The sequence below is a fragment of the Pseudopodoces humilis genome, chromosome 6 (genome assembly GCF_049639895.1).
Source record: "Pseudopodoces humilis isolate 2021_Gansu_Grassland_sample_001 chromosome 6, ASM4963989v1, whole genome shotgun sequence".
In the NCBI taxonomy this organism is placed as follows: Eukaryota; Metazoa; Chordata; class Aves; order Passeriformes; family Paridae; genus Pseudopodoces; species Pseudopodoces humilis.
The window spans coordinates 1,479,532-1,699,746 of record NC_142205.1 but is presented as its reverse complement, the minus strand read 5'-3'; the positions used below and the strand labels follow the sequence as shown (position 1 = coordinate 1,699,746).

At 56.7% G+C, this 220,215-nt stretch overlaps 7 protein-coding genes across 21 annotated transcripts; 3 read left to right on the top strand and 4 right to left on the bottom strand.

Moving 5' to 3' along the window:
- Nucleotides 1-9,460: 9,460 nt before the first annotated feature.
- Nucleotides 9,461-26,944, bottom strand: SIGLEC1 (sialic acid binding Ig like lectin 1). Its single transcript, XM_088056161.1, has 22 exons — nucleotides 26,888-26,944; nucleotides 25,000-25,102; nucleotides 24,134-24,493; nucleotides 23,752-24,048; nucleotides 23,271-23,534; nucleotides 22,210-22,470; nucleotides 21,308-21,607; nucleotides 20,349-20,603; nucleotides 19,449-19,751; nucleotides 18,724-18,978; nucleotides 17,850-18,143; nucleotides 16,908-17,162; nucleotides 15,336-15,638; nucleotides 14,322-14,576; nucleotides 13,241-13,546; nucleotides 12,798-13,037; nucleotides 12,338-12,637; nucleotides 11,987-12,241; nucleotides 10,968-11,264; nucleotides 10,534-10,633; nucleotides 9,912-9,984; nucleotides 9,461-9,605 (listed from the first exon to the last, which is right to left on the bottom strand). The coding sequence occupies exons 1-22, from the start codon at nucleotides 26,927-26,929 to the stop codon at nucleotides 9,588-9,590; spliced, it is 5,136 nt and encodes a 1,711-aa protein (XP_087912287.1). The 5' UTR covers nucleotides 26,930-26,944; the 3' UTR covers nucleotides 9,461-9,587.
- A 14,355-nt stretch (nucleotides 26,945-41,299) lies between these two features.
- HSPA12B (heat shock protein family A (Hsp70) member 12B) lies at nucleotides 41,300-58,499 on the top strand. The gene is made up of 13 exons (XM_005532582.3): nucleotides 41,300-41,493; nucleotides 43,969-44,026; nucleotides 46,740-46,840; nucleotides 48,229-48,353; nucleotides 49,006-49,192; nucleotides 49,477-49,581; nucleotides 49,873-49,989; nucleotides 52,183-52,354; nucleotides 53,597-53,683; nucleotides 53,994-54,098; nucleotides 55,358-55,616; nucleotides 55,802-55,905; nucleotides 56,762-58,499. Exons 2-13 carry the CDS (start codon nucleotides 43,984-43,986, stop codon nucleotides 57,400-57,402), a joined length of 2,046 nt encoding a protein of 681 aa, XP_005532639.2. The 5' UTR covers nucleotides 41,300-41,493; nucleotides 43,969-43,983; the 3' UTR covers nucleotides 57,403-58,499.
- Nucleotides 58,500-58,815: 316 nt separating this feature from the next.
- Nucleotides 58,816-66,308, bottom strand: ADISSP (adipose secreted signaling protein). 2 transcript variants are annotated; one of them, XM_088056184.1, is made up of 6 exons: nucleotides 65,975-66,025; nucleotides 65,180-65,268; nucleotides 63,287-63,468; nucleotides 61,646-61,784; nucleotides 59,663-59,779; nucleotides 58,816-59,046 (listed from the first exon to the last, which is right to left on the bottom strand). In XM_088056184.1, exons 2-6 carry the CDS (start codon nucleotides 65,196-65,198, stop codon nucleotides 58,946-58,948), a joined length of 558 nt encoding a protein of 185 aa, XP_087912310.1. In that variant the 5' UTR covers nucleotides 65,199-65,268; nucleotides 65,975-66,025; the 3' UTR covers nucleotides 58,816-58,945. The 2 variants fall into 2 exon arrangements, with proteins under 2 accessions (XP_087912310.1, XP_005532641.2); XM_005532584.3 differs by lacking the exon at nucleotides 65,975-66,025 and adding an exon at nucleotides 66,211-66,308 and having other exon boundaries at nucleotides 58,817-59,046.
- Nucleotides 66,309-71,544: 5,236 nt separating this feature from the next.
- SPEF1 (sperm flagellar and cilia associated 1) lies at nucleotides 71,545-75,379 on the bottom strand. Its single transcript, XM_088056385.1, has 5 exons — nucleotides 75,259-75,379; nucleotides 75,060-75,171; nucleotides 74,635-74,826; nucleotides 72,979-73,075; nucleotides 71,545-71,652 (listed from the first exon to the last, which is right to left on the bottom strand). The coding sequence occupies exons 1-5, from the start codon at nucleotides 75,377-75,379 to the stop codon at nucleotides 71,545-71,547; spliced, it is 630 nt and encodes a 209-aa protein (XP_087912511.1).
- A 3,183-nt stretch (nucleotides 75,380-78,562) lies between these two features.
- On the bottom strand, nucleotides 78,563-83,302 carry LOC106627985 (C-type lectin domain family 4 member F-like). Its single transcript, XM_014261130.2, has 6 exons — nucleotides 83,113-83,302; nucleotides 82,123-82,203; nucleotides 81,526-81,567; nucleotides 81,175-81,326; nucleotides 80,053-80,165; nucleotides 78,563-79,966 (listed from the first exon to the last, which is right to left on the bottom strand). The coding sequence occupies exons 1-6, from the start codon at nucleotides 83,300-83,302 to the stop codon at nucleotides 79,810-79,812; spliced, it is 735 nt and encodes a 244-aa protein (XP_014116605.2). The 3' UTR covers nucleotides 78,563-79,809.
- A 7,318-nt stretch (nucleotides 83,303-90,620) lies between these two features.
- On the top strand, nucleotides 90,621-113,899 carry LOC102107811 (transcription factor COE4). 3 transcript variants are annotated; one of them, XM_088056526.1, is made up of 17 exons: nucleotides 90,621-90,866; nucleotides 91,634-91,749; nucleotides 96,085-96,241; nucleotides 96,525-96,588; nucleotides 96,682-96,737; nucleotides 96,940-97,013; nucleotides 97,660-97,728; nucleotides 103,574-103,655; nucleotides 105,286-105,403; nucleotides 106,546-106,679; nucleotides 106,756-106,882; nucleotides 108,021-108,109; nucleotides 108,872-108,937; nucleotides 109,969-110,110; nucleotides 110,437-110,616; nucleotides 111,398-111,589; nucleotides 112,378-113,899. In XM_088056526.1, the coding sequence occupies exons 1-17, from the start codon at nucleotides 90,621-90,623 to the stop codon at nucleotides 112,446-112,448; spliced, it is 1,983 nt and encodes a 660-aa protein (XP_087912652.1). In that variant the 3' UTR covers nucleotides 112,449-113,899. The 3 variants fall into 3 exon arrangements, with proteins under 3 accessions (XP_087912652.1, XP_087912654.1, XP_087912653.1); XM_088056528.1 differs by lacking the exon at nucleotides 90,621-90,866 and having other exon boundaries at nucleotides 91,619-91,749; nucleotides 96,531-96,588; XM_088056527.1 differs by lacking the exon at nucleotides 90,621-90,866 and having other exon boundaries at nucleotides 91,619-91,749; nucleotides 106,549-106,679.
- Nucleotides 113,900-118,807: 4,908 nt separating this feature from the next.
- On the top strand, nucleotides 118,808-195,244 carry DYSF (dysferlin). 12 transcript variants are annotated; one of them, XM_014261136.2, is made up of 57 exons: nucleotides 118,808-118,906; nucleotides 122,527-122,582; nucleotides 123,090-123,181; nucleotides 124,245-124,350; nucleotides 125,124-125,238; nucleotides 125,321-125,514; nucleotides 126,015-126,143; nucleotides 126,250-126,312; nucleotides 126,428-126,478; nucleotides 126,556-126,586; nucleotides 126,948-127,063; nucleotides 127,897-128,023; nucleotides 128,281-128,384; nucleotides 129,443-129,511; nucleotides 129,611-129,654; nucleotides 129,777-129,859; nucleotides 131,265-131,306; nucleotides 131,992-132,107; nucleotides 132,416-132,529; nucleotides 133,862-134,039; nucleotides 135,031-135,155; nucleotides 135,973-136,079; nucleotides 138,208-138,400; nucleotides 139,072-139,227; nucleotides 141,200-141,331; nucleotides 141,647-141,813; nucleotides 142,088-142,202; nucleotides 142,294-142,399; nucleotides 142,915-143,057; nucleotides 144,411-144,584; nucleotides 145,242-145,347; nucleotides 145,600-145,677; nucleotides 148,318-148,499; nucleotides 149,280-149,420; nucleotides 150,257-150,286; nucleotides 150,953-150,979; nucleotides 151,779-151,820; nucleotides 153,751-153,852; nucleotides 155,072-155,233; nucleotides 156,046-156,211; nucleotides 156,852-156,925; nucleotides 160,669-160,731; nucleotides 165,557-165,655; nucleotides 166,217-166,345; nucleotides 167,496-167,651; nucleotides 168,896-168,987; nucleotides 170,728-170,898; nucleotides 171,295-171,437; nucleotides 174,742-174,881; nucleotides 175,747-175,835; nucleotides 176,042-176,137; nucleotides 179,428-179,569; nucleotides 187,146-187,245; nucleotides 187,489-187,667; nucleotides 188,474-188,583; nucleotides 189,917-190,064; nucleotides 192,141-195,244. In XM_014261136.2, exons 1-57 carry the CDS (start codon nucleotides 118,819-118,821, stop codon nucleotides 192,177-192,179), a joined length of 6,342 nt encoding a protein of 2,113 aa, XP_014116611.2. In that variant the 5' UTR covers nucleotides 118,808-118,818; the 3' UTR covers nucleotides 192,180-195,244. The 12 variants fall into 12 exon arrangements, with proteins under 12 accessions (XP_014116611.2, XP_014116614.2, XP_014116618.2 ...); XM_014261135.2 differs by lacking the exon at nucleotides 118,808-118,906 and adding an exon at nucleotides 120,954-121,062; XM_014261139.2 differs by lacking the exon at nucleotides 131,265-131,306.
- Nucleotides 195,245-220,215: the final 24,971 nt, after the last annotated feature.

Here is a 220,215-nt window from a genome sequence, read left to right as displayed (position 1 = left end):
ATACCGGCAGACTGGGGGGGATGATTTTAGGGGGGTGAGGAGAGAAGGGGGGGCGGGAGGGGAAAGGGAGGTCGAGGGGAGGGAGCTGCGGAGGAAGCGGCCGGGGGTGGGGCCGACGAAGAAGAAGCCGGGTCCTTATTCCTCCGGCCCTCCCCCGCCGCCGCCGCCGCGCTCCGCCGCGCATCCCCCGGTGGGGACCGGAGCCGGCAGCGGGGAGCCCCCGCCGCGCCCGGGAGCGGCTGGGAGTGAGCGGGGAGGGAGGAAAGAGCCCATTTTAAATTAACGGCCCGGTACAGACGCAATTTCCTGCCCTCCCGTTCTGTGACACCGATTGGTAAACAAAGAGCCCGAGAGCGGCGGCGGCCGCGGCTCCGCTTCCCGATTCCTTCCCGGGGGGTTCACCCTTGGGGACCCCCGCCCAGCCGGGGCAGGGCCGCCAGAAGCGACAACGAATAAAGAAATCCCCCGGTCCCGGTGGGCGCTGCCGCTCCCCGGGCCCGGCGGGGGTCGAGGGGGCCCCGCCCCCCCCCCCCCGCTGCCCTCGGGGTTCCCCCTTTGCCTCCCCGGGATGAAGCAGCGGGGGAGCCCCGAAATTCCCTGATCCGGCACAGCCGCTCCCGGCAGCGGCACCGAGCGGGGTTTCCAGCCGGGAATGCCGGACCCGGTGCGTGCCGGGGTGTCCCGGGCATCTCGGGGGGCTCCGTTCCGCCGCTGTCCCCGCAATGGGGCAAAACCGGGCGGAAAAAGCGGCGGAGGCTTCACCGGGTGCGACCGCCCCCCTCCCCGGTAGTGCCTGGGATCGGAACGGTCGGATTAAAAATAAATAAATTAACTTTAAACCCAAGCAGCCCCGAGATTCCGCAGCTCCGCCGCACCCACGGCCCGGTACCGAGCATCGCACCGGGCCGGGGGGACCCGCAGGGGTCTGGGAACGGCTCCGGTACCGGGCGGAGGCGGGAGGTGCCCGGTTCGAGCTGAATTCTAGGCCTTGGGCTGAAGTGGCCGCTGAATGTCCGAGCCTGGAGCGGCCTGGGCCCATCCCTGAAATCACCGGAACAGCGCGGGGGGAAACGCAGCAGGAGGAAAAAAAAAAATTAAATTAAATTAAAAAGAAAAAAAAAAAAAATTAAAAAGCGAAATTAAACTGCGGGAATAAAGAAAAGTAAAAGGAAAGAAATCAAAAGGAGGGAAAAGAGGAAGGGAATTAAGCGGACGGAAAAGGCCGAGCGGGGAGAGCGCAGAGGACGGGCCTTGCTCAAGGCTGGTGCTCCCGGGCCGCACCCCCGGTTCTGCGGGGCCCGGAGCGGGGATGGAGCCGCCGGTCCGGGGAAGGCGCGGCTGGAAACGGTTCCCCGCTCCCCGTTCCCTTTTCCCCGTTCCCCACTCCCGGTTCTCCTCTCCCGGGGCTGCGGCAGGGCCGGGGCTGGACAGCCGGACAACCGGACAGGCGGACAACCGGACAGCCGGACAGCCGGACAGCCGGACAACCGGACAACCGGACAGGCGGAGAACCGGACAGGCAGAAAGCCGGACAGCCGGACAGCCGGACAACCGGACAACCGGACAGCCGGACAGCCGAGCTCCGCTCTGCCCCGCCACCGGGCCCGGTGCTGGATGTGACACCAAAGATTTTTAACGAAAACCAGGAAAATTACCCCGAAATCCACCCCGCCCTGCGGCCTCAGCCCCCCAGCACCGCGGGGAAAGGCTGCGGGCCGGTCCCGCCGGGAAGACGGAGGGCAGCGATCGCCCGGGAGCCGCTGGATCGAAAATTCCTCCTTTCGCCGAGCCCCGGCCCCGAGCGGCGGCTGAGGCTGAGGAGAAGCGGCCCCGGTTCCCGTTAAGCCGCCGGTGCCCGCTCAGCCCCCGCCGCCTCCTCACGGATCCCGCTCCTTTCCTGCTCTTTTATTTATTTTATTTTATTTATTTTTTTTCTCCTGTTATCCCCACGATTAGAGCGAATAATAACGGGGAAAGGATTGCTCCGGGAAAAGGGGAAGCTGGGAAAAGGGGGAAATGCCTGGAGGAGAAGGGACCCGCGTCCTCAAAATCAACAAAATTATAAAAAATATAACACTAATAAAAATTCCCGACTTCATTGCGTCGTCGCTGTTGTTTTTGTGTTGGGTTTAGCGCTGTTGTTGTTGTTTTAATTAGCGTTAATATTAGCGGTATTAATTCCACCATTAGCCTCGCTATTATTAGTGGCGTTGCTATTGCTATTATTAGTCCTATTAGCGCTATCAGCACAATTTGTCGGTGTTTTTAATTATCGATATCCCCGTTTTTCCTCGCTCCCGAGCACACCCAGCCCAAGCCAAGCCCTGCCCGGGGTGGGAGCGGCCGCGCTCTCCCGGAGCATCCCCGTTCCCGGCGCTCCCACCCCGCTCCCGGCCCCGCCGAGCCCCCGGGGCCCTCCCAAGCCGCCGCCCCGCTCCGGGACCGGAAAAATCCCGCACGGAATTCCTCGGTTTTCCCGGTTTACAGCCGGATCCGCCGCTCCTCGTTTCTCCCGGTGGCCCGGAGATAGAGGTAAGGCCGGGCTCGGGGAGCCGGGCTCGGCCCCGGGCCTGGCTGCGGGGTCCGCCGGTAGCGGAGCCGGGGCTGCTCCCGGTACCGAACCGCTCCCGGTGGGGCTCGGGGGGCACCGGGGGGGGGGGACTCTGCTCATTGGTCCCGCCAAGGAACGGCTGGGCCGGGGACAGCCCCGGTGGGGACCCCGCAGAGGGACCCCCGGGGACCGAGCGGCGGGGCCGAGGCCGCGCCCGGGCCGGGAGGGAGCGGCGGAGACCAGGAACGGTGCGGGGACACTGAGGGGACACGGGGGACACTGAGGGGACACCGGGGGGACTGCGTGGGGACACGGGGGACACCGGCTGGGACACGGGGGACACCGGCGGGGACACCCAGGGGACACTGAGGGGACACGGGGGACACTGAGGGGACACGGGGGGACAGCGTGGGGACACGGGGGACACCGGCGGGGACACGGGGGACACTGAGGGGACACGGGGGACACTGAAGGAGCACGGGGGACACCGGCTGGGACATGGGGGACACTGACGGGACACGGGGGGGACACTGAGGGGACACGGGGGACACTGAAGGAGCACGGGGGACACCGGCTGGGACATGGGGGACACTGACGGGACACGGGGGGGACTGCGTGGGGACACGGGGGACACTGAAGGAGCACGGGGGGACACTTTAGGGGACACCCGGGACTGAGTGGGGACACGGAGGACTGTGAAAACACCGGGGGACATTGAGGGGACACCGGGGACTGTGACGGGACACGGGGGGACAGTGTGGGGACAGTGTGGGGACAGTGTGGGGACACGGGAGGCTGCGGGAAAACCCGAGGGGACCGTGAGGGGACACGGGGGGACCGTGAGAAAACACTGGGGGAACTGCACGGGGACACGGGGGAATTCTGTGGGGACACGGGGGGACAGCGTGGGGACACTGTGGGGTGTGAAGGGACAGGGGGAGAAGTGCAGGGATATGAGGGAGCACTGAAAAAAAATGGGGGGACACTGAAGGGACACTAGGGGACACTGAGGGGACACGGAGGACAGTGAGGGGACACGGGGGACACTGAGGGGACACGGGGGACAGTGAGGGGACACGGGGAACACTGAGGAGACACGAACAGACACTGAGGGGACACGGGGGACAGTGAGGAGACACGGGGGGCACTGAGGGGACACGGGGGACGGTGAGGAGATACTGGGGACAGTGTGGGGACACGAAGAGACACTGAGGGGACACGGGGGACACTGAGGGGACACAGGGGACAGTGAGGGGACACTGAAGGGACACGAGGGCAATACCCACGGCTGCCGTGGGACGGTGTCCGGCTGGTGTGAGTGGGCACGGCCACACGGCCACACGGCCACGGTGTCACGGGTGTCACCCCTCCCGTCCCCTGCCTGGCGGCTCGGTGGCGTTTAAAGGACATCGGGGTGGCGGGGTGCGAGTGGCACCATGTGACCGCGCAGGGACACACGAGCAATGTCCCCACCCCGCTCTGTCCCGGGGCCACCCTCGGGGACACCCCCGCGTGTGCCCGGCCCCATTGGGCCCGCACGGAACCCCGGTAGCTCCGGTTTCGTTGCCGGAGCCGCCGCTCCGGGCGAGCCAGAGGTGTCCCCGGTGCCGGGGGGGTTGGGGACACCCCTGCAGGCCTTGGGGACACCCCAGCCCCGGGTCTGGCTGTCCCCAACCCCGCCAGGGTTTCCCGAGGCTGGGCGCGCTCCTCCCGGCCCGGCCCCGCCGCGCCCGCTCTGATGGAAAAGAAATAAAACGAAATTAAAGGGAATTAAACGAAATCGGGGGGGCCCGGTCCGGCAGCAGCCCTGGACAGCCCTGCCCCGACACCGAACCCGCGGCCGAACCCGCCGGCACGGGGGGGACCCGGCCAGCGCTGCCACCCGCGGTGTCCCCACCCCAAACGGGTGCGGGGCCGCGGGGCCGGGGATCCGGGAGCCCTCGGCATTCCTGGGATCCCGGAGCCCTCGGTATTCCTGGGATCCCGGAGCCCTCGGCATTCCTGGGATCCCGGAGCCCTCGGCATTCCTGGGATCCCGGAGCCCTCGGCATTCCTGGGATCCCGGAGCCCTCGGCATTCCTGGGATCCCGGAGCCCTCGGCATTCCTGGGATCCCGGAGCCCTCGGCATTCCTGGGATCTCGGAGCCCTCCACATTCCTGGGATCTCGGAGCCCTCCACATTCCTGGGATTCTGTTCCTGGAATTTCCTTCTCTGCCATCCCTGTTCCTGGGATCCTAAACCTGGGATCCTGATCCTGGGATCTCCTTCTGTGGTGTCCTGCTGGTGGGGACCCGATCCTGGGATCTCCTCCTCTGCCATCCCAGTCCTGGGATCCTAAAACTGGGATCCTGGTCCTTGGATTTCCTCCTCTGCTGTCCCAATCCCGGGATCATACTCCTGGGATCCTAAACCTGGGAGTCCTCCTCCTCTGCCATCCCAATCCTGGGATCCTAAACCTGGGATCCTAAACCTGGGAGTCCTCCTCCTCTGCCATCCCAATCCTGGGATCCCGCTCCTGGAATTTCCCCTCCTGGCATCCCTGCTCATCGGATCCCACTGCTGGGATCTCCTCCTGTGCCATCCCTGTTCCTGGGATCCCAAACGTGGAATCCTGCTCCTGGAATCTTCTCCTTTGGCATCCCCGCTGCTCCTGGGATCCTGATCCTCCCGGGATCCCGCTGCTCCTGGAATCCTGCTTCTCCCGGGATCCTGCTGCTCCTGGAATCCTGCTTCTCCTGGGATCCTGATCCTGGGATCATGCTCCTGGAATCTCCTCTGTCCTCCCCGTTCCCGGGATATCCCGCTGCTCTTGGGATCCTGCTCATGGGATCCCGCTGCTCCTGGGATCCCACTGCTCCTGGGATCCCACTGCTCCTGGGATCCCGCTGCTCCTGGGATCCTGCTGCTCCTGGGATCCCACTGCTCCCGGGATCCCACTGCTCCTGGGATCCCGCTGCTCCTGGGATCCCGCTGCTCCTGGGATCCCGCTGCTCCTGGGATCCTACTGCTCCCGGGATCCTACTGCTCCTGGGATCCCACTGCTCCCGGGATCCCACTGCTCCCGGGATCCCGCTGCTCCCGGGATCCCACTGCTCCCGGGATCCCGCTGCTCCTGGGATCCTGTTCCTGGGATCTTGCTGCTCCTGGGATTCCTGCTCCCGGGATCCCACTGCTCCCGGGATCTCCTCGGTCCTCCCCGCTCCCGGGATATCCCGCTCCTGGCACCCCGATTCCCGGGATCCCCCCTCTCTCTCTCTCTCTCCATGATCCCTGCTGCACCCCCAGGGATCCCAGCTCCAGGAATCCCTCTCCAGACCCTGCTCTGGGGAATGGGGGGAAGGGGGGGGAGGGGCGTGCCTTGGTTGTGTCCCCCCCCAAACCTCAAACACCCCCCAAAACTGATCGGTGCCTCAGTTTACCCCTTCCACAGCATCCATGGGGAAATTAGGGAGTTCAGCCCCCGTCCTCCCGCTTTGGGTGACTCCGGTGTCACCCCCACAGGGAAGGGGACACCAGGAGGACAAGGGGGGACCCCAGAATACCTCAGGAGGGGACCCCGAAGGCAGCGCCGGGGCTGGGGGGGCTCTGTCACCGCCCTGGGTTTTGGGGGGACCCCGGGCAGAGAAGGGAGGGGATGAGCCTCGAGTTCCTCCCTCTTCCCACGGCACAGGGGGGGTCTGGAGTGGGTGACAGGGACACCCCGACCCCGCTGGGGACAGCCACGGGTGACAAGGGGACACAGAGGTGGTGGCAGGGGTGTCGCTGTCGAAACAGGCGATGGATGAGGCGAGAAAAGCGGGATGGGTTCAGCGGAGGGCAATAAAGCCCGCAGGGGACAGGCGACACGCAGGGGACACTGCTGGGGACAGCCGGGGACATCCTGGGAATCCTGGAGGGGGATTGTCCTGGAATGCGCCGGGGGAATTCCCGCATCTCGCCCTGGAGGGAGCGGAGGGGCCCAGGGAGGGACACGGGTGTCACCAGGCACGGGGACAGTGACACAGGGTGTGACGTCGGGATGGGGACAGTGACACCGCTCACAGGGTGTCACATTGGGATGGGGACATTGTGACACCTGTCACAGGTGTCACACCTGCACTGGGACAGTGACACCGCTCACAGGGTGTCACCAGGCATGGGGACAATGACACCACTCACAGGCATGGGGACAGTGACAGTGCTCACAGGGTGTGACATCGGGATGGGGACATTGTGACACGACTCACAGGAGGTGCCACACCTGCACTGGGACAGTGACACCACTCACAGGGTGTGACATGGGATGGGGACAGTGACACCGCTCAGAGGGTGTGTCACCCTGCACAGGGACAGTGACACAGCTCACAGGTGGTGTCACACCTGCACTGGGACAGTGACACCACTCACAGGGTGTGACATGGGATGGGGACAGTGACACAGCTCACAGGTGGTGTCACACCTGCACTGGGACAGTGACACCACTCACAGGGTGTCACCCTGCATGGGGACACCACAACATTGTCCACAAGAGGTGTCACCCTGCACTGTGACAGTGACAGCGCTCACAGGGGATGTCACGGGGATAGTGACACCGTTCACAGGAGGTGTCCCCATTCACGCCAGCCCCCTGCCATCCCCCCAGCGCGGTGACAGCGCGGCAGGAGCCACCATCGCCGCTGTCGCCGCCTGGCCGCGGTGACCGGAGGACAGCAAATCCCTGTCCCGCTGCTCGGGGGAACGCCGAGCACCTTCCTGCCCGGTGGCAAATCCGCGGCCTCCCGTTCACCTCGGGCCTGGCCCGGTTCCCTCGCCCTGCCCCGGGCACCATGTGACGGGAGGATTTGGCTTAACGTGCTCCGGAGGGGAGGGAGGGAGGGGAGGGAGCTCAGAGAGAGCCCGGAGGTAATCGCTGGCTCCGTGCCCGCCGCGGGGGTGTTCCTGCTGGGCTGGAACGGGTTAAACCTCCCAGGCACCCCAATTCCTGCTGGGCTGGAACGGGTTAAAGCAGCCGGGCACCCCAATTCCTGCTGGGCCGGAACGGGTTAAGGGAGCCGGGCACCCCAATTCCTGCTGGGCTGGAACGGGTTAAGGGAGCCGGGCACCCCAATTCCTGCTGGGCCGGAACGGGTTAAGGGAGCCGGGCACCCCAATTCCTGCTGGGCCGGAACGGGTTAAGGGAGCCGGGCACCCCAATTCCTGCTGGGCCGGAACGGGTTAAGGGAGCCGGGCACCCCAATTCCTGCTGGGCTGGAACGGGTTAAAGTAGCCGGGCACCCCAATTCCTGCTGGGCCGGAACGGGTTAAGGGAGCCGGGCACCCCAATTCCTGCTGGGCTGGAACGGGTTAAAGCAGCCGGGCACCCCAATCCTCCCCACTTTTCCCGGGAGTTCCTGCTGGGCTGGAACGGGTTAAGAGAGCCGGGCACCCCAATTCCTGCTGGGCTGGAACGGGTTAAACCTCCCAGGCACCCCAATCCCGGCTCCCGGCTCTCCCCACCCTTCCCGCGGAGCTTCAGGACGGCCGGAGCCCAGTCCCGGCTCTGTCCCCCCGGATGGAGACCCCACAACCGCTGGGATCTCCCCCAAATCCCGGGATCACCCCCAAATCCCGGGATCCCCGCTCCCCAACCCCACGATCCCGCTCCACGGGGAATCCAGGCTGGAATTCCTGAGCTCCAGGAGGAGGAGGAGGAGGAGGAGGAGGAGGAGGAGGAGGAGGGGGAGGAGGGCGCAGGTGGCCGAGGAGGACGCGGTGGTGGCGCTGGGGGCGGTGGCTCCGGAGCGGAGGGTCCTTGGAAAGGTGACTGCCAGCCCCAGGGAGGGAGCGGCCGGGTCACCTTTGTCACCAGGCGGGCGCAGGTGACAAAGTTTGACCCCGCTGCCCCTCGGTGCTCGCAGGGACCGCGGGGAGGAGGCGGCGCTGGCGTGGGGGGGAGGGTTGGTGACACCACCTTGTCACCCCCGCGCTGTCGCCACCCTGCTGCCACCCTGCCAGCACACTGTCACCAGCCTGATGCCACCCTGCTCGCGAGCCTGTCACCACCCACCCCGGCCGGGCTGGCCCTGGCCAGGGGACCGAGTGGGGACAGGGATGGGGACAGGGATGGGACTGGGGTGGGGACAGGAATTGGGGACAGGGATGGGGACAGGGATGGGACTGGGGTGGGAGCAGGGATGGGGAGAGGGATGGAGCTGGGGACAGGGATGAGGAGACAAGAGGGGACAGGGATGGGGACAGGAATGGGGCTGGAGGTAGAGGTGGGGACAGGGATGGGAACAGGAATTGGGGACAGGGATGGGGACAGGGATGGGGACAGGAATTGGGGACAGGGATGGGACTGGAGGTGGGGATGTGGATGAGGCTGGTGATGGAAATGGGGATGGGGACAAGGACCAGGACAGGCTCGGTGGCAGGACTGGGGACAGGGACACGAACAGTGACAGGGATGGGGACACGGACAGGGACACAAACAGTGACAGGGATGGGGACATGGACAGGGACACAAACAGTGACACGGATGGGGACAGCCCCACATCCTGCTCTGTCAGCGGAACGGGTGGAAGAAGCGGGGGATTAAACACCCCAAATCCCAAAGCTCCCCCATTCCCGGGAAGCTCCAGCTCCATATCCCAGAGCCCCATCCCCGCCGAGGCCGTGGTTGGTGGCGAGGTGGCCGCAGAGTGACCTCTAACGGCGGCGGTGACACGGCCAGAGGGGACACGGCCCAGCTGCCACCAGGCTGTCCCCAGCCCCAGGTCCCCTCATGCCACACGGGTGGCCTGTGTCCCCCTCTCCAGCGCAGGGAGAAGGGACAGGAGCACGGTGGTGACAAACAGGACGTTCCTGGCACCCGGAGGATGGATTTTATTATTTTCCCGGGATTTCCCAGCCCGGAGCTGTCACCGGCGCCTGGCACGTGAGGCGGTGACCGGAATCCATCGGGAAGGGACGAGGGGCTGGAATGGGGCTGGGGGATCCCCAGGGGAGTCCCTGGATCCAGCCAGGATTGGGAAATTCCAGCGGGCCCAGCAGGTCCGGGATCCAAGAGCCGCCAGGTCAGGATGCTCCGTCCATCTGGAAAAGGTTGGGAACGGCTGGGGACACTCCATGGGGACAGAGGAGCATCCCGAGTGTCCCTGGAGGGGTTGGCATCCATCTGTGCCTTGGAGCCCCTCTGGAATGAGGCTGGGACGGGGATTTTGGGTCCCCACCGGGCTCTGTCCCTCCTGTCCCTGTGACAGTGACACCACCACGGCTGTGGTGGCACTGCGGGGCTGGGCGGGATCCTGGATCCACATCCCATTCCCAGCCCGGGGATTCCCAGGAAGGACCCCCCGGGAGCTCAGGGGACCCCAGGGCTGTCCCCACCGAGGTCCCCACCTGTGACAGGTCCTGTTTGCTCCTCAGCTCCAGGGTGTCCTCGGCACGGGACCAGCTCCGGAACCTCCTGATCCTGGCAGGGAGCACGGGGAGCTGCCACCCCTGGGGCTGGCTCAGCCCGGGGGCCCTGTGCCACCACCCCGGGGTCCTTGTCACCACCCCAGAGGCACTGTCCCCTGATCCCGGGGTTCGTGTCCTGATGCCAGGGTCCTTGTCCCCTGACCCTGGGGTCCCTGGCCTCTGACTCTGGGGTCTCTGTGCCACTCTGGGGTCCCTGTGCCCCCCTCCCAGGGTCCCTCTGCCACCCCGTGGTCCTTGTGCCACCCCGGTGTCCCTGTCCCCTGATCCCGGGGTCCCTGTCCCCCCACCCCAGGTTCCCTGTGCCACTCCGGTGTCCCTGTCCCTCACTCCTGGTGTCCCTGTCCCCCCCCACGCCAGGGTCCCTGTGCCACCCTGGGGTCCCTATCCCCTGATCCCGGGGTCCCTGTTCCCCCACCCCAGAGTCCTTGATCCACCCTGGTGTCCCTGTCCCCTGATCTCAGGGTCCCTGTGCCACTCCGGTGTCCCTGTCCCCCACTCCTGATGTCCCTGTCCCCCCACCCCGCCCCATCCAGGACGTCACCTGGGCCACACCTTCATGGCCAGCAGGACCACGATGGTGATGGCCACGATGGCCATGAGCAGCCCGGACAGGAGCCGGTAGGTCCACAGGTGGCTGAGAGCTGCGGACACAGGTGGGGTCAGTGCCAGCGGGACCCCCCCAGACCCCGAGAGGGGTGAAGGGGACACTGGGGTGACAGTCAGACCCCTTGGCAGGGGTGGGGACACACGTGGAAGGGGACAATCACTGCTCCTGCCTACCCCTGTCCTAAAGGCCACCCTACCAGGGAGCACGAGATGTCCCCAAGTGCCACCACCCTCATATTTTACCGCTCGACCCCAAGCCACCTCCTCACTCAATTCTCACCCTCCATCACCATCCCACTTCCCGCTTCCAGGGATTTATTTTGGTTTTAGGATTCCCCCAGCCCCGCAGGAGCATCCGGCCCCACTCACTGTGGACATCCAAGTCGGCGCTGGCCGTGGCGTTGCCCAGGGCGTTGGTGGCCACGCAGACGTAGCGTCCCCCGGCCGCTGTCCCCAAGGCCACCAGCTCCAGGCGCAGGGCGTTGTGCGAGGGGACGGCGCGGAGCCCCGGGGTGACAGCGGGGGACAGGCTGGTGGCCAGGAGGTGGCCGCGGTGGTGCAGGGCCAGCCAGGAGGGCGGGTGGCTCTCGGCCGTGCACAGCACGATGGCCCCGCGCCCGTCGCGGTTCTCCAGGAAGGTGCTGACCGAGACGGCCCGAGGAGGGTCTGTGAGGGGACAGGGAGGGTGGCAGTGGGACACGGGGTGGGACAGTCCCCCCCAAAAGTGGTTGGGAGTGTCCCTGGATCTGTCCCATCCCTCTCATCCCGGAGCTGGGGGATTCGAACCCTCTCCAGTCCTTGTCCTGCCACCCCAGAGCTGGAGAATCTTCCTGACTTGGAGCTTCCGGGCTCCGAATCTGACTTTGGAGGGGCCAATCCTAAAACAAATCCCAAATCTCTTTCCCAAAAGCTTCCTAATGCATCCCTCCTCCAGCCTGGAGCATCATCACACCCCCTCCAGCCCTTCGCTCCCGCCTCCAGCTGGAGAATTCCTCAGTTTGGAGCTTTTTGGCTCCAAATCCAAACTCTGAATTCTAAAAATTCTAAATTCTAAATCATAAAATAAAAAACAAACATAAAAACAACTCTAAAATCCCCTTCCCCAGGTCACCAAGAGCTTCCTAACTCATCCCTTCTCCATCCTGGATCATCCCCACCCACCCCTGCCCCGGTGCCTTCCCATCTTCCCCAGCCCCTCATCCCACACCCAACCAGAGAATTCCTCCGTTTTGGAGCATTTTGGCCCCAAATCTACCTAAAAAAAAAAAGACCCCGAAATCCCCAAAAGGGATCAGGGCAGGAAGAGGAAGAAACTCTTCCCTTGGGGAGGTGACTCCCATGGGCTGGGGACACCCAGCTTGTCACCGGCTGTGCCTGGGGACACTCACAGAGGACACTGAGGCTGGTGGGGACGGAGGTGGCCGTGCCCCACGTCCCGCTGGCCTGGCACTGGTAGGAGCCGGCGTCGGCGCTGGACACGCGGCTGAGGACGAAGGAACCGGACTGTCCCTCCCAAAGCCACCGCCCGTCCCGGTACCACGTGTAGTTGACGCCTTTGTCCCCCCACGCGGTGGCCTCGCAGTTCATGGTGGCCCTGGCACCCTCGGGGACGTCCTGCGAGGGCTCCACCGTCAGCGTGACCCCTGAGGAGGGACATCGGCCACTCAAGGAGCTACAGAAGCTCCCGGAGCTGGGACAACCCCACAGCCTGGGGACAGGGGGACGCGGCGACAGCTCACCTGTCACTTCCAGCCGCAGGGACGCGGTGGCCGAGCCGCGGCTGTTGGTGGCCGAGCACAGGTAGAGCCCCGCGTCCCCGGGCTCCAGCCCCGCCATCCCCACCCGCAGCGACGTGGGGGTGGCCCGGACCTCGAAGCGGGGGTCAGAGGTGCCGCGGCTGGTGGCCAGGGGTGGGTGGCCCTGTCCCCTGCTCACGGCGATGTCGGGCGGGGGGACACCGTCGGCCGAGCAGAGCAGCTCCGCCCGTCGCCCCCCGCGGGGCTCCAGCAGCGCCGCGAAGCTGGGCTCCTGCGGGGCATCTGCGGCGACAAGGACACCGCGTGTCCCCCCAGCCCCGCGCGGGGAGGTGTCACCCCCGAGGAGGGGCCGCGGGTGTGGCGACACACACCGGGCAGCGACATCCCCCGCGTGTCCCGCTGTCCCCTCCCGCCCCTCCCGGAGGTGTTGCCCTTCACTCACAGAGCACGGAGAGGGCGGCGGGGGCGGCGAGGGGACCCCGGCCCGCCCGGCAGCCGTAGAGCCCCGCGTCGGAGCGGTGGCCGCGGAGCCCCAGCGAGGGCTCGGGTCCCTCTGTCACCCACCGGCCGTTCTTGAACCACGTGTAGAGGGTCCCCGGCTGCGCGTGAGGGGCCTGGCACGTCAGGGTCACCTCTGTCCCCTCCGGCACCTCGGCCGAGGGTCGCACCAGCACCTTGGTGGCTGCGGGGAGCCGAGAGGATTTGGCCGCGCTTTCCCCTTTGAAGAACCCCCCGCCCCAAATTTCAGAGGGGGGCGGGTGCTCACCTTGGGTGTCCCCAACCTCCAGCCCTTCCAAAACGGGGTACCCCCAATCCTGACCCCTTCGATGCCCCCCTGGGAGTGTCCCCGAGTGTCCCCGAGTGTCCCCTTGTCCCCCTCCTCACCTTGCACGCGGAGCGTGAGGGACGCGCGGGTGTCGCCGAGGGCGCTCCGTGCCTGGCACTCGTATTCGCCCTCATCCTCCTCGGAGGCTTCCCGGAATTCCAGGCGCAGCGCGTTGGGAGTGGGGGACACGCGGATGCTCTGCCGGGGGGTGTCACCTCCTCCGGGGGGGCTGGAGGCCAGCCGGTGTCCCCCCCTGAGCAGCGTCAGCTGGGCCGGGGGGTGGCTGTCCACGGCGCACAGCAGGATGGTGGCCGTGCCCTGGCTGCTCTCGGCGAAGGATTGCAGCCGCAGGTTCCTGGGAGGGTCTGCGGGACCGGGAAAAAGCATGGAGCGTGGGATAATCCAGGAATCCTTTGGGTTGGGGAAGCCCTCCGAGCTCACGGAGTCCAGCTGTCCCCACCTGGTACTGGTCAGGCCACCGCTGAGCGCGTCCCCAAGTGCCGCATGCCAAGGAATTTCCAGGAGGAAAATTCCCGATATCCACCTTAAACCTCCCCTGGCGCAGCTTTTGGCCGTTTCCCTTTGTCCTGTCTGAGACTTTCCCAGCTCCCTCAGCTTTTCCTGCTGCTCCAACCCCTTCATGCCAGGGATTCCCCGTGCTCCAGGGCCTCCATCCCGCATTCATCATGAAGATTTATAAATTAACACCATCTTTTTCTCGTAAAAAAGGGGAAAAAAAAATTTCTCATGTTCTGACTCACAACAACATTTTTTCCTTTTTTTTTATTTTATTGTTTTTAAAGTCCAGTTTTGATTTTCCCAATCAGGGATAAAAAATAAAACAATAAAAAAAATTTTTCTTAGATCCAGCATTAATTTCTGAAAGCCAAGGATTTTCCTGCTGGGTTTGGTGTGGAGCACAAGGAAACCTGGAGCAGGTTTTGGGGGTCTCTGGGCAGGTCTGGGGTGTGAAGCTTGGCTTAATTACCCTCTGGGATACATTTTTTCAACCTCCCCTTAATTAATTAATCCCCCCAAATTAAACCAGGCCTTACTGCCTCATCTCTCCAGCCAAAGGAACCGACCGAGGGGTGACACCAGGTGACACCGGGTGACACCAGGCTGCCCTTGGGGACTCACAGAGGACGCTGAGGGTGGCAGGGATGGCACTGTGGTTCCGGGCCGGGGTCCGTATGGAGCACTGGTAGGAGCCGGCGTCGGAGGCGGTGACCCCAGGGAAGGTGAGATTTTGGGAAGAGCCGGTGGCCAGCCACACCTGGTTCCGGTACCAGCTGTAGCTCAGCACGTCCTGGTCCCCTCCTGCCACCGCGCAGGTGAGGGTGGCAGCGTCCCCTTCCCGCACGTCTGGGGACGGCCGGATCCAGACCCGGGCGGCTGCGCGGGAAGGGAGGAAAATGTGGTGATCCCTCGTTTTCCAGGGCGGGAAAAGTCAGGGAATTGCAGGGCAGTAAAAAGAGGGAATGGCCGCCGCATCCCACAGGTGGCAGCATGCCCATGGATTTGTTCGGGATGCTCCATCCCTGAAAGTGTCCAAGGACAGGTTGGACGGGGGCTTGGAGCAGCCTGGGATAATGGAAGGTATCCCATGGCAAGGGTGGGATTCATGGGATTTAAGGTTTCTCCCAACCCAAACCATTCCATGATTCCTGGGGTGATGGAGGGCGGTGCCACGGATGGAGACAGCACGGGCAGCCCTTGGAATCACATCCAAGCAGAGCCGTGTCCCTTTGCCACATGCCCGAGACACCCGCAGCAATTTGGGAATATCTCCACCCCCACAAACACGGATTTTCCCCAGTTTTCCCCCCCATTTTCATCCTGTCCATCCTATTCCAGCTGCTCTCCGTGTTCCCCATTCCCATCCTTCCCCATTCCTTCACCTCGTCACCATAACTGCAATCCCATCACTCCACCTGCTCTCCACCCCCTTCCCACCCTATTCCCGTTCCCATTCCCATTCCCATTCCCATTCCCATTCCCATCCCATGGATCCCATCCCACCCCATGGATCCCATCCCACCCCATGGATCCCATCCCACCCCATGGATCCCATCCCATCCCATCCCATCCCATCCCATCCCATCCCATCCCATCCCATCCCATCCCATCCCATCCCCATTCCCAGTGACTCACCGCCTCCGGAGAAGTTCCTGGCAGCGCTGGCGTTGCCGTGGGCGTTGGTGGCCACACACTGGTACTCGCCCTCGTCCTGCAGCAGCACGGGGTGGACACGGACACGCAGCGCGTTGGTGGCCGAGGTGACACTGAGCCGTGGCCGAGGGACAGGCGGTGACAGCGCCGTGGAGGCCACCAGGGCCCCATCCTTGAAGAGGGCCAGCTGTGCCGGCGGGGAGCTGTCCACAGAGCACTCCAGGATCCCGCGCTGTCCCGACGGAGGCTCCAGGAAGGTGCTGAGCACTGGTGCCCTTGGAGGGTCTGCCCGGGAGGGTGGGAGAGGCTTGAGGATGCACCCAGAGACCCCCAGGACACAGCGAGGTGCCAGCGTCCAGCTCGGCACCGTCCCATGGGTGCCATCCCATGGGTGCCATTCCAATGGTGCCATCCCATCAGTGCCATTCCAATGGTGCCATCCCATTGTTGTCATTCCAGTTGTACCACCCCATCAGTGCCATCCCATTGGTGCCATCTCATCAATGCCACCCCATCAGTGCCACCCCATCAGTGCCATCCCATTGGTGCCATCCCATGGGTGCCACCCCATCAGTGCCATCCCATTGGTGCCACCCCATCAGTGCCATCCCATGGGTGCCATTCCAATAGTGCCATCCCATCAGTGCCATCTCATCAATGCCACCCCATCAGTGCCACCCCATCAATGCCACCCCATCAGTGCCATCCCATTGGTGCCATCTCATCAATGCCACCCCATCAGTGCCACCCCATCAGTGCCATCCCATTGGTGCCATCTCATCAATGCCACCCCATCAGTGCCATCCTATGGGTGCCATCCCATGGGTGCCACCCCATCAGTGCCATCCCATCAGTGCCATCCTATCAGTGCCATCCCATCAGTGCCATCCCATCAGTGCCATCCCATCAGTGCCATCCCATCAATGCCATTCCAATGGTGCCATTCCATGGGTGCCACCCCATCAATGCCACCCCATCAATGCCACCCCATCAGTGCCACCCCATCAGTGCCATCCTATCAGTGCCATCCCATCAGTGCCATCCCAGTGGTGCCGTCCCAGTGGTGCCATCCCATCATCACCATCCCATTGGCACCATTCCAGTGGTGCCATCTCATTCCAGCACCATCCTCTCCCTGGCAACATCTCACTGGCACCATCCCACCATCCCCATCCCAATCCCATCTCACCATCCCATGGATCCCGTGGATCCCGTGGATCCCGTGGATCCCATCCCATCCCACGGATCCCATCCCACGGATCCCATCCCATCCCATCCCATCCCATCCCATCCCATCCCATCCCATCCCATCCCATCCCATCCCATCCCATCCCATCCCATCCCATCCCATCCCATCCCATCCCATGGATCCCATCCCATCCCATCCCATGGATCCCATCCCATCCCATCCCATGGATCCCATCCCATCCCATCCCATCCCATCCCATCCCATCCCATCCCATCCCATCCCATCCCATCCCATCCCATCCCATCCCATCCCATCCCATCCCATCCCATCCCATCCCATCCCATCCCATCCCTTCTCCCACTCACAGCAGACGCTCAGGGTGACAGCGGGGGACGCGCCGCTCCCCGCGGAGCCCCGGGTGCGGCAGTGGTAGAGCCCGGTGGCAGCGCTGGTGACACGGGACAGCACAAGGACACTGTCGGGACCCTCCTGGAGCCACCTGCTGTCCTTGTACCAGGAGTAGACGGTGTCACCCAGTGGCTCTCCGGCCACCTGGCACATCAGGGACACGCTGTCACCTTCCAGCACCTCCGAGGACGGTGAGATCAGGACTCGGGTGGCTGGAGCAGGGACAGTGCCAGCTCAGAAGGGACAGGGCAGAGCTCGGCGCTGCCCGTGTTCCCTCGTCGCTTCCGTGGGGTGCAATATTCCTGCTCCATCCAAGGATTCGGGATGGCTCCCATGTCCCATTGGTGCTCCCTGTCCCCTCTGAGTGTCCCCAGCTCCTGGAGATGCCCAGGGCTGAGGTGCTGGAACACGGGCAGGGGGTGGCACTGGGAGATCTGGTGGCACTGGGAGATCTGGTGGCACTGGGAGATCTGGTGGCACTGGGAGGGATCTGGTGGCACTGGGAGGGATGTGGTGGGACTGGGAGGGACTGGGAGGGATCTGGTGGCACTGGGAGGGATCTGGTGGCACTGGGAGGGATCTGGCGGCATTGGGAGGGATCTGGTGGCATTGGGAGGGATCTGGTGGCACTGGGAGGGATCTGGCAGCACTGGGAGGGATCTGGTGGCATTGGGAGGGATCTGGTGGCATTGGGAGGGATCTGGCAGCACTGGGAGGGACCTGGTGGCATTGGGAGGGATCTGGTGGCATTGGGAGGGATCTGGCAGCACTGGGAGGGATCTGGCAGCACTGGGAGGGATCTGGCAGCACTGGGAGGGATCTGGTGGCACTGGGAGCACAGACACGCGGTCATTCCCGCGGGATGAGCCGCTGCGATTCCCCAACCCCGCTCTCCCCACCTTGCACGCGCAGGTACACCCGGCGCTCCGCGGAGCCGTGCGCGTTGGTGGCCGTGCACCGGTAGCTGCCATCGTCTGCCGGTGTCACCTCCCGGATCTCCACCCGCAGCGAGTTGGGGACAGCGGAGACGGTGACCCGCGGGCTGCTCCCGCCGGCACTGGTGGCCACCGGCTCCTGGTCCCGGAACAGGGCCAGCTGGGCCGGGGGGTTGCTGGCCACGGAGCACTGGAAGATGGCCAAGGAGCCCCGCTCGGCCTCCAGGAAAGCCGTCAGGAAAAGGTCCCGGGGAGGGTCTGTGAGGGGGGAGTGGGATGAGAGGCCGGGAATTCCATCGGGAGAGGGGTTCCGGGGAGTGGTCACTGCTCTGGGGGTCTGGGAGGGGATGGGAGGGAAGAGGGAAAAGGGAAAAGGGAAAGGGGGAAAAAGGAAAGGGGAAAGGGAAAGGGAAAGGGAAAGGGAAAGGGAAAGGGAAAGGGAAAGGGAAAGGGAAAGGGAAAGGGAAAGGGAAAGGGAAAGGGAAAGGGAAAGGGAGAGGGAAAGGGAAAGGGAAAGGGAAAGGGAAAGGGGGAAAAAGGAAAGGGGAAAGGGAAGGAGAAAGGGAAAAGGAAACGGGACAGGGGAAAGGGGAAATTGGAAAAGGGGGAAAAGGAAAAGGGGAAAATAAAAGGAAGGAAAAGGGGAAACAGGAAAGGGAAAGGGAAAAGGGAAATGGAAAGGAAAAGGAAAAGGAAAAGGAAAAGGAAAAGGAAAAGGAAAAGGAAAAGGAAAAGGAAAAGGAAAAGGTAAAGGAAAAGGAAAAGGAAAAGGAAAAGGAAAAGGAGAAAAAGGGAAAAAGGGAAAAAGGGAAAAAGGGAAAAAGGGAAAGGTACGCACACAGCACATCCAGGAGGATGTCAGGAGAGCTCCGGCTGCTGCCTGCGGTGCTGGCCTGGCACCGGTAGAGCCCGGTGTCCCTGCTGGCCACTGGCCACAGCAGCAGCGAGGTGGCCGAGCCCCCGGTGATCTGCTGCCCGTTGTGGTACCAGGTGACGTTGGGGACAGCTGTGGAGCCGCTGCTCAGGTGACAGGTGAGGGTGGCATTGTCACCCTCCAGCACGCGGGGGGATGGGGACACGGTGACATTGGCAGCTGTGGGCAGGAGCAAACGGGGTCTGGTGTCAATGGTGGGGTGACAACCCCCTAAAGCCACCAAGGACAAATTCCAGCTGATCCCACAGTGCCGTGGTGGGGACAGCTGTGAGCCTGGCAGTGCCACCAGCCCAGGGACACCGCCTGGCCACGTTTTGCTCCGTGCTCTTGTCACACACAGCCAGGGAATCCCCACCAGGGGCTGGAATGTCATGGGGGAGCCACCATGTCTGGATTTCATGGACATGTGGCATTTCCGTGTGGCATTTCCGTGTGGCATTTCCGTGTGGCATTTCCGTGTGGCATTTCCGTGTGGCATTTCCATGTGGAATTTCCGTGTGGCATTTCTGCTCCTCCTGCCACCGTCTCCTGAGCTTGCCTCCTTCCCCAGCATTCCCTTCCCGCTCTCCCCTCTCCCAGAACATTCCCAGATGCCACAATCCCGTCCCCTGTCCCCTCTCCCCACTCACTGTCGGCCTTGAAATCCACAGTGGCGCTGGAGCTTCCTTGGGAATTCCCAGCCTGGCACACATAAATCCCCTCATCCTCCACTACCACATCCCGGATTTCCACCTTCAGGTTGTTGTAGGACCTGGTGACGTGGACCCTGGGGCTGGTGGCTTGGGGACAGCCCTGGCTGCAGGCGATGACATCGTCGCCTCTCCGGAGGGTGAGGTTGGACTCGGGATCGCTCCCCACGGAGCACTGGATGATTCCCAGGCGGCCGCCCTGCCCCTGCAGGAACGAGCTCAGCACCGGCTGCCTCGGGGGGTCTGTGGGGGGAAAACTGGATCCGTGAAGTTGGGAAAACTCCCAGAATCCAAGGGATTGATGCTTCCAACACCGCCTGATCATCCGGGTTGGATGGGGTCTGGAATAATCTGGGAGAGTGGAAGGTGTCTCTGCCAAGGGGAGAGGGGTTGGGGGTAGAAAGGGCTTTGAGGTCCCTCCCAACCCAAACCAGGGACCAAACACTGCTGGATCTGTTGGGAAAACCCTGAGAATCCAAGGGATTGATGCTTCCGGTGCTGCCTGAGAAACTCTTGCACATCCAGGTTGGACCTACCTGGTGCCGTGGGAGGGGTCCTTGCCCATGGCAGAGGGGTCAGAATGAGATGGGCTTTGAGGTCCCCCAAGCCCAAGCCATTCGTGGTTCTGTCACCATTTAGTTCCTGAAACTCTCGGGAAGGTGGGAATTCTCCAAATTCCTCCTGCCCCAGATTCCCAGATTTACCCGCCAAAGGGAATTTTTCACCCTCCCCACATTCCCGCCCAAGAGCTCCTTGGCTGGTGGGGATGGGGGAAACCTCAGGGTGGGAGCAGCCCCAGCTCAGCCCCAGGACCCTCTGGAATTCTCACAGGACACTCACAGAACACTCGGAGCGGAACAGTCTCCGACGTGTCACTGCCGTTCCTGCTCCTGACCTGGCACTGGAAGGCGCCGGCGTCGTCTCCGCGGACAGACGGGAATTCCAGGGTCGGGAATGAGGTGTCCTGGAGCCTCCGGCCGTTCCTGTACCAGGTGTAGAGCGGCTTCTCGGCCGTGTGCCCTGTCCCCACGCAGGTCAGAGTGACCGCGGTCCCCTCTGTCACCTCTGCCGAGGGCTGGATCAGGAGCTCTGCAGCTGGAGGAGGAGTGGGATATCAGGGAAAGCGGGAAATCCTTCCCATGGATCCATCCAGCTACAATTCCATGTTCGGCTTCCCTGAGACGCCTCTCTTGCTGGAGCCTATGGGTTCTGTGGGTCTTTGGGAGGTGACATTCCCTGGGGACACTGCACAGGCCAACTTCCTGACCCTTTCCTGCTTTTCCCAAGTGTCAGGTTCATCCAGGTGACTTTTTCCCTGGACAGACCCTGTCCCCTCTTCCCATTGGTTGGCCTTGTCCAAATTCCAGTTCCCACACCCAAATCCAGGTTTGGATTCTCTGGAATTGAATCTTGAGATCTCTTTCTGGGTTTTTTTGAGATCCTAAAGGATGTTCCCTCTTGGACATGAATTTGGGGGACTTTTCTCTCCTTCTGCTGCCTCTGTCACCCCAAATTATCTGGACTTGGGGGTCAGGCATCAGTGACCGGTGGGGATGGATGGGGCAGAAAAATTTGGATAAATTTACTGATTTTTGGCATTTTTGGAAAACAAAACCTGGGAGCCCCTTCAGCTCCAAAAGCAGCTCTGGCCCTACTGACGAGGGACAGCCCCCAGTGCCATCCATGTCCCCCAGTGCCACCACAGGTGTCCCTCCTGCTCTGTGGGCTGCGTTCCCCCCAATTTTGGGGGTTCACCATCACCCCAAACCCAAGATCAGCCTCATCACCCTGGGACTCACTGCGGGGCATGAGGACTTTGGTGGCACTGGCGTTGCCATGGACGTTGCTGGCGGTGCAGCCGTACTTCCCGCTATCCTGGGGTCCCGCATCCTGGATTTCCAGCCGCAGGGAATTGCGGGAGGTGGTGACACCGAGCCGTTGGCGCAGGGCCACCTGCGCCCCGCTGGTGGCCAGCACGGTGCCGTCGCGGTCGATGGCCAGGGTGGCCGGAGGGTGGCTGTCCACAGTGCAGCGGACGATGACCAGCCGGCCACCCTGGGTCTCCTGGAAGAGCGTGAGGGTGGGAATTCGGGGTGGATCTGTGGGATGGGAGAGGATGCTGAGGTCGGGATGTCCTCGTGGTGTGGCCACAGTGAAAATCCAGGAGTGGTTTGAGTTGGAGGGGACATGAAATCCCAGCTGGTCCCATGGGCACCTTCTACTGTCACAGGTGGCTCCAAGTCCCATCCAACCTGGCCTCGGGCACTTCCAGGGATGGGAAATGTCCCTCCAGCCAACCCAGATGTCACAACCAGCTCGTCCAGTGTGTCACCGGGTCAGATTTACCCCAAAATTGTCACAACCAACGCATGGCTGGGTTATTTTCCCCCTCAAAACCTCCTGAGCTGTTCTTATCCCTCTGGATTCTCCATGAGAAACCTCCCCAGGTCTTATGGAGTGGAGGGGACTAGTGGGAGATGCTGTGATGGACACATCCCAAATGTCACTTAATGTCACCTTCACACTTGGCCCATGGCCAGAATTTGTTGTATTCCCATAAAATTCAGCCAGCAGGGATGACCCCCTCCCTCCCCCTACATCTGCCCCCGGGGAAGAGGCTTTTCCATGAATTTTTTGGGAGATCTCCTGGATTTTGGGGGGTTTTGCACGGCCCCGCGTGGCAGGAGCTGGTGGCACTCACACGTCACGCTGAGGCTGATGGCCTGGGCCGTGTCACTGCCCTGGCTGTTGGTCACTTGGCAGGAGTAGTAGCCGGCGTCGCCGGTGGTCACCGCGGGGAAGAGGAGCGTGTGCGCCGGGCCCTCCTTGAGCCACGCGCTGTTCTTGTACCAGGTGTAGGTCAGCTCATCGGGATGTCCCTCCCGCCCGGGGACGTCGCAGGACAAGGTGGTGGCCGTCCCCTCCCGCACCTCGGCCGCAGGGCTGGCCGAGATCTCTGCGGCTGAGGGGGAAGGGACGCGTCCAGGATGGCCCCGGGGACAGGAAAAGAGAACCCCCACCCCAAATCCCCCATTCCAGAGCCTGGGAGGAGATGGGAGCCCCTCAGGGGGTGACAACAGAGCTGGGGGATGTTTGGGTTTGTCCCCTGCCACCAGCTGGGGACAGCTGGCTTTGGAGCAGAGCCTTGGGGACAAACTCACGGTGGGTGGGGAGGGGTCTGTCACCTCTCAGGGTGGGCACGGGGGGCGCTGGGGGGAGCACAGGGACCCATCCTGGGGGGAGATGTTCCCTGTGGGATTCCAGCTGGGCAGGGAAGGCTGGGATTTGTCTTTGCTGTGGGATCTGCTGGGAACAGGAACCTCTTCCCTTCCCTGAGGGGGTGGGGAGGGGCTGGGCTGGAATTCCCAGAGAAGCCGTGGCTGCCCCCTGGATCCCTGGAAATGTCCAAGGCCAGCTTGGACACGGCCTGGATCCAGCTGGGATAGCAGGAAGTGCCCCTGCACACGGCAGGGGTGGGAATGATCCATGAGGTCCCTTCCCACCACAGCTCTGCATCTCCACGAGCTCCCAAACCCTTCCCAGATTTCCCTTGGCTGGAAATCCCGCCCTGTTTTTTGGGATCACGAGGACAAGGGACACAGGTGAGGCGGAATGGGGCCACCACCCTCCTCCTGCACGGACACCCCAATTCCCGGACCTCCAGCAGCACCAGCCACCTCCATCCATCCCAGCCCACCCCACCCCAACGTGGGACGCTCGGACACGGATGTCCCAGCCCGGCAGAGCTCCCGTGGCGCTTACAGAACACGCGGAGGGTGACATCAGGTGACACGCCGGTGCCGAGGACGTTCTGGGCCTCGCAGCGGTACCGCCCGTGGTCCTGGCGGCGCACGCCCCGCAGGGCCAGCACCCGCTCGGTGCCCACGGCCACCCCGTCCTTGTACCAGTGGTACCCCGAGACCGGCGGGTGGCTGCTGCCAACCTCGCAGCTCAGCGTCACCGTGTCACCCACGCCGATGTTCCCCGAGGATGGGCTCAGCGACACCCGGGTGTCCTTGGGAGTGTCTGCGGGGGGCACAGAGAGACGCGGGGTCACCACTCCGGGGCAGGGGAGAGGGGAGGTGGGTGACACGAGGTGGCGCCTAAGGGACAGAAGTGGCCAGGGAGCAGGAAAGGGAGGGAGAAGCAGGAGGGAAATGCCGCAGGGCAGGAGGGGGTGGCAAGAGGGGGACCTGGCCGTGGTGGCTGTGGCAGAGGTGTCCCCTGTCCCCACCCCACGTACGCCTGACCCGCAGCACCACCTCCGTGCTCGCCCTCTTGGATCCGTCGGAAACCTCGCAGAGCAGCTTCTTGGAATGGTCCTTCCAGGAGAAGGAGCTGGTCAGGTTCACCTGGTGGCCGACCCCGCTGGTGTCCAGCTGGACGCGGCCGGACACCTCGGACACCCGGGGGTCGTAGCCCTCCCAGCGCAGGACGATGTCACCCCCAGGACAAACGTAGGGCGTGGAGCACTCCAAGGTGGACCTTTGTCCCTCGGTCTGCTCCTCGCTGCTGGTGACGCTGGGACTCTCCAGATCCTCTGGGATGGAGAGCAGAGGCCAGGATGACCTCATGGAATGGGCAAGAAGGGAATTTTTTTGGGGGAATTTCGGTGTTTTACCCACCCGAAACGCTCAGGGTCACATCCCGCGACGCTGACCAGCGGTCGCCGTTGATGATCTCGAAGCGGAACCTGTAGAGGCCACTGTCCCCTGGTGTCACCCCCCGCAGCAGCAGGGTGCAATTCCGGGCCATGGGGTCCCCCAGGAGCTGGGCACGACCCCCAAAACGGGGATCCACATCCTGGGGGGTGGTGGAGTGGAACACTAGCGTCCGCTGGCCATCGTAGTCCTTGTACCAGATGGCCACGATGCCGTCGGCGGTTGTCACATCCGCGGGGTAGCTGAAGGTGCAGGGGACAACCAGGCAGGACCCCCCGCTGGCCTGCAGGGACTCGGGGTAGGAGACCCCCCAGGAGCCGAGGGCTGTGCCAGGGAAAATGGGGATCAGGGAGCCAGAAGTGTCCCCACTTCCCTCCAGGACACGCTGGGGACACTTTGAGGACAAGCACGGGACCTGTGCTTGATGGGGAAGGTGGGAGAGGAGGCGGGATTTGGGATAAACCCCCCCAGGAGGAGGTTTTGGGTTGGGGAAGGGGGAGATAGCCGGGAAAAGCTGGATCTTTTGGGCCTAAATAATGAGGAAAAAGGGGGAAGCGATCACTTGGGCTCCCGAATTTATTTCCTCACCCCGTTTCCCCACCCTGGCTCCTTGCCCTTGCTCCCATGGCCTGGCTGTCCCCTTGTCACCCCATCCCTGCCCGTCAGGAGCTTGGGATCATGGCAAATCCCCCCCAGGAGCATCCGCTGTGCCAGGAGCAGCCTCGGGATCCCCCAAATTCCATCCTGGCTCCCACTCCCACCCATGCTGGGGCCAATCCCGGCCTCCAGCGCCGCGGGGGACAATCCCGAGGGTGTCGTTGTCCCCATACCTGGCGGGATGAGGCTGGCCAGGAGCAGGAGGCAGCGGGGCAGGCGCATGGTGACACTGCTGGGGGACACTGGGGACACGGGGTCACGCCGGCACACGGGACCCTGGGGACAAGAGGAGGTGGCTGAGGACCTTGGAGTGGGTGGGATGGATCCCTGTGGGATAAATCGTGATGGAAGCGCTGATGGAATCAGAACAGTCCCCAAGATGGGGAGGAAAATAAAAAGGAAGGGGAAAGGGGAAAGAGGAAATGGGAAAGGGGAAAGGGGAAAGGGGAAAGGGGAAAGGGGAAGGAAGGAAAATGAAAGAGGAAAACAAGGGAAAAGGGAAAAGAAATATAAGTATAAAGAAGGAATGTAAAAAGGAATAAAGAGGAGAAAAGGAGAGGAACAAAGAAAATGAAGATGGAAAGAGGAAAAGGGAAAGGAAAAGGGATAGGGAAAGGAAAAGGAAAAGGAAAAGGAAAAGGAAAAGGAAAAGGAAAAGGAAAAAAGGAAAAGATAAAAGAGAAAAGGAAAAGAGAAGAAAAAGAAAAAAGAAAAAGAAAAAGGAAAAATAAAAATTAAAAGAAAAAGAAAAAGAAAAAGAAAAAGAAAAACAGGAAACCAAGAAAAGGAAAAGAAGAGGAAACCCAAAAATAAACAGAGAATTATTTAAAATGTTTTACGGCTTTTTGCAGCTCCAGACAAACTCCTGCCATTCCTTTCCTTCACCCCTCATCACTCCGTGACAAACCAGAATAATTTCACCCTGAAATGCTTCCCAGGATCACGGAAATCCACGATCGGATTGCTGCGAGTTTCGATTCTTCCCTGAGCACTCCTGGGGCTCTCCCTGAGGAACGAGGCCTCTCCCAGCCCCGCTCTGGCCTTTCCCTCTTCACCATTCCCTCCTTCGCTGATACCTCCTTTTTCCACATCTGTATCCAATTTCCTTGCTGCTCCTTGGATTTCGGGGTGGATTTCCCGCTCCCGAGAGCTTGGCTTGGGATTTTTCCCAGGCTACGAGCACAGGGAATGTCTGGGGTATCCCCTGGGTGTCGATGCTCGGAGGGGGGACGATGCGAAGCCACAAATTGTCACGGGATTTGTGCCGGAAGGGGAAGGAAGAGCCGGGATCCAGCCCCCAGCTGGTGCTGCCGCCAAGTTTCGTTTCTTCTCCGGGCTTTCGATTCCTGGGGGCCTCAAAGGGCAGGATGGGATCCCTTGGGACGGGGATCTAATGAGAACAGTGGCCCGTGGCGGGGCCGTGCTGAGCCTGGAATTCCAAGGGTTGTAAAGATTTCTAGGAAAACACTTTTGGAGTGGGGCTGGAGGGGGCTTGGAGAGACCTGGGGAGGGGAAGGTGTCCCTGGTGTCCCTAAATGGGATTTAAGGAATGGGTTGGGATGGGAGGGGTTGAAATCTCATCTCATTCCCATGGGCAGTGACACCTTCCACCATCCCAGGTGGCTCCAAACCCTGTCCAACCTGGCCTTGGACACTTCCAGGAATGGGGCAGCCACAGCAAATCTGGGAATTCCATTCCGGAACCTTCCCACCCTCAGAGGGAGGAATTCTCTTCCAATCTCCCACTTATCCCTGCAGTTTAAAAGTCACTTTTTGGCACAGGAATGAGCACAGAGAGGGGACATTCCAAGTGTGGGACCCTTCAGCTCCATCACATCCCAAAAACCAGAGAAGCAGGGACCATGGGCTGGTGGGACACCGTTCCCCGGGATAAAGGATGGATGTCACCCCCTCCAAGCCTGGATCTGATTCCCGGATTTCCAGGTACTTCCCTGGCTCCTGGCAGGAGATGGACGAGGCTCATCCCAAAGGGATCCTCCACCCCCACCCCTCATCCCAGAATTCCCGTCCTTTCCCATCCCTGGAGAACCACGGCGTTACCTGGCGGTGGCTCCGGCAGTGCCACCTCCGGAGCGGTGACATCGGGAAGCCGCCTGTCCCGGCGCTCAGGGATGTCCCTTTATCAGCCGGGGGAGGAGGAGGAGGAGGGTGAGGAGCCTCAAACCGCAGCACTTCCCTCTTCAATGTCCCTGCCCTGATTCTGGGAAGTGACAGCAGCAGCTTTTCCCTAATTCCGGGTTTTTGGGGCCAGGGTGGGTTTGGAACGCTCCAAGGTCTCCGGATTTAGGGTCCTGCTGGTGGGGCTGGGGCAGGGTTGGTTTTGTTCCCTGTGGGAAGGGTTTGGGATTTGTGCTGATAATTCGGGAATTTTTTTGTTGTGTCTTGGATGGAATCGAGGGCGGCTCTGTCCTCACCCTGCTTGGGGAGGGTTGGAATTTCACTGGGAATTGGGGGGAACACAGCCAGGAAAACTGATCCCAACCCACCCCTGGGATATCCTGGATCGTGTGGCTTGTGGATAAACTGGGAATGAAGGAAAGGGGAATGTTGGGAGTGATGGTGTTTGTCCTCCCATGTCACAAAGACGGATCCTGGTTGCCCTGGGAATGCTGAATGCTGTGAGGGCTGGAGCACCTCAGCTCTGGGAGAGCTGGGAATGTTCCCCTGGAGAAGGGCGAAATGCAGGGAATGCTGAGAGTCCCTGCAGGGGCTCCAGGAGAGCTGGAGAGGGACTGGGGCCAAGGGCTGCAGGGACAGGAGCCAGGGAATGGCTTCCACTGGGAAAGGGGAGATTGGGCTGGGATCTTGGCAAGGAATTCCTGCCTGGGCTGCAATTCCCAGATTTGCTGGGGCTGCTCCTGGATCCCTGGGAATGTCCAAGGCCGGGTTGGACATTGGGATTGGATCCACCTGGGATGGTGGGAGCTGTCCCCAAAGGAAGGAGAGGGCTCTGCCAGAGGAAATTCCCAAAGGAATTCTCAGGATCCAGATCCGACCTCTGCCACCCGGAGCGAAGACACCCAGGGTGGTGGCACTGGTGGCACTGGTGGCACAGGGTGAGGCTGGCCCGTGGTGACCACTCGGGGTCAGTGCCCGACCTCATGGCCCAGCAGTGTGGGAAAGTGCCCTGCGGCACCTCGGGCTCTTCCCGGCGGCTCCGGCACCGTGCCAGGCAGGATGCTGAGTCAGCAGGGAGATGCCCACAGCCCCCGGTGCCCCCCCGACTGTGCCACCGACCGGGAAATGGTCCCAGACCCCACCGGGAGGTTACTGGTGTGGGGCTGGGCCAGTCCTGGGGGGCTCTTGGATTTGGGAGCTGTTCCAGGCCTTTGGGTTATTGGATTTGGGAGCTGTTCTAGACCTGTGGGTTATTGGATTTGGGAGCTGTTCTAGACCTGTGGGTTATTGGATTTGGGAGCTGTTCCAGACCTGTGGGTTATTGGATTTGGGAGCTGTTCTAGACCTGTGGGTTATTGGATTTGGGAGCTGTTCTAGACCTGTGGGTTATTGGATTTGGGAGCTGTTCCCAAACTGTGGGTTATTGGATTTGGGAGCTGTTCCAGACCTGTGGGTTATTGGATTTGGGAGCTGTGCCAGTCCTGGTGGACTCATGGATTTGGGAGCTGTTTCAGTACCGGTGGGCGTTTGGAATCGGGATCTGTGCCAGGCCTGATGGGATCTTGTGGTGGGGGTTGTGCCAGTCCTGATGGGATCCTGGAACTGGGAGCTGTGCCAGTCTTGGTAGGCTGTTGGTGTGGGAACTGTGCCAGGCCTGGTGGATTCCTGGATTTGGGAGCTGTGCCAGGCCTGGTGAATTCCTGGATTTGGGAGCTGTGCCAGGCCTGGTGGACTCCTGGATTTGCAAGCTGTGCCAGGCCTGGTAACTTTTGGAACTGGGAGCTGTGCCAGTCCTAGCAGGATCATGGAATGGGAGCTGTGCCAGGCCTGTGGGTTCTTGGGTTTGAGAGCAGTTCCAGTCCTGGTGGGGTCTTGGAATTGGGATCTACGCCAGGCCTGGTGGGATCTTGGTGTGGGAGCTCTGCCAAGTGCTGTGGGCTGTTGGTGTGGGAGCTGTGCTGATCCCAGCGAGTTCTTGGAGCTGGGAGCTGTGCCAGGCCTGGTGGGACCATGGAGCTGGGAGCTGTGCCAATCCTGGTGGGACCATGGAATGGGAGCTGTGCCAGGCCTGGATGGCTTCCTGGAGCTGGGAGCTGTGCCAATCCCAGTGGACTCTTGGAAATGGGACTTGTGCCAATCCTGGTGTGGTGCCAGACCAGGTGGGCTTTTGGACTGGGAGCTGTGCCAATCCCAGTGAAATCCTGGATTTGGGAGCTGCCAGTCCCGGTGAGATCCAGGATTTGGGAGCTGTGCCAGTCCTGGTGGGCTCCTGGATTTCGGAGCTGTGCCAGTCCTGGGTGGGTTCCTGGAGCTGGGAGCTGCGCCAGTCCTGGTGAAATCCTGGATTTGGGAGCTGTGCCAATTCTGGTGGGCTCCTGGATTTGGGAGCTGCCAGTCCTGGTGAGATCCTGGATTTGGGAGCTGCCAATCCTGGTGAAATCATGGATTTGGGAGCTGTGCCAGTCCCAGTGAAATCCTGGATTTGGGAGCTGTGCCAAACCGGCTAAGATCCTGGATTTGGGAGCTGTGCCAGGCCTGGTGGACTCTCAGAACTGGGATCTGTGCCAGCCCTGTGCCAGGAGCACCGTGCACTGTCCTGGCACCAGGAGAGCTCCGTGTGATCCACGCCAGGGCCGTGCCCATCCGGAGCAGCTGCCCAGCCCTGGCCAGGAAAGGCTGGGGCAGCCTGACCCTGCTCCAGCCTCTCTCTGCCTCCGCTTCCGGAGCCTCCGCTTCCTTTCCGCTTCCCCCGAGCAGCACCGTGCCCGCGGTGCCCTGGCTATTGCCCTCCCTCGAGCCCTGGGTGTTGTCAGCTCCAGATGGGACCCCTGGATCCGCCAGGATTCTCCCGGCGTTCCCGTAGTGGGCAGCAGTGGGATCCAGAAGGAGCAAGGCCCATCCCAGTCCCTTTCCTTGGATACCTGCACCCTTTTCCGGGACATCCAGGGTTGCCAACTCACGTTGTCCCAGCTCCACAGAAACCTGGGAGCTGCTGGAGCCCTTCGGCCCCGGGCTATGCACGCCCCATCCTGTTCCTCTTTCCAGGTCCAGGGTGGGACCAGCTGGAAAAGGGAACCATCCTGGGAAGCTGAAATGAATGGAAAATCAGGGAAAGGCGCAAAGGGATGGAAAACCCTGTGGGTGTCTCCTGGGCAGGGAGGGAGGGGTGGCTGTGCCTGGGGATTGGGATCCTCCTGGGAATGGGAACCTTCCTGGGATCCAGGATCCTCCTGGGAAATGGAACCTTCCTGGGGACCAGGATCCTGCTGGGAATGGGAACCTTCCTGGAACTGAGCATCCTCCTGGGGGCCAGCATTATCCTGGGGACCAGGATCCTGCTGGGAAATGGAATCTTCTGGGGGATCCAGGATCCTGCTGGGAAACAGAATCTTCTGGGGGATCCAGGATCCTTCTGGGAAATGGAACCTTCCTGAGGACCAGGATCCTCCTGGGAATAAGAAACTTCCAGGGGACCCAGGATCCTTTTGGGAAATGGAACCTTCCTGAGGACCAGGATCCTGCTGGGAAATGGAACCTTCCAGGGGACCAGGATCCTCTTGGGAATGAACATCCTCCTGAGACCACCATCCTCCTGAGACCAGCATCCACCTGGGAATGAGAACCTTCCTAGGAATGAGAACTTTCCTGGGGTCCACCACCCTCCTGGGACCTGCATTTTCCTGGGAATGAGAACCTTCCTGGGAATGAGAACTTTCCTGGGGACCACCATCCTCCTGGGACCCGCATTTTCCTGGGACCAGCACCTTCCCGGGACAAAGCCCTTCCCTTGGGGTCCCGTGGGGTCCCAGCTCTCATTCCCGGGGCGGGCGGAGCGGGAGGCGGCTCATTCCATGCCCAGGAGGAATGTGGGATGGGCGGCGCGCCGGAGAGATAACCGGGAATTCGGCTGTGGGAGAGGAAAACAGTGATGGGAAGAGTGGGAATAAATCACTCGTCGTGTGGCGGGCTGTGCCAGGGACACCAAATCCAGGGCAAAACTCCACATTCCCTGGGAAACCTTTCCATTTCCATTTCCCATCATGGAGCAGCGGCCGCGGAGGGAGCGGGAGGAAGAGGAGGCAGCGCTGCGGGATGGGGCCGATTCCCCTCCAGCCCCTCCCGCATTCCTCCCTTCCCTTTCCTGGCGTGAAAAGTTGAAGGAAAAGGACAAATCAAATAAATCTGGGCTCGGCGGGGACACCGCGGTGACACCCGCCTGGCACCTGAGTCAACACGGACTGCTTTTCTTTGGCTGGGGGGACTGGGAAGCGCTCTGGGGCTTCCAAACCGAGGGAAAAACTCGGGAATTCCGGCTGCTGGGATACTCCGGGAGCAGCGGGACATCCTCGAGGTCCCTCTCCACTGGCGCTTCTCAACCCCGGACAGATGTTGGGGATGCCCTACCCCGAACATCTGGATTCCCTCCGGCTGGAATCCGCCGGGCTTCCAAAGGGGGAGTGGCAGGTGTGGAATTCTGCCCTTCTCCCCACCCCTCCCGGTCCCCACGGCCAAGGGTCACCCCGGCCTGGGAACGCGGCTCCAGGCAGAGCCAGGGAAATGTTTGCTTTGGCACAGGGGTGGGAAGGAGGCCCCCGGTGAGGCTGGGCGGCTCCCGGCTCCCCTCGGCTCCTCCCGGATCCCGCTGGGCTCTTGCAGCTCCTCCCGGCTCCTCTGGCTGCCCCAAATCCCCTCATTCCCTCCTTCCCAGGCTTCCCAATTACCCCCTGGATCTCCCAGCTCCGCCCAGTTCCACACCCCAGTATTCCCAGTTCGCCCTACTCTTCCTGGTTTCTGCTCTCACCGGTTCTCCTCCAGCTCCCCCTGGCCCAAATCCCTCCCAGTCCCCCCTGTTTCCCCAGTTTCCCCAGATCCCCCAGTTCCCCCAGTTCCCACAGCTCCCCCAGTCCCTCCCAGTTCCCACAGTTCCCACAGTTGCCCCAATTCCCTCCAGCTCCCTCCAAGCCCATCCCAGTTCCCCCAGTTCCCCCATTTCCCCAGTTCTCCCAGTTTCCCCAATTTCCCCCAGTTTCCACTCCAGGGATGTTTGGGATCTGTCAAATTCAGGGATTCACAACCCCAAGCTCAAATTTCCACCCTGGGAATGTTTGTGGCCCTCAAAATCCAGGGATTCCCAAACCCCAACCCCAATTTCCACCCCAGTTCCTGGGCTTATTCCAGCAGGAATTTCAGGCTGAGCTGGTGCCCTGCTCCAAGGAAACATTTTGGGTCGGATTCCGCTCATCCCGGAGACTTGTCCACTCCCACGTGTGCGAGCTTCCAAGTGGAAAATCAATTCCTAATGCACAAACCTGACTTTTACATTTTGGGAAGGCCAGGATGGAGCGGTCTCGAGTCACTGATCCCAAACGCCTCATTAGCTCCGGAGCGAGCCGGGCTCCCCGAGGACGAATGGGATGTGAATTATTCCTGCGACACCGGCAGCGATAACAGTCCGAGGTAATGGGATATGACACGGCCCCGCTCCTGCTGCGCTAATTCCCGATTCCCGAAATCTGCCGCAGTGCCGAGGCCAGGCGGGGACACTCTGGGGACTGCAAGGGACCGGTGGCATCGCTCCAAATCCAAAGTCCCAGGGTTTGCTTTTCCCCATCAGAGGTCCCTGTCCGTGAGGGGATCCCAAATCCAGCTGTCACAGCCCCATCCTGGCTTGGGAGGATGATCCAGATTCCAGGACCTGGATCCAGGACAGCCCCATCAGGATGATGCTCCATCCTCCCAGAACTGGAATTACAGCAGCCCTGTCCTGGCTTGGAATGATGCTCCATCCTCCTGGAACCACGACATTCCCGTCCTTCCTCAGGGGGATTCTCCATCCTCCCACACCCAGAGCCACAGTGTCTCATCCTGGTTTGGGATGATGTTCCAGATTCCCAGACCCGGATCCAGGGAAGCTCCATCCAGGTTTGGGATGCTCCAGATTCCCAGACCCGGATCCAGTTCAGCTCCATCCAGGTCTGGGATGATATTCCAGATTCCCAGACCCGGATCCAGTTCAGCTCCATCCTGGTTTGGGATGATGTTCCAGATTCCCAGGCCCGGATCCAGTTCAGCTCCATCCAGGTCTGGGATGATGTTCCAGATTCCCAGACCCGGATCCAGTTCAGCTCCATCCAGGTTCGGGATGATGTTCCAGATTCCCAGACCCGGATCCAGTTCAGCTCCATCCAGGTTTGGGATGATGTTCCAGATTCCCAGACCCAGATCCAGTTCAGCTCCATCCAGGTTTGGGATGATGTTCCAGATTCCCAGACCTGGATCCAGTTCAGCCCCATCCTCCCTCAGGATGATGTTCCATCCTTCCACCCCTGGAGCTGCGACATTCCCATCTCCCTTGGGATGATGCTCCAGCCTTCCAAACCCAGAACCACACTGTCCCTGTACTTCCTTGGGACCATGTTCCATCCTCCCAACGCCTGGAGCCACGAAATTCCCATCCTGGCTCTTTGGAATGATGCTCCATCCTCCCATCCCTAGAACGACGACATTCCCTTGGGATAATGCTCCGTCCTTCCCGGTGTGGCTCCGTCAGGGACTGTCCCAGCAGCACCACCCCACAGCAGTGGGGCTGCTCCAAGGGCATTCCAGGAACATTCCAGGAGCTCCAAACACCGTCCAGGTTCCGTGCGGGGTGATAAAGGCGCTTGGGAATGCTTTGCTCCAAGGCCTGGGGCTGGATATGGCCTCGCTCCACCCTCACAGCCAGGATCCAGCTTTTCCCAGCTCCAGGACGGGACCTGGATCTGGAATGTGGGGATCCCAACCACGGAATGCTGGAGCACAGGGACGCAGAGCTGCCCTTGCTCCATCCTGGCCCAAATCCTGAGGGATCAAACCCTCAGCTCCAGGGGGCCATTCCCAAAATTCCCCCTCACTCCCACCTGTGATGCTGCTGGGATGGGATTTTCCCAGTGGAAAATCATCCCACAGACCCAAGGACTCATTTCCTTTTTGGGGTTGGGGCTATGTCCCTTTTCCACACCTGCCGGACACCCGGGAGCTGCTTGGGATTCTTGGGATGAGCCCCTCGATGCCAGGAGATCCCGGCACGGTGATTCCAGAGGCCGAGGGACGGAGAGTGGGATGAGGAACGGCTTTTCCCATTCGTGGGAGGTTTGGTGCGAGGAGCAACAACAGCAGCTTTGGGTTGGAAAGATCCCAGTTTGGCAGGAAAAGGCCGTTCCTGCCAAAAATCCTGGCAGGAAAACCGCGGCTTGGAACTCCCGGCGCTCGCGGGGGAGTTTAGGGAAAACAGCTTCTCTGGGAATGTTTGAAGCATCCTCTCCCATCCCGGTGTTCCCTGAGGGGTGCCCAGCTCCAGGGGACACCCCAGGGATGTCACCGAGTAGGACACGGGGACATTTTTCCATCCCAAACCTCTCTGCAGAGCTCAGAGCCAAATCTTTGGGAATCTTTGGCTGCTGTGGGGGGTCCAGGATGCTCCTGACCGCTCCCACACCCTCCTGAAGATTCCTGGGATAGGCATGTGGATCCCAAAGTGCAGGATGTGTTTAACATCACTCAGGGATGGCTGCTGTCACATCGATGTCCCCAACACCGCTCTCACTTCCAGCACCGCTGGGAACGCGGGAATTGCGGCGGCTGATCCGCGCCGGATCCGTGTTCCCAATCTGTGTTCCCGCTTTGCGACATCGTTTTGCATTTTGCTCCTCATTTTTGCACTTTTCACGCTTTTCAGGACCTGAACCATCAGTCCTGGCAGCTGGAGGCGGCGGGAGCCCCCCCTTTTCCTGCCGCAGGGATGCAGGAGAATGGGAAGAGCCGTTTTCCACCCAAATCCTCAATTTTCCTCCCCAAGGAGAGGCCGGGGCTGTGGGCAGTGACTGAGGGGGGCTGTGAGATCCTGGGGAATTCCTGGCTCCCCAAATCCCTGTGGCCTCATCCGGCCAGGAGGGATCCCTGAGTTTGGGGTGCTCCAGAGAGCGGGAGGGGCAGAGGGACTGGGAATGCTGGGGATACTGGGGAGCGGGATATGTGGGAAATGGGAATGCTGCCGTGGGGGTGGCAATTCCCATTGGAATCCCAATGGGAACGGATCCCACACAGGGTGGGAGTCACTTCTCCCTCCCTCAACTCCAGGACAGGGATTTCTGGATTTAACCCCTCACAAGAGGAGACAAAGATCCCTGTGGAAAAATCATTCCCAGGCTGCAGCCCCCCACTCCAAGCTGGCCTGGCTCCTTCGTTCCCAAATCCCGGCTCCTGGTGGAAGGGAGAGGGGCGCGGGTGCGGTCCCCACCCCAGCGGGGTGGCGACTGTCACAGCGGAGAGGGCGACACCGGGGCACATCTGGGTACAGCTGGGCACGGGGAGGGGGCCCTGGGGACCCCAGCCCCCCCTTTGGGGACCCCAGCCCCCCCTTTGGGGACCCCACAGAGGCGGCGCTGCTGCAGGCCCCCCCCGTTCCGTGCCCCTCACGGTTTGTTTTCCTTTCCCGGAGAACTCCGGCTGACCCGGGGCTGGGAAGAGCCTCTGGAGCCGGGGGAGGCGGGCGGGACCCCCGGAGCAGCCCCCGGAGCAGCCCCCGGAGCAGCCCCCTCCTCTCGGTAATGGTTTGCAGCTGCCTCCTCCTCACCCTCCTCTTCCTCAGGGGGGGCTGGGGGACACCAGGACACGGCCAGGGGCACCCGGGGAGGGGACACGGGGACAGGGGGACACTAGGGAACGGCCAGGGGCACCCGGGGAGGGGACACGGGGACAGGGGGGACACGAGGGCAGTGGCAGCCGGAGAGGGACACGGGGACAGGGGGCTGGGGGATACCAAAGCCAGGGCACCTGGGGAGGGGACACGGGGACAGGGGGACACCAGGGCAGTGGCACCTGGGGAGGGGGACACGGAGACAGGGGGACACCAAAGCCGAGGCACCTGGGGAGGGGACACGAAGGGAACCATGAGGGGAAGGGTGGAGGTGTGGGAGCACGCGAGTGTGCAAGTGTGTGTGTGTGTGCGTGTACATGGGGTGTGCGAATAGGGTGTGTGTGCACATGTGTGAATTGGTGTTTGCACGTGTGTGAATGGGTGTGTGTAAAGGGGTGTGTGTGTACATGGAGTGTGTGAATGGGGGTTGTGTACATGGGGTGTGTAAATGGGGTGTGTGTGCACATGGGGTGTGTACATGGGGTGTGTGAATGGGTGTGTGTGTACATGGAGTGTGTGAATGGGTGTGTGAATGGGTGTCTGTGTGCACATGGGGTGTGTAAATGGGGGTGTGTGTGCACATGGGGTGTGTGCACATGGGGTGTGTGAATGGGTGTGTAAATGGGTGTCTGTGTGCACATGGGGTGTGTAAATGGGGTGTGTGTGCACATGGGGTGTGTAAATGGGGTGTGTAAATGGTGGTGTGTGTACACATGGGGTGTGTAAATGGGGTGTGTGTGCACATGGGGTGTGTACACATGGGGTGTGTAAATGGGGTGTGTGTGCACATGGGGTGTGTACACATGGGGTGTGTAAATGGGGGTGTGTGTACATGGGGTGTGTACGTGTGTGTGTTTGCATGGGGTGTGTGAATGGGGTGTGTGCACATGGGGTGTGTGAGTGTGTGTTTGTGCATGTGTGTGAATGGGTGTGTGTGTGAATGGGGTGTGTAAATGGGGTATGGGCACATGGGATGTCTGTGTGAATGGGGTGTGTGAATGGGGTGTGTGCACATGGGGGTGTGTAAATGGGGTTGTGTGAATGGGGTGTGTGAATGGGGTGTGTGAATGGGGTGTGTAAATGGGGTGTGTGAATGGGGTGTGTAAATGGGGTGTGTGCACAGGGGTGTGTGAATGGGGTGTGTAAATGGGGTGTGTGAATGGGGTGTGTGTGAATGGGGTGTGTGTACATGGTGTGTGTGTGAATGGGGTGTGTGAATGGGGTGTGTGAATGGGGTGTGTGTACATGGGGTGTGTAAATGGGGTGTGTAAATGGGGTGTGTAAATGGGGTGTGTGTGAATGGGGTGTGTGAATGGGGTGTGTGTACATGGGGTGTGTGTACATGGGGTGTGTGTACATGGGGTGTGTAAATGGGGTGTGTAAATGGGGTGTGTAAATGGGGTGTGTGTGAATGGGGTGTGTGAATGGGGTGTGTAAATGGGGTGTGTGTACATGGGGTGTGTGTACATGGGGTGTGTAAATGGGGTGTGTAAATGGGGTGTGTAAATGGGGTGTGTGTGAATGGGGTGTGTGAATGGGGTGTGTGAATGGGGTGTGTGTGAATGGGGTGTGTGTACATGGTGTGTGTGTGAATGGGGTGTGTAAATGGGGTGTGTGAATGGGGTGTGTGTACATGGGGTGTGTGAATGGGGTGTGTGAATGGGGTGTGTAAATGGGGTGTGTGTGAATGGGGTGTGTGAATGGGGTGTGTGTGAATGGGGTGTGTGAATGGGGTGTGTGTACAGGGGGGGTGTGAATGGGGTGTGTAAATGGGGTGTGTGAATGGGGTGTGTGTGAATGGGGTGTGTGAATGGGGTGTGTAAATGGGGTGTGTGAATGGGGTGTATGAATGGGGTGTGTGTACATGGGGGTGTGTAAATGGGGTGTGTGAATGGGGTGTGTGCACAGGGGTGTGTGAATGGGGTGTGTGAATGGGGTGTGTGAATGGGGTGTGTAAATGGGGTGTGTGTGAATGGGGTGTGTGAATGGGGTGTGTGAATGGGGTGTGTGTGAATGGGGTGTGTGAATGGGGTTGTGTGAATGGGGTGTGTGAATGGGGTGTGTAAATGGGGTGTGTGTGAATGGGGTGTGTGAATGGGGTGTGTGAATGGGGTGTGTACATGGGGTGTGTAAATGGGGTGTGTGAATGGGGTGTGTGAATGGGGTGTGTGTACAGGGGGTGTGTGAATGGGGTGTGTAAATGGGGTGTGTGAATGGGGTGTGTGTACATGGGGGTGTGTAAATGGGGTGTGTGAATGGGGTGTGTGCACAGGGGTGTGTGAATGGGGTTGTGTGAATGGGGTGTGTAAATGGGGTTGTGTGAATGGGGTGTGTGAATGGGGTGTGTGAATGGGGTGTGTGTACATGGGGGTGTGTAAATGGGGTGTGTGAATGGGGTGTGTGCACAGGGGTGTGTGAATGGGGTGTGTGAATGGGGTGTGTGAATGGGGTGTGTAAATGGGGTTGTGTGAATGGGGTGTGTGAATGGGGTGTGTAAATGGGGTTGTGTGAATGGGGTGTGTGAATGGGGTGTGTGTGAATGGGGTGTGTGAATGGGGTGTGTGAATGGGGTGTGTGAATGGGGTGTGTGAATGGGGTGTGTGAATGGGGTGTGTGAATGGGGTGTGTGTGAATGGGGTGTGTAAATGGGGTGTGTGAATGGGGTGTGTGAATGGGGTGTGTGAATGGGGTGTGTAAATGGGGTGTGTGAATGGGGTGTGTGAATGGGGTGTGTGTACATGGGGTGTGTGAATGGGGTGTGTGTACATGGGGTGTGTGAATGGGGTGTGTAAATGGGGTGTGTAAATGGGGTGTGTAAATGGGGTGTGTAAATGGGGTGTGTGTAAATGGGGTGTGTGAATGGGGTGTGTAAATGGGGTGTGTGAATGGGGTGTGTGAATGGGGTGTGTGCACAGGGGTGTGGCACACGTGTGTGCACACATGGGAGTGCAAACGCTCTGTCCCTGTGCGTGTGCAAGAACACTGTGAGTTTGTGTGGGTGTGCAAGAACACTGTGAGTTTGTGTGGGTGTGCAAGAACACCGTGAGTCCCTGTGGGTGTGCAAGAACACCGTGAGTCTGTGCGGGTGTGCAAGAACACTGCGAGTCCCTGTGGGTGTGCAAGAACACCGTGAGTCTGTGCGGGTGTGTAAGAGCTCACAAATGCCAAGGGGAAACTGAGGCCCGCCCTCGGTGCCCTTGGGTGCCCCCCCATCCCGAGCTCGGGGCTTTCCGGGGACCTCTCGGGGTTTTCCAACCCCAAAATCCCCCAAATCCCCGTCAGGGGGACCCCGGAGGGGCCCCGGGAATGTGGGAATGGCAGATTTTATGGGATAGAGGCAGCCGGGAATATGGGAATGCCAGCTTTTATGGGATAGAGGCCAGGAATTCGGGAATGGCAAGTTTTGGATGGGATAGGGGCTGGGAATTTGGGAATGGCAGCTTTTATGGGATAGATGCTGGGAATGTGGGAATGACAGCTTTTATGGATAGATACTGGGAATTTGGGAATGGCAGCTTTTATGGGATAGATGCTGGGAATGGGGGAATGGAAGCTTTTATGGGATAGATGCTGGGAATGTGGGAATGCCGGCTTTTATGGGATAGAGGCAGGGAATTTGGGAATGGAAGCTTTTATGGGATAGAGGCAGGGAATTTGGGAATGGAAGCTTTTATGGGATAGAGGCAGGGAATTTGGGAATGGAAGCTTTTATGGGATGGCCGCCGGGAATGTGGGAATTGGGGTGGCACCGCGTCCCCGCGGGCGCGCTGCCCTTGGCGGGGCGGGGGGAAGGAAGCGATCCAGCCCTTCCCAGGCCGGGTGGGATCCAGCCCTGCTCCCGGAGCTCCGGGAGAGGAGGGGGGCGGGGGGCTGCACCCCCTCCCCGCGGGGTCACCTCGGTGTGCTGGGGACAACGTCCCTCGGTGTGCCAGGATCCGTCCCGATCCGCCAGCTCCGTGCGGACAGCCGGGAGGGAGGCGATGGTGGGGATGATGATGGTGATGATGATGAAGACCCGCTGCAGGTCCCGGCTCGGGAAGGCCCAGTTTATCCATAAAAAGTTTGGGAAGGAGCAAACCGGGAGCGCCGGGCAGGAGGGGAGGGGCTGTCCGCGTCCTGTCCCCAGCTCGGGGACACGGTGCCACCCCGCTGTCCTGCTGGGGGACATTGCTGGGGGACACCGGCTGTGAGTCCGGGCTGGGCTCCGGCCTCGCTTCCAGCCCCGGCTCTCCGTCCTCATCCCGGGTTTCCTGTCCCGGCTGCATTTCCATGGGCCGGGCCTCAATTCCCGGAAAGCGCTACCTCATCCCTGTCGGGGCGCCAGGGACGCAAACACGGGTGGAGCCCCCGGCCTTGTCCCTGTCCCCCCCTCCAGAACCTTCCCCAGCTCCGGGACAGCGGTGCCAGGCGGGGCTGGGGGGGGCTGAGACACCCAGACCCCCAAAAATCCCGGAACAGCCCCTGTAAAATCCCAAATGCTGCTCCCACCTGTCCCCTTCGGGGTCCGGAGGTCTCCTGGCTCAGGAGGTGACCCTTTGTCCCCTCCCTGGTGTCCCCCACCGGTGTCACCCCCGTGGTCACCGCCGGTCACCTGGCACATCCCGCTCCAGGTCCAGGCATTCCCGGACAGGGGCTTGATCCCAATAATTCCAGGGGCTTGATCCCAATAATTCCAGGGGCTTGATCCCAATAGTTCCAGGGGCTTGATCCCAACGATTCAAACGATCTCAGTGATCCCAGCAAACAAAATGATCCCAAACCACCCAGGATCTCAGTGACCCCAATGATCCAAACGATCCCAACAAACTCAGTGATCCAAATTATCCCAATTTCCCCAAACGGTCTCACCGATCCCAATGATCCCAATGATCCCAATGATCCTAATATCCAAATTATCTCAGCGATCCCAACAATCTCAAGGACCCCAATGATCCAAGTGATCCCAATTATCCCAACCATCCCAAGCTGTCTCAGCACTCCCGACTACCTCAGCTCGGTGATCCCAATGATCCCAAATATATCAATTATTGGAATCATCCCAATATTCTGCCTGTGCTTTTGAGGCTCCCATGGTGGATTCTTCCCGTTATGGAGGCTTTTGGGAATGATAGGACGGACCCTTTGTCAGCCTCCTTCCCTTGGGGTCTCCCAGATCTGATCCCAAATCTGGGGTCTCCCAGCTCTGATCCCAAATCTGGGATGCCCTGGCTCTGCTCCCACCCTCGGGACTTCCCAACTCTGATCCCAAATCTGGGATCCCGGACCAGATCCCATTCCCGGGACTCCCTGGCTCTGCTTCCCGGCACAACCTGATCCAGGATCCCCCTTTGGGAATGGGAAAGACCCCGGGGAGGAGAATCCCGGGATAATCCCGAGCTCTGGCCTCGGGAGGGGGCTGGATGCGGGGACAGAGCCGAAGTCACCCGGGACACGCAGCGACAAAACCGGCCGATGGATTCAGACAGTTTCAGGAGGACTCTGGGGGGTGCGGGGGTGGCGTGTCCCCCATCCCGGCCCCTTGGGGACCCTCGTCCCCCCTCGGTGGCCGTGGCCGGGCGGGGAGCGGAGGTTCCGCCGCGGCGGGGCCGGGGCTGGCCCTGCCTCCTCCTCCTCCTCCTCCTCCTCCTCCTCCCGCTGCTCCCGCTCCCACATCTGCAGCTGGAATTGCAATTTGAGGCGCTGCCTGGGCCGGGACAGGGAGTGGGAGGAAGCCGGAGCGCGGGGGGCTGCGCGGGGCCCCGACGGGGACAGAGCCGCGGGCACGGCGGGGACGGCCGGAGCCACCAGCCCGGCGGGCACAGCCCGAGTGACAAAGCCGAGGGGTCCCCAACCCGTGTCCCCCCGCACAGCGGTGAGTGGCCGGCGGGAGTGGCGGGGGCCGGGGGACAGCAGGGCCTGGGGACGTGCGGAGCGGGCCTGTCCCCTGGCCGAGGTGAGGGTGGCACCGCCCCTGGGGTCTCTGCCCGGTTTGGGGTGCCAGGACTCCGCGGGGTCTTCCCGGTGGGAATGGGGGGGCTGTAGGAACGGGGGGGGGCGTGGGGATGGACGCTCGGACGCTGTCGCCGTGTGTCCTGTGCTGGGGGACACCGCTGCGACCCTTGGGGACAGCGCTGTGGTCATGGGGGGACACCCCAGGGACAGTGCCACAATGTGCCAGCACCGTGCAGGGGTGCCGGCGACACCCCTGGGTGGCTCCCGTGTCCCAGCCACTGCCAAGGGGACAGGAAAGGGCTCCAGGGAACCCCAAAATCTTCTCTGGAGGATTTGGGGGGGTCCCCAACCCCAAAGCCACGCTCAGCCCTGGCACAGCGGGGATGTGGGGACAAACAGCTCCTTCTGTCCCAGCACATCTGGATGGGAGCCCTGAGCCTCCCAGGTGTGCCGCGGGGACACCCCGAGATCCGGGGACACCCCGGGTTTGTGGGGACACCCCAAGTTGCGGGGACACCCCAAGCTGTGGGGACACCCCGAGTTGTGGGGACACCCCGGGTTTATGGGGACACCCCGAACTCTGGGGACACCCCGAGCTCTGGGGACACCCCGAATTGTGGGGACACCCCAGGATGTGGGGACACCCCGAGCTCCGGGGACACCCCGAGTTGTGGGGACACCCCAAGTTGTTGGGACACCCCGGGTTTTGTGAAATCACCCCAAGTTGTGGGGACACCCCGAGCTCTGGGGACACCGCAGGTTGTGGAACCACCCCAGCTTTGTGAGATCACCCCGAGTTTGTGGGATCACCCCGAGTTTGTGGGGTCACCATGCCCTGCCAAGCCGGTGTCCCCGTGCCACTCTTGGCCGTGCCACCGCCCCGGTGTCGCTCCTGCCTCCTCCGCCCTGATCCCGTCCCAAACTTTGTTTCCTTTCCCCGTTTCCGTGAGCCCCCGCAGAGGAGGAAATGGTGGAAAATCCTCAAAATCGCTGCTCCAGCTGGAGGGAACCCGGGAGCCACCGGGATCCTGCCCTGGGAGGGACCCCCGGAGTCGGGGGCTCCGTCCGGTGTCCCCCGGGTGACAACAGCGTGGTCACCGCCCGCTGCCGGGGGACACCGCGGGGACTTGAGGCCACCCACCCTCCTCGCCAGGGGGGGACTGGCACCTTGGGGACAAAGGTGGCTGTCGGCCACCCCCTGCCAGGCCAGGAGGAGGATTTTGGCCACCCAGAGCCCGGAGTGACCCCCTGGAGCCCCCGTGGCCATGGAGGGACAGGGAATGAAGCCACTGAGCCACCAAAAGGGCTGGCGCGTCCCTCTGGCTCCCCCGTGGGATGTGGGGGCTCAGGACCGCGGCGTTGGGGACATTGGGGACATCCCTGCCTATCCCAAACCACAACCCGAACCCCAGGCAGCTGGGAAAAGTCACAAATCCCGGACTGGGGGCTGATTTCCAGAGTGGGAGAACCTCCTGGGAAGCCCCATTTTGGTGGAAAAAGCCCCGTTTTGGTGGGAAAAGCCCCTGGACCACCCCCAGGACCCCCCTCAGTGTCACCCCAGGGCCACCAGCACCGCCTTCCCCGCCCTCAGCTCCAGGGTGGCCAGAGCTGGACCCCCCCCAATTCCAGGGAAAGCCTCCCCACCTGCCGCTGGTATCCCGAGGGGTGGTTTTTGGGAAGAGGGGAGGCTGCGGGGGCCGGCGGCTCGTGGGTGGGTTTGGCTCGCGGCGAGGCCTCTCCCGATGAGCTCAGCCCTATCCCGAGCCCCTGGATTTGTGGGATGAGAGCGGCCGGGGCGGGCTGGGGGGCTCGGAGGTGGCAGGAGGCTGTGGCCTCGGGAAGGGAGCCAGGAGCTGAGGTGTTATCCCGGGAAGAAGATTTGGAGCTGGTCCAGGCCGGGTCACAATCCCTGGGAAGAGCCGGGATCCCTTTGGCCACCGCGTTTCCATCAGGAAAATAAATCGGGATTTTTCCTAAACAAGCCCAGACCCACTCCCCCACCCCCCACCCCCCCCCCAAAAAAAAAAGGGTTTTGGTGAGAAATGTGCAGGAACAGCGATTTCCACACAGCTGTGCCCCGCACATCTGTATCCTGCACATCTGTCCGACCTGCTCGGTGATGGGAACTCGGGTCCCTGTCCCCACAGCGGCTGTGACAGCCGGGGACACCCTGGAGTGTGACAATCCTGGCCTGTGCCCCAAACTGGGACAGCCGCTCCCACACCCCGTTGTGAGCTGGGATTTGGGGTCCCCTCCTGCTGACCCTACAAATCCCAGCCTCATCCCTGGTGCGTTTTTTGGGGGGGGAAAGGCTGGGGTGACACTGAGGGGACACCGTGGCCACCCCAGGCTGCCGAGGGGACACAGGGATGGATTTTGTCCCTTCCTTTTCCAGGCGGGCAGCGAGGCCATGGCGATGCTCCTGGAGCCCGGGATGCAGAGCCTGCGGATGGGTAAGGATGTCCCCAAGGGGGTGGCACTGGCTGAGATGTCCCCTGGCCCCCCCCAGATGATCATTCTGTGTCCCTTGCTGTCCCCACTGTGTCCCCTCTGCAGCTCCTGCACTGGGGTAATCGGAACCAGCTGTGGGAGGAAACCTGATCCCGCCATCCTAAATCTCATCCCGCCATCCCAAACCTCATCCCGCCATCCCAAACCTCATCCCGCCATCCCAAACCTCATTCCATCATCCCAAACCTCATCCCGCCATCCCAAACCTCATCCCGCCATCCCAAACCTCATCCCAAACCTGATCCCACCATCCCAAACCTGATCCCACCATCCCAAACCTCATCCCGCCATCCCAAACCTCATCCCGCCATCCCAAACCTCATTCCATCATCCCAAACCTCATCCCGCCATCCCAAACCTCATCCCAAACCTGATCCCACCATCCCAAACCTGATCCCACCATCCCAAACCTCATCCCACCATCCCAAACCCAATCCCGCCATCCCAAACCTCATCCCGCCATCCCAAATCCAGGCGTGCGGAGGATGCGGCAGGAATTACTCCCCCCCCGCCCCCCCCGACCCCGATCCTTTTCCACAGGAATGAGGTTTCATGTCCAAAGCTCTCCAGAGCCCCCCGGGGGGGTCACCGCTCCCCCCGGCTCTGTCGCACGCGGAGGCAGAGGAGAGACCGTTCCCGTTTGTCCGGGATCAAATATTTATGGGACAGGCACGGATACAGGGAAAGGCACTTAGGGAGCAGGTGTAGGGGACAGCAGACGTGTCACCCACACAGCTCCGGGGGTGGCAGGACAATCACTGTCATGTGGCTCTTCCCAGACATGGAAAGTTGGGATCAGACCAATCCCAATCCCAATCCCAGTCCCAATCCCAATCCCAATCCCAATCCCAATCCCAATCCCAATCCCAATCCCAGTCCCAGTCCCAATCCCAGTCCCAATCCCAGTCCCAATCCCAGTCCCAATCCCAATCCCAATCCCAATCCCAATCCCAATCCCAGTCCCAGTCCCAATCCCAGTCCCAATCCCAGTCCCAATCCCAATCCCAATCCCAATCCCAATCCCAATCCCAATCCCAATCCTGCTGCTGTTGGGGGATCCCAGAGCATTCCCAGGGCGCTCCCTGGGGCTCCTGAGCTTCCCGAGGGTGTCCCAGTGAATGTCCCAGTGCAAACTGGTGGTGCTGGGAGCCGGGCTGGGTTTGTCTGGACTCTGGCAAAGAGGAGATGGAGTTTTGTTCTTCCCTGAGGAGCCTCCGCTGTTCCCAAATTTCTCCAACCATGGGGCCCCTCCGTTCCCAAATCTGTCCAACCATGGGGCTCCCTCTGTTCCCAAATCTTTCTGACCATGGAGCCTCCCCCGTTCCCAAATCTCTCCAGAGCCCGGCTTGGGGTGGGCGCTGTTCATCCCCGCTCCCGTCCCCGATCCCGGCAGGATCCCGGCAGATTCCCAGCAGGATCCGCAATCCCAAAGCCCAGGTTTTGGGGCCGACAGTCCCTTCACCTCCTCGGTGTCACCACCCAGACCCCGCACCCCATTCCCAACACTTCACCCCATCCCGTTCCCTTGGGAAAGCTGCTCCATCAGCTCCCCCGGCTCCTTCCAGCTGGAGCCGGTCCAGCAGCTCTTTCGTGGGTGGTGATTAATTAATGCCGGTTGCTAATTGGAGCCAGATGCCCGGGACAGTGCGGAAGGGACAGCCCCGTGTTCCTGGTGTGGGGCGGGTACTCTGGGGTTCATCCCATCCCGATTGTGGGATCATCGGGCGTCCCCGGGGCTGGAATTCTGCTCCTGGAGGGGACAGGGATGGCTGGTGGCTCCAGGAGGAGGGAAAAATCCTCTGTGCCCAGGATCCCTGAGGTCCCCACCCCCAGGTTTTGGGATCACCACAGGCTCACGCAGGAGCTTCCAGCGTCTCCAGAAAACCGGGATGTTCTGGAGCATGGCCGGGGGTCTGAGCTGGACCCACCCTCCCTCGCTGGTTCTCCATGGATTTGAACCACAGTCACTTCCTTTCCCTCTTTCCAAGTTTTCCCCCATTCCCACTGAACCCAAACATTCCAACTGCTGGCCCAGAGCAGCTTCCCTATCCCTGGAAGTGTCCAAGGCCATGTTGGAGCCACCTGGGATAATGGAAGATGTCCCTGCCCATGGGTGGGGTGGCACTGGATGGGATTTAGGGACCTTGCCAGCTCCAACCATTCCATGATTTTATCAACTCCACATCTGGAACCCCCACAGTGACTCTGTCCCTTCCACCACCACATCCACCCTGGATCCCTCTCCATCGGGATGTCCTGCGTGGTGTCTCCTTGGGGAAAGGTCTTTGGGAAGAGCTGGAATCCCTTCCTGCCTGGATCCATCTCCTTCGGGATGTCCCACAATGGCCTCTCCTTGGGGAAGGATCTTTGGGAAGGGCTGGGATCCCTTCCCACTGGGATCTGTCTCCATTGGGATGTCCCGCATGGTCTCTCCTTGGGGCTAGGTCTTTGGGAAGGGCTGGGATCCCTTCCCTCCTGCATCTGTCTCCATTGGGATGTCCCACATGGCCTCTCCTTGGGGAAAGGTCTTTGGGAAGGGCTGGGATCTCTTCCCACCCGGATCCATCTCCATCGGGACATCCCGTGTGGCCTCTCCTTGGGGACGGTTCTCTGGGGGTGTTGGGGTCACCCAGACTCACCCGTCCGTGTCCCCAGGTGCCAACGGCGAGCGGTGCCCGACACCGTCCCCGCCCGGCTCCCCGGGGACACCCCACGACAGCTGCAGCATCGCCCCACTGACGCCTTCCCAGTCACCGGTGAGTGCGGGACCAGTAGGACCATTGGGGCCCCAGTAAGGCTATTGTGGGATCCCAGTAAGGCTGTTATGGGGTTCCCAGTAAGGCCTTTAAGGGGTTTCCAGTAAGGCAATTTAGGGGTCCCAGTAAGGCCATTATGGGGTTCCCAGCAGGTAGTTTTGGGGTCCCAGGAAGTCTGTTATGAGGTTCCCAGTAAGACCACTGTGGGGTCCTAGTAAGGCCATTGTGGGATCCCAGTAAGGCCGTTATGGGGTTCCAGTAAGACCGCTGTGGGATTCCCAGTAAGACCACTGTGGGGTCCCAGTAAAGCAGTTGTGGGGTCCCAGTAAGGACACTGTGAGGTCCCCAGGGGCAGCTGGGGTCTGTCCCTTTGTCCTTTCCCCCTCTGGTCCTTCCCCAGTTGCTGCTCCCCCTCCCCTCCCAGTCCAGCCTTCATCACCCCCAGTCCCACAGGATGGCTCAGTCTATCCCTAGAACCTTTATCCACGGGATTTTCAGGATGGAGGGGTTTTCCAGCTCTGGAATGACCCACCAGGAAAAGTTTAACCCCACAAAACTCCCGCACTCCTCTGGAGCTGCCGGGTGTGGGAGGCCGCGTTCCAGAGCCGGATCCTCCCTGGAGTTCCTTGTCACTGCACATTCCTGCGCCAGCCGCCTCTTCCCTGCTGATCCCGGCGCTTTTCCCGGCCAACTCGTGTCCGCACTTATCAAATCTGGGGACATTAAAAGTTAACGAGGCTTTCAGCTTCCCGTGGTGACACGGGGACGGGGCCTTGTCACATCCTCACGGCTTCTTCGGCAAGGGGACAGCCCCGGAGGGAAGGGACAGGGACACGGCACGGGGACAGGAAAAGTGTGGGAGCAGCAGTGGGAACATCCCAAAACATCTGGGCCAGGGGGATTTTCAGCTGGGGGACCCTTGGGGACACCTGGGACAAGGTGAGATTGGACACAGGGAAGGTTTTTGACTGAGTGATCTTGGGGACACCTGGGGCAATGTCCCTCAGACTAAGACCAGACACAGGAATTTGGGATCTTGGCTCTGATTTCAGGGTCCAAATGAGGGGGGCTCAGCAAAATAAAAACAGGATCCCCCCAACCACCCTGGCTGCTCCCATGGGCATCCATCCCTCTCCAGGGTTGCCCAAATCCCTGTGTCCCATCGGAATTGCCTTTGGGAACGACCACAGCCACCCCGTGGAATACGGGAGAAGCTTTTCCCAATGTGTAAGAAGAAGAATCACCCATCAGGGAATCACCAAACTGGGTGAAAATCTGGGAAAAATCCTGAAAATCCTGGGAAAACGAACCCCTTCCTGGGGTTTTTACTCCTTTCTTGGTATCAGCCAACCCCAGCTGAGTGCTTGATCCCATTCCTTGCCTTTCAGAGGAGCGAGGCGCGTTCCCAGCAGACCCCGTCCTTCTCCGTGGTGGTGGCCATCGACTTCGGCACCACCTCCAGTGGTTACGCCTTCAGCTTCACCAGCGATCCCGAGGCCATCCACATGATGAGGTGAGCACCTGCCAGAGGCCCCGGAACTGCTCCCGGAGCAGGGGAGTTTTTATGGACTTTTATGGCCCCAAAATGGTCAGAAGTTGGGTTGGTGGAAGGTGTGGAATGGGGATACTCCAAGGGCTGGAGCCCCTCTGCTCTGGAGCCAGGCTGGGAATTCTGGGAATGTTCCCCTGGAGAAGGGCAAAATGCAGGGAATGCTGAGAGTCCCTGCAGGGGCTCCAGGAGAGCTGGAGAGGGACTGGGGCCAAGGGCTGCAGGGACAGGAGCCAGGGAATGGCTTCCACTGGGAAAGGGGAGATTGGGCTGGGATCTTGGCAAGGAATTCCTGCCTGGGCTGCAATTCCCAGATTTGCTGGGGCTGCCCCTGGATCTCTGGGAATGCCCAAGGCCGGGTTGCACATTGGGATTGGATCCACTTGGGATGGTGGAAGGCATCCCCGCCATTGCAGGGGGTGGTGCTGGGTGGTCTTCAAGGTCCCTCCCAACCCAAACCATTCTGGAATTCCATGAAATCCCTCAGAGGATGGAGCGAGATCACTCCTCCACCTTTGTGCCCTTTTAAGGTCCTTCAGACCACACCCATAGTAACAAATTAAACCTGGCAGGACCCATTCCCTGGAAGTTCACCGGCTCCGGCTCCTCTTTGCAGGAAATGGGAAGGGGGGGACCCGGGCGTGGCCAACCAGAAGACCCCCACCAGCCTCCTGCTGACTCCGGAGGGGACATTCCACAGCTTCGGCTACACCGCCCGTGATTACTACCACGACCTGGACCCTGAGGAGGCCCGCGAGTGGTTCTACTTTGAGAAGTTTAAGATGAAGATCCACAGCACCAGCGTGAGTCCTCGCTCCCATCCTGATGTTCCCAGTGGGATCCTGGCCAGGTTGGGAATTGAAACGTTTGGGAAAAAAACCCCCCATTTTAGCCAATTTTAGGGCGTGAATTTGAGGTTCTGCCATCAGAGATGCTCCAGGGTGGGTGGATGTGGCTGCACAAAGCTTCAGGCGCCTGAGGTCCAGCTGTTGTGGTTGGCTCAGGGGGATGAGCAAATTCCCGAGGTTTGGTGATGGATCCGGCCGCTCTCCAGCCCCTCGGGTGATCCATTTGCTGTTCCCTGCAGGATCTGACCATGAAAACCGAGCTGGAAGCTGTCAATGGGAAGAAGATGCCGGCGCTGGAGGTGTTCGCCCACGCGCTGCGCTTCTTCAAGCAGCACGCGGTGCAGGTGGGGCCATCTCCATCCCTCCCTCTCCTTCCCAAATGGAATCCTCTGTGTCCTCTCCACACATTCCATGTGAGGGTGGGGAAGGGCTGGGCTGGAATTCCCAGAGAAGCCGTGGCTGCCCCTGGATCCCTGGAAGTGTCCAAGGCCAGGTTGAACATCAGGGCTTGGAGTCACCTGAGATGGTGGAAGGTGTCGCTGGGTGGGACTGTGTGGGATTTAAGGTCCCTCCCAACCCAAACCATTCCATGACCGGAAGCCCCCAGGGGTCACCTCCTGCTTGTCCCCTGGCAGGAGCTGAAGGACCAGTGCCCGTCCCTGCCCGAGAGCGATGCCATCCGCTGGGTCCTCACTGTGCCGGCCATCTGGAAGCAGCCGGCCAAGCAGTTCATGCGGGAAGCGGCCTACAAGGTGGGGGGACTCTGGAGGGTGGTGACCCTCAAAGGTGTTGTGGTCTCCGGAGTATCCCCTTCCTCCCTCCAACTGAATTCCCACTGCCCGAGGAAAGGGTTAGGTGGGATCTTGGGAAGGAATTCCTGGCTGGGAGGGTGGGGAGGGGCTGGGATGGAATTCCCAGATTTGCTGTGGATGCCCCTGGATCCCTGGGAGTGTCCAAGGCCAGGTTGGACACTGGGGCTTGGATCCACCTGGGATAGTGGAAGGTGTCCCTGCCCGTGGCAGGGGTGGGAATGGGATGGGATTTAAGGTCTCCTCCCACCCAAACCGACCAAAAGTTGTTGGGTGATTGGGTGATTGGATATGGTTGAGCAGTTGGCGCATTGGTTGGTTTGGGTTGTTGGTTGAGTGGTGGTTGGGTGCTTGGATGGTTGGTTTGATGCTTGGGTCACTGGTTGGGTGGTTGGTTGAGCAGGTGGTCATTGGCTGGGTGACTGGTTTGGTGCTCAGGTCATTGGCTGGTTGTTGGTTGGCTGGTTGTTGGACGGTTGGTTGGTTGTTGGATGGTTGGTTGGTTGTTGGATGGTTGGTTGGTTGTTTTGGTGTTCAGGACATTGGCTGGTTCACTGGTTGACTTGGTCATTGGTTGAGTGGTTGGATGATTGAGCAGTTGATTGGGTGGGTGGTTGGTTGCGTGGTCGGGTCATGGGCTGGGTCATTGGTTGGGATGTGAGGTCATTGGTTGGCTGGTGAGGTCTTTGGTTGGTTGTGTGGTTGGATGGGTGGTGAGGGTGTTGGTTGGGTTGTTGGTTGGTTGGTTGGTTGGTTGGTAGGTTGGTTGGGTGTATTTGCAGCAGGATGAGGGGTTGGGTGGATGGTTGGTTGGATGGTTGGGTGGGTGTTTGGTTGGGTGGGTGGTGAGGGTGTTGGTTGGATGGTTGGGTGGGTGTTTGGTTGGGTGGTTGTGTGGTTGGTTTGGTGGTTGGGTGGGTGTATTTGCAGCAGGATGAGGGGTTGGGTGGTTGGTTGGGTGGTTGGTTGGTGGTTGGTTGGTTGGTTGGTTGGTGGTTTGGTTGGGTTTATCTGCAGCAGGATGAGGGGTTGGGTGGATGGTTGGATGGTTAAGTGGGTGTTTGGTTGGGTGGTTGTGTAGTTGGTTTGGTGGTTGGGTGGGTGTATTTGCAGCAGGATGAGGGGCTGGGTGGTTGGTTGGGTGGTTGGTTGGGTGGTTGGTTGGTTGGCTGGTTGGTTGGTTGGCTGGGTGGGTGGTTGGTTGGGTGGTTGGGTGGTTGGTTGGTTGGCTGGTTGTGTGGTTGGTTGGGTGGTTGGTTGGTTGGGTGGTTGGGTGGTTGGTTGGTTGGCTGGTTGTGTGGTTGGTTGGTTGGGTGGTTGGGTGGTTGGTTGGTTGGCTGGTTGTGTGGTTGGTTGGTTGGGTGGTTGGGTGGTTGGTTGGTTGGCTGGGTGGGTGGTTGGTTGGGTGGTTGGTTGGTTGGTTGGTTGGTTGGGTGGTTGGGTGGTTGGTTGGTTGGCTGGTTGGGTGGTTGGGTGGTTGGTTGGGTGGTTGGTTGGTTGGCTGGGTGGGTGGTTGGTTGTGTGGTTGGGTGGTTGGTTGGTTGGCTGGTTGTGTGGTTGGTTGGTTGGGTGGTTGGTTGGTTGGTTGGGTGGTTGGGTGGTTGGTTGGTTGGCTGGTTGGGTGGTTGGTTGGTTGGTTGGGTGGTTGGGTGGTTGGCTGGGTGGTTGGTTGGTTGGCTGGTTGTGTGGTTGGTTGGTTGGGTGGTTGGGTGGTTGGTTGGTTGGCTGGGTGGGTGGTTGGTTGGGTGGTTGGGTGGTTGGGTGGTTGGCTGGGTGGGTGGTTGGTTGGCTGGTTGTGTGGTTGGTTGGTTGGGTGGTTGGGTGGTTGGTTGGTTGGCTGGGTGGGTGGTTGGTTGGGTGGTTGGCTGGGTGGGTGGTGAGGGTGTTGGTTGGTTGGGTGTATTTGCAGCAGGATGAGGGGCTGGGTGGTCAGCTCGGTGCTTGCGTTGAGCTCTCAGGGCTGAGGGGATGATTGGCCAGTTGACTTTTTGGGTGAACATTCTGACATTTGGCGAGTGTTGGGTGCTCCAGCATTCCACAATCCCAGATCCGGGTGAGCACCGAGGGGATGTGGACACGCCCCGAGAGCCCCCAGTCCCCGTTCCCTGCCCGGCCTGTCACCCCGTGTCCCCGCAGGCCGGGCTGGTGTCCCCGGAGACCCCGGAGCAGCTGCTGATCGCGCTGGAGCCCGAGGCCGCCTCCATTTACTGCCGGAAGCTGCGGCTGCACCAGCTGATCGAGCTCAGCTGCCGCGCCCCGGCCAACGGGGCTGAGCGCCCCCACCCCATCGATTCCAGCTTCCGGCAGGGTAAGGGGCGCAGGGAATGGGGTCGAGATGGGGCCGGGTCCTGGAGGAGCAGGGAATGGGATCTGGCCCTGCATGCCGGATCTGCAGGGTCCATGAGCTGCCACGGCTGGGGAAATCCCCGGAGACCCCATTCCCAGAGATTCCATTCCCAGAGACCCCATAACCCCAGACACCACCCCATTGCCAGAAACCCCATTGCTAGAGACCCCCTGTCCCCAGAGACCCCATTCCCAGAAACCCCATAACCCCAGACACCACCCCATTGCCAGAAACCCCATTGCTAGAGACCTCCTGTCCCCAGAGACCATTCCCAGAAACCCCATAACCCCAGAAACCCTCCCATTGCCAGAAACCCCATTCCCAGACACCCCATTCCCAGAGACCCCATTACCCCAGAGACCACCCCATTGCAGAAACCCCATTGCTAGTGACCTCCTGTCCCCAGAGAACCCATTCCCAGAGACCAGAGCCCCCCATTCCCAGAGACCCCCCCATTCCCAGAAACCCCATTCCCGGATACTCCATTCCCAGAGACCCCACTCCCCCCTCCCCAAATCCAGGGCATTTTTTCCTGCTTTCCCAGAAGCCACCAAGCAGTGTCCCCACCGCCCCGGTGCCACCCAGGCCACCACCCCGTGTCCTTGAGCCACCTCCAGGGACTGTCCCCCATGGATGGATCCCAGCGACAGCCCCAGTTTTCCCAGCTGGGATCGAGCCCCACAACTGAGATGGAGATCTCCAGATGGAGATTTGGGGTCCCGTGGGATTTATGGGGTTGCTCGCGCTGATCCCGAGGATGAGGAATTATCCACGTGCCAAAAATATCCCAGGATAACCCCACCTTTCCCAGCTCATCCCGGCTCTTCCGGGCGGCTTTGATGTTCCCGGGACAGGGGGAGCAGAGGAAACCCCACCCGGGCTGTGGGGTCCGGGCCGGAGGTGGCATCACGGGTGGGCACGAGGTGATCCCGTGGGATCCGGGGGGATCCTCTGGGATCCCAGCAGGGCAGCGGGAAAGCGGGATCAGCCCATCCATGCTGGAGCTGGGTCCTTTTGGGGTCCCGCCTGGAGGGGAGCGGTCACCAGCGCTCCCAGCACGGCCCCCACAGTGGGAATGGGGCGGATCCCGAGGAATGGGGCGGATCCCATGGAAATGAGGAGGATCCCATGGAATTGGGGTGGATCCCATGGAAACGCGGGGGATCCTGACCTCGCTGCCGACCCCTGGCTCTGCCCCCCCAGCCCGGGAGCAGCTCCGGAGATCCCGGCACAGCCGCACCTTCCTGGTGGAGTCGGGAGTGGGCGAGCTCTGGTCGGAGATGCAGGCAGGTACGAGGGGGGGACACGGGTGGGGTGGGTCCCCACTGGAGATTCCCAAATCCCGGGGGTCCCCCTGGAATGTCCCCTTGGTGGCAGAGCCACCCCCAAACACCCAAGGGCGCTCCTGCCATGGGGGTGACACGGGTGGCACCTGTCCCTTGACCCCACAGAAAGGGCGGGGGTCTCCCTGCCACCATCCCATCCCTTCGTCTCTCCGCCCAATTCCCAACGTTTCGGTTAAGGATCCGTTTTCCCTGGAAAAGCGCAGCGCTGTGTCCCCGCGGGTGGCTGCCACCCTGTCGCTGTCCCCCCCGTGCAGGTGACAGGTACATCGTAGCCGACTGTGGCGGGGGGACGGTGGATTTGACCGTGCACCAGATCGAGAAGCCGCAGGGGACGCTGAAGGAGCTCTACAAAGCCTCGGGTGGGATGGGGGTCCCTTTCCATCCTTTTTTCCCTCTCCTCGGGATCCTCCCGGGACACCAAACCCGGGCTGGGATCTCAAATCCGGGCTGGGACCCCAAACCCGGGATGGAACCCCAAATCTGGGCTAAGACCTCAAATCCGGGCTGGGACCCGAAATCCGGGCTGGGACCCTAAACCTGAACTCAGACACCAAACCCGGGCTGAGACCCCAAACCCGGGTAGAGATCCTAAACCTGAGCTGGGATCCCAAACTCTGGCTGGACCCCAAATCCGGGCTGGGATCCCAAACCCAAGCCGGAACCCTAAACCCGAGCTGGTACCTCAAACCCGGGCTAAGACCCCAAACCCAGGCTGAGACCCCAACCTGGGCTGAGATCCTAAACCCGAACTGGGACGCCAAACCCGAACTCAGACCTCAAATCTGAAATCAGACCCCAAACCCGAGCTGGGACACCAAACCCGAGCTGGGACCTCACACCCGAACTCAGACCCCAAACCTGAACTCAGACCCCAAACCTGAGCTGGGACCCCAAACGTGGGCTGAGACCACAAACCCAGACTGGGACCCCAAATCCGAGCCGGGTCCCCAAAACCGCCCCACTAAAGGGTCGTGGGTGGGGCTGTGGCCCCACCTGGTGGCGGCGGGGGGAAGTGCAGGGGGACGGGAGACAGGGGACAGAGGGAAGGGGGGGATGGATTGGGGGGGACAAGGAGGGACAGGGGTGGATTAGGGGGACACGGTGGGGCAGAGAGGAGGGGGATGGTGGGTGAGGGGGGACAGAGGGACAAGGGGCTGGGCTGGAGGGGCGCGTGGCTGACGTGGGGACGTGGATGCCATCGCGATGGGGACATGGGGACATGGTTGGGATGCCACGGGGATGTGTGGGACCTGGGGATATGGGGATGTTGGGATTTGGGGACGTGGGACATGGGAATGTGGGGGATGTGGGGATTCGGTGTTGGGGGGGACATGGAGGATACGGGGACACAGAGGATGTGGGGGATGTGGTGATGGGGGACACGAGGACGTCAGGATGGGGGACACAGGAGAAACGGGGATGTAGGGATGGGGGACATGGGGCTGTGGGTGCCACAGGGACATGGGGAGGCAGACATGGGGACCACAGGGATGTGGGGACATGGGAATGTGGGGGACATCGGGACATGGAGATGTAGGAGGCTGCAGTGATGGTACATGACTACCATGGGGACACGGCTACCACGGGGCCACCTCCTGACCCCACCCTCATCCTTCAGGAGGTCCCTACGGGGCCGTGGGTGTGGACCTGGCCTTCGAGAAGCTTCTGTGCCACATCTTCGGGGACGATTTCATTGCCACCTTCAAGGCCAAGCGTCCGGCGGCCTGGGTGGACCTGACCATTGCCTTCGAGGCACGGAAGCGCGCGGCCGCCCCGAACCGCTCCAGCCCCCTCAATATCTCCCTGCCCTTCTCCTTCATCGACTTCTACCGCAAACACCGCGGCCAAAACGTCGAGACCGCGCTCCGCAAGAGCAAGTGAGGGGTGACGCGGGTTGGGGACATCTCGGGAGCACGGGGACACGGAGGGAGTGATGTTGGGGTGGAAGAGGGAGAGAGAAGGGGGGAAAGGCGGGACAGGGGTGTTGGGGTGGGAGGGAGGAGGATAGGGAAGGACCAGGCAGGAGTTCTTGGTCACCCCTGGTTCCGCTGTCCATCCCCAGTGTCAACCTGGTGAAGTGGTCATCCCAAGGGATGCTGCGGATGTCCCCCGAGGCCATGAGCGAGCTGTTCCAGCCAACCATCACCCACATCATCCAGCACATCGGTGGGGCCTGGGGACACGCCCATCCACATCCAACCCCTGTCCTAACCCACCCCCGGTCCTTGGGATCACCCCCCATCGCTGGAACCTTCCCCGTTACTGGAAACCCCCATTCCTGGGATTGTACCCATCCCTGGAATCCTTCCCTGTCCCTATGAGCCCCCCATCCTTGGGACCATCCCATGCCTGAGATCCTCCCATTGCTGGGACAATCCCACACCCTGGGACCCCCTTTGTCCCTGGGACCACCCCTGACCCTGGAACCCCCATTCCATCCCTGGGACCCACTTTGTCCCAGCAATCCGCCATTCCTGGAGCCCTCCTTGTCTTTGGGATCCCCCTTGTCCCTGGGAACCTTTTATCCCTGGATCCCCCATTGTCCCTGGAACCCCCATTGTCCCTGGAACTGTCCCCAGGGCCCCGTTCCATCCCTGGAACCCACCTTGTCCCTGGGATCCCCCGTTCCTGGAACCCACCTTGTCCTTGGGATCCCCCTTGTCCCTGGGAACCTTTTATCCCTGGAACCCCCATTCCATCCCTGGGACCCACCTTGTCCCTGGAACCCTCCCTGTCCCTGGAACTCAATCCCCGGAACCCACCTTGTCCCTGCGATTTCCCATTCCTGGAACCCACCTGTTCTTGGGATGCCCCTTGTCCCTGGGAACCTTTGATCCCTGGAACCCTCCTTGTCCCTGTAACCCCCATTCCATTCATGGAACCCTCCCTGTCCCTGGGTCCCCATTCCACCCCTGGAACTTCCCCCATTCCTGGACTCCCCTCATCTCTGGCACCCCATCCCCCTCACCCCTTCTCCACCAGCCCAATCCCAAACCTCCCCTTTTATCCTCCCCCTCTCCAGACACCCTCCTGAAGAAACCCGAGGTCCAAGGCATCAAATTCCTGTTCCTGGTGGGCGGCTTTGCCGAGTCGGCCATGCTGCAGCGGGCGGTGCAGGCCGCCTTCGGCCACCGCTGCCGGGTCATTGTCCCGCAGGACGTGGGGCTGACCATCCTCAAAGGGGCCGTGCTCTTCGGCCTGGACCCCGGCGTGGTGCGGGTGCGCCGCTCCCCGCTCACCTACGGCGTGGGGGTCCTCAACAAGTTCGTGGAGGGGAAGCACCCGCGGGAGAAGCTGCTGGTCAAGGAGGGCAAGAACTGGTGCACCGACATCTTCGAGAAGTTCGTCACCGTGGACCAGTCGGTGGCGTTGGGCGAGGTGGTCCAGCGGAGCTACTGCCCGGCCCGGCCCGGCCAGCGCCGGACCATCATCAACATCTACTGCTGTGACACCGATGACGTGGTGTACATCACTGACCCCGGCGTCAGGAAGTGCGGAACCATCAGCCTGGAGCTGGGGGACGCGGGGGACGCGGGCCCAGCGCGGGGTCGGCGCGAGATCCGCACCAGCATGCAGTTCGGGGACACCGAGATCAAGGTGACCGCCCTGGACACGCGCACGGCGCGCAGCGTGAGGGCCACCATCGACTTCCTGTCCAACTGAGACTCTCCAGGATGTGCCACCATTGACTTCCTGTCCAACTGAGGGGTCCCAGGATGTGCCACCATTGACTTCCTGTCTGACTGAGGGGTCCCTGGGACCTGCCACCATCGACTTCCTGTCCAACTGAGACTATCCAGGATGTGCCACCATCGACTTCCTGTCTGACTGAGGGGTCCCTGGGACCTGCCACCATCGACTTCCTGTCCAGCTGAGACTTTCCTGGAGACTGCACCATTGAATCTCCAACTCAGACCTCGCCGTCATCATGGGGACACCGCCAGGACCTGTTACCATCAACTTCATTTCCAACAGAAGGTTCCTTGGAGATGCCACCATGGACTTCCTGTCCAACCGAGGGGCCCTGGAGATGCTACCGTCAAATCCTGTCCAGCTGAGATTGTCCTGGAGATGCTACCATTGACTTCCTGTCCAATTAAGACCTTCTTGGAGATGCCACCATTGACTTCCTGTCCAACTGAGACCTTCCTGGAGATACCACCAACAAATCCTGTCCAACTGAGACCGTCCTGGAGACGCCACCATGGACTCCCTCTCCAACTGAGACCTTCCTGGAGATGCCACTACTGACTTCCTGTCCAACTGAGACCTTCCTGGAGATGCCACCATCAAATCCTGCCCAACTGAGACCCTCCTGGAGACAACACCATTGAATCCTGTCCAACTGAGATCCTCCTGGAGATACTACCATGGACTTCCTGTCCAACTGAGACCTTCCTGGAGATGCCACCACCAATTTCCACCCCGTCTGAGACCTCCCATCATTGTGGGGACCATCCCAGGACCTCGCACCTTCGATTCCCTCACAGACTGAGACCCCCCTGTTATCCTGGGGACCCCAGGCCCTGCCCCCCACCCTCTCCAGGCCCCCCTTGAACTGGAATTTGCCTCATGATCCCTCCCCATCCAAATAGTCCCAGTCCCAGTCCAGGACTATTTGGGATCATCCACCTGGGGGTGTCCCCTGTCTCTCTGGGCAGGTTCATGGAGGAGATCTGGGCTCCCGGCCCATTCCCAGTGGGATTTTCCTCCTTCCCGAGGTGGGATTTTGTACTTTAACCCCTGCAGGCATGTAAGATATCTTTATATTTATATATATATATATATATATATATATAGGCACATAAAACCTCCTGAAACTGCTCCTGGTCCTTGTAACATGAGGGTAAAAAAAAAAAATACGGGAAAAGAGGGAAAAAAACAGGAAAAAATCTGAGAAAAACCCAAAAAAAGAGGCGCTGGCAGCAACACAAGGACACGGCTGGAGGACGTGGCCCCAACCCCAGAGCCACGGGGGGGACTCCCTGCTCCCACCCCACATTCCACAGGCAAAATTCCTCCCCCACCCCAGACAAGAGGAAGAACTCCCACCCCAAGAGGCACAATTCCCCCAAAACCCCCCCCTGGGGCTGCGGGGTGAGGGCGAAGCAGCGGCAGCAGCGACAAGCGGGGTCCCCCCGCCCGCTTTGGGGACCGTCCTGTGCTTTGGGGACTTTGGGGACCCCCGGGGTGGGGGGTTTTGGGGTCAGTCGAAGCCGTGCCAGTCGCTGTGCTCGGAGTCGTATTCCAGCTCGGCGCCCACGCAGCGCACCCCGTCCAGGAGCATCGGCGTCCCGTGGTGACGGTCTGGGGACATCGGGACACGCGGCTCGGGGACAGCTCTCTGTCCCCTTTGGGGAGGGTGGGAACCCCGCTTTTTTTAGGGGGTTTGTGGGTGGGGTTTAGGCTCCCAGGGGGTTTGTGCATCCCGGGGCTCAGCTGGGTTGGGGGATGTGTTGTCCCTCGTCCTTGTGTCACCGCTGTGGTGACAACCAGGGGTGGTGACAACCTCAGGGGGCATGAGGGGTGTTGGGGTTTATACGGAGGGTCCCAGGGACCGGGGAAGGGGAGGTTGGTCCCAGTGACAAAGGGGGGTCCCAGTGACAAAGAGGTCCCAGGGACAAAGGGGGGTCCCAGTGACAAACTGGGGGTCCCAGTGACAAAGGGGGGATCCCAATGACAAAGGGGTCCCAGGGACAGGGGACATCCCAGGGACACAGGGGGGTCCCAGGCACAGGAGCCCTGGGGACATTGGGGTCACCCCCCACCCCCTCCCTTCACCCCTTGCCAGGGCTCTCCTCAACCCCTGGGACTGGGAATTTTTTGGGATGAAATCACCCGTTTTGGACAATTCCTCAACTGGGAAGACTGGCTGGGGCCTGGTGGGGGTGAGGGGACAGGGAGGGACCCCAGAAGCCCTTACCCATGACCCGGGCCTGCACGGTGACCTTGATGTGGCCGGGGCTGTGGCTGGCCAGGAGCAGCTCCTCCTTCAGCACGCCCTCCTTGTGCGCCGTGTACTCACAGCGCACGCTGTGCCCTGCAGCGGAGACATGGAGGGGCTGCTGGAGCACTGGCTGTGCCTTCCTGTGCCTTCCTGATCCTTCCTGTGCCTTCTTGATCCTTCCTGTGCCTTCCTGATCCTTCCTGTGCCCTCCTGATCCTTCCTGTGCTTTCCTGATCCATCCTGTGCCCTCCTGATCCTTCCTGATCCATCCTGATCCTGCCTGTGCTTTCCTGATCCATCCTGTGCCCTCCTGATCCTTCCCGTCTTCCTGATCCTGCCTGTGCCCTCCTGATCCTGCCTGTGCCTTCCTATCCTTCCCTGACTGCACCCTCCTTATCCTACCTGCCCTTCCTGAACTTTCCCTGCCCTTCCCTGCCCTGCCTGAGTCCTTCCCATCCTTCCTACCCTGCGTGAATATTCCCTGACTGTCCGCTCCCTGTCCTAATGTCGTCGTCGTCCCCTCCCGTCACTCCCGGGGGTTGCCCAGGGCTCCTTTCCCTGGCTCCTGAGGAAATCCCAGCTCCAATCCCGATCCTGGCTCTGATCCCATTCGTGATCTTGGCCGCAATCCTGGTCCTGTTCCTGATCCCGGCCCTGATCCTGGTTCCACTCCTGATCTTGGCGTTAATCCTGGTCCCAATCCCAGCTCCCAGCTCCAATCCCAGTCCTGATCCCGGCTCCAATCCCAGTTCCAATCCCAGCTCCCGGCTCCCAGCTCCAATCCCAGTCCTGGTCCTGATTCCAGCCCTCATCCCAGTCCCAGTTCCAGCTCTGATCCCAGTCCCGATCCCGGCTCCCGGCTCCAATCCCAGTCCCAATCCCGGCTCCAATCCCAGTCCTGATCCCGGCTCCAATCCCAGTTCCAATCCCAGCTCCAGTCCTGGTCCTGATTCCATCCTTCATCCCAGTCCCAGTTCCAGCTCTGATCCCAGTCCCGATCCCGGTCCCAATCCCGATCCCGATCCTGGCTCCCGACTCCAATCCCAGTCCCAATCCCAGTCCTGAATCCTGCCTTTATCCCAGCCCAAATCCCGGCTCCCGGCTCCAATCCCAGTCCCGATCCCTGCTCCAATCCCAGCCCTGATCCCGGCTCCAATCCCAGCCCTGATCCCGGCTCCAATCCCAGTCCCGATCCCAGTCCCGATCCCGGCTCCAGTCCCAGTCCCGATCCCGGCTCCAATCCCAGTCCCGATCCCAGTCCCGATCCCTGCTCCAATCCCAGCCCCGATCCCGGCTCCAATTCCAGCCCTGATCCCGGCTCCAATTCCAGCCCTGATCCCGGCTCCAATCCCCGTCCCGATCCCAGTCCCGATCCCGGCTCCAATCCCAGTCCCCATCCCAGTCCCAATCCCAGCTCCCTGCTCTAATCCCAGCCCTGATCCCGGCTCCCGGCTCCAATCCCAGTCCCGATCCCCATCCCGGTCCCCCTCCCGCCCCGGTCCCGATCCCAGCCCCGGTTGGGAATCTCCAAACAAACCATTTTTTTTTGGGATGGAGCCAGCGGCGGGTGGGACAAGCCCGGTCCCCGCCCTGTGACACCGAGGGCCCCGAGGGGACAGGGACGTGGGAAACAGCATCCATTGGCCGTGGGACAACTGGGATGGGAGCGAGGTGGCCCCGGGGACCTGCGGTGACCTCGGAGCGGAACCCCTGTCCCCAAAATCCTGCCACGAGCCCAGGGTGACACTCCGCTGTCCCCCGGCACCGCCCCGCTCCCGGATCCCACGGATGTGGCACCGATTGTCCCCAAAGAGGAGGGTGGCACCTCTCGGAGCAAATCCTGTCCCTTCCCTGTCCCTTGTCGGGGTCTGGAGCCCCCCCCTCCGGGAAAGGAGAATCCCAACAACACCAAAATAACGGGATTTGGGGACACTGGGGACACCGGAGGGGACTCGGTACCTTCTGGCAGGGAGGTGACGCTGATGACGCGCAGGTTGGGGTTGGGGACAGGGAGGGGACAAATGTCCTTCCCCAGCCTGGCCACGGGGGGCAGCAGGAAGGTGATCTCATACTTGTGGAGGATCTTCAGGAATCCCACCTGGAAAAGCGGGATAACGGGGTGGGAAAGGGGGGGAGGGGGGCATTGTCACACCCCCCTCCCCCGCCTTGGGGACAAGGGACACCGGAGAGTCCCCCGGAAGGTGGGGACAGCACCTGGAGAGGAGGAATTGTATCCTAAACGTTCCCCCACTAAATCCCAGAGGGATGGGATTTGTGCCCTAAAAAAATCAGGAAAAAAAAATAATTTAGGGAATAAGAGGAATCATTTAGGAAATAAATCAGGAAAAGGTAAAAAACACGATGATTTTTCATCCCCCTCCCCCCCAAAAAAAACCCCAAAAATATGGAATTTTGGGGTGAAATTTTGGGAATAACAATCCGTGGATGTCACGGGAGCAGGGAGAGGTTTTCCAGCCGTTCCTGGAAAAGGCAGGAGCGCCTCTTCCCATGGAATTTCTCCACTGTCATGACAAAAACCAGAGCCCTCCGGAGCCTTGGAAAAAGCCATTTTGGGAGGGGAGTGAGCTGGGAATGATCCCTGAGGGAGAATCCGGGGTCAGGATCAGGAGGATGGAATTCCCAAAATCCCCCATGGGCTGGGATCATCCCAAACAGCTGGAAAAGGATCCAGGGAGCTCCTTCCAGGGCCTGAAGAGCTGGAGAGGGACTGGGAAGAAGGAATGCAGGGACAGGAGCCAGGGAATGGCTTCCACTGGGAAAGGGGAGATTGGGCTGGGATCTTGGCAAGGAATTCCTGCCTGGGCTGCAATTCCCAGATTTTGGCTGTCCCTGGATCCCTGGGAATGCCCAAGGAACCGAATGAGCTCCAAGCTCTTCTCCCCTCCCCAAACCATTCCGGGATTTATCCCTTTAAAACCCTGGAAAACCGCTCGGCAGTGGGAAAAAAACAAAACAACCCAGGATCTTCTTTTCCCAGGCAGATCCCGACCCCACCAGGGACCCCTCCCCATGTCCCCGTGTCCCCGTGGGTGGCACCGCCACCCCCTCATCCCTACGGATCACGCGCAGGGCTCCCGGTGGGAAAACAACAACAGCCGCCCCCGGAGCGAGCGCCGGATTTGGGATGGAATTCCGGCCTCCCGCGCCCGCCACGAGGCTCTGACTCAGCGCTGGTGGCAGCTGCAGGTGCCACACGTTGGTGGCACCGCGGGTGTCACCTCGTCCCCTCCGCTGGCGTCGCCCCCGGAGCCCTTGGGAGCCACCCACGGGAATGTGGCCGGGATAACCGGGAAAGGGTGGGAATGGCTGTGGTGGGATCCAGAGCGGCCCCAGAGTCCCCCGAATGGGGCAGAGGGGACAGCGCCACATGCCCCACGTGTCCCCAAAGCCACCCAGACGTGGCGCTGGATTTGGGGGAAAAACGGGACAATCCCGAGTTGGTGCCCTCAGGAGCAGCCTTAGGGATTAACACGGAATTCTGAGCTGGGAACGCCTCAAAATCCGGGAATTTTCAGGAGCTGGGAGCCCTGGAGTGCCCAGGGGAGGGTGACATCCCCCTGATGTCCCCCTGTCCCCAACCTTGACCAGGAAGTGGCCGTCCTTGTCCTGTGTCACCATCACGGCCGAGTCGTGCAGCTGCTCCTGGAAGTGGACGTGGCCGTGGGTCCCCTCCTGGGGGTGGTGGCCCTGTGTCCCCTCCTGGGGGTGGCCCTGGGTCCCCTCGGGGGCGAAGCGCACTCCTGTCCCCTTCGCCTTGCTGCCTGCAGGTGACAAAGCCCCGCCCCGGGTCACAGCCGTGTCACCAAGGGAGGTGGCCTCGCCTTGGGGACACGGGTGGAGCGTGGTGGCACCTGGAGGGGCTTCCCTGTCACCCCCTCCCTGTGTCACCAGGGACACAGGGGACCTGGGGTGACAGCCAGCTCCTCTCCAAGCAGGGACCGGCCACCAGCTGAAGTCCAGAGCGTCCCCAAGGGTCCCCAAGTGTCCCCAAGTGTCCCCAGGCTTGGCAGGCTCCGCTCCCTCCTGTGATGTCCTTAGGACGAGTGACACAGGGACACAGGGACAGAGGGACAGAGGTGACCAAAGCCAGCTCCCCTCTGAGCAGGGACCGGCCACCAGCTGATGTCCAGAGGGTCCCCCAAGGGTCCCCAAGTGTCCCCAGGCTCGGCAGGCTCTGCTCCCTCCTCGGGCCGAGCGGTGCCACGGGGAAGGTGACACGGGCAAGGTGACACGGCTGTGACAAAGCCAGCAGGACAGCGCCAGGGCCCTGCGGGGGAGGCCACCAGCTTGGGGACAGCGCTGTCCCCACGGAGGCTCAAATCCCGTGGGATTTTCCACGTGCGCCGCTTCCATGGAAAATCCGCCCCTTCCTCCTCCTCCTCCTCCTCCTCCCGCCGAGCCCCGGCCCCGCTCCCAGCTGGCAGCAGATTGTCACCGCCGCCAGCAGCAGATTGTCGCCTCCCTTGTCGCCCGAAGAAAAGGCTCTTTGTGCTGGCAGCGCCGGGAATCCCGGGATTTAATGAGCCGGGATTTAATGAGCCGCGATTTAATGAGCCGCGATTTAAGGTCCCGCCATTGTTCGGCCCCCAAAGCCCCTCCCGCACTCCGGGGTGGGAGGGGGGGGGTGACAGCGAGGGGACACGGTGACAGCGCGGGGACACACGTAGGGACACGCGGGGGACCCTCCCGGGTGGCACCGTGGCGATCCCAAAGGATCTGCGGGGATCCCGGATCCCGATCCCAACCCGGGAATCCCAAACCTCGGTAATCCCAAATAAACCGTTGTCACCCTGGTGGCACTTGGGGACAGCATTTGGCCACCCCCTCCCGGGCACGGACCCTCTGGAAAGAGTGGGATTGAAGCAGGAGGAAGGTGGGAATTTTTCCCGGGAAAATTCCCGCCGGGAATCGGCTGTGCCGGGATTGGGGAGTCCCAGCCCGGGGACTTCGGGTGGCTTCGGGAGGGGACAGCAACCAGGGAATCCCAAATCGGGAATCTGGGATTTGTGGGATCAGGGAATCCCCTGGATCTGGGATTTGTGGGATCAGGGAATCCCCTGGATCTGGGATTTATGGGATCAGAACCTGCTGGACCCTGGGGGTCACCGCGTCCCCCCGCAGGGGGGGCACAAGGTCCCCTCCAGGATGTCCCCAACCCTTTTCTTTGTTTTCCTGGGAATCTCCTGAGGCTCTCCCGGCCTCGTCCCAGCGGGAAGGAGCCGCCCCCAGCCCCATTCCCAAGGAAATTCCCGGAGCGCAAAGGAGCCAGAATCCCCCCAAGGTTCCTCGGGATTCGTCTCAGCCAAATCCCTGGATGGGGCAGAGTGACCCCAAAAACTCCGGGAAACCCCTCAAATCCCTGCATAGGGACAGAGGGAAGGACCAGGGACAGAAGGGACCCTCCCAAAACTCCGGGAAAATCCCAAATCCCTGGATCCGGGCAGGGGACAGGGAAGGGATTTGGGGACTCACCCTTGCCCGCTGTCGCCATCTGTCCCCTGCGCCGTCCGTCCCTGTCGCTGTCCCCAACTTCAGCGGCCGGGGGGCATCGTCCGGGAATTCTGCGGGAATGGGGTGGGAATGGGATGGGAATGGGAAGGCGCCAATTCCGTCCCATTGAGGGGACAGCGGTGGCACCTTGGTGGCCCCGTGGTGGCCCCGAGGTGGCCCCGAGGTGGTCGCGATCCTGGCGGGGAGGAGCCTGCGGCAGCGCCAGGGCCCGGAATGGGCATTCCCTCATCCCAAATCTCCGGGAAAAGCGGGAATTAGGGAATTCCCTCCCCCGCGCGTGCCTCAGTTTCTTCACCCCCCTTTTTTTTTTATCCCCCCAAAAAAACTCTCCGAGGTTTGGGAATCTTTTCCAGGCTGGAAGCAGCGACGCAGATCCCAAACTTGGAGCCCTTCCCAAATCGCTTTTTCCCGGGATAACCGGCGCGCGGAGATTCCCACCGCCAGCCGGGAATTCGGGATGCGACATCCCCAAAAAATCCCCTGGATGGAATTGGAGGGTCAAACCTCCTCCTCCTCCCTGGCAGGACCGGACCGGGAATGCCGGCAGGAATTTGGGAAGCGGAAACCCCAAAACGGCCCCGCCAACGAAACGCCGGGAAACCCACGGGAAAAAAAACAACAAAATTTCGGGAAAAACGGGATAAAAGAAAACCGAGCTGGAAGGGGGGAGCTTCTCCCGAGGGAGGGGGGGAAATCCAGGGATTTGGGGGCGTCTCAAGCCGCACTGGGCGGGGGAGGGGAGAGGCGTCACCGGACCTGGAGATCGGGGTGACAGCAGGAGGGGACCCCAGGAGGGGACACCGCGAGGGGACACCGCGGCCGCGTCTGTCCCCCCGCCCCTTTCCCGAGCGCTCCCAGCCCGGTTTTCTCTCCGCCATCACCCGCGACCCGGCAGCGCTTCCGCGGGGCTCCCCCGATCCCATCGCGACCCCCCGGGTGTCCCCGATGTCCCCCCTCAATGTCCCCCTCAGGTGTCGCCATGCCCCGCTCACCCCGCCGCTCCCGCTGCCCGCTTCCCGCTGTGGGGACACGCCCCCTCGCTCCTATTGGCTGGCGCGCCCCCACCTCGCGCTGCCATTGGTCGGGGCGCACGCCGGTCACGCCTCCAGGCCACGCCCCAGGCAGTGCTGAACGGCGTTGCTAAGGGGCGGTACTGTTGCTAAGGGGCGGGGCTAAGGGGCGGGGCAGCCAATGGGGAAGGGCGCGCACTGCGGAGCGCCCCCTTGTGGGCGTCGGGGGAGATGCGGGGGCGTTGTCATGGGAACGGGGAGGGGCGGGAGAACGCCCTTCCCTTCCCTTCCCTTCCCTTCCCTTCCCTTCCCTTCCCTTCCCTTCCCTTCCCTTCCCTTCCCTTCCCTTCCCTTCCCTTCCCTTCCCTTCCCTTCCCCTTCCCTTCCCTTCCCTTCCCTTCCCCTTCCCTTCCCTTCCCTTCCCTTCCCTTCCCTTCCCTTCCCTTCCCTTCCCTTCCCTTCCCGCGCCTTCCCGCGCCTTCCCGCGCCTTCCCTTCCCTTCCCTTCCCTTCCCTTCCCTCCCTTTCCCTTCCCTTCCCTCCCTTCCCTTCCCTTCCCTTCCCTTCCCTTCCCCTTCCCTTCCCTTCCCTTCCCTTCCCTTCCCTTCCCTTCCCTTCCCTTCCCTTCCCTTCCCTTCCCTTCCCTTCCCTTCCCTTCCCTTCCCTTCCCTTCCTTCCCTTCCCTTCCCTTCCCTTCCCTTCCCTTCCCTTCCCTTCCCTTCCCTTCCCTTCCCTTCCCTTCCCTTCCCTTCCCTTTCCCTTCCCTTCCCTTCCCTTCCCTTCCCTTCCCTTCCCTTCCCTTCCCTTCCCTTCCCTTCCCTTTCCCTTCCCTTCCCTTCCCTTCCCTTCCCTTCCCTTCCCTTCCCTTCCCTTCCCTTCCCTTCTCCCTTCCTTCCCTTCCCTTCCCTTCCCTTCCCTTCCCTTCCCTCCTTCCCTTCCCTTCCCTTCCCTTCCCTTCCCTTCCCTTCCCTTCCCTTCCCTTCCCTTCCCTTCCCTTCCCTTCCCTTCCCTTCCCTTCCCTTCCCTTCCCCTTCCCTTCCCTTCCCTTCCCTTCTTTTCCCTTCCCTTCCCTTCCCTTTCCGCTCCTTCCCTTCCCCCACCTTCCCTTCCCTTCCCCCGCCTGCCCTTCCCTTCCCCTCCCTTCCCTTCCCTTCCCTTCCCTTCCCTTCCCTTCCCTTCCCTTTCCTTCCCTTCCCTTCCCTTCCCTTCCCTTCCCTTCCCTTCCCTTCCCTTCCCTTCCCTTCCCTTCCCTTCCCTTCCCCTCCCTTCCCTTCCCTTCCCTTCCCCTCCCTTCCCCTCCCCTCCCCTCCCTCCCTCTCCCTTCCCCTCCCCCCCCCTCCCCTCCCTTCCCTTCCCTTCCTTCCCGCGCCTTCCCTTCCCTTCCCTTCCCGCGCCTTCCCTTCCCGCGCCTTCCCTTCCCGCGCTTTCCCGCGCCTTCCCGCGCCTTCCCTTCCCTTCCCTTCCCTTCCCTTCCCTTCCCTTCCCTTCCCTTCCCTTCCCTTCCCTTCCCTTCCCTTCCCTTCCCTTCCCTTCCCGCGCCTTCCCTTCCCTTCCCGCGCCTTCCCTTCCCTTCCCTTCCCTTCCCTTCCCTTCCCTTCCCTTCCCTTCCCTTCCCTTCCCGCGCCTTCCCTTCCCGCGCCTTCCCTTCCCTTCCCGCGCCTTCCCTTCCCTTCCCTTCCCTTCCCTTCCCTTCCCTTCCCTTCCCTTCCCTTCCCTTCCCTTCCCTTCCCTTCCCTTCCCTTCCCTTCCCTTCCCTTCCCTTCCCTTCCCTTCCCTTCCCGCGCCTTCCCGCGCCTTCCCGCGCCTTCCCTTCCCTTCCCGCGCCTTCCCTTCCCTTCCCTTCCCTTCCCTTCCCTTCCCTTCCCTTCCCTTCCCTTCCCTTCCCTTCCCTTCCCTTCCCTTCCCTTCCCTTCCCTTCCCTTCCCTTCCCTTCCCTTCCCTTCCCTTCCCTTCCCTTCCCTTCCCTTCCCGCGCCTTCCCTTCCCTTCCCTTCCCTTCCCTTCCCTTCCCTTCCCTTCCCGCGCCTTCCCGCGCCTTCCCGCGCCTTCCCGCGCCTTCCCTTCCCGCGCCTTCCCTTCCCTTCCCGCGCCTTCCCTTCCCTTCCCGCGCCCTTCCCTTCCCGCGCCTTCCCTCCTTCCCTTCCCTTCCCTTCCCTTCCCTTCCCTTCCCTTCCCTTCCCTTCCCTTCCCTTCCCTTCCCTTCCCTTCCCTTCCCGCGCCTTCCCTTCCCTTCCCTTCCCTTCCCTTCCCTTCCCTTCCCTTCCCTTCCCTTCCCTTCCCTTCCCTTCCCCTCCCTTCCCTTCCCTTCCCTTCCCCTTCCCTTCCCTTCCCTTCCCTTCCCTTCCCTTCCCGCACTTTCCCTTCCCTTCCCTTCCCTTCCCTTCCCTTCCCTTCCCTTCCCTTCCCTTCCCTTCCCTTCCCTTCCCTTCCCTTCCCTTCCCTTCCCTTCCCTTCCCTTCCCTTCCCTTCCCTTCCCTTCCCTTCCCTTCCCTTCCCTTCCCGCACCTTCCCTTCCCCCCCCTTCCCTTCCCTTCCCGCGCCTTCCCTTCCCGCGCCTTCCCTTCCCTTCCCGCGCCTTCCCTTCCCTTCCCTTCCCTTCCCTTCCCTTCCCTTCCCTTCCCTTCCCTTCCCTTCCCTTCCCTTCCCCTCCCCTCCCTTCCCTTCCCTTCCCTCCCCTTCCCTTCCCTTCCCTTTCCCTTCCCTTCCCTTCCCTTCCCTTCCCTTCCCTTCCCTTCCCTTCCCTTCCCTTCCCTTCCCTTCCCTTCCCTTCCCTTCCCTTCCCTTCCCTTCCCTTCCCTTCCCTTCCCTTCCCGCGCCTTCCCTTCCCGCGCCTTCCCTTTCCCGCGCCTTCCCTGCGCCTTCCCTCGCCGCCTTCCCTTCCCTTCCCTTCCCTTCCCTTCCCTTCCCTTCCCTTCCCTTCCCTTCCCTTCCCTTCCCTTCCCTTCCCTTCCTTCCCTTCCCTTCCCTTCCCTTCCCTTCCCTTCCCTTCCCTTCCCTTCCCTTCCCTTCCCTTCCCTTCCCTTCCCTTCCCTTCCCTTCCCTTCCCTTCCCTTCCCTTCCCTTCCCGCACCTTCCCGCACCTTCCCGCGCCTTCCCTCCCCCTCCCGCGCCTTCCCTTCCCCTCCCTTCCCTCTCCGCCCCTTCCCCTCCCTTCCCGCGCCTTTCCTTCCCTTCCCGCGCCTTCCCTTCCCGCGCCTTCCCTTCCCTTCCCTTCCCTTCCCTTCCCTTCCCTTCCCTTCCCTTCCCTTCCCTTCCCTTCCCTTCCCTTCCCTTCCCTTCCCTTCCCTTCCCTTCCCTTCCCTTCCCTTCCCTTCCCTTCCCCGCACCTTCCCTTCCCTTCCCGCACCTTCCCTTCCCTTCCCTTCCCTTCCCTTCCCTTCCCGCACCTTCCCCTTCCCTTCCCGCACCTTCCCGCACCTTCCCGCACCTTCCCGCACCTTCCCGCACCTTCCCGCACCTTCCCGTCCCTGTCAGTCCCATTCTATCTCCATTCCATCCCATCCACCTCATCCCGTTTGATCCAATTTCATTCCCTGTCCATCTCATTTCCTCTCATCCTCTCTCATCCCAGTTCCATCCCATCCCAAATTATCCCGATTCCTTCCCATCCCAATCCTATTCCATCCATTTATCTCATCCTGTTTCATCCCAGTCTGATCCCAGTCTGATCCCAGTCTGATCCCATCCAATCCCATCCCAATCCCAATCCCATTCCCAGGTCACCACCCAGCCTGGGAACATCCAGCCCCGTCCTTCCCGTCCCCATCCCAACCTCCGTGTCCCTTCCCGCTGGGACAGGGGACAGGGAACGGCCACATCCCATCGGGACACGGCAAACGCCACCGGTTCCGGCCCCAGAGAGCACCGGGATTGTCCCCCGGGAATGCCGGGGGGACAGTGCGGGGACAAGGGAGGGACAGAGGGGACAATGTCACCCCCGGGGGGACAGCGCGGGGACACGGGAGGGACAGAGGGGACAATGTCACCCCCGGGGGAGGGCTGCTCCAGCTGCGGGAACGCTTAAAAACCCTGGATCCACATTCCCAGAAATCTGGGATCCACATTCCCAGGGATCCCCAGAGCCCCCCCGGCCGTGTCCTTGTCACCGGCGCCGTGACGTCACACCCGGCTTGTCCCCAAGGGAGGGGACACCAGGGCCCGGTTTGTCCCCTGCCATTCCCACATGGGCCGGAAATTCCAGCTTTTCCCGAAAAAGCCACTCTGGTCCCCAGAGCCACCCCTGGGCGTGTCCCCGTGCCTGGGGATGTCACCTGAGGTGGGGAGGGACACACGGGGGGATGTCACTGTCACCTCCCAGCGCCGGGCGCGGATTTGCTCCGGGATTACAAAAACAACGGGATTTGGGAAGGGATTAAATCCCGGCGGCCACCGCGTCCCCAGAATGTCCCCAGGGTGTCCCCACTCTGTTATCCCCATGGTGCTGTCCCCCCCCTCCCCCCCGATGTCCCCTCTGCCACTCTGCTGTCCCCACGGTGTCCCTACACTGTCCCCACCCTGCTGTCCCCTCTCTGGTGTCCCCACAGTGTCCCTGCCCTGATGTCCTCGCGCCAATGTCCCCCACAGTGTCCCCATCGTGTCCCCACACTGCCACCTCTACCCTCATGTCCTCACCCTGCTGTGCCCAGTGATGTCCCCATAGTGCCATCCCCCTTTTGTCCCCACTGTGTCCCCACCGCTGTTCCTACAGGGTCCCCACCTTGTCCCCACTGCTGTCCCCTCCCCACTGTCCCCACAGCGTCCCTGCCGTGTCCCCGCCGTGTCCCCTCTGTCCCCACTGCTGTCCCCTCCCCCCTGTCCCCATCGTGTCCCCAGTGTCCCCACCGTGTCCCCCACACGGTCCTCCCCATTGTCCCCGCCGTGTCCCCGCTGTCCCCTCCCTGCTGTCCCCTCCCTGCTGTCCCCGCTGTCCCCACAGTGTCACCATCGTGTCCCCACCGTGTCCCCTCTGTTCCCATTGTCCCCAGTGTCTCCACCGTGTCCCCGCCGTGTTCCCTCTGTCCCTGTTGTTCCCTCTGTCCCCGCCGTGTCCCAACCGTACCCCCACTGTCCCCATTGTCCCCATTGTCCCCTCTGTCCCCGCCGTGTCCCCTCTGTCCCCACGGTGTCCCCTCTGTCCCCTCACTGCCAGCCAGGATCCAACACTTTAATACCCAGCGCCGGAGCCGCGCCGGGCACTGGGCGAACTGGGACGCGCTGGGAGCCACTGGGAGCCCCCAGGCTGTCCCCGAGCTGTCCCCAGGCTGTCCCCGGGCCGTCCCCCGGTGCCACCGCGGTGTCGCTGCTGTCGCTGTCGCCTGTCAGCGGCGGTGGCCCTGCAGCTGCTGCAGCCGCCGGCTCAGGTCGTCGATGCGGAGATTTTTGAGGAGCAGGAGCTGCTCCAGCCGCCCCACCTTGGCTTGCAGGATCTGCCATTCCCGAGGGATTTGGGGGCTCAAATCCCAAATCCCCGAATCCCAAATCCCCGAATCCCAAATATCCTCAAACCCTCAAACCCATTCCCGCCGCAGGGAATGTGAGGAAAGGGAATTTTGGCTTTTTTTTTTCCTCCCAGATTGGGGAAAACTGAGGCGGGCGAGGATTTGGGGTTCCGATCTCAGCCCCTTTTCCCAAAAAAAAATGGGAATTCCGGATATCCCGCTGTTCCCATCCCACAGAATCCCGGCGCTTGCCAGAATTTATATCTGCGGTGGGAAAATCACGGATTTCAGGGAAAAATTGGAAAGACGGGGGAAAGCTGGGAAAGGGGGGCAGGGAAAAATTCCGGGAAGGGGGAATTGGGAAAAACCGGGAAAAGTCGGATGGGGGGACAGGGAAAAGCCGGGAAGGAGGACAAGGAAAAGCCGGGAAAAGTCGGGAAGGGGAGAAAGGGAAAAAGCCGGGAAGGAGGACAGGGATAATTTTAGGGAAGGAGGAACCGAGAAAAGCCGGGATAGGGGGACAGGGAAAATCCAGGAAAAGTCGGGAAAAGTCGGGAAAGGGGGAAAGGGAAAAGCCGGGAAAAGTCGAGAAAGGGAGAAAGGGAGAAAAGGAAAGCCGGGAATGAGGGACAGGGAAAATCCGGGAAAAGCCAGGAAAGGGGGAAAGGGAAACACCGGGAAAAACCGGGATATGGATAACAGGGAAAAGCCGGGAAGGAGGACAGGGATAATTTTAGGGAAGGAGGAACCGAGAAAAGTCGGGATAGGGGGACGGGGAAAAGCCGGGAAAAGTCGAGAAGGGGAGAACGGGAAAGCCGGGAAAGGAGGGACAGGGAAAAGCCGGGAAAAGCAGGGAAAGGGGGAAAGGGAAAGGCCAGGAAAGGGGGAAAGGGAAAAACCGGGAAAAGCAGGGTAGGGGGAACAGGGAAAAGCCGGGAAGGAGGACAGGGATAATTTTAGGGAAGGAGGAACCGAGGAAAGCCGGGAGAAACCGGGAAAAGCCGGGAAAAGTCGAGAAGGGGAGAATGGGAAAGCCGGGATAGGGGGAACAGGGAAAAGTCGGGAAGGGGAGAAGGGGAAAGCCCGGAAAGGGGGAAAGGGAAAAACCGGGAAAAGCCGGGAAAGGTGGAACAGGGAAAAGCCGGGAGGGAGGACAGGGATAATTTTAGGGAAGCAGGAACCGAAGAAAGCCGGGAGAAGCCGGGAAAAGCCGGGAAGAAGGGCGGGGGGACGGGACAGTGTCGCGTGTGTCCCCCTGGGATGTCCCCGCGCATCCAGGATCGCTCCCGGCACCGGGATTTGGGATGGGCTCACCTGGATCGTGTCCCGCGCCAGCTGCAGCGCCTGCTCGCGCTCGGCCAGCTGCTGTCGCATGTCCCCAGGGCCAGCCCCGGCCGGGAATGTCACCGCCCTGGCACGGGGACAGCGCCCTGGGGACAGGCACTGACCCCCTCCTGCGGGCCCCCCAAATCCCGGCCCCCGATCCCATGGGAATGTCCCGATCTCCACGGGGACACCCGGGGACACCGCAGTGACTCCCCCAAAGCTCAGAGTGACCCCCCGAGGCACCTCCCAGGGACCCCCAAACCCCACAGGGACCCCCTGACCCACACAAGGACCCCAAACCCCACACAAGGACCCCAAACCCCACACAAGGACCCCCAAATCCCCAGACCTTCCTCAGTGACCCCCAAACCCCTCAGTGACCCCCCCAAACCCCACAGAGACCCCCTAACCCCACACAGGGACCCTCAGACCCCCATCGGGACCTCCAAAACGCTTTCAGTGACTCCCTGACCCCCACACCCCCATAGGGACCCCCAAAACCCACACGAGGACCCCCAAACCCCACACAAGGACCCCCAGACCTTCCTCAGTGACCCCACAAACCCCACAGAGACCCCCCCAAACCCCACACAAGAACCCCCAGACACTGATGAGGTCCCCCCAAACCCCTCAGTGACCCCCACCCAAACCCCACAGGGAGCCCCTGACCCACACAAGGACCCCTAAACCCCACACAAGGACCCCCAGACCCTCATGAGGTCCCCCCAAACCCCTCAGTGACCCCCCCCAACCGCCTCAATGACCCCCCTCCAAACCCCACAAGGGCCCCAGACCCTCATGAAGAGCCCCCGAACCCCTCAATGACCCCCACAAGTGCCCCAGACCCCCCCCAATGATCCCCTGATCACCGCAGTGACCCCCAAACCTCCACCAGAACCCCCCAAACCCCCTCAGTGACCCCAAAAAAGACCCCCCGACCCCAAGAGGGTCCCGTCCCCTGCCCAGCCCTCACCTGGCAGTGCCCTCCTGGCTGCAGCCCCTTCCCAAATCGCTCTGGACCTTGGGATGGCCTGGAAAATCCCACAGGGATGGATGGGGTCACCTGCCCGGACACAGCGGTCCCCTCCCAGAGACCCCAAAAATCCCAGTGGGGGATTTTGGGGATCCTATTCCCCCCCATCCTTACCTGTGTCCAGGTATCCGCCCTCCTCCCGCGCTGCCGGCTCTGCTGGGGGCTGAGAGGAGAGGCAGGAAAAGTGGGAAAGGCAGGAAAAGCCCTGGAACACCTGGAATACCTGGGACACCCTCCTGCCAACAGCCCCAGGCGGATCCTTGGGCACTCCCGGGGATCCAGGGACAGCAAATCTGGGAATTGCAGCCCAGGCAGGAATTCCTTGCCAAGATCCCAGCCCAATCTCCCCTTTCCCAGTGGAAGCCATTCCCTGGCTCCTGTCCCTGCAGCCCTTGGCCCCAGTCCCTCTCCAGCTCTCCTGGAGCCCCTGCAGGGACTCTCAGCATTCCCTGCATTTTGCCCTTCTCCAGGGGAACATTCCCAGCTCTCCCAGCTCTGCTCCAGAGCAGAATCCTGGAATGATTTTTGTTGGGAACACCCTCAAATCCCATCCAGGGATTCCCTAATCCCGCCTTGCTCTAAGCCCCAATGTCCAACCTTTCCTGGGACACTTCCATTCCCTGGGAATTCCCCATTCCCGGGATTTCCTCACCTGCCCGGCCCCTTCCTTCCTCTGCCTCTGCCTCTCCTGGATTTTCTCCCGCAGGAGCTGCAGGAGCTGCTCGGCCATTCCCGGCCGGCTCCGCACCAGCTGCTGGATCATCTCCTCCGGGACGCGCAAATTCAGCTTACTCAGCACTTTCCTAAAATTTGGGATGGATGGAACAGCCCTGGGAGGTGACAGAGGGACCCGGGGGGACACAGGGGGACATGGGGGGGGACACGATGGGACACGGGGTGGACACCAATCCCCACCCGCAGCACTCCGGGGTGGCTCTGTGGGCACACGGGTTGTGGCAAACGAGGGGGGACACCCCCCCCAGGCCGGGTGGGGACACTCTGGGGACACCCCGGGAGGTCACACGGGTCCCCCTACCTGTTGAGGTGGCCCCAGTTGGCGACTTTCTGCGCCGTGGAGCTCGTGGGCACAAAGCTGTGCAGCTCCACCAGGGAGGGGAAGAAGAACTTCACCACCTCGGCCGCCAGCACTGCGGGGACAGCGGGGACACGCTGGGGGTGGCACCACCGGGGACAGCCTGTCCTGGCCACCCCGCCGTGTCCCCCCTGAGGCCAACCCCCGTCGCTGAAGTCGCGGGCGATGTTCCTGCGCGGCCGCGACAGCGGCACCGTGTCCAGCCAGCGGTACAGGGACACCAGCGACGTGTCCGGGCTCGGGCCCGGCCCCTCGGCCGCCATCAGGGCCCGGCCACAGCGTCGTTGCTGCCATGGCAACGGGGGGAGGGGCTTAATGGGAGCGTCGTTGCTGCCATGGCAACGGGGGGAGGGGCTTAATGGGAGCGTCGCGGTGCCATGGCAATGGGGGTGGGGATTCATGGGAGCGTCGCGGTGCCATGGCAACGGGGGCGGGGCTTCATAGGAGCATCGAGGTGCCATGGCAACGGGGTGGAGCTTAATGGGAGCGTCGATGCTGCCATGGCAACGGGGGCGGGACTTAATGGGAGCGTCGCGGTTCCGTGGCAACGGGGGCGGAGCTTAATGGGAGCGTCTCAGAGCCTTGGCAACGGAGGCGGGGCTTAATGGGAGCGTCGCAGTGCCATGGCAACTGGGCAGGGCTTCATGAGAACGTCTCGGTGCCATGGCAACGGGGGGCAGGACTTCATAGGAGCGTCGAGGTGCCATGGCAACGGGGCGGGGCGTAATGGGAGCATTGCTGCTGCCATGGCAATGGGGGCGGGGCTTAGTGAGAGCATCACTGTTGCCATGGCAATGGGGCGGGGCTTAATGAGAGCATCGCTATTGCCATGACAATGGGGCGGGGTCTCATGGGAGTGTCATGGTGCCATGTCAATGGGGCGGGGCTTAATTGGAGCATCATGGTGCCATGGCAACAGGGGAATGGCTTCATGGAAGCATTATGGTGCCATGGCAATGGGGGAGGGGATTCATGGGAGGGTCATGGTGCCATGGCAACAGGGGCGGGGCTTAATGAGAGCATCGCTGCTGCCATGGCAAAGGGGGTGGGGCTTCAGTGAGCATTTTGGTTTCATGGCAACGGTGGTGTGGCTCAAAGGGATAATCCCATTGCCATGGCAATGGAGGCGGGGCTTATCAGAAGGGTCACAGTGCCATGGCAATGGGGGCAGGGCCTGCAGAGAGCATCCTGTTACCATGGAAACGGGGGATGGGATATGGGTACTGGGATGGGATATGGACACTGGGGTTGGATATGGACACCAGGGATGGGATATGGACACCGGGATGGGATATGGACACTGGGGTTGGATATGGACACCAGGGGTGGGATATGGACACCATGGATAGGATATGGACACCAGGGGTGGGATATGGACACTGGGATGGAATATGGAGACCATGGATGGGATATAGACACCAGGGGTGGGATATGGACACTGGGATGGGATATGGACACTGGGGTGGGATATGGACACTGGGGTGGGATATGGACACTGGGGTGGGATATGGACACTGGGGTGGGATTTGGACACCAGGGGTGGGATATGGACACTGGGCTGGAATATGGAGACCATGGATGGGATATGGACACCATGGATGGGATAAGGACACCATGGAGTGATATGGACATTGGGATGGGATATGGACACTGGGATGGGATATGGATGGACACCATGGAGGGATATGGACACCATGGATGGGATATGGACACCAGGATGGGATATGGACAGCTGGGATGGGATATGGACACCATGGATGGGATATGGACACCAGAGTGAGATATGGACACCAGAGTGGGATATGGACACCAGAATGGGATATGGACACCAGAATGGGATATGGACACCAGAGTGGGATATGGACACCAGAGTGGGATATGGGCAGAACCACAACCTCAGGAGGTGACAGTGACACCCCCAGACCAACAGCTGGTCCTTATGGGGGTGACACAGCCCCCTCCAGCCGGGAGATCCGCCCTTCACCTGCACTTCCGGGGCATTCTCAGCTGCCACCCCCTCCTTGTCCCTTCCCCCAGCCATGTCCCCACCCTGCCCAATCCATGTCCCCAAAATCCCTCCTCAAACGCTCCCCGCTGCTCCCCCCCCTCCTTCCCGCGCTTTAAGCCACGCCCCATTCAATGACCCCACCTCTTGAACTTATTTCCGCCTCCAATTGGCTGCACCTCCCGTCAATCATCTGGCTCCGCCCAACTTCTTTTTGCCCACTCATCGAGTACTTCCGTATTATCTCTGGCTCCACCTTCCGCTCTCTTTTATTGGCTGAAGCTCCCGCCAATCATCATTCTGGCCAATCAGCTGCCGCTCCTCTATGGCCCCCGCCCACCAGGCTCTCCCATTGGCTGATTCCGCGTTTGTTTTGAATATAAATCTCATTTTGTCCGGCCCTTTGCTTTATTTTTTCCCACATTTCCCCCCTTTCCTTTCCTCTTTGTAAATTCCCTTTTCCCCCCCTTTTTTCCACCCCCTTTTTTCCCACTTTTATTTCCATTTCCCGCCCTTTTTTCACCTCTCTTTCCCCATCCTTTTCAATTCTCCTTTTCCTCCTCTGCCCCATTTTTATTCCCTTTTTCCCCCTTTTTTCCTACTTTTAATTAATTTTCCTCATATTTCCCCCTTTTTAATTCTATTTTTTCTCCCCTTTTCCCCCTTTTTATTCTTTTTTTCACTGCCGGAAACCTCCAAAGCCAGAAAATCCTTTAAATCCCCTTTTTGTGGGCTTCTTTTTTTTTTTTCTGGGGTGGGGGTTTGTTGATTATTTGGGTTTGTTTGGGGGATTTTGGCTTTTTGGTTGTATTTTGGATTTTTGGAGGGGTTTTGTGCGTAGTTTGAATTTTTTTGGGTTTTTTTTTAGGTATTTTTTGTTTTTTTCAGTTTGTTTCGTTTGTTTTTGGGGGTTTATGGTTTTTTAGGGGGTGTTGTGGATTTTTTAGGGTTTTTTTGGTATTTTTGTGGTGGTTTTGTTTTGGTTTTTTGGAGGGGTTGGGATTTTTTTGGTTTTGTTTGGGTTTTTGGGGTTTTTTTTGGTTTTTGGGGGGTTGGGTTGTTTTTGGGGGTCATTTTGAGACTTATTTGGGCTTGTTTTGGGTTCTGGTTTTTTTGAGGCGATTGCTTTTGGATTTTTGTGGGTTTTTTCTGTATTTTGGGGGTATTTTGGGGTTTATTTGGGGTTATTTTGATCTTATTCGGGTTTTCTGGGTATTTTATATATTTTTTTTTGGGTGTTTATTTTCGGTTGTTTTGGGTTTATTTGGGATTGCTTTGTTTTTTTTTTTTTTTTGGGGTGGGCATTATTTGAGGATTATTTTGGGATTATTTGGGTTTATTCTGGGGGTTTTTGGGTTGCGTTTTTTGGCCTTTTGTGCTCTTTAAAGCAATTTATTCTCTGCTCAGCTGTGATTAATTCAAGGGGGGCGTCCCCAAATGTCCCTGGGGGGGGGGATGGGGACCCCAAAATGGCCCCGGGAGGGGGGGATGGGGCACTTTAATCAGGAATTTGGGGTGTGGGTGGGGAGGGTGACACCAGGATGGGGGACCTGGATTGGGGTTGGGGACACCTTGGATTGGGATGATCCCACTGGATATGGGGGATGAGATCCCTAAATAGGGGGATTGATCCCTCTGGTTTTGGGGGATTGATCCCTCTGGTTTTGGGGGATTGATCCCTCCGGTTTTGGGGGATGATCCCACTGGATATGGGGATGAGATCCCACTGGTTTTGGGGGATGATCCCTCTGGATATGGGGATGAGATCCCATGGGTTTTGGGGAATGATTCCGTTGGTTTTGGGGAATAATTCCACGGGATAAGGGGGATGAGATCCCTAAAAAAGGGGGGATGATCCCTCTGGTTTTGGGGGATCGATCCCTCTGGATTGGTGAATTGATCCCTGTGGTTTTGGGGGATTAATCCCTCTGGATATGGGGATGAGATCCTGTTGGTTTTGGGGGATGATCCCACGGGATAAGGGGGATGAGATCCTTAAATAAGGGGGGATGACCCCTCTGGATTGGTGAATTGATCCCACTGGTTTTGGGGGATGAATTCCCTAAATAGGGGGAATGAGATCCCAGAATAGGGGGGATTGATCCCACTGGTTTTGGGGGATGATCCCACTGGATAAGACCCCTAAATGGGGGGAGGTGATCCCTCTGGATAATGGGGATCATTCCATTGGATTGGGGGGGTCAGACCCTTGGACAGGGGGAGATGAACCCTTTGGATAAGAGGGATGATCCCACGGGATGGAAGGGATCATCCCACTGCTTTGGGACGATCTGAGCCCCCTGGATCCAGGAATCCTTCGGGATCAGTGGGATCACCTCACTATTTCCAGAGTCTCCCAACCCCCTCCCTGGGGAGAGCTCTCTGGGGACCCCGAGGGGACACCGAGGGGACATCAGGGGACACCGAGGGAACACCGAGGGGACATCAGGGCACATTGAGGGGACATCAGGGGACCCCGAGGGGGACATCAGGGCACCCCGAGGGGACATCAGGGGATCCCAAGGGGACATCAGGGGACACCGAGAGGACCCCGAGGGGACATCAGGGCACCCCGAGGGGACATCAGGGGATCCCGAGGGGACATCAGGGTACACTGAGGGGACATCAGAGGACACCGAGGGGACATCAAGGCACCGCAAGGGGACATCAGGGGACCCCGAGGGGACATCAGGGGATGCTGAGCTCCCTCTGGCACACCCAGGGGAAGCTGAAGTTGCAGTTGTGGTCGTTCCAGAGCCCCGCGCCCACCGGGTGGATCTGGGCGCAGCTCTCCCCTCCCCAGCGGCCGTGGTCGGTGCTGTCCGGCTGGCCCGGAGCCCAGAAACTGCCCAGAACCGCGTTGGGGACAGCGCTCAGCGCTCGGGGACAGCGCTGTCCCCAAGTGTCCCCCGCTGTCCCCACCCCGCTCACCTGCGCTCCGGGGAATAGGGGGTCCCGTCCGCCCAGCGCCAGGAGCCCCCCGGGCCCGTGGCCGCCAGCCCGATCCAGTAGGTGCCACCACGGGCCTCGCGGGCCAGGTAGGCCTGGGGACAGGGGAGGGGACACGGGGACAGGTGAGAGGGGACCTGGGGACAGGTGAGAGGGGACACGGGGACAGGTGAGAGGGGACCTGGGGACAGGTGAGAGGGGACCTGGGGACAGGTGAGAGGGGACATGGGGACAGGTGAGAGGGGACCTGGGGACAGGTGAGAGGGGACCTGGGGACAGGGGAGAGGGGACACGGGGACAGGTGAGAGGGGACATGGGGACAGGGGAGGAGACACGGGGACAGGTGAGGGGACATGGGGACGGGGGGGGGACATGGGGACAGGTGAGAGGGGACCTGGGGACAGGGGAGGGGACACAGAGACAGGTGAGAGGGGTCACCAGGTCAGGGGAGGGGGGACACGGGCACAGGAGAGGGGAGAGGGGACAGGTGAGGGGACACCGGGACATGGGGACAGGTGAGAGGGGTCCTGGGGACACAGGGAGAGGTGATGGGACAGGGGAGGGGGGACATGGGGACAGGAGAGGCGCCACAGGGGCAGAGGACAAAGGGGACAGGTGAGGGGACACGGGGAGGGAAGGGCAGGAGGATGTGCAGGTAGGAGGGGACGGGGGACAAGGGTTGGGGACAATCACGGCCAGGTAAAGGAGCACAGGCTGGGGTTGGGGACAGGAGCTGTGAGCAGGATTTGGGGACAGGATTTGAGGACAAGATTTAGGGACAGGACAGGATTTGGGGACAGGACAGGAGCTGTGAGCAGGATTTGAGGACAAGATTTAGGGACAGGACAGGATTTGGGGACAAGGGCCATTCATGGGATTTGGGGACAGGATTTGGGGACAGGACAGGATTTGGGGGCAGGAGAGGATCTGGGGATGGGGTTGTGCACAGGATTTGGGGTCAGGATTTGGGGACAGGATTTGGGGACAGTACAGGATTTGGGGTCAGGATTTGGGGCCAGGCCCATAAAGGTGCTCAGGCAGTCGCTGCTCAGGAGGGAGGGGACAGGACAGGACAGGAGTGGCCGTGGCTGTGCCCAGCCTCACCTGCTCCTCGGCGTTGGTGACAGAGGCCAGGTGCGCGTGTGTCACCGCGCAGGCGGCCTCGGCCGCGGCCCAGGGCTGCCGCTGGCCCGAGAACAGGTAAATCTTACCCCGGTAGTAGCGCCAGCCCAGCGCCAGCTCCTGCAGCCACCGGCCTGCGTGGGGACACGGGACACCCCTGTCACTGCCCTTGTCACCTCCCTGAGCCCAGCATCGTGTCACACCCCCCCCCCGTCACACCCTTGCCACACCCCCCTGCCACACCCCCCTGTCACACCCCCCTGTCACACCCCACTTGTCACACCCCTGCCACACCCGTGTCACCTCCCCGTGTCACCTCCCCGTGTCACCCACCGAGCCGGTCCTGCCGCCGCTGTGCCGCTGAGGGGCTGTCACCTGTGGGGACACGGGGACAGGGACAAGGGTTGGGGACAGGGAGAGGGGACAGGGATTGGGGACAGGGGATGGGAACAGGGTGTGGGAACAGGGATGAGATGTGGGGACAGGGAACAGGGGTTGGGGACAGGATTTGGGGGACAGGGATTGGGGACAGGGAATGGGAACAGGGGTTGGGGACAGGGACAAGGTCTGGGGACAGGGACAAGGGACAGCAGGTAAGGACAGGGACAGGATATGGGGACAGCGTAGGGACAGGGACTGTGGGCTGGGGACAATTTGGGGACAGGGACTGTGGGCAGGGGCTGTGCACAGAATTTGGGGACAAGACAGGATTTGGGGACAGGACAGGATTTGGGGACAGGACAGGAGCTGTGCCCAGGATTTGGGGACAGGCCAGGATTTGGGGACAGGCCAGGATTTGGGGACAGGACAGGATTTGGTGACAGGAGCTGTGCCCGGGGCCAGCGGGTGCAGAACGGGGGCTGCAGGCAGGGTCTGGGGACAGGGACCAGTGACAGGTTGGGGACAGGGCCAGTGCCGGGGGTCGCTCACCGTCACTGTCGGGTCCCAGGGGGTCGGTGGCCGCTGCCAGCTCTGCCCGTGCCGCCCGCAGCTCCCCCCGGCCCTGCACGTCTTGGGGAGGGGGGACAGGGCCCGTGACAGGACCCCCGACCCTGCCCATGTCACTGTCCCCTCCTCACCCTGCCCATGTCACTGTCCCCTCCTGACCCTGCCCGTGTCACTGTCCCCTCCTCACCCTGTCCGAGGTCCCTGTCCCCTCCTGACCCTGTCCGAGGTCCCTGCCCCCTGCCCGGGGACCCCCGACCACTCCCCGCCTGTTCCCGGAGCCCCCTGCCCGCTCCATTCCCAGCCCCCTCCCCATCCCGCTCCCCGCTCCCAGACCATTCCCAGCCCCCTCCCCACTTCCCGTCTCTCTCCCAAACCCCCTCCCCGCTCCCAGCTCTTTTCCCAGCCCCTCCCCCGCCCTTTCCCAGCTCCCTCCCAAGCCCCCAGCCCCTCTCCTGCCCACGCCCAGTCCCATTGCCACCCCCCTCCCCAGTTCCTCTCCCAGCTCCCAGCCCCTTTCCCAAACCCCAATCCCACTCCCAGCCCCTTTCCCAAACCCCAATCCCACTCCCAGCCCCTTTCCCAAACCCCAATCCCACTCCCAGCCCCTTTCCCAAACCCCAATCCCACTCCCAGCCCCTTTCCCAAACCCCAATCCCACTCCCAGCCCCTTTCCTAACCCCGCCCAAGCCCCCAGTCCTACTCCCAGTTATTCTCCGAAACCCCAATCCCACTCCCAACCCCTCCCAAGCCCCCAGCCCCATTCCCAGTTATTCTCCCAAACCTCAATCCCCCTCCCAGCCCCTTCCCCAAACCCCAATCCCTCTCCCAACCCCTCTCCAACCCCTCCCAAGCCCCCCAAATCCCCCTTCCATCCCTTTTCCCAACCCCTCTCCCACTCCCTGACCTTTCCAGCCCCTCTTCCACCCCTTCCCCATCCCTGTCCCCGCCGCTGTCACCGCTGTCGCCACTCACAGAGGGTGCCCAGCGCCGCCAGCGCCACCGCCAGCAGCAGCAGCGCGGCCGTGCCCAGCGCCCGGCGACACCCGGGACACCGCGGGGACCACGCCGGTGGCGGCGGCAGGGCCGGCCGGGGGTCCCCGCGGGCCCGGGGGGGCGGGTACCGGATCTCCAGGGTCTCGTACAGGTCGGGGGTGTCGGGCATGGCCTTGGGGACACGTCGGGGACAAGGACGGTGGTGCCTCCGCTTCCTGCCCCGTGCCCGCCGGGGAACAGGAACCCCGCTGGTGCCACCCGCCCGGCGTCACGCGTGTCCCCACGCCCCCAGGGGACAGCCAGCCCGACCTGGGGACGCGCAGGGGTGAAGGGACTGGACCCTGCGGCCAGCCCTGACTGTCCCTGTGTGTCCCTGTCCCCATCCTTGTCCCTGATTCTGTGTGTGATCCTGACTCTGTCACTGGTCCCTGTCCCGGTGTCTGTCCCTCTGTGTTCCCGCTCCCTGACTCTGTCCCTGATCCTGTCACTGAACCTGTCCCTATCCTTGTCCCTCTGTCTCTGTCCTTGATCCTGTCGCTGAACCTGTCCCTGTCCCTGACTCTGTCCCTGATCCTGTCACTGAACCTCTCCCTATCCTTGTCCCCATCCCTGTCCCTGATCCTGTCCCCGATCTTGTCCCAGTCCCCAGTCCCGATCCTGTCACTGGACAGGTCCCTATGTGTCCCTGACCCTGTCCCCATCCTTGTCCCTCTGTCTCTGTCCTTGATCCTGTCGCTGAACCTGTCCCTGTCCCTGACTCTGTCCCTGATACTGTCCCTGCTCTTATTTCTGTCCTTGCTCCTGTCCCCATCCTGGTCCATGACTCTGTCCCTGTCCTCGATCCTGTCACTGAACCTGTCCCCTGACTCTCTGTCCCTGTCCCCATCCCTGTCCCCATCCCTGTCCCTGACTCTGTCCCTGCCACTGAACTTGTCCCTGGCTCTGTCCCTGATCCTGACCCTCCCTGTCCCCAGTCCTGTCCCCGATCTTGTCCCCATCCTTGTCCCTTTCCCCAGTCCTGATCCTGTCACTGGACTGGTCCCTGGCTCTGCCCCCAATCCTGTCCCTGACCCTGTCCCTGTGTCCCACAGACTTGTCCCTGTCCCTATTCCTGACCTGGTCCCAGTCCCTTTGTACCCAGCTCCATCCCTGTATCCCTGTATCCTTGTATCCCTGTATCCCTGAGTCCCTATATCCCTGTGTCCCTGTATCCCTGAATCCCTGTAACCCTATATTCCAGAGTCCCTATATCCTTGGATCCCTATATCCCTGTGTCCCTATATCCCTGAATCCCATCCCTATGCCCCTATATCCCTGAATCCCTGTACCCCTGAATCCCTATATCCCTATGTCCCTGAATCCCTATATCCCTGTATCCCTGTATCCCTGTATCCCTATATCCCTGTGTCCCTATATCCCTGTGTCCCTATATCCCTATATCCCTGTATCCCTGTGTCCCTATATCCCTGTGTCCCTATATCCCTATATCCCTGTATCCCTGTATCCCATCCCTATATCCCAGTCCCCACAGTTCCACCCCAAGCCCCCTCTACCCCAATTCGCTTCTCCCACCCTCAGACCCCGAAATCCCAGGGAAACCCCGGAATCCCAGTGGGATCCAACTCCCCGATCCCAACCCCACCCCTGGGAGGGTCCCTCCGGCTTCTTCTGGAATCCCGGGATTCCTCAAATCCCATCAATCCCATTCCCAGGTGGCTCCAAGCCCCATCCAACCTGACCTCGGACACTTCCAGGGATGGGGAATCCGCGTGGCAAACCCAAATTCCTTGGAATTTTTGGGGCGCTGACCTCATCCTGCTCCTCTCTTTTCTCCTTCGGCTTCCCGCTCCTCAAGAAGGTTGGGAATCCCTGGAATGGGCTCTCCCAAAGGGAACATTCCGGCGGCCACACCGATCCCGTGGGAATTCCGGGATCGTTGGGATGAAGCTTTTAATCAACCCCATAATGGTTCCGGTTGGGAAAAAAAAAAAAACCCCAAAACCGCAATTCCGGGCTGGAACTCTCGGATTTTTTACCTTCCCACATGGAATTTCCCATGGATTCAGCTCCTTCTGGATCCAGGGGGGCCTCGGGGGGTGTTGGTGACACCCGGGGGGTGACTCAGGCCGGACGTTCCCCAGTATCCGCAGGAATGGGGAAGGAAATGGGAATTGCGCAAAGCAGGGGGATGGGGATGGGGTGACAGGGACGGGATTTCCCGGGAGGGGATGGATCCGGTGGGATCAGCCTGGGTGTTCCCGGGGGACCCCGAATCCCAAATACCCCAGCCTGGGGAGGATTCGCCCAGTTTGAGGTGAATTTTCCCGTTTTTGGATGAATTTTCCCATTTTTAAGGTGAATTTTCCCATTTTTGGGGTGAATTTTCCCATTTTTAAGGTGAATTTTCCCCTTTTTGAACTGCATTTAACCATTTTTGGATGAATGTTTCCAGTTTGGAGTGAATTTTCCCAGTTTTGGATGAATTTTCCCATTTTTGGGGAGAATTTTCCCATTTTTGGGGTGAATGTTCCCATTTTTGGGGTGAATTTTCCTAGTTTTGGGGTGAATTTTCCCAGTTTGGGATGAATGATCCCATTTATGGGATGAATTTTTCCATTTTTTGATGAATGTTCCCATTTTTGGGGTGAATTCTCCCATTTTTAGACGGATTTTCCCATTTTGGGATGAATGTTCCCATTTTTGGGGTGAATGTTCCCATTTTTGGGGTGAATTTTCCTAGTTTGGGATAAATTTTCCCGATTTTGGGGTGAATGTTCCCATTTTTGAATGAATTTTCCCATTTTTGGGGTGAATTTTCCCAGTTTGGGATGAATGATCCCATTTATGGGATGAATTTTTCCATTTTTTGATGAATGTTCCCATTTTTGGGGTGAATTCTCCCATTTTTAGACGAATTTTCCCATTTTGGGATGAATGTTCCCATTTTTGGGGTGAATGTTCCCATTTTTGGGGTGAATTTTCCTAGTTTGGGATAAATTTTCCCGATTTTGGGGTGAATGTTCCCATTTTTGAATGAATTTTCCCATTTTTGGGGTGAATTTTCCCAGTTTGGGATGAATGATCCCATTTATGGGATGAATTTTTCCATTTTTTGATGAATGTTCCCATTTTTGGATGAATGTTCCCATTTTTGGGGTGAATTTTCCCATTTTGGGGGTGAATTTTCCCATTTTTGGGATGAGTGTTCCCATTTCTGGGGTGAATTTTCCCATTTTTGAATGAATGTTCCCATTTTTAGGGTGAATTTTCCCATTTTTGGATGAATGTTCCGATTTGTGGGGTGAATTTTCCCAGTTTGGGATAAATTTTCCCGATTTTGGGGTGAGTTTTCCGATTTTTGGATGAATTTTCCCATTTTTGGATGCATTTTCCCATTTCTGGGGTGAATTTTCCCAGTTTAGGGTGAATTTTCCCAGTTTTGGGGTGACTGGACCCAGTTTGGGGTGACAGGATCAATTTTTGGGGTGAATTTGCCCAGTTTTTTGGTGACTGGATCCAGGTTTGGGATGAATTTTCCCAGTTTTGGGGTGCCTGGACCCAGTTTGGGGTGACTGGGTCCAATTTTGGGATGAATTTTCCCAGTTTAGGGGGAATTTTCCCAGTTTTGTGGTGTCAGTGCCCAGTTTGGGATGAGTTCACCCAGTTTTGGGGTGAATTTGGCCAGATTGGGTTGACTGGATCCGTTTTTGGGGTGAATTTTCCCATTTTTGGGGTGTCAGTGCCCAGTTTTGGGGTGAATTCTCCCATTTTTGGGCTGAGTGCTCCCATTTTGGGATATCAGTGTCCATTTCTGGGGTGACTTCTCCCAGTTTTGGGGTGTCTGTTCCCAGTTTGGAGGGTTTAAATGTTTATTTTTGGGGTGTCAGTGCCCATTTTTGGGGTTTCAGCGCCGAGATTGGGGTGAATTTGCTCACTTTGGGGTTTCTGTGTCCGTTTTTGGGTGAATTCTCCCATTTTTGGGCTGGCACCTCACAGTATTTGGGGTTTCCGTGCCCATTTTTGGGGTGAATTCTCCCATTTTTGGGCTGTCAGCTCCCAGGGTTTGGGGGTTTCTGTGCCCATTTTGGGGTGAATTCTCCCATTTTTGGGCTGTCAGCTCCCAGGGTTTGGGGTTTCTGTGCCCATTTTGGGGTGAATTCTCCCATTTTGGGGTGAATTCTCCCAGTTTTGAGCTGGCACCTCACAGTGTTTGGGGTTTCTGATCCCAATTTGGGGTTTCTGTGCCCACTTTGGGGTCGCCCCTGCGCGTCCCCTGCTCTCACCGAACGCGGCCGCCGCTGGGCTCTGACGTCACAGCGGGTGTGACGTTGACGTCACCTAGTGGGCGTGGCCCTGACGTCACCACGCGCACAGGGCGCCCCCTACCGGGCCACCTGGGCAATGGCGGGGGGGTCCCCGCGGTCCCCCGGAGGTGACAGGGGACAGGGGAGGGTGGCATTGTCCCCTGGCCCCGCGGGGGGTTTTGGGGTGGCCCTGGGAATGTGGGAAAGGAGCCTCCACCCCATTCCCCATGGGAATCCCGTGGGATAAAGCCGGTCCCCCCACGGTGACCCCAAATCCTTCCCCCAGCCGGATTTGGGGTCCCCTGGTGTCCCCCCCGGTCCCGCTGTCCCCATTTGGGGTCCTGTAGGGCGCAGATCCCAAAGGAGCCCGTCCCGGGGATCCTGGCTGGAATGGGAATGGAGACGGGGAGAGGGAACCCCCGGGATCAGCGCGGGGAGGGGACAGTCCTGGGGGAGGGACGGATGGACACTGGGATGGACAAATGGACACTGGGATGGACACTGGGATGGATAAATGGACACTGGGATGGACAAAGGGAGGGATGGATGGACACTGGGATGGACAATGGGATGAACACTGGGTGGACAAATGGACACTGGGATGGACACTGGGATGGACACTGGGATGGACAAATGGACACTGGGATGGATAAATGGACAATGGATGGACACTGGGATGGGCACTGGGATGGACAAATGGACACTGGGATGGATAAATGGACACTGGGATGGACAAAGGGAGGGATGGATGAACACTGGGATGGACAAATGGACACTGGGATGGACAAAGCAAGGAAGGGATGGAGACTGGGATGGACAAATGGACACTGGGATGGATGAAGGGAGGGATGGACACTGGGATGGATGAATGGATGCTAGGACAGAGAGATGGACAGGGTCATGGATGGATGGACAGTGGGATGGATGGATGGATGGATGGATGATGGATGAATGGATGATGGATGGATGATGGATGATGGATGAATGGATGATGGATGGATGATGGATGGATGGATGGATGATGGATGGATGATGGATGATGGATGGATGATGGATGGATGATGGATGGATGATGGATGGATGGATGATGGATGATGGGTGGATGAAGGATGGATGATGGATGATGGATGGATGATGGATGGATGATGGATGGATGGAGGATTGATGGATGATGGATGGATGGATGATGGATGATGGATGGATGATGGATGGATGATGGAAGATGGATGGATGATGGATGGATGATGGATGATGGATGATGGATGGATGATGGATGGATGGATGATGGATGGATGATGGATGGATGATGGATGGATGGATGGATGATGGATGATGGGTGGATGAAGGATGGATGATGGATGATGGATGGATGATGGATGGATGATGGATGGATGGAGGATTGATGGATGATGGATGATGGATGGATGATGGATGGATGATGGATGGATGATGGATGGATGATGGATGATAGATGATGGATGGATGATGGATGGATGATGGATGGATGATGGATGATGGATGATGGATGGATGATGGATGGATGATGGATGATGGATGATGGATGGATGATGGATGGATGATGGATGGATGATGGATGATGGATGGATGGATGGATGATGGATGGATGGAGGATGGATGGATGGATGGATGGATGGATGATGGATGGATGATGGATGGTGAGATCAGTACAGCTGTTGTTGGATGGGCACCAGGATGGACAAGATCATGATGGGATCTCATCCACCATCTTCATCAGATGGACACTGGGATGGACAGGGACATGGATGGATGGGGATGTGCACAGGTGGACAGTGGGATGGACAGGGACATGGATGGATGGACACCGGGATGGACACAGGGATGGACGGACACTGGGATGGACACTGGAATGGACGGACACTGGGATGGACACTGGGATGGACATGGGGATGGACATGGGGATGTTACAGATGGACGGGAGATGGGCAGAGTCATGGATGGATGGATGGACACTGGAATGGATGGAGACATGGACAGATGGACACCGGGATGGATGGATGGACATTGGGATGGACAAGGGCATGGACACCTAAGGTGGACACTGGGATGGATCGGGATGTGTGCAGATGGATGTTGAGATGGACACCAAGGATGGATGGACACAGGGATGGATGGACACAGGGATGGATGGACACAGGGATGGACAGAGGGATGGATGGACACAGGGATGGACAGAGGGATGGATGGACACAGGGATGGATGGACAGAGGGATGGATGGACACAGGGATGGACAACAGGGATGGATGGACAGAGGGCTGCTGGGATGGACTGGGACATGGACAGGTGGAACCCCTGGGATCTATTTGGGGTCACTCTGGGGTGTCCCTGGGAGATTCAGAGGGGTCTCCCTGGGATACCCTGAGAGCGGTTCAGGGTCACCCCAGGGTGTCCCTGGGACCAGCTTGGGGTCACCCCAGGGACACATTGGGGTCACTTTGGGGTACCCTTGGCACCCATTTGGGGCCTCTTCTGGGTGTCCCTGTGGCTCCAGTGGGATCTCCCTTGGCTTGTGTCCAGAACCTCTTTGGGGTCATCCCAAAGCGTCCCTGGGCCTGTTTGGGGTCACTCCAGAGTGTCCCTGGGGCTGGTTTGGGGTCACTTTGTGCCATTGCTGGTCCCCGTTTGGGGTCACCCCGGGGGACACATTGGGGTCACTTTGTGCCACCCCCAGCCCCCATTTGGGGTCACCCCGGGGGACACATTGGGGTCACTTTGTGCCATCCCCAGCCCCCATTTGGGGTCACCCCAAGGTGTCTCGGGGGACACATTGGGGTCACTTTGTGCCATCCCTGGTCCCCGTTTGGGGTCACCCCGGGGGACACATTGGGGTCACTTTGTGCCACCCCCGGTCCCCATTTGGGGTCACCCCGAGGAGTCTCGGGGGACACATTGGGGTCACTTCCCGCTACCCCCGGTCCCCATTTGGGGTTTCCCCGGGGCCTCTCCGTGGCCTGGGGGGTCTCTCCCGGGGGTCTGTCCCGGGGGTCTCCCCTCGGGGTGCCCGGCGCCCCTCGCGCGGCGCGGGGAGGGACCGCTCCTCCCCGGAATGATGTCAGCCTGGCCGGCCGCGGCCCCCGCCTCCCCCGGCGGCTCCGGCCCTGCCTCCCCGGGGAGGCGGCGGCGGCGGCGGCGGCGGTGCCGGGATGGCCCGGGCCGGTGGGGCGGCGGCGGGGCGGCGGCAGCGGGCGCTGCTGCTGCTCATGGTGCTGCTGCCCGAGCCCAGCCGCCGGGGCCGGCCCGGGGGGAGGCGGAGGCGGCGGGGAGAGGGCGGTGATGGCGTTCCCGGGACCCCCGGGCCGCCCCCCGGCCGCCCGCTGCTGCTGCTGCTGCCGCTGCCGCCGCCGCCGCCGCTGCCTCCGCCCCGCGCCGCCGCCGCCGCCGCCCGCCCGGTAACGGAACCGAGCCCCCGCCCCCGGCCGGGCCCCCCCGGCCGCCCGCACTCCTCCCCTGCGCCTCGGCCCTCCCTCCCCGCCTGCCTCTCTGCGAGCCTCCATCACTCCGAGCTTCCCTCCATCCCTCCACTCCTCCTCCTCCGAGCCTCGCTCCATCCCTCCCTGCGCCGCGCTCCATCCCTCCACTCCTCCTCCTGCGAGCCTTCCTCCAGCCCTCCTCTCCCTCCTTCCATCCCTCCACTCCTCCTCCATCCCTCCCTCCAGCCCTCCTCTCCCTCCCTCCATCCTTCTACTCCTCCTCCGGGCCTCCCTCCATCCCTCCCTCCGGTGCTGCGCTCCATCCCTCCACTCCTCCTCCGAGCCTCCCTCCATCCCTCCCTCCTCTCCCTCTAAGCCTTCCTCCCTCCCTCCTTCCTCCCCATCCCTCCCTCCACCCCTCCCTCCACCCCTCCCTCCCTCTCCCCCCGCGCCGCCCCCCCCCCCTCCCCCCCCCCTCTCCTGCCTCCGGGCCTCCTCCCGCTCCAACTTCCCGGGCTCTGCCCCCTCCCGCCCCCTCCTCCCTCCCCACAACCCCCCTCCCTCCCCCGGACCCTTCCCCTCCTTCTCCCCCTCCCTCTCTCCCTCCCTCCCTTCGCAGATGCCGCTTCCCCGGCGGCCGGGACGGCGGCCCCCGGCACCTGCCCGGTGCTGAGCCCGGGGCTGGGGGGGGTCGGGGGGGTGCCGGGGGGGGCCCCCTGGGCCCCCCGGTCATGTTTTGGGTGCAGGAGGCGCTGCCCCGGGGGGGGGTCCCCATGAAGGAGGAGCCGCTGAGCGCGGGGCTCCCCGCCGGCCGCTGGCTGCAGGGCACCGGCATCCTGGACGCCAGCACGGCGGCGCAGAGGTAAGGGGACAGCTCGGGGACAGCCTGGGGACAGCCTGGGGACAGCCTGGGGACAGCCCGGGGACAGCCCGGGGAGAGCCCCGGAGCTCCGGGGGCTCCGGGATGGATGCAACCCGAGCTCCGCGGGGCATCCCGGGCTCCGTGGGGCATCCCGAGGTCGGCGGGTATCCCGGGCTGCACGGGAATTCCGGGGGCTGGAGGTGTCCCGGAGGATGTGGTCATCCCGGGTTTCACGGGAATTCTGAGGGCAGTGGGTATTCCAGGGCTTGGGGGTATTCCAGAGGCTGCGGGCATTCCCGGTTTTACTGGGTATCCTGGGGTATTCCACGGCTCTGGACATGCTGGGCTTCTCGGGCATCCCAGCTTCCCTGGGCATTCCAGGGGCTGTGGGTATCCCGGGGATGTGGATGTGCCGGGTTCTGTGGGCATCCCAAATTCCATGGGCATCCAGAGATATCCCAAATTCCGCAGGCACCCCCCAGGCTCCACAGATATCCCAAATTCCGCAGCCCTCCTGGGCACTGCGGGCATTCCAGGGGCTGTGGGCATCCTGGGATTTGGGAGCGTCCCGGGATCCACGGACATCCCAGGTCCTGTGGGCATTCCTGGTTCCGTGAGCATCCCAGGATGTGCCCTCCCCGCTTTTTTCCTGGCATTCCTTGGGCCTCTGGATATCCCTATCCCGGTGCCCCGGGCATCCCCATGGATTTCAGCTGCCAGGAGTTTGTGCCAACGGGAATGGGATCTGCGCCCATTTCCCTGCCTTTTCCAGGGGGCTCAGATCCCATTCCCGGCTTTCTCCAGGGGGCTCAGATCCCATTCCCTGCATTCCCAGAGGGCTCAGAGCTCTCCGGATCCCATTCCCTGCTTTTCTTTGGGACTCGAATCCCATTTGCTGCCTTTTCCAGGGGGCTCAAATCCCATTCCTTGCCCTCCTGGAGGGCTCAGATCCCATTCCATGCATTCCCAGAGGGCTCAGAGCTCTCCGGATCCCATTTTCTCTGGGACTCAAATCCCATTCCCTGCTTTTCTCTGGGACTCAAATCCCATTCCCTGCCCTCTCCGGGGGCCTCAGTGTCCCCTGTCCGTCCCTCCCTCCTGGGGTCAGTGCCACCCCTGTCCCCTGTCGTGCTGTCCCCTCTGCGGGGTTTGGGGTGTCCCTATGGGGTCACCAAGGCCATGGTGGCTCCCTGGGATCCCCCCAAAACTTTGGGATGCTGGAAAATCTCAGGGAACGCTTCCCCCGCCCCACCAGGGGACCCCAGCGCTGCCACCACCGCGGTGACAGCCACCCCCGCAGGGGGGTGACAATGTGGAGCTGAGGGACAGCAGTGCCACGCTGTGGGGAGGGGGGAGTTGGGAGTCTCGGGGAGGTGCTGGCCTTGTCCCCGTGTCCCCAAAAACTCCCCGGGACCCCTGCAGGGGACACAGGGACACACCCGGGGCTGGCAGCGGTGACAGGGACTTGTCACCCAGTGGGGTCCTGGGCGGTTTGGGGTGTCCCTTCCTGCCCTCCCCGTGTCACCCTGGTGGGCGTGTGCCACCGTGCTGGCAGTGCCACGCGTGGGGACACAACCACCGGTGTCCCCAAGGCCACCGCGATGTCCCCAAGGGGTTGGCACCGGCGTCCTGGGCTGCGGGGTGGCATCGGGACCCTCTAAACCGCCCCCTCCCGCGTGTCCCCACCGCCACCGCGATGTCCCCAAGGGGTTGGCACCGCAGTCCTGGGGTCCCTGGGTGGCGCACCCGGGGTCCCCACCCGTGGGTGGCATCCGGGACCCTCTAAACCTCCCCCTCCCGCGTGTCCCCACGGCCACCGCGATGTCCCCAAGGGGTTGGCACCGAGCTCTGGGGTCCCGCTGAAGGTCCGGGGTGACCCACGCGGTGTCCCCGCCGTGGGGTGGGGTCCCCACGCCCCCCGGGAGCCGCTTTAGGGCCGTGCCCGGGGCCGCCGCTTTCCTGGAAGCGCCGGGGCCGCGGCTGCTTGGAAATGCTTGATTGCCTTTAATAATTAATTAACGCGCCGGGCGGGGCTGGCAGCGCGGGGGGGGACACGGCGGGGGACAGCGGGGACAGCCAGAGCCACCCCCCGAGCGTCACCGAGGCCATTTGGGGGGCGCGGAGGGGAATTTTTGGGGCTGGAAGAAGCAGCGGACGTCGCTGTCCCGTTGTAGGCTGGGGAGGGGGGGGACAGTGAGGGGACAGAGGTGTCCCCGCGGGGGTGGCACCCTGAGAGCAAAGCCACCAGCACGGGGAGGGGACAAGGGACACGCCGCGGTGTCCACGGCAGGTGTGGGGACATGATGTGAGCCGTTTGTGGTGGCCGCGTGCAGGTATTGTCACCTCCCCAGGTGTGGCCACGCGGGTGTCTCTGGGGACACTTTGGGGACCCCTCGGGTGTCTCTGGGGACACTTTGGGGACCCCTCGGGTGTCTCTGGGGACACTTTGGGGACCCCTCGGGTGTCCCTGGGGACAGCTGGGGACCCCTCGGGTGTCTCTGGGGACACTTTGGGGACCTTGCGGGTGTCTCTGGGGACACTTTGGGGACCCCTCGGGTGTCTCTGGGGACACTTTGGGGACCCTGGGGAGCAGCTGAAGGAGCTTTTCCTCTGTCACCTCACAGAGAAATGTCCCCAGAGTGTCGCCGAGGTCCCCAAGGGATGGCGCGTGGGCCTGGCTGTGGCGGGGGGTGACACTGGGGACCCGCTCCGCTGCTGCCGCGGGGACACCGAGGGGACGGGCGGGGTGGGGACGCGGTGACAGTGACGGGGACGGTGCTGGAGCCATCGTCCCTGAAGTGGCTCTGCTGTCACTGTCCTGTCACTCGGGTGTCGGGGCAGGGACAGCAGCGGTGACACCGGCGAGCGGGGAGGGCTCAGGGATGTCCCCTCTGTCCCCTTCTGTCCCTCGTGTCCCCGATGCCAGGGGCAGGTGCTGGCCGTGTCCCCATCTGTGTCCCCTACCCTGAACAGGGCGGGTCCCAGGGAGGGGGTCCTGGGGACAGGCTGGTGGCTTTGGGGACAGGGTCTTGGGGACAGGATGGTGGCCCTGGGGACGGGGTCCTGGTGGCCCTGGGGGTCTTGGGGACAGGTTGGTGGCTTTGGGGACAGGGTCCTGGGGACAGGTTGGTGGCCCTGGGGTCCTGGGGGTCCTGGGGACAGTCTGGTGGCTTTAGGGACGGGGTCCTGGTGGCCCTGGGGACACGGTGCTGCAGATTTTGGGATCAGGCCAGGGTGGGGGGGGGGGGTCCCACAGAAGGGATGCTGGGGGTCCCAAGGATTGGATTTGGGGATTTTGGGATTCTGGGATTTGGGGATTTTGGGATTTTGGGGTTCTGGGATTTTGGGATTTTGGGGTTCTGGGATTTTGGGATTTTGGGGTTCTGGGATTTGGGGATTTTGGGATTTTGGGATTTTGGGATTTTGGGGTTCTGGGAAGGGGTGCTGGGGGTCCCGGGGACATCGTGCTGGGGGGTCCCGGTGTTGAGTTTTCGGGTGTCCCAATACTGGAGTCATGAGGATCCCCGGGATGGGGTTCTGGGGGTTCCAGTGCTGGAAATGGGGTGCTGGGGGTCCCCAGGTCCGGGGTTCTCGGGGATGGGGGTTCCCAACATGGGGTGCTGGAAATGGGGTGCTGAAGGTGCCGGTGTCCCATGGAGAAGGTTTTGGGGTCCCCAGGATGGGGTTCTCGAGGATGGAGATCCCCGGGATGGGGTGCTGGGGGTTCCCGGGATGGGGTTTCGGGGTCTCCCAGTCCTGGGGATTCCCGGGATGGGGTTCGGGGTGTCCTGGTCCTCGGATTCTGGGGGTCCCTAGGATGGGGCGCTGAGGGTCCCAGTCCTGGGAGTCCCCTGGATGGGGTGTTGGTGATCCCCAGCTCCGGGGTTCTCAGGGATGGGGGTCCCCAGCTCCGGGATTCTCGGGGATGGGGGTCCCCAGCTCCGGGGTTTTTGGGGATGGGGTTCCCCAGGTCCGGGGTTCTTGGGGATGGGGGTCCCCAGGTCCGGGGTTTTTGGGGATGGGGGGTCCTGGTTCCGGGGTTTTTGGGGGTGGGGGGTTCCTGGTGCCGGTGTTTTCGGGAATGGGGGGCCCCAGCTCCGGGGTTCTCAGGGATGGGGGTCCCCAGCTCCGGGGTTCTCAGGGATAGGGGTCCCCAGCTCCGGGGTTCTCAGGGATGGGGGGGTCCTGGTGCCGGTGTTTTTGGGGATGGGGGTCCCCAGCTCCGGGGTTTTCGGGGATGGGGGTCCCCAGGTCTGGGGTTTTCGGGGATGGGAGGGTTCCTGGTGCCGGGGTTCCGGCTGTCCCGGCTGTCCCCCACACCGTGGCCTGTCGCAGCGGAGTGTCGCTGGCCCGCGCTCACTTCGAGAAGCAGCCCCCGGCCAACCTGCGCAAATCCAACTTCTTCCACTTCGTGCTGGCCATGTACGACCGCCAGGGCCAGCCCGTGGAGGTGGAGCGCACCTGCTTCATCGACTTCGTGGAGAAGGAGAGGGTGAGAAACCCCCCAAAAAAACCCCAAAACCCCCTCAAAACCTCCCCAAACCACCCCAAAACCCCCGCGGGGCGGAGCGGCCGCGGCTGAGGACGGAGCGCGGCCCCAGCTCATCGCATGAGGATGGGGAGGGGACACGGAGTGACCCCAGGAGGGTGCGGAGGGGACACCGAATGACCCCAGGAGGACGCGGAGGGGACACGGAGTGACCCCAGGAGGGTGCGGAGGGGACACCGGGTGACCACATGAGCCCTCCCCGCTAATTTTGTCCCCACCCCTCAAGGAGCAGAACGGGGAGAAGACCAACAACGGGATCCACTACCGCCTGCAGCTGCTCTACAGCAACGGTGGGTGCGGGGTTTCGGGGGGGTTTCGGGGGGGTTTCGGTGTGTCCCCAGGGGGAGGTGACAAGTGGGGTGGCCCCTCTGGTGTCCCCGCAGGGCTCCGGACCGAGCAGGATTTGTACGTCCGGCTCATTGACTCCATGTCCAAGCAGGTACCGAGACCCCAAATCCACCCCCCACCCCAAATCCCCCCCCGGCCCCACCCGCGGGGAACATCTGGATGTCGCTGCGGCCACATCTGGCCGCGGTGTCCCCCGCGCTGAGCGGGGAGGGAGTGGCGCAGGTGGCAGGGCCCGGGAGCGCCTCGCCGGTGCCACCGCGGTGTCGCCGCTGTCCCCTCGGTGTCCCCTGCAGGCCATCATTTACGAGGGGCAGGACAAGAACCCCGAGATGTGCCGGGTGCTGCTGACCCACGAGATCATGTGCAGGTGGGCTGGGGACACGCGGGGGGTGACAGGGCTGTCCCCAAGGTCCCTTTAGTGCCCGCTGAAGTGATTACAGACCCCGCGTTAATTAATGAGCCGGGCCAGCGCCGCTAATTGACCTCGCGGCAGGGGACAGGCCACTCCCTGAGTCCCCTCGGGGACACCCGCTCGGGGCTGGGGACTGCGGGTGGCGCTGGTGTGTCCCCCGGGGGGGACACGGAGCTCCGGGGTGGGTCCCCAACCCCTTCAGAGCCACCCGGAGGTGACAGGGACAAGTCCCCAACCCCTTCAGAGCCCACCCGGAGGTGACACTGAGACCCCCTAGGTGACAGGGACGGGTCCGCAACCCCTTCAGAGCCACCCGGAAGTGACACGGAGCCCCCCCTGGGTGACAGGGACGGGTCCTCAACTCCTTCGGAGCCCCCGGGACCCCCCAAATCTGTCCCCAAACCCCATCTAGAGGTGGAAAAGTGACACCCCCGAGTGTCCCCTCCCTGCTGTGCCCGTCCTGGTGTCCCCTCTGTCCCCAGCCCTGAGTGACAGGGCGGTCCGAGGGTGGGACATGGGGACCTGGCGCGTCCCTCCCGGCGTTTGGGGGGTCCCTCAGCCCTCGCTGTCCCCTGATGTCACCTCCTGTCGCCGTGTCCAGCCGCTGCTGCGACAAGAAGAGCTGCGGGAACCGCAACGAGACCCCCTCGGACCCCGTCATCATCGACAGGTGCTGGGGACATCGGGGACATCATCGGGGACATCGGGGACATTGGGGGACCCCCGACACCTCACCACGACCCGGGAGGGGGTGGCAGCCACCGGGGGTGTCCCCAAGGTTGGGGACACGACGCTGATGAGCAGAGGGGACAGCGCGGGGGGCTCTGGGTGTCCCTAGGGGGCGGTGACAGATGTCCCCGTTGGTGACATCGATAATGGAGGTGGCACCGGCGGCGCTGGGGACATCCCAGGGTGGCCGTGTCCCTCTGTCCCTGTCCCCAGCGGGGTCCTCCGGCCTGTCCCGTTGTCACCTCTCTGGTGCCACCAAGCCAAGCCCCGGGGGCTGGGACAGGACCAGGGCCCCCTTGTCACTGTCCCCGTGTCCCCTGTCCCGCTGTCCCCACCATGGCGCTTTTGGGGTGCCCGGGGGGGGGGTTCCTGTGACCCCCACTTGGGAGGTGACACCCCCATGGTTAGTGACAGTGTCCCACATGTCCCAAATGTCCCAAATGTCCCTGCGTCCCCCCCTCAGCCGCAGGACTTTTAGGGAGTCACCCAAAGCTTTTTTTTGGGGGGGGTCACACAGGGCCAGGAGTGTCCCCAACATGTCACCCACCATTCCCAGCACTTTTGGGGTGTCCCCAATCTGCCCCCAAGGACTTTTGGGCTGTCCCCAGGCCCCTCTCCCCATTCCCAGCACTTTTGGGGTGTCTCTAACATGCCCCAAAACTTTTGGGGTGACTCCAAACCACTCCAGGACTTTCGGGGTGTCCGCAACCCCGTGTCCCCATTCCCAAAGATTTTGGGGTGTCCCCAATGCTCTGTCACCACTCCCAGAACTTTTGGGGGTGTCACCAAGTGCCAGGCGTGTCCCCAGTCCCCTGGCCCCATTCCCAGGATTTTTGGGGTGTCCCCAGTCTGCCCCCAAGGGTGTCCCCAACCCCGTCTCCCCATCCACAAGACTTTTGGGGGTCACCGAGGGCCAGGAATGTCCCCAACCTGTGTCACTCCAGCCCCAGGACTTTTGGGGTGTCCCCAAACCCCTCTCCCCATCCCCAGCACTTTTGGGGTGACCCCAACCCGCCCCAGGATTTTTTGGGGTGTCCCCAATCCCCTCTCCTTATTCCCAGCACTTTTGGGGTGTCCCCAACCCCCTGTTCCCATTCCCAGGACTTTTGGGGTGTCCCCAACCTGTCCCACATGTTTTGGGGCTGTCCCCAAATCCCCTGTTCCCATTCCCAGGACTTTTGGTGTGTCCCCAAGCCGCCCCAGGAATTTTTGGGGTGTCCCAAATCCCCTGTTCCATTCCCAGCACTTTTGGGGTGACCCCCACCCCCGTGTCCCCATCCCCATCACTTTTGGGGTGTCCCTGAGCCGCCCCAGGAATTTTTGGGGTGTCCCCAATCCCCTCTCCCCATTCCCAGGACTTTTGAGCTGTCCCCAAACCCCTCTCCCCATCCCCATCACTTTTGGGGTGACCCAAACCTCCCCCAGATTTTTTTGTGGTGTTCCCAATCCCCTCTCCTCATTCCCAGGACTTTTGGGCTGTCCCAAATCCCCTGTCCCCATCCACAGGACTTTTGGGGTGACCTCAACCCGTCCCACAGCTTTTGGGGTGTCCCCAATCCCCTCTCCCCATTCCCATCACTTTTGGGGTGTCCTCAACCCGCCCCTGGACTTTTTGGGGTGTCCCCAATCCTCTCTCCTCATTCTCAAGGCATTTGGGGTGTCCCCAAACCCCGTGTCCCCATCCCCATAACTTCCGGGGTGTCCCCCACCTCCGTGTCCCCATCCCCATCACTTTTGGGGTGTCCCCAACCTCCCCGGTCACTTTTGGGGTTTCCCTAATCCCCTGTCCCCATCCACAGGACTTTTGGGGTGACCTCAACCCACCCCACAGCTTTTGGGGTGTCCCCAATCCCCTCTCCCCATTCCCATCACTTTTGGGGTGTCCCCAACCTCCCCCATCACTTTTGGGGTGACCCCAACCCACCCCAGGATTTTTTGGGGGTGTCCCAAATCCCCTGTTCCATTCCCAGTACTTTTGGGGTGTCCCCAACCTCCCCCAGGACTTTTGGGCTGTCCCCAAACCCCTCTCCCCATCCCCATCACTTTTGGGGTGTCCCCAACCTCCCACAGCACTTTTGGGGTCCCCCCACGCCCGTGTCCCCATCCCCATCACTTTTGGGGTGTCCCCAACCCCCCCCCCCATGATTTTGGGCTGCCCCCCACTGCCGTGTCCCCATCCCCATCACTTTTGGGGTGTCCCCAACCTCCCCCATCACTTTTGAGGTGTCCTCAATATCCCCCATCACTTTTGAGGTGTCCCCAACCTCCCCCATCACTTTTGAGGTGTCCTCAATATCCCCCATCACTTTTGGGGTGTCCCCAACCTCCCCCATCACTTTTGAGGGGTCCCCAACCTCCCCCATCACTTTTGGGGTGTCCCCAACCTCCCCCATCACTTTTGGGGTGTCCCCAACCTCCCCCATCACTTTTGAGGTGTCCTCAATATCCCCCATCACTTTTGGGGTGTCCCCAACCTCCCCCATCACTTTTGGGGTGTCCTCAATCTCCCCAACACTTTTGGGGTGTCCCCAACCTCCCCCATCACTTTCGGGGTGTCCCCCACGCCCGTGTCCCCATCCCCATCACTTTTGGGGGGTCAGGCAGGGCCAGGCGTGTCCCCAGCCCCCCCCGGGAGCCCCCCCCGTGTCCCCGTGTCCCCCCCCGGGCCAGCCCCGCTGGTTTGAGAGCGCGCTAAGTGCCCCTCTCGCGGCGTTAATCAAATTACCCGGCAGCGAAAATTGACGCTTCTCATTAATTAGCCACGATTATGCTAATTGCGCATTCAAATTTATGCGCCGCGAGCAGAAGGTGCTCGGCAGCGGCGCCGGGCATTTGCATATTCAATGGTAATTAGCGATGCTAATTAATGCGCCGGCCCCGTATTTTTAACTCGCGGGGCTTCAGCCCCAGCTCCCCCCCCCCCCCCCAACCTGGGGCAGGGATTTAGGGGGGATTTGGGGTTTTTTTGGGGGGGTTTGGGGTACCCTCCCCAGCCGCGCTGTCCCGGGGATGGCGGGGCCGTTTTCCCGGCGTTTTCCCGGCGTTTTCCAGGCGTTTTCCAGGAGTTTTCCAGCTCCTTCCTTGCCCTGATTACCACCCGCGGGGCGGGAAAGGGATTATGGGATTGTGGGGAATGGGGGGACCCCCCCCTTTTCCTGTGTTGTCCCATAGGGTGGGACCCCCTTTCTATGGGGTCGGGACCCCCTCGGTGTGGGATCCCCTTTTTGTGGGATTCCCCTTTTCCGTGGGGTTCTAGAAATGAGACCCTTTTTTTGTGGGATCCCCTTTTTGTGGGATCCCCTTTTTGTGGGATCTCCCGTTTTGTGAGGTCCCCCTTTCCATAAGGCCCCTTTTTATGGGATCCCCCTTTCCATGGGGAGCCCCTCGCTGTAGGATCCCCCTTTTCCATGGGATCCTCTAAATGAGACTCCCCTTTTTGTGGGATCCCCTTTTTGTGGGATCCCCTTTTTGTGGGATCCCCTTTTTGTGGGATCCCCTTTTTCCATGGGATCCTCTCTCCCTATGACCCCTCCCTCCATGGGATCCTCTAAATGAGACCCCTTTTTTTTGGGATCCTCCCCTTTTTTTGGATCACCCTTTTTGTGGGATCCCCCTTTTTTTTTTGGGATCCCCCTTTTTCCACAGGGGGCCCCGCGAAGTGGGACCTCCCCATCCCATGGGATCCTCTCTCCTTGTGCCCCCCCCCCCCCCCCCCTTTCCATGGGATCTGCTTTTTGTGGGATCGCCCTTTCCGTGGGATCGCCCTTTCCGTGGGATCGCCCTTTCTGTGGGATCCCCTTTCCCCGTGGTCCCTTTTCTCTGGGATCCCCTCTCCGTGGGACCCCCTTTTTATGGGATCCCTTTTCCCTGGGATCCCCTTTCCATGGGATCCCCTCATCCATGGGATCCCTGTGGGGTGGGACCTCCTTTCCCCAGAATCCCCTTTTTCCATGAGATCCCCTTTTTTGTGGGATCCCCTTTTTGTGGCATCCCAGTTTTTTTGTGGGATCCCCTCACCCATGGGACCCCTTTTCTGCAGGATCCCCCTTTCCATGTAACCCCTTTCTTTGGGGGATCCTTTTTTACCCTGGGATCCCCTTTCTGTGGGATCCTCTCTCCCTGAGACCCCTTTTCTATAGGATCCCCTTTTTTCTGGGATCCCCATTCTCTGGGACCCCCTTTTGCGGGATCCCCTTTCCTCTGAACCCCTTTTTTTGTGGGATCCCCTTTCTTGGGATCCCCTTTCCCTGGAACCCCATTTCCGTGGGATCCCCATTCTCTGGGACCCTCTTTTTCGGGATCCCCTTTTTTGGGATCCCCTTCCCAAGTAACCCCTTTATGTGGGATCCCCTTTTTGTGGGATCCCCCTTCCCTGTGACCCCTTTTTTGTGGGATCCCCTTTTTTTGGGATCCCCTATCCAAGTTACCCCTTTTTGTGGGATCCCCTTTCCCTGGGACCCCATTTCCATGGGATCCCCATTCTCTAGGACCCCCTTTTTTGGGATCCCCTTTCCATGTAACCCCTTTTTTGTGGGATCTTTTTTTTGGGATCCCCTTATTTGGGATCCCCTTTCTATGTAACCCCTTTATGTGGGATCCCCTTTTTTGGGATCCCCTTTCCAAACAGCCTGACCCAGGGGTGACCCCGTTCAGGGTCCCCCGGCTGTCCCCAAACCCCGTGTGACCCCGGGGATTGGCCTGGGGGTCCCAACATTCCCGGGGGTCCCGGTGTCGGACGGGGAGGGACGCTGGGATGGGGACATTGGGATGGGGACAGGGTGGCATCATGGGATGGGGACACTGGGATGGGGACATTGGGATGGGACACTGGGATGGGGACAGGGTGGGACATTGGGATGGGGACACTGGGATGGTGACACTGGGATGAGGACAGGGTGGGACATTAGGATGGGGACACTGGGATGGGGACAGGGTGGGACATTGGGATGGGGACACTGGGATGGGGACACTGGGATGGGGACACTGGGATGGGGACATTGGGATGGGGACACTGGGATGGGGACAGGGTGGGACATTGGGATGGGGACACTGGGATGGGGACACTGGGATGGGGACAGAGAGGGACACTGTGATGGGGACAGGGTGGGACATTGGGATGGGACACTGGGATGGGGACATTGGGATGGGGACACTGGGATGGGGACAGAGAGGGACACTGTGATGGGGACAGGGTGGGACATTGGGATGGGACACTGGGATGGGGACATTGGGATGGGGACACTGGGATGGTGACAGGGTGGGACACTGGGATGGGGACACTGGGATGGGACATTGGGATGGGGACACTGGGATGGGGACAGGGTGGGACACTGAGATGGGACACTGGGATGGGACATTGGGATGGGGACAGAAGGATGGGGACAGAGAGGGACACTGTGATGGGGACAGGGTGGGACATTGGGATGGGACACTGGGATGGGGACATTAGGATGGGGACACTGGGATGGGGACTGAGGTAGGACACTGAGATGGGGACAGGATGGGGACACTGGGATGGTGACACTGGGATGGGGACAGAAGGATGGGGACACTGGGATGGGGACAGAGCGGGACACTGAGATGGGGACAGGATGGGGACACTGAGATGGGGACGCTGGGATGGGACACTGGAATGGGGACAGGAAGTGACAGAAAGACTGGGGACACCTGGATGGGGACAAAACGACACACCGGGAATGGGGGGGGAGGGGACAGCACGGGGACACATTTTTGTCCCCCCCCACCCCCCACCCCCCCCTTTTTTTTTTTTCCCTCCCTTATCCCAGGTTTTTCCTCAAGTTTTTCCTCAAGTGCAACCAGAACTGCCTGAAAAACGCCGGGAACCCGCGGGACATGCGGCGCTTCCAGGTGACACTTGGGGACATCGCAATGAGGGTGGGACCCTAAAAAGGGGTGCAGGCGACCCCAAAAGGATTTCCCAAAGGGGTCGAGGGGAACTGGGGACTCGATTCCCCCCGTTCGGGGGGAATCGAGTCCCCAGTTCCCCTCGACCCCTTTGAAAATCCCAAATCCACCGCCGCCCTATAAGAAAAAAACCCCAAATCCGCCCTGAAAACCCCAAAATCTCCGCCCCTCCTCCCCCCTCCCCGGTCGCAGCTGGGTCCTGGCCCCCCCCGAGGTTCATCAGGGCTCGGTAACGAGATGTTAATTATGACATTTCGGTGATTAACGACCCCATTTGCATCGCGGCATCGGCGGCGGGAGAGCGGCGGGGGGAAAAGGGGAAAGGGGGGGGGAGTTGTGGGATTGGGGGGGCTGGGAATGGGGTGGGGGGGTTCCCTTTTAGGGGATGGGCGGCACTAAAGGGGGTTTGCGGTCTTCTGGGGGGGCTGGGGGGGTCCCTGAGGGGGTGACCCTAAAAGGGGTTTGGGGGCTCCTTGGAGGGGGAGCCTTGGGGGAATTTGGGGGGCTGGGGGTGGTCTAAGGGGTTTTGGGGTGCCCTGGGGGCACTTGGGGGACCGGGGGTGACTCTAAAAGGGGTTTGGAGTCTCCCTGGGGAAATTTGGGGGGGCTGGGGGTGACCCTAAAAGGGGTTTGGGGTCTCCTTGGGGGGGCTGGGGGTGGTCTAAGGGGTTTTGGGGACACCTGGGGGACTGGGGATGACCCTAAAAGTGGTTTGGGGTCTCCTTGGAAGGGCTGGGAAGGGTCCCTGGAGGAGTCTTAGGGGGGTTTGGGGTCTCTTGTGGGGTTGGGCTGGGGTTGGGGTTGGCCTTAAAAGGGGTTTGGGGTCCCCTGGGGGGGTCTAGGGTGGCCCCAAAAGGGGTTTGGGGGCTCCTTGTGGGGGGGAGCCTTGGGGGAATTTGGGGGGGCTGGGGGTGGCCCTAAAAGGGGTTTGGGGTCCCCTGGGGGGGTCTGGGTGTCCCCTGAGTGTCCTGGAGGAAGGACTTGGGCAATCTGGGGGGGCTGGTGACCCCAGGCTGTGGGGGCCACCCTCAGGCCACCCCTGTGGGGACGCCACAGCCGGCCCCTCCTGCGGTGTGACAGGGCTGTGACAGGGATGGGGACATCGTGGGGACATCGTGGGGACACCACACACAGCGTCCCTGTGGCGTGACAGGGCAGGGGACATTGAGGGGATACCGTGGGGACACCATACACAGTGTCCCTGTGGTGTGACAGAGCAGTGGACACTGTGGGGACATCGTGGGGACACCATGGGGATGTCATGGGGACACCAGACACAGTGTCCCTGTGGTGTGACAGGGCAGGGGACATTGAGGGGATACCGTGGGGACACCAGACACAGTGTCCCTGTGGTGTGACAGGGCAGGGGACATCGTGGGGACACCATGGGGACATCGTGGGGACACCGCACACAGTGTGCCTGCAGTGTGACAGAGCAGTGGACACCGTGGGGACACCGTGGCGACACCATGGGGACACCATGGAGACACCACACACAGCATCCCTGCGCTGTGACCGAGCAGGGGACACCGTGGGGACACCACGGGGTGACCGTGTCCCTTGTCCCCCACAGGTGGTGGTGTCCACCACGGTGCACGTGGACGGCCACGTCCTGGCCGTGTCCGACAACATGTTCGTCCACAACAACTCCAAGCACGGCCGGCGCGCCCGGCGCCTCGACCCTTCCGAAGGTCAGGGGACACCTGGGGACATCTTGGGGACATCCCGGGGACATGCCATGGGACCCTCCAAGCCTGGCCTGGCATCCCCAGGGCGATCCCTGTGTCCCCACCCTGCTGTCCCCAAGTGTCCGTGCCCATCCACGTTGGGTGTCCCTGTTTGTCCCCATCTGTGTCACCGCGGCCACCTGGGGACATCCTGGGGACGTCTTGGGGACGTGCCATGGGACCCTCCAAGCCTGGCTTGGCATCCCCGCCCTGTGTCCCCACCCTGCTGTCCCCAATGTCTGGTGTGTCCATCCATGGGTGTCCCTGTTTGTCCCCACCCGTGTCACCATGGTCACACGTGTGTGTCCCCGGCCATGTCCCTGTGGCCACCTGTGATTGTCCCCATCTGTGTCCATATGTCTGTCCCCCGTCGTGTCCCTGTGGCCACTTATGTGTCCCCACCCATGTCCCGATGTCCCTGTGCCACCTGTGTCCCACCCCAGCCATGTCCATGTCCCCGTGTCCCCATCCATGTCCCCATGCCTGTCCCCTCTTCTCTGACCCCACCCCATCGCCCCCAAGCGCTCCCCACCCCTCCATGTCCCCACCATGGCTGTCCCTGTCCCCTCCGTGTCCCCACCATGGCTGTCCCTGTCCCCTCCATGTCCCTACCACTGGCTGTCCCCACCCCTCTGTGTCCCCACCATGGCTGTCCCCACCCCTCCATGTCCCCACCATGGCTGTCCCTGTCCCCACCATTGCTGTCCCTGTCCCCCCGTGTCCCCACCATGGCTGTCCCTGTTCCCCCGTGTCCCCACCACGGCTGTCCCTGTCCCCCCCGTGTCCCCACCATGGCTGTCCCTGTCCCCACCATTGCTGTCCCTATCCCCCCGTGTCCCCAACACGGCTGTCCCTGTCCCCACCATGGCTGTCCCTGTTCCCCCGTGTCCCCACCACGGCTGTCCCTGTCCCCCCCGTGTCCCCACCATGGCTGTCCCTGTCCCCACCATTGCTGTCCCTGTCCCCCCGTGTCCCCACCATGGCTGTCCCTGTCCCCACCATGGCTGTCCCTGTCCCCACCATTGCTGTCCCTATCCCCCCGTGTCCCCACCATGGCTGTCCCTGTCCCCCCGTGTCCCCACCATGGCTGTCCCTGTCCCCTCCAGCAGCCACCCCCTGCATCAAGGCCATCAGCCCCAGCGAGGGCTGGACCACGGGCGGTGCCACCGTCATCGTCATCGGCGACAACTTCTTCGATGGCCTCCAGGTGCTCTTCGGCACCGTGCTGGTGTGGAGCGAGGTACGGGGACGGGCCCGGCGGTGGCCTGGGGACAGCTCGGGGACACCGCTGAGGCCGCGTGTCCCCTCGCCCGCAGCTCATCACCCCCCACGCCATCCGCGTGCAGACCCCCCCCCGGCACATCCCGGGGGTCGTGGAGGTGACGCTGTCCTACAAGGCCAAGCACTTCTGCAAGGGCGCCCCGGGACGCTTCGTCTACACCGGTGAGGGGACACCTCGAGCGGGGTGGGGACACCCGGAGCGGGGTGGGGACACCGGGAGTGGGGTGGGGACACCTGGGAGTGGGGTGGGGACATCGGGATTGGGATGAGGACATCGGGAATGGGGTGGGGACACCGCGAGTGGGACATCCGGGATTGGTGTGGGGTCATCGGGAGTGGAGCGGGGACATCGGGAGTGGGGTGGGGACACCTGGGAATGGGATGGAGACACCGGGAACGGGGTAGGGACACTGGGATTGGTGTGGGGACATCGGGTTTGGGGTGGGGACACTGGGATCGGGCTGGGGACACCGGGAGCGGGCTGGGGACACCGGGAGTGGGGTGGGGACACCGGGAGTGGGGTGGACACACCGGGGGTGGGATGGGGACACCGCGAGTGGGACATCCGGGATTGGTGTGGGGACATCGGGATTGGTGTGGGGACACCGCGAGCGGTCTGGGGACACCGGGAATACGGTGAGGACATCGGGAATGGGGTGGGGACATCAGAATTGGGATGGGGACACTGGGAGTGGGGCATCCGGGGTTGGGGTGGGGACACCGCGAGCGGGGTGGAGACACGGGGAGTGGGATGGGGACACTGGGATTGGGGTGGGGACATCCTGGAATTGGGGTGGGGACACCGGGAGTGGGGTGGACACACCGGGGGTGGGATGGGGACACCGGGATTGGGATGGGGACACCGGGAATGGGATGGGGACATTGGGTTTGGGGTGGGGACACCGGTATTGGGGTGGGGACATCGGGGAATGGGATGGGGACATGGGGGTTGGGGTAAGGACATCCTGAAGCAGGGATGGGGACAGCTGGGAATGGGATGGCGACACCCGGGAATGGGACGGAGACCACTGGGATTGGGATAGAGACGCTCAGGAGTGGGATGGGGACATCTGGGAGTGGGGTGGGGACATCCTGGAATTGGGATGGGGACAGCTGGCACCGTGCCGCACACTCATGGGGTGGGGACCCAGACCTTTGGGACAATGGCGCAGGCCCCCGGGAAGGGGACAGAGCCCTTGTGACAGTGACGCAGACAGCCGGGCCAGTGCTCCAGCCCCTCGGGACAATGTCCCAGCCCCCGGGGAGGGGACAGTGACCCGGCGGTGTCCCCTGTCCCCAGCCCTGAACGAGCCCACCATCGATTACGGCTTCCAGCGGCTGCAGAAGGTGATCCCGCGGCACCCCGGGGACCCCGAGCGCCTGCCCAAGGTAAGGGACAGCGACACCCCCGGGGGACAGCGACACCCCCGGGGGACAGGGACACCCCTGGGAGACGGGAACACCCCCGGGGAATGGGGACACCCCCAGGGGACACGGGGACACCCTCGGGGGATGGGGACACCCTCAGGGGACACGGGGACATCCCCAGGGAACAGCCCCAGGGGACAGGGACACTCCCGGGGGACAGGGGGACATCCCCAGGGGACAGGGACACCCCCAGGGAACAGCCCCAAGGGACAGGGACACCCCCGGGGGACAGGGAGACACCCTCAGGGGACAAGAACACCCCCAGGGGACACGGGGACACCGCCAGGGGATGGGGACACCCCCGGGAGACACAGGGACACCCCCAGGGGACACGGGGACCCCCCCGGGGGACACAGGGATTCCCTGGCAGAGCCCCAGGATAGGGGTGACAATTCTTGTGTCCCCCGGGGTCGTTGGAAACACAGAATGGGGGGGTTGGGGACACGGGGGGGACACGGAGGGGACACGGGGGGGACATGGGGGGTCATTGGGGACTCGGGAGGTCACTGGGGACACAGAATGGGGGGGTTGGGGACACAAGGGGGACACAGGGCTGTCATGGGGGGAATCAGGGGTGACCATGGGAGGGACACAGGGGGGGTCATTTGGGACACAGAATGGGGGGGTCAGGGGGGACATGAACGCCATAGGGGGCGGGCGGGGGGTGCAGACCCCCCACCCCCGACCCCCCTGTCCCCTGCCCTGTCCCCTCGCTGTCCCCAGGAGGTGCTGCTGAAGCGCGCGGCCGACCTGGTGGAGGCGCTTTATGGGGTCCCCCACAGCAACCAGGTGTGCGGGGACCCCCCTGGGACCCCCTTGGGACCCCTCCACTCTGGGACCACCGTGGGACCCCTTGGGACCCCGTGGGACCCCCCGGGACCCCCCTGGGACCCCTCTGGGACCCCCTGGGACCCCTCTCGGGTTCCCCCACCGCCACTGTGGGTGGCCCGGGAGGTGACACCAGCTGGGACAGTCACAGCCACCCCTGGCCCGTCCCAGGGTGACCCGATGGGCTCTGTGGGTGGTGGGGTGACACAGGGTGACACCGAGGGTGACATCGAGGGTGACACCAAGGGTGACACCGAAGATGACATCGAGGGTGACACCGACGGGTGACACCGGCGGGGCACCATCGAGGGGTGACAATGACAGGTGACACTTTAGGGTGATGCTGTGCTGGAGGGTGACACTGTGGGGTGGCACTGAGAGGTGACACTGAAGGGTGACACCAAGGGCTTCCTCTGTGGGGTGACAATGTGAGGTGACACCAAGGAGTTACTCTGTGGGGTGACAATGGGGTGACACTGTGGGGTGACACTGAGGGGTGACACTGTGAGGTGACACTGGGGTGACTGTAGGGTGACAATGAGGTGACACCAAGGAGTTACTGTGTGGGGTGACAATGGGGTGACACTCTGAGGTGACACTGGGGTAACTGTGGGGTGACAATGAGGTGACACCAAGGAGTTACTTTGTGGGGTGCCACTGGGGTGCCACTGGGGTGACACTGTGGGGTGACAATGGGGTGACACTGTGGGGTGACAATGGGGTGACACTGGGGTGACACTGTGGGGTGACAATGGGGTGACACTGGGGGGTGACACCGAGGAGTTACTCTGTGGGGTGACACTGTGGGGTGACAGTGAGGTGACACCGTGGGGTGACACTCTCAGGTGACACTGGGGTGCCACCAAGGGCTTTCCCTGTGGGGTGGCACCATGCAGGAGGGTGACACTGTGGCGTGCCACCACGAGGTGACAGTGAGGGGTGCCACCAAGCAGTGCCACCCTCGCTCGGTGACACCACCGCCGTGTCCCCAGGACGTGCTGCTGAAGCGGGCGGCTGACGTGGCCGAGGCGCTGTACAGTGTCCCCAGGGCCCCCGCGCATGTCACTGTCCCCTCCTTCGGCGGGGGACAGCTCGGCCTCGCCATGGGCGACTCCCCGCAGGGCTCCGAACAAGGTGCGAGGTGGCCTCGGGGTGGCGGGAAGGTTGTTGTCCCCTCCCCGCCTGGTGGCACCTGTCCCTGTCCCCTCAGGGCTGTGACCGAGGTGGCCTCGGAGTGGCGGGAGGGTTTTTGTCCCCTCCCCAGGAGGTGCCACCTGTCCCCTCAGGTCTCCCCAAAAAGTGCGCGGTGGCCTCGGGGGGTTGTGTCCCCTCCGCCACCGTGTCGCTGTCCCCTCAGGGCTGTGACCAAAGTGCTCGGTGGCCTCGGGGCGGGGCTGAGGGGGGTCCGGAGAGCCTTCGTCCCCTCCTCAGGCGGTGCCACCGTGTCGCTGTCCCCGCAGGGTTCTCGCGCAGCCCCGGGACGCCCCCGGCGCGGGGGTTCGGCCCCCCGGGCTCGGCCCCACAGCAGGGCTTTGCCGGGGCCACCGGGGGCTTCGGCGGGGCCACCATGGCCGGGCTGGGGGTCCCCGGGTCCCCTCCGAGCTTCCTGAACGGCTCCACCGCCACCTCCCCCTACGCCAGTGAGTGACACTGCTGGGGACACCTGTGGGGAGGGGGGACACGAGTTCATGGGGGGGCCCTGGGGGGTCCCCAAATCCGTGTGACAGCTCTGGGGGGTCCTGAAGTCATGGCGGGTCCTTGGGGGTCCCCAAAGTCATTGTGGGGTCGCTGGGGGTCCCCAGAGTGATGTGACAACCCTGGAGTGTCCCCACAGCCATCACTGAGGGTGAGAGAGGGAGCGAGGGTGGGACAGCCCTGTCCTTGTCCCCAGCCCTGTCCTGGCCCATCGGTGTCATTGTCCCTGTCCCTGCCTCTCTCCCTGTCCTCATCCTTGTCCCCATCCCTGTGCCTGTCCCTGTCCCTATCCCGTCCTCATCCCTGTCCCCATGCCTGCCTCTCTCCCTGTCCCCATCCTTGTCCCCTTCCTTGTCCTGGCCCTGTCCTCATCCCTGTCCCCATCCCCATCCCTGTCCCTGCCTCTCTCCCTGTCCCCATCCCTGTCCCCATCCTTTTCCCTTTCCTTGTCCTGGCCCTGTCCTCGTCGCTGTCCCCATCCCCATCCCCGTCCCCATCCCCATCCCTGTCCCCATCCCCATCCCTGTCCCTGTTCCTGCCTCTCTCCCTGTCCCCATCCCCCTCCCCATCCCTGTCCCCATCCTTGTCCCCTCCCCTGTCCCATCCCTGTCCCCATCCCCACTCCTGTTTGTCCCTGTCCCTGTCCTGGCTCTGTCCCCATCCCCATCCCCGTCCCCTGGCGGTGTCCCCCGTCCCCAGCCGAGCCGTGTGTGGCTGTCCCCTCAGTCCTGCCCGCCAGTCCCCCGCTGGGCGCCTCGTCTGTCACCGTCACCTCGGGCCCGGGCACGGCCACCCCTCCCGGTGGCTTCTCCTTCTCTCCGGTGACGATGATCTCGGCCGTGAAGCAGAAGAGCGCCTTCGCCCCCGTGCTGCGGCCACAGGGCTCCCCCCCGCCCGCCTGCGCCAGTGCCCTGCAAGGTCAGACTGTCCCCAAGGCCACCAAGGCCACCGTGGTCTCTGACACCCAGCCCCCGGTGGCTCGTGCGCCATGGAGGGTCCCCGGTGTCACCACGCTCCCGTACATGGGAATGGTTGGGCCTGCCCTGTGACACACCCTTGTGCCTCGTCCCTGGTGTCCCCAGTGTCCCCAAGGTCCCTGACATCTGTCCCTAGTGTTCCCAGTGTCCCCAAGGTCCCTGACATCTGTCCCTAGTGTCCCCAGGGTCCCCAGGATCCCTAACATCTGTCCCCAGTGTTCCCCAGTGTCCCCAGTGTCCCCAAGGTCCCTGACATCTGTCCCCAGGTGGCCCCAGCCCCTTGGAGGGTCCCTGGTGTCACGGTGTCCCTTGCACCTCTCTGGCTCTCTGGTCAGAGCTCTTCTCTGTGCCACCCCTGTCCCTGTCCACCAATGTCCCCAATGTCCCCAGTGTCCCCAAGGCATGTGACATCTGTCCCTGGGTGGCCCTGCCCCACAGAGGGACCTGGCTGTCACTGTGACCCCTGTACTGCCCATGGGCATGGCTGGAGCTGCCCTGTGCCACCCTGGTGCCTGTCCCCTCCGTGTCCCCAGTGTCCCCAAGGTCCCCGGTGTCCCCAACACCCACCTCGAGTTCCCCTGCCCCACCGAGGGTCCCCGATGTCACCGTGCTCCTGCCTGACATCCCTGCCCATGTGATGCCCACACCTGGCATTGTCCCATGCCACCCTCGTCCCCTTGTCCCCTTGTCCCCGGTGTCCCCTCCTGACGCTGTCCCTGTCCTGCCCAGACCCGGCTTTCGAGGACTCGGACAAATTCCACGCTCCGGCGCGGCCGCTCCAGGGATTGGCCTATTCCTAAGGACGGCGTGTCCGGAGGGGCTCCGGACCCCCCATCCCACCGGGACAGGAGCGGGGACAAGGACTGGGGACATCCCTGTCCCCTGTGCCCACCCCTCGCCTCCCCTCAGAGCTGGGATGGCTCCGGAGCAGCCACGCGGAGCAGGATGAGGGGACATCCCCCCGATGTCCCCACCTGGGTGACCCCGGCCTGGCCCGGCTGAGGGGGGACTTGGGGAAACCCTGGAATGAGCCAAAATTCCTGGGTTTGGCCTCGGGAAGAGGCGGAGAGAGCCGGGAATGGGGGGCAGCGGAGGGCGCGGGATGGAGGTGCTGGGATGGGCGGGAGGGGTGATCCAAAGAGGGATGGAAGCTCCAGAAAAGGATGGATGGTTCAAAGTGGGATGGATGTTCCAAGGTGGGATGGAAGCTCCAGAAAAGGATGGATGGTTCAAAGTGGGATGGATGTTCCAAGGTGGGATGGAAGCTCCAGAAAAGGATGGATGGTCCTAGGTGGGATGGATGTTCCAAGGTGGGATGGAAACTCCGGAAAAAGATGGATGGTCCAAGGTGGGATGGATGCTCTGGGACGGGATGGAAGCGCCAGGATGGGCTGGATGATCCAAAGTGGGACAGATGATCCAAGGTGGGATGGATGTTCCAGGTGGAATGGATACTCCAGGATGGGAGGGATGTTCCAGGTGGGATGGAAGCTCCAAGGTGGGATGGAAGCTCCGCAAGGGGATGGATGGTCCAAGGTGGGATGGATGTTCTAAGGTGGGATGGAAGCTCCAAGGTGGGATGGATGTTCCAAGGTGGGATGGATGCTCTGGAATAGGATGGATGATTCAGGTGGGATGGAAACTCTAGATGGGAAGGATACTCCAGGATAGGAAGGATGTTCTATGGAAGCTCTGGAAAAAGATGGCTGCTCCAGGATGAGGGGTGAATGATCTGGGATGGGAGGGATCATCCAAAGTGGGATGGATGCTCTGGAAAAGGATGGAATCTCCAACGTGGGATGGATGCTCCAGGATAGGGTGGATAATCGGAGTTGGCAGGATGATCCAAGGTGGGATGGAAGCTCCAGAAAAAAGATGGATATTGAAGACTAGAGGGATGATCCAGGGAAAGATGGATGTTCCTGGGCAGGGGGGATGAACTGGGGATGGATGGATGGATGGATGATGGATGGATGGATGATGGATGGATGATGGATGATGGATGATGGATGGATGGATGATGGATGATGGATGATGGATGGATGATGGATGGATGATGGATGGATGGATGATGGATGGATGGATGATGGATGGATGATGGATGGATGGATGATGGATGGATGATGGATGGATGATGGATGGATGGATGATGGATGATGGATGGATGATGGATGATGGATGGATGATGGATGATGGATGGATGGATGGATGGATGATGGATGGATGATGGATGGATGGATGATGGATGATGGATGGATGATGGATGGATGGATGGATGGGTGAATGGGTGATGGATGGATGATGGATGGATGATGGATGGATGGATGATGGATGGATGGATGGATGATGGATGGATGATGGATGATGGATGGATGGATGATGGATGGATGGATGATGGATGGATGGATGATGGATGGATGATGGATGGATGGATGGTTGGATGGATGATGGATGGATGGATGATGGATGGATGGATGGATGGATGATGGATGGATGATGGATGGATGATGGATGGATGATGGATGATGGATGGATGATGGATGGATGATGGATGATGGATGGATGGATGGATGATGGATGGATGATGGATGGATGATGGATGGATGGATGATGGATGGATGATGGATGGATGGATGATGGATGGATGGATGATGGATGGATGATGGATGATGGATGGATGGATGATGGATGGATGATGGATGGATGGATGATGGATGGATGATGGATGGATGGATGATGGATGGATGATGGATGATGGATGATGGATGATGGATACTCCAAGGCAGGAGGGATGATCTGGGACAGGATGGATGCTCCCAGGAGAGATGGATAGCCCAAGGTGGGATGGATGCTCCGGGTGGGATGGATATTCCAGGAGAGGATGGATATTCCAGGTGTGATGGATACCCCAGGACAGGCCGGATGTTCCGGTGGGACCCGGCTCCCCTCACCTTTCCCGGCTCTCTCCCCACTCCACATCCGGAGCTTCACCCACAATTCCAGAATCCAGTCCCAGAATCCTGGATCTCTGTGATTCCCAGAATCCCAGATCCCGGATCTCTGCCTGTCCGGGATCAGGATCCTGGTGCCACCTGGGGTGGGGGAGCACCGCGGTCCCTGTCCCCTGCCATTAATTATCGCCATTATTATCAATATTAATTATCAGAATTATTTTGACCACAGGGCGGGGGGAGGTCCCTGGGTGTCCCTGGGTGTCCCTGTCCCCTCCCCCAGCCGGGAATTTTGTACATAAAACGGGAAGAATTCCCAACAACTCCCCCTTTCCCCACCTCGGGGGTGGCTCGTGTCCTTCCCCTCCGTGTCTGTCCCCTCTCGGTGTCACCGCGTGTCCCCCCCGCCCCGGGCTGGGGGGTGACCCTTGGGGACAATGTCCCCCCCTCGCGGAGGTGGCGCAGGGCGTGGCCGGGGGCCCGAATGGGAATTAAAGACCTCGTGGAAAAGACGCGACTCCCGGGATTTGTCACCCCCGGGATGGTGACACCGGTGTCACCCCGCTGTCCCCACGGCGGTGATGTCCCCACCCCCAGCCTCGGGAATCCCGGGAATGCTCCAGGCCCCTGCCCCGTGTCCCCTCCCCGCCCCCGGCCACCCCCGGTCCCCTCCAGCTGCGGTGTCACCTCCTGTCACCTCCCCCCGCCCCCGCGCGCCGGGATGAGCGCAGGAGGAGCTGGAATTAATTGCGTTAATCAAGAAAGGTTAATGAGGAGGTGGCGGTGCCAGCGCGGGGGGGGGGGAGGTGGCACAGCTGGCAGCGGCACGGGGACGGCGACACGGGGCGGGGACACCGAGCGGCGACACGGGGGTGGCACAGCGGCTGGAGACACCGCCTGACCCCCGTGGGGACGGGTGTGACACCGTGACCGGCCGGGGGTGGTGGCACCGTGTGCGCGTGTGGCACGGGGGGGTGGGGACATGTGGTGGGGACAGTCCCAGGTGTTGGGGACACACAGATGGCACACGGGGACTCGGAGGTGGTGGGGACATGGTGGGGATGTGCTCATGTTGGGGACAGGCGGTGACACGCATGGCACTTGTCATGGGGACACTCAAGTGGTGGGAACTTGTTCAGGTGTTGGGGACACACATGTGACACACTGTGGGGACACGCTCAGGACTTGGGGACAGTCACGTGTGGTGAGGACACACACAGGTGTTGGGGACACACACAAGTGTTGGGGACATGCAGGTGACACATGCCATGGGGACACTCCTAGATGTTGGGGACAGTCACAGGTGGAGACATGCAGGTGTCACGTGCCATGGGGACACTGCCAGATGTTGGGGACAGTCACAGGTGGCACATGCCATGGGGACACTGCCAGGTGTTGGGGAAACGCAGGTGGCACACAGTTACCATGTGTTGGGGACACGCTCAGGTGCTGGGGACACGCATGTGGCACGTGCCATGGAGACAGTCCCAGGTGTTGGGGACAGTCCCAGGTGGCATGTGCCATGGGGACACTCCCAGGTGTTGGGGACACTCCCAGATGTTGGGGACAGTCACAGGTGGAGAAACACAGGTGGCACGTGCCGTGGGGACACTGCCAGGTGTTGGGGACACACGTGTGGCCCAGGTGTTGGGGACATCTCAGGGGACCGGCCTTGGGGACACTTGTGCTGGGGACACTCACAGGGCTTGTGGACACGCAGCTGGCACTGGGACTGGGGACACTCGCAGGGTTTGGGGACACACACTGGGATTGGGGACATGAACTGGGATTGGGGACATGCAACTGGCACCGGGACTGGGGACACGCAGCTGGCACCGGGACTGGGGACATGCACAGGGGTTGGGGACACACAGCTGGCACTGGGATTGGGGACACACACCTGGCACTGGGGTTGGGGACACACACTGGGGTTGGGGACACGCAGCTGGCACCGGGATTGGGGACACACACCTGGCACTGGGACTGGGGACACACACCTGGCACCGGGACTGGGGACACACACCTGGCACTGGGATTGGGGACACACACTGGAGTTGGGGACACGCTCTGGGATTGGGGAAACACACCTGGCACCGGGATTGGGGACACACACCTGGCACTGGGATTGGGGACACACACTGGGGTTGGGGACACGCTCTGGGATTGGGGACACACACCGGGATTGGGTACACACACCTGGCACCGGGATTGGGGACACACATCTGTCACTGGGGTTGGGGACACACACTGGGATTGGGGACACACACTGGGGTTGGGTACACACACCTGGCACCGGGATTGGGGACACACATCTGTCACTGGGGTTGGGGACACACACTGGGATTGGGGACACACACTGGGGTTGGGGACACACACTGGGGTTGGGGACACGCAGCTGGCACCGGGATTGGGGACACACACCTGGCACCGGGACTGGGGACACACACCTGGCACCGGGACTGGGGACGTGCTCCGCTGGCCCTTCCCATTCCCATGGGAGCCCTCGACTTTGACCTCTCCCAAATCCCAAATTTCCCCCAAATCCGCCAGGTCCTGGGTTTGGGGCTGTGGCCCATCCTGGGATTTGGGGCCGGGGAAAATGGGAAGGGATAAACCCAGAGAAGGAAAAATGGGAATGGGATAAATCCAAGGAGGGAAAACGGGAATGGGGTTGGGTAAACCCAAAGAAGGAAGAACGGGAATGGGATAAAACCAAGGAGGAAAAAGCAGGAATGGGGTAGGATAAACCCTAGGAGGGGAAATGGGAATGGGATAAACCCAAAGAAGGAAAACAGGAATGGGGTTAGATAAACCCCAAGAGGGAAAAGCAGGAATGAGGGGATGGGATCAGGGGGAAATCAGGGAAAAGGGGGATCCGGATCCCATCCCAATTTGGGGCGGGATCTCCCGCAGCCGCTGGGCTGGAAAGAATTCCCAAAAATAGCCGGGGGTGGGGCCATTCCCAGCTGTTCCCACCGGGAATGCGAATCCCATAAAGGGGGGTGGGGACCCCGAAATCCCCCTGGGGACACAAAAAGGGGCCTGGGAACCCCAAATTCCCATCCCAGGGAAAACTGAGGGAATGGGGATCCCAAAATTTCCTCCCTAGGGACAACCGGGGCTGTAGGGACCCCAAAATAACTCCGATGTCCCCAAAGGGGGATGGGGACCCCGAAATTCCCCTTTTGGGAATAATGGGGTGAGTTGGGAACCCCAAAATCCCTCTCGATATCCCTAAAGGGGGGTAAGAACCCCAAAATCCCTCCAGATATCCCCAAAGGAGGGGGTGAGGACCCCAAAATTCCCACTTTGGGGATGATGGGGGGGTGGGAACCCCAAAATTCCCGCTTTGAGGACAATTTGGGGCTGTAGGGACCCCAAAATCCCTCCAGATATCCCCAAAGGAGGGGGTGAGGACCCCAAAATTCCTGATTTGGGGACAATGGGGAGTTTCGGACCCCCAAATCCCTCTGATGTCCCCAAAGGGGGATGGGGACCCCAAAATTCTCTTCCTGGGAACAATGGGGGGGATGGGAACACCAAAATCCCTCTGATGTCCCCAAAGGGGGATGGGGACCCCAAAATTCACGCTTTGGGAACAATGGGGGGGATGGGAACCCCAAAATCCCTCTGATGTCACCAAAGAGGGGGGTGAGGACCCCAAAATTCCCGCTTTGGTGACAATGGGGGAGTTGAGAACCCCAAAATCTCTCTGATGTCCCCAAAAGGGGATGGGGACCCCAAAATTCCCTTCCTGGGAACAATGGGGGGAGGGTGGGAAGCCCAAAATCCTCCCTTGGGGACAATTTGGGGCTGTAGGGACCCCAAAATCCCTCCAGATGTCCCCAAAGGAGCGGGTAAGGACCCCAAAATTCCCGCTTTGGGGACAATGGGACGGTGGGAACCCCGAAATTCCCTTCCTGGGAACAATGGGGGGGATGGGAACCCCAAAATCCCTCTCGACATCCCCAAAGAGGGGGGTGAGGACCCCAAAATTCCCGCTTTGGGGACAATTTGGGGCTGCAGGGACCCCAAAACCCCTCCCGATGTCCCCAAGGGGGGGTGGCGCTCCAACCCCGCCCCTCCCCCACTCCCGGGGCCGCGTCCCTTTAAGGGAGGCGGAGCCCAATGGGGGGGAGGGGGGGAAATCCCGGGATTTTTTTTTTTTGGGAAGCGGTGGAGGGGGGGGGGGGGATGCAGAGGGGTGGGGGAGGGGACGATGCTCCGCGTCTTCGTCCTGCGGGCCGAAAATGTCCTCACAGGCGACAGCGACATCAGCGACACCTACTGCTCCTCCACATTCCAAGGTGGTAAAGCTCCCGAGGGGACAAAAAAAAAAAACCCGGGATTTGGGAGAATTTTGGGGGATTTTGGGGGAATTTTGAGTGGGGGGGGGGGAGGGAGAAATCGACCACGCCCGATCCTAAAAGTTGGGATGGGGCTGGAAGGGCTGCGGGTCCCCCCCATCGCCACCCCCGTCCCCGTTTTTGGTGTCGCCTCCCCATTCCAAAGTGTGAATTCCTCGGGAGGGAACAGAAAAAAAAAAAACACCACGGGATTTGGGAGAATTTTGGGGGATTTGAAGGGGATTTTGGCCGCCCTGAAGGTTGGGATGGGGTTGGCAGCGCCGCGCGCTCCTCGCTGTCCCCGTTGTCGCCGCCACCCCCTTTGGTGTCCCCTCCCTATTCCAGAAACTCCAGGGGAGAGGGGGGAAAAAAAAATTTAAAAAAAAAATCGGGATTTAGAGGAATTTTGGGATTTTCTTGGAAGGAATTTTGGACCGAAAAGTTGGGATGGGGTTGGAAGAGCCGCGGGTCCTCGCTGGTGGCACTTGGGGACCCCCCTAAAGTCCCCCCCCGCTCCCCCGAGCGGCGCCGGGGATATTTTGGGATTTTCCGTGCTGGAGGGGGGAGGGGGGACGATCCCAAATTTGGGAATAACGGGAATCGTGTCCCTTTCCCGGGGTCCTTTCGCTGTGTCACCGCTGGGGGACAAAAGTGACATTGAGGGGGGGACAAAGGGCGGTGACGTCACGGCTTGGTTGGGATGTTTTTATTTTTGGGAAAAGCGGGATTTGTTATTTTTGGGATATCCTGGGTGAGGGAGCGCTCCTGGTTTTTCATGGAATTCTGCCGGTGTGGGTGTGGCGTTCCCGGTGTTCTGCTGGTGCCGCTCCTCCCGAATTCCCAGGTTTTTGGGAGTTTGGTGTTCCCGGGATTGCGGCATTCCCGAATCGTGGCATCGCTGGGCTGGGGCCTTGTAGGATCCCGAAATTCCCAGGGATTTTTTTTTTTCCCCCCATCCCTGGGGTTCCCAGCATTCCCAAATCCCGGGGTTTGGGGGATCTTTGGGGTTCCCAGCATTCCCAAATCCCAGCCCTGAGATATCCTTGGGGTTCCCAGAATTCCTGGATCCCGATGTTTTGATTTCTCCTCCCTGGGAACTGTGGGATCCCTGGATCCCGGGGATTTATTCCCAGCATTCCCAAATCCCACTGTTTGGGCTTCCTGGGGGTTTCCAGCATTCCCGGGATCCGATCATTCCCCATCCCTGGGATTTGCAGCATTCCCAGATCCCAGTGCTGGGTCATCCTCAGGCCTCGCAGCATCCCTGAATCCCAGGGATTTCTTCCCAATCCCTGAGATTCCCAGCATTCCCAAATCCCAGTGCCAGTTTATCCCTGGGGTTTCCAGAATCCCTGAATTCCCAATGATTTAATTCCCCATCCTTGGGAATTGCGGGATGCCCGAATCCCAGGGATTTCTTCTCCATCCCCGGGGTTCACGGCATTCCCAAATCCTGGTGTTTCGGCATCCTGGATATTCCCAGCATTCCTGGCTCCCAAGGATTTTATTTCCCGCCTCTGATTCCCTGGATCCGGTGATTGATTCCCCATCCCTGGGATTTGCGGATTCCCTGGATCCCGGTCCTGGGGTATCCTTGGAACTTGGAGCATCCCTGAATCCCAGGAATTTATTCCCCATCCCTGAGTTTCCCAGCATTCTCAAATCCCGGTTTTTGAGTTTTCCCGGATTCGGGATGGTGTTTGGCCATCCTTGGGTTTTCCAGCATTCCTGAAATCCCAGGGATTTATTCCCCATCCCTGCGCTTCCCAGCATTCCCAAATCCCTGGGAATTCCAACCTCCCCGAATCCCAGGGATTTATTCCCAACTCCCGCCCTTCCCATCTCCCCCCAATCCCAGCTCTCCTTCCCACGATCCCGGTTTTTTCCCAGCCTCTCCAGGGGCGTTCCCACGCCGGGAAGGGCCGGACCGGGAAAAGGGGGTGGGAATGGGACATGGGAGGGGATCCTTATCCCGGCTTTCCCCATCCCGGCTTTCCCCATCCCGGCTTTCCTGATCCCGGCCATGCTCCGCTGCCTCCTCCAAAGGGCTTCCCAACTTCCCAACCTGGAAAAGCGGGATAAACAAAGCGATCCCGTGGCCAGCCTGACATTCCGAGGTGAGGGAATCCCGATTTTTTTTTTATTCAATTATTCGGGAAGGAAGAGGGGTTTGGAATATTTTTGCCCGCTTTGGAAGCAGCTCCCAGGAAAATCTGGGATCTGGGAAGCTCCTAAATCCTTGGAAAATCCTTCCCTTTGCCGCCTTTATCTCCCTGATCCCAAAGTTTTTAAATCCACGCTGGAATATCCCCGGGAATTCCGTCCCTTTAAATCCTTGAATTCTAGATTGGGATGGATGCGAATAATCCCACACGGAGCGGGGGTTATCCCATTCCCGAGGAATGGATTTCCTGGGAAAACGGAGGGGTTTGCACTCCCAAAATTCAGGATGGCGCCGCCCTGGGATTTTCCTGGAGTTCGAAAAAAAATGGGGACAAAAATCCCATTTTTAACAAAAATGAAGGAAAAGGCCGAGCGGCTCCCGATCCAGGTTTTCCGTTTGGAATGGGGGTGCTGCCGATCCCATTCCCACCGGGATCCCTCTGGAGAACCTCGGCAGCTCCGCCTTCCATGGAATCCTCATCCAGGGCAATTCCAAGGCTCTGAATCCCGGGGAAAAAAAAAAAAAAAAAACCAAAACCAAAAAAATCAGGAATGGGATGGGAATAAATCTCTGGATAAGGAAAAACAGGGGGATGAGTTTTCCTTATTCCCAGAGCCGGGAATTTCGGCTCTTCCCAGTCCCAAACAGGGAAGGAGTCGCTGAGCGGTGCGAAACGAGCAGAAAACCGGGAATATTTGGAATATCCCGGAGTCTCCCGGGATTTGAGTCACCTCCATTGTTTGGCCTTTTCCTTTTCCTCTTCCCGCGGGGGTCCCTCCCTTGGGATGCGGCGACATTCCAGGAGGGATGAGGGGGGGCGTGGCTCTGGCAAGGGGGTGGGGAGGGATGGAGAATTCCCAGGATTGGGAATGTTGGATTTGGGGGAATCCCGGGATTCCCCATCATGCGGCTTTTTGGGGAAACTGAGGCACAACCCCGAGGTTTGGGAAAGGAGGGGATTTGGGATCTCCCCTGGCTCTTCCCGCCCACCCCGAATTCCCAATCCCTGGAAACCTTTGGATGTTCCTGGGGAAACTGAGGCACAGCAAGGAGGGGATTCCATGGGATTTTCCAGAGTGTTTTCCATCCTGGAAGTGTTGGGGCTCCAAGTGGGATCCTGGATCCAATCTCTGCATTCCCAGCCCTGCTTGGGAACAGGGAATGGGGCTGGATCCTGATCCAGGGAATTGTGGGAATTTCTGGAAGCTCAGCCACCTCTGGGAGCAGAGAACAGGATTCAACAATTTTCCTAGGAATTCTTGGAAGTTCAGCTCCAGCTGGGAGCAGGGAACGGAGCCTGATCCAGGGAATTGTGGGAATCCCTGGAAGCTCAGCCCCAGAGTTTCATTCCAGATCCTGATCCCTGGGAAGCTCCCGATCCACAGGAAGATCCCAATCCCAGTTTTTCTCCTTCCAGGTGTCAAGAAGAGGACAAAGGTCATCAAGAACAACATCAATCCTGTCTGGAATGAGGTGAGAATTCCCAATCCCTGGATTTCATCCCTGATCCCAGAAAACGGCCCCGAGCTCAGGTGATTCCCTGGGGCTTCCTCCCCATGGAAAATTCGGGATCGTTCCCTGTCTGCTCCAGAATTCCAGGCAGAATTCCAATCTCTTCCCCTTCCATCAAGGTCTTATCCGGACTCGGTTACAAGAAATTTCCATGGAATGGGAATTTTTCCAGCACCTTTTCCCTTCCAACCCTGTCCTTGTGCTCCCATGGGCCAAAATTCCAAAAAAAAAATAAAAACAGGGAACTTGGTGGGAAAACGGGCACGGATTTGGGGCTGGAACAGCTCCTGGGATTTGCTCCTTCCTGGCAATCCATGGCCAAGGAAAACTTTTTCCCAAGGCAACTTTCCCCGGTGGATTTGCTGGGAAATTTGACTTTGGGAACGCCGTGGTCCCGAAGGGTTTTGAGATTTGGGTTTTCCACTTCCAGGTGCTGATCCCGACCTCTCCCTCTTCTTTTTTCCCCAGGGATTCGAGTGGGATCTGAAGGGAATCCCGCTGGATCCCGATGCCGAGCTCACCGTGGTGGTCAAGGACCATGAAACCGTGGGAAGAAACAGGTGGGAAAAATTCCGGAGCCGGACACCACACCCTCTCCCTTTTCCCAATCCCGGGGTTCACCCGGCTCTTCCCGGACTCCGTGGATTCCCGCTGTGGGAGCGGGGGAGGCCGTGGGAGGCCGGAGCCACATTTTTGGGCCGCTTCGCTCGGAATCCGAGGGGAAATTCCAGCGTTGGAAGGTCGGGAATACACAGGGGGTCGTTGTTTGGGGATGGACACTTTGGACACTTGGCCGGGATTTGGGAAGCGCTGCCAAGATCATTCCCCAAGGCGCCGGCAGTGCCGGGAAGGGTGGTGGGAGCGGAGCCTCCGGCTTCCTTCCTCCGGCTGATCCCGGTGTCCCCCATTCCAGGGGTTCCCCATGGATCGGGGGCTCCTTCTGGGTGAGGAATGCCGGGATTCCTGTGATTCCAGGCTTTTCCCGGCTCCACGGGGTGCGAGAGCTGCTTGGAAAAGGGGAAAAACAGAGGAAGGGATTTATTTTTAGGGATAGGAGCTAGGGAATGAGGCCCGGGCAGGAAGGATCCTGATTCCAGGGCTGGAGCCGAGGCTGGAATTGCTGCCGGGCTGAAATCCAAAGGAGCTGGAATTTGGGGCTGCTCCAACTCCTGGGTGCCCATAAATAGCCACGGGAAAACGGGAGGAGGGTCCTGGATCCTGGAGCAGGAAGATTCCGACTGACACCTCCCACTGTCCCAGGCAGATCCAACCCGGCCTTGGGCGCTCCCAGGGATCCAGGGGCAGCCCCAGCAAATCTGGGAATTGCAGCCCAGGCAGGAATTCCTTGCCAAGATCCCAGCCCAATCTCCCCTTTCCCAGTGGAAGCCATTCCCTGGCTCCTGTCCCTGCAGCCCTTGGCCCCAGTCCCTCTCCAGCTCTCCTGGAGCCCCTGCAGGGACTCTCAGCATTCCCTGCATTTTGCCCTTCTCCAGGGGAACATTCCCAGAATCTCCCAGAAATCCTGACTCCATCTCTGTGGCCTCCTCCAGACTCCCATCCGTGGCTCGGGAATGGTTCGGATGCCCTTGGATCAGCCCTGAGCCCTCTCCCTGTTTCCCGCAGGTTTTTGGGAGAATCCCGGGTGCCGCTCCGGGATGTTCTGGGCACTCCCAGCCTGGCGGCCTCGTTCAGCCTCCCCCTGCTGGACTCGCGCAAGGAGAGCACTGGGGTGAGGGCCTGGCGACCAGTTTGGACCAGTTTGGGACCAGTTTGGACCAGTTTGGGACCAGTTTGGAACACTTGGGGCTCCCAGTTTGGGACTGGTTGTGGCTCCCAGTTTGGACCTGTTTGGGACCGGTTGGGGTTCCCAGTTTGGACCAGTTGGGGCTCCTGGTTTGGGACCGGTTGTGGCTCCCAGTTTGGGACCAGTTTTAACCAGTTTGGGACCAGTTGTGGCTCCCAGTTTGGACCCCCAGTCTGGGATCAGTTTGGGGCCGGTTGGGGTTCCCAGTTTGGACCTGTTTGGGGCCGGTTGGGGTTCCCAGTTTGGACCAGATGGGGCTCCTGGTTTGGGACTGGTTGTGGCTCCCAGTCTGGGACCAGTTTGGGACCAGTTGAGGCTCCCAGTTTGGACCAGTTTGGGCTCCCAGTTCGGACCAGTTTGGGCTCCCAGTTTGGACCAGTTGGGATTTCCAGTTTGAGACCAGTTGGGGCTCCCATTTTGGGACCAGTATGAGCCATGGCAAACCAATTGTGGCTCCCAGTTTGGACCAGTTGTGGCTCCCAGTTTGGGACCAGTTTGGGCTCCCAGTTTGGGCTCCCAGTTTGGGACCAGTTTGGGCTCCCAGTCTGGGCTCCCTGTTTGGACCAGTTGGGGTTCCCAGTTTGGGACCAGTCTGAATCCCTTCTGTCCCAGTCTGATCCCAGTCTGAGCCTGTCCCTCCCAGTTTGATCCCAGCTCTCCCATCCCGGCCTCTCTGACACTCATTCCCTGTTTTCCAGGCTTCCCTGTTTCTGCAGGTGTCCTACATCCCCCCTCCGGGAGCTATCCCGCTTTTCCCGCCTCCGGCCCCTCCGGAGCCGGCCCCGGCTGCTGCCGAGCTGGACACGGTCACCGGTAACCACAACCCCTTCCCATCCCGGATTTTGGAATCCAAACCCGTTCCCAAATCCCACATTTCCCTTCTCCCGCCGGGCAGAGACGGCCGGAGAGGAGGACACGGAAGATCCGGAGGCCACAGGGGACACGGAGCCCTCGGCATCCTCGGGAGCACCGGGCTCGGAGGCGCCCTCATTCCCAAAGAAACCGCCCGGGAATCACATCCAGGGGGTGAAGAGGAGGAGGAGGAGCTCTCCCAAAAAACCGTTATCCAACAAACCACAGGACTTCCAGGTGGGGTGAGCTGTTCCCATAAAATCCTGCAGGTTGTCCTGGAGATTCCTTGTCCTCCATCCTGTGGGATGATCCTGCTGGTTCCTTGTCCTCCGTCCCATCCCAAACCCCAGTGATTCCCTGTTTTCCATCCCATCCCATCCCATCCCATCCCATCCCATCCCATCCCATCCCATCCCATCCCATCCCATCCCATCCCATCCCATCCCATCCCATCCCATCTCCCGGTAATTCCCTGTTTTCTACCCATGGGATGATCCTGGTGATTCTTTGCCTTCCATCCCATCCCAGATCCTGGTGATTCCCTGTCCTCCATCCCATGGGATGATCCCGGTGATTCCCATTCTGATGATTCCTCGTTCTCCATCCCATGGGATCATCCCAGTGATTCTTTGTCCTCTATCCCATGGGATGATCCCAGTGATTCCCTGTCCTCCATCCCGTGGGATGATCCCGGTGATTCCCATCCTGCTAATTCCCTGTCCTCCATCCCATCCCAGATCCGGGTGAGGGTCATTGAGGCCCGGCAGCTTCCCGGGATCCAGATCCGGCCGGTGGTGAAGGTGACGGTGGCCGGACAAACGCGGAGAACGCGGATCCGGAAAGGGAACAGCCCCTTCTTCGATGAGGTCAGCGGGAATTCCTGCTCCAACAATTCCTGGGAGAGGCCGGGATGTGGGAATGAGCTCCAGGGGGAAAACTGGGATAACTCATCCTCATCCTGGTTTTCCACAGACTTTTTTCTTCAATGTTTTCGACTCCCCATCGGAGCTGTTCGATGCTCCCATTTTCCTCATGGTGAGTGTTGGGAAAACCTGGAATTCTCCCCTTTCCAGGGAAAAACCCCCTGTTCCCCAGGATCCCCCATCCCGGCAGGATTTGGGTCGGATTCCCCTTTTTCCCTCATTTTCAGGTCGTGGATTCTCGATCGTTCCGCACGGATTCAGTGATCGGGGAATTCCGGGTAAGATCAGATCCCCTTTTCCCGGAGTTTCCCGCTCTGGATGAACTCTGGAATCTCCTTTTCCTTTAATCCCGCAGATGGACGTGGAGACCGTTTACTCCGAGCCAAGTGAGCCTTGGGAAACTCCTTCATTTTTTTCGGGAAATGCGCCCACACATCCCAACTCTTCCCTAGAGGAACCCTGTATCCACGATCCTGGAATCCCGGAATGGTTTGGGTGGGAAGGAACTTTCTGGATCATCCGGTTCCATCCAGGGAAAAATCCCATCCGACCTGGACACTTCCAGGGATGGAGCATCCACAACTTCTCTGGGAATTCCAAAAAAAACCCCTCCCTCTTCCCTGGTCCCTTTCTTTGAAAAGGAACTGAAATATTCCCTTATCCCATTCCATGATTTTCATCCAGGAGCATCCCTGACCTCCCTGCACACCCGGGGACTAATTCCCGGTTTCCCACGTTTTCCCGCAGAACACGCTTTCCGCAGGAAGTGGCTGCTCCTCTCGGATCCGGAGGATTTTTCCGCGGGAGCCAAGGGCTACCTGAAGGTCAGCGCCTGCGTGCTGGGGCCTGGAGACGAAGCTCCCGTGAGTATTCCAGCTGGGAATGGGGGGATATTCCAGCCCTGGGATATTCCAGCCCTGGGATATTCCAGTTCTGGGATATTCCAGCCCTGGGACATTCCAGCCCTGGGGCATTCCAGCTCTGGGATATTCCAGCCCTGGGGAATTCCAGCCCTGGGATATTCCAGCCAACATCCACCAATCCGCACCACCATTCCCAGGGAAGCCACAGCTTGGATCTTCCCCATTTTGAGGGAAAAGCGCTGCATTTTCTCATGGAATCATGGAATGGTTTGGGGGGGATTTAAATCCCACCCATTCCCACCCAGGGACAGCTCCCACCATCCCAGGTGGATCCAACCCCAATGTCCAACCTGGCCTTGGGCATTCCCAGGGATCCAGGGATCAGCAGCCCCAGCAAATCTGGGAATTGCAGCCCAGGCAGGAATTCCTTGCCAAGATCCCAGCCCAATCTCCCCTTTCCCAGTGGAAGCCATTCCCTGGCTCCTGTCCCTGCAGCCCTTGGCCCCAGTCCCTCTCCAGCTCTCCTGGAGCCCCTGCAGGGACTCTCAGCATTCCCTGCATTTTGCCCTTCTCCAGGGGAACATTCCCAGCTCTCCCAGAAATCCTGGCTCCAGAGCAGAGGGGCTCCAGAATCCTGGAATGGTTTGGGTTTGGATCCATCCCACCCCATTCCATGTTGAGGATCCCTCCCACTATCCCAGGTTGCTCACACCCCCTCCAACCTCACCTTGGGCACTCCCAGGAACGACAAATCCACCCAACTTCTCCCATTGGGGATTTTCCTGCCCATTCCCGAATCCGGGGTGACTTTTCCCTTTGTCCTCTTCCCTCAGCTGGAGAAGAAGGAGGCGGCCGAGGACAAGGAGGACATCGAGGCCAATCTGCTGCGCCCCACCGGGGTCACCCTCAGGGGGGCCCAGTTCTGCCTCAAGATCTTCAAAGCCGAGGATTTGCCCCAGAGTAGGTTTTTCCTTCAGATCTCTCTGAATCGCGACATTCCAGGCGGGAATTATGGCCCGGAGAAGGGAAAGATCCGTATCTCAATCCAAGGATATCGGGCGGTTTTATGGGAGAGGTTTCTTACTGCTCCAAACTGGTTTTATCCCCCTGCTTTTCCCGCCTGGAGAGCATCTCCTCCATGGGAATACTCATCCCCAGCTGGGACCCTCCGGATGCCGCGGAATTCCGTGGGTTTTGGCATCTCCCTCTTTTCCCAGTGGATGACGCCGTCATGGACAACGTCCGGCAGATCTTCGGCTTCGAGAGCAACAAGAAGAACCTGGTGGATCCCTTTGTGGAAGTCAGCTTTGCCGGGAAAACGGTCAGTGGAGCGGGATCCGCCCGGATCCTGGGAATGGCAGCGGGAGGAAGCCGGGATTGGGATGGCAGCGCGGTGTTCCCGGGGCTGGGATAACAGCGGGATGATCCTGGGATTGGGAATGGCTGCGGGATGATCTCTCATGGTCCTCAGGGTTGGGATGGCAGTGGGACATTCCCACCCAGATCTTTGGGATTGGGATTTCAGTGAGATCCAGAGACCTCCTGGGTCTCTGGGATTGGGATTTCAGTGGGATGTCTTTGGGATTGGGAATGGCAGTGGGACATTCCCACCCAGATTTTTGGGACTGGGATTTCAGTGGGATGTCCTTGGAGCTGGAATGGCAGTGGGAGGGTCCCCAGGAATTTGGGATTGGGAATGGCAGTGGGACATTCCCACCCAGATCTTTGGGATTGGGATGGCACCAGGATATCCTCAGGGTTGGGATGGCAGTGGGACATTCCCTGTGGATCCCCAAGCCTGGACCTGGAATGAGCAGATTTGGTCTTTTAATGGAGGAATTCGGTCCTGGAATGGGGGAATTCGGTCCTGGAATGGAGGAATTTGGCTCTGGAATGGGAGAATTTGGTCCTGGAATGAGGGAATTTGGTCTTGGTATGGGGGAATTTGCTCCTGGAATGGGGCAAACGTGATCCTGCTGATCCCAAGGTGGGAAGATCCCTGGGAAATCCAAAACATCTTGTGCTGGGGGGCTTAGGAACCCCATGGAATGGAGGATGGATTTTAGGGAATCTGAGACTGGATTTTAGGGAATTTGAGACTGGATTTGGGGCAATGTGAACCTCAGCTTTTGGGAATCTAAGGCTGGATTTTGGGGAACTTGAGGCTGGATTTTAGGGAATCTGAAGCTGGATTTGAGGGAATTTGAGCCTCAAATTTTGGGAATCTAAGGCCGGATTTTAAGGAATCTGAGGGTGGATTTTAGGGAAGCTGAAGCTGGATTTTAAGGAATCTGAGGTTTCCCAACTCCATCAACTGCACCAGCAGCCGCTTTCTTGGGGCAACACCAACTTTTCCCTCTTCCCATCCCTCCATTCCAGCTGTACTCCCGGATCCTGGAGAAAAACGCCAACCCCCAGTGGAACCAGTGCCTGACGCTGCCGGCCATGGTGAGCGCCGGTGTCCCCAAGGTCCCTTCACGGTGTCCCCAAGGTCCCCTCCCGCTGTCCCCAGCGCCACTCACCCTCTTCCCGTATCCCTTTTCCCAGTTCCCTTCCATGTGCGAGCGGATGAGGATCCGTGTGACCGACTGGTGAGCGGGGAAGGGCATTCCCAGTGGAATTCCCAGTGGAATTCCCAGTGCCCGGAGCGGAGGGAAGGGCATGGGGACATCCCCCCCACCGCGGTCCCCAAAGTGACGATGTCACCTCGCAGGGACCGTCTGACGCACAATGACGTCATCGGCACCGCTTTCCTCGGAATGTCCAAGATTTCGGCCCCCGGCGGGGAGCTGGAGGGTAAGGGCGGGAAGCGGGCCGGGATTTGGGATGCATGGCCTTGGAGGAGCTGCATGGCACGGCTGGAGGTTGGTGGTGGCTTTGGGGACGTCACAGCTGTCACCATCCCCTCCTGGGGACGTGCGATGGGGTCGCTCCAAGCCGTGCCCCATTCCTGGATGGATCCAACCCCTCTGGATTTTTGGGATTGGGTGGATTCTTGGGAATAGGGGAAGGAAGTTGCAGGTCCATGGCGTGGCTGGAGGTTGGTGGTGGCTCTGGGGACGTCACAGCTGTCACCATCCCCTCCTGGGGATGTGCGATGGGGTCGCTCCAAGCCGTGCCCCATTCCTGGATGGATCCAACCCCTCTGGATTTTTGGGATTGGGTGGATTCTTGGGAATGGGGCATGGAGGCTGCAGGCCCGTGGGTGCTGGAGGTTGGTGACACCCATGGTGACACCGCTGCTGGCAGAGGCCACGCCCCCCCGTGGCCCCACTGAGGTGACATTTAGGGACTGTCACAGGCTGGGAATTCCCATCCAGCCCGTGCTGCTCCGAATCCTGGGAATTTTCTGAGGTTCAGGATGCCCAGGCACGGCAGGGCTCAGCCGGATGTCACTGTCACCGTCACTGTCACCGGTGCCAGGTGGGAGGGCGGGAATTTGGGACATGGCTTTGGAGCTGCCGAGGGCTTGGAGCTTCCACGTGCATGAGCTTTTCCCATTGGCAGCGCTTCCATGGAATCCGCGATCCCAGCGGGAATTCCGCACTTGGCTTTGTGACCTCCGTGTGAGCCGTAGGGACACGGGATGGCCATGTTGGAAAAAAGCACGGAGCACCCTGGGATGGTGGGATGTGTCCCTGCCCATGGAATAGGATGAGCTTTAAGGTCTTTCAGAGCCATTCCATGATTCCATGGATCAGGACACGATCCAGAGGCTCCACCCGTGTCCTACCCCTGGCACTGTCCAGTCCCCTCTTCCCAAATCGCAACACAGATCCTGGGATGGGCTGGAGAGAGAGAGAGAGGCCAGGAGGGAGGATGGGAATGGAGGAGAATCCAGGATTGGCATTTCCCTTCCCACCACTGGGATTTTCCCAAGGAAATGCCTGGGAATGCCACTCAGAGAAGCTCCAATCCTGCTCCAATCCCACAGCCTCTGGAATTGTCCAAGGTTGGACAAGGCTTGGAACGACCTGGGATAGTGGGAAGTGTCTCTGGATGCACCTGGATGGGCTTTAAGGTCCCTTCCCACCCCAACCATTCCATAATTCCATGATTCCATTAAAAAACCTCTCACTTTCACTCTCTGTCTCTCCACACTAAAGCCTGCGGGAATCTCCACCCTCATTCCCATCTCCATCCCTTTTCCATGCTCCTCTTCCAACCTTTCCCAACCTCTCTCCCTCTCTTTGTGCCTCAGATGAGTTTCCTGCTCCTGTGAAGCCTCTGAAACCCTCGGACCGTACGTTCCCAGTAACATCCCAGTTTTCCAGCACCTCCCGGGACTGGTTTTGCTGGTTCCGCTCTCTGGACTGGGGGAGGATGAGCTGGGATGAGTTGGGCACCTCGGGAAAAGGGAATGGCTCCGGTTTGGGGATTCCCGGGATTCTGTCGTGTCCAGAATGTGGAGCCAGCTGGGCGCACGGAGCTCAGGGCAGGATTCCCGCTCAAAATTCCATAAAAACGAGTGGTTCTCCTCATGGAATCACAGGATTGGAAAATCCCTCCGATCCATTGGCTGCCAAGGCAAATCCGTATCCGTGTCCCCAAGTGCCACATCCACAGGGATGTTCAGTCCCTCCAGGGATGGGAACAGGCCTTTCCAGGAAGGAATTTTCCCAAAAATCCAACCCAAACTTCCCTTGGCACATCCTGAGGCTCTTCCCTCTCTTCTGTCACTCTTACTATGGTCTGAACCCTCTCTGACCCTGCCCTTTTCCATGGGGATTTTCCTGGGATTGGGAATTCCCAGGATTCAGCGCCACACCCTCCAGCTCCAAGGTGAGGTTGTGGGATTCCAAATGGGTGGAAATTCCAGGATTTTGGTCGCCTCCAGCTGTGTGATCCCTGTGATCCTTCAGCACGCGTGACGCGTTCCCAAGGTGCCTCCAGGAGTCCCTAATCCCTCTTTTCCCTGCCATTCCCAGTGGATGACGGGCTGGGATTCCTGCCGACCTTCGGGCCCTGCTACATCAACCTGTATGGCAGCCCCCGGGAATTCACCGGATTTCCCGATCCCTACGAGACGCTCAATTTGGGAAAGGTGACATCGGCTGCTTCCCGGCACATCCCAAAATAACCCTCCAGCTCCTCTTTTTCCAAAAAAAAAAAGCTGCTTCTAATCCAACCTGGCTTTGTCATCAGGAGCCTGCGCTGCGTTTCCCGCTCCCGGCAATTCCCGCTAATGCCTCCCGATCCTGCTCTGCTCCCAAAATTCCATCTCGGAAGCGCCGGCTGGAATTCTTTGCCTGTGCTTGGTGCTCGCAGTGGAGCTCCTTGGAAGCAAAGGCAGAGCTCGGTCTCGGGAAGGGAATTCCGGGATCCTGACGCCTGTTCCTGGTCTATCCTAAGGGCGAGGGGGTCGCCTATCGGGGCCGGATCCTGGTGGAGCTGGAGACCAAACTGGTGGAGCACATGGAGCAGAAGGTGGAGGAGATTCCTGCTGATGACATCCTGAGGGTGGAGGTATTGGAATTTCTGGAAAATCTCTGGGATTGGCACATGGGATGCTATGGAGGGGATGTCAGCCATGGGTGGGGGTTTTCCCATGCTCCATGAGCTCCTGGAGGGAGTTTCCTGCTGGATTTCCACTCCAAAGTGCCCAAGTTGATCCATCTGAGCTGGTCATGGTGGGCATGGAATTGTGGGATCATGGAATGGTTTGGGTGGGAATGGACTTTGAAGCTGATCTTGTTGCATGGGCAATGACAAATCTCTGATCCCAGGTGGATCTGAGCCCCAGTGTCCAGCCTGGCCTTGGGCACTGCCAGGGATCCAGGGGCAGCTGGAGGAAATCTGGGAATTGCAGCCCAGGCAGGAATTCCTTGCCAAGATCCCAGCCCAATCTCCCCTTTCCCAGTGGAAGCCATTCCCTGGCTCCTGTCCCTGCAGCCCTTGGCCCCAGTCCCTCTCCAGCTCTCCTGGAGCCCCTGCAGGGACTCTCAGCATTCCCTGCATTTTGCCCTTCTCCAGGGGAACATTCCCAGCTCTCCTGGAGCTCCTTTAGACCTGTCAAGGTCTCCCATGACATTGTGGGAGATTTCCCTTCATTCTGGCTCTCTCAGATTTCCTCCTTTGGCTCCTTTTCCATGAGAAGTTGCAGCCTCCTCTTCCATCTGGTTTTCCTAAAATCCCCCCAAAATTCCTGTGCTGCAAAGTTTGTCTTTCCCCCTGCAAGAGAATTCCCATCCCAGGATCACTGAGGTTGGAAAAGCTCTCCAAGGTCATCGAGTCTGAGCTGTGCCCGATTCCCACCTCGGCACTGAAAGCCACATCCAGGAATTCCTTGGACACCTCCAGGGATGAGGATTCCCAACCTCCCTGGGTGCTCCCAATCCCTTACTGCCTTTTCCATGAGGAAATTCCTGCTGCTGTCCAGCCTGAGCTGATCCTGGCACAGCCTGAGGCTGTTCCCTCTTTTCCTGTTATTCCCTGGGATCAGATCCCCTCTCCTACCTGGTTCCAACATTCCAGGGAGTTGTGGAGAGCCAGAAGGTCCCTCTGGATCCCTGTTTTTTCCAGACTGAGCCCCTTTCCCAGCTCCCTCAGCTTTTCCTGGTTCTCCAGACCATTCCCATCTCCCTCAGCTTTTCCTGGTTCTCCAGTCCCTTCCTAGCTCCCTCAGCTTTTTCCAGTTCTCCAGACCATTCCCACCTCCCTCAGCTTTTCCTGGTTCTTCAGTCCATTTCAACCTCCCTCAGCCGCTCCTCAGGATTTACCCTCCAGCCTCTCCCAGCTCAACCTCCTGGAGATCATCAGCAGCATCTCCTCCACATCCAGTTCCCATCCGTATTCCAGAAATACCTGCGCCGACGGAAATATTCCCTCTTTGCCGCCTTCTACTCGGCCACGATGCTCCAGGGCGTGGACGGCGCCATCCAGTTCGAGGTCAGCATCGGGAATTACGGCAACAAGTTCGACACCACCTGCCTGCCCCTGGCCTCCACCACCCAGTACAGCCGGGCCGTCTTCGATGGTGAGCACGGCACGGATCCCGTCCTTTCGGATGATCCGAACCCGGCTGGCGGAAGAGAATCCCAGAATTATGGAATGGTTTGGGTTGGGAGGGGCTTGAAGGTTGTTTGGTTTTGTGGGTAGGGGAGCGTTCTGCTGTGTCCCAGGTGGATCCAAGTCCATCCCAACCTGGCCTTGGGCATTCCCAGGGATCCAGGGATCAGCCCCAGCAAATCTGGGAATTGCAGCCCAGGCAGGAATTCCTTGCCAAGATCCCAGCCCAATCTCCCCTTTCCCAGTGGAAGCCATTCCCTGGCTCCTGTCCCTGCAGCCCTTGGCCCCAGTCCCTCTCCAGCTCTCCTGGAGCCCCTGCAGGGACTCTCAGCATTCCCTGCATTTTGCCCTTCTCCAGGGGAACATTCCCAGCTCTCCCAGAGCAGAGGTGCTTCGGAATCCTGGAATGGTTTGGGTTGGAAATTACCTTCAATCCAATCCCATCCCACCCCATCCATGGGCAGGGACACCCCCCACCATCCCAGCTGGATCCAATCCCAATGTCCAGCCTGGCCTTGGGCACTTCCAGGGATCCAGGGGAAGCCAGAGGTTGTGTCCAGGTGATCCTGCTGAAGGTGTCCCTGCTTGGACCAGACAACTCCAGAGAGTTTTCCCACCTCAGCCATCGGGAATTTGTGTCTGGGAAGGAGCAGGGAAGCTGAGACTTCTCTCTGCTCCGTGAAGTGGTTTTTGGGAGCACCTTTCCCTGGCCTTTCCCTGGCTCCCATCCTCATCCCACCAGGAATGTTGAGCTGGTTTCTGGCATCCCTGCCAGAGCTGCGGAGTCAGATCCCATCGGATGTTGGTGACATCTCAAGGATTTGCACAGCACCATTCCCACCTTTCTCCCAAACACCTTCAGTGGCAAATTCCCATCCCAATCCCGCTCTTCCCCCTTCATCCCCGGCTCCCGAGGGGTGGATCCCGTTATCCCGAGGTGACACCGTGCTGTCCCCCAGGTTGTCACTACTATTACCTGCCCTGGGGGAACGTGAAGCCGGTGGTGGTGCTCTCCTCCTACTGGGAGGACATCAGCCACCGCATGGACGCCCAGAACCTCCTGCTCCACGGAGCCGAGCGGCTGGTGAGTGCTCGGGAACATCCTGGGAACATCCCTGGTGACACCGGGAGGGGACAGAGGCCACCTGCGGGTGGGGAGTGTCTGGTGACACGGATTCAGTGTGTCCGCTGGAGGAGGAGCTTCATGGAGTCACAGAATCCTGGAATGGGTTGGGTGGGAAGGGATCTTAAATCCCATCCCATTCCCACCCATCCCACTGTCCCAGGTGGATCCAACCTGGCCTTGGGCATTCCCAGGGATCCAGGGGCAGCCGGAGGAAATCTGGGAATTGCAGCCCAGGCAGGAATTCCTTGCCAAGATTCCAGTACAATCTCCCCTTTCCCAGTGGAAGCCATTCCCTGGCTCCTGTCCCTGCAGCCCTTGGCCCCAGTCCCTCTCCAGCTCTCCTGGAGCCCCTGCAGGGACTCTCAGCATTCCCTGCATTTTGCCCTTCTCCAGGGGAACATTCCCAGAATTTCCAGAGCAGAGCTGCTCCAGAATCCTGGAATGGTTTGGGTTTGGAGAAACCTTAAATCCCATCCCATTCCATGTTCAGGGATTCCTGCCACGATCCCAGGTTGCTCCAAGCCCTGTCCGACCTGGAGACAATTCCAGGGATCCAGGCGCCATCCTTCAGCTCCTGAGTGATTTCTGACATTTCCCGTCAGATTTCCCTGTTGGTTCCCCTGGATCTCCAAAAATTTTGGATGCAGATCCCTGGTGGGACCCGGAGTGGATCTCTGATCCCAGGGAGCTTCCTCAACCCCTTGCTGGAAATGTCCTGGAAGCGGGATGGGATTCCAGGTGATTCCGTAACTCCTGATCCCCATTTTTCCGTCAGGAAGCAAACCTGGAGAAGGTCCTGGTGGCCCTGAAATCCAACCGCTCTCCAACAGAGCTGGAGGCCCTGGGATCCCAACTGCTCGATGACGTCATTGCCGACTGCAGGTATTTGGGAATTCGGGATGGGAAACCTTTCCTGATCTTTCTTCTTGATCTTGTAAGGGACCACTGCCTCCACCCCTATTCTCCTTTTCCTGCCTTTTTTCCCTCATTTTTTCTCCCTTTTCCCACCTTTCCCTTCTCTTTTCCCAGTTTTCCTCCTTTTTTCTCCTCCAATTTTCCTCCCTTTTTTCGCACCTTTTCCTCCCTTTTTTTCCCTTTCCCCCCTTTTCCCTTTTATCCCTTTTTAGTTCCTTTTCCTGCCTTCTCCCACCTTTTTTCTTTTTTTTCTAATTTCTCCTCTCCTTTCCCCTATTTCCTTCCTTTTCCCAGTTTCCTTTTATTAATTTTTTACCTTTTTTCCAGTTTTTCCTTTTCACTCTTTTTTCCCCTCTCCCCTTTTCCATTTTTTTTTTGCTATTTTTTTTTCTCCCTTCCCCTTTTTTATATTTCTTTCTTTTTCCTCTTTTTTCCCTTCTTTTCCCTTTTTCTCCCTTTTTCTCCCTTTTAATTTCTTTTCCCTTTTTCTCCCTTTTTCCCCTTTCCCCTTTCCCTTTTTTTTTGTTTTTCCCCTTTTTTCAGTTTTTTCCCTTTTTCCTCCATTTCCCCCCTTTTTTCATTTCCCCCCTTTTCTCCCTTGTTTCCCTTTTCCTCTCTTCCCCTTTTTTCCATTTTTCTCTTTTTCCTGTTTTTTCCTAGTTTTGTTTTTTCCCCCATTTTCCCCCTTTTTTGCCTTTTTTCCCTTTTTTTCCCTGTTTCTCCTTTCCACCATTTTTTTTTCTTTTTTTCCCCTCCCTCTCCCTCCCTTTCCCCCCTTTTTCCCACTTTTCCCACCTTTTCCCTTCTCATTCCCCCTCACTCCAAATCCTCATCCCTGGAAGTGTCCAAGGCCAGGCTGGACAGGGCTTGGAGCAACCTGGGATAGTGGAAGATCCCAGACCATTCCATAATTCCATGTTCTCCCTATTTACCTGCAATAAAAACTGGGATTTACAGATCCCAATCCCAATTCCCGAGGTGGGAATGTCTCATCCTTAAAAATCTCATTTCCAAACCTCTCCAGGGCCTAAAAATAAATTTATCTTTCTCTCCATCTATTTTTTCCGGAGGAAATCCTGATTTTCAGCTCAGGAGCCGGGAACAGGAAGTTCATTTATAGCAGCGGATCCATAAATCCTTGAATTTTACAGGAAAACCTCCCAGTTTGGCACCTGATCCATTTTTCCAGGAGCTGGGATCAATGGATATTAAAATGTGGGTGGGGCTCATTCCCATCCTGATTCCAGGGGCAATCCCGGCTCTTTTGCTCTTCCTGTTCCCAAATATCTTTGGTGGTTTCTCGATTCCTTGGAAACTCACTGAAAATATGGAGAAACCATTAAAAACGGCCTTAAAATCCCACAGGAAGCTGGATCAGCTATTGGGGGTGGATTTGGGATGGATTAATGACCATTTTTGATGATTAGTGACAATTAATGATGATTGGTGACCATTAATGATCATTAATAACCATTAATCACCACTAATGATGACTGGTGACCACTAATGAACATTAATGATTATGACTGACCATTAATCACCTTTAATGGTCATCGATGACCATGAATGATGTTTGGTGACCATTAGTGACCATTAATCACCATTAATAACCTTTAATGATCATTGCTGACCATTAATGACCTTTAATGATCGTTAATGACCTTTAATGATGACTAGTGTCCATTAATGACCTTTAATAATTATTAATGACCATTAACAATCACCAGTGATGATTGGTGACTATTAGTGATCATTACTGACTGTTGATCACCATTAATGGTCACTGGTGACCATTAATGAACTTTAATGATGATTGATGACCATTAGTGACCATTAATGACCATTAATCACCATAAATGACCTTTAGTGATCATTGCTGACCTTTAATGATCATTAATGAACTTAAGTGATGACTGGTGACCATTAATGATGATTGGTGACCGTTAGTGACCATTATAGGCCTTCAATCATCATTAATGATGATTGGTGACCATTAACGATGATTAATGACAACTAACGACCCTTAATGACCCTTAATGGCCTTCAAGGTGTATCCCGACCCAGCCCAATCCCTGATTCCCACCTATCCCTGCAGCCTGAAGCTTCCCGATGTCCTGGGGAAGGCATCCAGCACCCACCTGGATCAGAACCTTTTCCGCTTCCGGAGCACCCACCTGGAGCAGATCCTGAAGGTGGCCCTGAGGCTCAAGCACGAGAATTCCAGCCTTTCCCAAATCCTGGATCAGGCTGAGGATTGGCTCTGCCGGCTCCGGGCCATGGCGGAGGAGGTGACACTTCCTGGTTTTCCCATTGGGGTTTTTGTGGGAAGTGGGGCTGATCCTGGCTCCCAAATCCATGGATTCTCCCATGGCGCCAGGTTTGGCTGGAATAGTTGAGGTTGGTCTTGCTCATGGATGAGTTGAAGTTAACTCATGAATAGGGAGCAGCCCTGGGAGAAGGATTTGGAATGTTGGTGGGTGGGAAACTCCATGTGCTCCAGACTGATCCCACAGCAGGAAAAGGGGAATTCTGCCCCTCTGCCGTGGAGCCAGAATTTCTGGGAGAGCTGGGAATGTTCCCCTGGAGAAGGGCAAAATGCAGGGAATGCTGAGAGTCCCTGCAGGGGCTCCAGGAGAGCTGGAGAGGGACTGGGGCCAAGGGACAGGAGCCAGGGAATGGCTTCCACTGGGAAAGGGGAGATTGGGCTGGGATCTTGGCAAGGAATTCCTGCCTGGGCTGCAATTCCCAGATTTGCTGGGGCTGCCCCTGGATCCCTGGGAATGGCCAAGGCCAGGCTGGACACTGGGGCTGGATCTAGCTGGAATCCTCTCCCTGCCCATGGAATGGGATGGGATTTAAGATCCCTCCCAACCCAAACCATTCCATGATTTCACGATCCCATTCTGGGCCGTGCTGGTGGATCCCTCCCATCGGGATCCTGCGGATTTGTGTTTTCCAGCCCCAGAACAGCCTCCCAGACATCGTCATCTGGATGCTCCAGGGGGACAAACGCGTGGCCTTCGCCCGCATCCCGGCCCACCAGGTCCTGTATTCCCGGAACATCTCCAACTGCTGCGGCCGGAACTGCGGGAAGCTCCAGACCATCTTTCTCAAGGTACCTTTGGAAACGTGTCCAAGTGGAATCTTGATTTTCCAGTTTCTCCACTAAAAATTAATAAAATTAATATTAAAATATTAAATTAATATTAAATTAATAAAAAAGATGGAAAATCCAGCAGGGAAAGCTTAAATCCCAACACAATGTTCAGACCTACTTTCATGGCATCATGGAAGGCTTTGGGTTGGGAGAGACCTTAAATCCCAACAATTCCACCCCATCCATGGACAGCTTCCATTATCCCAGGTGGATCTGAGTCCATCCAACCTGGCCTTGGACAATTCCAGGGATCCAGGGGCAGTCACAACTTCTCTGGGAATTGCAGCCCAGTTGAAACTGCAGGAAAAATTCCAAGTTGTGCTTCTGGTGGAGTCCAGCTCGTCCTCCGTGGATCTGCAGCAGATTCCTTGGATATCTCCCTCTATCCTGCAGTTCTAAGGCAGGGAAGATTTTTCACAGTTTGTGCTTTTTTGGGGGGGGAAAATCCATTTTATTTTTTTCATTTTTTTATATTTTTCCAAATTCCCAACCCTTTGCCGCTCCGGAAAGTTTTGGCTGCTGCCTCCTCTCCCAAGCACTTTCCGAGCTTTTCCCATCTCCAAGGATATTTCAGGTCTGGAAAATATTTTCGGGTAGCAGGAAATATCTTCCAGAAGCAGGAAATTAGGATGGAACAAGTTAAAAAAAAAAAAGGGAAATAAAATAAATGAAATAAAATCCCCATTCCCAAACCCAGCCGACACCAAAAATGAACTCAAATCTCAAAACTGGGATTTTTCCTTATCCGTGATTTTCGGATGGAAAACCAGCAGCTCTCAGAGTGGGAAAAAGTGACTGGGACGGAGGGAAAAAGGGCAGTGAGGAAAAAATTCCTGGAGATTTTTCCTGGTTTTGCTGAATGTGTGAGTTGGGTTTGCTGTCCTGACCCTGGAGGGTGTCCCTGGCCTTGTCCTTGTCCCTGTCCATGTCCCTGACCTTGTCCCTTTCCTTTTCCATGTCCTTGTCCATGTCCTTGTCCCTGAGCTTGTCCATGTCCCTCTCCCTGTCCTTGACTGTGTCCCTGTCCACTTCCCTGACCTTGTCCTTGGACTTGTCCCTGTCCTTGACCTTGTTCTTTTCCCTGCTCCTGACCTTGTCCTTGTCCATGACCTTTTCCATGTCCTTGTCCTTTTCCTTGAGCTTGTCCATGTCCCTTTTACTATCCTTGAACCTGTCCTTGTCCTTGTCCTTGTCCCTGAGCTTGTCCATGTCTCTCTCCCTATCCTTGTCCCTGTCCTTCTCCCTGTCAATGTTCTTTTCTCTGTTCATGTCCATGTCCTTGTCCCTGTCCTTTTCCCTGTTCCTGACCTTGTCCATGTCCTTTTCCCTATCCCTGTCCCTGTCCTTGACCCTGTCCTTGATCTTGTCCCTGTCCCTCTCCCTGACCCTGACCTTGTCCCTCTCCCTGAACTTCTCTCTTTCCATGTCCTTATCCCTCTCCCTCTCCCTGACATTCTCCCTGTCCATGTCCCTGATCATGTCCCTGTCCATGTCCTTGTCCCTGTTCATGTCCCTGTCCATGTCCTTGTCCCTGTTCATGTCCCTGAACTGTTCCCTGTCCTTTTCCCTGTTCCTGACCTTTCTGTGTCATTGTCCCTGATCCTATCCCTGATCCTGTCCCTGTCCCTGGCCCTGGTCCTGTCCCTGACCCTGTCCCTGACCCTGTCCCTGATGCTGTCCAGGACCACTGGAATTTTGAAGCTCCTCAAGGTCAGCTGGGGACACATTTTAGGGATGTTGATGGTGGCATTGGGATAATCCCTAAGGTCTTTTCCAACCTCAATTCCACAATCTCAAAGCGCTCCACCCACTCCTGACATTATCCCAACTGCTCCACGTCCCACCTGCCCCATCCAGGAACCCTCATTCCCACCCTTCCAACCTCCGAGAATTCCCATGAATCCCTTCCTGGGGATCTTTCCCTTGGCAGTACCCGCAGGAGGAGGCGATGGGGCCGCGGATCCCGGCGCAGATCCGGGTGCGGCTCTGGTTTGGATTGGCTGTGGATGAGAAGGAATTCAACCAATTCGCCGAGGGAAAACTCTCCGTCTTTGCCGAAACAGTGAGCATTCCCAAGGGATCCCCATCCCAGTGGGAAAAGGGGCTGGGCTGGACCTAAAACCTCATCGTTCCCTAAAAACTGTGGGAAGGAGGAGCTGTTTCCACCAGCTCAGGCTGGAATGCTGAGGGGAAAGTTGGGAATGAGCCACGGAGCTGCATTGTCCCTGACAACGGGAAAATCGGGATGCCATGGAATGGGTTGGGCTTTTCCCAGGAGGTCTGTCCCTCAGCAGGGATTATTCACGGGATTCTATGGGATTATTCATGGAATTCTGTTATTCCGACCCCAAATCCATCTTTTTTTTGGCTCTCCCAGTACGAGAACCAGACCAAGCTGGCGCTGGTGGGGAACTGGGGCACCACCGGCCTCACTTATCCCAAATATTCTGACGTCACCGGCCGGATCAAGCTTCCCAAGGACAGCTTCCGGCCTTCCGTGGGATGGACCTGGGCCGGGGATTGGTTCGTCTGCCCGGAAAAGACGTGAGTGGGGCTTTTCCACCGGGAATTCCCGGGAATCCCAAAATCTGGGATGTCCCCAGGGTTCCTCGTCTGCGCTCATGGATGTGATTCCCTCTTGTCCAAATCTTGGGACGCTCCAAAACTGAGGAGCTTTGGGGTGGGATTTTTCATCCTGGTTTGGGTTTTTCCTGAGGGGAAACGTTGCTTGGAGGGGCGGGAGAAATTTGGGAGCGCCGAGGATGGCGCAGGAGAGCGGGATGGAGAATCCCTGATTTTGGGTATTCCCGGGATTCAGGCTGTTGCACGACGTGGATGCCGGACACCTGAGCTTCGTGGAGGAGGTGTTTGAGAACCAGGTCCGGCTTCCCGGAGGGCAGTGGATCCACATGACCGATTCCTACACGGATGTGGTGAGGGAAAACTGGGAATTCTGGGAGCCGGTCTGGAATCCCAGGGGAAATTTAGGGATGGGTTTGAGGGTAAATTCCCTGTGTCCCACAGAATGGGGAGAAGGTCCTGCCCAAGGATGAGATCGAGTGTCCTCCAGGCTGGAAGTGGGAAGATGTGGAATGGGATACGGATCTCAACAGGGCTGTGGATGAGAAAGGTACCAAAGATGGAATTTTGGGATCCTGGGTTGGGTAATTTTGGGATCTGGGATTTGGGAAGTTTGGGATTTCTTTCTGTGGTCCATGGATGAGAACATTCCCCTGGCTGTGGGAACTGGACCAGGAGAAGGGATCAGGCTCTGGGGGATCCTTTTCCCGTGTCTCTGCCTGGAGCTGTGGGATGGGAATTCTGGGAATTCCCAAAGGCAGTGCTGGGATAATCTGGGAAGATCCTGGTGGAAAAGAAATGGAAAACAGCAGGCTGGAGAGTGCTAGGATGGTTCCAAGGATTGGACTGATGGGAGGGAAGAGTCTCCAGGGTGGGATTTGGAGCCAAGGACACCACGGATCCATCCCTGGGCATTTCAGAGGGATGGATTAGCCATCCAACAGGACGGAAATCCAGCTGGGAAATTTTGTGGGATTCAGCATTGAAGATTCCTGCTGGGAGCCAAGGCTGGGGTGGGGGGGAAGCTCTTCTCCCACCTCCACCAGCAATTCCCTTCTTCCCAAGGCTGGGAATACGGGATCACGATCCCGCCGGAGCGCAAGCCCAAGGCCTGGGTGCCGGCGGAGAAGATGTTCCACACCAACCGGCGCCGGCGCTGGGTGCGGCTCCGCCGGCGCGACCTGGAGCACATGGAAGCCATGAGAAAGGTGGGATGGGCCAGGAAAAGGTGCCACCGGATCGGGTGGGTGCCCGGCTTTGGCGGGATCTGCTTTTCCTTGGAGATTTGGGGAGGGATCGTCCCGGTTTCCGGTGGAAAACTCCGCGTTCCCAGGGGTGGGCAATGTTCCGGAGGGATTGACCGGGATGTGGAGTGGGATGGGGACATCCAGGAGAGTCCTGGAGTGTGGGAAAGGAGGGAGGGCCGATGTTCCCGGGTTGTCCCTATCCCGCTTCCCTCTAGATGGTGCCATTGGACCGGGAATGCCACTCGGGCTCCTCCGCCCCCTGCCGCTTCCTAAGGCCACTTGTCTCCCTTCCCAGAAATTTTTCGGGATAATTGTAGTCACCCTGTTTGCTGTGGGTGTCACTGGGAGAAAAACCTCCCAGGGACTGGTGTGGATGATCCAGGGAGAAATTCCAGAGGTGGCAGAGCTGGGGGGGGGGGTGGGTGAGATGGGGTCGGGATGATGGCAAAGGGAAAAGCGGGATGGGAAGTGGATCTGCTGGAGTTCCAGCGATCCCGCTCCAAGTGGGAATCATCCCAGGGATTGGTGAAGGGCTGCATTCCCAGTGGTGGATCCAGCAGTGTTAATGGATTGGGAGAATCCAGCTCCATCCTGGGAAGTGCCCGAGGCCAGGCCGGACACTGGGGCTTGGAGCAACCTGGGATAGGGAAGTGTCCCTGCCCATGGATGAGGTGGGAATGGGATGGGATTTAAAGTCACTTCCAACCCAAATCATTCCAGGATTTTGGCTCTGGAGCCAGGCTGGTTCCCCTGGAGAAGGGCAAAATGCAGGGAATGCTGAGAGTCCCTGCAGGGGCTCCAGGAGAGCTGGAGAGGGACTGGGGCCAAGGGCTGCAGGGACAGGAGCCAGGGAATGGCTTCCACTGGGAAAGGGGAGATTGGGCTGGGATCTTGGCAAGGAATTCCTGCCTGGGCTGCAATTCCCAGATTTGCTGGGGCTGATCCCTGAATCCCTGGGAATGCCCAAGGCTGGATTGGGGTGGATTTGGATCCAGCTGGGATCCTGGGAGCTGTCCCTGGGTTGGAATGGGATGGGATTTAGGGTCCCTTTCCCACTCCAAGCATTCCATGATTCCATGACGATCTCCAATGCATTTCCCAGCCTTAACTAAATGACCTCAGAGATCTTTCCCAACCTCAATATTCCTGTTATCCCTAAACAATTCCATGACTCCATTCCACGATTCCAACCCGGGGGAGACCCAGGGAAAACCTGGGGCGGAACAACCGTATCCAGCAACAATCCCAAAAAACCTAAATCCACCTTCTGGATCAATCCTGGAAAACCTGATCCCTGCGATCCCTGTCCGGCAGCACAAGCAGGAGGAGCTGGATGGGGACGGTTGGGAATACGCTTCCCTCTTCGGCTGGCGCTTCCACCTCCAGCAGCGCCGCTCCGACGCCTTCCGCCGGCGCCGCTGGAGGCGCCGGATGGAGCCTCTGGAACGCACCGGCCCCGCTGCCGTCTTCGCCTTGGAAGGGGCTCTGGTAGGGAACAGCTTCTCCCATTCCCAAATTTCCACCTGGGAATGTTATCGGCCGCTCGTTATCGGCCGCTCGTTATCAGCTTCCCGTTATCCCGTTATCCGCCCTGTTGGTTCCCTGTTTTCCCTGTTTGTTCCTGCCTTTCTCCGCACTCTGGATTTCCCAATCCGCCGCTTTTCCAATGGTTCCGTGAGAGCCAAAGCAGCACAAAGCTCCCATTCTGTGTTTTTATGGAATTTTTTTCCTCTCCTGTTTGGCATTTTTTTCCCAGTCTTTCCTTGCTCTGTCTTTCCCTCCAATCCAGAGTTGATCCCTTTGGGATAAAAGCAGCTCCGTGGTGTTTTCCAAGAGCTGCTCCCATTCTGGGGCATCCTGGCTGCCTCTCACTCCCAGAGCTCCTGGCAGGATTGTTCCCGTTCCCCTTTTTCCCGTGGGATCTGCAAATGGGAATTCTCAGCCTTGGAAATCCCTCATTTTCCTGCAAATATTCCAAGGCCAGAGGGGAATAGGAGAACTCCAAGAGCTTTTCCAATCTAAATTTTAGGATTCTGGGGAATGCTGGAGGCCCAGACTCCTCTTGGGCGTCCCGGAGAATTCCTTCCCATGGGGAATCCTGGAGGCGATCCCGGCATTCCTGACTTTCCATTGTTTTCCTTGCAGGGAGGAGTGACGGACGACAAGAGCGACGATGGAAAATCCGACGGAAAATCCGCCTCCACCCTGAGCTTTGGAGTCAACAGACCCACGATCTCCTGCATTTTTGACTGTAAGGATCCCAGGGGAGCGGGAAAGACGTTTCCCATCCTTTTCCAAGGAAAAAGACGGAAAAAGAGAGACGGAAAAAGGGTGGAGAGGAGGAGGGTGCTCATGGGAACATCCACAGGCTCCGGGATCGGTGCTTGGGATACCCTGGGGGAATTAAGCTGGGATTCCCTTGGGTGGGAGGTTGGGAATGATGGAATACCTTTTCCATATCTTTTCCCTGGGATCTTTTCCATGTTTCCCTTTCTTCTGGCAGCCGGGAACAGATTCCACCTGCGCTGTTACCTGTACCAGGCGCGGGATCTCATAGCCATGGACAAAGACAGCTTCTCCGGTGAGTCCGGATCTGCACCGGCATGGAATTCCGGGAACAGAGGGATCATCCCGTGGGCTGGGGCAATTCCCGCTATCCCAGGTGGATCCAAATCCATCCCAGCCTGGCCTTGGGCACTGCCAGGGATCCAGGGGCAGCCCCAGCAAATCTGGGAATCAGGGGCAGCCCAGGCAGGAATTCCTTGCCAAGATCCCAGCCCAATCTCCCCTTTCCCAGTGGAAGCCATTCCCTGGCTCCTGTCCCTCCATTCCTTGTTCCCAGTCCCTCTCCAGCTCTCCCGGAGCCTGGAATGGGCTCCAAGGAATCTCTGGAGCTTTTCCTTCTCTGGGCTGGATATGATGGAGCACAGGGAGAAACTTCCATGGGATGTGCCTGGGGAAAATTCCAGAGAGTGACAGGATTTAATCAGGATCTCGGCACAGTCCGGCCCCTTCTTCTCCAGCATCCTCAGGAAATTCCTTGTTGGATTTGATCCAGCGCAAGTTTCCCAGTTGGATCCATATGATCTCTAAGCTCTCTTCCATCCCAAAACAGTCTGGAATTCCATGATTCCATAATTCCTTAACGGCCCCCTTCTCCCAGCTGGACAGGGGGCAGCAGGCCCTGGAGTTTGGGATTTAGGGAAGAGATTCCCATGGAAAAAAGGGAATCCGGGTGGAAAACAGCTTTGTCCGCTGCTCCATCCATTCCCAGCATAATTCCAGGGATTTCTGAAATTCCCAGGATTGTGCTGGTGCGGTCAGGGTTTCCCATGCTGGGTTTTTTCGGGATAGGAAAGAAGTCGGAATAGGAGAAATCCTTTTATCCATGGGATTTCCATGCTGGAGGTGCTTGGTTGGATGCAGGTGGAAGATCCCTTTGGAATGTGGTTGGGGGGGGAAGGATTTCCTGAAATGATTGGAAAATCCCACATCCTCATCCCTGGAGGCTGGGCTGGGCCATCCCAGGATTATTCCAATTCCCATGGGAATTTCCAGAGGGATTTGGGTGGGATTTCCCTCCAAATTCCGGGATTTAAACCCCACCTTGGAACAACATGTCCCGGGAATGATGGGAAACAGGGACAATCCCAAAACTGGGGAATCAGCTGGATCGTGACCTTGAGGGAATCCTGCTTTTCCCAGTAGTTGGAATAACGTGATTTTTTGGGAATAAACACCCCGGAGCATCCAAAAAAAAAAAAAAAAAAAAAAAATCCCCCAGTGTCTGCTCCCACCTGGAATTCCCACAAAAGGCTCCTTGTCGGGATGAGGAGGTGGGAACGAGGTGAGCTCATGGCCCGGGAGGGGAGTCCGGAATCATTTTCCTTTGGAAAAATCCCGGCCAAGGACAACATGAGCAGCAACGTTCCACAATGCGGGATTGTGATTCCCGCTGCCGGGAATAAAGGAGTTCATTAAAGGGGCTCGGCAGTTGGAAAAATAAACATTCCCTGCTCCCAACAAAGGGGCTTTAGAGAGGCTTCCATGAAAAAAAAAAAAAAACGGAGGAGAAGGGAGGGAAAATGGGGAAAAGAAAAAAAAAGAAAAAGGGAAAAGCAGCTCCAAATCCAGGGGTTTTTGTTTGGTGTAATGGATTTGGCCCAGGAAAAGTGGGAAAGGCTCTTCCCGGAGAGGGTTGTTGGGAATGTCTGAGTGGCCCTGGCTTGTTAAGCATGGATAGAGGGGGAAATCCAAGTGCTGGTGCCCCCATTCCTTGGAAAAGGGGGAAAAGGGGGAATGCTGCTGGGATCAGCTGGTCCTGATTGGAATCTGAATCCAGGGATGTGGGATGTTCCTGGGATCCGAATCCAGGGATGTGGGATGTTCCTGGGATCTGAATCCAGGGATGTGGGATGTTCCTGGGATCTGAATCCAGGGATGTGGGATTTTCCTGGGATCTGAATCCAGGGATGTGGGATGTTCCTGGGATCTGAATCCAGGGATATGGGATTTTCCTGGGATCTGAATCCAGGGATGTGGAATGTTCCTGGGATCCGAATCCAGGGATGTGAGATTTTCCTGGGATGAATCCAGGAATTTGGGATTTTCCTGGGATTTGAATCCACGGATGTAGGATGTTCCTGGGATCTGAATCCAGGGATGTGTGGGATAATCCTGGGATCTGCATCCAGGAATTTGGGATAATCCTGGAAGCTGCAGCCTTTGGCTCCCATTAAAGCTCCCCGGGATGTGTGAGGTGTTCCCGGAATCTGCACCCAGGGATGGTCCCCACCCTCCCAGCCAGGAATTTCTTCCCAAAATCCCACCTCAATCTCCCCTTTCCCAGTGGAAGCCATTCCTGTCCCTCCAGCCCTTATCCCAAATCCTTCTCCAGCTCTCCTGGAGCTGCTTCAGGCCCTGGAAGTGGCTCCAAGATTTCCCTGGATCTTTAGAACAATCCCAACTCTCAGACTGAGCCTTTTCCAGGCAGAAAAACGCCTGGAAAACCTGGCACTCTGGGCTTGGAATGCCGAATTCCAGGCGGGATAGACGGGGCCTCTCCTTTCTCCTCAAGCAAGACCTGAGGGACCTCAGGATGAGATGGAGCCAGCTGAGAATTCCCAAATTCTTTGGGAGCCTGTTCTGGATGGAGCTTGGAATTCTGGGAAGAGCCGGAGCTGGGATCCATCCCTGAATCCCATTCCTTGAATTCCCGCAGATCCCTACGCCATTGTCTCCTTCCTGCACCAGAGCCAGAAGACGGTGGTGGAGAAGAACACCCTGAATCCCACCTGGGATCAGACCCTGATCTTCTACGAGATCGAGATTTTCGGGAATTCTCGGGATGTGGCCGAGTCCCCTCCCAACATCCTGGTGGAAATCTACGACCACGACACTTACGTGAGTGCGGCGATTCCCGCCGGGAATTCCCGGCCTCTGGAATGCGGTGTCCGGTGTCTCTGGGGTGGTTCAGGCTTTGAGGTGGATGTTCCAGAGGGGAAAATTCCAGGGAAAACCCCGTGGCATCCTTGAGGTTCCGTTCATTCCTCACCCTCATTTAAAGTGGGGAAATTAACGGGGTTTCCTCATGGAAAAAACCTTGGGATGAAGTTGGAAGCAGTCAGGGAAGTAGGACAACGCCCTCTGATGTTTTCCATGTCCAAAGGGGCTGGGAATGATGGAATTTTGAGGGGATGGTGGCGGGAGCTTGAGTCTTTTCCCACAAAAACCGAGCTGGAAAGAAACCCCAAATCCTGGAAAAACCAAGGAGGGAATTCTGTTGAAAAATGCTTGGAATACACCTTGGGAAGGGCTCGGGAAATCTCAGGAATCTTTTTCCCTCTTTCTCCTCCTCCTTCCCAGCAGGAAGCAGGAAAAATTCCAAAGATCCCAGTGCGGAGCAGGGAATGGGATTTTTTGGAGCTGCTGAAAGCTCTGAGTTTCTGCCCTGGGAAACCTGGGATAGGAATTCCCAAAAATGTGTTTTTCCAGCCTTAGGAATTCCAGGGAGAAGTTGGAAAACCGGAGGCTCTGTGGGCACCAATCCATTAATTTTCCTGCCCCACTTCCATAATGGGATCATCCCTCACTCCTGATTTTTGGCTGAGGAGGGGATGGATTTCTCTGGGAGAAATGATCCCAATTCCCACAGTTCCCAATTCCCTGGAATTCCCTTTCCAGGGTGCGGATGAATTCATGGGACGCTGCATCTGCCGGCCCAGCTTGGAGCGCTCGCCTCGGCTTTCCTGGTATCCCGTCCTCAAATCCGGCCGGAATGTCGGCGAGCTCCTGGCTGCCTTTGAGCTGATCCAGAGGGAAAAGGTGAGATCCATCCCTGAGCCTGGAATGCTCCGGAATTCCGGTTCTTCCCCAGGATCCAAGCGGATCTTCGCCAGGATTTTCCAGGTGTTGGGTTTAGTCCATCCATCGGAGCCTGGGAGAGCCGGAGGGATTTGGGATTTGCCCCTTTTTGAGGGATAATTCCATAGGGTGAGGTTGTCCAGGTGGGAAAAGAGGGTGGTTTAGGGTTGGGCTGATGGAAATCTGCGGAATTCCAAGTGGGATTCCAAGCTGGATGGATCCTTCTCTCCTTGGAAAAGTCCTGGAGTTCTGAATCCAGGAATTCAGAATATCGGGGGAGCTGGGAATTGCCAAATCCCGAAGGAATGCTGCCCTTTCCTTGGAATGATTTCAGGAAGGGATTTAGGAGAGCTGAAGCCACTCCGGATTTTCCAATGGATACATCCCAGATGTGCCAGGAAAAAAGGATGGATTGGGAAGATCAATCCCTGTATCCCATTCTTCCTTCCCAGCCCTGAGATTTATCTGGGAATGGGAATCCCCACAATTCCTTCTTCCCTGGAAGTCCCATCCCAAACACCAGGACAGGGCCCCAGATATCCACAGGTGGCCTCTTCCTCCTCCTCATTCCCTCAGAACCGGGTGGGAAAAGCCTTGGAAAGGCCTTTGGAATGAGATGTGCTCCCAGAGGAGCCGTTTGATCCCAGTGGGAATCATCCGGGTGGATTTGGTGCTTCCTGACTGGATGAGAGTCCGGGATTTTTAGAGCTGGGAACGGAAGGGGCTGAAGGTTCCCAGCTGGAAAAGGAGGAATTCTCATCGGGAATGTGAACGGGAATTGTGTTCTCTCCCCGCAGCCGGCTGTTCACCACATCCCTGGATTTGAGGTAATTCCCGACTCCTTCTTGCAAATCCAGCACCATTCCCAGCTTTCCCAGGGATTTGGAGCCCGTTTCCAGCCCTGCAGCAATTCTTCCATCCTGTCCTAGGGAATTCTTTTGGAATTCCCGCATAGATTGAGTTTTTCCTCAGCTGATAAGGAAAACCGGGAGTGGGGGCAGCTCCTTCCTGACAGGGAAAATGGATTCCATTCCAGGATCCAGGGGATCCCATGGAGATACTCCAAAGTCTCTGGAGCCAGGCTGGGAGAGCTGGGAATGTTCCCCTGGAGAAGGGCAAAATGCAGGGAATGCTGAGAGTCCCTGCAGGGGCTCCAGGAGAGCTGGAGAGGGACTGGGGCCAAGGGCTGCAGGGACAGGAGCCAGGGAATGGCTTCCACTGGGAAAGGGGAGATTGGGCTGGGATCTTGGCAAGGAATTCCTGCCTGGGCTGCAATTCCCAGATTTCCCGTAGCTGCCCCTGGATCCCTGGGAATGCCCAAGGTTGGATCCAGCTGGGATACGGGAAGAGGGTGGCACTGGATGGGATTTAAGGATTTTTCCAAGCTGAAACCATTCCATGATTCCCTTGGGCTGTCAGCTCCAATTAGAAACCTTGGGATGGGCTTAGGGATGAGAATTCCTCTAATTCCGTCCTCTCCTCCTCTTTCCCAGAGCGAGCTCTCCTCCAGCCTGGATGAGGTGAGTCTTTGGGAATTCCTTGGTTTTCATCCTGGAATTGTTCAAATTTGTTTCCTTGGGAAATCCTCTTTTTCCCCGGATGGCTCAAGCCGGGAGCATCAGGATTTTGGGAATATGAGTGACCCCTGGCCGGATGGGCTTTTCCCCATGGCCGGGAATGTTGGGATCTGTTTACCCTCTGAAATGAGGTGTCCTCAGGAAATTCCAATTCCAAACTTTCCATAGGGAATTTGCCGTGAATTGAGGATGTGTCGGACTGTTCCCTTTGTTCCCAAGGAAATTTTTGTCCCTCATGCCAGAAAAAATTCAGGGATAGATTGGATGGGGCTTGGAGCAACCTGGGATAGTGGAAGGTTCCCTGCCCATGGAATGGGATGAGTTTTCCAATGGAAACTATTCCCAAGATTCCATCATTCCCATGATTCTGATTCCACACCCAGAATCCCAAGAGTTTATCCTTGTGCATCCCATGGAGCCGATCCTGGGCTGAACCAAGAGGTGGAGTTGGGAATCTTGGAGAACTCCAGGCAGGGAAAGGGAACAACTCTCGGAATGTTGTGGTGGCCCTCGGAGCCATTAATCCCAAAATCCGGGAGATGAGCTAGGAAAGACCCGAGCTACATTCCCAGAAAAGGTTGGATTGGTTGGGATAAACGCGTTTTTCCAAGTTTTTTTTCCCCGCCCAATCCGCCTTCCCTTGGGAGCTCATCCCACTTTTCCGTGTGTCCATAATCATCTCTCTCCTCTTTTTCCTCGGATTCTTCCCACTGCCGGAATTCCGGGATGGGACATTCCACAGCTCTGCATCCCTGCCTTGTTCTCGGAGGGGCTCCTCCAATGGGTATCACTCTCCTCCCTTCCTTCCCTTTTCCCAGAATCCAAGAGAATCCCGGAAGAGCCTTTCAGGGAGAGCGGGATTGTGGGAACCCCATCCCAACAAAATTCCTGCATCCCAAGGGTTGGTGCTGGCTGGAGTCTCCGGTGCCTCATGGATGGTCCTGAAGGATCTGGCTCCATCCTTCTCCATTTTTTCTTGGGAATGGCCTTTTGGGGCTAAATTCCCGCCAAACTCTGGTATTTATCTTTGGATGACATCCCAGCTTCCGCATAAACTGGGAATCTTTTCCAGATTTTTTTTTCCCGGCCTCATCCATGTTGATTTTCACTCATCCTGGATCCAAATCTGGGTTGGAATCCATGATTTCCAGAGCTCCGTGCCACCTGGATTCCCTCAGATTTATCCTCGTTCAACCCATCCCGGCTCCCAGAAGGATTTTCATGGATTTTCCTCCCTCCAGCTGCCTCCGTCTGGGAATTGATTTTTCCCACTCCCATCCTGGTCCTTCCCTGCTCCTGCCTCATCCCTGGAATTCCCTGCTCATTCCCGTCCATCCGGTGGAACATTCCATCCTCCAGCATTCCACTGGAATCTGGGAGAATGCCTGGAAAACCACTGGGAGAGCAGCGGGAAGGGCTTAAAAAACCCTGGAATGCTGCAGGATTAAAATCCAAGTTGATCCTGGAGAGGAGGGATGGGGCAGGAGCTCTTTTCCCAAGGATTTCCCATTGGATTTGCCGAATGATTGATCCCTAAAATCCCTTCCAACCCAAACCCTTCCATGATTTTGGGCCGGAGCAGCCTGAAATGAGATTTTTTTTTTTTGGGAATTAGAGTTCCGGAGGTGACCCAGGGAATGTGGGAATTCTTGGCAGCTCTCCCTTCTCCTCCAGGTTATCCCAGATAAAATTCCCATTCCCTGCCAGCACTAACCGGCTCTGGGAGCACGTGGATCATGGGATGGAGGAGTGGCTGCTCCATGTGGGAATCCCAGGCACCTTCTCCCACATGGAATTCCCAAAAAACTTTGTCTAACGAGCAGCTGGACCCAGGAACCAGCAATTCCCAAGGAAAACGAAAGCTTGGAATTTTATGGGAAGAGGAGTTGGAATTGGATGTTCCTGAAGGTCCTTTCCAATGGAAAATTGGAATATCCATGTGGAAAATCCCTTTGGAGAGCCAATCCCTCACCCAATCCCATAATTCAAACACACGCACACGTCCTCGAATCCAATAAAATTCCAGCTGGGAGAGAATTCCATGCTCTGAGGATGGATTTCCAGAGGTTTTGCTTTCGTTCCAGCCTTTCTCAGGGCTCTGGAAGATGCAGGCAAAGCAAAGAGGAGGAATTCTGGCTCCCACTTTCCTCCTCTGGGAAGGCAAATTGGGAATTCCTCAGTTGCCTCCCAGATTTGGGATGATCCCAATGGGATTCCCAGCTACTTTCACCTGAGCCCTATCCCATGGATTTCTGGATTATCCATGAAGTGTGGGATGAAGCGCAGCCCCTTCCCAGATCCAGAGGTGATGCCAATCCCCCATCCCACGGTGCTGCTCCCACTAAATTTTTTGGGAATCGCCCAACTCTGAACCCGCTGCCGCTGCTTCATCCCTTCCCTCATCCCGCCACCATCCCGGGATGGGATCGAGGCGATTCCATCCCGTCATTCCCTAAAAACCTTGGAGGGCAGATCCTTTGTATTTCCCTGGGAAAAGCTTGGGAATGCTGGATCTTCTCCAGGATGGATTGAAAGGATAAAACCACTTTTCCGGCACCTCCGTCCTGCCATTCCTCATCTCTCCCATCCTGGATTTCCTGGGAGAGATGGGTTTGGCAAAGATGGAGATTCCAGGTTGGATCTAACACGGAAAGGGGTTTGATGTCCCATCCTGGCACTTCCTGATGTTTTCCTTTCCCTCTCCCTTCCCGCAGTCCGCGGATTCCGACCTTCCCTATCCGCCGCCGCAGCGGGAGCCCAACGTTTACGTGGTCCCACAGGGAATCAAACCCGTCCTGCAGCGCACGGCCATCGAGGTGAGCCACGGAGCCGGGAATGGGAGCCGGGAATGGGATTCCAGGATGGGATTCCAAGAAAAAGGAACCTCCAGGGGGAACTTCTGGCTCTTCACAATTCCCTAATGGGAAGGAGGAGCTGGGGGAGTTGGGGTTGGCTCCCAGGAAAAAAGGGATGGGATAAGGATGAAGTTCAGGGAACAAGGGATGGGATAAGGATAAAATTCAAGAAACAAGGTTAAGGATAAGGATGAGGATAAGGATGAAGTTCAGGGAACAGGTGTTGGGATAAGGATGAAATTCAGGGAACAGGGAATGGGATAAGGATGAAGATCAGGGAACAAGGAATGGGATAAGGATGAAATTCAGGGAACAAAGGATGGGATAAGGATGAAGTTCAGGGAATAGGGAATGGGATAAGGATGTCACCGACAGGATGAAGGTCAGGGAACAAAGGAATGGGATAAGGATGAAATTCAAGAAACAAGGATAAGGATAAGGATGAGGATAAGGATGAAGTTCAGGGAATGGGTGTTGGGATAAGGATGAAATTCAGGGAACAGGAGACGGGATAAGGATGAAGTTCAGGGAATAGGGAATGGGATAAGGATGAAATTCAGGGAACAAAGGATGGGATAAGGATGAAATTCAGGGAACAAGGGATGGGATAAGGATGAAGTTCAAGGAATAGGGAATGGGATAAGGATGAAGTTCATGTTGGATATCAGGAGGAATTTCCTCATGGACAGGGTGCTCAGGCATTGGAAGTGCCCAGGGAAGTTTGGAATCTCCATCCCTGGAAATTTCCAAGGAATTCCTGGTGCCAAGGTGGATATCAGTCACAGGTTGAACCCAATGACCTTGGAGGTCTTTTCCAACCTCAAGAATTCCATAATTCCCACCACTTCTGTCCTACATGGTTCAACCTCCAGGTTCTCCTCCACTGCCGAGGAGCTCCATGGAAAACCTGGAAGTGGAAATTCGGCTCAGGATTTGGTGTCCCCTCATCCCACAGATCCAGGGCTGGGGGCTGAGGAACCTCAAGGATTTGGCCCAGGATTTGGTGTCCCCTCATCCCATGGATCCAGGGCTGAGGAACCTCAAGAATTCCATGCATAATTCCCACCATTGCTTGTCCTACACGGTTCAACCTCCAGGTTCTCCTCCACTGCCGAGGAGCTCCATGGAAAACCTGGAAGCGGAAATTCGGCTCAGGATTTGGTGTCCCCTCATCCCACAGATCCTGGCCTGGGGCCTGAGGAACCTGAAGAGCTTCCAGCTGGCCAGCGTGACCTCGCCGAGCCTGCTGGTGGAGTGCGGGGGACAGCGCGTCCAGTCCAGTGTCATCAAGAACGTCAAGAAGAACCCCAACTTTGACGTCTGCGTGCTCTTCATGGAAGTGGTGAGATCCCAGCGGGAATGGGGAATGGGAATGGAGGAAAATCCTCAAAAATGGGGTGAAGGACCTGAAAGTCCCATCAAGATGGATCTTCTGAAGGGCTTGAAGGTCCCATAAAAATGGATCTTGGGGTGAAGGACCACAAAGTTCCAGGGAAATGTGGCTTGTGAAGGACCTCAAAGTTCCATAAAAAGGGATCTTGTTCTGAAGGATCTGGAGGTCCCATAAAATTGGATGTTGTGGTGAAGGACCTCAAAATCCCACAAAATTTGATCTTGTGCTGAAGGTCCTCTGGAGTCCCATAAAAGTGGATCTTCTGAAGGACCTCCCAGTCCTGTAAAAACGGATTTCATGGGAAAGACCTCAAAGTCCCATAAAATTGGATCTTTATGGAGATCCCATAAAAATGGGTCTTGGGGTGAAGGACCTCAATGTTCCAGGGAAATGTGGCTTGTGAAGGACCTCAAAGTTCCATAAAAAGGGATCTTGTTCTGAAGGATCTGGAAGTCCCATAAAATTGGATTTTATGGGGTGAAGGACTTGGAGGTCCATAAAATCGGTTCTTCTCTTGAAGGACCTCAAAATTCCATAAAAATGGATCATGTGGTGAAGGACTTGGAGGTTCATAAAGTTGTTTCCTCTGGTGAAGGACCTCAAAATTCCATAAAACTGGTTCTTCTCTTGAAGGACCTCAAAATTCCATCCAATTGCTTCTTCTGGTGAAGCTCCTTCTGCCCTTGGATTTTTGAGGATGGTGCAGCACCTCCGCCCTCCCTTTCCAGCCTCATTCCCTCTTCCCGTCCCTCTTCCCGCAGCGCCTGCCCAAGGAGAGCCTCTACAGCCCGCCCATCATCCTGAAGATCATCGACAACCGCCCCTTCGGCCGGAGACCCGTGGTGGGACAGTGCACCATCCGCTCCCTCCAGGAATTCTACTGGGATCCCTTCCAGCAGGACACGGGAGCGTCCCCGGAGCAGCCGGGTACGTGGGAATATCAGGATTGGTGTCCATGGAGTCATGGAATGGTTGGGTTGGGAGGGAACTTCAAGATGATCTTGTACCACCACATCCATGGGCAGGGACAGGTCACACTGTCCCAGGGGGATCCAACGTGGCCTTGGGATCCAGGGGCAGCCATGGGAAATCTGGGAATTGCAGCCCAGGCAGGAATTCCTTGCCAAGATCCCAGCCCGATCTCCCCTTTCCCAGTGGAAACCATTCCCTGGCTCCTGTCCCTGCAGCCCTTGGCCCCAGTCCCTCTCCTGACTCCTTGGATCCCTGAATGGGATTGGGATAATGGGATTGGGATCTTGGAGATCAGCTTTGGGTGGTGGGAAAAGTCTGGATGAGGTTGGGATCATGGAGATGAAATTTGTGAGGTGGGAAGGGTCTGGGAGATGTTGGGATCATGGAGATGAGCTTTGGATGGTGGGAAGGGTTTGGGATGAGTTTGGGATGATGGAGATGAACTTTGGATGGTGGGAAGGGTCTGGATGGGATCGGGATCATAGAGGTGTTGTCTGGGAGAAACTGGGATCACTCCTGGAGGTCAGTCCCAAGGTTTCTGGACTCCGGGATTCCCAAATCCTGGGATGACGGTGCCGCCCTGCTCCGGTTGCAGATGACGTCAGCCTCACGCCCAGGGACGACGTCCTCATCGACATAGATGACAAAGAGCCCCTGATCCCCATCCAGGTACGGAAAACGCGGCCGCGCTGGGAAGATCCCGGATTCTTTCCGTGCTCCGGTGGATCTGCTGAGGCCGGATCCGAGGCGCCGATGCAAGGCCGGATCCGGTCGGATCCATCCTTTTCCAACTCCAACGTGTTTTCCCTCCCTCTCCTCACCTGCACAACCCCAAACTCCTCTTCATTCCCGATGGTGGGAATGAAGGGCTGGATTTGCTTTCCCGATGGAGAGAAATCCATGCCGGGCTCTTCCCAAGGAAAGCAAAAATTCCCTGAGGCTCCGTCATCCTTGCTCCATGGCCGGGTCTCCTTTTCCCAGTTTGGCTCCTGGTTTGCAGGAATTTTACTGGGCTGGGATTGCGGAATCCCAAATCCCAAATCCATGGTGGTGGGAGCAGGGAAGGAGGGGGGATGTGGTGCAGTTCCAATGAATTTGAGGGATCTCAGCATTCCCTTGGGAATGGATCAGGATGGACACACCCCTGGAGTTTCTGTTCTTCCGGAAAGTTCCTGTATCCGCAGCCCTCGGGCTCCTTCTCCACCAGAAGGAATCTTTGGGATGGAGCTGTGTGTGGGATGCACGAATCCGGAGGCGATTCCAGTGCCTCTGGAGCAGCTGGGAATGGTGTCAGGAATGTTCGGTGGAGCTTTTCCTGATCTCCCATCCCTTAGTGGGATATCAGGGGCTGGAATTTCCCTTCTCCCTATTCCTGGATGCCACAGGGCTGGAGTTTCCAGAAGGAATCACCCTTCCAGGTGTTTCCTGCCTCAGTTTCCCTGGCTGTGAACAATTCCAGGGATGGAGGAGCTGCTGAATCCAAGGTGTCCAAGTTGAGCATGGATCCTGCTCTTTATCCACATCCTTGGTGGCTCCTGGGGGTTTCTATTCCCAAGGATTCTCTGGTGCTGTTGGATATTTGTGGTGTATCCACAAATCCAGGCTCGGGCTGGATCCCACATCAAGCTGGGAATCAGGAATTCGGCAAATTCCCAAAAAACTGTGGGTGTGGCCCTGCTCATTCCCAATCCTCATCCCTGGAAGTGTCCAAGGCCAGGCTGGATGGGGCTTGGAGAAACCTGGGATAGCGGGAAGTGTCCTTGCCCATGGAAAAGGTGGAATGGGATGAGATTTAACATCCTTCCCACCCAAATCATTCCATGATTCCATGATCCTATTCACAGCTCCTTTGGGATCTTATCCTGAAATCCTTCAAGCTTCCATTCGGAACCGGACAGGGGAATTGGGAACAGTGTGGAAAGGGAAAAGCAGCTCCCAAGAATGCTCCTGGTTGGAGCATTGGGAAATTGGGAAAGCAGCCTCATTCCCTCCTTTTCGCTTCCCATTTAAGGATTTATCCTTAAAATTTACAGCTGGGCTTCGTTTTTTCTCAGGAAGGCAACTGGAGTGTGTCCGTGGAAAAAGATGGAATTTAGGAACAGGAATTTTTGTAATAAAATCCCTCTTTTTTTAGTCCAGGACAGAGAAACTTGGGAGAAAATGGAGGGAATAATGTGGGAATCTTCTGGGGGCTGAACCCATGGAGGGATCCTTAGTTGGGATGTGGAGCTTGAGCCCGGCTTCCCATGATCCGGATCCGGGATTTCCCAAGAGCTGGAATTGAGATTTCCCACAATCCCCTGCTGGAAGTGCTCGGAAAATGTGGTGCTGGACATTCCCGCGGGTGGCATTCCCAGTTTGTCCCATTTTTCCGGGCGGTCAGGATGGGTGGAACACCCTGGGATGCCCAGAGTGGGATTGGCCACGCCCACAATTCCCTGGAATTCTCTGCTCAGATTTCCATGAGTTATTCATGGAAAAGCAGGTTGGTGGCAAACCTGCTCCCACTTTTTCCTTTGGGAATAAAACCTCTGGATAGGGACACACTCTGGAGCTCTGGGAGCTGCTCCTGGGAATGCAGGATCCCATCCCGGAGATTCCAGAGGAAGGAATGAGATGGAGCTTTGGAATCCTGGAGCTTTGTTCCCTGGGATAATTTTATTGGAAGCACCTCCAAGCTCGGATCGAATTTAGGAAAGAGTTTAAACAGCAGGAAAAGGGGGAGAGGGATGTGACAAAACCATTCCAAAGTGGAAAATTCTGGCTTTTGTTTTTCCTGGGAACAACTTTTCCAAAACAATCCTCCTTCCACCCATGGAGTTCTTCAGTTTGACCCCGGATTTGTCCTTCTCCATTTGTTTCTTTCCTTGTTTTTCCTGCTATTTTGGGAAAGCAGGGAGCTCCTTCCTGGAAAGCCAACCCAAAATTCCCACCTCGGAATTTTGGCTCTGGAAGCTGCTCCTCTCCTGGAGGTGGACACGGATTGAGGCGTGGACGGACCGTTGGGATCATCCCGCCCATCCAGGGCCAGATTTGGGAGGTCAAGGAGCAATCGCGGCCCGCGGGGACCATCCCGCTCCACTTTCCCGGGAAAAGGGATGGATCCCAAGCCAGCAGCTCGTGCTCAGGGCTCTTTGGAAGCAGGAGCCAGGATTTTTCATGGATGCGTTTCCTTGTGTGGCTCCGGAGTTTTTCTCCCTCCTTGCCAAGCCTGGCTTTGCTCCCTGCTCCGAAGGACGGTTGGAACAAAGGATCCCTTTGTTGCTTTCCCTGGAAAATCGGGAAAACAACCAGAGGTGAAATCCCTCAACTCCAAGGCTTGGGAACGCGTTCTCCATCTCATCCGAGCGGGATCAGGAGTTCAGGCGGAGTTTAAAACCAGTTTAAGTGCACGGGAATCACATCCCGGTCACCCAAAGTGAGGAAAATCCTCCTAAAAAATCATGGAAAAAGGATTTTTCCTGGCTAATCCCGTCTAGTTTGGTTCTCTGGGAGAAGGACATGGAGCGGGGTTTTGGAGAGGTGGAATTTGTGGAAAAGGCTGCTGGATCAGGCTTTGTCCTGCCTGCTCTGCTCCCGGTGTTTTCCAAGGGTTCATTCCCATGGGAAGAGGGTCAGGAAGGATCCCACGGCTCCGTGGGATGAGCAGGGATTTGTTCTGTCTGCTCATGGACAAATCAGCTGGAAAGGATTCCCAGCAACCTCTGGGAGCCGTGAGGGAATCCTGGTGGAAAATGATCCTCAGGGAATTTTTTCTCTATGGAAACAGGCGGAAATTGTGGAATTGGGCCCAAGGATGCCGATGTGGATCTGGTGGGATCAGAGCAGGGTTTTGGGAACAAGCCCGAGCTGGAAAACTGGGAATGCTGTCGGGATCTGCCTGATTCTCAGACCTGGCTGTTTTCTGGGAATAGCCTCGCATTCCTTCCCCTTTTCCACCTCCGAGGTGGATTCCAGGAATCCTGGGGCAGCGTTGCTGCTTCCTGCCCACGGAAGTGATCCCGGGTTTTGGTTTGCCCAGGATGAGCCGGGCTTGGACCTGGACCTTGATCCTGAGCATTCCCAATCCCATTCTAAATCCCCCTGGCTCCCATCCTTCCCTGGATTCCAGGATGACTCCCTGAATTTGCAGCCCTCTGTATCCAGGGAAAATCCTCTCCTCCACTGGGAATTACTAACAGCGTTTCCATATTTTTCCCTTTTAAAATCCCATTTTCCCCCCGCCTCATTCCAGCTCTTTGCCGAACATCCCTAAAAACAAACCCTGAGCTCATCCCAAATTTGCCTCATCCCGGGAAACCCCAGGGTTGGGAATATTACTTTGGATGAATCCCTTTAATTGTTGCTTTCGCTGCCGTGTGTTCATCGCTGTTCCCGGAATTCCTTGGATAACGGATCATTTTAATTTGTAGCTTTCCGAGGGTTTGACGAGCTCCGCGCTAATTAACATCCCGGATTCCCGGGCCCTGCCTCATGTAGGTACCGCTTCCTTTCTAATTGCTAATGAACTGCTTAATTAATTAATTAATCACTTAATTAATGATCTGAATCCATGAGAATATGCGGATAAAGATGGAAGGAGGCGTTTTCCTTCCGGGAATGACCCCGCTTGCTGCTTAGGAAAACGGCAATTCCAGCTGGCTGCCGGCGTGTCCTGGGGTTTTCCAATCATTCCAAAGGGAATGAGGGAGGTTTTGAAGGAATTCTGACCCCAGCTCGGGGATCCCAGCACAGGAAGGACATGGAAATGTGGGAGCTGCTCCAGGATGATCAGTGGGATGGAGCAGCTCTGCTGGGAGAAAAAGCTGGGAGAGCTGGGAGTGTTTCCCTGGAGAAGGGAGAAATCCAGGGAATGCTGAGAGTCCCTGCAGGGGCTCCAGGAGAGCTGGAGAGGGACTGGGGCCAAGGGCTGCAGGGACAGGAGCCAGGGAATGGCTTCCACTGGGAAAGGGGAGATTGGGCTGGGATCTTGGCAAGGAATTCCTGCCTGGGCTGCAATTCCCAGATTTGCTGGGGCTGATCCCTGAATCCCTGGGAATGCCCAAGGCCAGGCTGGACACTGGGATTGGATCCACCTGGGATTGTGGGAGCTCTCCCTGCCCTTGGAACTGGATGGGATTTAAGGATCTCTTCCCTTTTCCTGCTCCTTTTGCGTCTTTTCCATGAGAAAAGCAAATGTTGGGATTTTCCTGGGTTTTATAGGGAGGGCAGTGGAGCTGCTTTGCCCTCTCAGGGATAACACTCCAGAGGAGCAATTCCCTTCATCCCAAATTCATCCCACTAAGATTCCCGAAGGAATCATTGAGTGGTTTGGGTTGGGAGTACCTTAAATCCTGTCCCATTCCACATTTTCCATGGGCAAGGATACCTCCCATTATCCCAAATGGATCCAAGCCCATTCCAACCTGGCCTTGGACACTTCCAGGGATCCAAATGTTGTCCAATGGATGGATTTCTCCATCCCAGAGAGGTGGCAGTGCTGGGATCTCAACTCTGGAAGCAAAAATTCCTGAAATTATCCCTCCACAGTGCTGTCTATCCACATTTTTCATTTCCATGGATATGGTTTAGGAAAAACAAAATCCAGGGAAAAAAAAAAAAAAAAAGAGGGAAAAGCTGAAAAACATTAAATTAAAATCAAACTATGGGAATTTTAGGTGGGAATAAACCATCCCGGTGTTCCGGTTTTTCCAGGATCCTTCAGGAATGGGGGTCAATGGGATAAACCTCAGTTTGCCAAAAGATGGGAATGTTTCCTTGGGAAAACCATCCCGGTTTGGAAAACGGAGTTCCCATCTTCCTTCCTGGCTCCTTCTCCTTCAGGGCTTGGGAGTTTTACAAAAAAGCAGGAGTTGGAAATGAGGCCCAGGGGCTGCAGCTGGAGAAATCCTGGAAAAAAGCTTTTCCAGCCAAAAAATCCGGCTCAGTGCGGAGCGTGTGAGGGGGGTCCTGGATTTCACTGGGATCTGGTTGGGGTGTTAATGAGGAGGGGGAAGAGTTTAAACTGCCTGAGGGCTGGGATGGGTGGGAATGTTGGGATGGAATTCTGCTGTGGGAGGGTGGGAAGGGGATGGAATTCCCAGATTTGCTGTGGATCCCTGGAATTGTCCAAGGCCAGGTTGGACATTGGGATTGGATCCATCTGGGGTGGTGGGAGGTGTCCCTGAACATGGATGGGGTGGGAATGGGATTGGATTGAAGGTCACTTCCCACTCAAAGCTATTCCAGGATTCCAGAGCCCCTCTGCTCTGTAGCCAGGCTGGGAGAGCTGGGAATGTTCCCCTGGAGAAGGGAGAAATGCAGGGAATGCTGAGAGTCCCTGCAGGGGCTCCAGGAGAGCTGGAGAGGGACTGGGGCCAAGGGCTGCAGGGACAGGAGCCAGGGAATGGCTTCCACTGGGAAAGGGGAGATTGGGCTGGGATCTTGGCAAGGAATTCCTGCCTGGGCTGCAATTCCCAGATTTGCTGGGGCTGCCCCTGGATCCCTGGGAATGCCCAAGGCCAGGCTGGGATGGATTTGGATCCATATGGGATGCTCTGAGCTGTCCCTGCTCATGAAATGGGATGAGCTTTCAGGTCCTTTCCCATTCCATAATTCCATGATCCATGATTCCCGGAGGAGAGGGACTCTCGGACACCTCTGCTCCTCCATTCCTCGCTGAGCAGCCCTACAGGGCCGTTACTCCTCCGTTACTCCTCCGTTACTCTTCTGTTACTCCAGCTTGTGCTCCTTTCCAAATCCCCCATCCCGGGACACATTAATGGAGCTGAGCGGAGCCAATTCCGGCTTCTCCGTGTCTGTGAACTATTTGGGATAATTGGTTGTTTGCTGTGTTTGCTCCTTCCCAATCCAAGCCCACATTTCACGGCTTCTCCGGTTACGGCTCCTTGGAAGAGCTCCGGCTGTTGGATGGTTCCTCCTGGGAATGGTTCCCATCCCAGAGCTTCGCCCCTCCCCGGAATGTTCCTGATGGTTTTGATATTCCCAGCTGGGAGCCAGCCCATGGCACTGCCACTGGGGAGGGGGGAAAGTATTCCCAGAGAAAACTCCAGGATTTCTCCTGCCGGGGTTTGTAGGATCACGGAATGGTTTGGGTGGGAAGGGATCTGAAAGCTCATCCCATTCCACGGGCAGGGACACATTCCCTGATCCCAGCTGGATCCAACCTGGCCTTGGGCACTGCCAGGGATCCAGGGGCAGCCCCAGCAAATCTGGGAATTGCAGCCCAGGCAGGAATTCCTTGCCAAGATCCCAGCCCAATCTCCCCTTTCCCACTGGAAGCCATTCCCTGGCTCCTGTCCCTGCAGCCCTTGGCCCCAGTCCCTCTCCAGCTCTCCTGGAGCCCCTGCAGGGACTCTCAGCATTCCCTGCATTTCTCCCTTCTCCAGGGGAACATTCCCAGCTCTCCCAGAGCAGAGGGGCTCTGGAATCCTGGAATGCTTTGGGTTGGAAAAGACCTTCAATCTCATCCCATTCCCACCCCATCCATGTTGAGGACACCTCCCACCATCCCAGGTGAATCCAATCCCAATGCCCAACTTGGCCTTGGACAATTCCAGGGATCCAGGGGCAACCACAGCAAATCTGGGAATTCCATTCCAGCCCTCCCTCACCCTCAGAGCTGGGAATTTATTCCATGAAGGAGAAATTCTCCTTCCTCCAGCTGTGCTTTGCTCCCGGAGCTGCTGCAGTTCCTGGGGTGACGGGATTGGCTGGAATAATCCGGTTATTCCCAGGATATCCAAATGATGCGTCCCTCTTGGAAAAAAGGTTGGAGTTCCAGCGTGATGAGAGGGAAGAGGAATGGAACGGGGATAGGGAGACAGGAAACCTTGGGATAATCATGGAGCAGCTTTCCAGGTTGGAATAAGCTCCTTTTTCTGGGAAAATTTCAGGATTTGGTCACTTGAGGTTAAATTTATCCACAGGGGATTCTCACTTGGGTTTTGCCCGATGGGATCCATGGAAAAGGGAGCACAGATCCTGATCCCAGGGATTGTCTGTGCCCTGGATAAACCCCTGGAGGTGGTTTGGGATACCTGGAGGGAATTTTTTCCGTCACCTGGATTAACAAAATTCCTCAATCCATCCTTTGCCCATGCATTGCTTTTCCATTCCCAAATGGAATCATATCCATCATCATTAACGTTCCAGCTGCTCCCCTTACCTCCTTTTTATGTTTTCCCTGTTTTTCATTGGAATATTGGTCAAAATCCACCGAAATCTCTAATCCAACTCTTTCCCTTGGGCTGCAGAAGATTCCGTGGGTAAGTCCTGGGATGAATCCAAGCGTTTTCCTTGAATCCCAATACCTGGGGAATGTCACGATGTCCGAATGGAGCATTTGAAAAAATAAAATGGGAAGTGAGGAGAGGAAAATCGGGATTTTCCCCCCAAAAAACTAAAAATGAGGTGGCAGACACTTTGGAGTGAATTTCCGGAATATTCCAATTAAATCCAATGTCTATCCATAGAATCCATGAATTCTAATATAAATCAAATGGAATTTCATTTGGAATCCTCCGCGAGGTCACCGAGCTGGAATTCTGCGGCCTCCTCAGAGGAGACATTGGGATTTTCCAGGAATTTTTCATGGATTGCCGGCAAAGCGATCCCAAAACCGGGATTCCTATAAAATCCATGGAATATTGAGCCAGCGTGGTTGTTTTTCCTCTTGGAAATAGCATCCTTAGAGCTGGAATGGTTTACTGGGAATGAGGCAATGGGAGATGGTGAGAGACGAGGTTTTGTGGGATTTTCCTGGTTTTTTTCATCCAAGGGTTTTGTCCTCCTGGAGACCTGAGCACTGCTGGGTTTTAATGGAAAAACGGGAATTTTATGGATTTCTTCATTTATCCGCAGGTTTTGTTGGGATGGGGAGGTTGGGAGGTGCTGGGATACAGCCAGGAAGTTAATCCCTGTCTCCCAAATCCCAAAAATTTCAAGGGAAAGCCTAAAATTGGAGCATTTCAAGCTGTTAACACCATTAAATTGGTTCTTTCCCTGCAGAGAAATCCTGGGAAAACACCCTCCGAGTGGCCAAAAATTCCCTAAAAACGCTTCAAATCCTTGGAATATTCTTCTTGGAGCTCTACCTCATCTTCCCATGAGGAAAAATCCTCTTGGGAATATCCACAATGGCTGTAACACCCGGATTTGGGCTGGGAGCGTCCCAAAAAACCTGGAAATCAGGGATGGGGTCGATGCAGGGTTCACTTCCCAAACCTGGGAGCTGCTGCCGTTTTCCTGGGATGTTTTTTTTTTGTGGAAAAGGAATAATTTTGGGATTTCTGGCTGCAGGAGGAGGAATTCATCGACTGGTGGAGCAAATTTTACGCTTCCACGGGAGAGAGGGAAAAATGCGGATATTACTTGGAAAAGGGATTTGACACCTTGAAGGTGAGTGGCTTCCGTCGGGTGTGGATCCTTGGAATTCCGTTCTTCACGATTTCCTTGGGATTTTCGGCTTTTTTCCCCATCTGGGTTAAAAAAAAAGGAAACATTTTCTCCAAGTGTGGAAAAATTCCATTACCTTTGGAAAATCCATTCAGGAAACTTCCGGAATTTTTTTCTTGGGAGGCAGTGAGGGGGTGGGGAACTGCCACACTGGGAAGGGTTTGGGAATGAAGAAAATCGGGGATTTCTCAGGGAAGAGGGAGATTTAGGCACAAGAAATGCTGAATTTAAAGCAAACTCCCAAATAGGGAAGATTTTCCTTGGTTTTAAGGAAAATATTCCCAGCTGGAAGATCCATGAAAAACCCACCAGGAGACCTTGGCTTTGTCTGGGTCATTGGGATGGGCTGGAATTTATTGTGGAATTCCCAAATTCCCCACTTCTCTCTCCCTCAGAGGGAAACAAGGGGGAAAACTCCTGGAATTTTCTCCCCATGGGAGGAATTTTCCCAGGATTGAGGGATTTGGTTGGAATTTTTTCCCTGCTCCATCTTTTCCTCCTCAGGTCTACGAGACGGAGCTGGAAAACGTTGAGGAATTTGAGCACCTCTCCGACTTCTGCCACACCTTCAAACTGTTCCGGGGGAGATCCCAGGATTCCAACGACGACCCCTCAGTGGTCGGGGAATTCAAGGTGGGATGGGCCCTCTTTCCATGGATTGTGTCTGTAGGGGTGGGAATTGGAAGATCCTTCAAGTCCTTTCCGGCCCAAATCGTTCCGTGAGGCCAGGAATTGTGGGAGTTGTGGAATCTTCACCCATGGAAGTGTCCAAGGCTGCTTGGAAGGGGATTGGAGCAATCTGGGATTGTGGGAGGTGTCCCTGCCTATGGAAAGGGTGGGAATGGGGTGGGATTTATGGTCTTTTCCAAATCAAACCATTCCAGGATTCTGGAGCCCCTAGGAGCGGGGTTGGGAGAGCTGGGAATGTTCCCCTGGAGAAGGAAAAAATGGGAATGAGACCCAGGGGCTGCAGCTGGGGAAATCCTGGAAAAAAGCTTTTCCAGCCAAAAAAAATCCGGCTCAGTGCGGAGCGTGTGAGGGGAGACTTGGATTTCACCAGGATCTGCCTCCGGCTGGGGCGTTAATGAGGAGGGGGAAGAGTTTAAACTGCCCGAGGGCTGGGATGGGTGGGAATGTTGGGATGGAATTCTGCTGTGGGAGGGTGGGGAGGAGCTGGAATTCCCAGATTTGTTGTGGATCCCTGGAATTGTCCAAGGCCAGGTTGGACATTGGGATTGGATCCATCTGGGGTGGTGGGAGGTGTCCCTGAACATGGATGGGGTGGGAATGGGATTGGATTGAAGGTCACTTCCCACTCAAAGCCATTCCAGGATTCCGGAGCCCCTCTGCTCTGGGAGAGCTGGGAACGTTCCCCTGGAGAAGGGCAAAATGCAGGGAATGCTGAGAGTCCCTGCAGGGGCTCCAGGAGAGCTGGAGAGGGACTGGGGCCAAGGGCTGCAGGGACAGGAGCCAGGGAATGGCTTCCACTGGGAAAGGGGAGATTGGGCTGGGATCTTGGCAAGGAATTCCTGCCTGGGCTGCAATTCCCAGATTTCCTTCGGCTGCCCCTGGATCCCTGGGAATGCCCAAGGCCGGGTTGGGATGGATTTGGATCCCAATGGGATGGTGGGAGCTGTCCCTGCCCGTGGAATGGGATGAGCTTTCAGATCCCTTCCCACCCAAACCCTTTCCACAATTCCATGATCCATTCCCATTGTTCCAAGCCTGCTCCCACAGGACCCATCTCCACCTGTTCTTCCCTGAATTCCCGTGTTCTTCCCAGGGTTCTTTCAGGATTTATCCTCTTCCCGACGATCCGCGGGTTCCGGTGCCTCCCCGGCAATTCCAGCAGCTCCCGGCCAGGGGACTCCAGGAATGTCTGGTCCGGGTTTACGTCATCCGCGCCTTTGGCCTCCAGCCCAAGGATTCCAATGGGAAGGTATTTCAGAGGGAAAGCTCCGCGTTCGCTCCTGCAGCGGATTCTTGGAACAGCTCAGCCCTCATTGGTCAAAATTTGATCAAAATTGGTCAAAATTTACAATTTTATCCTAAAATTTAGGAATTTGTTCCCGTTTTCTGCCTCCCTTGGAATATCTGGGAATTCCAGGAGCCAACTCTTCCTTTATCCACTGGGATTTTTTAGGATTGATTCCATGAGTTTTGGGTTTGGTTTTATTTTGGGGTTTTTTTTTTTTTAGTTTTTCGGTGGTGAAGGAAATAAAATCCCGTTTTTCTCAAAATTCCTTCTTGCAAAGGTTTGCTGGTATGGAAGGAAAATTCTGGGAAAATGGGAATTGTAAAGGTCCATAACCCAGGGATGGGGAAAATCCTTTTAAAGGCTCTTTGTTCCACTGGAAAATGGGAAAATTTAAGGAAAATTGGGGAAAATTGGGAAATACGTGAGGAAATATATAGGAAAGATGGATGGACACATGGAATACACATGGAAAATTTATGGAAAAATAACGAATAGACATGAAAATATATGGAAAAACATACGGAAAAAAAATATATGGAATATGGGAAATCTATATGGAATAGATGAAGAAATTCCAATCACTTTGGAATTTTCCCCATTTTTTTAAATTGATTTGGAATGGAAGTGTTTAATTCCTTAGAAATCTTCCATGAGTAATTCCCAAGGATTAAAAAGAAGGGGGGAAAAAAAGGGATTTTTTCCATTTAAAACCCCAAACCAACCCAAATTTGATGCCAAATTTCCCCTGGGATGGGAATTTTTCCAGAGGCTTATCCCAGCCCAAGGAATACCTGAGTGCTGATTCCATTCTCTGAGCTCTGTTTCCCATCCATTCCTTAAAAACCAAATCAGCAGGAAAAGGAAAATCCGGGAGAAGTGTTGAGAAAACTTGGACTGGGTGTTTTTTTTCCAGGGAATTCTTGGATGTGGCTGGGATAGTGGATCCCTGTAGATCCAGGCAAAATCTTTTAGGTGGAATTGGATCTTTTCCTTGAATTTTTTCCTTCTCCTGGCAAAAAAGTCCAATCTAAATTCAATTCCCAGCTTCCCAAACTGATGCTGAATTCCCAGAATAATTTTTTTTGGGGAAAGGGATGGGATTTGGAGCAACCTGCGGAAAAGGGTAGGACTGGATGGGCTTTAAGGTCATTCCCAATCCAACAATCCCTTGGAATTTTTGTGTTTCTTTCCATGCCCGCCTCCAGTGTGATCCCTACGTGAAGATTTCCGTGGGAAAGAAATCCATAAATGACCAGGAAAATTACCTTCCCTGCACCCTGGAGCCTGTCTTTGGGAAGTAAGTACGGATTCCCTTCAGGATCCATGGAATTTTTTGGATTCCCTTATTGAGGGAATTGTGCTGGGCCAACCGGAACTTCCCATTCCGACACCCAATTCCAGGTTGGAGCAGTCCGGAATAGTGGGAAGTGTCCCTGCCCACGGCAGGGATTGGGAATGGGATGGATTTTAAGATTTCTCCCATCCCAATCTATTCCATGATTCCCTTGGCTCTCATTCATCAATCCCTGGGATTTCTGAGCTGTGGGTTGGAATTCCGTAGGGGAGGAATCTGGATCATCCCATTGATGGGAAAGAGTTTGGGGAACTTGTCATCCAGGATCTTTGATCCGATGTCTGAAGGAAAAACGTGAGGGACGGAGAGGAATGGGACACCTCTGAATGTTCTGGAAAAGGATATCCATGGATAATTGAGTTGTTTCCCTTGGAAATAGGATAGAATTCCAAGGATAATGGCTTATTCTGGGAAAAGATGCTTGGCAAGACTGGAAAAGGAGCAGGGAAACTGAGGAAAGCTCAGCTCCATGGGGCTTTGTTCTCCCAGAAAATCAGACAATCGTGGAATAGCTTGGGTTGGATGAGACCCATGAGGATCATCCATTGAGCTCCTTCCCAGGACAATCCCAACAATCCCACCCTGTCCCTGGGAATGTTGTCCAAATGCTCCTGGAGCTCCGGCAGCCTTGGGAATGTGGCCATTCCCTGGGGAGCTGTTCCGGTGCTCCAGCACCCTCTGGATGAGGAATCTTTTCCTGATATCCAGCGTAAACCTCCCCTGGAACAGCTCCGGCCATTCCCTGGATCCTGTCCCACAGATCGGAGCTGCCCTTTGGGATGAGCTTCAGGTTGACAAAATCCGGGACTGGGGGAACAAACAGGGATCAAATCCTACTTCCCATAAAATCCATCTGATTTTCCAAGGCTGCTCCCACCAATGCTGGGACACCTTCCCAACAAAGCCAGATGGAGAGGGAGGAGAATTTAAATGGGATTTTGGGAAGGAATTCCTGGCTGGGAGGGTGGGGAGGGGCTGCGCTGGAATTCCCAGATTTGCTGGGGATCCCTGGAATTGTCCAAGGCCAGGCTGGACATTGGGGCTTGGATCCAGCTGGGATGGTGGGAGCTGTCCCTGCCCATGGATGGGGTTTGAATGGGATGGGATTTAAGGTCCCTTCCAACACAAAACATTCCAGGATTCTGGAGCCCCTCTGCTCTGGGAGAGCTGGGAATGTTCCCCTGGAGAAGGGCAAAATGCAGGGAATGCTGAGAGTCCCTGCAGGGGCTCCAGGAGAGCTGGAGAGGGACTGGGGCCAAGGGCTGCAGGGACAGGAGCCAGGGAATGGCTTCCACTGGGAAAGGGGAGATTGGGCTGGGATCTTGGCAAGGAATTCCTGCCTGGGCTGCAATTCCCAGATTTGCTGGGGCTGATCCCTGGATCCCTGGGAATGCCCAAGGCCAGGTTGGACATTGGGATTGGATCCACCTGGGGTCATGGAAGGTGTGGAATGAGGTCATTAAGGTGTCTCCTGATCCAAACCATTCCATAATTCCACAATTCCTTGATAAACGAAGCCAGCACAGCCCAGCCCTGACCCTGCTGGCTCAAGGTGACACAGACGCTCAGGGACTTGGATCCATCCCATCACCAGTGGGTCGGGACAAGATTTTCAATCCATTCCCATGGAATTCCAGTGGCACGATCCTCTTTTCCCAAGCAATTCCCTGTTCCTGTTCCCAGGATGTTTGAGCTGAGCTGCACCCTGCCCCTGGAGAAGGACCTCAAGGTCACCCTCTACGACTACGACCTCCTGTCCAAGGATGAGAAGATCGGCGAGACCGTCATCGACCTGGAGAATCGCTTCCTGTCCAAATACGGGGCTCGCTGCGGCCTCCCCCAGACCTACTGCGTGTGCGTTCCTCCAGGGGCTCGGAATTTCCGTGAATCCCGGGATTGGGGTGCTGAGGTGGCCACGGGATCACAGCAGGGGAGTCCTGGTTCTCCTCCAGGGAGATCCTGTTTCATCCGTGGTTTCTCCTGGTGACCTTGTGCTGAGGATGCTCCCAGAGAAGCTGTGGGTGTCCCATCCCAGGAATGGGAGATGGGGGTGGGATCTTGGCAAGGAATTCCTGCCTGGGCTGCAATTCCCAGATTTGCTGAGGCTGCTCCTGGATCCCTGGGAATGCCCAAGGTCAGGTTGGATCCAGCTGGGATGGTGGGAGCTGTCCCTGCCCATGGCACTGGATGAAGTTTGACCTCTTCCCAATCCAATCCATTCCATAATTCCATGGTTCTGTTTGGTTTCAGCTCCGGCCCCAACCAGTGGCGAGACCAACTCCGCCCTTCCCAGCTGCTCCACCTCTTCTCCCTGCAGCACAACTACAAAGCTCCCACCTACAAATCCGACCGGATCATCTTCCGGGATCAGGAATACGTCCTCTCCGAGCTGGGTAAGATGGCAGGGATATTTTGGGATAGCAGAATTTCCTTGCTCCACAGGAAGGGATGGAGCTGGATGTCATGGAGACATCACCAGGATTGAGGGATGACATTGTCCCCATCCTCCTCCTCTCTGTCCCCATGGGCTCTGAACTATTCCCAAACTTGGCTGTGGCCCAAATCCTGCGATTTGAATCCAGACCTTCGATTTGGGAATGCTGACCTTGAGTTTGTGGGAAACTCCATTGGGTTGGAGCTTCCCACAGTGCGTGGAGACATCATGAGGAGCATTATGGAGGCCAGGAGTAGGTGATGGACATGTCCCCCTCCTCTTCCTCACTGACCATGTTGGCTCTGGACTTTTCCCAAACTTGGCTGCGTCCCAAATCCTGGGATTGAATCCAGACCTTCCATCCAGGAACTTTGACCTTAAATTGGACCAAGCCAAACACCCCCAGGTGGGAGCTCCATTGTGGCTGTGAAGCTCCAGCCTGGTGATCCAAGTGCATGGAGATGTCACAGAAAAGGTGATTGTGAAGGCCAGGAGTGGTTGATGACATTGTCCCCATCCTCATCTCTGTCTGTGTTGGTTCTGCCCTTTTCCCAAGGCTGTCTGTGCCCCAAATCCTGGGATTTAAACCCAGACCTTCGATCTGGGAATGCTGACCTTGAGTTTATGGGAAACTCTAACCCAATGGAGCTTCCTACAGGGCATGGGGACATCATGAGGAATGTTACGGAGGTCAGGAGTGGGTGATGGACATGTCCCCCTCATCTTCCTCTCTGTCCATGTTGGGTCTGTACCATTCCCAAACTTGGCTGCATCCCAAATCCTGGGATTGAATCCAGACCTTCCATCCAGGGACTTTGACCAACCTTGAGTTGGACCAGACCCAACACCCCTGGGTGGGAGTGACACGCTCCAACCTGACATTCCAAGTGCTGCCAGAGCCGGAAGAGCAGCTCTTCCATAGGAATCTCATTTTGGGAATGGTCACTAGAGGGAGACAATATCCCACGCACAGACCTGGGAATTCTTTTGGGATTTGGGGGAATCGGGGGACAAACCCAACTTCTACAAAGAGGAGAAAAGTCCTGGACTTTTAGGGAGGAGTATTTTGTTTTCCCATGGCACCTCCCTCTGACCCAACATTCCTGGGGCAGGAGGGTTTTTTTGGGAAAACTCTGCTTTAGGGCACAAAAAGAGGGATTTAGTCCCAGGAGGAGGTGAAATCCCACTGGGCCTGGCCCAGGAGCTGCAGTTTGGAATCATGGAATGGTTCAGGTTGGGATCATAAAGATGATCCCATTCCATGCCCTCCTTGGGCAGGGTCACCTCCCTCTATCCCAGATGGATCCAACCCGGCCTTGGATACTCCCAGGGATCCAGGCACAACCACAGCTTCTCTGGGAATTCTCTTCCCAGGCCTCCCCACCCTGAGAGCAAAGAATTCCCAATATCCCACCTCAATTTTGATGGGATTTTTAAAGGCCACCACACCAAGGTTGTCACCAGAGACACAAAACAAGGCACAACCCGGGGCTGATCCCTCTCTGCACTCTTGGGAAACAAAGCACAAATTCCTTCAGGAATTCAAGTTTTCCCTTAAGGACAAGGAAAGCAGGGAATCCTTATGGAAAAGTTTTCCAGGGAGAGCTGGGGAAGTGTTAAAAGGCGTCCCCCCCGTGGCAGTGCCTGCTGTCACCTTCTCTGGCTTTAACAGCAGTGAGTTCAAACAGCAGAACAAAGCCCGGGGCTTGACCCGGAGCAGATCTGGAATCCAGCTGCGAGCTGCGGAGCTGGACTGGGAATAAACTGGAGCCATTAAACACGAGAGCTGGGATTTTACAGGCCCCTCCCCCCAGCCCGTTATTCCATAACTCCCAGATTTTGTCGTTCTCCGAGAGGGGCTCGTTCTTTTCCTGGCACGTAAAGCCGCGCGTGTGCGCACACGCCGGAATTCCAGGGTTTGGGAAAATGTTGGGAATTAGCCCAGCTGGCTGGAGTTAAGCGTTTCCTTGGCAAGGAAGGAGCTGAGATATCTCACCGGGATTTGGTGGAGTTGGGAGGATATTTATGGGATAATATTTATGGGATAATAGTTATGGGATAATATTTATGGAATTATATTTATGGAGCACGTTGTGTTTCAAATGTCCTGGAAGGTGCAGGAGCAGAGTGGGGTGAAGTCCACCAACCCCAGCCTGGGATTTTGGGATCATTTAGGTTGGAGTTTGTAAAGTTGGAAAAGATGTTTAAGATCCTGGAATTCCAGAATTCAGGTTGGAAAAGATGTCCAAGATCAAGTCCAACCTTGTCCAAGTGTCATGTCCAGTTGTTCCTTGGACACCTCCAGGGGTGGAGACTTCACCACTTCCCTGATATCCAAGGACAAGGCATCGTGTCCATCCCAGGAATGGGATAGGGAGGCAGGAGTTGGCCATTGGCTGTATTGGGATGGATGATGGATGATGGATGGATGGATGGATGATGGATGGATGGATGATGGATGATGGATGATGGATGGATGGATGGATGGATGATGGATGGATGGATGGATGGATGATGGATGATGGATGGATGATGGATGATGGATGGATGATGGATGGATGATGGATGATGGATGGATGATGGATGGATGATGGATGATGGATGGATGGATGGATCCTGACCAGGCAGAGAAGGAAGGAATGTCCATGACTGAGGAATCTTGGCCCATTTTTGGCAGGATCAGGGGCTGGTGTGGAGCAGGTGAGGAGGAGGAGAAGATAATTCCAGGTCTTCCATGGATGGAGCACCAGAAATATCCTGGTGGGACCAGAGCAGGGACTTGAACCTGAGGAGGAACTTGGAACAACCCCCAGGCTGTGCCGGTGGTGTCTCCGTGTTCCTCCTCCTCTCATTCCCGTCTTTCACCCCAAATCCTGCAGAGGAGAAATGGGATCCCACCGGGAGCTCCTTCCTGTCTGCCCAGCTGAAGATCCTGGGTGGTTTTAAACTGTGGGATAAACTGTTGGCAGAAGGTTGATGGGAATCCGGATTTCTGGGACTTTAGGAGAGCTGGATCCAGGAGTGGGATCAACCATTGGATTCTGTTTTCCATGGGATCCAGCTGGATCCTTGCCACGTCTCCCTGGCTGGGATTTATGGGGTGGTTGCACGAGGATCTCCGTGGGTTTTCCCACTGGGAACATTATCCCTGTGCCCAGGATAGTTTGTGGTGATGGATTTGGGAACAGAGGCTGTGCTGCTCCAGCTCTTCCCGGCCAAAATCCATCCTTGTGGGATTCACTCTGCTCTTTTCCCTGTGGCAGAAGATGGAAAACCCCCAAATCCACACCTGGGGCCGGTGGAGGAGCGGCTGGCCCTGGCCGCGCTCCGGAAGCAGGGATTGGTTCCGGAGCACGTGGAGACGCGGCGCCTTTACAGCCCCCTCCAGCCGGACATCGAGCAGGTGTGTGCTGGGATGAGCCCAGGAGCGGCATCTCCCGATCCAGATGGATCCAAGGGGAGAATCCCACTGGGAATGTCTGTCTTGGGATATGGGATGTTCCCAGGGAGGGGAGGTGTCATTCCTTTCAGGCCCTGCTCCTGTTTTTAAATTAAATTAAATTAAATTAATTTTAATTTTATTTTATTTAATTTTACATTTTTGATCTGAAAGTCCTACTCAGAATTCTTCTCCCAGAATCCTGGGATCACTGATGCTGGAAAAGCTCTCCAAGGTCATCGAGTCCGAGCTGTGCCCGATTCCCACCTCGGCACTGAAAGCCACATCCAGGAATTCCTTGGACACCTCCAGGGATGAGGATTCCCAACCTCCCTGGGTGCTCCCAATCCCTTACTGCCTTTTCCATGAGGAAATTCCTGCTGCTGTCCAGCCTGAGCTGATCCTGGCACAGCCTGAGGCCGTTCCCTCTTTTCCTGTTATTCCCTGGGATCAGATCCCAACTCCCACCTGGTTCCAACATTCCAGGGAGTTGTGGAGAGCCAGAAGGTCCCTCTGGATCCCTGTTTTTTCCAGACTGAGCCCCATTCCCATCTCCCTCAGCTTTTCCTGGTTCTCCAAACCATTCCCACCTCCCTCAGCTTTTCCTGGTGCTCCAGCCCCCTTCCCTCCTCCCTCAGCTTCTCCTCAGGATTTACATCCATCGACAAATTCCCAACTATCCCTAAAATAATTTTAAAATAACCTTTAATGCCATTTTTCCATTGAGGAATCCTCCCTTCCCACCCAAGAATCCCAGCTTTCTCTGGAGAGGTTCAGGCATTCCAGTTTGGAATCTCCCAGGATTTCAGGGATCTGTTCTTCCACGCAGGGAAAGCTCCAGATGTGGGTGGATCTGTTTCCCAAATCCCTGGGACATCCCGGCCCCCCTTTCAATGTCACTCCACGCAAAGCCAAGAGGTAACTCCCCATTTCTTCCACATCTTTTCTTTTGGGAAAAGGAGTTGGGAATGCTTGGAAGCCTCAGGTGGGGATGGATTCCCCCACCTGGATGAGGGACAGCTGTGGGATCATCTCCAGGAAAACGGATCCCACAGGGAAATCCCTCAGTGGGACAACTGATGAGTTTTCCACCTTCCCATAGTTTTATTCCTGGGATTTTCCAGGTTCTACCTGCGCTGCATCATCTGGAATGCCAAGGACGTGATCCTGGATGACCTCAGCATCACCGGGGAGAAGATGAGCGACATCTACGTCAAAGGGTGAGTGTCCTGCTCCGGAGTCTCCCGGATTCCGGAGGCTGGAGGTGCGGGAGAAGCTGGGAGGGAATTAAGGTGGTCCTCGGATTGGGATTGCTGGGATAGACCTGGATCCTGTTGGGATGGAGGGGCCCTCATGGCTCTCCAGTTATGGATCCATGAATTTCCAGCTGTGGATTCACATCTCCGACAATGGATCCACCCCTTTGTGACCATGGATCCAAACATTTCCAGCCATGGATCCACCCTTTTCCAACCGTGGATCCAAACATTTCCAGCTGTGGATCCACATCTTTCCAGTCATGGATCCACATCTCCTCCAACCATGGATCCACACTTTTCCAACTGTGGATCCACACTTCTCCATCCATGGATCCAAACCTTTCCAAGCATGCATCTACACGATTACATCCATGGATCCACATCTTTCCAGCCATGGATCTACACCATTCCAACCATGGATCCACATCTCCTCCATCCATGGATCCAAACCTTTCCATCCATGGATCTAAACCTTTCCAAATATGGATCCTATCTCCAGCTATGGATCCACACCTTTCCAGCCGTGGGTTCACACCTTTCCAGCCATGGATCCAAACCTTTCCAAATATGGATCTACCCCTTTCCAAACATGGATCCAAACATTTCCAGCCATGGATCCACCCTTTTCCAACCATGGATCCCATCTCCATCCGTGGATCCACATCTTTCCATCCATGGATCCACACCTTTCCAGCCATGGATCCACATCTTTCCAACCATGCATCCAAACCTTTCCATCCATGGATCCACACTTCTCCATCCATGGATCTAAACCTTTCCAGCCATGGATCCACATCTTTCCAACCATGCATCCAAACCTTTCCATCCATGGATCCACACTTCTCCATCCATGGATCTAAACCTTTCCAGCCATGGATCCACACCTTTCCAGCCATGGATCCACATCTCCTCCAACCATGGATCCACATCTTTACAACCATGGATCCAAACCTTTCCATCCATGGATCTAAACCTTTCCAAATATGGATCCCATCTCCAGCTATGGATCCACACTTCTGCAGATGCACATTTCCCACTATGGATCCACACCTTTCCAGCAACGGATCCACACCCCTCCATCCATGGATCCAGCTTTTTGGAAGAGACACATCTCTGCTGAGCTCGCAACTTTTTCCTTTGGATCTCCAGGATGATCCCAGGGCAATATTTTTCCTTGGATGTTCCCATAGTGGGATAAGGTGTGGGAGCAGCCTGGCCATGGAGAGAGGAGCTCATTGTCTGCTCATTCCCAGCCTTTCTCCAGGCTCATAGATTGGATTATTTCTTTGGAATTCCCATTATTCCTGGAAAAAGCTCCTCCTTTTTTTTTCCTCTTTTTCCCCCTTTTTTCCTTTTTTTTGCCTTTCCCCCCTTTTTTCCTTTTCCTCCTTTTTTTTTTCTTTTTTCCCCTTTTTTTCCATTTCCCCCCCTTTTTTCCTTTCCCCCCTTTTCCCCCCTTTTCCCCCCTTTTCCCCCCTTTTCCCCCCTTTTCCCCCCTTTTCCCCCTTTTCCCCCCTTTTCCCCCCTTTTTCCCCCTTTTTCCCCCTTTTCCCCCTTTTCCCCCCTTTTTCCCCCCTTTTTCCCCCTTTTCTTCCCTTTTTCCCTTTCCCCTTTTTCCTTTCCCCCCTTTTCCCCCTTTTCCCCCCTTTTTCCCCCCTTTTCCCCCCTTTTCCCCCCTTTTCCCCCCCTTTTCCCCCCTTTTCCCCCCCTTTTCCCCCCCTTTTCCCCCCTTTTTCCCCCCTTTTTTCCCCTTTTTCCCCCTTTTTCCCCCTTTTTTCGTTTTTTCCCCTTTTTTTTTTCCCCTTTTTTTTCCCCTTTTTTCCCCTTTTTTCCCCTTTTTTTCTCCTTTTTTTTTCTTTTTTTTCCCCTTTTTTTCCCATTTTTTCCCCTTCCCTTTTTTCCCCTTTTTTTTTTTCCCCTTTTTTCTTTTTTCCCCTTTTTTCCCCTTTTTTTCCCCTTTTTTTTCCCCTTTTTTCCCCTTTTTTCCCCTTTTTTCCCCTTTTTTCCCCTTTTTTCCCCTTTTTTCCCCTTTTTTCCCCTTTTTTCCCCTTTCCCCCTTTTTCCCCCCCTTTTCCCTTCCCAACTCCATTTAGGATTTATCTTGTGCTAAAAAATGCAATCCCAGCCAAGGCAGCTCCTTTTTTTGTGCCTTTTTGGGACTTACAGGCAGGAAGAGGCAGGATTTGGGAACAGATTGTAAATCCCTGGTTTACAATCCCGATTTTCCCCCCGTAAATCCCGAATGTCGTGCGGTTTTCCTGGTATTCCCATCAAGTCCGTTGTTATCAGCTCCAGTTGAGCTGTTCCGCGTCTTTTGGGACTCCTAAAAAGTCATGCTGCTGGAAAAGTTGGAGCATCCAGGGATTGCTGAGATCCTTTTCCCAATTTTTAGCACCCAAGAGAATCCTGCAGGGCTTGAAATGAGTAAAACCTTGCTCAGCTTCCAGATCTCCCATCCCAAAGGAAAACCATCCTGAAAAATCCTATTGGGAAGGGGTGAAGTGATCCTTTTTGTGCCTGAGGATCTGCCCTTTGGCTTGGGAATCCAGTGGGGACCGTTCCCATTCCTTCCATCCATTGATGTCTCCGGAACAGGAGATGGAAACTGTCTATCCTCGATTGGATATTAGGGAAAAATTCTTCATGGAAAAGCTGTCAAGCAGTGGAATGGGATTCCCAAGAAATGGTGGACAGGCTGGGAGAGCTGGGAATGTTCCCCTGGAGAAGGGCAAAATGCAGGGAATGCTGAGAGTCCCTGCAGGGGCTCCAGGAGAGCTGGAGAGGGACTGGGGCCAAGGGCTGCAGGGACAGGAGCCAGGGAATGGCTTCCACTGGGAAAGGGGAGATTGGGCTGGGATCTTGGCAAGGAATTCCTGCCTGGGCTGCAATTCCCAGATTTGCTGGGGCTGCCTCTGGATCCCTGGGAATGCCCAAGGCCAGGTTAGACATTGGGATTGGATCCAGCTGGGATCCTGGGAGCTGTCCCTGCCCATGGAATGGGATGAGCTTTCAGATCCCTTCCCACCAAAACCATTCCATGATTCCATAATCCTGGACTTGCTACCCCCAGACTGAATTCCCAACTCTGGGACTGCTGCATTCCCTCTCCCATCTCCAGGTTTTCCCCATCCCCAGCAGCCACCGGGATCTGGAATATTCCATTTCCTGCTCACAGATCTTGTGACGTTGAGCAAGATCCCAAATCCTTGTCACGATCCCGGTTTTCCATGGGCTCCGTTTCTCCCTGGCAGGTGGCTGGTGGGACACGAGGAGAACAAGCAGAAGACGGACGTCCACTACAGATCCATGGGAGGAGAAGGGAATTTCAACTGGAGATTCGTCTTTCCCTTTGATTATCTCCCGGCGGAGCAGATGTGCCACGTGGCCAAGAAGGTGAGAGGTCCTGGATGGAATTTCGGCATCCTGGTGGGAATTCTGGGGTGGAACAGGAATTTTAGACCTTCACAAGCAGAGCCGTGCAAAGCTCGGCTTTTCCGTGGTGTTGACAGCGAAATATTGGGAATTTCATTTGAAAATCCGTGTTTGGAAGCGAAAAGGGGTTGGGAATTAGAGGTGGGGTTTTTTTTGGAGAGACAAATTCCTCTGGGCAAGATTCAGAGCAGGAAGAATATTGGAAGAAGTGTCCAAATGCTCTTGGACAATGGGGATATTCCAAAGCCGGAGATGGCGATTCCATGGCGATGGTTTGGTGGGAATCTCTGTTTTCCGGCATGGAATAACGGGAGTCGTGCCGTGCAAAAACTTCCCGGAAAAGGCTAAAAATCAGGAAAGGAAGGAGCTGCCTCCAAATTCCTGAGGGGAACACGGATTGGGATGTGCCACTGGAAGAAAATCTTTGGATTCAGGGAGAGGATTAGATTGGGAGTTGAAGGGGATGGGGTTTTTTGGATGGGATTTGGAGCCCCTCGTTCCTCCGGCTGCTCCTTGGATCAGCTCATGGGAATTGCACGGATGGAAGGAAACGGGAATGGAGTTGGGATGGGTGCATGGAATAACGCAAAGGAAAATTGGATGGGAACGATGGGAATTAGGGAAAATTGGGCACCAAGCAATCGAGGAGATCCATTAATTTATATTTCCTTCACCTGGAGATCAAAAGGAATTATCCAAGGGAAGATTCCCTATCCATGGCAGGGGATGGAACTGGATCATCTTTAAGGTCCCTTCCAACCCAAACCATTCCATGATTCCCTGATTTTTGGCTCTTTGTGGGCTGTGGGCAACAGGGAAAATCCTGGCCCCTCCCTGGAGCCTCCAAGTCCTTCATTTACCTCATCCCGAGCCTTCATCCCTTGAGGATGCCCGGATTTGGGACACCACCAGGAATTTCCTCATGGGAAGGGCGGTCAGACCTTGGAATTGCCCAGGGAGGTTTGGAGTCCCTATCCCTGGAAATATCCAAGGAATTCCTGGATGTGGCCCGCAGTGCCAAGCTGGGGATCAATCTCAGGTTGCACTTGATCATCCTGGAAGATTTTCCAAGCTCAGCAATTCCATGATTCCTACTCCCTGCTTTTAGCTCAGCCTCAGAATTCACGGAATATGAGGTGCCCAAAGATTCCCTCTTGTGATGGGATCATCCCTGGGATCCCCAAAACCCACCCAGATCCCCATCCCCATCTCATTTTCCATGGAACCAGCGCCTTGGCTGGGAAGATGCCAAGCGAATCCCCCATCCCAGACAATTCCCAGCTTCCAAAATCCCTTCCCGTGCAGTTCCAACGACTGACAGAATTCCAGCTGGGAGCGTTTCACGCTTCATATCCAACAAATCCCAAGTACAGGGTGTACTACATCCAATTATCCCGCTTGGAAAAAGCCAAGACCCCATCCATAAACCCTTTTAAGCAAATCCATCCCGCTGTGCCGATCTGGAATCTTTTCCCACCACGTGGCTTCCAACGCTGGATCCGAAAATAAACACCTTGTAAAAGCTCTCTGTAAAGGCCAGAATAATGAAGGAAAAGCCGGCTGGAGCATTCCAGCTCCGGGAATTTTTTGATCTCGCCATGTGCTGTTTGAACTCCGGCTCGGTTCCTGCGGCCGTAAAAAATCCCGGCTGGAAAGGCGGGCACTGGAAGGTGGAATTTCAATCAAAAGTCGGGAGCAACTGTGGGGAATTGGGAGCTGCTCAAAACCACCTGTGCCCAACCGGGAGGGAGGGAGAGAGTTTTCCAATGGTTTTCCTTTGTTTTCTCCGTGCTGGAGCTCCCAGGAGCGTGGCCAGGTGGAATCATGGAATTGTGGAGTGGTTTGGGTAGAAAGGGAGCTGAAATCTCATCCAGGGATAAATTCCACCATCACAGATGGATCCAACCTGGCCTTGGGCATTCCCAGGGATCCAGGGGCAGCCCCAGCAAATCTGGGAATTGCAGCCCAGGCAGGAATTCCTTGCCAAGATTCCAGTACAATCTCCCCTTTCCCAGTGGAAGCCATTCCCTGGCTCCTGTCATTCCAGGCTCTCTCCAGCTCTCCTGGAGTCCCTTCAGGCCCTGGAAAAGACTCCGACTTTTCCCTGGATCCTTCTCTTCCAGTTCCAGGAATCCCAGCTCTCCCTGCCTTTCCCACAGGAGAGCTGCTCCATCCCTCTGGATCATCCTGGTGCCTCTTCTGGATCGCTCCAAGAGCTCCAGGTCCTTCCCCTGATGGGAATTCCAGAACTGGAATTCCTGTAGGTGATGACTCCGTGACTCATCCCAACCCAGGCTGGATAACCCCTGGATAAGAGGGTGTCCATGTTATTTTATTCTGATGGGAATGGTTGGGAGCCTGGAAAATCCAGGGAAAACCCAGGTGCCACTCTTATTCCTCCTTTCCTGAACCTTCCAACCACTTCCAGATGGTTTTCCATAACTTTCCTGGTTGGATTAACGTTATAAAGATTTTTCTTCTCAGTCTGAGAATTCCCCCAAATCCGAATTTCTAAAATATTTCCATGGAAAAGAAATATTCCCATCTTTAGGACAGCTGTTCTGAAAACATGGAAATGCCTTTTTCAAGCTTTTCTCAGCATTCCTTTGGAATTTCCATCCTTTTTCCTGCTTTTTTTTTTGGTGCCATCTTTCTCTTCCAGCCCTGGAAAGAGAAGATATATTCCAAATTTTTTCCCCCTGGAAAAGTCAATCCACATTTGCCGCACGGGAGGAGCACATTCCCGTGTTTTGGAGTTCTGTAGGATAACAGTTTCTGGGATGGAAAACAAGAAAATCATGGAATGATTTAGGATGGAAAAGCCCTCGAAGATCACCAGCTCTGCCAAGGCCACCACTGTCCCCAAGTGCCACATCCCGAGGGGTTTTAAATCATTCCAGGGATGGACATTCCATCGTTTCCCTGGGCAGTCTCTGCCTGGCTGGAAAACCTTTTCCATGAAGGAATTTTCCTAAAATTCCAATAGAAACTGGAAGTTTAAAGTTTGGATTCCTGGTCTAAGCCTGTTACCGGATAGGTCGTGGAACAACCGGACAATCCAAGGTCACCTGGATGTGGATCCCGTTTTCCCAGGCATCCACTCAGGGAAGAGCTCGGCTCCTGCATCCCGCAGGTGCCGTGGGGTGGAAAATGCATGGAATTGGTTTTGGAATGTTCAGCTTCCTGTGCCAGTTCTGGATCTGGGAAGTTCTTTAGGGTGAGAAAGGGTTTTCATGGAATGCCAGAGCAAACGGCGTCTCCATGGTTGTGCCGTGGCCAGTTCTGGGATTTTTATGGACATGGAGGGGCTGGAGTGTGTCCAGGGAAGGGAACGGAGCTGGGAATGGGCTGGAGCACCAGGAAAAGCTGAGAGAGCTGGGAAAGGGAGAAAAGGAGGATCCAGGGAGGATCCTTCTGGCTCTGCACAACTTCCTGGAATGTTGGAACCAGGTGGGAGTTGGGACCTGATCCCAGGGAATAACAGGAAAAGAGGGAACGGCCTCAGGCTGTGCCAGGATCAGCTCAGGCTGGACAGCAGCAGGAATTTCCTCATGGAAAAGGCGGTCAGGGATTGGAAGCGCCCAGGGAGGTTGGGAATCCTCATCCCTGGAGATGTCCAAGGAATTCCTGGATGTGGCTCTCAGTGCCAAGGTGGGAATCGGGCACAGCTCGGACTCGATGATCCTGGAGTATTTTCCAACCTCGGGGATTCCGTGACATCCAAGGGGAATCTCCTGCACGTCCAGAACTCCCAAATTCCTGCAGGACGAGGCTGAAATGGGAATTTCTGGAAGCAGATTTCTTCTCCTTCCCAAAAATCAGATTTCCTCCACTGTATTCTGGAGCACATTCAGAATCCAGGAGAAATGCAGCCCTGTCAACGCTTTCCTGGGAATCGAAGCCCGTTTTTTTCCTGCCTTCCCTGCTGCTTTATCCACAAAAATCCATAAAATATCCCGGAGCCTCCCCTTGCTTGGAAAACAAACCCCCCAAACAATAATTCCATCCTTTTTTCCCCACGGCTTGGCCGAGGCCGGGATATAAATTTCACGCTCCGGGTTGTTTTTATAGGGAATGCTCGGAGCTTGATTTAATCACGGAAGAGAATTTCCCGCCGCCTTGGAAGGGACCCATAAACTTTGCTTGGCATCGAATTCCCTCTTCCCAGTTCCCTGTTCCTTTTCCGGCGGAGTTCTGGGTGTTCCCAGCTGGACAGGGCTCGGAGCAGGGAGGTTTTGTCTCCGGCCAAATGATGTTTTATGGTGTTTTTCCATGAAAAAAAGAGGGAATTTGGAGAGATGGAGGATTGAATTCCCACCTGGAAAGGGTCGAGCTATCCCTGGAATGCCGGGATGTTGGGATTGGGATACAGAGGATGCAGAGCCAAGGTTTTGTTCCCTTTTTCCTTGGATGTTGCAGTGGGAAGGAGGGAAGGTGGAATCCCAAAGTCTGCTGGGTTTGCCAGTAGTTCCATGACCCCAGGTGGATCCAAGCCCCATCCAGCCTGGCCTTGGACACTTCCAGGGATGGGACAACCACGGCTTCTCAGGGAACTCCATCCCATCTCCTCCCCAGCCTGGAATTCCTTCCCAATATCCCATCCTTCAGCTTCGTTATCCCGAGGGACACGGATCTGTTTGGGAAAGGCGGGAGATGATCCCAGGTGTGAGGTTTTCTTCAAGTTCAGCTCCACATGGATGGGATGGAGCAAGGAGAAATTCCAACGAACCCTTGGGAAGCTGCATCAACCTGGAAGGGAGCATGGGATGTGCCTGGAGCGTGGACAAATCCCTGGAATGTGGGAGTGATGGCATGGACCTCTGAGGCAGGGATTCACTGGGAAGAAGAGGACATGGAGCTCATGGAAGTTTCCTTTCCAGAGAATATTCCAGCCTGGAAACGAGATGCTCTTGAAGGTCCCTTCCAGCCCAAACCAGCCCGGAATTCCATGTAATTCCCCCTTTTCCAAGCTTAGAAGGGCACCTGGATTTCTCCAGGAAGGGACAATCCAAAGGAGGTGGTCACCTTGGCTCTTCCAGCACCTGGGAATTTTCCAGCCCCTCCTGAGGTCATCACAGCTTTCTTATCCATGGATCCATGGCTCCCGTGTCCCTGTGGATCCCTTCTTTTCCCACTTTCTGGGAAAGGGAAGAATCACCATCAACTCTTCCCCCTTTTTTAGCAGTTTTAATTCAAAACAGCTGGAAGAGCTGGGAAAAAAAATCCCCCTGGATAAACATCCATCCCAACCCACTGCAGAGGGGAGAGAGGGAATTTTCCGTGGAGTTCACTTGGGATTTCTGGATTATCCAACATCTCAAATGCATCCGTAAAATGCTCCAGTGCAAAATTCCTGGCACGTTTTCTCAAAACCAGGCAGGGAACGGAGTGAAATTGAAACGGAACCATCCAGGGGGATCTCTTAAAAATGAATCCAATGGGATCAGCGTGCCCGTGGACTCCCAGCTGGAATATTTATGTTCCGATGGAATGTGACACCTTTTTCCTCCTTTTTTTTTTTTTTAATAATTTAATATCGGATGAAATAACTAATCCGAATCTTGGGGTGAATTTATGGAGCGAGGGATGAATAATGCTGGAGTTTCCTGGTTTTAATTAAATCCCGGGATTTCTGACACTTCCAGGAGGAATTGCCACCGGGACAACCTCGGAGGGGTATCAGGAATCCCGTTGGGATTTTCCTGCTCTTTGCTGGAGCCAGGAATAACAATCCCAATTATCCCTGGGCTTCGGGAGAGATTTTGTCTTTCTCCTTTATCCCAACATTTCTTTTTGGACATCAGCAGGAATTTCCTCATGGAAAGGGTGGTCAGGGATTGGAAGCCTCCAGGGAGATTTGGAATCCCCATCCCTGAAGGTGTCCAAGAAATTCTCGGATGCTGAGGTGGGGATTGGGCACAGCTTGGATTCGCTGATCCTGGAGGACTTTTCCAACCTCTGGGATTCTGGAATTCTCAGTCCTAACTACCAGGCATCCTGACAGTGGTGTTTGGATCCCTGTTGGAAAAAATTCCTGGTTTCACACACGGAAATAGGGAAGCGGATGCCACTTCCCAGGCACTGGATATTCCTTACTCTGGGGTGCAGAACTGATGGGTGAAATCTCCATTTTCGAATGGAATTCCCACACTTGGAAGTGCAGGAATGAGGATCAGGTGCTGTTGGGAATTCCCTTCCCAGGCCCCAAACTGGGATGGGGGTCCAGAACTCCTGGAGGAAAACCTGGAATGCTGGAGGAGGTGGAAAATCCTTTGATTTCCACCATTTCTGTTTAATTTTTTCTTGGGATTTGGGATTTTTGGGAGTCCTAAAATGGGATGTGGATCCCTAAATCCTGGAGGGAAAGCTGGAAAAGGTGGAAAATCCTTTGATTTCCAGCATTTCTGTTTCATTTTCTGTTGGGATTTGGGATTTTGGGAGGGGCTTTTTGGTTGGGATTTTTTCTTTAATGCGGGAATGTGAAGATCCCAAATCCATCCCAAGCTCCATCAGCGCTCCCAAAAAAAAACCTTTTCCAGATCCCAGCTCATCTTAAGGCTCCTCAGGGATATTTTAGGAGCAAAGCTCAGGATTTCAAGTGGCTTCCCAGGGGCTGCTCCGGGCTTTTTTTAGGAGCGGGGATGATCAGCGGGATGGAGCAGCTCTGCTGGGAGAAAAGCTGGGAGAGCTGGGAATGTTCCCCTGGAGAAGGGCAAAATGCAGGGAATGCTGAGAGTCCCTGCAGGGGCTCCAGGAGAGCTGGAGAGGGACTGGGGCCAAGGGCTGCAGGGACAGGAGCCAGGGAATGGCTTCCACTGGGAAAGGGGAGATTGGGCTGGGATCTTGGCAAGGAATTCCTGCCTGGGCTGCAATTCCCAGATTTGCCGGGGCTGATCCCTGGATCCCCAAGGCCAGGTTGGACACTGGGGCTGGGAGCAGCGTTTGTGATATCAGCAGATTCCTGGGATACCACAGAATCCTCCTTTCCATATCCGTATTCCAAGGATAAATTCAGGAGCCATGGGTGACCTGAATTTGGTGGTCTCTGGTTGTCTCTGCCCGTGACGGAGCTGGGATCGGATCCTTGGTGGATCTGGAAGGGAAAGGATCCTTGGGAATTCAGAAGTTCTGATTTAGGTGGGAATCCCATATTTTTCCATGAATTTAGGGGAAGGTGAAGTTTGGCCACTCAACTCTCATTGCTCTCTTCACCTTGGGGTTTTCCTCATTGGAATTGTGGGAATTTCTATCGATCCTAAAGATCCCGTTTGGGATCCCACGGAGCCTTTTCCTAAATTAAATCAAATTATTTAAATGAAGTAAATTACAATAATTTAAATCATTAATTTGAGGTATAAATTTTTGCCAACACCTTCCAGAAACATCTTGGGTTTTTCACTGATTATTCTTCTCCAAGAGTTTTCCAGAGCCTGTGCTCCTGCAGGACACCCCAGGCATTCCAGGATTCCCAGAGCCTGCTCAGTTCTCCTGGTGAATCTTTCATTTTTCCGTGTTTTTTTTCCTGGTGGGATTTTAGGAACACTTCTGGAGCTTGGACAAGACGGAAAACAAGATCCCACCGCAGCTGATCCTCCAGATCTGGGACAACGACAAGTTCTCCTTCGATGACTATTTGGGTGAGTTGGGAATTTTGGGATCCATCCCAAAAAAGGGGAAACATCAGGTTGTCCGGGGATGCCAAATCCCTGGAAGTGTCCAAGGCCAGTTTGGATGGGAGTTGGAGCCACCTGGGATAGCGGAAGTTGGAAGTTTGGATTGGGATGATTTGGGATGGCCCAAACTCCACGGGATCAGGGAACATTCCATGTTTCAAGGATTATCCCACTGAGATGTCTCACTTGGAATGTTGTTCCTTGCAGGATCCATCCAGATGGATCTCAACAGGATGCCCAAGCCTGCCAAGACGGCAGAAAAATGTTCCTTGGATCTCGTGGATGATTCCCTGTCCTCCGGGCGCTCCGTGTCCCTCTTCGAGCAGAAAACCGTCAAGGGCTGGTGGCCCTGTGTGGCCGAGCAGGAGCAGCAGAAGATCCTGGCGGTAACGTGGCCTCTCCATGTTTTCCCTTGGATTCACTCCAATTCCCATCCCTGGAAATGTCCAAGGCATGGTTGGATGAGGATTGGAGCACCCTGGGATAATTTCCCTGCCCATGAGGTGGGAATGGCTAGGCTTCAAATTCCTTCCTAATCCAAAGCATTCCAGAATTCCCTGAAAGCTTCATGCAATCCAAGGCAAGGAATTTCCATTTCCAGCTGGAGATTTTGTGGATCCAGCCCGCACGTGGCTGGAAGTTTTCCATGCAGAGGAACGATCGGGATTTGTGGGATTTTCACCGTGGTTTTTGGAATGTGCCACCAAGTTTGGCTCCGTATCACGGCTATTCCCAAAGATCTTGTGTCCTAAACACTGGGAAAAAAATTCCCGCTGTCCCAGAGATAGATTTAAAGGTGGATGGGCTCCTCTTCCAGGTTTCAGTGAGGGAATCCAGGCAGGAAATTGGAAACCTGAGGTGCTTCCAGGGAAATCAGGAATCAGGGAATTGGGAAAGACTGGATGTGGCCCTCAGTGATGATCAGTCACAGCTTGGAATTTATCCCAGAGGTTTTCCCAGTCTCAGTGATCCTGGGATTGCCCAAATTTGGGCATCAGGAATTTCTTGGAATATCTCCAGTGACAGGTGAGGGATCTCTGGAATCCTGGGATCCTTGTGGTCATTGCTGGGAATGGTTTGTGCTCAAAGGATATTTTCTTCCTCTAATCCCAATTTTCCATCCCATGTTCATTCCTCACTTTGCCCCCCTGTTTTTTGGGATAATAAATCTGGTTTTGTTTATCCCATCCAGGGCAAACTGGAGATGACTTTGGAAATCGTGGCGGAACAGGAGCACGAGGAGCGTCCGGCCGGGATGGGACGGGATGAGCCAAACATGAACCCCAGGCTGGAGGATCCCAAGTAAGAACATCCCGAAGGGAAAAGCAACAACCAGGGCATGGAATTCTTGAGGTCCAGATGGGAATTCTGAGTTTCCAGCCAGAGGGAATTAGGCTGAACTGGGTTTGAACCCGGGTAGGATCCACTCGGAGCTGGTGGAGGAGGGGAGACAGTCCAGCGAAATTGGGATTGTGGTCTGGACCACGCATCCATTGGGATTGGGAGATTGGTCTGGATCACCAGTCCTGCGGGATTGGGAGGCTGGTCTGGACCCTGAATCCATTGGGATTTGGAATCTGGTCCGACCCCATCCATTGGGATTGGGAGATTGGTCTGGACCACAAATCCAATGGGATTGGGAGATTGGTCTGGACCACCAAGGTGGACATTGTTGGGATGTATCCAGAAATATGGAAGAGCTGAAAACAGTGGGATTGGGAGGTTGGTCTGGACCATGAATCCGTTGGGATTGGGAGATTGGTCTGGACATTGGTTGGATATATCTAAAAAGATGGAAGAGCTGAAAGTGGGGGGATTGAGAAGCTGGTGGGGACCATGAATCCACCAGGATTTGGGTGACAGGTCTGGACCATGAATCCAGTGGGATTTGGGTGACAGGTCTGGATCACCAAGGTGGACATTGGTGGGATGTTTCCAGAAATATGGAAGATCTGAGAGCAGTGGGATTGGGAAATTATTCTGGACCATGAATTCATTGGGACTGGGAGGTTGGTCTGGACCATGAATCCAATGGGATTCGGGCGACAGGTCTGGAGCACCAAGGTGGACATTGGTGGGACATACCCAGAGGGATGAAGGAACTGACACATTCCAGTGGGATTGGGAGGTTGGCGTGGATCATAAATCCAGTGGGATTTAGAAGCTGGTCTCGGCCACTGGGACTGGGAGATTGGTCTGGACCATGAATCCACTGGGATTGGGAGGTTGGTCTGGACCATGAATCCAATGAAATTTAGGAGGTTGGTCTGGAGCACCACGAGGACATTAATGGGATGTATCCGAAAGGTGGAAGAGCTGAAAGCAATGGGATTGGGAAATTGGTGGGGACAATGAATCCACTGGGATTGGGAAATTGGTGGGGACCATGAATCCACTGGGATTGGGTGATTATTCTGGACCATGAATCCACCGGGATTTGGGAGACAGTTCTGTACCATCAAGTTTGACATTGGTGGGATGTATCCAGAAATATGGGAGAGCAGTGGGACTGGGAGATTATTCTGGAACATGAATCCACTGGGATTGGTATTCTGCTCCGGACCACCAAGGCAGGTGGGACTGGGGATCCAGGAGGACGTAATTCCCAGGTGACCTCCCCTTCCCTTGGCTCCAGGCGTCCCGAGACCTCCTTCCTGTGGTTCACGTCCCCGTACAAGACGCTGAAGTTCATCCTGTGGCGCCGCTACAAGTGGCTGCTGCTCCTGGCCATCCTCCTCTTCATCCTGCTGCTTTTCCTGGGAATCTTCGTCTACGCCTTCCCGGTACGGAGCGGCCGGGAGAGGATGGGAATTGGTCGAGGTTTGCGGGGAGATGGAAAATTCCGTGCTGATGAGCACAGTGGGTTAAAAAGGGACTTCTTTGGGTTTGGGATCCTCGTGGGAAAAATCTGGAGGGGGTTGGAGAGTGTCCGGGGATGGGAATGGAGTTGGGAAGGGGCTGGAGAAGCTGAGGGAGGTGGGGAAGGGGCTCATCCTGGAAAAAAGTGGGATCAGAGGGGATCTTCTGGCTCTCCACAATTCCCTGGAAGTCTGGAGCCAGGTGGGATTTGGGATCTGCTCCCAGGGAAAAACAGGACGAGAGGGAACAGCCTCAAGTTGTTCCAAGGGAATTTTAGGTTGCATATTAAGGAAAATCCCTCATGGAAAGGGGTGTCCAGCCCTGGAGCAGTGGTTGAATCCCCATCCATGGAATTATTCCAAAAACATCTGGATTTGAGGCATTTGTGGCATTTGAGGATGTGGATAATGATGAGCAAGGGTTGGGGCGCTTTTCCAACCTCAGAAATTCCATGATAATCAGCAATGGCAGAGATCCCAAAAAATCATGGGAAGGTCATTCCTGGGGTGTCCTCAGCAACACAAAATCCTGCAACTGGGACAGATCCCGAGGTTTTCTGGGATATGGAAGGGAAAAATCTGGGATAGCTGTGCCTGCCTTGATGGCCTTTGGCAAAATTCCATGGAGCTGCCAGCTGGATTTGTCCTTGGAATAAACGAGGATGGGGCGGGGCTGGAGAAACCTCCTCCTGCTGGAAAGCTCTGCATTCCAGAAAAATCCTGGCACAGCTTTCGGGAATGTTCCAGGAGCCCTTTCCAAAGGGGCAGAGCAGGTGATATCGCAGATTCTGTGGGATCACGGAAAAAGGAGCTCTAGGGATACAGAGCCAGGGGTTGGGCAGTGAATCCATGAGATCTGTGGGAATCCCAGAGGATGGGAATGAGCAACGGGATCCAGAGGGGAGGAAGAGGTTCCAGCAAATCAGGGAAAACTGGGAATGCTTCCCACCAGTGGGATACTGGGATGGTGATGGAGGGAGGGGCCGAATTTATTCCAAGGCTTTGAAGAGGTGGGAATTTCTCTTCAAAAGTTTTGGGAAGAGCAGCCAAAATCCAGGAATGACTCCTGGTGCTTGTTAAATTCTTCCAGTCATTCCCTTCTTTTTCCAATGATTCCGTCATTCTTCCAGTGATTCCGTCATTCTCCCAGTGATTCCCTCATTTTTCCAATGATTCCCTAGTTTTTTCCAATTATTCCCTCATTTTTCCAATGATTCCCTTCATTTTTCCAATCATTCCCTCATTTTATCAATCATTCCCTAATTTTTTCATCCTTCAGTTAATTTGCCAGTGATTCCCTCATTTTTTCCAATGATTCCCTTATTTTTCCAATGATTCCCTCATTTTCCAATCATTCCCTTATTCTTTCAATCATTCCCTCATTCCTCCAATAATTCCCTAGTTTTTCCAATTATTCCCTCATTCTTCCAGTGATTCCCTCATTTTCCCAATGATTCCCATGTTTTTCTAATGATTCCCTTATTTACCAATCATTCAGTTAATCTTCCAGTGATTCCCTAATTTTTTCCAATGATTCCCTCATTTTTCCAGCAATTCCCTCATTTTTTCCAATCATTCCCATGTTTTTCCAACCATCCCCTTATTCTTCCAATCATCCCCTCATTCCTCCAATAATTCCCTAGTTTTTCCAATTATTCCCTCATTCTTCCAGTGATTCCCTCATTTTCCCAATGATTCCCATGTTTTTCTAATGATTCCCTTATTTACCAATCATTCAGTTAATCTTCCAGTGATTCCCTAATTTTTTCCAATGATTCCCTCATTTTTCCAGCAATTCCCTCATTTTTTCCAATCATTCCCATGTTTTTCCAACCATCCCCTTATTCTTCCAATCATCCCCTCATTCCTCCAATAATTCCCTAGTTTCTCCAATTATTCTCTCATTCTTCCAACAATTCCCTCATTCTCCCAACGATTTCCTTGTTTTCCCAACGATTTCCTCATTTTCCCAACGATTCCCATGTTTTCCCACCCTCCCAGAACTACGCTGCCATGAAACTGGTGAAACCTTTCAACTGAAGCTGCTCCCGTCCGTACCTGCCTGGGAATTTGGGGAAGGAATTTTCCCTCTGGAAGTGGAGAAGGAACGACCGCATCCAGGCCTCCAGCTGCTGCCAAAGACTCCGCTTCCCTCTGGAATTCCACCTGGGAAGCGACAACCTAACCAAAGGCTCCACCAAAATATTCCCGATTTTCCAGCCTCCTGTGTTTTGTTTGAGCTTTCCCGCTGCTCTGGTTGGTAAATCCCAAATTCCAGTGAAAATCCGAGGAGGGAGCGGGGAAAGGATCTTCCCATCCGTGACTTGGGAATGTGGGGAGGATCCTCAGGGTAGGATTTGGGATTTGCCGGCCTGAGCAAATCCCATGGATTCCGAGCACTTTTTCCTCTCTGATCCAGCCTCAGTTTCCCTTTTCCTTGTATTATCCCGTTTATATATTGTAAACCTATGGAATATGTGTTGGAAAACCGGAATCTCTGGGATGACACTGCATTCCCAAAGCTGAAATCACGGGAATGGGAAAGGCTGCGGTGGAAAACCTGGGATTTGGAGTTGGTGCTCCACAAAATCCCGGATTTTCTTGGATTTTGAAGCCTTTGCATTCCACCATGGAATTCTGGGGCTGGTTTTCCCTTGGAGCTGCTCCACGATCCCACAGGTCTCCCGTTCCAACTGGGAGAGGAATCCCAGGAGCAGCTGGGCTTTGATTTCCTCCTTTCCCGCTGCCTCCCAGCCACTTTTTTGGGAATTCTTGGTCTTTTTGGTGTCAGAATTTCCAGAATCCCAGAATTCCTGAGGTCGGAAAAACCTTTTGGGATTACCGAGTCTGAGCCGTGCCTGATCCCCACTGAGAGCCACATCCAGGAATTCCTTGGAAACCTCCAAGGATGAGGATTCCAAACCTCCCTGGGAACTTCCAATCCCTGAGCGTCTTTTCCATGAGGAAATTCCTGCTGATGTCCATCCTGAGCTTCTCCCCAGAGAACCTGAGGCTGTTCCCTCTTTTCCTGTTATTCCTTGGATGAGATCCCAACTCCCACCTGGCTCCAAACTTTCAGGGAGTTATGGAGAGCTGGAAGCTCCCTCTGGATCCTCCTTTTCCCCAGGCGGAGCCTCACTGATATTCCTTTAAAATCCCTCATTTTCCCTTATATTCCCAAAGATTTTTATGGAAAACATCCCAACCCACGCTCGTCGCCGTCAGGCATTAATGGAGTGCAAAACCTGTCCCGGGATGGGATTTGTTTGGAAAACAAATCCGTGATCCACGACCTTCTCAGCCTTCCACGGATCCGATGGGAATGCTGGGACGTTCCCGCTTTATTCCCTCCTCCCATCCCTGGAGCAGGATGATCCCGTGGGATTTGGCATTTGGGAATTCGTGACCTTGGCAAGGTTGGATTCGAGCTCAGAGGTCTTTCCCACCCTGGATGGTTCCATAATTCCATGGAATTTTTGTTCCATGGAACCATTATTCCATGGAGTTTCCCAGTGCTGGGAGGATGTTATTCCTCAAATTCTCATCCCACAAGGAATCATCTCCCATTTTTCCACCAGGAAAATCCCGTTAATATCCAGCTGATTCGGGATCTTCCCATCCTCCCTTCAGTTGGATGAGACTTTTCCTTGATTCCACATTTTCCTTGGAGCTGTGGCTGCTCCGAACGAGCGAGGAGCTGGGAAAAGTGATCCCGAGGGATCAATTTCCTGGGAAAAACCTCTGACGGCAGCTCCTGCCCCGTTCCGGCCGGGATTTTATCCCGTGCTTAAAAAAACAGGGAAAAAACCATTTGAAATGCTTTGTCGGATTGGGATGCAATCCACGGGGGATGAAATCCCGGGATTCTCATTGGGACAGCTCCTGGATCACACAGGGCAGCTCCTTCTCCGTGTTTTCCACACGGAAAACTCACAACTTTGGGATTTCTAGGGATTTCTAACCCATCCCTGCTGCTGAGCTCTGGCTGATCCATGGCCCTTTCCCAAAAGCTGGAGCAGAGGAATCGGCTCCGGATTTGCACGTCCCAGGGCGGAGGTTTCGTTTTCCGTCATTAAACACTTCGTTTTCCTTCAGCTTTTCCCTAAAAACCTCCCAAGCCCGTTCCCACCCCCAATCCCTGTTTGTAGCCGACCACCAGGATCCGCTCCAATTTTCCAGGGGTTTTATTATCCCGAAGGATCTGAGGAGCCAAGGACAAAAGTTGATTCTGTTCAGCCCTTGCTGGGATTGGGAATTTGGGATTTATTGGGAATTTTGGGGATTTTTGGTCCCGGCAGCTTTTCCACCAGGATCCAGCTGTGCCAGAGGGAATCTGGAATTCCCTGAGTGCTCTCCTGGAATCCACAATGGGAATTCAGGTCCAATATCCCCCGGATTTGCAGGGATTCTGGGATTTCGCATCCTGATGTCATTCCCCGTGATCCCATCCCAAAATCTTGGAGCCAGAAGCTCCGAACGGATGAGTGATCCATGTCGGAATGACAAACATGGGATGCTCATCCCTCATCCCATTGGGAACACCACCATCTACCCCAGAAAGACAAGGAATCCAAATCCATCCATGGGTTACCTTTGGAATGGCCAAGGCCAGCTTGGATAAGGATTGGAGCCACCCAGGATTGTGGAATGCCTGGAATGGGATGGGCTTGAAAGTTTGGGATTGGCTCCGGAGACACTTCCAGTGGGAAACCCTATTTTATTCCCGGCAAACCCGGAGCAGGGATGGGAGAGAAGGATCCAGGGCATCCAATTCCATAAAGACAGGGATTTCCTTCTGGAAATCTGGAAATCTGCTCCCAGTCCAGTTTTCACGCCAAGAGGATCCCGTGAAATTCCGGTGAGTAAATTCAGGACGGAGCATCCGGAAAAACCAGCTCCATCCCATTTTTTTATCCTTGAACAGACACATCCAGCTCCAGGCCTGGGTGTGTCCGCTCCAAATCCAGGTGGGAGCTGGAGAGGGAATTCCCTGTGGCTTCCGGTTATCCAGGGAATTGTCTGGAATTTGTTCTGGATCACCCGTGCCCGCCTTATCTGCAATAATGCCCAAAGCACTGTGATTCCCAAAGAAATGCTCTGAAACATTCCCGTTCCCGGTGTTTTGATTGTGGGGATGGAATTGTGGCTCCTCTCAGGAGTGGGAATGGGAAAATCAGGATCGTGGAGAAGGGCAAAATGCAGGGAATGCTGAGAGTCCCTGCAGGGGCTCCAGGAGAGCTGGAGAGGGACTGGGGCCAAGGGCTGCAGGGACAGGAGCCAGGGAATGGCTTCCACTGGGAAAGGGGAGATTGGGCTGGGATCTTGGCAAGGAATTCCTGCCTGGGCTGCGATTCCCAGATTTGCTGGGGCTGCCCCTGGATCCCTGGGAATTCCCAAGGCCAGGTTGGATATCGGGGATTGGATCCACCTGGGATGGTGGGAAGTGTCCCTGTCCCGTGGATGGGGTGGGATGGGATGATCCTTCAGATCCTTTCCATCCCAAACCATTCCATGATTCCAGGATTCCCTGCCCATGCATGGAAGTTAATCACCAAACGTTCGGCTGCTCGAGCGCTTCCTCGATCCTGGATTTCCTCAGCCTGCTGCCGGCAGGAATTCCAGCCTGGAATTCTGAACCTTGACGATGCCTTTGGGACCATCCGGACACAACAGCCCCATTGAAATCCAACCATTCTCCCACCGCAGTGTTGGGATCTCCTGGGGGTTTTCCCAGGAAACAGCCTAATCCCATGTTTATGAAATTCATGGATCCAGGGCACTTGAACTGGATGGAATTCCCGGGGCTGCTGGAGGAGGGAGGAACCTCTTTATCCCTGTTTTTTTCCCCACCTCTTGGAGCAGATTCCAAAGGTTGTGCTCCTATCCCAAAGAAAGACAAAATAGGATTTGGCGGAGACGGAGAAGTGGGAAAAAGAAATCCCAGGATAAACCAGAGATTTACGAATTCCTCTTTGCCAATGAAAACAGCGGGAAGAATCATCCCTCGGCAAATCCATGGCTGGAAAACAAAGCTTGGATTCATTGCCCCCTCCCCCCCCCCCCCGATGGATAACAGGGAAAAATCGGGATGAGTCACTTCCAAAGGGTGGGAATGACCTTGGAGCTTCTCAGCGACTCCAAAGAGGGACAGCAAGGTCACCAGAGAGCTTTGGAGGTGCTGGAATTCTGGGAAGAGCTTATCCCTCTTTTCACCCCAGGGAATGGGAAAAATCGGAGTTGGGTCCCTCCAAATCATTCCTGGGTTTGTTTTTTTTTTTTTTAGGAATTACGCAATCCCAGGGAAAACAAGTGGAATAACAGAAAGGCAGGATGGATTTTATTTCTATTTTCCAGCTGTCTGAAAAACTATGGATTGGGAATTCCATGATTTCCTTTGCAAGGGCAAAACCCTGAAAACATTCCCACAGGTTAATGGAAATTTCCTTTGATTCCAGCACTGTTTTTTAAGGAATAGCAGAAATCCCAAATTTTCTGGGCTGGCATAGAGATATTTGGGATCATCAGCTCTGGAAATCCGGGAGATGTTGAAGAAATTGATTAATTGATATTTAATTTCTTATTATTTAATTAGTTTCAATCAAGAAGTTTGTTATTGATTTTTAAATTCTCACCTCGATCCTAAAAAATTAACTTGGAGAGGATCATTCCCTCTTTCCCACCTCTCCCACCTCCCTCCCAGTCAGGAATTAACACAAAACAGGGATTTGTCCCAGTATTGAATTTTGGGAAATTTCCGCTGGAATGGGAGGGAATTGGACAAGGAAAAAAGCTGGAAAAAAAGACAGGGAAGAGATCTGGGATATCTGGGAGAAGGGAGGCTCCGTGTGGGATGAGATTGGAATTTCCAGGCTCATTTAACCCACCCAGAATCAGAAAACAGCCAGGAATAAATCCCGGAGAAGCAGGAATACCAAAAGGAAAAACTGGGATAAGATAGAGAGGAAAAGGCTGTGGATGCATCCCGGATTTTATCCAGCTGGAGCAGCAGCTGAGGTTGGCTTGGGCCTTGACCTTCCCTTGAGGTTGGAGTTTTTCCAGGATTCCCCATCTTCCCGAGCTCTCCCAGAATCATGGAATCATGGAATGCTTCAGGGACGGGACCTTAAAGCTCATCCCATTCCATGGGTTAGGATATTTCCCATCGCTCCAGGATGCTCCAAGCCCATTCCAACCTGGCCTCGGACGCTTCCAGGGATGGGGAGCCACAATTTCACCAATTCCCAAATTCCCGCGGTTCAGAGCTCCACTGGTGAGGACAATTTTCCATCCTCTCCTCTCCACCGGGAAAATTCCCCTTGGAAAACTTCTGGGCTCCATGGAAAAATTCCAAACGTTCGTGTCCAAGGAGAAGCCGAGGCTGGAGAGGGTCTGGAGCAGGAATTCCGCTCCTGGTGTGCCAGTGGGTGGACGAGACATTCCAGGCTGGCTAATTCCAAGAATTCTGCTTCCCATTAAAGTGCCGGGGAACAGCTGGAGCTCTGGAGTCCATTAAATGCCACTTTTTGGGAATGGGCTTGGATTCCAGCTGTTTATTTTTATATCCAGGGAGCTGAGCAATGGATGTGGAAAAAGGAATAAAAAAATTGGATGATGGGATGAGGGATGGAAAAAAAACCATCGCAATATCAAACGTGGATTTCCTGCTCCGACACCCCGGAGTGTGGAAAAACCCTTTTAGAAATATCGGCATCTCCAGAGGTGATGGAGAATCCAGAATTCCGGGATTGGAATAGCCAGGATTTGTACAGGGAAATGCGGGTTTTAATTTCCCTGGAACAAATTGCCTGGGAATAGGGATGGGGATCCTTCTTCCCAAGGTTCGGCTAGAGAGACCTCAAAACTGGGAGAAATGGGATGGAAGGAGCAAAACCGGTTCCTATCCGTGATTTAGGAAGGAATTCCTGGCTGGGAGGTGAGTGAGGGGCTGGGAATTCCCAGAGAAATCATGGAAGTCTCATCCCTGAAAACGTCTGAGGCCAGGTTGGACATTGGGAATGGAGCATCCTGGGATAGTGGGCGCATGGATGGGGGGGGAATGGGATGGGAAACCATTCCAGGATTCTGGAGCAGCTCTGCTCTGGAAATTCTGGGAATGTTCCCCTGGAGAAGGGCAAAATGCAGGGAATGCTGAGAGTCCCTGCAGGGGCTCCAGGAGAGCTGGAGAGGGACTGGGGCCAAGGGCTGCAGGGACAGGAGCCAGGGAATGGCTTCCACTGGGAAAGGGGAGATTGGGCTGGGATCTTGGCAAGGAATTCCTGCCTGGGCTGCAATTCCCAGATTTGCTGGGGCTGCCCCTGGATCCCTGGGAATGCCCAAGGCCAGGTTGGATACCGGGATTTGGAGCCGCCTCCTTCATGGGCTCCAGGCAGCTCCCAACCCATTCCCAAACAATCCCTCGGATCAGGTGCTTCCCCGATGGACCAAATCCAACATTTCTGTGCTCCAAGGATCCCACCAGGTGCTGGGAATTGGGGCAGCTCCGCTTTTCCGCACCCCATGGAACCGGAGCAAAAGCCGGCGTCCGCTTTTCCAATAACGGTTTATGGGAAATCCATGGATTAACATCAAAGGATCTCTCCCGGCCAGGTGGGAAGGCCGAGCTCGTAACCTTTTATCACTCCTGCTCCAGGGAATTTTCTCCCACTGCTGGGCCTTGGACATCGGGAATTTGTTAAATCCAGGCCCCCCTGGAGCACTTTCCTCTCCCCTTCTAATTCAGGGAATGGCTTCCCACTGGGAAAGGGGAGATTGGGCTGGGATCTTGGCAAGGAATTCCTGCCTGGGCTGCAATTCCCAGATTTGCTGTGGATCCCTGGATCCCTGGCAGTTCCCAAGGCCAGGTTGGATGGAATTTAGATAAACCTGGAATAGGGAAAGGTATCCCTGCCCATGGATGGGTGGGAATAGGATGGGATTTAAGGTCTTTTCCAAACCAAATCATTCCAGGATTCTGGAGCCCCTCTGCTCTGGGAGAGCTGGGAATGTTCCCCTGGAGAAGGGCAAAATGCAGGGAATGCTGAGAGTCCCTGCAGGGGCTCCAGGAGAGCTGGAGAGGGACTGGGGCCAAGGGCTGCAGGGACAGGAGCCAGGGAATGGCTTCCACTGGGAAAGGGGAGATTGGGCTGGGATCTTGGCAAGGAATTCCTGCCTGGGCTGCAATTCCCAGATTTCCCGTAGCTGCCCCTGGATCCCTGGGAATGCCCAAGGCCAGGTTGGACATTGGGATTGGATCCAGCTGGGACGGTGGGAGCTGTCCCTGCCATGGAATGGGATGGGATCTATGGGATTTAAGTTTTCTTCACATCAAAACCATTCCAGAATTCCAAATCCGAGCTCTCCCAGGTGCAGAATTCCAGCCCTGGAAGGGGCTCCAGGAGGGAACAGCGGGATGCGATCCAAGGTGGTTTCCCAGGGATCACTCAGCACCATCCACAGGGAAGTTTGGGAAAATCTAAGAATCCCAAAATCCCAGACTTCCTTGGGTGTGAAGGGACCTTAAATCCCATCCTATTCCATGGAACACCTTCCATTATCCCAGATTGCTCCAAGCCTTTTCCAACCCGGCCTCCTGAGCTCCTGGAAGCCTGGATCCATCAGCTGACGCTGACATCACAACCCTGAGCCATCAGGACATTCCCGACTCCCAAAAATATCCCTTCTCCGGAGGCTGGGAAGCAGCAGCCAGCCATCCATCTTGTCAGCACGGCTATTCCCAGTTTTTTTCTGGCTCTGGGAACACAGGGAGGGTGGGAAGTGCGAGGGAAGGGGGGGGAGGGTGGTGGCACATCTGGATGCACTCGGAGCCGGGGTGGTGGCAGCTGTTCCCTCATCCCGGTCACTCTGGGTCTGGAATCAATTTCCAAGGGGTTTTTCCTCCTTAAATCGGAGCCCAATGTCTGCTCTGCTCCTTCTCTCCCGGTTTTCTGGGATTTTATTCCTTGGACTCGGGAGGCTGAAAAATAGGAGTGGTGGAAAAGGAGAGGGAGCCGCTTTTCCAGAGGGAGGGAAAGGAGGGAATTCTGTGCTCCTTGGAGCAGGGTAGGGCAGGAATTCCGGCAGGAGATAACCCCGAGCCAGGTGATTCCCGAAGGGATTGAAAATCCGCCTCTCCCGTTCCCTGTTTTAGCTGGAAGCTGCTTAAAGTGAGGCTGAATTCTGGGAGTGAGGTGAAATCCAGGATTTCTCCTTGGAAAAATGGCATTGCAGGGCCTGCTGATGGAGCCTTGTGCTCCGGGAAAAAATCTGGGATGGGATTTATTTAACTACATCAGAAATTTGTCCATGGAAATCCCCTGGAATTTCAGGGGGCTCCATTGGTATAAAAACTGGGAAAGGGGCATCCAAAAGCAGGTTTTTGGGAAGGGGGGGTAGGATCCAGAGGCAGAAAAGGATCTCTGTGTGGAATTCTGGTGGAATTTATGGGAAAAGAGCTGATTTGTGGGATTGTAACCGGTGAGGGATGGAAAAATTTGGAATGGCAGAAGGGAAAAGTGGGAAGGGTGGCAGATGGGATATTGGGAAGGGTTTTTGGGAAGTTTGTCCCAAAAAAGCACCAAAACCCAGGTGGATTCACAGATTTTCCATATCCACAAGTCAGATTCCTGCTGGGAATCCATTCCATGGGGAATTCAGCCCCTGGAGAGGGATTCACCCCAATGGGGTTGGGAAGAGTCACCTGGAGCTCGTCAGCACCCGGATTTTGGAAGCAGGAGCAGCTCCTGGTGAGATTTGCACCTCTGGAAACGTTCTATCATCCCAGGAGGTAAAAAAAAACGGGATCAGGGAATGGGTTGAGATGGGAAGGACTTAAAAGCTCATCCAGTTCCATCCCACCCATCCCAGCTGGATCCAGCCTGGCCTTGGGCACTGCCAGGGATCCAGGGGCAGCCCCAGCAAATCTGGGAATTGCAGCCCAGGCAGGAATTCCTTGCCAAGATCCCAGCCCAATCTCCCCTTTCCCAGTGGAAGCCATTCCCTGGCTCCTGTCCCTGCAGCCCTTGGCCCCAGTCCCTCTCCAGCTCTCCTGGAGCCCCTGCAGGGACTCTCAGCATTCCATGGATTTATCCCTTTTCCAGGAGAACATTCCCAGCTCTCCCAGCTTTTCTCCCAGCAGAGCTGCTCCATCCCGCTGATCATCCCTGCTCCTAAAAAAAGCCCGGAGCAGCCCCTGGGAAGCCACTTGAAATCCTGAGCTTTGCTCCTAAAATATCCCTGAGGAGCCTTAAGATGAGCTGGGATCTGGAAAAGGTTTTTTTTTGGGAGCGCTGATGGAGCTTGGGATGGATTTGGGATCTTCACATTCCCACATTAAAGAAAAAATCCCAACCAAAAAGCCCCTCCCAAAATCCCAAATCCCAACAGAAAATGAAACGGAAATGCTGGAAATCAAAGGATTTTCCAGCTTTCCCTCCAGGATTTAGGGATCCACACCCCATTTTAGGACTCCCAAAAATCCCAAATCCCAACAGAAAATTAAACGGAAATGCTGGAAATCAAAGGATTTTCCAGCTCTCCCAGCATTCCAGGTTTTCCTCCAGGAGTTCTGGACCCCCATCCCAGTTTGGGGCCTGGGAAGGGAATTCCCAACAGCACCTGATCCTCATTCCTGCACTTCCAAGTGTGGGAATTCCACTGGAAAATGGAGCTTTCATCCCAAAATCACTTGGAAGGACAGCCAGAAGTCTTGGAATACTTAGGAAAACTTGGAATCTGCGGGACAAAATCCATGTGGAACAAAAAGCCACGATCAGGATCTATCGGATCCCAGATTCGGGATTTAAAATTCCAGGAGCTCTTTCTATCCCTGCTCCTCTCTGGAATTCCAGGTTGGGGTTTTTTTTTGCTAGAATCCCAGCTTTCCCAACAACTTTTCCCTGCTTTTTTTCCCCCCAATCCAGCTCCAATTCTTCCTCAGGAAGAATTTTCCCGTCTCCGCTTTATGGGATTTCCATGCCCTGACGCGACCCCCATTAATTCCCAAATAAAAATCTGGCTGAAGACAAAAAAATTCCTCTGGTTTTTCCAGCTTTTTTGAGTTTTTCCCTCCGATCCTTCTGTTTCTGGGCTCATAATTTTTTACGAGCTCGGCGATTCCGAGCGATTTTCATTTCCCGGCTCCCCTTCATTATTTCCATGTCGGGAATTTTATTGCCCAGGGAAGGTAAACAAATAACATTTGTTTTCCCTAAAATCCGCATTCCCTCCTTGTTTTCCTGGTTATTCCCAGTCTGGCTTCTGTTTGTCTTGTATTCCCTGGCTGTGTGGAAGGGATGGAGAAGGAGGAATATTTTGGATCGCCGTTTTCTGGGATAAGGTTTGGATTTGGAATGAGGAGGGGGGGAAAAAAGGGGTTTTTGGGGATAAAATGTTTTTTGGGGGATCTGTGGTTGATTATTCCCAGAAAAGTTGAGGATGTTTTATCCCTGGAAGTATCCAAGGCCAGGTTGGATGGGGTTTGGAACAAGCTGGGATAGTGGGAACTGTTCCTGCCCATGGATTGGGATGGGATGGGACTTGGAGCCCCTTCCCAACCCAGAGCATTCCATGATTTCATGAGGGATATGGAAAATTCACCCCCAGCAGCTGAACTTCCAAAAGGAAGCAGCACATCCAGGGAATCCCAGAATTCCCACACCGAGCCGGAGCTGTGTGCACACCCTGGAGCAGGAGCTGTCCATCCCATCCCATCCCATCCCAAATCCCAGTGATTCCCTGTCCCCCATCCCATCCCATCCCATCCCATCCCATCCCATCCCATCCCATCCCATCCCATCCCATCCCATCCCATCCCATCCCATCCCATCCCATCCCATCCCATCCCATCCCATCCCATCCCATCCCATCCCATCCCATGGATCCCATGGATCCCATCCCATCCCATCCCATCCCACCCTGGGGAAAACTCTCCATGGGGAATTCTCAGAATCATCCTATCCCAAAAAAATCCCTATCCATCCCTGGGAAGCGGGAAGGGAAAACTTTGGAGTGAGAAACGCTCGGAGCGGTTTCCAATGAGCCGCCCTCATTCCTTTGGCTGGAAATAAATCCATGGAGCACAAAAAAGCTCTCAGGGACTCACAGGTGCTCGGAGGCTGTTGAAATATTCCGGGAATTGCTTCTTTTCCTTGAAAATGGGATAAAAATCCATCCAAGGCATGGAAGAGCCCTTGAAAAACACCCACGGAGTGCCGACATCCTGCCCCGAGCTCGGATAAAGAGTCCTTGATGGGAGGTTCCTTCCCGTTTTCCCTCTCCATCCGTAGGGAAAGCGGCTCCTTTGACGTGCTCTGCGATGCCTGGGGAAGAGGGAACGAGCGCAATTAGCTCGGGAATTGTTGTGGAATAAAGGTCGGCTCGTTAGCACACGGAATTAATTCCCGAGTGGTTTTTCCGGGAGGCTCTCCAGGCCCTTGGGAGGCTCAGCCAGGTGAGGTGGGGGAAGGAGGGAATTGTGGATTCTCTGGTGCCTCCGGCATGAAACGGAGCTGGAACTGTCCTGTGGGAGCAGCTGCACGAGGCGGCAGTGGGAGCAGCTGGGGGGTGCAAAATGATCCCGGTTTTCACCAAATCCCAGGAAACTTTGGGATGGGATGGATTTAAAGCTCAGCCAATTCCAGACAGAGACAACTTCCAGTATCCCAATGGATCCAATCCCAGTGTCCAACTCGGCCTTGGGCATTCCCAGGGATCCAGGGGCAGCCGGAGGAAATCTGGGAATTGCAGCCCAGGCAGGAATTCCTTGCCAAGATCCCAGCCCAATCTCCCCTTTCCCAGTGGAAGCCATTCCCTGGCTCCTGTCCCTGCAGCCCTTGGCCCCAGTCCCTCTCCAGCTCTCCTGGAGCCCCTGCAGGGACTCTCAGCATTCCCTGCATTTTGCCCTTCTCCAGGGGAACATTCCCAGCTCTCCCAGAGCAGAGGGACTCCCGAATCCCAGACTTTTTTTGTTTGGAAGTGACCTTCAATCCCATCCCATTCCTACCCCATCCATGTTCAGGGACACCTCCCTCCATCCCAGCTCTATCCATCTGTGTGTGCTTGGTCCCACAATGGAAATCCAAGGAAAACATGGACACCACATTCCCATGGAAATTCCCACTCCGAGGTGGGTGTGAGGTCCCCAAAGTGCCGCATCTGCGCCTCACGGGGCCCATCCCTGATCCTGGCAGGGAAAATCCCTAATTCCCAACTCCCACACAAACCTGCTGCTGGCAAATCCCAGAGGAGCCGCTCCAGAGCCAGAGCCCAGGACAGCATTCCCGGGTCACTCCGAGATCAGTGGATTTGCTTGCTTAATCTTTGCTCCATCCCAGAAAAACTCCTGGAATTTGGAGGGAATTCTCCTCAGCTCTCCCTGAGGCCTGTTGGAAAACAACGATTCCAAGGTTTCCTTAAAGCCACGGAGGAAATCCATGGAACAAAAGTGAGGAGTGAGCGCTTTATTCCCTGCTCCCAATCCCATTTCCCAGGGGAGGGAAAGGTTTCGCTTCCTCTTTGTGGCTGGAAAATCCCAGAGCATTGTGGGAATTTGAGTTCCTTGTTCCCTCCCTTTGGAGCTGACTTTGAAACCGGGATGGGCCATTCCAAGGAGGAATTTGTCAGGAGTGAGGGAGCAGGTCATGGAATTTCCACGTTAGGCCTGGCTTTAGGCTGAGTTTAGATCCCACCCCATCCCGGTCAGAGAAGGTGGGAAAAACAGGAATAAAAAAAGGAACGATTTCCTCTCGGAATTCCAGGAGGGAATAAAGCTCCTTTCATTTTTCCAGAGGCAGGAACCATGAGGATGGGAGGATCCAAGAATTGGGATGAGATCCCGTGCGGGATCCAGCAACTGGAGAGGGACTGGAGGGACAGGAGCCAGGGAATGGCTTCCACTGGGAAAGGGGAGATTGGGCTGGGATCTTGGCAAGGAATTCCTGCCTGGGCTGCAATTCCCAGATTTGCTGGGGCTGCCCCTGGATCCCTGGGAGCGCCCAAGGCCAGGTTGGATCCAGCTGGGATCATGGGAATTGTCCCTGCCCATCCAATAGGAATCAGAAGGACTTTAAGGTCCCTTCCCACCCAAAGCATTCCATGATTCCATGCATCCAGAGCTCTGCCTTCCCTTTTCCATCCATCCAAACCCCGGGGTTATTCCCTCCTTTTCCCAGAAGGGCTCCATGGGGGTTCCAGGCAAAACATTCCCTCCTAAAATATCCGGGAAAGGGGCCTGGGAAGGCCCAGGGATCAGCGGCGCTCCAACGGAGCAACGTTTGGGATGGATGCATCCCAGATGTGGAAGGGAACGGCTCCATCCCGGGAAAATTCCTTTTTCCCCTCCCAAAACCGACCTGGCAAAGGAAGATTTGAGAATTCCCACGGGATTTTTGTTGTTTGTTTGTTTCAGCTTTTATAAAAGATCCTTTTGGTTTATTTTTAATTCCGTTTCTCCTGACTACGAAAGGAAATGGAAAAATACCCTGGAATTGTGGATGGGTCGAGGGAACGGAGAGCTCGGAGAGGTCTTGGAAAAATCCTGGTTCCTGTTTTACCAGGGCAGGGAAAAATGTCCCAGATGAGAACAAATTCCATGTTTCTGGCTATGGATGGGAACAGGATTTAAAGAGATGGGAATGGGAGAATTCCCATGAATTTGAGGGGGATCACAGGAATTTCATGAGGGAAAAATCTTTCATGGAATCCTGGAATTCCGGAGTGGTTTGGGTGGGAACTCAAATCCCGTCCAGTCCCATCCAGGGACAGCTCCCACCATCCCAGGTGGATCCAACCCGACCTTGGGCATTCCCAGGGATCCAGGGGCAGCCGGAGGAAATCTGGGAATTGCAGCCCAGGCAGGAATTCCTTGCCAAGATCCCAGCCCAATCTCCCCTTTCCCAGTGGAAGCCATTCCCTGGCTCCTGTCCCTGCAGCCCTTGGCCCCAGTCCCTCTCCAGCTCTCCTGGAGCCCCTGCAGGCCCTGGAAAAGTCTCCAAGTTTTCCCTGGAATTTTTCAAGAACTTTTTTTTTTGATGACCTTTTGCTGGAAGCTTTTCCTGTCCCTGCATCCCAAAAAAACCTTGGATCACTCCTCATTCAGAGGGCAGGAATCTCCTCAGTTCTCAGGCTGCCCTTGGAGATGATCCCGTGGCCATGGAAGCAGCTCTGGGATTGCTCCATCCCAAAATTCCTCTCCAGTGCCTTTCCCTCCTTTTCCAGAGGGAAAAACTCCAGTTCCCATTGGAAAAGGACTGGGATGACAAAAAAAATATGCGGAATTCGGGGATTGGTGCGGTGACCTTTCCCATTTGGGGCTCCCATCCTGTTGGACATGGATAAAATTCCCAAGCCTGCAATTCCCACTCCAAGGTGGGGATCACTGCTCTGCTTTCCCAGGGAATATTTCCCTGAGATTTCAGGATCAGGGATTTTGGGATTCTGGATTTCAGCCTCTGTTGGGGTGTCCATGGATGTTTGGGATATTCCGATGAGGAATTGGATTTTTCCCGATTCTGGAAAAGAATCGGGATGAACTTTGCCCTTCCCTCTGGAGCAACAAAGACGATTTTCCTGGGAAAGAGTCAGGGAAAAAAGGAAAAACTGGGAAAACCGGGAATTCCTGGTGGCAGCAGAGGGAGCTCTTCCATTGCAGATGAGGCTGGAATCGGTCAAATCCTTTATCTCCCATTCCAAGTTTTTCCAGGATCGGATCCCACCTGGAACAGCCGGAGCCCCTTCCCAGTTCCTGCCACTGGAGACTCACAAAAAACCATTATCCCTACATTCCTGGAAAATCCCTTTACTTCCATCCCTTCAAGGATCCCCTCTCTGTATTCCCTCTAAAATTCCCACTCCAAGGACATTCCCAGGTTTTTTACCGGGTTGGAAAAAGGCTCCAAAGCTGATGGGAAAGAAAAATCCTGGAAAATCCTGGAAAATTTCCTCCCGATGGGGTGGGACAGCTGGATCCAAGAGGATTCCCAGGAGGAATTCCCATTCCCTGCTGGGTTTGGGATGTGGGATCTAACATCAGGGAATAGCTGGGGACAGCTCCCTATGGAATTCTGAGTGCTCGGATCCCTCAGAGCTTTTCCAGGGATTCCCTTTCCGTTGTGGACACATCCCATAATTCCCACTTCGCTCTTTCCAAGGAATTAAAAGGAAAAAGGATTTAAAAAAAAAAAAAGAAAGGAGAGGAGATTCCTTTTTTCCTTTGGGATTTGAAAAAAATGGGATGTGGTCAGTTTTCCCAGGGACCATTCCATGGATTCTTTTTCAAAGGATTTCCTTGGGAAGGGGTGATGGGGGATCCCCAAGGATTTCCCGTTCCCTCCGGAATCCCTGCTCCTTAGAAAAAATTTCCCAGCCCTCCCATTTATCCAAGTGTGGGTCCATCCCAGGAATATTTTTCCAGGGATTTATCCAATTCCCTTCATCCCAGGATTGTCCCGAGTTCCAGCAGCATTCCCGAGAACCCCAGTTCCTCCTTTCCATGTCCTTTTCCCAATCCCTGTCCCAAAGTCCTTTCCCAGCCATTCCGAGTATCCCGCATTTCCTCTTCCCAACCCACGGATCGCATTTGGGCCTTTTCCCACCTCAGTAATTCCAAGATTTTATTCCTCACCTGCTTGATCCCTCCTCAGATCCAGCTGCTCTCCCTGGATCTGCTCTTCCTTAGCAGGGAATGTTTGGAACAATTCCAAGTTTGGGAATTCCAGCAGTTCTGGAGCATCCTGGAAATTGGGAATGCTGGCCAAGTGACCTGGAGGAGCAGGAAAAGCAGCCTGGATTCCACAGGCTCATTCCAAAGGGAAGATCCCAAAGAATCCCCTGTGGATGGGATCGGCTGGGATGCGTGCTGGAATCCGTAGGGAATCAGTCCGTGCTTGGATTGGGATCATTCCCAGCTCCCTGCTGGTTCAGCTCCCAGGCTGGGAATTCTCCAGGGAATGTGGGAAGCTGCTCTGGGAGGTTTGGGATAATGGGAATTGGGGTCACATCCCATGAAATTTGGGATGAGGCAGGGATTGGTCTCCAGATTCCAGAGGGAGCAGAGCCGGGATGTTCCCATTCCCACAGGAAGGTGTGGCTGCCAAAGGGAATAAAAACATTCCAGCATCTAATGGAGCTCTGGGAGAGCTGGAATTTGGGAAAGGGCTGGAGGGACAGGAGCCAGGGAATGGCTTCCACTGGGAAAGGGGAGATTGGGCTGGGATCTTGGCAAGGAATTCCTGCCTGGGCTGCAATTCCCAGATTTGCTGGGGCTGCCCCTGGATCCCTGGGAATGCCCAAGGCTGGGCTTGGATCCGTATGGGATGGTGGGAATTGTCCCTGGATGGGACTGGATGGGATTTAAGGTCCCTTCCAAAGCATTCCAGGATTGTGTTGGCTCCTAAATCTTCAGATCAGGAAGGGCAGCAGAAGTGGAATCAGCCGTTGGCGTGGGCTGGGATCATCCCATGCCGCACTGGGATTTTGGGAATTTATCACCTGGATTCTCCCAACCCGAGGGAACATTTCCCCTCCTCCTCCAATTCCTGAAATTCCAGTTGGCTCCAGCCTTGTCCCTTCCTCATTCCCAATCCCACCCTCAATCCCTGGCTCACCTCTTCCCCATCTTCCATCGGCCTGGAAAAGACTTCCCAGTGTTTCCTCATCCATGGATTTTTGTCCAAAATCCATCCCAAAACCTCTGGTCCTTCCTGACTCCCAAAAAATTTCCCATCTCCCTTTAAGCTTCCAAGAATTTGCTTGGGAATTACCTCTGGAAGCAAATCTGCTCCAAGCCCACGGAATTTCCCGGTTAATGAGGAACTGTCTCCGTCAGGACCGGGAATTGCTTCCAGTTCTTCCCATTCCAGCGGCTGCCACCTGCTCCAACACCTTCCAGCCCTGGAAACAGCTGGAAAACATCAGGGATTTACAGTCGGGAAGAGGAGGAAAACTTCCATAAAAATCCTTGGAAGTGATCCGGGCTCTTTCGAGAGGCCAATGCAGAAAATATTGGGGGTTTTTTGGGAATTTTTCCCTGTTTCTGGGAAGGTTTAGGGAAGTGGGAAGTGCCCATTGTTATCCTGATCCATCCCGGGAAAAACAGCAGGAAGAGCCTGGGGGAATTTTGGGAGACAGAATTCCCACTTTTCCTTTGGGATCAGCCTGGAGCTGGGCCATTCCAGCCTCATCCCCAACATCCCAAATCCTTCTCCGGGGGCTGCCTCCCGTCCTGTGTCGTGGTGGGAAGACCCCACGGAATCGGTGGAGCTGTTTTCCACGGGGATGAGATTCCGTGCCGGGAAAGGAGCTCTTCCCGAAAAATCGGCTTCCCGTCATCCCTGTGATTCCATAAAAAATGTGGTGTCCATAAGAATTCCATAAAAAATGTTGCTCTCTAATAACGGATAATGAGATCATTCCTAATTCATGGGATGTATTCCCATGTTTTCCATGTATTCCCATAGGTTTTCCATGGCTTGTGATCCAAAAATCTTTTAAATATTGGGATTTATCCTCAGCTCCCTCCTGTTCTTCCTGAGGAACCAGGGAATACCAGGAGAGAGGGAAAATCCCCTTTTTTTTTTAGGGAATTGCTACCCAGGGCGTTGTTGAGGGAATTCTAAACTATAAGAATTCCATATTTCCCCTTTTCCAAGGACTCCTAAAGGCAGAGGTTTGGATGGAGAGAGCCGGGAAATAATTCCAGGGATAATTAAATCCATCCAGGAAAAGAATTCCTGGTTTGGGATTCCTTGGGATTATTTCAGGCGGAGAAGAGAGACAGGACAGAGAAAGAAAATCCAAAAGTGAAATCCCATGGGAATTCCAAGATTTAAAAATCTGGAAGCCATTCCCACTTTTCCTGATGCTCCAGAGCCTCATCCAAAGTCCCTTTCCTGCTCTCCAATGTCTGTCCCATGTGAATCCCTTCATTCCAGGATTCCATTTGTGGGATCTTCCCACAAATCCATGGAAGCCGCAACTTCCACAAGGAAACAACGGGAATTCCTGCTTTCTTTTTTGGATTTGCTGTCCCACATCAGCCACTTGGAATGACCTCGGAATTCCCGACTCAGCTCATTCCCTCCACTCATCCAAACTCCTTGAAGGAATCCAGGGTTTTTTTTGGGAAAAACAGGAGGTTCCTTGGGGTTCTTGGCCTCCTTGGGAAGGATTTGGCTCTTTTGGGAAAGGTTGGGAACCTTCCAGTGGGAATTCCATGGGAAATTTGATTTCCTGGGTTTATTCCCGCTCAATTCGTGGAGAAACTGGACAGAGTTGGGAAAAGAAACGATAATGGAAGATCTTCCTTTGGGAAGAAAGATTTCCATGGATCGTGTGCTGGATCCTGGATTTCTGGGATTTTGGTTGGATGGGTGATCCCAGGAAAGCTTGGAGATGAAAACGGTTTAAAAACCGGGAATGTGGAGTGGAACATCATTCCAGGCATGGAATAGCGAGTTTGGAATGATTGTGAATTTAGGCCATCCATGAAATCCGTTTGGTTTGGAATGGTTTCCAGGGAAATGGGTTCGGGAATGGTTTCCAGGGGGACAGGAATCCATGGAGAGATGGAAGGGGTGATCCAACTTGGATGTGTTCGATCCCTAATTTTTACTGATTTTCCAAACCAGGAAATCACTGCAGGGTGGGAATTTTATCCCAAAGTTTCCCAAACCACCGGGAATTCTTCGTATTTTTTGCCTTTTCCCCCTTTTCCAGGTGGAAAAATTGGGGATAACTCGGACACGAAGCATTCCGGTTTATGGGAAATCAGGAAATTAAACTCGGATTCCATCACCGCCCATTGGAGGCCGGATAAAAATCCCACAAAAACTCATCCCAATTCCCACCACATTCCAAAGGGAAGCATCTCTTTCCTCACGGGTGCGGGAAAAATCGGGATGGGAACGGGAAAATTCATTCCTGAAAAACCAGGGGATGCAAGGGACAGAGGTTTTTTTGGGATGGATTCGATCACGTGATAGCTGACATCCCTGCATTTCCATACCCTTGGAATTTTTTTTTTTGGGAATGCCTTTGTGGAATCCCACAGGTGCATCGGATTCGGAACAGATTTTTCCCATTATCCACTGGGAGAGCTTCAAGTTATCCCGGAGATCCTTCGGAGCTGGCGGAGGTTTCCAGGGAGTTCCTGGCTGGAATTAGCTGCAGCCTGGGGTCAGCGCCAGTGGCCTCTCCATGAACTTGGAATCCCGGGAAAAATCCATGAGGAGCTCTCCCATTTTTCTTCCCGCCCCTTGGAAGATCCATTTTTCCTCTCCTCTCCGCTTTTTTTCTCTCCCTTTTCCTCGTTTTTGTGTTTTCTCCGTGGCCGGGGAAGAAATGAAGCTCGGGAATTAGGCAGGAAAGAATCCTCGGAAAGAGAAAGAGCTGGAATTCTTCTTTGGAAGTTTTTTATCTCACGTGGAGCTGAGGAAGACTCAAATCCAGCTGGGGGATGTTGGGAATCAGAGGGAATTTTTCCATGGAAAAGGTGATTGGATAGGGGAATGGGCTGCCCAGGGAGGTTTGGAATCCTCATCCCTGGAGGTGTCCAAGGAATTCCGGGATGTGGCTCTCAGTGCTGAGGTGGGAATCGGGCACAGCTCGGACTCGGTCATCCTGGAGGGATTTTCTAATTGAAAACTTTCTGGGATTCTGGGATATTTCTCCCTATGAAAGTGGGGAGAGGCTGGGCTGGAATTCCCAGATTTTCTCTGGCTGCCCCTGGATCCCTGGCAGTGCCAAAGGCCAGGCTGGACATTGGGATTTGATCCACCTGGAATATCCAAAGGTGTCCCTGGAGTTGGATCGAGATTCGATTTAAGGTCCTTCTAAACCAAAACCAGCCTGGGATTCTGGAGCCCCTCTGCTCTGGGAGAGCTGGGAATGTTCCCCTGGAGAAGGGAGAAATGCAGGGAATGCTGAGAGTCCCTGCAGGGGCTCCAGGAGCTGCCCCTGGATCCCTGGGAATGCCGAAGGCTGGATTGGGAGGGATTTGGATCCTCCTGGGATGGTGGGAGCTGTCCCTGGGTGGAACTGGATGGGATTTAAATCCCTCCCCACCCATCCCATTCCATGATTCCATGCCCACCCTCAAGGAGAAAAAAGGGATGAACCTCCTGATGCCCCTTAGGGGACCCAGAGGCGCCACCTCTGTCTGGGAACATCCATAAATTCCATTTTCTTTGGGATCAGGCTCTGTTTGGATCAAAAACCCTTCAGCTAAAACAGAGCTGAAAACTCCATGGATTTTTTTTTTTTTCCTAGAAATGTTCAGCGCTTCCCGGTGATCCCTCGGCTGCCAGGAGCTCAATTCCGGGCCTGAATTCCCAGTTTCTCACTCTCCAAACACTCCCAGCTCCCGGCTGTTAAAAGGATCGGAGCCACTTCAGTGGCAGCTCCAGGGAAGGTGCAAATTTGGCATCCAGGGAAAGAAATGGATTTGCTCCCAATAAATCTCTCCATGGAACCTTTTCCATGATTCCCGGGGCCTGCAACAAATCCAGAGATTAATCGTCCTGGAGGTGTCCCCTGGGGAAATTTGACTCCAACCAGGACACGGAGAAATAAATTTGTAATTTTTTGGAGTTTGGCATTGTTAATTCTGCTTTGGGATTCGCTCTACAGGAAAATGTGGGAATTTTTCCAACTTTTCTTCTGAAAAAAAATTCCTATGGAGGGTCTGTCCAGCATTCCCGGGAGTGTTGTGTCTCCCAAAGGATTGGTGAGAAGTGGGGGTTGGTTCCTGGTGAGGATCATGGGGAGGATGAGGAGGAGCAGAGGATCCGTCCTGGGAGCAAAAAAATGATCCTGGCTGTTGGATTGTCCATGGAACAGCATCCATGGAATCATGGAATGGGTTGGGTTGGAAGAGGCCTTCAAGATCATCCAGTTCCATCCAGGGACAAATTCCCATGATCCCAGGTGGATCCAAGCCCAATGTCCAACCTGGCCTTGGGCGCTCCCAGGGATCCAGGGGCAGCCCCAGCAAATCTGGGAATTGCAGCCCAGGCAGGAATTCCTTGCCAAGATCCCAGCCCAATCTCCCCTTTCCCACTGGAAGCCATTCCCTGGCTCCTGTCCCTGCAGCCCTTGGCCCCAGTCCCTCTCCAGCTCTCCTGGAGCCCCTGCAGGGACTCTCAGCATTCCCTGCATTTCTCCCTTCTCCAGGGGAACATTCCCAGCTCTCCCAGCCTGGCTCCAGAGCTGCTTCAGAATCCCGGAGCAGCTCTGGGGTCTCCTCTGTGTCTTTCCTCTCTCCGATCCATCACAGAACATCACAGGAATTCCGGGATTCTGGAAATCCTTGGAGAGCTGCAGCCTGGCTGAGGAACCAGATTTGGGATGAGTCTATGGCACTGATGGAGCTCTGGAGTTGCCGCTGGGAACCCAAAATTCCAAAGGTGAGCTGAGGAAAAGTTCGGTTTCTGATTGCAGACCAACAATTCCTGAAAACTGGAAAATGCCTCGACTTGGAGAGGGACTGGGGCCAAGGGCTGCAGGGACAGGAGCCAGGGAATGGCTTCCACTGGGAAAGGGGAGATTGGGCTGGGATCTTGGCAAGGAATTCCTGCCTGGGCTGCAATTCCCAGATTTTCTGGGGCTGATCCCTGGATCCCTGGGAATGCCCAAGGCCAGGTTGGATCCACCTGGGATGGTGGGAGCTGTCGCCGCCCATGGCAGAGTCTGGAAAGTGATTTCCAACCCAAATCACTCCAGAATTCTGTGACTTGGAGCTCTGATCTGCTCTGGATTGCTCAGACCAGGCGCATTCCGGGACAACTGCACGGACAACAACGCTCCGAAAAACACGGAAAAGCGGCCAAACCCCCTCTATCCCAGCAGGAAACTGTTCCGGACAGAGGTGCAGGAACAGGTTAACACCTTTTCCTTGGAAAAAAAAAAGCCCCAAAGGAGAACTCCAGGTGCCGTGTGGAACCTCTGGAGCTGGGACAATGCCTTTTTCTGTCTCCGCCGTTTCTCCCTCTCGTTATTCCAGCGGCACATGGAATTCTGCCACCCATTGAGTCACCGACGCCACCTCCCCGCTCCTTTCCCAACGTGCCCGGCTCCTTAATTATCCAATAAATCCACAAGCACTTTCCTGTCATCCCGGGGCCGCGCAGGGAACGGCTCAATTCCGTGTCTGAGTGTGCCTGTGGCTCCTGCCAAATTCCAGGGGCAGCCAAAACCGCAGGAAGGCTGCAGGGAGAGGGAATGGGCTCGGAGCATGAGCAAATCCGTGGATTTTATCGGAGGTGATGTTCATTGCTGCCTGCCCGGGAAAAAGAGGGAATTTCGGGTGCAAAAGTTGGGAATTTCATCCCCGGTTTTCCATAGGTTTGGGGTTTGTCCCTCGAGCAGGGAAAGCTCTGCTGGTGCCGCTCGTCTTTCCTGGTTTGCTGCCGGATGATTAAAGGTCGGGAGGATTCCTGGATTCAGGAATTTTGCTCTGTCAGGAAGACGTTCAGGGCCTGGAGAAGGTTGGAGGCTCCAGTCGGGTGACAGCTTTGATTGACAGCTCTTCATCCCACTGATCCCAAATTCTGCCTTATCCCTGGAAGTGTCTGAGGCCAGGTTGGACACTGGGGCTCGGAGCCACCTGGGATGGTGGGAGGTGTCCCTGAACATGGATGGGGTGGGAATGGGATGGGATTGAAGGTCACTTCCAACCCAAAAAAGTCTTGGATTCGGGAGCCCCTCTGCTCTGGAGCCAGGCTGGGAGAGCTGGAAATGTTCCCCTGGAGAAGGGCAAAATGCAGGGAATGCTGAGAGTCCCTGCCGGGGCTCCAGGAGAGCTGGAGAGGGACTGGGGCCAAGGGCTGCAGGGACAGGAGCCAGGGAATGGCTTCCACTGGGAAAGGGGAGATTGGGCTGGGATCTTGGCAAGGAATTCCTGCCTGGGCTGCAATTCCCAGATTTGCTGGGGCTGCCCCTGGATCCCTGGGAATGCCCAAGGCCAGGTTTGGGATGGACTTGGATCCAGCTGGGATGGTGGGAGCTGTCCCTGGGTTGGAACTGGATGGGATTTAAGGTCCCTTTCCCTCTCCAAGCATTCCATGATTCCCTGATTTTCCTCCAGTGAGTTTGGCAGTAGGGAAAGAAAAACAGTTCTCTTAAAAAAAAAAATTGGGAATTAGGATGATCAATCCAGACAAAATCCCATTTAAAGGAATCCTGACCATCCCGGTGCTCCTGATGGGCTGGGAAGAGCTTTCATTTTGGTGAGATCTTCTCCTTGGGATTCCGTTATCCATGGAAAATGGGCAGGGATTGGCATTGTGGCTTCTCCGGAGCTGCGGGATTTGGGAACAGATCGAAATCCAGCTCTGGAGGGATGGATGAGAGGAGCCACATCCAGGAAAAACCTGGAAAAGAGTGAGCCAAGATGGCCCCAAATAAGATGGCAAATCACAGAATTCCCTCTCCAGTCCCTCTCCCTCCTGTTGCTCCCAGATTTTTCCTGTAGCAGAAATTTGCTTCCCAAAAAATCCAGGATTTGCTGGCAGGAACATGGATTGAACCCCATCCCGGAGGATTTGTGGTGGCTCTGGGCAGAGTTCCAAGGAAATACAAACCCATTCCCAAGTGCCGACATCGTGGATCCATCCCTGAGGAAGAACTGCAGGGAAGGAGGAGAGATTTCTCTTCCCAAATCCAGGGAAATGTTGGGAAAAACCAGAGAGGGAATTGTGGCTTCCCTTCAAGTCCTTGGGGACACGGAGCTTCCGGTGAAAACGGATTTGTTGCGGTATTTGGGATGTCGGATAAATTTTCCTTGGAATGAGTTTATCCCAAGACGGATCTGGTGGAGGCTCTGGATTTTGGATTTCCATATCCCAGGAATGAGGAATGGCCCCGAATCCATGGATAAATATCCTTTAAAGCATCCCAAAAATCCCTCTTTGCAGCCCTGACGATATCCGCACGTGGCTGCAGCTTCCCGGCAATTCCAAGCAGGAAAAAATCCAGGAAAAAAGAGAATGAAGATCCCATGGATGAGATTTATCCATTCCAAGCGTCCACTTGTTTCCCGGGAAGAATTCTGGGAACAACCACAACGTGGAGTGGAGCGGGAAAGGTTTTTCCTTGAATTATCCCAGGATTGGTCAAATGGTGCCACCCACAGGGATTTCCTCCACGATCCCGAGGGGTTTTTTTTGGAATTTTAGGAATTGTTGCTCTCCCGGTTTTCCGTTGGCAACTGCCGCATCCACGAATACCCAATATTTTGTGGATGTGGCTCCATTTCCACGGAATTCCGCACAAAAATGATCCAAACCCCTCTCCCCACCTCGAATTTGCCATTCCAACTTTTCCCTTATTTTTAGGATTCCCCAAGGGCTCATTCCCAATTTTTTTATTTTTTTTTTTTTTTAGTTTTTATAGAAATTTTTTGACTTTTAGGAATTTCCTTAAATATTTTGTTTTCTGGTGGATTTGGATGGAAAACATTCCCAACTTTTAAAATTCAAATTTCCGAGATTTTCCAAATCCAATGTTCTCAAATCCAAATATTCCCTCCGTAATGAAATCCGACAACTCCATGCTAACCCCAAGGAATATTCCCTAATTCCCAACCGGAATTTTTTTGGGAATTCCATTTCCCACAAAGCTTCAAATTTTCACTTCCAGCTTCTGAGTGGGAATTAAAGCAGAAGGAAAAATGCCGGCATTTTCTCTGGGAAGGAAATGTGATTTTTCCAAGAATTTTTAGGAATGTTTTGGGTTGGAATTCCTAAAAACGAGTCTTCAGCCATAAAAATGGTGGGAAAGGAATGGATTCCAATTTGGATTTCCAAGCATCTTATCTTTCCTGCTCCGGATCTTTTTATGGATCTATTTCACCTTCCCAACATTCCTTCTTTGTTCCAAGGGCTGGAATTTTTGATGGAGACGCTCCGATGGATCTGATCCCAATTATTCTTCAATGAACCGGGAAAAAGATGCTCTGATCCCAAAAATGGAGAAGGATTTGGGTGGAAAATCAGCCTGGAATTCGCAAATTCCATAACCGGATTAATTTTTGGGATCATGGAATAACCTGGGTCGGAATGGATCCACAAGGATCGTTGATCCGGCTCCCAAAAAATTCCAGGCTAAGTTTGGATTCATTTACAGGTAAAAAAAAAAAAAAAAGGAAAAGAGGGATTAATCCACTGGGAATATCCTAAAAAATTCAAGGCTGGGCTGAGTCCAGGAGCTCTGGAATTGTGTTTCCAACCCTTTGGAATTGCGTTTCCAGCCCTTGGAATGATCCATCCCAGAGGATGCCAGAGGATCTGCTAGATAATTCCCTCGGACTCCCCAAAAAAAGCTCTCCCAAAAAATTCCGGTGTTTATTCGACAGCACCGACGGTCGGAGCTGGGAAATTCCCGGATGGAAAAACAATGGATTTAATTTGGGATTCGATGGGGTCGGATCTGAGAGGGTTTTTTTTCCAGGAATTAAATATTTGAGGTTTTTTGGGATGAGTTGGATTGGGGCAGAATCCAGGATGGTTCCAAAGGGATGGAATTATTGAAATCTTTGGAATTCTTTGGGATTCTCTTATCCCGTGGGAATGGCGTCCTCATCCAATGGGAAGCAGGGATAATGGATTCCCTGCTTTCCTCAGGAATTCCAGGCAGGAATTATGGATTACGGGAATTCCATCTGGTGTTCCTGTGGGAAATATTCCCGTCTACCTATGGATACTAAGAAGGATTATGGAAAAAGGTTTGGGTTTTTTTTTTTTCCTTCTTTTTCTTTGGATGGTAGAAATTTTCCGGAGGAAAAATTCTGTGTGTCCTGTGGATAAAATAAAATAAAATAAAATAAAATAAAATAAAATAAAAATGAAATAAAATAAATAATAAAATTTAATAAATTAAATAAAATAAAATAAAGTAAAAAAAAAAATCCCCAAATTAAATTGAATTTCAAAAATAAAATAAAATAAAAATAAACAAAAAAAAAAGTATAAAATAATAATATACAAAAATAAAATAAAAAATAAATAAAATAAAATAAAAATAAATGTAATAAAATAAATATATTAAAATATAATATTAAATAAAAAGAAAATAAACAATAAAAAATAAAATAAAATTTATAAATAAAATAAGAAATAAAATTAAAAGAAATAAAATGAAATAAAATACAAAATAAAAGCAAAACAAAACAAAGTAAAATAAATTGAATGAAATTAAATTTTATATATAAAAATAAAAAATACAATTAAAATAAATTAAAATTAATTTAAATAAATTCAATTAAAATAGAATAGAATAGAATAGAATAGAATTAAAATAAAATAAAATAAAATGAAATAAAATAAAATAAAATAAAATAAAATAAAATAAAATAAAATAAAATAAAATAAAATAAAATAAAAATTCCCATTTTATGAATCAGCTTCCAACAACTTCCAGATCCTGGAAAAACAGTTTAATCCATGTTTTTCCAAAGAATTCTTCCACATTGAATGGATCTTCATCCTTTTTTTGGCAGGAAAAGGAAGTGGAGATGATCATGAGCAGCTCCCGAGCTCCAAGACTGTGTAAACATTCCCTAAAATTGGGAAATTAAGGAAATTCCACCAGCAAGCAGGAAAATTGAGATAAGGGAAGATGAGGCACAATCCCATAAAGCCCAAGGATTTTGGGGCAGGGATAAAGTGGGACAAGGAATTCTCACCCTGCTGCCAATGGAGAGGAGCGGGAAGCAAAGGACAAATCCTGGGAATTACCAATTCCTCCTGGATCCCGTGGATCCCAGCCCATCCATGGGCAGGGAGAGCTCCCAGGATCCCAGGAGGATCCAAGTCCATCCCAAACCTGGCCTTGGGCACTGCCAGGGATCCAGGGGCAGCTGGAGGAAATCTGGGAATTGCAGCCCAGGCAGGAATTCCTTGCCAAGATCCCAGCCCAATCTCCCCTTTCCCAGTGGAAGCCATTCCCTGGCTCCTGTCCCTGCAGCCCTTGGCCCCAGTCCCTCTCCAGCTCTCCTGGAGCCCCTGCAGGGACTCTCAGCATTCCCTGCATTTTGCCCTTCTCCAGGGGAACATTCCCAGCTCTCCCAGAGCAGAGGGATTCCCGAATCCCAGACTTTTTTGGGTTGGAAAAGACCTTAAATCCAACCCAAATCCAACCCTAAATCCAGCTCCAGAGACATCCTCGAATATCCCAGGTGGATCCAATCCCAATGTCCAACCTGGCCTTAGGCACTTCCAGGGATCCAGGGGCAGCCCCAGCAAATCTGGGATTGGATCCACCCGGGAGCTGTCCCTGCCATGGATGGGGTGGGAATGGGATGATCCCTACGGTTCCTTCCAACCCAAAAAATTCCAGGATTATTAAAAACACTGGAAAGGTCACCGGAGAAGTCGGATCCACCGGGATATTTTGGCAGGATTGGAGGTGCTTTTCCCAGATGGACACACTTGAGAGCCTTCATTTTAAAGGAAAATCCTGGGAGATTTTGAAATCCTGGGATTTCAGGCTCTGATGGATCATCCGGGCTGGTGGCGGCTGTGCAAAAAATTCCCTTTTCTAGCATAAAAATTGGGAATTTTCCCTTTCATTTTCCAGATTTTTGAAACCTGGATCCTGGATTTTGAAACTCCAAAATCCTTAAAAAAAACCTGGATCATTTCAAATGCTCGGATGGAATCATTCCCTAAATTTTAAACGTTTATTTTCTATCATTTATAAAATCCTTTCTTTTCCTTGCCCTTTGTATCCAAACCACATCCCAGATGTTCCAACCCCATCCCGAAAAAAACCAAATTCCATGTCTTCCTACAGCCCTTTGATTCCTCGGGAAGCATCTGGCCTGCAGGGATATGGACGGGCTGCAAAATTCCCTGGGAGTGTCGGAGCGTTTTATGGATTATCCGGACAATGGGAATCGGGAGGTTTTCCCCACCTCGTAAATCCCAAATCCCTCGGGGCCGCCTGGCGCTGACACCTTCGGAGCTGGAAAAGGGGGAATTTGGATCACGGGATAGATGGCACAACGCAGCCATGGGAATTCACGGCCGGAGTCCTGGGATGATCCCGCGGTGAGGGCAGCAGGAAAGGCGGGAATTCTGTCCCTCTG

Excerpts from the sequence above, each read along its gene's own strand:
- HSPA12B (XM_005532582.3), top strand. The coding sequence starts at position 43,984 with ATGGCGATGCTCCTGGAGCCCGGGATGCAGAGCCTGCGGATGG. Across the intron at positions 53,684-53,993 it reads CTGGTCGGAGATGCAGGCAG|GTGACAGGTACATCGTAGCC; the intron begins GTACGAGGGGGG and ends CCCCCCGTGCAG. Across the intron at positions 54,099-55,357 it reads GGAGCTCTACAAAGCCTCGG|GAGGTCCCTACGGGGCCGTG; the intron begins GTGGGATGGGGG and ends CTCATCCTTCAG.
- LOC102107811 (XM_088056526.1), top strand. The coding sequence starts at position 90,621 with ATGGCCCGGGCCGGTGGGGCGGCGGCGGGGCGGCGGCAGCGGGCGCTG. Across the intron at positions 108,110-108,871 it reads ACCCCGAGCGCCTGCCCAAG|GAGGTGCTGCTGAAGCGCGC; the intron begins GTAAGGGACAGC and ends CGCTGTCCCCAG. Across the intron at positions 110,617-111,397 it reads CGCCACCTCCCCCTACGCCA|TCCTGCCCGCCAGTCCCCCG; the intron begins GTGAGTGACACT and ends CTGTCCCCTCAG.
- LOC106627985 (XM_014261130.2), bottom strand. The coding sequence starts at position 83,302 with ATGCCCGACACCCCCGACCTGTACGAGACCCTGGAGATCCGGTACCCG. Across the intron at positions 82,204-83,112 it reads GGCGGCGCTGGGCACCCTCT|ACGTGCAGGGCCGGGGGGAG; the intron begins GTGAGTGGCGAC and ends CCCCTCCCCAAG. Across the intron at positions 81,568-82,122 it reads CCTGGGACCCGACAGTGACG|GTGACAGCCCCTCAGCGGCA; the intron begins GTGAGCGACCCC and ends GTGTCCCCACAG.
- ADISSP (XM_005532584.3), bottom strand. The coding sequence starts at position 66,296 with ATGGCAGCGCGAGGTGGGGGCGCGCCAGCCAATAGGAGCGAGGGGGCG. Across the intron at positions 63,469-65,179 it reads GATGGCGACAGCGGGCAAGG|GCAGCAAGGCGAAGGGGACA; the intron begins GTGAGTCCCCAA and ends TGTCACCTGCAG. Across the intron at positions 59,047-59,662 it reads CGTGCAGGCCCGGGTCATGG|ACCGTCACCACGGGACGCCG; the intron begins GTAAGGGCTTCT and ends CGATGTCCCCAG.
- DYSF (XM_014261135.2), top strand. The coding sequence starts at position 120,969 with ATGCTCCGCTGCCTCCTCCAAAGGGCTTCCCAACTTCCCAACCTGGAA. Across the intron at positions 151,821-153,750 it reads CGGAGGGGCTCCTCCAATGG|TCCGCGGATTCCGACCTTCC; the intron begins GTATCACTCTCC and ends CCCTTCCCGCAG. Across the intron at positions 153,853-155,071 it reads TGCAGCGCACGGCCATCGAG|ATCCTGGCCTGGGGCCTGAG; the intron begins GTGAGCCACGGA and ends CTCATCCCACAG.
- SPEF1 (XM_088056385.1), bottom strand. The coding sequence starts at position 75,379 with ATGGCGGCCGAGGGGCCGGGCCCGAGCCCGGACACGTCGCTGGTGTCC. Across the intron at positions 75,172-75,258 it reads CCGCGACTTCAGCGACGGGG|TGCTGGCGGCCGAGGTGGTG; the intron begins GTTGGCCTCAGG and ends CTGTCCCCGCAG. Across the intron at positions 71,653-72,978 it reads TGGCGCGGGACACGATCCAG|ATCCTGCAAGCCAAGGTGGG; the intron begins GTGAGCCCATCC and ends CGGGAATGGCAG.
- SIGLEC1 (XM_088056161.1), bottom strand. The coding sequence starts at position 26,929 with ATGTCACCGCTCCGGAGGTGGCACTGCCGGAGCCACCGCCAG. Across the intron at positions 18,144-18,723 it reads CATCCTCCTGGATGTGCTGT|ACCCTCCCCGGGACCTTTTC; the intron begins GTGCGTACCTTT and ends CCCCCCTCACAG. Across the intron at positions 12,242-12,337 it reads CCTGCGGCTGGAAGTGACAG|GGGTCACGCTGACGGTGGAG; the intron begins GTGAGCTGTCGC and ends GTCCCTCCTCAG.